The sequence below is a fragment of the Anomaloglossus baeobatrachus genome, chromosome 12 (genome assembly GCF_048569485.1).
Source record: "Anomaloglossus baeobatrachus isolate aAnoBae1 chromosome 12, aAnoBae1.hap1, whole genome shotgun sequence".
Classification (NCBI taxonomy): domain Eukaryota; kingdom Metazoa; phylum Chordata; class Amphibia; order Anura; family Aromobatidae; genus Anomaloglossus; species Anomaloglossus baeobatrachus.
The window spans coordinates 87,581,607-87,795,157 of NC_134364.1; the positions used below are offsets into that span (position 1 = coordinate 87,581,607).

At 46.6% G+C, this 213,551-nt stretch overlaps 1 protein-coding gene across 4 annotated transcripts; it reads left to right on the plus strand.

Moving 5' to 3' along the window:
* Positions 1-45,322: 45,322 nt before the first annotated feature.
* On the plus strand, positions 45,323-212,159 carry ARHGEF2 (Rho/Rac guanine nucleotide exchange factor 2). Of its 4 annotated transcripts, none has more exons than XM_075330730.1 (28): positions 45,323-45,435; positions 87,788-87,890; positions 88,014-88,287; positions 88,774-88,921; positions 89,883-89,970; positions 95,387-95,426; positions 114,572-114,701; positions 170,240-170,402; positions 192,572-192,639; positions 192,727-192,790; positions 193,249-193,381; positions 193,463-193,575; positions 195,007-195,153; positions 197,038-197,288; positions 198,196-198,321; positions 198,414-198,531; positions 199,123-199,368; positions 199,495-199,571; positions 199,671-199,840; positions 200,747-200,814; positions 200,912-201,100; positions 201,370-201,462; positions 201,576-201,640; positions 201,768-201,809; positions 209,774-209,824; positions 210,001-210,441; positions 210,535-210,721; positions 211,889-212,159. In XM_075330730.1, the coding sequence occupies exons 3-28, from the start codon at positions 88,031-88,033 to the stop codon at positions 211,972-211,974; spliced, it is 3,561 nt and encodes a 1,186-aa protein (XP_075186845.1). In that variant the 5' UTR covers positions 45,323-45,435; positions 87,788-87,890; positions 88,014-88,030; the 3' UTR covers positions 211,975-212,159. The 4 variants fall into 4 exon arrangements, with proteins under 4 accessions (XP_075186845.1, XP_075186846.1, XP_075186848.1 ...); XM_075330731.1 differs by lacking the exon at positions 45,323-45,435 and adding an exon at positions 65,489-65,508; XM_075330733.1 differs by lacking the exons at positions 45,323-45,435; positions 87,788-87,890; positions 88,014-88,287; ... (2 more) ...; positions 95,387-95,426; positions 114,572-114,701 and adding an exon at positions 138,104-138,317.
* Positions 212,160-213,551: the final 1,392 nt, after the last annotated feature.

Sequence of the window (213,551 nt, forward strand, 5' to 3'; positions counted from 1 at the left end):
GCACAATCTAAACAACTGATGAGCTAAAATGTAATGTTTAGTCGACTACGTAGCTCCAAAACGGCGGGACATGGTGGTTCCTGTATACGGCAGGTCCGTTGGCGTGTGTCTGGTAGGCACTTGTATTGTAGGTTGTGCTTGATATGCAGAAAGTCTTATGAGGGTGTTTCCAGTACATGGGTATCATGTAGGATGAAGTGGGGCAGATATCATTCTGTGGGAGGACTTGTGGGGTGCTCTCAGTATTTGATAGGTTTTGAGTCTTCTCAGTATACTGGAGGGCTCGTGGGGTGTTTCCTTTATAAAGCGGGTCTCGGTGATGTTTCTGGTACATGATTGGGTGCTCCCTGTATTTGTCCGGTGTCATGAAGGGCTCCTGATACCTATCGGTTCTTGAGTCTTGATCAATATACTGAAGGGCTCTTGGGGTGTTTCTACTATTTTGCTGCGTCTCAGGATATCCTTGTTATGCAGTGGAGGGGTCCGGTAGGTCTTGTCTGTTCTTGGGGTGTTTCCAGTATAAGGCAGGTCTCTGTAGATGTTCCCGGTATTTGTTTCATTGAGGCTTTCAGTGTTTAGGCAGGTCTTAAGTAATCTTAGTATACAGGAGGGCTCGTACAATGTTTTCAGTATACAGTAGGGTGCTCCTGTTATTCGGCAGGCTTCGAGTCTTCTCAGTATACAGGAGGGCTTGTAGGCTGTTTCCAGTATAAAGTGGGTCTTAGTGATGATCTTGGTATTTGCTGGGTCTCATGGAAAGCTTCTGTTATTCAGCAGGTCTCAAGTAATTTTAGCATACAGCAGGACTTGTGGGTTTTTTCCAGTATAAGGTAGGTCTAGGAGGATGTTCTTGGTATATGGTGGGGTGCTCCTGGTCTTGTGGGTAATTTCCTCATATGTGTGGACTTGTGAGGCTCTCTCGCTATTTGGCAGGCCTTGAAAATGTTCCTGGTATCTAGTTGTGAGCACCTACCACATCTCATCCATGATAAATTGGTGACAGTCATGGATGGTAATATCTCATTTTTGGTGTGAAATGTAAAGGTGTCCTCTTGTGATCCCACAGATGAGCTGCAGTTTTGATGGCAAGTGGTCAGAATGTTCTTCGGGAGTCATCGGGTCCTGTCAGTATGTGAATCAGACGTGTACCAGCTACCGTCTTGTACAGTGCACTTTTATACCAGCGGGAAAGTGATCATTCAGAAATTTCTCTCCTAACTTCTTCTAACTAGATATAGCAGGGCTTCTGCAGAAGTATGTAGAGTCCAGGCCTTGACAGTTCAGACCTTGAAGGGATGTAATGTTGTGTCTGGTCTGGGTACAAGATGTGATAATTGCACTTTTGTCTGCAGAGGAATGATAACATTTTGGGGGAAACGCTGCAGGAATTTTTGGTGGGCGATCAAACTGCTGTGGTATAGAAAAAGACAATGTTGTGTGTGTGTCAGGACCCACGGATATTATATTGTTCACCGGCTTAGAGAGCCAGGCCACTGGGTAAGGCCGTCCATCCATGTTGTCATGTTATAACTTGGGAGGATTCAGCCCAGGACATCACTCCGGCACAAGTTGCCAACATGAGCTCCTTAAAGCTTGCTGATGTTACCTCATCGGCTACCCTCACCCACAATGCACTTGTGGGTTTCTGAGGGATTAATGTGGCAGCCGGGGGTCTGACTGACCGCAGCGCTGACTTCTTGGTACACCTGTTAGGCCCTGGCTGAGGCATTGTATAAAGGAATGGCTGTCAGTTTTACATTAATATGCACAGTACTTGTATCTCCCAATAGGGAATGCTGCACGACAGGCATCAATTTGTGGATGTCCTACTGCCTTTGCAGTACTGACTTGACCATAATGGTGGAGCAGGAACAGTCTGATCTCTGATCCACCATTGCATCTATGTAGAAACTGAAGGACCATCAGCTCATGTGCCATTCTCAGATCACATGACTAAGCAGCAGAGACCAGACCAGTAGAAGAGGAGCAGGGATGAGACACACAGGGAAGTGAGGTGATTATGTGTGGGCCACTGTGGGGACATCATACTGTATGGGGAAAAATACCATAGGGATATATTGTATGGGGGGGGACATCCAGGGTCAACATCAGGGCATTACGATCGTAACTCCTGTAAGGGGCCCGGTCGCTGATAGCCCGGGCCCTTCCCCTTTCATTGCTTGCTCACCGGGCCCCAGGAGGCAGGTCCACCATTAGGACAATGAGCGGGGCTCGGGTCGTTCATAGAGAGCTGCCCTCTCTCTTCCTGCTCTTCACTGATCTATGTGATCGGTGCAGAGCAGGACAGGAAATGTACTGGACCAGAACGGAGGCTGAGAAGGTGAAGGACCCTCCAGGTCATCTGACTAATTATGTGCTTGATCACATGACCGGTCAACTGGATGGTCCTGTAGCTGTTCAAATGCTGCATCCTCCGTGTAGGTCCCAGTGGCTCCTCTCCTGATCTGCACAGATCAGGAACTGCAAGATGGGGTAATGTATAGTGTGAGTGAGTGTATAGTGCAGGGTTTCCCAACTCCAGTCCTCAAGGGCCGGCAACAGTGCATGTTTTCAGGATTTCCTTAGTATTGCACATGTGATAATTTAATCACCTGCACAGGTGATGATTCCAACACCCATGCAATGCTAAGGAAATCCTGAAAACATGCACTGTTGGCGGCCCTCGAGGACTGGAGTTGGGGAACCCTGGTATAGTGCATGTAGTCTGTCTCTCTATGGCTTATTCCTTGTCTGTCTCTTTTTTTGTCTGACTCAGTCTGTCTGCCTCTTTCCCTGTCTGTCTATTTCCTTGTCTATCTGTCTCTCCACAGAAATCATATTACCTCACACATAAGCTTCTTATACTAAGAATGTCCTTTGTTGCCTATAGCAACCAATCACAACTCATTAATATCCTGTAGTTCCCAGCTCCATTGGCTTTAATGTTAGGAGAGTTTTTGGCGAATAACTGTAAAGCGCGGGGTTAAATTTTCCCCTCAAAACATAGTCTGTGACGTTCCCTGAGTCACATTGGGGTGTCTGTGCAAAAAATTCGTGACTGTAAATGTGACGGTGCGGGTTCCTTTAGCGGATATACACAAACACACACACACATATATACACTGAGCTTCATATATTAGTTATACGCATATGGCTGCCGATTCTGTCTGGGGCTCGTCATTTTGATGACCCGAAAAACGGTGCATGTAGCTTTTTTCGGGATGTCAAAATGACAACTAGCGGTTGTTTGAGGACTGTCTGCAGAATTGGAGATTTTCCAGAGTGATGGTGGGACTACAGAAGGTTTGAGCTAAGTATGCAAAGGAGGATCTCAGCTCCTCCAGTAAATGCATCACCGGGGTCTTTTCTCTGGGGGACGGTGCAGGGAGGGCAGCTCAGTGTTCAAAGAGGCAAAGTCCGCCAATAGAAAAAGTTGTTTCCAGCATCACGTCCAAGAAATAAGGTTAAAAACCAAACTTATTCAATAACTTGTGCAAATCTATCAGGCTATGTCTAAAGGGGGCTTTATATGCTGCGATATCGCTAATGCGAACTCGTTGGGGTCACGGATTTGGTGACGCACATCCGGCAGCATTAGCGATGCCGTTGCGTGTGACACCTATGAGCATTTCGTCTGCACCAATACAAGTATGCACCATATAAGTATGATGCATTGAATTAGGCCAGAGATATTATGATGCACTTGGTCATCTATCATCTGCCATCATCTAATCACCATGTCTATCTTCCCACAGGTATGTCAATTCATGCACTCTACTTTCCCATGAACTGATCTTCACTCCACTTTGCTCTGCTGTGTGTGCTAATACCTGGTATGTCAATTCATGCACTCTACTTTCCCATGAACTGATCTTCACTCCACTTTGCTCTGCTGTGTGTGCTAATACCTGGTATGTCAATTCATGCACTCTACTTTCCATGAACTGATCTTCACTCCACTTTGCTCTGCTGTGTGTGCTAATACCTGGTATGTCAATTCATGCACTCTACTTTCCCATGAACTGATCTTCACTCCACTTTGCTCTGCTGTGTGTGCTAATACCTGGTATGTCAATTCATGCACTCTACTTTCCCATGAACTGATCTTCACTCCACTTTGCTCTGCTGTGTGTGCTAATACCTGGTATGTCAATTCATGCACTCTACTTTCCCATGAACTGATCTTCACTCCACTTTGCTCTGCTGTGTGTGCTAATACCTGGTATGTCAATTCATGCACTCTACTTTCCCACTATATCTGACCTGTTCTTGCTTTGCTTCAATATCTTCCTGACATCCTCCAGCATCTGTGTGATCTCCCCCCCCCCTGTTTTGCACCCCCCTTTTATGACCTTTGTTTATTTTGCCTATGTTAAGCTGCACCTTTTTTTTTTTTTTTTTTTTTTGATTGAGTGATCAAGGGGTTAGTCTTGCAACCCACCCCTTCACAGCTGAGTGCACTTGTATGTGTATATAGTGGGGCAACTAAATGTCTGCACAAGACATTTCGTCTGCACCAATACAAGTATGCACCATATAAGTATGATGCATTGAATTAGGCCAGAGATATTATGATGCACTTGGTCATCTATCATCTGCCATCATCTAATCACCATGTCTATCTTCCCACAGGTATGTCAATTCATGCACTCTACTTTCCCATGAACTGATCTTCACTCCACTTTGCTCTGCTGTGTGTGCTAATACCTGGTATGTCAATTCATGCACTCTACTTTCCCATGAACTGATCTTCACTCCACTTTGCTCTGCTGTGTGTGCTAATACCTGGTATGTCAATTCATGCACTCTACTTTCCCATGAACTGATCTTCACTCCACTTTGCTCTGCTGTGTGTGCTAATACCTGGTATGTCAATTCATGCACTCTACTTTCCCACTATATCTGACCTGTTCTTGCTTTGCTTCAATATCTTCCTGACATCCTCCAGCATCTGTGTGATCTCCCCCCCCCCTGTTTTGCACCCCCCTTTTATGACCTTTGTTTATTTTGCCTATGTTAAGCTGCACCTTTTTTTTTTTTTTTTTTTTTTTGATTGAGTGATCAAGGGGTTAGTCTTGCAACCCACCCCTTCACAGCTGAGTGCACTTGTATGTGTATATAGTGGGGCAACTAAATGTCTGCACAAGACATTTCGTCTGCACCAATACAAGTATGCACCATATAAGTATGATGCATTGAATTAGGCCAGAGATATTATGATGCACTTGGTCATCTATCATCTGCCATCATCTAATCACCATGTCTATCTTCCCACAGGTATGTCAATTCATGCACTCTACTTTCCCATGAACTGATCTTCACTCCACTTTGCTCTGCTGTGTGTGCTAATACCTGGTATGTCAATTCATGCACTCTACTTTCCCATGAACTGATCTTCACTCCACTTTGCTCTGCTGTGTGTGCTAATACCTGGTATGTCAATTCATGCACTCTACTTTCCCATGAACTGATCTTCACTCCACTTTGCTCTGCTGTGTGTGCTAATACCTGGTATGTCAATTCATGCACTCTACTTTCCCATGAACTGATCTTCACTCCACTTTGCTCTGCTGTGTGTGCTAATACCTGGTATGTCAATTCATGCACTCTACTTTCCCATGAACTGATCTTCACTCCACTTTGCTCTGCTGTGTGTGCTAATACCTGGTATGTCAATTCATGCACTCTACTTTCCCATGAACTGATCTTCACTCCACTTTGCTCTGCTGTGTGTGCTAATACCTGGTATGTCAATTCATGCACTCTACTTTCCCATGAACTGATCTTCACTCCACTTTGCTCTGCTGTGTGTGCTAATACCTGGTATGTCAATTCATGCACTCTACTTTCCCATGAACTGATCTTCACTCCACTTTGCTCTGCTGTGTGTGCTAATACCTGGTATGTCAATTCATGCACTCTACTTTCCCATGAACTGATCTTCACTCCACTTTGCTCTGCTGTGTGTGCTAATACCTGGTATGTCAATTCATGCACTCTACTTTCCCATGAACTGATCTTCACTCCACTTTGCTCTGCTGTGTGTGCTAATACCTGGTATGTCATTCATGCACTCTACTTTCCCATGAACTGATCTTCACTCCACTTTGCTCTGCTGTGTGTGCTAATACCTGGTATGTCAATTCATGCACTCTACTTTCCCATGAACTGATCTTCACTCCACTTTGCTCTGCTGTGTGTGCTAATACCTGGTATGTCAATTCATGCACTCTACTTTCCCCATGAACTGATCTTCACTCCACTTTGCTCTGCTGTGTGTGCTAATACCTGGTATGTCAATTCATGCACTCTACTTTCCCACTATATCTGACCTGTTCTTGCTTTGCTTCAATATCTTCCTGACATCCTCCAGCATCTGTGTGATCTCCCCCCCCCCCTGTTTTGCACCCCCCTTTTATGACCTTTGTTTATTTTGCCTATGTTAAGCTGCACCTTTTTTTTTTTTTTTTTTTTTTGATTGAGTGATCAAGGGGTTAGTCTTGCAACCCACCCCTTCACAGCTGAGTGCACTTGTATGTGTATATAGTGGGGCAACTAAATGTCTGCACAAGACATTTCGTCTGCACCAATACAAGTATGCACCATATAAGTATGATGCATTGAATTAGGCCAGAGATATTATGATGCACTTGGTCATCTATCATCTGCCATCATCTAATCACCATGTCTATCTTCCCACAGGTATGTCAATTCATGCACTCTACTTTCCCATGAACTGATCTTCACTCCACTTTGCTCTGCTGTGTGTGCTAATACCTGGTATGTCAATTCATGCACTCTACTTTCCCATGAACTGATCTTCACTCCACTTTGCTCTGCTGTGTGTGCTAATACCTGGTATGTCAATTCATGCACTCTACTTTCCCATGAACTGATCTTCACTCCACTTTGCTCTGCTGTGTGTGCTAATACCTGGTATGTCAATTCATGCACTCTACTTTCCCATGAACTGATCTTCACTCCACTTTGCTCTGCTGTGTGTGCTAATACCTGGTATGTCAATTCATGCACTCTACTTTCCCATGAACTGATCTTCACTCCACTTTGCTCTGCTGTGTGTGCTAATACCTGGTATGTCAATTCATGCACTCTACTTTCCCACTATATCTGACCTGTTCTTGCTTTGCTTCAATATCTTCCTGACATCCTCCAGCATCTGTGTGATCTCCCCCCCCCCCTGTTTTGCACCCCCCTTTTATGACCTTTGTTTATTTTGCCTATGTTAAGCTGCACCTTTTTTTTTTTTTTTTTTTTTTTTGATTGAGTGATCAAGGGGTTAGTCTTGCAACCCACCCCTTCACAGCTGAGTGCACTTGTATGTGTATATAGTGGGGCAACTAAATGTCTGCACAAGACATTTCGTCTGCACCAATACAAGTATGCACCATATAAGTATGATGCATTGAATTAGGCCAGAGATATTATGATGCACTTGGTCATCTATCATCTGCCATCATCTAATCACCATGTCTATCTTCCCACAGGTATGTCAATTCATGCACTCTACTTTCCCATGAACTGATCTTCACTCCACTTTGCTCTGCTGTGTGTGCTAATACCTGGTATGTCAATTCATGCACTCTACTTTCCCATGAACTGATCTTCACTCCACTTTGCTCTGCTGTGTGTGCTAATACCTGGTATGTCAATTCATGCACTCTACTTTCCCATGAACTGATCTTCACTCCACTTTGCTCTGCTGTGTGTGCTAATACCTGGTATGTCAATTCATGCACTCTACTTTCCCATGAACTGATCTTCACTCCACTTTGCTCTGCTGTGTGTGCTAATACCTGGTATGTCAATTCATGCACTCTACTTTCCCACTATATCTGACCTGTTCTTGCTTTGCTTCAATATCTTCCTGACATCCTCCAGCATCTGTGTGATCTCCCCCCCCCCTGTTTTGCACCCCCCTTTTATGACCTTTGTTTATTTTGCCTATGTTAAGCTGCACCTTTTTTTTTTTTTTTTTTTTTTGATTGAGTGATCAAGGGGTTAGTCTTGCAACCCACCCCTTCACAGCTGAGTGCACTTGTATGTGTATATAGTGGGGCAACTAAATGTCTGCACAAGACATTTCGTCTGCACCAATACAAGTATGCACCATATAAGTATGATGCATTGAATTAGGCCAGAGATATTATGATGCACTTGGTCATCTATCATCTGCCATCATCTAATCACCATGTCTATCTTCCCACAGGTATGTCAATTCATGCACTCTACTTTCCCATGAACTGATCTTCACTCCACTTTGCTCTGCTGTGTGTGCTAATACCTGGTATGTCAATTCATGCACTCTACTTCCCATGAACTGATCTTCACTCCACTTTGCTCTGCTGTGTGTGCTAATACCTGGTATGTCAATTCATGCACTCTACTTTCCCATGAACTGATCTTCACTCCACTTTGCTCTGCTGTGTGTGCTAATACCTGGTATGTCAATTCATGCACTCTACTTTCCCATGAACTGATCTTCACTCCACTTTGCTCTGCTGTGTGTGCTAATACCTGGTATGTCAATTCATGCACTCTACTTTCCCATGAACTGATCTTCACTCCACTTTGCTCTGCTGTGTGTGCTAATACCTGGTATGTCAATTCATGCACTCTACTTTCCCACTATATCTGACCTTGTTCTTGCTTTGCTTCAATATCTTCCTGACATCCTCCAGCATCTGTGTGATCTCCCCCCCCCCTGTTTTGCACCCCCCTTTTATGACCTTTGTTTATTTTGCCTATGTTAAGCTGCACCTTTTTTTTTTTTTTTTTTTTTTGATTGAGTGATCAAGGGGTTAGTCTTGCAACCCACCCCTTCACAGCTGAGTGCACTTGTATGTGTATATAGTGGGGCAACTAAATGTCTGCACAAGACATTTCGTCTGCACCAATACAAGTATGCACCATATAAGTATGATGCATTGAATTAGGCCAGAGATATTATGATGCACTTGGTCATCTATCATCTGCCATCATCTAATCACCATGTCTATCTTCCCACAGGTATGTCAATTCATGCACTCTACTTTCCCATGAACTGATCTTCACTCCACTTTGCTCTGCTGTGTGTGCTAATACCTGGTATGTCAATTCATGCACTCTACTTTCCCATGAACTGATCTTCACTCCACTTTGCTCTGCTGTGTGTGCTAATACCTGGTATGTCAATTCATGCACTCTACTTTCCCATGAACTGATCTTCACTCCACTTTGCTCTGCTGTGTGTGCTAATACCTGGTATGTCAATTCATGCACTCTACTTTCCCATGAACTGATCTTCACTCCACTTTGCTCTGCTGTGTGTGCTAATACCTGGTATGTCAATTCATGCACTCTACTTTCCCATGAACTGATCTTCACTCCACTTTGCTCTGCTGTGTGTGCTAATACCTGGTATGTCAATTCATGCACTCTACTTTCCCATGAACTGATCTTCACTCCACTTTGCTCTGCTGTGTGTGCTAATACCTGGTATGTCAATTCATGCACTCTACTTTCCCATGAACTGATCTTCACTCCACTTTGCTCTGCTGTGTGTGCTAATACCTGGTATGTCAATTCATGCACTCTACTTTCCCATGAACTGATCTTCACTCCACTTTGCTCTGCTGTGTGTGCTAATACCTGGTATGTCAATTCATGCACTCTACTTTCCCATGAACTGATCTTCACTCCACTTTGCTCTGCTGTGTGTGCTAATACCTGGTATGTCAATTCATGCACTCTACTTTCCCATGAACTGATCTTCACTCCACTTTGCTCTGCTGTGTGTGCTAATACCTGGTATGTCAATTCATGCACTCTACTTTCCCATGAACTGATCTTCACTCCACTTTGCTCTGCTGTGTGTGCTAATACCTGGTATGTCAATTCATGCACTCTACTTTCCCACTATATCTGACCTGTTCTTGCTTTGCTTCAATATCTTCCTGACATCCTCCAGCATCTGTGTGATTCCCCCCCCCCTGTTTTGCACCCCCCTTTTATGACCTTTGTTTATTTTGCCTATGTTAAGCTGCACCTTTTTTTTTTTTTTTTTTTTTTTGATTGAGTGATCAAGGGGTTAGTCTTGCAACCCCACCCCTTCACAGCTGAGTGCACTTGTATGTGTATATAGTGGGGCAACTAAATGTCTGCACAAGACATTTCGTCTGCACCAATACAAGTATGCACCATATAAGTATGATGCATTGAATTAGGCCAGAGATATTATGATGCACTTGGTCATCTATCATCTGCCATCATCTAATCACCATGTCTATCTTCCACAGGTATGTCAATTCATGCACTCTACTTTCCCATGAACTGATCTTCACTCCACTTTGCTCTGCTGTGTGTGCTAATACCTGGTATGTCAATTCATGCACTCTACTTTCCCATGAACTGATCTTCACTCCACTTTGCTCTGCTGTGTGTGCTAATACCTGGTATGTCAATTCATGCACTCTACTTTCCCATGAACTGATCTTCACTCCACTTTGCTCTGCTGTGTGTGCTAATACCTGGTATGTCAATTCATGCACTCTACTTTCCCATGAACTGATCTTCACTCCACTTTGCTCTGCTGTGTGTGCTAATACCTGGTATGTCAATTCATGCACTCTACTTTCCCATGAACTGATCTTCACTCCACTTTGCTCTGCTGTGTGTGCTAATACCTGGTATGTCAATTCATGCACTCTACTTTCCCATGAACTGATCTTCACTCCACTTTGCTCTGCTGTGTGTGCTAATACCTGGTATGTCAATTCATGCACTCTACTTTCCCATGAACTGATCTTCACTCCACTTTGCTCTGCTGTGTGTGCTAATACCTGGTATGTCAATTCATGCACTCTACTTTCCCATGAACTGATCTTCAACTCCACTTTGCTCTGCTGTGTGTGCTAATACCTGGTATGTCAATTCATGCACTCTACTTTCCCATGAACTGATCTTCACTCCACTTTGCTCTGCTGTGTGTGCTAATACCTGGTATGTCAATTCATGCACTCTACTTTCCCATGAACTGATCTTCACTCCACTTTGCTCTGCTGTGTGTGCTAATACCTGGTATGTCAATTCATGCACTCTACTTTCCCATGAACTGATCTTCACTCCACTTTGCTCTGCTGTGTGTGCTAATACCTGGTATGTCAATTCATGCACTCTACTTTCCCACTATATCTGACCTGTTCTTGCTTTGCTTCAATATCTTCCTGACATCCTCCAGCATCTGTGTGATCTCCCCCCCCCCCTGTTTTGCACCCCCCTTTTATGACCTTTGTTTATTTTGCCTATGTTAAGCTGCACCTTTTTTTTTTTTTTTTTTTTTTGATTGAGTGATCAAGGGGTTAGTCTTGCAACCCACCCCTTCACAGCTGAGTGCACTTGTATGTGTATATAGTGGGGCAACTAAATGTCTGCACAAGACATTTCGTCTGCACCAATACAAGTATGCACCATATAAGTATGATGCATTGAATTAGGCCAGAGATATTATGATGCACTTGGTCATCTATCATCTGCCATCATCTAATCACCATGTCTATCTTCCCACAGGTATGTCAATTCATGCACTCTACTTTCCCATGAACTGATCTTCACTCCACTTTGCTCTGCTGTGTGTGCTAATACCTGGTATGTCAATTCATGCACTCTACTTTCCCATGAACTGATCTTCACTCCACTTTGCTCTGCTGTGTGTGCTAATACCTGGTATGTCAATTCATGCACTCTACTTTCCCATGAACTGATCTTCACTCCACTTTGCTCTGCTGTGTGTGCTAATACCTGGTATGTCAATTCATGCACTCTACTTTCCCATGAACTGATCTTCACTCCACTTTGCTCTGCTGTGTGTGCTAATACCTGGTATGTCAATTCATGCACTCTACTTTCCCATGAACTGATCTTCACTCCACTTTGCTCTGCTGTGTGTGCTAATACCTGGTATGTCAATTCATGCACTCTACTTTCCCATGAACTGATCTTCACTCCACTTTGCTCTGCTGTGTGTGCTAATACCTGGTATGTCAATTCATGCACTCTACTTTCCCATGAACTGATCTTCACTCCACTTTGCTCTGCTGTGTGTGCTAATACCTGGTATGTCAATTCATGCACTCTACTTTCCCACTATATCTGACCTGTTCTTGCTTTGCTTCAATATCTTCCTGACATCCTCCAGCATCTGTGTGATCTCCCCCCCCCCTGTTTTGCACCCCCCTTTTATGACCTTTGTTTATTTTGCCTATGTTAAGCTGCACCTTTTTTTTTTTTTTTTTTTTTTTGATTGAGTGATCAAGGGGTTAGTCTTGCAACCCACCCCTTCACAGCTGAGTGCACTTGTATGTGTATATAGTGGGGCAACTAAATGTCTGCACAAGACATTTCGTCTGCACCAATACAAGTATGCACCATATAAGTATGATGCATTGAATTAGGCCAGAGATATTATGATGCACTTGGTCATCTATCATCTGCCATCATCTAATCACCATGTCTATCTTCCCACAGGTATGTCAATTCATGCACTCTACTTTCCCATGAACTGATCTTCACTCCACTTTGCTCTGCTGTGTGTGCTAATACCTGGTATGTCAATTCATGCACTCTACTTTCCCATGAACTGATCTTCACTCCACTTTGCTCTGCTGTGTGTGCTAATACCTGGTATGTCAATTCATGCACTCTACTTTCCCATGAACTGATCTTCACTCCACTTTGCTCTGCTGTGTGTGCTAATACCTGGTATGTCAATTCATGCACTCTACTTTCCCACTATATCTGACCTGTTCTTGCTTTGCTTCAATATCTTCCTGACATCCTCCAGCATCTGTGTGATCTCCCCCCCCCCCTGTTTTGCACCCCCCTTTTATGACCTTTGTTTATTTTGCCTATGTTAAGCTGCACCTTTTTTTTTTTTTTTTTTTTTTGATTGAGTGATCAAGGGGTTAGTCTTGCAACCCACCCCTTCACAGCTGAGTGCACTTGTATGTGTATATAGTGGGGCAACTAAATGTCTGCACAAGACATTTCGTCTGCACCAATACAAGTATGCACCATATAAGTATGATGCATTGAATTAGGCCAGAGATATTATGATGCACTTGGTCATCTATCATCTGCCATCATCTAATCACCATGTCTATCTTCCCACAGGTATGTCAATTCATGCACTCTACTTTCCCATGAACTGATCTTCACTCCACTTTGCTCTGCTGTGTGTGCTAATACCTGGTATGTCAATTCATGCACTCTACTTTCCCATGAACTGATCTTCACTCCACTTTGCTCTGCTGTGTGTGCTAATACCTGGTATGTCAATTCATGCACTCTACTTTCCCATGAACTGATCTTCACTCCACTTTGCTCTGCTGTGTGTGCTAATACCTGGTATGTCAATTCATGCACTCTACTTTCCCACTATATCTGACCTGTTCTTGCTTTGCTTCAATATCTTCCTGACATCCTCCAGCATCTGTGTGATCTCCCCCCCCCCTGTTTGCACCCCCCTTTTATGACCTTTGTTTATTTTGCCTATGTTAAGCTGCACCTTTTTTTTTTTTTTTTTTTTTTTGATTGAGTGATCAAGGGGTTAGTCTTGCAACCCACCCCTTCACAGCTGAGTGCACTTGTATGTGTATATAGTGGGGCAACTAAATGTCTGCACAAGACATTTCGTCTGCACCAATACAAGTATGCACCATATAAGTATGATGCATTGAATTAGGCCAGAGATATTATGATGCACTTGGTCATCTATCATCTGCCATCATCTAATCACCATGTCTATCTTCCCACAGGTATGTCAATTCATGCACTCTACTTTCCCATGAACTGATCTTCACTCCACTTTGCTCTGCTGTGTGTGCTAATACCTGGTATGTCAATTCATGCACTCTACTTTCCCATGAACTGATCTTCACTCCACTTTGCTCTGCTGTGTGTGCTAATACCTGGTATGTCAATTCATGCACTCTACTTTCCCATGAACTGATCTTCACTCCACTTTGCTCTGCTGTGTGTGCTAATACCTGGTATGTCAATTCATGCACTCTACTTTCCCATGAACTGATCTTCACTCCACTTTGCTCTGCTGTGTGTGCTAATACCTGGTATGTCAATTCATGCACTCTACTTTCCCATGAACTGATCTTCACTCCACTTTGCTCTGCTGTGTGTGCTAATACCTGGTATGTCAATTCATGCACTCTACTTTCCCATGAACTGATCTTCACTCCACTTTGCTCTGCTGTGTGTGCTAATACCTGGTATGTCAATTCATGCACTCTACTTTCCCACTATATCTGACCTGTTCTTGCTTTGCTTCAATATCTTCCTGACATCCTCCAGCATCTGTGTGATCTCCCCCCCCCCCTGTTTTGCACCCCCCTTTTATGACCTTTGTTTATTTTGCCTATGTTAAGCTGCACCTTTTTTTTTTTTTTTTTTTTTTTGATTGAGTGATCAAGGGGTTAGTCTTGCAACCCACCCCTTCACAGCTGAGTGCACTTGTATGTGTATATAGTGGGGCAACTAAATGTCTGCACAAGACATTTCGTCTGCACCAATACAAGTATGCACCATATAAGTATGATGCATTGAATTAGGCCAGAGATATTATGATGCACTTGGTCATCTATCATCTGCCATCATCTAATCACCATGTCTATCTTCCCACAGGTATGTCAATTCATGCACTCTACTTTCCCATGAACTGATCTTCACTCCACTTTGCTCTGCTGTGTGTGCTAATACCTGGTATGTCAATTCATGCACTCTACTTTCCCATGAACTGATCTTCACTCCACTTTGCTCTGCTGTGTGTGCTAATACCTGGTATGTCAATTCATGCACTCTACTTTCCCATGAACTGATCTTCACTCCACTTTGCTCTGCTGTGTGTGCTAATACCTGGTATGTCAATTCATGCACTCTACTTTCCCACTATATCTGACCTGTTCTTGCTTTGCTTCAATATCTTCCTGACATCCTCCAGCATCTGTGTGATCTCCCCCCCCCCTGTTTTGCACCCCCCTTTTATGACCTTTGTTTATTTTGCCTATGTTAAGCTGCACCTTTTTTTTTTTTTTTTTTTTTTTGATTGAGTGATCAAGGGGTTAGTCTTGCAACCCACCCCTTCACAGCTGAGTGCACTTGTATGTGTATATAGTGGGGCAACTAAATGTCTGCACAAGACATTTCGTCTGCACCAATACAAGTATGCACCATATAAGTATGATGCATTGAATTAGGCCAGAGATATTATGATGCACTTGGTCATCTATCATCTGCCATCATCTAATCACCATGTCTATCTTCCCACAGGTATGTCAATTCATGCACTCTACTTTCCCATGAACTGATCTTCACTCCACTTTGCTCTGCTGTGTGTGCTAATACCTGGTATGTCAATTCATGCACTCTACTTTCCCATGAACTGATCTTCACTCCACTTTGCTCTGCTGTGTGTGCTAATACCTGGTATGTCAATTCATGCACTCTACTTTCCCATGAACTGATCTTCACTCCACTTTGCTCTGCTGTGTGTGCTAATACCTGGTATGTCAATTCATGCACTCTACTTTCCCACTATATCTGACCTGTTCTTGCTTTGCTTCAATATCTTCCTGACATCCTCCAGCATCTGTGTGATCTCCCCCCCCCCTGTTTTGCACCCCCCTTTTATGACCTTTGTTTATTTTGCCTATGTTAAGCTGCACCTTTTTTTTTTTTTTTTTTTTTTTGATTGAGTGATCAAGGGGTTAGTCTTGCAACCCACCCCTTCACAGCTGAGTGCACTTGTATGTGTATATAGTGGGGCAACTAAATGTCTGCACAAGACATTTCGTCTGCACCAATACAAGTATGCACCATATAAGTATGATGCATTGAATTAGGCCAGAGATATTATGATGCACTTGGTCATCTATCATCTGCCATCATCTAATCACCATGTCTATCTTCCCACAGGTATGTCAATTCATGCACTCTACTTTCCCATGAACTGATCTTCACTCCACTTTGCTCTGCTGTGTGTGCTAATACCTGGTATGTCAATTCATGCACTCTACTTTCCCATGAACTGATCTTCACTCCACTTTGCTCTGCTGTGTGTGCTAATACCTGGTATGTCAATTCATGCACTCTACTTTCCCATGAACTGATCTTCACTCCCACTTTGCTCTGCTGTGTGTGCTAATACCTGGTATGTCAATTCATGCACTCTACTTTCCCACTATATCTGACCTGTTCTTGCTTTGCTTCAATATCTTCCTGACATCCTCCAGCATCTGTGTGATCTCCCCCCCCCCTGTTTTGCACCCCCCTTTTATGACCTTTGTTTATTTTGCCTATGTTAAGCTGCAACCTTTTTTTTTTTTTTTTTTTTTTTTGATTGAGTGATCAAGGGGTTAGTCTTGCAACCCACCCTTCACAGCTGAGTGCACTTGTATGTGTATATAGTGGGGCAACTAAATGTCTGCACAAGACATTTCGTCTGCACCAATACAAGTATGCACCATATAAGTATGATGCATTGAATTAGGCCAGAGATATTATGATGCACTTGGTCATCTATCATCTGCCATCATCTAATCACCATGTCTATCTTCCCACAGGTATGTCAATTCATGCACTCTACTTTCCCATGAACTGATCTTCACTCCACTTTGCTCTGCTGTGTGTGCTAATACCTGGTATGTCAATTCATGCACTCTACTTCCCATGAACTGATCTTCACTCCACTTTGCTCTGCTGTGTGTGCTAATACCTGGTATGTCATTCATGCACTCTACTTTCCCATGAACTGATCTTCAACTCCACTTTGCTCTGCTGTGTGTGCTAATACCTGGTATGTCAATTCATGCACTCTACTTTCCCACTATATCTGACCTGTTCTTGCTTTGCTTCAATATCTTCCTGACATCCTCCAGCATCTGTGTGATCTCCCCCCCCCCCCCTGTTTTGCACCCCCCTTTTATGACCTTTGTTTATTTTGCCTATGTTAAGCTGCACCTTTTTTTTTTTTTTTTTTTTTTTGATTGAGTGATCAAGGGTTAGTCTTGCAACCCACCCCTTCACAGCTGAGTGCACTTGTATGTGTATATAGTGGGGCAACTAAAATGTCTGCACAAGACATTTCGTCTGCACCAATACAAGTATGCACCATATAAGTATGATGCATTGAATTAGGCCAGAGATATTATGATGCACTTGGGTCATCTATCATCTGCCATCATCTAATCACCATGTCTATCTTCCCACAGGTATGTCAATTCATGCACTCTACTTTCCCATGAACTGATCTTCAACTCCACTTGCTCTGCTGTGTGTGCTAATACCTGGTATGTCAATTCATGCACTCTACTTTCCCATGAACTGATCTTCACTCCACTTTGCTCTGCTGTGTGTGCTAATACCTGGTATGTCAATTCATGCACTCTACTTTCACCATGAACTGATCTTCACTCCACTTTGCTCTGCTGTGTGTGCTAATACCTGGTATGTCAATTCATGCACTCTACTTTCCACTAATCTGACCTGTTCTTGCTTTGCTTCAATATCTTCCTGACATCCTCCAGCATCTGTGTGATCTCCCCCCCCCCTGTTTTGCACCCCCCTTTTATGACCTTTGTTTATTTTGCCTATGTTAAGCTGCACCTTTTTTTTTTTTTTTTTTTTTTTGATTGAGTGATCAAGGGGTTAGTCTTGCAACCCACCCCTTCACAGCTGAGTGCACTTGTATGTGTATATAGTGGGGGCAACTAAATGTCTGCACAAGACATTTCGTCTGCACCAATACAAGTATGCACCATATAAGTATGATGCATTGAATTAGGCCAGAGATATTATGATGCACTTGGTCATCTATCATCTGCCATCATCTAATCACCATGTCTATCTTCCACAGGTATGTCAATTCATGCACTCTACTTTCCCATGAACTGATCTTCACTCCACTTTGCTCTGCTGTGTGTGCTAATACCTGGTATGTCAATTCATTGCACTCTACTTTCCCATGAACTGATCTTCACTCCACTTTGCTCTGCTGTGTGTGCTAATACCTGGTATGTCAATTCAATGCACTCTACTTTCCATGAACTGATCTTCACTCCACTTTGCTCTGCTGTGTGTGCTAATACCTGGTATGTCAATTCATGCACTCTACTTTCCCATGAACTGATCTTCACTCACTTTGCTCTGCTGTGTGTGCTAATACCTGTATGTCAATCATGCACTCTACTTTCCCACTATATCTGACCTGTTCTTGCTTTGCTTCAATATCTTCCTGACATCCTCCAGCATCTGTGTGATCTCCCCCCCCCCCTGTTTTGGCACCCCCCTTTTATGACCTTTGTTTATTTTGCCTATGTTAAGCTGCACCTTTTTTTTTTTTTTTTTTTTTTTGATTGAGTGATCAAGGGGTTAGTCTTGCAACCCACCCCTTCACAGCTGAGTGCACTTGTATGTGTATATAGTGGGGCAACTAAATGTCTGCACAAGACATTTCGTCTGCACCAATACAAGTATGCACCATATAAGTATGATGCATTGAATTAGGCCAGAGATATTATGATGCACTTGGTCATCTATCATCTGCCATCATCTAATCACCATGTCTATCTTCCCACAGTATGTCAATTCATGCACTCTACTTTCCCATGAACTGATCTTCACTCCACTTTGCTCTGCTGTGTGTGCTAATACCTGGTAATGTCAATTCATGCACTCTACTTTCCCATGAACTGATCTCACATCCACTTTGCTCTGCTGTGTGTGCTAATACCTGGTATGTCAATTCATGCACTCTACTTTCCCATGAACTGATCTTCACTCCACTTTGCTCTGCTGTGTGTGCTAATACCTGTATGTCAATTCATGCACTCTACTTTCCCACTATATCTGACCTGTTCTTGCTTTGCTTCAATATCTTCCTGACATCCTCCAGCATCTGTGTGATCTCCCCCCCCCCTGTTTTGCACCCCCCTTTTATGACCTTTTGTTTATTTTGCCTATGTTAAGCTGCACCTTTTTTTTTTTTTTTTTTTTTTGATTGAGTGATCAAGGGGTTAGTCTTGCAAACCCACCCCTTCACAGCTGAGTGCACTTGTATGTGTATATAGTGGGGCAACTAAATGTCTGCACAAGACATTTCGTCTGCACCAATACAAGTATGCACCATATAAGTATGATGCATTGAATTAGGCCAGAGGATATTATGAATGCACTTGGTCATCTATCATCTGCCATCATCTAATCACCATGTCTATCTTCCCACAGGTATGTCAATTCATGCACTCTACTTTCCCATGAACTGATCTTCACTCCACTTTGCTCTGCTGTGTGTGCTAATACCTGGTATGTCAATTCATGCACTCTACTTTCCCATGAACTGATCTTCACTCCACTTTGCTCTGCTGTGTGTGCTAATACCTGGTATGTCAATTCATGCACTCTACTTTCCCATGAACTGATCTTCACTCCACTTTGCTCTGCTGTGTGTGCTAATACCTGGTATGTCAATCATGCACTCTACTTTCCCACTATATCTGACCTGTTCTTGCTTTGCTTCAATATCTTCCTGACATCCTCCAGCATCTGTGTGATCTCCCCCCCCCCTGTTTTGCACCCCCCTTTTATGACCTTTGTTTATTTTGCCTATGTTAAGCTGCACCTTTTTTTTTTTTTTTTTTTTTTTGACTTGAGTGATCAAGGGGTTAGTCTTGCAACCCCACCCCTTCACAGCTGAGTGCACTTGTATGTGTATATAGTGGGGCAACTAAATGTCTGCACAAGACATTTCGTCTGCACCAATACAAGTATGCACCATATAAGTATGATGCATTGAATTAGGCCAGAGATATTATGATGCACTTGGTCATCTATCATCTGCCATCATCTAATCACCATGTCTATCTTCCCACAGGTATGTCAATTCATGCACTCTACTTTCCCATGAACTGATCTTCACTCCACTTTGCTCTGCTGTGTGTGCTAATACCTGTATGTCAATTCATGCACTCTACTTTCCCATGAACTGATCTTCACTCCACTTTGCTCTGCTGTGTGTGCTAATACCTGGTATGTCAATTCATGCACTCTACTTTCCATGAACTGATCTTCACTCCACTTTGCTCTGCTGTGTGTGCTAATACCTGGTATGTCAATTCAGGCACTCTACTTTCCCACTATATCTGACCTGTTCTTGCTTTGCTTCAATATCTTCCTGACATCCTCCAGCATCTGTGTGATCTCCCCCCCCCCTGTTTTGCACCCCCCTTTTATGACCTTTGTTTATTTTGCCTATGTTAAGCTGCACCTTTTTTTTTTTTTTTTTTTTTTGATTGAGTGATCAAGGGTTAGTCTTGCAACCCACCCCTTCACAGCTGAGTGCACTTGTATGTGTATATAGTGGGGCAACTAAATGTCTGCACAAGACATTTCGTCTGCACCAATACAAGTATGCACCATATAAGTATGATGCATTGAATTAGGCCAGAGATATTATGATGCACTTGGTCATCTATCATCTGCCATCATCTTAATCACCATGTCTATCTTCCCACAGGTATGTCAATTCATGCACTCTACTTTCCCATGAACTGATCTTCACTCCACTTTGCTCTGCTTGTGTGTGCTAATACCTGGTATGTCAATTCATGCACTCTACTTTCCCATGAACTGATCTTCACTCCACTTTGCTCTGCTGTGTGTGCTAATAACCTGGTATGTCAATTCATGCCCTCTACTTTCCCATGAACTGATCTTCACTCCACTTTGCTCTGCTGTGGTGTGCTAATACCTGGTATGTCAATTCATGCACTCTACTTTCCCATGAACTGATCTTCACTCCACTTTGCTCTGCTGTGTGTTGCTAATACCTGGTATGTCAATTCATGCACTCTACTTTCCCACTATATCTGACCTGTTCTTGCTTTGCTTCAATATCTTCCTGACATCCTCCAGCATCTGTGTGATCTCCCCCCCCCCCTGTTTTGCACCCCCCTTTTATGACCTTTGTTTATTTTGCCTATGTTAAGCTGCACCTTTTTTTTTTTTTTTTTTTTTGATTGAGTGATCAAGGGGTTAGTCTTGCAACCCACCCCTTCACAGCTGAGTGCACTTGTATGTGTATATAGTGGGGCAACTAAATGTCTGCACAAGACATTTCGTCTGCACCAATACAAGTATGCACCATATAAGTATGATGCATTGAATTAGGCCAGAGATATTATGATGCACTTGGTCATCTATCATCTGCCATCATCTAATCACCATGTCTATCTTCCCACAGGTATGTCAATTCATGCACTCTACTTTCCCATGAACTGATCTTCACTCCACTTTGCTCTGCTGTGTGTGCTAATACCTGGTATGTCAATTCATGCACTCTACTTTCCCATGAACTGATCTTCACTCCACTTTGCTCTGCGGTGTGTGCTAATACCTGGTATGTCAATTCATGCACTCTACTTTCCACTATATCTGACCTGTTCTTGCTTTGCTTCAATATCTTCCTGACATCCTCCAGCATCTGTGTGATCTCCCCCCCCCCTGTTTTGCACCCCCCTTTTATGACCTTTGTTTATTTTGCCTATGTTAAGCTGCACCTTTTTTTTTTTTTTTTTTTTGATTGAGTGATCAAGGGGTTAGTCTTGCAACCCACCCCTTCACAGCTGAGTGCACTTGTATGTGTATATAGTGGGGCAACTAAATGTCTGCACAAGACATTTCGTCTGCACCAATACAAGTATGCACCATATAAGTATGATGCATTGAATTAGGCCAGAGATAATATGATGCACTTGGTCATCTATCATCTGCCATCATCTAATCACCATGTCTATCTTCCCACAGGTATGTCAATTCATGCACTCTACTTTCCCATGAACTGATCTTCACTCCACTTTGCTCTGCTGTGTGTGCTAATACCTGGTATGTCAATTCATGCACTCTACTTTCCCATGAACTGATCTTCACTCCACTTTGCTCTGCTGTGTGTGCTAATACCGGTATGTCAATTCATGCACTCTACTTTCCATGAACTGATCTTCACTCCACTTTGCTCTGCTGTGTGTGCTAATACCTGGTATGTCAATTCATGCACTCTACTTTCCCATGAACTGATCTTCACTCCACTTTGCTCTGCTGTGTGTGCTAATACCTGGTATGTCAATTCATGCACTCTACTTTCCCACTATATCTGACCTGTTCTTGCTTTGCTTCAATATCTTCCTGACATCCTCCAGCATCTGTGTGATCTCCCCCCCCCCTGTTTTGCACCCCCCTTTTATGACCTTGTTTATTTTGCCTATGTTAAGCTGCACCTTTTTTTTTTTTTTTTTTTTTTGATTGAGTGATCAAGGGGTTAGTCTTGCAACCCACCCCTTCACAGCTGAGTGCACTTGTATGTGTATATAGTGGGGCAACTAAATGTCTGCACAAGACATTTCGTCTGCACCAATACAAGTATGCACCATATAAGTATGATGCATTGAATTAGGCCAGAGATATTATGATGCACTTGGTCATCTATCATCTGCCATCATCTAATCACCATGTCTATCTTCCCACAGGTATGTCAATTCATGCACTCTACTTTCCCATGAACTGATCTTCACTCCACTTTGCTCTGCTGTGTGTGCTAATACCTGGTATGTCAATTCATGCACTCTACTTTCCCACTATATCTGACCTGTTCTTGCTTTGCTTCAATATCTTCCTGACATCCTCCAGCATCTGTGTGATCTCCCCCCCCCCTGTTTTGCACCCCCCTTTTATGACCTTTGTTTATTTTGCCTATGTTAAGCTGCACCTTTTTTTTTTTTTTTTTTTTTTTGATTGAGTGATCAAGGGGTTAGTCTTGCAACCCACCCCTTCACAGCTGAGTGCACTTGTATGTGTATATAGTGGGGCAACTAAATGTCTGCACAAGACATTTCGTCTGCACCAATACAAGTATGCACCATATAAGTATGATGCATTGAATTAGGCCAGAGATATTATGATGCACTTGGTCATCTATCATCTGCCATCATCTAATCACCATGTCTATCTTCCCACAGGTATGTCAATTCATGCACTCTACTTTCCCATGAACTGATCTTCACTCCACTTTGCTCTGCTGTGTGTGCTAATACCTGGTATGTCAATTCATGCACTCTACTTTCCCATGAACTGATCTTCACTCCACTTTGCTCTGCTGTGTGTGCTAATACCTGGTATGTCAATTCATGCACTCTACTTTCCCATGAACTGATCTTCACTCCACTTTGCTCTGCTGTGTGTGCTAATACCTGGTATGTCAATTCATGCACTCTACTTTCCCACTATATCTGACCTGTTCTTGCTTTGCTTCAATATCTTCCTGACATCCTCCAGCATCTGTGTGATCTCCCCCCCCCCTGTTTTGCACCCCCCTTTTATGACCTTTGTTTATTTTGCCTATGTTAAGCTGCACCTTTTTTTTTTTTTTTTTTTTTTTGATTGAGTGATCAAGGGGTTAGTCTTGCAACCCACCCCTTCACAGCTGAGTGCACTTGTATGTGTATATAGTGGGGCAACTAAATGTCTGCACAAGACATTTCGTCTGCACCAATACAAGTATGCACCATATAAGTATGATGCATTGAATTAGGCCAGAGATATTATGATGCACTTGGTCATCTATCATCTGCCATCATCTAATCACCATGTCTATCTTCCCACAGGTATGTCAATTCATGCACTCTACTTTCCCATGAACTGATCTTCACTCCACTTTGCTCTGCTGTGTGTGCTAATACCTGGTATGTCAATTCATGCACTCTACTTTCCCATGAACTGATCTTCACTCCACTTTGCTCTGCTGTGTGTGCTAATACCTGGTATGTCAATTCATGCACTCTACTTTCCCATGAACTGATCTTCACTCCACTTTGCTCTGCTGTGTGTGCTAATACCTGGTATGTCAATTCATGCACTCTACTTTCCCATGAACTGATCTTCACTCCACTTTGCTCTGCTGTGTGTGCTAATACCTGGTATGTCAATTCATGCACTCTACTTTCCCACTATATCTGACCTGTTCTTGCTTTGCTTCAATATCTTCCTGACATCCTCCAGCATCTGTGTGATCTCCCCCCCCCCTGTTTTGCACCCCCCTTTTATGACCTTTGTTTATTTTGCCTATGTTAAGCTGCACCTTTTTTTTTTTTTTTTTTTTTTGATTGAGTGATCAAGGGGTTAGTCTTGCAACCCACCCCTTCACAGCTGAGTGCACTTGTATGTGTATATAGTGGGGCAACTAAATGTCTGCACAAGACATTTCGTCTGCACCAATACAAGTATGCACCATATAAGTATGATGCATTGAATTAGGCCAGAGATATTATGATGCACTTGGTCATCTATCATCTGCCATCATCTAATCACCATGTCTATCTTCCCACAGGTATGTCAATTCATGCACTCTACTTTCCCATGAACTGATCTTCACTCCACTTTGCTCTGCTGTGTGTGCTAATACCTGGTATGTCAATTCATGCACTCTACTTTCCCATGAACTGATCTTCACTCCACTTTGCTCTGCTGTGTGTGCTAATACCTGGTATGTCAATTCATGCACTCTACTTTCCCACTATATCTGACCTGTTCTTGCTTTGCTTCAATATCTTCCTGACATCCTCCAGCATCTGTGTGATCTCCCCCCCCCCTGTTTTGCACCCCCCTTTTATGACCTTTGTTTATTTTGCCTATGTTAAGCTGCACCTTTTTTTTTTTTTTTTTTTTTTTGATTGAGTGATCAAGGGGTTAGTCTTGCAACCCACCCCTTCACAGCTGAGTGCACTTGTATGTGTATATAGTGGGGCAACTAAATGTCTGCACAAGACATTTCGTCTGCACCAATACAAGTATGCACCATATAAGTATGATGCATTGAATTAGGCCAGAGATATTATGATGCACTTGGTCATCTATCATCTGCCATCATCTAATCACCATGTCTATCTTCCCACAGGTATGTCAATTCATGCACTCTACTTTCCCATGAACTGATCTTCACTCCACTTTGCTCTGCTGTGTGTGCTAATACCTGGTATGTCAATTCATGCACTCTACTTTCCCATGAACTGATCTTCACTCCACTTTGCTCTGCTGTGTGTGCTAATACCTGGTATGTCAATTCATGCACTCTACTTTCCCATGAACTGATCTTCACTCCACTTTGCTCTGCTGTGTGTGCTAATACCTGGTATGTCAATTCATGCACTCTACTTTCCCATGAACTGATCTTCACTCCACTTTGCTCTGCTGTGTGTGCTAATACCTGGTATGTCAATTCATGCACTCTACTTTCCCACTATATCTGACCTGTTCTTGCTTTGCTTCAATATCTTCCTGACATCCTCCAGCATCTGTGTGATCTCCCCCCCCCCTGTTTTGCACCCCCCTTTTATGACCTTTGTTTATTTTGCCTATGTTAAGCTGCACCTTTTTTTTTTTTTTTTTTTTTTGATTGAGTGATCAAGGGGTTAGTCTTGCAACCCACCCCTTCACAGCTGAGTGCACTTGTATGTGTATATAGTGGGGCAACTAAATGTCTGCACAAGACATTTCGTCTGCACCAATACAAGTATGCACCATATAAGTATGATGCATTGAATTAGGCCAGAGATATTATGATGCACTTGGTCATCTATCATCTGCCATCATCTAATCACCATGTCTATCTTCCCACAGGTATGTCAATTCATGCACTCTACTTTCCCATGAACTGATCTTCACTCCACTTTGCTCTGCTGTGTGTGCTAATACCTGGTATGTCAATTCATGCACTCTACTTTCCCATGAACTGATCTTCACTCCACTTTGCTCTGCTGTGTGTGCTAATACCTGGTATGTCAATTCATGCACTCTACTTTCCCATGAACTGATCTTCACTCCACTTTGCTCTGCTGTGTGTGCTAATACCTGGTATGTCAATTCATGCACTCTACTTTCCCATGAACTGATCTTCACTCCACTTTGCTCTGCTGTGTGTGCTAATACCTGGTATGTCAATTCATGCACTCTACTTTCCCATGAACTGATCTTCACTCCACTTTGCTCTGCTGTGTGTGCTAATACCTGGTATGTCAATTCATGCACTCTACTTTCCCATGAACTGATCTTCACTCCACTTTGCTCTGCTGTGTGTGCTAATACCTGGTATGTCAATTCATGCACTCTACTTTCCCACTATATCTGACCTGTTCTTGCTTTGCTTCAATATCTTCCTGACATCCTCCAGCATCTGTGTGATCTCCCCCCCCCCCCTGTTTTGCACCCCCCTTTTATGACCTTTGTTTATTTTGCCTATGTTAAGCTGCACCTTTTTTTTTTTTTTTTTTTTTTGATTGAGTGATCAAGGGGTTAGTCTTGCAACCCACCCCTTCACAGCTGAGTGCACTTGTATGTGTATATAGTGGGGCAACTAAATGTCTGCACAAGACATTTCGTCTGCACCAATACAAGTATGCACCATATAAGTATGATGCATTGAATTAGGCCAGAGATATTATGATGCACTTGGTCATCTATCATCTGCCATCATCTAATCACCATGTCTATCTTCCCACAGGTATGTCAATTCATGCACTCTACTTTCCCATGAACTGATCTTCACTCCACTTTGCTCTGCTGTGTGTGCTAATACCTGGTATGTCAATTCATGCACTCTACTTTCCCATGAACTGATCTTCACTCCACTTTGCTCTGCTGTGTGTGCTAATACCTGGTATGTCAATTCATGCACTCTACTTTCCCACTATATCTGACCTGTTCTTGCTTTGCTTCAATATCTTCCTGACATCCTCCAGCATCTGTGTGATCTCCCCCCCCCCTGTTTTGCACCCCCCTTTTATGACCTTTGTTTATTTTGCCTATGTTAAGCTGCACCTTTTTTTTTTTTTTTTTTTTTTTGATTGAGTGATCAAGGGGTTAGTCTTGCAACCCACCCCTTCACAGCTGAGTGCACTTGTATGTGTATATAGTGGGGCAACTAAATGTCTGCACAAGACATTTCGTCTGCACCAATACAAGTATGCACCATATAAGTATGATGCATTGAATTAGGCCAGAGATATTATGATGCACTTGGTCATCTATCATCTGCCATCATCTAATCACCATGTCTATCTTCCCACAGGTATGTCAATTCATGCACTCTACTTTCCCATGAACTGATCTTCACTCCACTTTGCTCTGCTGTGTGTGCTAATACCTGGTATGTCAATTCATGCACTCTACTTTCCCATGAACTGATCTTCACTCCACTTTGCTCTGCTGTGTGTGCTAATACCTGGTATGTCAATTCATGCACTCTACTTTCCCATGAACTGATCTTCACTCCACTTTGCTCTGCTGTGTGTGCTAATACCTGGTATGTCAATTCATGCACTCTACTTTCCCATGAACTGATCTTCACTCCACTTTGCTCTGCTGTGTGTGCTAATACCTGGTATGTCAATTCATGCACTCTACTTTCCCACTATATCTGACCTGTTCTTGCTTTGCTTCAATATCTTCCTGACATCCTCCAGCATCTGTGTGATCTCCCCCCCCCCTGTTTTGCACCCCCCTTTTATGACCTTTGTTTATTTTGCCTATGTTAAGCTGCACCTTTTTTTTTTTTTTTTTTTTTTGATTGAGTGATCAAGGGGTTAGTCTTGCAACCCACCCCTTCACAGCTGAGTGCACTTGTATGTGTATATAGTGGGGCAACTAAATGTCTGCACAAGACATTTCGTCTGCACCAATACAAGTATGCACCATATAAGTATGATGCATTGAATTAGGCCAGAGATATTATGATGCACTTGGTCATCTATCATCTGCCATCATCTAATCACCATGTCTATCTTCCCACAGGTATGTCAATTCATGCACTCTACTTTCCCATGAACTGATCTTCACTCCACTTTGCTCTGCTGTGTGTGCTAATACCTGGTATGTCAATTCATGCACTCTACTTTCCCATGAACTGATCTTCACTCCACTTTGCTCTGCTGTGTGTGCTAATACCTGGTATGTCAATTCATGCACTCTACTTTCCCACTATATCTGACCTGTTCTTGCTTTGCTTCAATATCTTCCTGACATCCTCCAGCATCTGTGTGATCTCCCCCCCCCCTGTTTTGCACCCCCCTTTTATGACCTTTGTTTATTTTGCCTATGTTAAGCTGCACCTTTTTTTTTTTTTTTTTTTTTTTGATTGAGTGATCAAGGGGTTAGTCTTGCAACCCACCCCTTCACAGCTGAGTGCACTTGTATGTGTATATAGTGGGGCAACTAAATGTCTGCACAAGACATTTCGTCTGCACCAATACAAGTATGCACCATATAAGTATGATGCATTGAATTAGGCCAGAGATATTATGATGCACTTGGTCATCTATCATCTGCCATCATCTAATCACCATGTCTATCTTCCCACAGGTATGTCAATTCATGCACTCTACTTTCCCATGAACTGATCTTCACTCCACTTTGCTCTGCTGTGTGTGCTAATACCTGGTATGTCAATTCATGCACTCTACTTTCCCATGAACTGATCTTCACTCCACTTTGCTCTGCTGTGTGTGCTAATACCTGGTATGTCAATTCATGCACTCTACTTTCCCATGAACTGATCTTCACTCCACTTTGCTCTGCTGTGTGTGCTAATACCTGGTATGTCAATTCATGCACTCTACTTTCCCACTATATCTGACCTGTTCTTGCTTTGCTTCAATATCTTCCTGACATCCTCCAGCATCTGTGTGATCTCCCCCCCCCCTGTTTTGCACCCCCCTTTTATGACCTTTGTTTATTTTGCCTATGTTAAGCTGCACCTTTTTTTTTTTTTTTTTTTTTTGATTGAGTGATCAAGGGGTTAGTCTTGCAACCCACCCCTTCACAGCTGAGTGCACTTGTATGTGTATATAGTGGGGCAACTAAATGTCTGCACAAGACATTTCGTCTGCACCAATACAAGTATGCACCATATAAGTATGATGCATTGAATTAGGCCAGAGATATTATGATGCACTTGGTCATCTATCATCTGCCATCATCTAATCACCATGTCTATCTTCCCACAGGTATGTCAATTCATGCACTCTACTTTCCCATGAACTGATCTTCACTCCACTTTGCTCTGCTGTGTGTGCTAATACCTGGTATGTCAATTCATGCACTCTACTTTCCCACTATATCTGACCTGTTCTTGCTTTGCTTCAATATCTTCCTGACATCCTCCAGCATCTGTGTGATCTCCCCCCCCCCTGTTTTGCACCCCCCTTTTATGACCTTTGTTTATTTTGCCTATGTTAAGCTGCACCTTTTTTTTTTTTTTTTTTTTTTTGATTGAGTGATCAAGGGGTTAGTCTTGCAACCCACCCCTTCACAGCTGAGTGCACTTGTATGTGTATATAGTGGGGCAACTAAATGTCTGCACAAGACATTTCGTCTGCACCAATACAAGTATGCACCATATAAGTATGATGCATTGAATTAGGCCAGAGATATTATGATGCACTTGGTCATCTATCATCTGCCATCATCTAATCACCATGTCTATCTTCCCACAGGTATGTCAATTCATGCACTCTACTTTCCCATGAACTGATCTTCACTCCACTTTGCTCTGCTGTGTGTGCTAATACCTGGTATGTCAATTCATGCACTCTACTTTCCCATGAACTGATCTTCACTCCACTTTGCTCTGCTGTGTGTGCTAATACCTGGTATGTCAATTCATGCACTCTACTTTCCCATGAACTGATCTTCACTCCACTTTGCTCTGCTGTGTGTGCTAATACCTGGTATGTCAATTCATGCACTCTACTTTCCCACTATATCTGACCTGTTCTTGCTTTGCTTCAATATCTTCCTGACATCCTCCAGCATCTGTGTGATCTCCCCCCCCCCCTGTTTTGCACCCCCCTTTTATGACCTTTGTTTATTTTGCCTATGTTAAGCTGCACCTTTTTTTTTTTTTTTTTTTTTTTGATTGAGTGATCAAGGGGTTAGTCTTGCAACCCACCCCTTCACAGCTGAGTGCACTTGTATGTGTATATAGTGGGGCAACTAAATGTCTGCACAAGACATTTCGTCTGCACCAATACAAGTATGCACCATATAAGTATGATGCATTGAATTAGGCCAGAGATATTATGATGCACTTGGTCATCTATCATCTGCCATCATCTAATCACCATGTCTATCTTCCCACAGGTATGTCAATTCATGCACTCTACTTTCCCATGAACTGATCTTCACTCCACTTTGCTCTGCTGTGTGTGCTAATACCTGGTATGTCAATTCATGCACTCTACTTTCCCATGAACTGATCTTCACTCCACTTTGCTCTGCTGTGTGTGCTAATACCTGGTATGTCAATTCATGCACTCTACTTTCCCATGAACTGATCTTCACTCCACTTTGCTCTGCTGTGTGTGCTAATACCTGGTATGTCAATTCATGCACTCTACTTTCCCATGAACTGATCTTCACTCCACTTTGCTCTGCTGTGTGTGCTAATACCTGGTATGTCAATTCATGCACTCTACTTTCCCACTATATCTGACCTGTTCTTGCTTTGCTTCAATATCTTCCTGACATCCTCCAGCATCTGTGTGATCTCCCCCCCCCCCTGTTTTGCACCCCCCTTTTATGACCTTTGTTTATTTTGCCTATGTTAAGCTGCACCTTTTTTTTTTTTTTTTTTTTTGATTGAGTGATCAAGGGGTTAGTCTTGCAACCCACCCCTTCACAGCTGAGTGCACTTGTATGTGTATATAGTGGGGCAACTAAATGTCTGCACAAGACATTTCGTCTGCACCAATACAAGTATGCACCATATAAGTATGATGCATTGAATTAGGCCAGAGATATTATGATGCACTTGGTCATCTATCATCTGCCATCATCTAATCACCATGTCTATCTTCCCACAGGTATGTCAATTCATGCACTCTACTTTCCCATGAACTGATCTTCACTCCACTTTGCTCTGCTGTGTGTGCTAATACCTGGTATGTCAATTCATGCACTCTACTTTCCCATGAACTGATCTTCACTCCACTTTGCTCTGCTGTGTGTGCTAATACCTGGTATGTCAATTCATGCACTCTACTTTCCCACTATATCTGACCTGTTCTTGCTTTGCTTCAATATCTTCCTGACATCCTCCAGCATCTGTGTGATCTCCCCCCCCCCTGTTTTGCACCCCCCTTTTATGACCTTTGTTTATTTTGCCTATGTTAAGCTGCACCTTTTTTTTTTTTTTTTTTTTTTTGATTGAGTGATCAAGGGGTTAGTCTTGCAACCCACCCCTTCACAGCTGAGTGCACTTGTATGTGTATATAGTGGGGCAACTAAATGTCTGCACAAGACATTTCGTCTGCACCAATACAAGTATGCACCATATAAGTATGATGCATTGAATTAGGCCAGAGATATTATGATGCACTTGGTCATCTATCATCTGCCATCATCTAATCACCATGTCTATCTTCCCACAGGTATGTCAATTCATGCACTCTACTTTCCCATGAACTGATCTTCACTCCACTTTGCTCTGCTGTGTGTGCTAATACCTGGTATGTCAATTCATGCACTCTACTTTCCCATGAACTGATCTTCACTCCACTTTGCTCTGCTGTGTGTGCTAATACCTGGTATGTCAATTCATGCACTCTACTTTCCCATGAACTGATCTTCACTCCACTTTGCTCTGCTGTGTGTGCTAATACCTGGTATGTCAATTCATGCACTCTACTTTCCCATGAACTGATCTTCACTCCACTTTGCTCTGCTGTGTGTGCTAATACCTGGTATGTCAATTCATGCACTCTACTTTCCCACTATATCTGACCTGTTCTTGCTTTGCTTCAATATCTTCCTGACATCCTCCAGCATCTGTGTGATCTCCCCCCCCCCTGTTTTGCACCCCCCTTTTATGACCTTTGTTTATTTTGCCTATGTTAAGCTGCACCTTTTTTTTTTTTTTTTTTTTTTGATTGAGTGATCAAGGGGTTAGTCTTGCAACCCACCCCTTCACAGCTGAGTGCACTTGTATGTGTATATAGTGGGGCAACTAAATGTCTGCACAAGACATTTCGTCTGCACCAATACAAGTATGCACCATATAAGTATGATGCATTGAATTAGGCCAGAGATATTATGATGCACTTGGTCATCTATCATCTGCCATCATCTAATCACCATGTCTATCTTCCCACAGGTATGTCAATTCATGCACTCTACTTTCCCATGAACTGATCTTCACTCCACTTTGCTCTGCTGTGTGTGCTAATACCTGGTATGTCAATTCATGCACTCTACTTTCCCATGAACTGATCTTCACTCCACTTTGCTCTGCTGTGTGTGCTAATACCTGGTATGTCAATTCATGCACTCTACTTTCCCATGAACTGATCTTCACTCCACTTTGCTCTGCTGTGTGTGCTAATACCTGGTATGTCAATTCATGCACTCTACTTTCCCATGAACTGATCTTCACTCCACTTTGCTCTGCTGTGTGTGCTAATACCTGGTATGTCAATTCATGCACTCTACTTTCCCATGAACTGATCTTCACTCCACTTTGCTCTGCTGTGTGTGCTAATACCTGGTATGTCAATTCATGCACTCTACTTTCCCATGAACTGATCTTCACTCCACTTTGCTCTGCTGTGTGTGCTAATACCTGGTATGTCAATTCATGCACTCTACTTTCCCACTATATCTGACCTGTTCTTGCTTTGCTTCAATATCTTCCTGACATCCTCCAGCATCTGTGTGATCTCCCCCCCCCCCTGTTTTGCACCCCCCTTTTATGACCTTTGTTTATTTTGCCTATGTTAAGCTGCACCTTTTTTTTTTTTTTTTTTTTTTGATTGAGTGATCAAGGGGTTAGTCTTGCAACCCACCCCTTCACAGCTGAGTGCACTTGTATGTGTATATAGTGGGGCAACTAAATGTCTGCACAAGACATTTCGTCTGCACCAATACAAGTATGCACCATATAAGTATGATGCATTGAATTAGGCCAGAGATATTATGATGCACTTGGTCATCTATCATCTGCCATCATCTAATCACCATGTCTATCTTCCCACAGGTATGTCAATTCATGCACTCTACTTTCCCATGAACTGATCTTCACTCCACTTTGCTCTGCTGTGTGTGCTAATACCTGGTATGTCAATTCATGCACTCTACTTTCCCATGAACTGATCTTCACTCCACTTTGCTCTGCTGTGTGTGCTAATACCTGGTATGTCAATTCATGCACTCTACTTTCCCACTATATCTGACCTGTTCTTGCTTTGCTTCAATATCTTCCTGACATCCTCCAGCATCTGTGTGATCTCCCCCCCCCCTGTTTTGCACCCCCCTTTTATGACCTTTGTTTATTTTGCCTATGTTAAGCTGCACCTTTTTTTTTTTTTTTTTTTTTTGATTGAGTGATCAAGGGGTTAGTCTTGCAACCCACCCCTTCACAGCTGAGTGCACTTGTATGTGTATATAGTGGGGCAACTAAATGTCTGCACAAGACATTTCGTCTGCACCAATACAAGTATGCACCATATAAGTATGATGCATTGAATTAGGCCAGAGATATTATGATGCACTTGGTCATCTATCATCTGCCATCATCTAATCACCATGTCTATCTTCCCACAGGTATGTCAATTCATGCACTCTACTTTCCCATGAACTGATCTTCACTCCACTTTGCTCTGCTGTGTGTGCTAATACCTGGTATGTCAATTCATGCACTCTACTTTCCCATGAACTGATCTTCACTCCACTTTGCTCTGCTGTGTGTGCTAATACCTGGTATGTCAATTCATGCACTCTACTTTCCCATGAACTGATCTTCACTCCACTTTGCTCTGCTGTGTGTGCTAATACCTGGTATGTCAATTCATGCACTCTACTTTCCCATGAACTGATCTTCACTCCACTTTGCTCTGCTGTGTGTGCTAATACCTGGTATGTCAATTCATGCACTCTACTTTCCCACTATATCTGACCTGTTCTTGCTTTGCTTCAATATCTTCCTGACATCCTCCAGCATCTGTGTGATCTCCCCCCCCCCCTGTTTTGCACCCCCCTTTTATGACCTTTGTTTATTTTGCCTATGTTAAGCTGCACCTTTTTTTTTTTTTTTTTTTTTTGATTGAGTGATCAAGGGGTTAGTCTTGCAACGCACCCCTTCACAGCTGAGTGCACTTGTATGTGTATATAGTGGGGCAACTAAATGTCTGCACAAGACATTTCGTCTGCACCAATACAAGTATGCACCATATAAGTATGATGCATTGAATTAGGCCAGAGATATTATGATGCACTTGGTCATCTATCATCTGCCATCATCTAATCACCATGTCTATCTTCCCACAGGTATGTCAATTCATGCACTCTACTTTCCCATGAACTGATCTTCACTCCACTTTGCTCTGCTGTGTGTGCTAATACCTGGTATGTCAATTCATGCACTCTACTTTCCCATGAACTGATCTTCACTCCACTTTGCTCTGCTGTGTGTGCTAATACCTGGTATGTCAATTCATGCACTCTACTTTCCCATGAACTGATCTTCACTCCACTTTGCTCTGCTGTGTGTGCTAATACCTGGTATGTCAATTCATGCACTCTACTTTCCCATGAACTGATCTTCACTCCACTTTGCTCTGCTGTGTGTGCTAATACCTGGTATGTCAATTCATGCACTCTACTTTCCCATGAACTGATCTTCACTCCACTTTGCTCTGCTGTGTGTGCTAATACCTGGTATGTCAATTCATGCACTCTACTTTCCCATGAACTGATCTTCACTCCACTTTGCTCTGCTGTGTGTGCTAATACCTGGTATGTCAATTCATGCACTCTACTTTCCCACTATATCTGACCTGTTCTTGCTTTGCTTCAATATCTTCCTGACATCCTCCAGCATCTGTGTGATCTCCCCCCCCCCCTGTTTTGCACCCCCCTTTTATGACCTTTGTTTATTTTGCCTATGTTAAGCTGCACCTTTTTTTTTTTTTTTTTTTTTTGATTGAGTGATCAAGGGGTTAGTCTTGCAACCCACCCCTTCACAGCTGAGTGCACTTGTATGTGTATATAGTGGGGCAACTAAATGTCTGCACAAGACATTTCGTCTGCACCAATACAAGTATGCACCATATAAGTATGATGCATTGAATTAGGCCAGAGATATTATGATGCACTTGGTCATCTATCATCTGCCATCATCTAATCACCATGTCTATCTTCCCACAGGTATGTCAATTCATGCACTCTACTTTCCCATGAACTGATCTTCACTCCACTTTGCTCTGCTGTGTGTGCTAATACCTGGTATGTCAATTCATGCACTCTACTTTCCCATGAACTGATCTTCACTCCACTTTGCTCTGCTGTGTGTGCTAATACCTGGTATGTCAATTCATGCACTCTACTTTCCCATGAACTGATCTTCACTCCACTTTGCTCTGCTGTGTGTGCTAATACCTGGTATGTCAATTCATGCACTCTACTTTCCCATGAACTGATCTTCACTCCACTTTGCTCTGCTGTGTGTGCTAATACCTGGTATGTCAATTCATGCACTCTACTTTCCCACTATATCTGACCTGTTCTTGCTTTGCTTCAATATCTTCCTGACATCCTCCAGCATCTGTGTGATCTCCCCCCCCCCTGTTTTGCACCCCCCTTTTATGACCTTTGTTTATTTTGCCTATGTTAAGCTGCACCTTTTTTTTTTTTTTTTTTTTTTGATTGAGTGATCAAGGGGTTAGTCTTGCAACCCACCCCTTCACAGCTGAGTGCACTTGTATGTGTATATAGTGGGGCAACTAAATGTCTGCACAAGACATTTCGTCTGCACCAATACAAGTATGCACCATATAAGTATGATGCATTGAATTAGGCCAGAATTGGGCCGGAAGTGACCGGAAGGTAACAGCATACATAGTCACTGTAAACAATGTTTGTGTTTCTATTCACTCTCACCCCTATAATACTTCACTTCTCACTGCCCCCTCTGATCCCTCAAGCCAGTAATGAACTTTACATCTCTCCCTCCATCCTCCCCACCCATCTTACCTTCCCCTCACATATTTTCTTCCACATTTCACCTAGTGTCTCCAGACACACACGTCCATCTCATGGCCTCTCCTGCTCCCACCTACTAACACTCTCACTGCTTCTCCTCAGTGCTGGGGATATTGCTTCAAATCCAGGTCCTCCTCACCACATCCCTATTGTCACTTCAAACCCTCTTCAACAACCTAACACAAATTTCCGCACCCTCTCAAACCTCATACCCATTCACCCAGCCCCCGCTCCCCCAGTCCCACTAACAGGAGCTCTATGGAACGCTCGCTCTGTCTGCAACAAACTATCCTACATTCATGATCTGTTCATCACTAATAAACTCTCCTTCCTCGCCATCACAGAAACCTGGCTCACCCCCTCTGACACAGCCTCTCCTGCTGCACTTTCTTATGGCGGTCTCCAACTCTCTCACACCCCCCGCCCCAGTAACAAGCATGGTGGAGGAGTTGGTTTGCTCCTGTCCGACCAATGCTCCTTTACCCCAATTCCACTACCACCCTCTGTCACGCTCCCCTCTTTTGAGGTGCACTCCGTACGCATCTACGCCCCCTCCAACCTTCAGCTGGCTGTCATTTACCGCCCTCCAGGGCCAGCCACTGCCTTTTTTGACCATTTCACCACCTGGCTACTACATTTCCTTTCCACCGACATCCCCACCATCATCATGGGTGATTTCAATATCCCCATTGACACTTCCCACTCATCTGTCTCCAAACTTCTAACACTCGCTTCCTCCTTCGGCCTCACCCAATGGTCTTCTGCAGCTACTCACAAAGATGGCCACACGCTGGACCTCATCTTCACTCGCCTCTGTTCCCTATCTAACCTCTCTAACTCGCCTCTCCCCCTGTCTGACCACAACCTACTCACATTCTCTTCCCTCTCTTCTCCAAGTATGCAACCCCCCCTCCACAAATTTTCACACCCTCGCAGAAATATCAAACACATTGATTTACACGCCCTTTCTCAGTCCCTTCTCCCCCTCACAGACATTGCATTTCTACATGATGCAGATGCCGCTGCAACTTTATACAACACTACAATCTCTGCAGCTCTCGAATCAGCTGCCCCCCTCACACACACCAAAACCCGCACAATCAACAGGCAACCCTGGCACACAAGGCAGACTAAAGAACTTAGACGGGCTTCCAGAATTGCTGAGCGCAGATGGAAGAGGTCTCATTCCACTGAGCACCTCATTGCATATAAAGAGTCCCTCACCACTTTCAAGTCCACACTCACTGCTGCAAAACAAACCTACTTCTCATCCCTCATATCTTCTTTCTCTCACAACCCTAAACAGCTATTCAACACTTTCAATTCTCTCCTTCGTCCTCCGGCACCACCTCCCTCTCCTCTCATCTCAGCTGAAGACTTTGCCTCTTTCTTCAAGCGGAAGATTGACAACATCAGAGCAAGCTTTGGCCCACAATCACCACAGCCCCTCATCATAGCTACTCAGCCATCTTCCTCCAAATCCAGCTTCTCCACCATGACAGAAAACAATCTCTCCACTCTACTCTCAAGATCACATCTAACCACCTGTGCACTGGACCCGCTCCCATCGCACCTCATCCCCAACATCACCGCAGTCCTCATCCCAGCCCTAACCCATCTCTTCAACCTATCACTAGCAAGTGGTGTAGTCCCTTCATGCTTTAAACATGCCTCTATTACACCCATCCTCAAAAAGCCCTCCCTTGACCCATCCTCTGTGTCAAACTATCGCCCCATATCCCTTCTCCCCTACGCCTCAAAACTACTGGAACAGCATGTCCATCTTGAATTGTCCTCATACCTCTCCTCCTGCTCCCTCTTTGACCGGCTTCAATCTGGCTTCCGACCACATCATTCTACCGAAACTGCCCTAACCAAAGTCACCAATGATCTACTAACCGCCAAAGCCAAGCGACACTACTCTGTCCTCCTCCTCCTGGACCTGTCCTCTGCCTTCGACACAGTAGACCATTCCCTCCTACTACAGATTCTCTCATCTCTGGGCATCACAGACTTGGCCCTATCCTGGATCTCCTCATACCTAACCGACCGAACTTTCAGCGTCTCCCATTCTCACACCACTTCCTCATCTCGCCCCCTATCTGTCGGTGTCCCCCAAGGCTCAGTTCTTGGACCCCTGCTGTTCTCCATCTATACCTTCGGCTTGGGACAGCTCATAGAGTCCCACGGCTTCCAGTATCATCTCTATGCCGATGACACACAGATCTACCTCTCTGGACCTGACATTACCTCCCTACTAACCAAAATTCCACAATGTCTGTCTGCTATTTCATCCTTCTTCTCGGCGCGATTCCTAAAACTTAACATGGACAAAACAGAGTTTATTGTCTTTCCTCCTCCTCACTCATCTCCTCCAACAAGCCTTTCCATCACACTTGATGGTTGCTCACTCTCCCCAGTCTCACAAGCTCGTTGCCTTGGAGTGACCCTCGACTCTGCTCTATCCTTCAAGCCACACATCCAAGCCCTCTTCACCTCATGCCGATTACAACTCAAAAATATCTCCCGGATCCGTGCTTTTCTTAACCAAGAATCTGCAAAAACATTAGTGCATGCCCTCATCATCTCCCGCCTCGACTACTGCAACCTCCTGCTCTCTGGCCTCCCTTCCAACACTCTTGCACCCCTCCAATCTATCCTAAACTCTGCAGCCCGCTTAATCCACCTCTCCCCTCGCTACTCCCCAGCCTCGCCACTCTGCCAATCCCTTCACTGGCTTCCCATCGCCCAACGACTCCAGTTCAAAACATTAACCATGACATACAAAGCCATGCACAACCTGTCTCCTCCCTACATCTGTGACCTAGTCTCCCGGTACCTACCTGCACGCAACCTTAGATCCTCACAAGATCTCCTTCTCTGCTCCTCTCTTATCTCCTCTTCCCACAATCGTGTACAAGATTTCTCCCGTGCATCCCCCATACTCTGGAACGCTCTACCTCAGCACATCAGACTCTCCACGACCGTGGAAAGCTTCAAGAGGAACCTCAAGACCCACCTCTTCCAACAAGCCTACAACCTACAATAGCCTTCAGCCCAGTAGACCACTGCGCAACCAGCTCTGTCCTCACCTATTGTACCATCACCCATTCCCTGTAGACTGTGAGCCCTCGCGGGCAGGGTCCTCTCTCCTCCTATACCAGTCTGTCTTGTACTGTTAATGATTGTTGTACGTATACCCTCTTTCACTTGTAAAGCGCCATGGAATAAATGGCGCTATAATAATAAATAATAATAATAATAATAATAATAAAATCGCTCATCGGTGACATGGGGGTCCATTCTCAAAAATCGTTACTGCAGCAGTAACGAAGTTGTTCCTCGTTCCTGCGGCAGCACACTGCTCCGTGTGACACCGCAGGAATGAGGAACCTCTCCTTACCTGCCTCCCGGACGCTATGCAGAAGGAAGGAGGTGGGCGGGATGTTACGTCCCGCTCATCTCCGCCCCTCCGCTTCTATTGGGCGGCGGTTCAGTGACGCTGAACGAACCGCCCCCTTAGAAAGGAGACGGTTCGCCGGTCACAGCGACGTAAGGTAAGTACATGTGACGGGTCTGTGCGATGTTGTGCAGCATGGGCAGCGATTTGCCCGTGTCGCACAACAGATGGGGGCGGGTACCCACGCTAGCGATATCAGTACCGATATCGCAGCGTGTAAAGCGGCCTTAAGACTAATTATTTAATGGCAAAACCGCAGGAACCTGCAGAAAAGAAGTGACATGCTACTTCTTTTTGATGCAGAAATTCTGCAGCAAAACCTGTAGTGAAAAAAACGCAGTGTGCACACAGCATTTTGAATTTCTCAAATTTTGCTGGGGAATGACTGCAGGAAGGTTGTGAACAAAACTGCACCTTTTCTGCAGCAAAAACCGCGGCAAAAAAAGCAGTGTGCGCACAGGGCCTTAGGTTTGAAACGCATAAGCCATTGTTTTTTACTTCGTGGACGTCCATCCAACCTAGTGTTGCTTTTAACCTTATGGAATAAAATTGGTTTTTAACCTTATTTCTTGGACGTGATGTTAGAAACAACTTTTTTTTCTAATGCCAAAGGTTCGACAGTTAGAGGCTGAACTGTGGTGAAGGAGGAGTCTGCAGGGGGCCTGAAAATGTTGGCAGTATGGGGCCCTGAAATTCCTGGTGGCAGCCCTGGGGACATCATGCTGTATGGGGAAAAGTATTGTAGGGATATAGTGTATGGGGGGACATCATACTGTACGGGGGAAAAGTACTGTAGGGATATGTGGCGCCCCTGAGGCTTCAGTCACCATAGGGTACTGCATCTTACTTAAGGTGCTGTGAGGGCCGGGGAGGACTGGTAGGCCCAGGAGGTGGATCCACTGGACCGAGCACCCCACCTGGAGGGCAGGGTACACGGTAGCTGGAGCACTAGCATGGCAGGAACGGGAAGAACCAGGTCACCAGGGTCATGGAGTCCCATAGGACAGTACAGGAGCAGGTGCAGGTATCAGGAAGCAAAGACAGGACCAGGTCACTAGGGTCACAGCGTACTTTAAGGCAGTAATACAGGAACAAAAGGACCCGAGCACCTAGCTCACAAGACAAAGCAAACAAACACAAGCGATGATCAGGCCCCGCCCATATGGCGGGGCCAGTCTTATATACCCAGCACAGCCTCAGGTCATTTCCTGTTGCAGCTGTGCTGGGCCTATAAGACCAGATGAGCGGGCGCGGCCTGGTCCTATACAGAGGCATCAGTCAGAGTCAGACTCCTGAGACCTGGAATAGGACTCAGGGGAGCAAGAGCGGGAGCGGCAACGTGACCGGTGGACGCATGGACTGGACCAGTGAGCAAGGAGCGGTGGTGCACTGGCGAGGCTGGATCAGTGAGCACGGAGCAGTGCAATGCAGGTGCAACCGGATCACTGGGTACGGAGCAGTGCCTGGATGGTGAAACCGGCTCAGTAGATAAGGAGCGCTGCTGGGACACCGGGAGCGTGACAGGTGCAGTACTCATCCTGGGTAAGGAAAAGGTTAATTGCTGTTGTTTCTCACATTCACAAACCACACACAGTTAGGTGCTTTCCCACTGGTATTGGCCTAGGGTAGACAGGGGGATGGCCATCACAGGCATGGGACTTTCCCGGTCACTGGGACAACAACTTGGGGGGCGGGCACCACTTGGGGAAAAGGAAGGAGCATCTTCACATTTAGGCTGTTAACCGGGCACAGCTTGGGATGAGGAGCACAGTTGGAACCTCGGTCCAGGTATCACCTTACACTTCTGGGAGCATTACAAGACCCGTGGCTTGGAGCAGGCAGCTCAGCCCAGGCTCTCTACAGCTACTGGGGATTCCAGGGTCTGCGGCGATTGCAGGAAACATCCGTAGCCCATTCCACATTCCATCCACAAGATTGGAGGTACCCCGACCAGAAAGGACACACAGTGGGAACGCCGGCGGTGACCTCCGAATTATCAGTGATTGGCTGGGGCCCATAACACATGAGACTGGCACTCCACAGGTGACAATCGGACTGTGAGTAAAAGACCTTGAACCGCAACCACTGTGTCAGCCCATCATTGCCGTCGCCCCGCGCTCCGGCGCCAACGACTACCACTACTATCTCCATCATACTCCCTGGGGCCTAGCTTCACCTGCGGAACACCCAGCTGCGACACCATCCTCCCTAGAGGACAGCGACTGCAGCGGCGGCTAATCCCTGGCCGCATACCGCAGGTAGCGTCACGTGACAACTATCCTCCACTATCCTCTATCCCAACATCCTCATCCCCTTCATCCCACCATCCTTCTCCACTTCATCCCTTTTGTGGACACCTTGGGGTCACGAAACCCCTGACCCTCACCGGACCGGTGGCGAGTATTCCCCAAGACCCTGCAGGGTGCTCCAGATATATTGTATGGGGACATCATTCTGTATGGGGAAAAGTACTGTAGCGATATATTGTATGGGGGGGGACATCATACTGTATGGGGAAAAGTACTGTAGGGATATATTGTATGGGGGGGACATCATACTGTATGGGGAAAAGTACTGTAGGGATATATTGTATGGGGGGGACATCATATTGTATAGGGAAAAGTACTTTAGGGATATATTGTATGGGGGGGACATCATACTGCATGGGGAAAAGTACTTTAGGGATATATTGTATGGGGGGGACATCATACTGTATGGGGAAAAGTACTTTAGGGATATATTGTATGGGGGGGACATCATACTGTATGGGGAAAAGTACTGTAGGGATATATTGTATGGGGGGGGACATCATACTGTATGGGGAAAAGTACTTTAGGGATATATTGTATGGGGGGGACATCATACTGTATGGGGAAAAGTACTGTAGGGATATATTGTATGGGGGGGACATCATACTGTATGGGGAGAAGTACTTTAGGGATATATTGTATGGGGGGACATCATACTGTATGGGGAAAAGTACTGTAGCGATATATTGTATGGGGGGGACATCATACTGTATGGGGAAAAGTACTTTAGGGATATATTGTATGGGGGGGACATCATACTGTATGGGGAAAAGTACTGTAGGGATATCTTGTATGGGGGGACATCATACTGTATGGGGAAAAGTACTGTGGGGATATATTGTATGGGGGGGACATCATACTGTATGGGGAAAAGTACTGTAGGGATATCTTGTATGGGGAAAAGTACTGTAGGGATATATTGTATGGGGGGGGGACATCATACTGTATGGGGAAAAGTACTGTAGGGATATATTGTATGGGGGGGACATCATATTGTATAGGGAAAAGTACTTTAGGGATATATTGTATGGGGGGGACATCATACTGCATGGGGAAAAGTACTTTAGGGATATATTGTATGGGGGGGGACATCATACTGTATGGGGAAAAGTACTTTAGGGATATATTGTATGGGGGGGGACATCATACTGTATGGGGAAAAGTACTTTAGGGATATATTGTATGGGGGGGACATCATACTGTATGGGGAAAAGTACTTTAGGGATATATTGTATGGGGGGACATCATACTGTATGGGGAAAAGTACTGTAGGTATATCTTGTATGGGGGGGGACATCATACTGTATGGGGAAAAGTACTTTAGGGATATATTGTATGGGGGGACATCATACTGTATGGGGAAAAGTACTTTAGGGATATATTGTATGGGGGGGACATCATACTGTATGGGGAAAAGTACTGTAGGGATATCTTGTATGGGGGGACATCATACTGTATGGGGAAAAGTACTGTAGGGATATATTGTATGGGGGGACATCATACTGTATGGGGAAAAGTACTGTAGGGATATATTGTATGGGGGGGACATCATACTGTATGGGGAAAAGTACTGTAGGGATATCTTGTATGGGGGGACATCATACTGTATGGGGAAAAGTACTTTAGGGATATATTGTATGGGGGGGGACATCATACTGTATGGGGAAAAGTACTGTAGGGATATATTGTATGGGGGGGACATCATACTGTATAGGGAAAAGTACTGTAGGGATATATTGTATGGGGGGGGGACATCATACTGTATGGGGAAAAGTACTGCAGGGATATTTTGTATGGGGGGACATCATACTGTATGGGGAAAAGTACTTTAGGGATATATTGTATGGGGGGGGACATCATACTGTATGGGGAAAAGTACTTTAGGGATATATTGTATGGGGGGACATCATACTGTATGGGGAAAAGTACTGTAGGGATATATTGTATGGGGGGGACATCATACTGTATGGGGAAAAGTACTGTAGGGATATCTTGTATGGGGGGACATCATACTGTATGGGGAAAAGTACTGTAGGGATATATTGTATGGGGGGACATCATACTGTATGGGGAAAAGTACTGTAGGGATATATTGTATGGGGGGGGCATCATACTGTATGGGGAAAAGTACTGTAGGGATATCTTGTATGGGGGGGGACATCATACTGTATGGGGAAAAGTACTGTAGGGATATCTTGTATGGGGGGGACATCATACTGTATGGGGAAAAGTACTGTAGGGATATATTGTATGGGGGGGGGGACATCATACTGTATGGGGAAAAGTACTGTAGGGATATATTGTATGGGGGGGGGGACATCATACTGTATGGGGAAAAGTACTGTAGGGATATCTTGTATGGGGGAGACTGTAGGGATATATTGTATGGTATGGGGGTACTGTAGGGATATAATATTGTATAGGGGGGGGACTGTAGGGATATAATATTGTATGGGGGGGACTGTAGGGATATATTGTATGGGGGGACAGAAAACCACACAACTGTTATTTCTACAAACTTACCTCATTCGATGTAGGGTCGTTAACACCATATGGTTGTTGATTGTTCCAGCTGCAGGGACACCCAGTGATCCCGAGAGATCAACAATAGTGCACTGAATGGAGTGAAGGTGAATGTTCCCGGCCTGCACTCCACTTATTGTCTATGGGATTGCCGACTACAGCACTACAGATAAGCAAAAATGGATTTTTTGGGGAATAATCTTTCAGGCTGTCATGCTGACTGTCTCCATATGGTGAACTAAAAGCTGACTGACTGGTGAAAATACAGCATATCACCACCTGGTGGCGCCAAAGCACAGTTCAATTTCCAGCAGCGCTGATGGGCGCCGCTGATATCAGGGACTAATTTCCTCTCACACTGTTTTTGTCCATCCTGAGCCTCCTAGTTCATGAATAGAATTCTAGCATTCCAATGAGAACTGACACCCATATAGGCAGAACATGAGGGGTATATCTGTGTGTAAAGGTAATGTATATCTCATGCAGGGTCTGTGGAAAGTTGGATGACAGCCCCCTATATGGGTACATTCATCCTGAGGAGTCTTTGTTTACTTCTCTGCAGTGAAGACCTCCTGTACATCATTATGACCGCTGCAGCTAATCACTGGTCTCAGTGGTGATGCTTGCATGTACAGTATGAGGTCAATCCACAAGGATCGCCCAAGACTCAACGCTAGAGACGGTGCAAATCTTTTTTTTTTCTGTTTTCAGGAATTGCTCTTTAAGCGTATGATGATTGACAGTTCTGGATTGTCAGCTCTGCGGCCCATGAGAATCAAAGGAGCGCTGAAGAGGAGCAGGAGGAGGAGGAGAGGCCGGAGGGAGGGGAAGAGGGAGGGAGGACAGCCCGGGAACTGGAGTCAAGTCCCATCCAGCAAACACTGTACTGGGAGAGTCCGGAGCCGCAGCTGGGAATACAAACTGGGACTGATCTGGATCCAGGGGATCTCACAGGACTTGGGATCTGAGCGGAAGAGTCCTCTAATTAACTGAGGATACCACGAGGTAAGAGTGCAAGCTCTCCTGCCAAATCCTGCAGCATGGGCGATAAGGAAAGCTGCTGCCGATTGTAAGCTCTTGGGATCAGAAAAATGTGTAGAGTCTTTGAGGCCGAGGATGCACCCACCACATCCTGGGTGACTAGCAATGTACCCTCCACATGGGGCACTCATCTTTCCCAGACTCCTGAATGACAGGGTGAGTGTATGTTGGCATAGTCAGAACTGGTAGACGATGCTGCCACTTGTAGTCCTAGATTGCCATCTTGGTGCTTGTGCCCCATCAGGGATCAAGAAAACCACCACCATGAGAAACTGACCTATCAGGCGCCAACTGTCAATGGCCCAAAGTCGCCATATAGACCTAATCAGATATGATTATTGTAAAGGTGAACTACACTTGTGGTGGGGGGGTGAGGGGCGCGCTGCTAGCCACGGTTCACCGGGAAGGACGACAGGTTGGACCAGGTTGGGCTCTGTTTACCTTGTCGCAGGTGTTCCAGTAACATGAGCTGGCCCTTTAAATGCCAGCACCCTGGTGATCAGTAACCAGAGGTGCGGGGATTGTTAGAAAGCGTCTCCTGCGTGCTGTTTGCTCTGCTCCTATTGTTCCCGCCGTGTTCCCATGGAAGTTCCGGGTCACCGGACGGCGAAACGGACATCATAAAATATGTAGTGCGACGTAGAGGAACTACAGATCTCAGCATGCTCATGTGAAAATAGGAACTCCTAAAACAATCTGCTCCTATTAGGTATATGACATCACGCCGACGCATTTCACGCCTTTGTCTTGTTTGCTGCTTTTTTGTAGAATCAGCACCACCCTTGTCCACAAGTTGTGTCTGATGGTACAGCTTAGCTTCATTGAAATGAATGGGACTGAGCTGTAATACCCCACACAACCTGTGCACAGGGGTGGCGCTGTTTCTGGAAGGAAGCAGCCATTTTTATTTTTAACCCTGAGCCGTCATACAATATTACTAAACTTGGATTATAGACCGCCGCGTCACCTCTAACATTACTGTGGCACAAATATATTATGAAGGATAAGCGCACGCGTTTTGGGATTTATCAAAATGGAGAGTGATTGGTTGCTAAGGGCAACTTGTATGTATTGCCTGTGCGTTTTTCAACCAGCTTTATCTACACTGTGAATTTTCATAGAGTGATGGCTTTCGGGCTTCTGTTATGAAGGCCCTGGCTCCCCCCGTGCTGTGGAGAGACGTGGCCTGTGCTCGAGCTGATTCATGAGGAACACGCCCTGATTATGTCACCCAGAGGGAGATCCAAGATCACTGCTATCGCCTGGTTGCTATGGACTGTAGATTAGAGGGGAATCTGGGAGGATAGACGCAGGGATATACAAGTGTGGCAAGGCCTGGCCAGGGCTGGGCCACAACGGGCGCCAGTGGAGTGGTCTCCAGTGTTTGCGGCCCTTGACTCAGAAGTGGATCCATCGATAACTTGAGGGCCCTCCTGACTTGAGACGGCGGGCGCTGCCATAAAGTCTGCTGCTCCTGTATTCATCACAGTTCGCTGCTTCACCGTGATCATCTGATGATTTTTATTTTTCGCCATGATTTGTCCACCAAGTGGCGCTGTTTCATTGCAAAGATCAGAAACTAGAAGTTGTTCTGTCCTGGCAGCCACCACAGCTTTTCTTCAGATCTGTGAAATTTTCCGGATTTCGAAGAATTTTGGGATTAGCGTCGTCCTTAAGACGATTTGGCCGCTGACCCGTTGGTTAATTGACCAATTAGTAAATGAGTAGAGCGGATGATTATCACTCCACGCAGACGTGAGGTCATCGGAGCCAGAGCGGAGGATTCTGGGAGGCAGATGCTTGGTATTAACCCCTTCGCTGCTGTGACAATTTTGGAAGGTGCAACAGGAGGTCTCATCACTTGGCGGGCGGCCATCTTGTCATTTCCTCACTTTTATCATAAAATCCTCAAGGAACTGTAAATCCTTCGCCGCCCTGGGTGGGGCGAGATCAAAGAGACTCGGGGCTTGTGACACGAGGAAAGTTGGAGGACACCCTGTATGGCACTGAGGAGGCTCTGATTCAGGCCAGAACGCAGTGATGACAATGGCAGCCATGGCAGTTGAAGCTGAGAACATGGAGGTGCCAATATTCCCAGGAATATTTTCCGCTGATCCTGTCTTCTCCATGAGCTCATCCCTCTCCGGGCCGGATGTCCCCATGTAATGTGCTCATGATAGCACTTCCTGGACACCTCACGTGAGGTCAGCAAGGTGTTGTGTTCTGACCCCTCAGGAAATGGCAGTGTCCTCCTGACCGCAACAGGTCCTAGAAATGGTGATGTGACTGGTATAAACACATGAAGGGGCGGATGATAAGTACTAGTAAGATGGAGGAGCCGAGGTGGAGGAGACAGGAGATGGGTGTACTCTGGAGGCGGAAAAGTGGAGGAATCCTGGGGCCTCCAGGAAACCACAGCTGATAACTGCGAGGGAAATCACCATGGAAACAACACAACATGTACACAGGAGACTGCGGTATCCCATGTGAGATACTGAGCCGTGCATCTACTCCTATCCTGTGTGATACTCCGCTGAGCCCTTAAGACAAACAATATAGGCTTCGTTTCACTGTTGCTGGTGATGTCATCACTGTCGCTGATGTCATAAGATGGCTAAGACCGTACCTCCTAACTGATTATCATTACAGGACTACTTGGTGTGCTGCTAGGTAGTCCGGCATATTCACGAGCTGTGTATAACTGCTAGATCTGCAGCAGAGAAAACATTGATTTTATCAAAATGACAGCAAACAGCTCAGTAAGTGACACATCACTGGAATCAGGATCTACATCTCTACATTATGCTGGTGACAGGTTGCCTCGAAGGACCTGGCTGTCAGCAGTAATAGATGATGAGCTGGTTCTGTAGACATGAGGGTTTGGTTTCATGTCTAAGCTCATCATTATATGAGTGATGCCATCAACAGGGGGCGAGGCTGACAACATCTAACGTGATATACAGTCTGGTTGTCAGCAGAGGTGTTCTTTGCATGTAACGTGACACCGGCGCTCTCTGATGTAAGTGGAGACGTTGTGTATATATTACATCATGAGTAATTAAAGCTTAATTAGCAGAACGAGTGTGCGGAGTGCGCCAGCTGCCGCCGTCCCGCTAGCTCATCTCTGACAAGTCCTGTCACGACCTCAGGTTGTACATTTCAAAGAGAAGAATTAGCAATGTCTCAGGCTGACGTCTGCACCGATCCTCCACCCAAAATATCACTCCAGCCCAATTATCCGCAATGATTCTCCGCTCCCATGGCCACCACAGCGTTTGATGTGACAATCCTGGAATATTTACAGGTAATTTACTGCCGCCATCTTGTTGACGACAGACCAGGAGCACACAGGGTGGAGGAATGTGCGAAAGATCAAATACCTGCAGCATTTCATGTGGTTTATGTAGACGAAGAGCATTGTGCTGGGGTGACGAGGTGGAGGTCCCCTGCTCTGGGGTGATGGGTGGAGGTCCCATGTTCTGGGGTGATGGGTGGAGGTCCCATGTTCTGGGGTGATGGGTGGAGGTCCCATGCTCTGGAGTGATGGGTGGAGGTCCCCAGCTCTGGGGTGATGGGTGGAGGTCCCTTGGTCTGTGGGAACAGGCAGAGGTCCCATGATCTGGGGTGATGAGTGGAAGTCCACTGGTCTGGGGTGATGGATGGAGGTCCCCTGCTCTGGGGTGATGAATGAAGGTCTCCTACTTTGGGGTGATGAATGGATGTCCCCCTCTTCTGGGTGACGAGTTGAGGTCCCCTGCTCTGGGGTAATCAGTGAAGGTCCCCTGTTCTAGGATGATGAGTGGATGTCCGCTGTTCTGGAGCGATGAATGGAGGTCCCCTGCTCTGGGGAGTGGAAGTTTCCCTCTTCTGGGTGACGAGTGGAGGTCCCCTGCTATGGGGAAGATCCCCTTTTCCGGGGTGTTAAATGGAGGTCCTCTGCTCTGGGGTGACGAGTGGAGGTCCCCTGGTCTGCAGTGATGGGTGGGGGACCCCTGATCTGCAGTGACGAGTGGAGGTCACCTGCTCTGGTGTCATTAGTGGAGGTTCCCTGGTGTCATTAGTGGAGGTTCCCTGCTCTGGGGTGATGGGTGGAGGTCCCCTGCTGGGGCTGACGAGTGGAGGTCCCCTGATCTGGTGTGATTAGTGGAGGCCCCCTGCTCTGGGGTGACCGGCGGAGGTCTCCTGCTCTGGGGTGATGGGTGGAGGTCAATTGCTTTGGGGTGATGGGTGGAGGTCAATTGCTCTGGGGTGATGAGTGGAGGTATTTTCCTCAAGCACCCTGACTCTGGCTGCTCCTGGGATGTGACATCCGTCATCCCGGACTATTGGTCTGACTGTCCCCTGATGAACCCTGTGTACCTCACAGGGGGAAATGCATCGGGACGACTTTTTTCCGCTGAGGACTTTGACTGATGGATCTTCAAACCAGATGAGTCATAACCTATTATCTATGGAGTAATTTTGCCTATCTGTTTTTAATATCTTTTCACTTTTTTGTTTTGGTGGTGCACTTTTTTGTATAGTGTAGGGTATACTACGGACTACTAGGGTTTCCAGTCGGTGAATGGGGACACCACAACCCTAGGGCGTCATACCCTCCATTGCTAGTGTACCGCCCCGCGGCCTTTGCTGCGACCGCCGAGCCGCTCGGGTCCGGGCTCGTGTGTCGGTGGCTCGAGCGCCTCCGGACCCGGGGGTCACGTCGCTCTGGAAGGGTGTAGTGGCAGTGCACGCAGGGGTGGTGGGGTGGTTGTATTGTAAAGTTCGTGACGCCACCCATGTGTTGTGGTGATGGTGGACACCACCGCTGCGGTAAAGGTACGGGGACTCCCGGGAGCGGTGTAGGGGCGCAGCTAGGTGTTGACCCCTCCGTGGGTAGGGGATGTTGGTCCCGGGGCCCGCTTGGCGAGGGGCCGGGGTGCAAGGTGGCGGTGCCCGACGGCACTGGTGTACTCACGATTAAACCACACAGAGTCACTGGTAAACCAAACGGGGTGACGAACGGGGCCGGCTGCAGTTTCTCCAGATAGGTTGGTAATGTCCGCCTTTCTCCTGCACCTGTATGTGATCTTGCCTACCGTGCCTGGGCACTGGTAGCCCGCTCCCCGGCGTATATGTGTCGTAGGAGCCCGTTTGCCCGCAGACGCTGGCCCCTTGGATCTCTGGCCTCTGGTGGTGGCTCCTATCCGGACGGGTTGGGCTGTTGCCTTCAATCGGGACTTAGGTGGGAATGAACCCCTAAGGTCCAGACCGCAATCAGTTGATTTGACTATGGTGGTGGCTTATAGCCTAGTTCGGGGTCTGAGTACCCTGCCTGGTGCTCCGGTATCCAGTTGGCTTCCCGGTTCGGTTCCTGCGGGCCACTACCCTGTCCCGGTCCCTTACGGTTCCGCCGGTCGTATTCCCGGTCTCCTGCAGGCGGCCACTACCGTCTGCCTGCCTGACTGATCTGGGGTCCGAGGCTCCAACCCAGGCCCCTAGCAGAACTGAGCTCCTCTCTCTTCCAACCCTCCAACTCAACTCCTTCTCCTTTCCCTACTTCTCCTCTTCTACTTGTGTTTTCCTGCCCCCAGGCCAGCAGACTCCTCGGAGGGCGTGTCTATCCGCCTGACTCCGCCCACCTGGTGTGCCTGTCTGACTCTGACGGAGGCAATCAGGTCTTTTGGTTGACTGGTGGTACCTTACTGGAGTGGGGGTGTATGCGGTGAGTGTAATGACCTGTGACCCCTGGGGTGTCTAGGGCGTCACATTCCCCCTTGGTTTAATGCAGACCGTCCGCGGGCTGCCCGTCCATCACCGGCTTTTATTTTCTGTAAAGATATAAACAATTGAAAACATTCAAAAAGCATTTTTTCATTTCTTCCCTTACGGGAGGCACATTACTTGAACTATTGCAAACGGAACATGTTTATTAAACATACGGGGAATGGGTCCATGTCCTTCCGCTTTCCCACCCAAGCAACCTAGACCTTGATGCTGCCCCTAAGAAATGGGCAGGACCCCTTTTCCCCAGTCCGGAAACAGAAACCTGGCCAGGCTACCCAAGCGGGAACGGGTACGGTGCTTCGCACCCGGCAGTCATCCAGAGGCCCCACGTCCAAGGGGACCCCTGACCCGGAGGATGGTCACCGGTTCTGATGCTGACTGGACCCCAGCCTGCTCTGCTGCGGGTTCCTCCTCCAACCAGCCTCTCTGGAGACTGGCATTTGCGGGAAGGGCAGTTGGGCAATATTTACAAGCCCAATAGTTATTGGGTGGCTTGCTAGTTCTCAGACTTGTCTTTGGGGAAAAGGGGACAACATCAGTCCCAACCGGGATGGGCACTTCAGTAGCCAAAGGGCTACCACAAACACTGTTGGTCCCAACGGGGACTGTCCTTTTTGAATCAGGTGAAAGCCTTTTTATTTCAAATCACTTCCTTCATACTCCTGTACTACCCTGTATACCTCGTCTTTGTGATGTCCCAGGGTAGATTTGGTGCCGACATGTAGCTCTCGGCACCACTCCTGCAATGGCGGGGATGAAGTGTCTCTACTCATGTCGGGTGTAGGGGGAGTGGGGGTGGTCTCATGGATAGTGTGGGGGTCGATGGTAAACAGCTTAGCTATTGTGGCGTAGCGGGGAAGCCTAACCTCTTCCTCCCCGCAGTTCAGCACTCTCACAGGCGCCCTCCCCTTTTTGACGTCAATCACCCCTCTGGCTACCATTACCGTGGACCAGTGCTCCGAAGGTGAAGGTTCCACCAACACCGGGTAATCCCGTCCCTGGGGGCCTACTGCTGCCCTACACCAAATCATCATCTCGCTCCTTGGTGGGATCACCAAAGGGGCGGCATCCATCACCCGCACTCCACCAATTTCTCCACCTGTCAGGTTCACCTGCTGCCGGTGCAGGAGGGCCCGGATCTCACGCTGCAGGGCCCTCTGCCGCCCTCCTCCTGCAGTGGCGGACAGTTGTTGCAGCAAGTTCAACACCTCTCCCATACAGTGCTCAATCACATTGGTTCCCAGGACCACTTTTGGGTTACGGTCACTGGACTCATTCAGCACCACAATCATCCCTTGGCATTTCAGCTGGGTCAGTCCCACGGTCAGGGTCACTTCCCTGAGTCCCACTTGGGTCATGGGTAGCCCATTGGCCGCAATAACGGTCATGCTATCATCGGGAGGGGCAAGTTCACTATCGGCCCAATATCGCTGGTACAATGAATAAGGCATACTGGTTACCTGCAATCCGGTGTCCAGCAGGGCCATGGTCGGGACGCCGTGCACCGCCAGGGAGATGATGGGGCGGCCTCCTACAAACCGGTCTCTCCAGTCAGCCGGGCCATGGGGGTCTACTCCTGAGGATTTGACCCTTGGCCTCAGGGGTTGTTCGTTTAACGGACATCGCCTAGAGTAATGGCCAGGCTCGATGCACCTGTAGCACACGGGTGGCACATACCGCAGGTCGGTGTTCTTCCTCCGCTGCATCCAAGGGACGTCCTCCGGGCTGTCGGCAAGCTGGATCTTCTCCTGGGGCTTGACTCTCGTCGAGAGCTGGAGTGCGGCGAGGATCCGGGTAAGATCTTCATTCATACGTTGGACCTGCGAGGCCAGCGCTTCTATCGTCCCGACGGGTGTAGCAGGGGCCGGTAGAGCTAAGGGAGGGGGTGCCACTGAGACGGGAGCGGTTTCAACCGGCCAGGGGGCCGTATCAGGAGCGCCACCAGTTGATGTTTGCAGAGCCTTGATGGCCCGCTCCTTTAGTACTGTAAAGTCTAAGTCGGCGTGCTCCAGAGTCCTTAACCGCAGCTGTTTGCGATCCTCAGCAGTCTCCAGTCCCTGTAGAAACTGCTCCACCAACATCTTGTTGGTGTCGGCGTCACCTCAGGGTCCGGAGGGCCGTCTGCAAGCGCAGGGCATAGTCTCTAATTCTGACGGCGGGCCGCTGCCGATATTGGTAGAACTGCATCCGCAACTCAGCCTCGGTCCGGGTCTCAAAGGCGGTCTGGAGTTTTTCAAAGATTGTGGCTACCAAGGCCCAGTCCGCGTCGGTCCAGGTCTCCGTCTCCTGCTCGGCTGCGCCGGTCAGCTGCCCGAGTACCACCGTCGCATGCTGTCTGCCAGTCATGGCGTACAGGTCAAGAATTGGGTTTATCTTTTTCCGGAACACCTGTAAGGCGTCAGGCTTCCCATCGTACTGGGGTAGCCAAGTAGCGCCGGGGACGTACGGCAGGGAGATCGGCATTACCTGGACGACCGCTGGACCTGCGGCCTCCCCCGCTCCTGCGGCCTCCCCGCTCCTTGCAGCTGGCGCCCCCCCCGCCGTCTCCGGTAGGCACGGACATCTTCTCCCCTCCCCCCCTTGGTTTTTCTACCGCACGTCTCTCTTTGGGAGCGGGGCTTCACCTTCGCGCCTTCACTACTCGGGTAAGATGTCTCGAGCGGGAAACCTTCGCGCCCAAGATGGCATATCTTCAGATTTTTCAGCGGGACGCCGCTGACGGGAACCACAAGGCGCACTTCTACCGGTAAGTAGACTGGTTCTATCCTGTTCGTGACGCCAGAAGAGTCGATGTGTACCGCCCCGTGGCCTTGGCTGCGACCGCCGAGCCGCTCGGGTCCGGGCTCCTGTGTCGGTGGCTCGAGCCCCTCCGGATCCGGGGGTCACGTCGCTCTGGAAGGGTGTAGTGGCGGTGCACGCAGGGGTGGTGGGGTGGTTGTATTGTAAAGTTCGTGACGCCACCCACGGGTTGTGGTGATGGTGGACACCACTGCTGCGGTAAAGGTACGGGGACTCCCGGGAGCGGTGTAGGGGCGCAGCTAGGTGTTGACCCCTCCGTGGGTATGGGATGTTGGTCCCGGGGCCCGCTTGGCGAGGGGCTGGAGTGCAGGGCGCAAGGTGGCGGTGCGGTGCCCGAGGCACTGGTGTACTCACGATAAAACCACACAGAGTCACTGGTAAACCAAATGGGGTGACGAACGGGGCCCGCAGCCGGCTGCAGTTTCTCCAGATAGGTTGGTAATGTCCGCCTTTGGTGGTGGCTTAAAGCCTAGTTCGGGGTCTGAGTACCCTGCCTGGTGCTCCGGTATCCAGTTGGCTCCCCGGTTCGGTTCCGGCGGGCCACTACCCTGTCCCGGTCCCTTACGGTTCCGCCGGTCGTATTCCCGGTCTCCTGCAGGCGGCCACTACCGTCTGCCTGCCTGACTGATCTGGGGTCCTAGGCTTCAACCCAGGCCCCAAGCAGAACTAAGCTCCTCTCTCTTCCAACCCTCCAACTCAACTCCTCCTTTCCCTACTTCTCCTCTTCTCCTTGTGTTTTCCTGCCCCCAGGCCAGCAGACTCCTCGGAGGGAGTGTCTATCCGCCTGACTCCGCCCACCTGGTGTGCCTGTCTGACTCTGAGGGAGGCAATCAGGTCTTTTGGTTGACTGGTGCTACCTTACTGGGGTGGGGGTGTATGTGGTGAGTGTAATGACCTGTGACCCCTGGGGTGTCCAGGGCGTCACACTAGGTAGGGACAGGCTTAGGGCCCATTATGGTCAGCTTTTCCCCTACCCTCTATCTTTTTTTCGTAAATTACCTATTTATTATTACCTGTGCCTGTGCTTATATACCCTACACTATAAGAGGTTATTATTATTTTTTTTGGGTGTTGTTTTTACCTTATAATAATATTAAAGGTTATATTTTATATGGGGTTTGTTCTTTCTGGTGATACAAGTGATGAGTGGAGGTCCCCTGCTCTGAGGTGATGGATGGAGGTCCCCTGCTCTGGGGTGATGGATGGAGGTCCCCTGCTCTGGGGTGATGGATGGAGGTCCCCTGCTCTGGGGTGATGGATGGAGGTCCCCTGCTCTGGGGTGATGGATGGAGGTCCCCTGCTCTGGGGTGATGGATGGAGGTCCCCTGCTCTGGGGTGATGGATGGAGGTCCCCTGCTCTGGGGTGATGGATGGAGGTCCCCTGCTCTGGGGTGATGGATGGAGGTCCCCTGCTCTGGGGTGATGGATGGAGGTCCCCTGCTCTGGGGTGATGGATGGAGGTCCCCTGCTCTGGGGTGATGGATGGAGGTCCCCTGCTCTGGGGTGATGGATGGAGGTCCCCTGCTCTGGGGTGATGGATGGAGGTCCCCTGCTCTGGGGTGATGGATGGAGGTCCCCTGCTCTGAGGTGATGGATGGAGGTCCCCTGCTCTGGGGTGATGGATGGAGGTCCCCTGCTCTGGGGTGATGGATGGAGGTCCCCTGCTCTGAGGTGATGGATGGAGGTCCCCTGCTCTGGGGTGATGGATGGAGGTCCCCTGCTCTGGGGTGATGGATGGAGGTCCCCTGCTCTGGGGTGATGGATGGAGGTCCCCTGCTCTGAGGTGATGGATGGAGGTCCCCTGCTCTGGGGAAATGGATGGAGGTCCCCTGCTCTGAGGTGATGGGTGGAGGTCCCCTGCTCTGAGGTGATGGGTGGAGGTCCGGGTGATAAATGGATGTCTCCCTCTTCTGGATGATAAGTGTAGGTCCTCTGTTCTGGGGTGATGAATGGAGGTCCCCTGGTCTGTGGGACTGAGCTGTTGGACATCGCACCGGTCGGCGGGGGGCTTATCTGTACAGGCTGTGACGGAGACTTGGCACTGCCTGTCCATTGTGGCCTGCAGCCCAGTGTTTACATTACAGTCAGTGAGAGGATGACGTCCATCTCCGGCCCCACCTAATATTAGCTCAACCACAGTGACCGGGTCTCCAACAAGTCCAGAAACAGAACTGTCCCAATCGCTGAGCTGTGTCCTGTGACCCGCGGACCCGACATCCACAGAACATCAAGAATTATGTTTATCAGTTCTGTACAGAAAGTTTCATCCAAACACAACAGCCCCAGTATACACTCAGGTATAACCTGGGCATCCTCTGTATATAATTCTATATGTACAGCTGGTGTAACCTGGGCATCTCCTGTATATAATTATATATGTACATCTGGTATAACCTGGGCATCTCCTGTATATAATTATATACGTACAGCTGGTATAAACTGGGCATCTCCTGTATATAATTATATACGTACAGCTGGTATAACCTGGGCATCTCCTGTATATAATTATATACGTACAGCTGGTATAACCTGGGCATCTCTTGTATATAATTATATATGTACAGCTGGTATAACCTGGGCATCTCTTGTATATAATTATATATGTACAGCTGGTATAACCTGGGCATCTCTTGTATATAATTATATATGTACAGCTGGTATAACCTGGACATCTCCTGTATGTAATTATATATGTACAGCTGGTATAACCTGGGCATCTCCTGTATATAATTATATATGTACAGCTGGTATATCCTGGACAGCTCCTGTATATAATTATATATGTACAGCTGGTATAACCTGGGCATCTCCTGTATATAATTATATATGTACAGCTGGTATAACCTGGGCATCTCCTGTATATAATTATATATGTACAGCTGGTATAATCTGGGCATCTCCTGTATGTAATTATATATGTACATCTGGTATAACCTGGGCATCTACTGTATATAATTATATATGTACAGCTGGTATATCCTGGACAGCTCCTGTATATAATTATATATGTACAGCTGGTATAACCTGGGCATCTCCTGTATATAATTATATATGTACATCTGGTATAACCTGGACATCTCCTGTATATAATTATATATGTACAGCTGGTATAACCTGGGCATCTCCTGTATATAATTATATATGTACAGCTGGTATAATCTGGGCATCTCCTGTATGTAATTATATATGTACAGCTGGTATAATCTGGGCATCTCCTGTATGTAATTATATATGTACAGCTGGTATAACCTGGGCATCTCCTGTATATAATTATATATGTACAGCTGGTATAACCTGGGCATCTACTGTATATAATTATATATGTACAGCTGGTATAACCTGGGCATCTCCTGCATATAATTATATATGTACAGCTGGTATAACCTGGGTATCTCCTGTATATAATTATATATGTACAGCTGGTATAACCTGGGCATCTCCTGTATATAATTATATATGTACAGCTGGTATAACCTGGGCATCTCCTGTATATAATTATATATGTACAGCTGGTATAACCTGGGCATCTCCTGTATATAATTATATATGTACAGCTGGTATAACCTGGGCATCTCCTGTATATAATTATATATGTACAGCTGGTATAACCTGGGCATCTCTTGTATATAATTATATATGTACAGCTGGTATAACCTGGACATCTCCTGTATATAATTATATATGTACAGCCGGTATAACCTGGACATCTTCTGTATATAATTATATATGTACAGCTGGTATAACCTGGACATCTTCTGTATATAATTATATATGTACAGCTGGTATAACCTGGGCATCTCCTGTATATAATTATATATGTACAGCTGGTATAACCTGGGTATCTCCTGTATATAATTATATATGTACAGCTGGTATATCCTGGGTATCTCCTGTATATAATTATATATGTACAGCTGGTATAACCTGGGCATCTCCTGTATATAATTATATATGTACAGCTGGTATAACCTGGGTATCTCCTGTATATAATTAAATATGTACAGCTGATATATCCTGGGTATCTCCTGTATATAATTATATATGTACAGCTGGTATAACCTGGGCATCTCCTGTATAGAATTATATATGTACAGCTGGTATAACCTGGGCATCGCCTGTATATAATTATATATGTACAGCTGGTATAACCTGGGCATCGCCTGTATATAATTATATATGTACAGCTGGTATAACCTGGGTATCTCCTGTATATAATTATATATGCACAGCTGGTATAACCTGGGCATCTCCTGTATATAATTATATATGCACAGCCGGTATAACCTGGGCATCTCCTGTATATAATTATATATGTACAGCTGGTATAACCTGGGCATCTCCTGTATATAATTATATATGTACAGCTGGTATAACCTGGGCATCTCCTGTATATAATTATATATGCACAGCTGGTATAACCTGGGCATCTCCTGTATATTATTATATATGTACAACTGGTATAACCTGGGCATCTCCTGTATATAATTATATATGTACAGCTGGTATAACCTGGGTATCTCCTGTATATAATTATATATGTACAGCTGGTATAACCTGGGCATCTCCTGTATATAATTATATATGTACAGCTGGTATAACCTGGGCATCTCCTGTATATAATTATATATGTACGGCTGGTATAACCTGGGCATCTTCTGTATATAATTATATATGTACAGCTGGTATAACCTGGGCATCTCCTGTATATTATTATATATGTACAGCTGGTATAACCTGGGCATCTCCTGTATATAATTATATATGTACAGCTGGTATAACCTGGGTATCTCCTGTATATAATTATATATATATACAGCCGGTATAACCTGGGCATCTCCTGTATATAATTATATATGTACAGCTGGTGTAACCTGGGCATCTCCTGTATATAATTATATATGTACAGCTGGTATAACCTGGGTATTATTGTTGCACAGTTCAGTATCGCTGGGTTAAATGTTTTTGACAGTCAGGAAATGGATAAATTAATATCAGACTGATGTATCTTGGGGTCGAGTGCTCTGAATTTTTCCAGCTGTTTTTCATTATCTGTTGTATAAAGTGTCATCAGACTGCAGGACCCGAAAAGTTTAGATACATATGATAGGTTTGGATACAGTGGCTCATATCACACATAATAGGCTCGGACATATGGATGTGGGACTACCTGCCATCATGCATAGTGGGGCAGTGGAGTGGGAAGACCCTGCCATGTATACGGGGCAGCGCCATCACTTCCCGGTCCCAACTGTAGCTCCAGTATGTACACTGCATAACTCAGGCGTAATATCAGCTGTGATCTGATAATGGTCCAGGAGAACTCGGGGTTAATACAGAATATTATCCTATGATCACAGCAGAATGAGATACAGAAAGTGACCAGCATGAGCAGCAGGGGGCACTCCGAAGTAAGGGAGTCACAGAGACAGTATGTATCATATATCACCAGTACAGCCAGAGAGTATCGAGTGTCTGCTCAGCCGTGTATCTAATCCTATCCTGTGTGATACTGTCTGCTGAGCTGTGTATCTAATCCTATCCTGTGTGATACTGTCTGCTGAGCCGTGTATCTAATCCTATCCTGTGTGATACTGTCTGCTGAGCCGTGTATCTAATCCTATACTGTGTGATACTGTCTGCTGAGCTGTGTATCTAATCCTATCCTGTGTGATACTGTCTGCTGAGCTGTGTATCTAATCCTATCCTGTGTGATTCTGTCTGCTGAGCTGTGTATCTAATCCTATCCAGTGTGATACTGTCTGCTGAGCTGTGTATCTAATCCTCTCCTGTGTGATAGTCTGCTGAGCTGTGTATCTAATCCTCTCCTGTGTGATACTGTCTGCTGAACCGTGTATCTAATCCTCTCCTGTGTGATACTGTCTGCTGAGCTGTGTATCTAATCCTCTCCTGTGTGATACTGTCTGCTCAGCCATGTATCTAATCCTCTCCTGTGTGATACTGTCTGCTGAGCTGTGTATCTAATCCTCTCCTGTGTGATACTGTCTGCTCAGCCGTGTATCTAATCCTATCCTGTGTGATACTGTCTGCTGAGCTGTGTATCTAATCCTATACTGTGTGATACTGTCTGCAGAGCTGTGTATCTAATCCTATCCTGTGTGATACTGTCTGCTGAGCTGTGTATCTAATCCTATCCTGTGTGATTCTGTCTGCTGAGCTGTGTATCTAATCCTCTCCTGTGTGATAGTCTGCTGAGCTGTGTATCTAATCCTCTCCTGTGTGATACTGTCTGCTGAACCGTGTATCTAATCCTCTCCTGTGTGATACTGTCTGCTGAGCTGTGTATCTAATCCTCTCCTGTGTGATACTGTCTGCTCAGCCATGTATCTAATCCTCTCCTGTGTGATACTGTCTGCTCAGCCGTGTATCTAATCCTATCCTGTGTGATACTGTCTGCTGAGCTGTGTATCTAATCCTATCCTGTGTGATACTGTCTGCTGAGCTGTGTATCTAATCCTATACTGTGTGATACTGTCTGCAGAGCTGTGTATCTAATCCTATCCTGTGTGATACTGTCTGCTGAGCTGTGTATCTAATCCTATCCTGTGTGATTCTGTCTGCTGAGCTGTGTATCTAATCCTATCCAGTGTGATACTGTCTGCTGAGCTGTGTATCTAATCCTCTCCTGTGTGATACTGTCTGCTGAGCTGTGTATCTAATCCTCTCCTGTGTGATACTGTCTGCTGAACCGTGTATCTAATCCTCTCCTGTGTGATACTGTCTGCTGAGCTGTGTATCTAATCCTCTCCTGTGTGATACTGTCTGCTCAGCCATGTATCTAATCCTCTCCTGTGTGATACTGTCTGCTGAGCTGTGTATCTAATCCTCTCCTGTGTGATACTGTCTGCTCAGCCGTGTATCTAATCCTATCCTGTGTGATACTGTCTGCTGAGCTGTGTATCTAATCCTCTCCTGTGTGATACTGTCTGCTGAGCTGTGTATCTAATCCTCTCCTGTGTGATACTGTCTGCTCAGCCGTGTATCTAATCCTATCCTGTGTGATACTGTCTGCTGAGCTGTGTATCTAATCCTATCCTGTGTGATACTGTCTGCTGAGCTGTGTATCTAATCCTATACTGTGTGATACTGTCTGCAGAGCTGTGTATCTAATCCTATCCTGTGTGATACTGTCTGCTGAGCTGTGTATCTAATCCTATCCTGTGTGATTCTGTCTGCTGAGCTGTGTATCTAATCCTATCCAGTGTGATACTGTCTGCTGAGCTGTGTATCTAATCCTCTCCTGTGTGATACTGTCTGCTGAGCTGTGTATCTAATCCTCTCCTGTGTGATACTGTCTGCTCAGCCATGTATCTAATCCTCTCCTGTGTGATACTGTCTGCTGAGCTGTGTATCTAATCTTCTCCTGTGTGATACTGTCTGCTCAGCCATGTATCTAATCCTCTCCTGTGTGATACTGTCTGCTGAGCTGCTCGCTCCTCCGCTCCCTCGGTTGTGCTGTTTGTATTGTCTGGACATCATGTCCCAGCAATAATTGTATGGCCTGTTCGCTGATAGTCATCCTGGTGCAGATCCGCCCCTGACCAGGAGGAGGCGCAGTTTGCAGATCGTCCTCACGCTGTGCCCTGCAGTGTTCAGCTGTCAGCAGGTCTCTGCAATGTAATGTGAGAGCAGCGAGATGTAAAGCCTGAGACACTGACCGGGGCCGGCTCCAGGTTTCTGTGGGCCCCGGGCGAAAGTCTCAGTGGGCCCCATCCACACACAGACACACACATACACAGATACATACACATACAGGCATATGTACATATACATAAATGAGAAATTCACAAAAAGCCATATATATAGATACACATCACACACAGACACATTAGAGATATTATTGGGGAAGTCGGCAGCAGCCTCCTCACCTCCCGCTTGTCTCCGTCCAGCTCCTCCAGGGCATGTGGCTGTGCTGCGCTGATTGGTGGCCGTCACTAACAGACATGGCCGCACATAGAACACACTGACACTGCTGTATATACATCACAGAAGAAGCTGGCAACAAACACATTACTGGCGACCATACAGCAATGGGGGGGCATGCAGCTCCAGAGGGGGGCATTAGACTCTGTGGTGGGAGACCATACAGCTCTGGGGGGAACATACAGCTCTGGGAGAGTATATAGCACTGGGGTGGGTGAGATACAGCTCTGAGAGGGTATACAGCACTGGAGTGGGTGACATATAGATCTGGGGGTATACATTACTAATTTGGGAGATGACATGCAGCTCTGGGGGGTATACAGTACAGGGTGGGGGGACATACAGCTTTGGGGGGTATACAGCACTGGAGTTATACAGCTATGGGGAGTATATAGCACTGGAGTGGAGAGGAAATACAGCTCTTTGGGGTATACAGCACTGGGGTGGAAGGCACATACAGCTCTGGGGGGTATAGTAGTATGAAGCCCCCATATTCCTCCATATAGTGTTTTGCAGCCCCCATATAGTATAATTTACCCAATATTCCTCCATATAATATAATGTACCCATATTGCTCCACATAATATAATGCAGCCTCATATTACTCCATATAATGCACCCCAAATTCCTCAATATAGTGTTATGAAGCCCCATAAAGTATAATGCACACAATATTCCTCCATATAATATAATGCACCCCATATTGCTCCACATAATATAATGCAGCCTCATATTCTTCTATATAGTATCATACAGCCCCAATATAGCATTATGCACTCCCCATATAGTATTATGCAGCCTTCATATAGTATTATGCACTCCCATATAGTATTATGCAGCCCCCATATAGTATTATGCTGCCGCCATATAGTATTATGCAGCCCCCATATAGTATTTTGCAGCCTTCATATAGTATTATGCACTCCCATATAGTATTAAGCAGCCGCCATATAGTATTAAGCAGCCGCCATATAGTATTATGCAGCCGCCATATAGTATTATGCAGCCGCCATATAGTATTATGCAGCCACCATATAGTATTATGCAGCCCCCATATAGTATTATGTAGCCCCAATATAGTATTATGTAGCCCCCATATAGTATTATGCAGCCACCATAAATTATTATGTAGCCCCCATATAGTATTATGTAGCCTCCATATAGCATTATGTAGCCCCATATAGTATTATGCACCCTTGTGTAGTAGCATACAGCCCCCATATTGTTTAATGCACCCCCATAGTCCTCTGGCCACCATAATTAAATAGGTACTCACTTCTCATTCCCCCGCTTCTCAGGTCTTCTCAGTATGTCCACTGTTCTGCCACTCTGCATATCTCCACAGCCACCTTGCATTATACCTCTCCCGGATGTGTGTCATATCTCCAGCAGTGCAGTAATAGTTCCACATTTAGGCTGTGTTCCTGAGTGAACTCCGCACATCTCAGCACAGCGCGCAATAGTGATGTCATCACACTCCGCTGTGCTTAGACATCAGCGCACAGACAGACACAGCGGAAGAATGATGAGAGAGGGAGCGCTCCGCTCCCTCTATCATTATTGCTTTCAATTGTATCGGCATCTGTGATACAGGCTCTGCCTGTCTCCGCCCACCACCACTGATTGGCAGCTTTCTGGCTATGCACAGCGCAGGGGCTTGGCTACACAGCTTAACAAAGAGAGGCACCGAAGTAGATATCCAAAGCTACAGCAAGAAGCCCAGAAAGTGTTACATTGCTGGATGAGGTTCAGCATAGAGTATCACACAGGATAGGATTAGCTGCAGGCTCAGCAGACAGTATCACACCAGATAGGATTAGATACACAGCTCAGCAGACAATATCACAGCAGATAGGATTAGATACACAGCTCAGCAGACAATATCACAGCAGATAGGATTAGATACACAGCTCAGCAGACAGTATCACACAGGATAGGATTAGATACACAGCTCAGCAGACAGTATCACACAGGATAGGATTAGATACACAGCTCAGCAGACGGTATCACACAGGATAGGATTAGATACACAGCTCAGCAGACAGTATCACACAGGAGAGGATTAGATACACAGCTCTGCAGACAGTATCACACAGGATTAGATACACAGCTCAGCAGACAGTATCACACAGGATAGGATTAGATACACAGCTCAGCAGACAGTATCACACAGGATAGGATTAGATACACAGGTCAGCAGACAGTATCACACAGGATAGGATTAGATACACAGCTCAGCAGACAGTATCACACAGGATAGGATTAGATACGCAGCTCAGCAGACGGTATCACACAGGATAGGATTAGATACACAGCTCAGCAGACAGTATCACACAGGAGAGGATTAGATACACAGCTCTGCAGACAGTATCACACAGGATTAGATACACAGCTCAGCAGACAGTATCACACAGGATAGGATTAGATACACAGCTCAGCAGACAGTATCACACAGGATAGGATTAGATACACAGGTCAGCAGACAGTATCACACAGGATAGGATTAGATACACAGCTCAGCAGACAGTATCACACAGGATAGGATTAGATACGCAGCTCAGCAGACAGTATCACACAGGATAGGATTAGATACATGGCTCAGCACAGTATCACACAGGATAGGATTAGATACATGGCTCAGCAGACAGTATCACACAGGATAGGATTAGATACACAGCTCAGCAGACAGTATCACACAGGATAGGATTAGATACACCGCTCAGCAGACAGTATCACACAGAATGGGATTAGATACGCAGCTCAGCAGACAGTATCGCACAGGATAGGATTAGATACACAGCTCAGCAGACAGTATTACACAGGGAAGGATTAGATACACAGCTCAGCAGACAGTATCACACAGGATAGGATTAGATACACGGTTCAGCAGACAGTATCACACAGGAGAGTATTAGATACACAGCTCAGCAGACAGTATCACACAGGATAGGATTAGATACACAGCTCAGCAGACAGTATCACACAGGATAGGATTAGATACACCGCTCAGCAGACAGTATCACACAGAATGGGATTAGATACGCAGCTCAGCAGACAGTATCGCACAGGATAGGATTAGATACACAGCTCAGCAGACAGTATTACACAGGGAAGGATTAGATACACGGTTCAGCAGACAGTATCACACAGGATAGGATTAGATACACGGTTCAGCAGACAGTATCACACAGGAGAGTATTAGATACACAGCTCAGCAGACAGTATCACACAGGATAGGATTAGATGCAGGCACTGAGCGGCTTCCTCTGTATTGGGCGGTATTATCATCGGTGATCTTATTACAGTACAGTGGTGATTATTACACTACAGTGTGTGTAACTGTAGGGGGCGGCGCTCTGTGGCTGCAGCCAGTCAGGTAGCTTGTTGCTATTGGGGGCGGGGCCTACAGGTAACAATACCCCAGGTGACCAGGAAGAAGCAGGTAATTGCAGTATATGTGGAGACGCTGGAGGGATGCAGCTGGGCACATAGCACAGGGGCTACAGGTCCCAGCAATGCTCGGTGTATGTGGTGAGTTGAGGGTATTATCTGCTGCTCCCTGGTGTTTATATGTGGTGCGGCGTTGATAGCGGTATGTTCTCATGTAGCAGTTGGTGCATCTACAAACAGCGCTTATGACTCTTCTGTGCTGTCTGCTGCATTTTCATGGAAAGTTTAGATGAAAATCATAAAAACTGAGTCAAAAACTGCTATGTGTAAACATACTGTGCAGGGGGAGCTGTATACCGCTGCGGGGGGAACTATACCACTGCAGGGGGAGCTGTATACTGCTGCAGGGGAACTATACCGCTGCGGGGGGAACTATGCCACTGCAGGGGGAGCTGTATACTGCTGCGGGGGGAACTATACCACTGCAGGGGGAGCTGTATACTGCTGCGGGGGGAACTATACCACTGCAGGGGGAGCTGTATACTGCTGCAAGGGGAGCTGTATACTGTTGCAAGGGGATCTGTATACTGCTGCAGGGGTAGCTGTATACTGCTGCAGGGGGAGCTGTATACCGCTGCAGGAGCTCACAGGATATGTGCTCCACTGAGGCCCAAACATTCAGGGACTGACGGCACTTGAGCCTGCACCCCCTGGAGCACATGAGAGCACCCTGCTGCACTGTCAGACAAGGCGTTAGTTGGCCACTGTATGTTGGTATTATTTCCATTGTACCGCGGTATTACACTGGTAACGGTATGTTGGCAATATTTCATCATAACTTGGGCTCTGTGGGACATTATCATCGTACTGTATGGTGGCATTATGTGATCAATGTATGACGGCATTATTTTTCCATTGTATACTGATACTATAGTCATTGTATGGTGCTATTAGGACATTGTGTGGGGATTCTGTACACAGCGTATAGCGGTACGATTTCATCATTGCCAATTGCCGCTATTTGAATAGTGGATGGTAATATTTAATGGAGGTAATATTTACACTGTACATTGGAATTCTAGGGGCATTGTATGGCACTATTACATACAGTGGGCCATAGCAGTTGCCATTGGGTGCTGTATGATGGTACTATGTACACTGGAAGCATTTTGGCACTGTATGATGCTGATATTTGCACTTATTGATAATATTTGCAGTATGGTGCTACTATTTACACTGGTCGTATTATTTGGGCACTATGTTGTCATACTATTTACATTGTACAGTGGTAATATTTGGGCAGTGCATGGTCGTACTGTTTATATTGTATGGTTTTACTATTTGGTCAGTGTATGGTCATACTATTTATATTGAAAGGTAGTGATATTTGGGCAGTGTATGGCTGCATTATTTATATTGTAGTATTATTTGGGCAGTGTATGGTTGTACTGTTTACACTGTATAGTGGCAATATTTGGGCAGTGGTTGGTCATACTATTTACATTGTATGGTGGTAATATATGGGCAGTGTATGGTTGCATTATTTACATTATAGTGTGGCAATATTTGGGCAGTGTATGGTTGCACTGTTTACATTGTATAGTGGCAATATTTGGGCAGTGTATGTGTCGCGGGCGGGGAGGAGGGTGTAAGCACACCGCGCTCACCCCTTCTGCTCGGGTCCGGCAGCTGCTCCTGGTGGCTCAAGCTGTGGGCCGGATCCCGGGGTGCCTCGAGCGGCACTCCTCGCCCGTGAGCGAAAGGGGGTGTTTGTTGGGTGTGGGGATTGTTATAGTTCGTGACGCCACCCACGGTTGTGGTGATTGCACCACCGCTGCTCAGTATGGGGGTCCCGGGGATGGTGATGCGGAGCAGCCAGGTGTTGTGTTGCCCCTCCGTGGGTAGGGGTTGGTGATCCCGGGGCCCAGTGAAGAGATGTAAAGTGTAGGGCCCGGTGGGCGCAGGGACGCGGGGGCAGCGCTGTGCCTTGCGGCACTGTGGTACTCACTCAGCCTGAGACACGGACACAGTTTGTACGGTAAACCAACGGCTGGTAGGACGGTCCCACAAGACGGCTGCACCTGCACTCCCGGTAGGTGACGGTGACGTCTCTCTTCCTTGCACCTGTGTTGTCTGATGGTAGCGGTGGATTCCCTCCGGTTACCCGCTCCCCGACTGCAATCTGGGCCGGAGGAGCTCTACACTTTGCCCGCAGGCGCTGGCCCTGGGGAAACTGGTGCCCTGGCGGTGGCGGTGTCTCCCCGGTAATGGTCGGGCTGTTGCCGTCAATCGAGACTTGGTTGCTGGGGGATCTATGTCCCCTTCACTGACGGATTTGGCAAATCTGGCGACTCCTAGCCTTGCCGGGGTCCGAGAGGCCCCTGCCCTGGTGCTGACTGTCCTTCGGAACACTGCTCCAGACCACCGGGCACACAGCCAACGGGGTCCTTCCAGGAACTTCCAAACGGTCCCCCTCCAAACAGTCACTGCCGTCGCTGACCTTGCTGTTCTGGCCCTACACAAAGCTGGGCTCTCAGGCTTTCTTTCCTTTTTCCACTTTACTTCCTTTTCTCCTTTACACTTCTCTACTTTCACTACTTCCACTTCGCTGTTTACTTTCTCACTTCAGCTCCTCACACTTGCCCTGCCTGCCTGGGCTTTCTGCCTGGTTACTTCCTGCCTCCAGAGTTGTGAGCTCCTCGGTGGGCGGAGCCAACCGCCTGGCCCACCCCCTGGTGTGCATCAACAGACTCCTGGAGGAAGGCAACAAGGATTTCTGGTTAGCATGGTGTGCCTACCTGGAGTGTGGGGTGTGGTGGTGTTGTGACCTGTGTCCCCTGGCTTGCCCAGGGCGACACATATGGTCATACTATTTACATTGTATAGTGGCAATATTTGGGCAGTGTATGGATGTACTATTTACATTGTATAGTGGTAATATTTGGGCAGTGTATGGATGCATTATTTACATTATAGTGTGGCAATATTTGGGCAGTGTATGGTCATACTATTTACATTGTATAGTGGCAATATTTGGGCAGTGTATGGTCATACTATTTACATTGTATAGTGGCAATATTTGGGCAGTGTATGGATGTACTATTTGTACATTGTATAGTGGTAATATTTGGGCAGTTTATGGTTGCATTATTTACATTGTGGGGTGGTATTGTTTCTGCACTGTATGGTGGTATTATGTAGGTGATGTACAGTGGCAGTATTTGGTGGTGGTATGGTGGCATTATCTGGGCATGGCTATCATCCTAGATGCGATTGATGCCCTGTATCTCATACTGCGGTACTGTTGGTGATCCCTGCCCGGTGATGGTGTGCGCCGGTTATTCACATGACACACTGGTGCAGCTTTATCTGTGTAGATACTGTGCAGCACAGTGACGTTGTGAGTCTCCTGCGTGGTTCTATGTTATTTCTAGAGGGCAAGTGTTCTAGTCTGAGCTCCTTGATCCAGTATGCCAGGGCCGGTGTTTGGAGCAGGCAGTGGTGGCCATTACTGGTGGCACGCCTGTACGAGGCGACATGGGAGGGACAGACGAGGATTAGTGCTTTTTGTTCTCACGTTCTGGCAGCTCTCGCCATGAGGACGGGTCACACGAGTTATTGGAGGCTTGGAACACGGATGGGCAGATAAAGCCGCCGAGGTGTCTGTAGCTTTAATGGTCTAACCTGATTGGTCATCCAAGACAGCGGCCTACAGGTTACAGACACCAGTTTGGGCAAGGTGGCATCCAGGAACGGCCCTCTACAAATGGTTCTGCAACTTTTTTTCTTTACTCGCCATCCGAGAATCTGAACATTTGCGTAAACTGATGTTATACGCTGGCCGAGGCCTGTGACATCTTACAGCTGAGGGTTTGTTACAGTGTATTCAGCTGAGATAATCCTTTGTGAGGTAATCAGACTCCAGACAGATACAGTTGCGAAACTTTTACCCTTAAAGGGGAAGTGCTCATTTATGGGACTTTCTGTCTTTCAGGGAAATGAGGACAGCAGCGTTTGATTGTATTCGGCTCGGGGCGAGGTTATACTACACGCCCTATGGGGGGGGGGGGGGTTGTACACAGAGCACTGGTTTATGGTGGGCTATTGTTACAGACCAGTGGACTGGGCATGCTGGGAGTCGTAGTATACATTTCCGGCCAAGCATTCATTTATAATGATCATCACGCGGTGCCTCAATCAGTGATCAATGATGGCAAAGCAGAGGAGTAGTAGTCACAGAGGAGTTGCTTTCCGACTACGGCTGACCACATGTGTTTAAAGGGAAGACGTCATCCCTCAGTCTGCCCACACCATGTTCTAGAGCAGAAGAAGCTGAAAAGATTAATATATAGCTTTGTAGGTAAAGGTTCACTATAACTTGTCTTATATTCATTGAAATAATTCTTTCCTTAGGAGTCCAGTGGGCGGAGCTAATGCCCATAACCAGCCCACTGGACTCCTAAGCACAGAAATATTTCAGTTAATATAATATTAAGTAAAGTCTTTTCTCATTAACCCATATATCAATCTGCTCAGCTGATCCTGCTCTATAACGTGATGCCAACAGATTGTGTCGCGCCCAGGGATATGGGGTACTCTGTCCCAGGCAGTGTGTATCTTGGGAATGTCACTAAGGTGGCCGTTACCCGTTTCTGTGCCCTGGGCCCTTTTTGTAATGGGGATATTTACAGGGGATTAGCTTAGTGTTCACATGTGACGCCACTTGCGGTTTTGCAGCTATGTGGATGGAGCCGCCGCTGCACAATGTCCACTACTGGGGCTGGTGTTAATTGCAGCCTGGATGGTAGACCCTCTGCAAGCAGGGCCGGGCCCCAGAGGATGGGTGATGTGACGGGCATCGGAAGAAGGTAGTCCACACAGGTATTCAGTGCAACTGGTTTTACTCACTGCTAGTTGGTGGTAACTGGTGGTTACCCAACGCCGGCTGGTTTCACCTCCAGGTCCCCTTTGTCCCAGTGCCAGTGTAGTAATTTAGTACCCTCTTCCCCTGCACTTGTCTCTGGTAAATGGGTCCCCGTGGCGTACAGCAACTGGGGGTCCCCGTCCGGTGGTTTGTTTACTTCTGTCTGCCTGGCGGTAGCGTGAACCCTGTGGGGTTGGAGTCTCTGGTCCTGTCCCCAGGTCTCCCTTTGCTACTGAGTCTTCAGATTCTTAGGGTCACCGAGGTCCTTGATGGTCCCCTCACTGTGCAGTTGTTAACAGGTCGGCTTGAAGCTCTTTCCTGTCCTAGGGTCCTGTACCCCATTGGTGCGTAGTTCCGGGAGTACTCCACCGGCAACTACCTCTCCTGGGTACCAGGTCACTTTTAACCCCGCTTGAGAACGTCTCCTCACGTGCACCTTCACTCCTCTCTTACTCTGACTACTCTCCACAGTCTGCCCCGCCCACATGGTCAACTAATGGACTGGAGTGGCTCCACCTCTAGGCGGCCATCCATTGGTCCGACCCTAGCCTTAGGCTGTGTGCACACGATGCGTTTTTTACCGCGGAAACGCTGCGTTTTGAACCGCAGCGTTTCAGTGGCAAATTGCATGCGTTCAGCTTTCCCAGCAAAGTGTATGGGAAAGCTGAAAAATCAGTGCACATGCTGCGTTTCTTTCCGCAGCGTTTTGGATGCCAAAAATCGGTGCGGAAAGAAAAGCAGCATGTCACTTCTTTTGTGCGTTGTGGCTGCGTTCTCTCCCCCATTGAAATCAATGATGTGGGGTCAGAACGCAGCCACAGCGCATGGACCTGCTTTTTTGTTGCGGTCCGCGGCCTTTGTCGGCACGCCAGAACGCAGGCATTTACCTGGAAGTGAGGTCAAGAGGCTTCCTGTTGACCTCACTTCCTGGCAAAGCCCCCGGTGTCGCCAAAGTGCCCGCCCCGACCCCCGACCCCCCTCCCGAAAATCCAACATGGCCGCGCGCACAGTAGCGCACCGGCCGCCCTGCTCCTATGATTTCTGTCGCATGTGCAATAACACATGCGACAGAAAACTGTTCCCCAGGCCCTGCCCGTTCACCCCCTATTCCCCCCGGTGTCATACATACCTGTCCGGTCGCAGCGCTGATCCCCCGCGGCCCCCTCCTCCTTCACAGTGCACGCCGGCCGGTCACATGAGCAGAGCAGCTGACAGCCAGCACTGTGTTCAGTGTGAGCTGTGCTGGCTGCTCGGCAGTCTGCAGCTGTGACCCGGGGAGAGTGGGTGCAGATTTTTGCACCCACTCTCCTCAAATGGAGGGTCTGCCCTCCTAGAAAATGGGGGATACGTTTCCTGAACGTGCCCCCATATTCTAGAAGGTCCAGAGGCGACGTGGGACATCCATATGGATTTCTGCGGACCCATTTTTTTTTATTAAATTGGAGAACAAGGGAATGATTTGGGGAGTGTTTTTTCTAATAAAACATTTTTTGTTGTCTTTTTTTGCTTTTGTTTACTGTCAATTAGTTATGTCGGGTGTCTGATAGACGCCGTGACATCACTAATTGCTGGGCTTGATGCCAGGTGACATTACACATCTGGTATCAACCCCATTTATTACCCCGTTAGCCAACGCACCAGGGCGCGGGATGAGTTGGGGCGAAGCGCCAGGATTGGCGCATCTAATGGATGCGCCACTTCTGGGGCGGCTGCGGCCTGCTATTTTTAGGCTGGGAAGAGTCCAATAACCATGGCTCTTCCCACCCTGAGAATACCAGACCCCAGCTGTCAGCTTCACCTTGGCTGGTGATCTAATTTGGGGGGACCCCATGTTATTTTTTTTTTTATTCTTTATTTATAAATAAAAAAAAAAACATGGGGAGCCCTCCAAATTGATCACCAGCCAAGATGAAGCTGCCAGCTGTGGTTTGCAGGCTACAGCTGTCTGCTTTACCCTGACTGGCTATCAAAAATAGGGGGGACCCCACGCCATTTTTTTCATTTTTTTTTTTTTTTTTTTTTTTTATTGGATAAATACTAAGCTAGGCACCCTTTAGTGCCACATGAAAGGTACTAAAGGTGCCAGCTTAGAATATGCTGGCGGGGGTAGGACGTTCTATATATTTGACATCCCTTCATCCATTGACGCTTTTTAGGCTGTGTGCCCACAATCAGGGTTTGCAGCGTTATGGGCGCTGAGTGTTTTCCCTGCGTCCATAACGCTGCGTTGTGCAGTAGAAGCACAGTGGAAGGATTTTTGGAGATCCCATGCCCACTGTGCTTCTTTTCTCCGCAGCATAAACTGACCGGTAGCGTGGCTTCCCGAGCCTCAGCATGTCAATTTATGCTGCGGAGACGAGTGTTCTCTGCAGGTAGTATAGAGCTCCACAGCAGCCTGAACCCAAATCGTGGGCATGGGCAGCTGCAGGAAGGCTGACACTGTGTACTAGACGCCGTGTCGCTGGATCATGGCCACATAGCCTTAGGCCCCTTTCACACGTCAGTGATTCTGGGACGTTTGTGCTTTTTTTTAAACGTACCAGAATCACTGACATACGCAGACCCATTATAATAAATGGGTCTGCTCACACATCAGTGATTTTTCACTGCACGTGTCTCCATGCGGCGTACCCGCGTGTGCGTGATTGCCGCACGGAGACATGTCCATTTTTTTCTGGCATCACTGATGTCCCACGGACCACGCAGTGGTGTGATCCGTGAAACACGTGCCAGAAAAAAACGTGCTTTTAAAATAAAAAACATTTTAACTCACCCGGCTCCAGCGATGTCCTCTGCAGCCCGTCCTCCCTGTTCCTTCTGTGCCGGCTCATTATTGTCGCGCATATTCATGATGCACGACACAGCCAACCCGGAACCAGCTGCTGCGGGGGTCAGTGCCGGCCGGATGCTGCACCGCGGGAGCGATCAGCACCATGGAGAGCGGGAGCGGGCGCAGGTGAGTTAATCTCTAAGTGCAATCACGGGCCACGGAGAACGGAGCCCGGATTGCACTTAGACAACCCACGTGTGCCGTGATTCACGGCACACGGAGGGACATGTGCGTGTTTTACACGCCAGTGAAAAACGTCAGTGTTTTCACTGACGTGTGAAACGGGCCTAAAAGTGAGAATATTGTTGCTACAGCAACATTTTGGGTGAAGTAGCTGTGGATTCAAAATGCTTAATATACTCCTGAATAAAATCCTTGATGGGTGCAGATTCCAAAATGGGGTCACTTGTGGGGGTTTTCTGACGTATAGGTACCTAAGGGGCTTGGTGCGCGAAGTTTATTTCAACTTTTCCAAAATTCAAATGGTGCTCCTTCCATTCCAAGCCCTCCCATTTATCAAACAGAATGTGGAGAAGGAAATGACATCACAGGTTTTTTTTTCCAAAGGTCTGTGTTCAACCAACTTTATTATCACTGACAAGTCTTAAAAAACGCACCTAAAAAAACGCATGAAAAACGCATGAAAAACGCATGAAAAACGCATGAAAAACGCATGCGTTTTCGATGCTTTGTTTCTCAAAAAGCATTGTTTACAATTCTCCCCTCTGCCAGAGGGTGCGTTTTTTTCCGCGCGGAAAAAAAAGCAACGTGTGCACATACCCTTATACCATTGTATGGGGGATTGTTGGGGAAAACGGGGATTACCTGGAGTTTTTGTGTGTTACCGGCACTGGTCTTCCGGGGCCCTAGGGGGTAGGCCCTGCATCCTTGTGGAGATGCAGAACCTTGTACCACCCTGATGGCTTCAGGGGCGCTACAATTGGATATCCGCTCCAGGCTGACCAAATCCCTTTAATTTTGAGAATATTTGAATGGATATCACCTTTAAGTAGGGGATATGAGGATGAGACCCTTTCTTCCTCCAGTGACCTGTGTACACTTTGTAGTTCACCTGTTAATCTTCCACTGACATCCTGGGGGTTAATTACTCGGGCTGGGCCTCAGGGTGCTGAGTCACTTGGGCATTATTCCTGCTGTTCTGCTCTGGTGGCTGAGGAGGATAATGTCACTACAAGACTTGGGTTACACAGACCGGTCACTGGGAATCATTGTCACACGATTGGGGGGGGTGTTCTCAGGAATTGGAGTTATTACACCGCCCCCTCCCTCGTAAAGTATGGCTCACTGAAGCGAAGCAGAGAATAGAGCGTCCCGAGTCCGGAATATAAATCATTGGAATAAAGGAAGACCCCTGACTCATGGACCGCAACCTATAAAGACCAACCATGCCTGAATATTGCACTGCATAGACTTGTGAAACCATACAGTTATGTTAGACCTATATGCCGGTATTATTAGGGTTTAGAACTATATGACGGTATTATGAGGGCTCAAACTATATGGTAGTAATATGGGGGTTCAGAACTAATTGGCCATATTAAGCAAGTTTTCCCATCTCCACAAGTGATGGTACACTGGGGGAAATAAGTATTTGACCCCTTGCTGATTTTGTACGTTTGCCCACTGACAAAGACATGAACAGTCTATAATTTTAAGGGTAGGTTAATTTTAGCAGTGAGATATAGATAAAATCACATTGTATAAATTATATACATTTATTTGCATTTTGCAGAGGGAAATAAGTATTTGATCCCTCTGACAAATAAGACTTAATACTTGGTGGCCGTCCCCTTGTTGGCAGCACAGCAGTCAGACGTTTTTTTGCAGTTGATGATAAGGTTTGCGCACATGTCAAGAGGGATTTTGCTCCACTCCTCTTTGCAGATCATCTCTGAATCATTAAGAGTTTGAGGCTGTCCCATGGCAACTCGGGGCTTCAGCTCCTCCATAAGTTTTCTATGGGATTAAGGTCTGGAGACTGGCTAGGCCACTCCACGACCTTAATGTGCTTCTTTTTCAGCCATTCCTTTGTTGCCTTGGCTGTGTGTTTTGTGTCATTGTGGTGCTGGAAGACCCAGCCATGACCCATTTTTAATGTCCTAGTGGATGGAAGAAGGTTGTCACTCAGGAGTTTACGGTACATGGCTCCATCCATTGCCCCATTGATGCGGTGAAATAGTCCTGTGTAGAGTTGATAGGACGGCCAATAATCCGGTACCAACAGATCACTGCCAGATTTAAAAAAAAGAGTCTGATCCGCTCCGGAATCCTGTACCCATATAAGTCAATGGGGACCGGAATCCAGAGGTTGAAAACGTTTGTGGAGGGACTAGGGGGGCTAGGAGCGAGCGCGGCATACTCAACACGGCACACTCCTTCCGGGTCACGCTGTTACCTTCCGGAGGCGACAATTCAATATTCATGGTTTTCCCCGCCCACCGGCGCGTGTTGGTTGCAGCTAGACGTGCCCCCACCCTGAGTGTCAGCGTGTCAGCTGACTGCAACCAATCACAGGTGCCAGGACGGCCGGTGGGCGGGGAAAGCAGTACAGTCTGTCCGTCAGTTCACAGTGGTAAAAATAAACACTCAGCAGCACAGTTAGCGCGCTTCTGCAGCCCCAGCTGTCGCGCTGTATCTGTGTATCCAGTGCCCAGAGTCACACGTGCGAGGCTTTGCCTCGCATGAGCCCCTCGCATGTGTGATTCTGGTGAAAGTAAAAAAAAAAAAAAAAAAAACGACGTGCGGTTCCCCCTAATTTTCATCCCCAGCCAAGATAACATCGGCTGGGGGCTGGTATTCCAGCCCGCAGCCGCCCGGTATTGCTGCATCTATTAGATGTGACCATACCGGTGTACGATACCGACTCTTCCCGCAGGCGTGATGCGGTGCCAGTCGGGGTAATAGCAGGGGTTAATAACAGCACACAGATACCTGCATCACACAAACCTGTAAGTGACAGTAAAGAAACAGGACACAGAGAAAAATCCTTTATTTGGAATAAAATACAAACATCCCCTCTTTCACCTCTTTATTAAGCCCAAACACCCTGCAACTCCGACATAATCCACAGGAGAAGTCCCATACCGACACATCCAGCACTGTTACATCTCAGAGCGAGCAGCTATAGAGAACACTGCCCGCTCTGAGTGCAGCCTATTACTGAGCCGCGATAAGCAATGACCGCAGCAGACTGTCACAGGCTGGGGAGGGGGGGGCGCGTCAGCCTGCAACCAATCACAGCTGAGAGGACGGCCGGTGGGCGGGGAAAACACGGAAAGCTGTGTGATTGCGTGTACAGCACAGGAAGTGAAAGCGCGACCTGGAAGCAGTGTGCCGCCATGACGCCGAGTCTCGGTAAGTATGAAACACTCATTTACTTATTGTTTTTTTCATTTTTATTAATTGCCGATTCCGGAAACCGCGCGGATCCGGACTATTACAGTACGTGTCCGCTCAACACTAGTCCTGTGCCCTCAGCACAGAAACCGCCCCAAAACATGTTTCCACCTCCATGCTGACAGTGGGGACGGTGTTTTTTGGGTCATAGGCAGCATTTATCTCTCTGCAAACATGACGAGTTAAGGCCAAAGAGCTCAATTTTTGTCTCATCTGACCACAGCCCCTTCTCCCAATCACTCTCAGAATCATCCAGGTAAATTGGAAAACCTCAGATGGGCTGGCTGCACATGGGCCTTCTTCAGACAGGCCGGCTGCACATGTGTCTTCTTCAGTCGGGCCGGCTGCACATGTGCCTTCTTCAGCCGGCCCAGCTGCACATGTGCCTTCTTCAGCCGGCCCAGCTGCACATGTGCCTTCTTCAGATGACCATCTGCACATGTGCCTTCTTCAGCTGGCCCGGCTGCACATGTGCCTTCTTCAGCCGGCCCGGCTGCACATGTGCCTTCTTCAGACGGGCTGACTGCACATGGGCCTTCTTCAGATGGGCCTGCACATGGGCCTTCTTCAGACGGGCCGGCTGCACATGTGTCTTCTTCAGAGTGGCCGCTGCACATGTGTCTTCTTCAGTCGGGCTGGCTGCACATGTGCCTTCTTCAGCCGGCCCGGCTGCACATGTGTCTTCTTCAGAGTGGCCGCTGCACATGTCTTCTTCAGTCGGGCCGGCTGCACATGTGCCTTCATCAGCCGGCCCGGCTGCACATGTGCCTTCATCAGCCGGCCCGGCTGCACATGTGCCTTCTTCAGCCGGCCCGGCTGCACATGTGCCTTCTTCAGCCGGCCCGACTGCACATGTGCCTTCTTCAGCCGGCCCGGCTGCACATGTGCCTTCTTCAGCCGGCCCGGCTGCACATGTGCCGCCTTCAGCCGGCCCGGCTGCACATGTGCCTTCTTCAGCCGGCCCGGCTGCACATGTGCCTTCTTCAGCCGGCCCGGCTGCACATGTGCCTTCTTCAGCCGGCCCGGCTGCACATGTGCCTTCTTCAGCCGGCCCGGCTGCACATGTGCCTTCTTCAGACGGGCTGTAACTGCACATGGGCCTTCTTCAGACGGGCCGGCTGCACATGGGCCTTCTTCAGACGCCGGCTGTACACGGGCCTTCTTCAGACGGGCCGGCTGCACATGGGCCTTCTTGAGCAGTGGGACTTTACGGGCACTGTAGGATTTTAAGCCATTACGGAGTAATGTGTTACCAATGGCTTTCTTGGTGACAGTGGTCTCAGCTGCCATGAGATCATTAACAAGTCAGCCCCCCCCCCCCCCCCCCCGTGTGGTTTTAAGCTGATCTCTCACGTTCCTCATGACCCTGGATACCCCATGAGGTGAGATTTTGGATGGAGCCCTACATCGATGTCGACTGACACTCATTTTGTATTTCCTCCATTTTCTTACTATTGCACCAACATTTGTCTCCTCCTCACCCAGCGTCTTACTTATGGTTTTGTAGCCCTTTCCAGTCTTGTGCGGGTCTATGGTCTTGTCCCTGACATCCTTAGAAAGCTCTTTGGTCTTGCTCATGTTGTAGAGGATAGAGTCTGACGGATTAATGGAGTCTGTGGACAGGAGTCTTTTATACAGGTGACAATGTAAGACAGTTGTCTATAATGCAGGTAATGATTACTAGCGTCTAAGTGTCTGTAGGAGCCAGAACTCTTAATGGTTGGTAGGGGATCAAATACTTATTTCTGTCTGCAAAATGCAAAGAAATTTATATCATTTATACATGTGATTTTCTGGATTTTATTTTGGATTTTCTTTCTCTCACTGTTAAAATTAACCTACCCTTAAAATTATAGACTGTTCATGTCTTTGTCAGGGGACAAACTTACAAAATCAGCAAGGGATCCAATACTTTTATGCCCCACTGTACATCTCTGCAATTTGGCATCACTTTATGGCCAGTGGAGGTCGCATCTCTAGGATCCCCATGTTTCTTATGGGTCCAGAACACTAATGTATAACATCTACACTCCTGATCACCCAGATGTGCCGGGAACCGCAGCCAGCACCATTCAATAGCAGTACTGTTTTCCCGGTATATAGTACTATAAGCTTAGCACTATATTGCAGTATTATGTGATCTATATCTACAGTAATAGCATAATTGTGGCACTATAGAGAAGAATTATGTTGGCTGTATAAAGTAGTATGATCTTGGAACCAAGTGGCAGTATTATGTGCTATGTATATAGTAGTATAATCTTGGCTCTATGTGGCAGTATCATGTGGCCTGTATATAGCAGTGTAATTTTGGCAGTATATGGCGATATGTGAGCTGTACGAGGGGCTGCTGATAAGTCTTTGGCTTTGTGATCTTTTTTGTTTCTATGGTAACGAATGTTACATCATGTGAAAGCCTTATGTGTGTAATGTATGTTTTCAAAATGTTGTGTTTGTTGCTTATGGCAACAGCGTTCTGCGCACGCGGGAAATCAAATGGCGGAGTCTAATGCGATATTCACAGCAACTGAGAGCAGATGAGGGATAAAATTCTTGTTTCTGCAAGGAAAGTCCGTGAAGGATATTCATGGTGATATGTCGCAGACATTGGGGGATCAATGCCCTTCCTATTCCACAGTTAAGAACTGGGTTGCCAAATTTAAAACGGGCCACTTCAGCCCCAATGATGAGGAACGTCCTGGACGACCGAGAGTGGCTGTTGTTCCGGAGATAGTCGATGCTGTGCACAACCTCATACTGGAGAATCAATGAATTTCAGCTAAAGCAATAGCAGACATCATGGGGATTTCCCGTGAACGTGTTTGTGTCATTATCCATGAACATTTGGACATGAGGAAGCGATCTGCAAAGTGGGTCCCCAAATGTCTGACAACAGATCAGAGAAGCAGCGAGTGACAACTTCCCGGTCCATTTGTCAGTGTTTCCGGACTAATAAGAACTTCCTGGATCGGCTGGTCACTATGGATGAGACCTCGATTTATTTTTATTACCCTGAAAACAAGGGGCAGTCAAAAGAGCTCAGGCACAGTGGTTCTCCTCATCCAAAGAAGTTCAAGGTGAAAAAATCAGCCACTAAGGTGATGGCGTCTGTGTTCTGGGATAAGGAGGGCGTGCTGCTAGTGGACTACCTTCAAAAGGGTTCCACCATCAATGCAAGGTATTACGTTAAACCTTTCGACCAATTGAAGGCAGCTCTGATAGCCAAAAGGTGTGGCAAGCTGTCCAAAGGAATCTTGTTCCTACAAGACAACACCTCCGCTCACACTGCACAAGAGACCACAGCAAAGCTGACAGAGCCGGGCTTCCAGCTGGTTGACCACCCATCTTATTCACCAGATCTAGCTCCCTCCAACTATCATTTGTTTCCAAACTTGAAGAAACACCCCACGGGTACCAAACTTCACACCATTTCTGATGCCATGGCTGCTATGGATGCCTGGCTTGAGGCACAACCAAAATCCTTCTTATTGCTAGGCTTACAGAACTCACAATACCGATGTAAGAAGTGTGTTGTCATCAGTAGAGAGTACGTGGAGTAAATGTAAAGCTTCATCATACTATCTCATTTCTTTCTGGCCAAAGACTTATCAGCAGCCCCTGGTATATTGTAGTATTATCATGGCAGCATGATATTGCCTGTATGTAGTACTTTTATCTTTGCATTATAAGGCCCACTTCACAAGTCAGTGATTCCGGTATGTATGACGTCCGTTTTCATACATACTGGAGACATGGACATGCACAGACCCATTAAAATCAATGGGTCTGCGCACACATCCGTATTTTCTCACGGACGCATGTCCATGTGCTCCACACGGCTACATATCCATTTCTCTGTGGTGGCGGCACAGGTGTCACACGGACCGCACACTCATACGATCCATGTGACTAAGTGTAGCATGTAGTGGAGAAAACATGTCTTTGCAATAAAATGATTTTCTATACTACCCTGTCTCAAGTCCTGCTGTCATCGGAGACCGCAGGGGGGGAGGTGAGTATAGAAGTTCCTGCTGTCCGTGTGTTATCACAGATGCACACGGAGAGCACACTGACTGCACACGATGAACACACACACACACGGAATACGCACATACATAAGCGCCCACACCACGGACTGTGAAAAATGTGCGTTTTTATCGTGGACGTGGGAAGAGGGCCTAAGGCAGTATTATGTGGGCGCTATATAGTATTATAATATTAGCACTATATGATGCTATTATGATGCATGTATGTGGCAGTATAACCTTGGCAGTATATGCGCTGTATATTGTAGTATTATAATGGCACTATATGTCAGTATCATGGAGGCTGTATATAGTAGTATACTCTTGGCATTATATGGCTATATTATGTGAGCTGTATATACAATTGCATCTCAATAAATTAGAATATCCTCAAAAAGTTAATTTTATTTCAGGAATTCAATACAAAAAGGGAAACGCATATATTATATAGTCATTATACACCGAGGGATCTATTCCTATATATTATATAGAGTCATTATACACAGAGGGATCTATTCCTATATATTATATAGAGTCATTATACACAGAGGGATCTATTCCTATATATTAGAGTCATTATACACAGAGGGATCTATTCCTATATATTATATAGAGTCATTATACACAGAGGGATCTATTCCTATATATTATATAGAGTCATTATACACACAGGGATCTATTCCTATATATTATATAGTCATTACACACAGAGGGATCTATTCCTATATATTATATAGAGTCATTATACACAGAGGGATCTATTCCTATATATTATATAGAGTCATTATACACAGAGGGATCTATTCCTATATATTATATAGAGTCATTACACACAGAGGGATCTATTCCTATATATTATATAGAGTCATTATACACAGAGGGATCTATTCCTATATATTATATAGTCATTATACACAGAGGGATCTATTCCTATATATTATATAGAGTCATTATACACAGAGGGATCTATTCCTATATATTATATAGAGTCATTATACACAGAGGGATCTATTCCTATATATTATATAGAGTCATTATACACAGAGGGATCTATTCCTATATATTATATAGAGTCATTATACACAGAGGGATCTATTCCTATATATTATATAGAGTCATTATACACAGAGGGATCTATTCCTATATATTATATAGAGTCATTATACACAGAGGGATCTATTCCTATATATTATATAGTCAATACACACAGAGGGATCTATTCCTGTATATTATATAATCATTACACACAGAGGGATCTATTTATGTATATTATATAGAATCATTACACACAGAGAGATCTATTCCTATATATTATATAGTCATTACACACAGAGAGATCTATTCCTCTATATTATATAGAGTTATTACACACAGAGATCTATTCCTATATATTATATAGTCATTACACACAGAGGGATCTATTCCTATATATTATATAGAGTCGTTACAAACAGAGGGATCTATTTCAAGTGTTTATTTCTGTCAATGTTGATGATTATGGCTCACAGTCAATGAAAACCAAAAAGTCAGAAAATTAGAATAGTTACCACAAAACACATGCAAAGGCTTCCTAAATGCTTAAAATGGTCCAGAAGGCAGTCATTGACACACTCCGCAAGGAGGGTAAGCCACAAGAGGTCATTGCTAAAGAAGCTGGCTGTTCACAGGGTGCTGTATCCAAGCATATTAATGGAAAGATGAGTGGAAGGAAAAAGTTTGGTAGAAAAAGGTGCACAAGCAACCGGGATAACTGCAGCGGTGATAGGATTGTTAAGAAAAAGCCATTCAAAAATTTGGGGGAGATTCACAAGGAGTGGACGCTGCTGGAGTCAGTGCTTCAAGAGCCACCACACACAGATGTATCCAGGACATGGGCTACAAGTGTCACATTCCTTGTGTCGCCACTCATGACCAATAGACAACGCCAGAAGCGTCTTACCTGGACCAAGGAGAAAAAGACCTGGACTGTTGCTCAGTGGTGGAAGGAGTTGTTTCCAGATGAAAGTAAATTTTGCATTTCATTTGGAAATCGCGGTCCCAGAGTCTGGAGGAAGAGTGGAGAGGCCACAATCCAAGTTGCTTGAGGCCTTTTGTGAAGTCTCCACAATCAGTGATGGTTGGGGAGCCATGTCATCTGCTGGTGTAGCTCCACTGTGTTTTATGAACACCAAAACCAGCGCAACCGTCCACCAGGAAATATTAGAGCACTTCATGCTTCCCTCTGCCGACAAGCTTTCTGGAGATGGAAATGTCATTTTCCAGCAGGACTTGGCACCTGTCTATGTGGCACCCTGGACAAGCCAGGACGTCACAGGTACTGCAACAACACACCCCACACCCCGGTTAGGCACATCAGCCGCACACACAAAATCCTTGTTGCCTCCCTCCAGGGGCTGATGTCCACACCAGGTGGGGTGGAGCCAGGCGGTTGGCCCCACCCACGGAGGAGTTCACAGTCCTGGAGGCAGGAAAAGAGTTCAGTTGAGTTGAGAGTTGCGTTAGGACAGTGAAAGTGAAGGAGTGAAGTGGTAAAGGAGCAGTCTGACCGTGTCCAGGTACGTGGCCCGGGCACAGAAACAGCAAGGTTGGCTGACGGTGGTGACCGTCTGCAGGCAAGGCCGATTGAAGCACAACCGTAAGGACCGGGGACGGGCGGTGGCCCGCCGGTACCGGACCGGGGAGCGAAGAGAGGCCAGCACCATTCGGCAGGGCCTACGGACCCCGACCAGGCTTGGAGTCGCCGTTAAACCGGTCAAATCCGTTAGCGACGGGAACCTCCCGGGGTTTCCCAGCAATAAAGACCCGACTGAAGGCAACCGCTCAACCGTGAAAGGAAATACAGCTACCGCCACAGCTAGAGTTCCCAGGGCCAGCGCCTGCGGGCAAAAGGGGCTCCTCCGGCAAACATACCGCTGGGGAGCGGGTTACCGGTAAGAAGCCATCGGGGCCGAGAACATAACACCGGTGCAGGGAGAGACAGTTACCGCCAACCTACTGGGAGTGACCGTCGCAGCCGTCTGTGGGACTCGTCCATCCAGCCGTTTGTTTTACCAGAGACTCCGTGTACGTTAGTGGCTGAGTAAGTACGCGCTGCCCCGCGACCCTGCACCTGGCCAAGCCCCGCAATCCATCAAACAGACAACCACTCCGGGCCCCGGGACTACCACAATCCCCCTACCCACGGAGGGGAGGAAAACATCCCAGCTGCTCCCTGCCATCGCTCCCGGGATCCCCGTACAGAGCAGCGGTGGTGCCCCAACCTCACCACACACCGTGGGTGGCGTCACAAACCGACACCCCAAACACCAACAAAACACCCCTTTCACTCACGGGCGAGGAGCGCCACTCGAGTCCCCGGATCCGGCCCACCGCTCGAGCCACCGAGCAGCAGCAGCAGCGCCGGACCCGAGCGTGGTGAGTGCAGCGCCCCGCCACCCGCGACATCTACACTGCCAAAAGTACCAATACCTGGTGTAATAACCACAGTATCACTGTGCTTGATTGGCAAGCAAACTCGCCTGACCTAAACCCCATAGAGAATCTGAGAGACACCAGAGCCAACAATGCAGACGAGCTGAAGGCTGCTATCAAAGCAACCTGGGCTTCCATAACACCTCAGCAGTGCCACAGGCGGATCGCCTCCATGCCACATTGCCGCATCGATGTAGTAATTCATGCAAAAGGAGCCGCGACCAAGTATTGAGGCATTTACTGTAAAGACGGTTCAGGAGGTGCCAACATTTCTGAGTGTAAAATCATTTTCTCATTTGGTCTTATATAATAATCTAATTTTCTTAGATAATGACTTTTGGGCTTTCATTGGCTGTAAGCCATAATCATCAACATTAACAGATATAAACACATGAAATAAATCCCTCTGTGTGTAATGACTCTGTATAATATATAGGAATAGATCCCTCTGTGTGTAATGACTCTATATAATATATAGGAATAGATCCCTCTGTGTGTAATGACTATATAATATATAGGAATAGATCCCTCTGTGTGTAATTACTATATAATATATAGGAATAGATCCCTCTGTGTGTAATGACTGTACAATATATAGGAATAGATCCCTCTGTGTGTAATCTCTATATAATATATAGGAATAGATCCCTTTGTGTGTAATCTCTATATAATATATAGGAATAGATCCTTCTGTGTGTAATGACTGTACAATATATAGGAATAGATCCCTCTGTGTGTAATTACTATATAATATATAGGAATAGATCCCTCTGTGTGTAATGACTGTACAATATATAGGAATAGATCCCTCTGTGTGTAATTACTATATAATATATAGGAATAGATCCCTCTGTGTGTAATTACTATATAATATATAGGAATAGATCCCTCTGTGTGTAATGACTGTACAATATATAGGAATAGATCCCTCTGTGTGTAATCTCTATATAATATATAGGAATAGATCCCTCTGTGTGTAATCTCTATATAATATATAGGAATAGATCCCTTTGTGTGTAATCTCTATATAATATATAGGAATAGATCCCTCTGTGTGTAATGACTAAATAATATATAGGAATAGATCCCTCTGTGTGTAATGACTAAATAATATATAGGAATAGATCCCTCTGTGTGTAATCTCTATATAATATATAGGAATAGATCCCTCTGTGTGTAATCTCTATATAATATATAGGAATAGATCCCTCTGTGTGCAATCTCTATATAATATATAGGAATAGATCCCTCTGTGTGTAATCTCTATATAATATATGATTTTCCCTTTTTGTATTGAATTACTGAAATTAACTTTTTGATGGTATTCTTATTTATTGAGATGCAGCTGTAAGGGGTACTTTGCACGCTGCGACATCGCAAGCCGATTGTTGCGATGCCGAGTGCGATAGTCCCCGCCCCCGTCGCACATGCGATATCTTGTGATAGCTGCCGTAGCGAACATTATCGCTACGGCAGCTTCCCACGCACTTACCTGTCCTGCGACGTCGCTCTGGCCGGCGATCTGCCTCCTTCCTAAGGGGGTGGTTCGTGCTGCGTCACAGCGACATCATACGGCAGGCGGCCAATAGAAGCGGAGGGGCGGAGATGAGCGGGACGTAAACATCCCGCCCACCTCCTTCCTGCCGCATAGCCGGTGGAGGCAGGTAAGGAGATGTTCCTCGCTCCTGCGGCTTCATACACAGCGATGTGTGCTGCCGCAGGAACGAGGAACAACATCGTATTTCCTATTGGTGCGACATTATGAAAATGACCGATGCTACACAGATCACCGATTTACGACGCTTTTGCGATTGTTTATCGGTGCATCTAGGCTTTACACGTTGCGACGTCGTTACCGGCACCAGATGTGCGTCACGTTCGATTTGACCCCGACGATATCGCAGTAGCGATGTCGCAACGTGCAAAGTACCCCTAAGTCCATAGCTGTTGGATCCATCACTGTGTCATGGGTCCCATAATCCAGCAGTGATGTCACCTATTTGTTTGGTCTTATTGGTCGCAATCCTCGCTATGGTACCTCTCAAATGATATATTGGCCATACAACTGATTAATTATTGTATCCTGATGTCAGATGGATAAAGAGGAAACCGTTCCAGGAATTCAATGATAAGCCAAACATACACAGTCTGCCCTCTAGTGGCCACTGCAAGTAGTGATCAGGCACTTTACTCCTGATGTAGCACTAACATAATCTATATCACTTTTAGAAAATCTGGTATCGGACCAGTATGAGGTCTGCATTCCAGTATACTAAAAGGGCAGATATATATATATATATATATATATATATATATATATATATTATGTATGTTGCCTGTTTCCCCCTTGCTGCGTGGCGCATTTGCTGGAGCATGACATTTGGAGATGATAACAAACACTGTGTCCGATTGCCAGGAAACTTAATAAAGGGGCCAAAAATGTTTCCCTGCAATGTGAATAGGCTTCTGCTCCCATATGAGTGGCATATGTGGAGGCACCCTTAAGACGCTTATAATGACGCCGTAATGCAGGCTATAAAGACTATGCTGTGCTGTTATATAATGCAGTGATAAGCTCCTCCCCCATGGCTGCTGTGCAGTGATAAGCTCCTAACCCCTGGGCTGCTGTGCAGAGATAAGCTCCTCCCCTCTGGGCTGCTGTGCAGTGATAAGCTCCTCCCCTCTGGGATGCTGTGCAGTGATAAGCTACTCCCCTCTGGGCTGCTGTGCAGTGATAAGCTCCTCCCCTCTGGGATGCTGTGCAGTGATAAGCTCCTCCCCTCTGGGATGCTGTGCAGTGATAAGCTCCTCCCCTCTGGGCTGCTGTGCATAGATAAGCTTCTCCCCTTTGGGCTGCTCTGCAGTGATAAGCTCCTCCCCTCTGGGCCACTCTGCAGTGCTAAGCTCCTCCCCTCTGGGCAGCTGTGCAGTAATAAGCTCCTCCCCTCTGACCTGCTGTGCAGTAATAAGCTCCTCCCCTCTGCTGCTGTGCAGTGATAAGCTCCACCTCTCTGGGCTGCTGTGCAGTGATAAGCTCCTCCCCTCTGGGCTGCTGTGCAGTGATGAGCTCCTCCCCTCTGGGCTGCTGTGCAGTGATAAGCTCCACCTCTCTGGGCTGCTGTGCAGTGATGAGCTCCTCCCCTCTGGGCCGCTGTGCAGTGATTAGCTCCTCCCCTAGGCTGCTGTGCAGTGATAAGCTCCACCTCTCTGGCTGCTGTGCAGTGATGAGCTCCTCCCCTCTGGGCTACTGTACAGTAATAAGCTCCACCTCTCTGGGCTGCTGTGCAGTGATGAGCTCCTCCCCTCTGGGCTGCTGTGCAGTGATTAGCTCCTCCCCTAGGCTGCTGTGCAGTGATGAGCTCCTCCCCTCTGGGCTGCTGTGCAGTGATTAGCTCCTCCCCTAGGCTGCTGTGCAGTAATAAGCTCCACCTCTCTGGGCTGCTGTGCAGTGATAAGCTCCTCCCCTCTGGGTTGCTGTGCAGTGATAAGCTCCACCTCTCTGGGCTGCTGTGTAGTGATAAGCTCCTCCTCTCTGGGCTGCTGTGCAGTGATAAGCTCCTCCCCTCTGGGTTGCTGTGCAGTGATAAGCTCCACCTCTCTGGGCTGCTGTGTAGTGATAAGCTCCTCCCCTCTGGGCTGCTGTGCAGTGATAAGCTCCTCCCCTCTGGGCTGCTGTTCTCATGTGATTGGCTGCCAGTCATTATAATGTGTTTTTTTCTAAGTTTTCCCTCATTAATATCTTCTTATTTTCAGGTGAAGCCGCTTAGATGTCCCCACGTGCAGACGAGACGTGGCCCCCTCTTTGCACACAATACACCGTCCTCCTCCAGTATGTAATCGTCCTCGGTATTAAGAGGTGTGTACATATATCCACCCAGTCTGTGTATGAGGAGGGGTAGTCACAGCCCCGCCCCCGCTGATGACATCCCTCAGAATTGGTTTATATCACCCTGTGTAATTCCTGTTCTTTTCCCCACAGCCTCTGGTGTGTGTAAGATGAATGACGCTGAGGTGTTTGGTGCTGGGCCCTACGTGGCGCGGGGCCACAAGCAGCGCTGCATGTCTGCTCTGGAGCCGCACGTACCAAGTGAACTGGAACTGCAGGAGGTCCAGGAAGAGCAGGACAGGTTCCTGGGGGTCCCAATGAGGCGATACGGCCCCACGAGGTGCTCAGTCCACGTCCGAGACTCCTTCCGAAGACACAGCTGGGAGCCGGGGAAGAGGCTGCAGGAGGAGGAGGCACAGTATGACAGGTACCTACCTCCTGGCTCTGGTATATCTGCACCCAGCTTTCCCGGGGAGCGATAACCCTGTAATAACCTATAAAGTACAGGTGGCGCAGAGTAATACTCCTCTACAGACACTAGGGGTCGTGACCCTGAGAAAGGCGACAGTGTCTTCCGTCTGCTCACACTTCTGCAAACACCACTTCTGCAGGAAACGGGCAAGATGGAAGATAGCTGTCACTTCACCCGCTGGGCCAGCTAGCTGACCACCACACAGACCTGCTGGCAGTCCTCTCAGTGGTACGTGGGGCGGCGGGTCACCGGGGCGATCAGTGTAGGGGCTGCAGACCCTCTTTCACTTCTTGAGAGGAGGAAGCTGGTGGTTTCATCTGAGACGAGGAGAAATAAGTAGTCTTGTATTTCCTTCCTATGACTGAAGCTGTAGGCTCTGCCCCGCATCACAACTTTCCCATCATCCTCCCGCGGCTCATCATCACTGTCCTCTAATTACAGCCTCAGTTTTAAAGTTCTGGACTCTGAAGATATGGAGGAGAACTTGGACTATAACCGAGACCCCCGCCGGACCCCTATTATCCGCAGTACCGATGAGCTGGAGTCTCTGCTGTCGCTTCGAGCCGAAGATGCTGAGGTGACACAAGAGGTAATAATAAGCGATCCTCAAGAGCCAATCAGATAAAATCCAGAGCTGAATTCACAATCCGAAAGGCCACGTCTCACTAAGCGACATCGTGAGTCACGGTTTTTGTGACGCAACAGCGATCGCGATGTCGCTGTGTGCGACATCCAGCAACGACTTGCCCATGCTGTGAGGTTGCCGGTCGTTGCTGAATGTCCTGGACCATTTTTTGGTCGTTGCTCTCCCGCTGTGAAGCACACATCGCTGTGTTTGACAGCGAGAGAGCAACGATCTGAATGTGCAGGGAGCCGGCTTCTGCGGACGCTGGTAACCAAGGTACACATCGGGTAACCAAGCAAAGCGCTTTGCTTGGTTATCCGATATTTACCTTGGTTATCAGCGTCCGCAGCTTCTAGAAGCCGGCTCCCTGCACACGTAGCCAAGGTACACATCAGGTAACTATAAGCAAAGCGCTTTGCTTAGTAACCCAATGTGTACTATGGTTACGAAGCACAGCGTCGTTACACGCGACGCTGGTGGCTGATCTCCGATCGCTGTGGAGATCTGCCTGATTGACAGCTCACCAGCGACCATGTAGCGACGCTCCAGCGATCCCTGCCAGGTCAGATCGCTGGTGGGATCGCTGGAGCGTCGCTAAGTGTGACGGTACCTTTAGGGCTTCAGAGCTAAGATCTCCCAGCATTCCCTGCTTGTTCTGTTTGTACATTGATCCCAATCATTTGTTCATGTCACGGAGAGACGATGGTGGGGTCCTCACAAAGCTGACATTTCAAAAGTGATTAGCAGAAATATGATTTCTGCTCTGGATGTGATTTATTTGCGAGACAAATTAACAGTGATGGGTACTAAGTTCTTGTCTTTTTCCAATAAGGCCCATATTCTAACATGATTACTGCTGGGGGGCTGATCTGCATCATATCTCTGTCCTACTGTCCTCTAATGTGCCCTTTCCCGTATCCTACAGGAACATGCCAAGAGGCTCCAAGAATACCTGGCACATGTCTACGCCTACAGCCCCCTGTCCAAGTCTGTGTCCATGACTGGGATTGACGGTGAGCAGAACCTCAGTGTTGTGGGTTGTACAGCAGTGGGCTATGATTTGGGGCCATTATCAGATCTTGCGACTATCATTGTGAGATAACTGGCGGAGTCTTCCTATATATATAAATATCCTGCTCCCCTCTGCGTTTCGCTTTCCCGCCACATCCAGAAACACTTAATTACACCCGTCTATAATTAGTATACTTGGTTGCCATGGAAAGTACCAGAATTTTTCCACTTTTCCATTAACATTCATCATCTGGAAGCCGCCATCCCCCCCCCCACCTAAAAAATGCCCCAGATATAACCCACAATGCACTTGGTGGACCAGAATGATCACCTACCTTGGTCTGGATTTACAGTGCCTTGCGAAAGTATTCGGCCCCTTTGAATTTTTCAACCTTTTCCCACATTTCAGGCTTCAAACATAAAGATAAAAATGTTAATGTTATGGTGAAGAATCAACAACAAGTGGGACACAATTGTGAAGTTGAACAAAATTTATTGCTTATTTTAAACTTTTATAAAAAATAAATAACTGAAAATTGGGGCGTGCAATATAGTGATGAGCGAGTATGCTTGTCACTACTCGGTACTCGCACGAGTATCACTGTACTCGGGCTACTCGGCGGGGACCGAGTAATCTCGCGATACTCGTGCTGTACTCGTGGTCTTCATCCCTGCATGTTGGCGCTCTTTTGAGAGCCAGCCCTCATGCAGGGATTGGCTGGCAGACCACTGCAATGCCACAGCCCTGTTAGTTGTGGAATTGCAGTGATTGGCCGGCCTGCACAGCGTGACCGAGCCTTTATACCGGCGGGCGTGCTGTTCTCTGCACACAGCCATCTCATATTCCCTGCTTTCCCCGCCCACAGGCGCCTATGATTGGTTGCAGTGAGACACGCCCCCACGCTGAGTGACAGGTGTCTCACTGCACCCAATCACAGCAGCCGGTGGGCGTGTCTATACTGTGCAGTAAAATAAATAATTAAAAAAACCAGCGTGCGGTCCCCCCAATTTTAATACCAGCCAGATAAAGCCATACGGCTGAAGGCTGGTATTCTCAGGATGGGGAGCTCCACGTTATGGGGAGCCCCCCAGCCTAACAATATCAGTCAGCAGCCGCCCAGAATTGCCGCATACATTAGATGCGACAGTTCTGGGACTGTACCCGGCTCTTCCCGATTTACCCTAGTGCGTTGGCAAATCGGGGTAATAAGGAGTTAATGACAGCCCATAGCTGCCACTAAATCCTAGATTAATCATGTCAGGCGTCTCCCCGAGATTCCTTCCATGATTAATCTGTAAATTACAGTTAAACACACACCCGAAAAATCCTTTATTAGAAATAAAAAACAATAACAAAGTCCCTCATCACCAATTTATTAACCCCGGCAAACCCTCCATGTCCGGCGTACTCCACGGACCTCCAGCGTCGCGTCCAGCTCTGCTACACGCAGGTGACAGGAGCTGCAGAATACACCGCCGCTCCTGTCAGCTCCACACAGCAACTGAGGTGAGTAGCGCGATCAGCTGCTGTCAGTCAGGTAACTCACGGCCACCGCTGGATCCAGCGGTGGCCCGATTAACCTCAGTGACAGCTCAGTTGATCGCGATACTCACCTCAGTTGCTGCGTGGAGCTGACCCTGACCGGTGCGGCGGTGAGTAGCGCGATCAGCTGAGCTGTCACTGAGGTTAATCGCGGCCACCGCTGTATCCAGTGACAGCGGGTAACCTCAGTGACAGCTCAGCTGATCGCGCGGCTGTCTTCATTAGCTGCGTGGAGGTGACAGGAGCGGCTGTGTCTGCTGCAGCTCCGGTCACCTCCATGCAGCAGCGCTGGATGCGACGCTGGACCATCCTGGATTACGCCGGACAAGGAGGGCTTTTTGGGGCTGATTAAAGTGGTTAACCAGGGTATATGTTTGTGTTTTTTATTTCTAATAAAGGATTTTTTCGGGTGTGTGTGTTTATTTACTGTAATTTACAGATTAATCATGGAAGGTATCTCATAGACGCCTGACATGATTAATCTAGGACTTATTGGCAGCTATGGGCTGCCAATAACTCCTTATTACCCCGATTTGCCAACGCACCAGGGCAAATCGGGAAGAGCCGGGTACAGTCCCAGAACTGTCGCATCTAATGTATGCGGCAATTCTGGGCGGCTGTTGGCTGATATTGTTAGGCTGGGGGGCTTCCCATAACGTGGGGCTCCGCATCCTGAGAATACCAGCCTGCAGCCGTATGGCTTTATCTGGCTGGGTTTAAAATTGGGGGGACTGCACGCCGTTTTTTTTTAATTATTTAATTATTTATTTCACTGCACAGTATAGACACGCCCACCGGATGCTGTGATTGGGTGCAGTGTGACACCTGTCACTCACCGTGGGGGCGTGTCTCACTGTAACCAATCATAGGCGCTGGTGGGCGGGGAAAGCAGGGAATACGAGATTGTTTAATGGGCGGCCGGCTTTTTCAAAAGAGGAAAAGCCGCCAGAGTTTAGTGAACAGCTGTGCAGCGCCGCGCCGGAGATCGGGGAACGGTAAGTAAGAGAGAGGGGGGAGAATGACCGACAGACAGCTAGAGGGACAGATAAGACAGAGAGACCGACCGACGGGAGATAGAATGAAAAAAAAAATGACCGACATCGCTAGTAAAAAGCACAAAACGTGCGTTTTGGACATCGGAGTGCCACACAATGCTTTTACGTAAAATCTTTCATGTTATAATCTCAAAAAGTAACATACACCAGCTCTATCTCACTATTGGGTATGTGCCCTTAACATTTCTGCCATGAAAATTCATTTTGGTGTCATTTTGGAAGGTTTTTTGGTGAGTCTGTAAAAATGGCGTAAAACTCGGACAAAATTGTTCACAGCTGTGACTTTTGAGTGATAAATGCTTCAAGGGGTCTTCCCCATGCTGTTGCCATGTCATTTGAGCACTCTTCTGAGACTTTTGTGACATTTTTAGGGTTTCTACATGCTACCGGGGGTCATTTCATTAAAATACTCGGGTCTCCCATAGAATAACATTGGGCTCGGTGCTCGGGCCGAGTACACGAGTATCTTGGGAGGCTCGGCCCGAGCCTCGAGCACCCGAGCTTTTTAGTACTCGCTCATCACTAGTGCAATATTATTTATCCCCTTTAAAGGGAACCTGTCACCTAATATGCGTTCTGAGCTATCAGCAGACACATGTGTGCCCTAATTACACCTCCCTACCCATCCCTGTGCTGTAAAATTGTATAATATGAAAGTAATAAAAAACGTTTTATTACCTTCATATTTCGTATGTAAATAGCAGGGAATGTGGTCACAGGGGCGGTGCCTTTCCCTATGGACGTCTGCATATTTCCGTGGTATCACGCCCCTGTGGGCGTGATACCATGGAGCGACGTCCCCGTCACTCATTCTATCCTGCGTGCATTGCAGCAGGCTCCTTTTCCGGGTGTTCAATCGCCGGCTTCAGACGCGCACTGCGCATGCGCAGTGCACGTCTGAAACTGACAAGGAGAACCCGGAAGAGAAGCCTGCCGCAAAGCTCGCAGGATAGAATGAGCGACGGGGACGTCACTCCATGGTATCACGCCCACAGCACAGGGATGGGTAGGGAGGTGTAATTAGGGCACACATGCGTCTGCTGATAGGTCAGAACGCATATTCTAGGTGACAGGTTCCCTTTAAGTTAATACTTTGTAGCGCCACCTTTTGCTGCGATTACAGCTGCAGTATCTTGGGGTATGTGTCTGTATCAGTTTTGCACATCGAGAGACTGAAATTCTTGCCCATTCTTCCTTTGCAAACAGCTGGAGCTGAGTGAGGTTGGATGGAGAGAGTTTGTGAAGAGCAGTTTTCAGCTCTTTCCACAGATTCTCGATTGGATTCAGGTCTGGACTGTGACCTGGCCATTCTAACACCTGGATACGTTTATTTGTGAACCATTCCATTGTAGAATTTGCTTTATGTTTTGTATCATTGTCTTGTTGGAAGACAAATCTCTGTCCCAGTCTCAGGTCTTTTGCAGACTCCAACAAGTTTTCTTCAAGAATGGTCCTGTATTTGGCTCCATCCATCTTCCCATCAATTGTAACCATCTTACCTTTCCCTGCTGAAGAAAAGCAGGCCCAAACCATGATGCTGCCACCACCATGTTTGACAGTGGGGATGGTGTGTTCAGGGTGATGAGCTATGTTGCTTTTACGCCAAACATATCGTTTGTCATTGTGCCCAAATAGTTTGATTTTGGTTTCATCTGACCAGAGCACCTTCTTCCACGTTTGGTGTGTCTCCCAGGTGGCTTGTGGCAAACTTTAAATGACACGTTTTATGGATATCTTTGAGAAATAGCTTTCTTCTTGCCACTCTTCCATAAAGGCCAGATTTGTGCAGTGTATGACTGATTGTTGTCCTATGGACAGACTCTCCCACCTCAGCTGTAGATCTCTGCAGTTCATCCAGAGTGATCATGGGCCTCTTGGCTGTATCTCTGATCAGTCTTCTCCTTGTTTGAGATGAAAGTTTGGATGAACGGTCGGTTCTTGCTAGATTTGCAGTGGTATGATACCCCTTCCATTTCAATATGATCGCTTGCACAGTGCTCCTTGGTATGTTTAAAGTTGTGGAAATCTTTTAGTAACCAAATCCGGCTTTAAATTTCTCCACAACAGTATCACGTACCTGCCTGTTGTGTTCCTTGGTCTTCATGATGTTCTCTGTGCTGAAACAGAACCCTGAGACTATCACAGAGCAGGGGCATTTATACGGAGACTTGATTACACACAGGGGGCTTATATTTATCATAATCAGTCATTTAGGACAAGATTGGATCATTCAGAGATCCTCAATGAACTTCTGGAGTGAGTTTGCTGCACTGAAAGTAAAGGGGATGAATAATATTGCACGCCCCAATTTTCAGTTTATTCTTTTTTACAAAAATTTAAAATAAGCAATAAATTTCGTTCAACTTCACAATTGTGTCCACTTGTTGTTAATTCTTCACCAGAACATTAACATATTTATTTATTTATTTTATTTTCCTGAAATGTGGGAAAAGGTTGAAAAATTCAAGGGGGCCGAATACTTTCGCAAGGCACTGTATATCACAGAAACCGTGTGCAGCGCTAGGTGTCATTCCTCATGGAGCCCACTAGGGGGAGATTGGATCCCACGAATGACGTCTGTGCCTCTAACCTCACATGATAGTGGCGCTACCGCACGTTATAGGCTTAGATACATGCAGTCTGCACACAGTATCACACATGAATCAACACATTTCCGGTGGTTTTATCTCTGGATAATCCTCCAATATTACTGATATTTTGGCTTTTGTCTCAGCGGTGAAATTATAACGGATTTATCTTTTTAAAATTTCTGGTTCAGGTGGGTAAGTGCCTAAAATCTGGGATTTTGTCTCTTCACAGATGTGGTCCTGTATTCTCAACGAAATCACTTGGGAAACGGGTAAGTGACAGGCAATCCTCTTACACACCTGTATCTGTGCCGGGCGCATCACCAGAGAGGCAACGTAGAAATGTGCTTTATCTTTAAAATTAGGGTCCACAATTTACTATTACATACAATGGATGTCCAAATACTACTATAAGGCTATGACAAAAAAGCAACATGTTCATTGTTTTTGCATTTTTCTCACGTTTTGTCATCCATTGAAGCCAATGAGGGGATGAGAAACGCAAGGAAAAATGTATGCTATGAAATTTGTGCGTTTTGCATGTGTTTTACTTGCGTTTTTGTCACAAAAAACGCAGGTCATCCACATTGTTCCAGAATAAATTCATTCTCTCTCTGTCTTTGTCTCTCCAAACGCTTTATACTCGCCCATCTCCGGTGCGGCTGTCACACTGCTCCTGCTGCCTCTCATTCTTCTTCCGGAGCCGCTCATTAAGCTCATACATAGTCACTGCTTCTCCCGACCACCGGCGTCTGTGATTGGTTGCAGTCAGACCTGCCCCCACGCTGAGTGACAGCTGTCTAACTGCAACCAATCACAGACGCCGGTGGGTGGGTCTATATCGTACAGTAAAATAATTTTAAAAAAACAGTGTGCAGTTCCACCAATTTTGATACCCAGCCAAGATAATACCCCACAGGTGGGGGCTAGTATTCTCAGACTGGGGGGGCCGATGGATATTAGGCTCTCTCCAGCCTAAAAATATCAGCCGCCCGGAATTGCCGCATCCATTATATGTGACAGTCTCTGTACTTTACTCACTCATCCCGATTGCCCTGGTGCGGTGGCAATCGAGGTAATTAGGAGTTAATAACAGATCATAGCTGCCACTAAGTCCTAGATTAGTTATGGCAGGCATCTATGAGAGACCTCTCATCACTAATCTGTAAGGAAAAGTAAATAAACACAAATACCCCAAAAAATCCTTTATTTGAAATAAAAGACAATAAAGCACCCTCTTTCACCACTTTATTAACCCCAATAACACCCCTTTAGGTCCGACGTAATCCACACGAGGTCCCAGGATGCTACCAGCACTGCTACATTTGATGCTCACAGCAAGCGCCACAGAACAAGACTGCCCACTGTGAACTCCACATATCAACTGAAGTAAGCCGCACGGTGAGCGGTTACGTTACTCAGGTTAATCAAAAAGGTAGTCCCGGCACACAGTGCATGAAAAAATTAGGACAAGTCCAGGTATGGTATGCTTGAACAAGGTTTTTTTATTTTTCACCAAAAAACTGTACTGCCCGCCCAACGTTGCGGCTCACACAGGAGCCTTCACCAGGGGCAAAGAGTACCGAGGTAAATGGTTGTAATAAGAGATCTTATAGGTGCATCAGGGCCTGAAAACAGGAGGGAAAATTTAGGAGAGTCAGCTTAAGGAATACTCCGGTAAGAAGGTATTGTTGCTACATGTGAAGTAGACAAGGGGAGCGCCAATAAAAGGCTAGCATACAATGTGAAGGGGCTCACACGGGAGGTTGGGGTAGAAGATGAATGCAATAAGACACTGTCATATATGTAATAGAATTACTGATCATATGTGGTATGGTAAATAAGTTGCCAAGGTGACATCAGTGGTACTAAAAGTACTAGGATAAAGGCAGGGGCAGGGGAATACCTAAAGCGGCATGGTGATTAGTCAGTATGTGGAGGGAGCCCGAAAAAAAAACCTTGTTCAAGCATACCATACCTGGACTTGTCCTAATTTTTTCATGCACTGTGTGCCGGGACTACCTTTTTGATTGACTACATTTTTTCTCCCGAGCACCAGGATTATAGCAGCTGAGCACAACTTATTCTCCTACGTTACTCAGGTTAGCCGCGGCCACAGCTGAAGTCCTCCACCTGTGACAGCAAATCACCCGAGTGACTGAAGTGAGCCATTCGATCAGTGGTGTCGTCACTCGGGTGATTTCCGGTCACAGCTTGAGTCCTCCACCTGTGACTGCAAATCAGGCCGTGACTGAAGTGACAGGTGGAGGACTCATGTGAGTGACGTCACCACTGATCGCACAGCTCACTTCAGTTGAGGCCTGACCCTCACAGCGGTGAACCCACGACGTACTGCGGGGTCCGCAGCTGTGACGTCAGGGGTTCACCCAAGTTCATTCTGATAACGATGGCCCTTACCACCCTAATAATATCAACCCCCAGTTGTCTGCTGTACCTTGGCTGGTCTTAGAAAAATGGGGGGGACCCCTCGTAATTTAAAAAATAAATAAAATAATGATTAAACAAAAGTGTGGGATCCCCTCTATTTTTCATAACCAACCAACAGCTGCTGCTGTTCCTGTGCTGGATATGAAAAACGAGTGGATCCCACGTAATTTGTTTACCCCCAAAAAATTATAAAAACAGCTGGCCAAGCTAGCTATCAAGCTATTCTGTTATTTCTCTCTATCTATTCAATCTGTTTTTTTATTATCTATTGTATATGTTCTATCTATTCTTTCTATCTATCCATCTATTCTAGCTATCTATCAATTTTACTATGCTATAATATTTTATTTCTCCTTTAAAAAAAAAAACCGCATTAACAAAATTGCAGCAAAAACGTGGTAAAATCGCTATAAAACGTGTCAAAAATGCACCATCATTATAAGAGTTTGGGGTTTTTTTACATTTCCAGGCTCTCTGTGACAAGGTGCAGTTTTGGTTGCAGTCAGTGTGCAGAAATAACTGCAGCGTGCGCATATAGCCTAAGGCTATGTGCTCACGCTGCGGAAAATGCGCGGATTTTGCCGCGGATTTCTTGCGGAAAAGCCGCGGATTTCCCGAAAATCTGCAGCTCAGGCACTTCCCAGCCATTTCTATGGCATTTTGGAAATGCTGTGCCCACGCTGCGGATTTTTCCGCAGCGGATTTCGTGCGGATTTTGATCCAGAAAAATCTGCAACATGTCAATTATTGTTGCGGATTTTCATCCGGATTTTGGCTTTAAAAATGGGGAAAAAAAAAAATCCGCATCAAATCCGCGGCAATTCCGCGGTAAATCCGCACCTTTGAAAAGGTGCGGATTTTGCGGGAAAGTTGCGGATTTTGATGCAGAAAAATCCGCAGCTACATTCTCCCGTGGGCACATAGCCTAATACTGCACTCTCTGCACAAGAATATAACTACTATAATACTGCCCCCTATGTACAAGAATATAACTACTATAATACTGCCCCAATGTACAAGAATATAACTACTATAATACTGCCCCTATATACAAGAATATAACTACTATAATATTGCCCCCTATGTACAAGAATATAACTACTATAATACTGCCCCTATGTACAAGAATATAACTACTATCATACTGCCCCTATATACAAGAATATAACTGCTATAATACTGTCCCCTATGTACAAGAATATAACTACTATAATACTGCCCCTATGTACAAGAATGTAACTACTATAATACTGCCCCTATATACAAGAATATAACTACTGTAATACTGCCCCTATGTACAAGAATGTAACTACTATAATACTGCCCCCTATGTACAAGAATATAACTACTATAATACTGCCTTTATATACAAGAATGTAACTAAATAAAATAAATAAATAAATCTTTATTTTTATATAGCACTAACATATTCCACAGCGCTTTACATACATCAGGAACACTGTCCCCATTGGGGCTCACAATCTAAATTCTCTATCTATATGTCTTTGGAGTGTGGGAGGAAACCGGAGTACCCGGAGGAAACCCATGCAAACACAGGGAGAAAATACAAACTTCTTGCAGATGGTGTCCTTGGTGGGATTTAAACCAAGGATCCCAGCGCTGCAAGACTGCAGTGCTAACCACTGAGCCACCGTACTAGAATACTGCCTTTTATGTACAAGAATATAACTGCTATGGGGGCGTGTCCAGGATGCTGAGCTGAGTGGACGTGGGGAAGAGGAGCTCCTGTTGACCCTCAGCTAAATCAGCACTTATCATAAGCACAAACCTACTCACCGGCTCTCAGGATGGGACCACGGAGGATTAAACCATCGCAGCAGGCATCGGTGGCCCCCCCGCTGCACACCACGGCGCTGGATACTTTCTTGGGCCTGGAACAGGGTCCAGGGGAGGCCCGGACGCCATCTTTCCAGGAGCATGGAGGGGAAATGGAGGCACTGGCCCGGCCTGCTAAGCAGCAAGAGAAGGAGGAGTGGGTGAGCGGGGACACAGGGGAAAGTGGAGGAATCTCTGCAGCAGTTCCAACAGGGAATGCCTTGGCTCAGCAGCCCTGCACTGCATCGGATCCTCAGGCACAGCAGCAGCAGGCCCAGGAGCACATAGTGGCTGTGGGAGATAAGGTGGAGGTCGGGGGGCAGCCCTCCCCACTGCCGGGAGAAGGGACTGCAGCCACAGCTGGTAATATCAGGGAACAGAGCAGCCTGCTTCCCCCCTCTGGGCCTCGGTGTGGAGATCAACCTTCCCAGCTTCCCCAGCACCAGACTAAAACTCCAGTGTCTATTACTGCAGGTGCTCACCTTAAAGGGCCAGACACCTTCTATAAGGACATGCATGATTTCATAAGTAAACTTCCTTCTAAAGAGGACTTTCAATGCCTCATACATGAGGTTAAAGCAACTTGCAGGTCAGAAATAGCTGAAGTGAGGAGAGATTTGCAGCAATTGTCTGGCAGAATTGAATCCCTGGAGGAAGAGCATGACATCACCAGATCCCATGTATCAGAATTACACAAACTGGCAACATCGCAACAAAAAATAATGGAGGATATGCAGTCTCACATAGAGGATCTCGACAACAGAGGACGCCGTTGCAATGTCCGTGTGAGGGGGGTCCCAGAGTCAGATGGGCCCGAGGACACAAACTCCATACTACAATCCATCTTTAATGAAGTGTTGGACGCTCCCCCTTCTAACATCATCAAGCTGGACAGGGCACACAGGGCTTTACAGCCGAAGAATTTATCCACCCAACCCCGGGACATCATTTGTTGCATTCACGACTTCTCCACCAAAGAACTGATCATGGCTAAGGCTAGAATGAGGCGCACGGCACCTGTGTTCAATGGCAAGGAAATCCAGCTTTTCCCGGATCTTTCTCGCATCACACTCCAGAAAAGGCGGCACCTCAAACCCCTTCTCACGAGCCTGAAGGAGCACCAGGTTCCATAACGCTGGGGTTACCCGTTTGCACTAACAGCGCGCAGAGGGGGTAAATCGGCGACCCTTCGCACTCCAGCAGATACCACTCTGTTCTGTGAAGCACTGGACATTCCAGCGGTCTGTATCCCAGATTGGGACTTGCAAAGGTTGGAAGGGCCGCCCCCTCCCGTGTGGTCCAAGGTGAGGGGTGGAGGGCGTGGGGCTTTGGGGGGGAGAGGAGGTAGGAGCCGCGGGTCGCCCCCCTCCCCGGCTCACCGTTGAGGACACTTCTTAACCTGGTTGGTGCCTATTTCTTATACCCTCTGAGTTCCAGTGGCTGAGCATGCTTTGTGATACTGTGACTCTCTCTACAGCAAGCCTCTGACTGTCCATTGTGTCATCTGCGGCCCTCTGGGTCTGTTGAGCTGCATAAGGGGGGGGGCTGTAGCCACAATGATGCCGTGGGTGGTAGGGGGGTTGGCGGGAGCCCGGTCCCCTTACTTGGAGTTAGTGGTTGAGGTTTTTTGTTTTGTTTTTTTTTCCCTTGTTTCCTTTTGGCACGGGCCCGTGCCCACTGGACTGACCCCCGTGGGAGGGCTACTGGGGAGTGAGGTGGGTGGCTCTCTTAGCTCAGACGGGTTGGGGAACCTCCCTCTAGGTCTCTCCCTTCCGGGTTGACCCCCCGGGAATCTATGCCTAAGGTTTATGCATTTTGGTTAATGTTCTTAATTCATGTTCATTTCTATGTTTGTCCTTGTCTTCCCCCCTCCCCGATGTTTTTTCCTTATGTGTCCTTTCAGGTACCACCCCTTCTAGAGTCCCTGGGAGCTGCGGCCCTTTGTCGTATGGACCATCTCCTCTGGCCGGCTTCACAGGGGAAGTCATGCCCCCGACGGTATAGGTGTGCCATTAGCTTTTTCTTACTTCTAAGTTTTAGATATGACCCGCATTATCTCTCTTAACGTAAAAGGTCTGAATTCACCCCGTAAGAGGAAATTGCTGCTACAGGAACTGAAAACATCAGGTGCAGACATAGCCTTTATCCAAGAAACACATTTTGTGGAATCAAACACTTTCAAATTTGCGTCCCACCGCTTTCCCATCCATTACTCGGCTTACTCGGGCTCCAAGAGGGGGGGAGTTGCTATTTTAATATCCTCCAGTTGTCCTCTACAAATTACGGGTTCTCACTGCGATCCAGAGGGTAGATATGTGATTCTGGAGGGCCAACTGGGGGGATCCCCGCACATAATGGCCAACATTTATGCACCTAATGAAGGGCAGATACGCTTTCTTAAGAAAATACTCGATCTGATAGGCGGACTGGCACCGGCCTCTACGGTGTTGGGGGGAGACTTTAACATCCCTTTTTCGGAGGTGGCCGACAGACTCTCTGTGGGTGGACACCCTCCATCGGGTGCTTTGAAAAATTTGTCCCGGGACTTTCGTAGGCTCATTAGATCAGGGGCTTTATACGACGCTTGGAGGGTGGACCACCCGGGAGAGAAGGCCTTTTCCTTCTACTCGCATCCGCATCAGACGCACACCAGAATAGACTATTTTTTCATTGACTCACAGCTGCTGGGGCGTCTTGAGAGGGTGGAAATGGGATCCATTACGTGGTCAGACCATTCCCCACTCATAATGGACTTCAAGAAAGATGGTCCTCGACCTAGGCCTCAGCATTGGCGCCTTAATGAATCTCTGATCAAAAATCCCGACACTAGGGCCTTTTTAAATAAGCAACTGGTCGAATTCTTTCAGTTGAACACGGGCACGGTCACGTCGCCGGCAACACTCTGGGAAGCTCACAAGGCAGTGATGAGGGGACTATGCATTAGAGAGGGCGCCAGGGCTAAAAAGAATGCCACAAGCCAGCGGGACTCTATAACGGCCCATCTTAAGCTACAGGAGGGGAGACTGGCGGCTGCCCCATCACTGACTATTCTTAGGAGAGTCATCAGCCTTAGGGAAAAGTTGAGAGACTTGGCAATTGGCAGAGCAGAAAAATTGCTAACCTTTTCCAAACAAAGATACTATGAAAGGAGTAATAAGGCTCATACCTTACTCGCCAGGCAGCTTAAGGAGCGCGCTACATCCTCATGCCCTCAGGCTCTGCGCGACGAAAAGGGCACTATCCACTATCACCCCGCTTCAATAGCTGACATTTTTTTCAATTACTACAACAAGCTTTATAACCTTCCGGTTCCCCCGGGCATGGCTTCGCGCGGGGCTGGGGCACTTGGGGACTATTTTTCGGCCCTTGAGCTCCCTTCACTGCCTTGCGGAGCAGCCGCGGCTTTGAATGAAGAGATTACTACAGAGGAACTGGAGCAAGTTCTGGAAGCCCTGCCTGGCGGGAAGTCACCGGGCCCGGACGGCTTTACTTATTTTTATTACAAGGTGTTTGCGGCGGAGCTCCTCCCACACATGGCCGCCTTGTTTAACTCTTTCCTTCAGGGTGACCCTATCCCTCCATCCATGCTACACTCCCATTTAATCCTCCTGCCCAAGCCACCCAGGGACCCATTGGACTGTGCTAATTATAGACCAATAGCCCTTTTGAACTCCGATTTGAAGATGTTCACCAAGCTCTTGGCGGCCAGGCTTAATCGATGGTTGCCCCAACTCGTGTATAAAGACCAGGTGGGTTTTGTCCCTTGCCGTCAGGGGGGGGACAACACCAGGAAGGTAATAGACCTGGTGGATGTGGCAAATCGGACGAAGCAACAGGCGTTGGTGTTGAGTCTAGATGCAGAGAAGGCTTTTGACCGCCTTGCGTGGCCTTTTCTCTTCAAGACAATGGAGGTCTTTGGGATCTCGGGTGGCTTTATGCGGGCCTTGAAGTCCCTGTATAGCGCTCCTACGGCCTCTATCAAACTCCCCCTCCACATCTCTAAGCCTTTTCTCATCTCCAATGGCACCAGGCAGGGGTGCCCCCTGTCCCCCCTCCTTTTTGCACTATGCATAGAGCCCCTCGCGGCCTCGGTCAGGAGCAACCCAGACATCTCGGGGGTCCTGGTCAGGAATAAACCGTTTAAAATCTCACTTTTTGCCGACGATGTGCTCATTACACTTACTAACATCCATGTGTCCCTTCCAATTTTAATGTGCACCTTGGGTAGGTACGGGAGCCTTTCGGGGTATAAGATCAACTCTAACAAAACGGAGGCAATGCCCTTGAATCTCGACCCGGTGGCCCTGGATTACCTGCGTTTGAATTTTAAGTTTCGTTGGAAGACAGATGCGGTCAAGTACCTGGGGGTTAACCTCACATCTACTTATGATTCCCTCTATAACCTTAACTTCCCCCCCCTTTTCCGAGAGCTGAGAACTCTTTTGAGCAAGTGGTTGCCCCTCCCTCTTTCGTGGATGGGGCGCATTGCGGCGGTTAAAATGAGCTTGCTCCCAAAATTATTATATTTCTTTGAAACCCTCCCAGTTAAGGTACCAATAAAGGAGCTGAAGTCCCTTCAGGCGGCTATCCTTAGATTTATTTGGTGTAACAAACGTCATAGGGTGGCCAGGGAGGTGTTGATGGCTCGGAGAAACAGGGGGGGGCTTTCTGTCCCGGACATCCTAAAATACTATTGGGCGGCCCATCTTAGGAGGATCCCCTGTTGGGTGTCCCTTTGGGCATACAACAGGTGGACTGAGATTGAAAAACTTTGGCTGGCGCCTATACATCCAAACGCGCTCCTGTGGCCCCCGGCCCAGTGTGATTCGCCCCCCCCCCTCTTCTTGGACCGATGCAGTTCACTAGGGACCTCTGGGCATTTTGCATTAGAAGATTTCCTTTGGCATCCCCCTGCTCCCCTCTGGTGTCCTTCATATACCAACCCTTGCTCCCAAGCAGTCTGGAGTCGGACATGGTGCACCCCTGGCTCAAGGCAGGTCTATTCAGATTTGCAGACATTATAGATGGAAGTACAATGCAGATCCATTCCTTTGAGTACCTTAGAGATAAATTCTCTCTCTCTAATCGAGAGTTTTTCCAATATCTGCAGATCAGAGACTTGGCTGGCTCCTTGTTTGGCAGGGCAGGGGCCTCGATTCCCACAGATTTTGAGAAAATTTGCAGAAGGGGCACTGATACTAAGGGGCTGATTTCGGAAATTTACATTTTGCTTTCTGATTCACGGGAGGGGCCCGAGGGGTCTTTTCCATACATGCGGAAATGGGAGTCTCTATTGGGAAGGCGGATACTTCCTCAGGAATGGGCAGCAATCTGGGGAAACGCCGCCAAGATGTCAATATGCACACTATATAAGGAAAATATCTATAAAATTTTGCTATTTTGGTACCACACTCCAGATTTCCTTCATGGCATAGACCCCTCCATACCGGCTTGTTGCTGGAGATGCGGGGGAGGCAGGGGCACCATTCTGCACATATTCTGGTCCTGTCCAGGGATAGTCCCCTTCTGGGAGCGGGTTAGAGGGTTGATCCATAAAGTACTATATATAGAGGTTGATCTTGATCCCCTGATCTATGTTCTGGGTCTTGGGAATGGGGGATTGGGAAAAACTGCCTCTAAGCTTTTGTCCCACATCCTTACGGCGGCCAGATGCTTAATTGCAAAGAATTGGAGGCAGCCAGGGACACCCTCACTCCAGAGCCTCAAGTATAGATTACTGGACGTTAGACGCATGGAACATCTCACGGCACTATTGCATGACACAGTTGACCGCTTCCAGGCCGTGTGGGCACCATGGGACTACTTTGCGGGACAGGAGGATCTGTGAGACTGAGGCCTATGGGTCCTATGGAAGGAGCATGGACTCTTGAAACCCTTCCCTCTTCCCTCCTATTTCTCCTCTCCCCTCCTAACCCTCCTCACCTGTCCTGTCATTGTTTGTCTAGGTTCGATAAGAATTGTGAATTTTATGTTTTATTTTATGTATGAAAAACGTAAATTGAAAATCTCAATAAAAATTCAAAGTTTAAAAAAAAAGAATATAACTGCTATAATACTGCTCCCTATGTACAAGAATATAACTACTATAATACTGCCCCCTATATACATGAATATAACTGCTATAATACTGCCTCCTATGTACAAGAATATAACTACTATAATACTGCCCCCTATATACAAGAATATAACTGCTATAATACTGCCCCCTATGTACAAGAATATAACTGCTATAATACTGCCCCCAAGCTGTGAAGTTGTGTGTGAGCAGTTCTCCTGATGTCTAGAGCAAGCCCAGGGCGGGGCTGCTCCTCAGGCAAGGTCCAGGCTTCCCGGCCTACACTGGGACAAGGCTCCCAGGCCTCTTCCAGTGGGAATATTACACTTAGAGTCACTGTGAAACCTGTGACTGCAGCCACAATTTCTATGAAGGAAGGGAAAGCTGTGCATAAGGTTTTGTGAGGAAAACCAGCTCCAAGTACAGCACAGAGGACTGAAGAAAAAGTGTCAGTGAGTGATGGAACACGGCAAAATGGAAAGTCCTGTAACTGCCCAGTCAGTAAGCAGCTCCTGCCTGGTGCAGAGGAGGTGAGATGAGCCGCAGCTGTACAGATCCCCTCTCCTGCTTTCAGGCACAGGTGGACATCTTTGGAAAGACAGACGCTTCAGGAGACACTGCAACAAGGCAGTATGACGTAGGGCATACGAGGTCGCAATCAGGTGGCAGCGATAAACCTGCTGCGGAGCCTCGACCCAGCCAAGGTGCCACAAAATCATCTGTGGTGAAAGAAAAATGTTTTAAAAAAGCCTGAACCTGTGGATACAGTGCGTGTACCCGAGCCGCAGATGAGATACCTGAACTGGTCCGGAAACTGGGCAGCAGATGAAAGACGCGCTGCAGGTAGAAATAGACATTGCATATAACCTAAAGGCAACAAATCCTGAAATGAAGGCTGCATTTCACCAGAGACTGAACTCACTGAGTGTACAGCTGGCAAGTGTGGTGAGGACATGGACTCTGTGCTGGAGAGTATGGGGCCCCTGAAGGAGACCTACATCAACCAGGAACAGTTCGCCTCCTATACGCAGGACTGTGCTGTAGAGACCAGGACCTTTGATGTGCAGTTAGAGGCCGCTCAGGACGAGACCCCCCCCAGCAGCAGACACGATCTGTGATACAGGCTGCCAGATTCTGCTTTCAGGATGGGAAAAAACTGCAGCAACAGGAGCAGCAGGCAGCTGAGTGAAACGGGAGCTTACACCTCAGGCTCCAGCAGAGGCACCACAAGTCCCAGAATGCCCCACACAGGAGCAGGACTTTTCATGTGTGACTGTTTGTGCTGATGAGGCCAGTGCACAGACTGGGGATAGTGATGCTGTACCTGTGGGGTTGGGGGCTGGAGGGGATTCACAGTCTGTGATGGACACTGCACTGTCTGATAATGTTGCTGTTCATGATGATGTGCATGATATGTGTGACTATCCCCCTTTACCGTCTAATCCACAAGGTGTGACAGGCCCCCGCTACAGACACTCGTCCTGTTAGTCAGGCCAGGGTGACTCGGCAGGTGCCCCCCAGGAACGCCTGGAGCCACGGCGCCCCATCCTTCACCTCAGGCGTCCCATTATATCGGCCAGACATTAAAACATATAAATGTTGTGCGGTTTAAGTATTTAGGTGCCAAGGAGGTTCTGCCACAGCGCAGGTTTGTGGTGAGAGAGCTACTGTGCCGCCAGTTGGGGTTTGTGCCGAATGAAATCCTGGCAGTGTCTAATCTGCAGGACGGGCAGGGCTATGACGTCAGCTTTACGCTCATGCAGGGCCGGATTATAGGCGGGGCAGGCGGGGCTTCTGCCCCGGGGCCCCCACCAAAAGAGCTTCTATGGGGGCCCCCACCACCAGGGCCATACTTGCCACCTGTCAGCATTTTTTTTTTCCTTCACACCCTCTCCCCCTCCGTAAAGACAGTCTAATAAATCAGCTGTTTTCGGGGGGGGGGGCGCACTGCTATTTATTTGTATCTGCGTCTTTAAGACGGTGTAGTGGGGTGCTGTATGTGCTGTCTCCGTTGCGCTCCTCAGCAGTGTGTACATGCCGGGCACATTAGATGCAGCAGGAGGCAGAGCGCTGTGCTGTGCCGGCTCTGTGTGACAGTGTGCCCGGCATGTACACACTGCAGAGGAGCGCAGCAGAGCCGGTGACCGCCGCAGCTTCTTCCTTCCGTTCCTATTCAAATGTATTTGCATCTTTCAGACGTAAATACATTTGAACAGCGCGCCGGGACTAGGCCCCGCCCCCGACGTGCAGCAACGTGATGAGATCAGCACCTTGCTGACGTCATCACAGTGCTGCGGGCGCCACACACAGGGGACATCAGGAAGCGAGCGCTCCATGAAGGAGCTGAAGAGACAGGTTAAATTAATGGGGATGAGTGGGGAGGGGCTGAGGACACAACGGGGAACATTTGTGAAGGAGACACAGCTTTGTAACAGGCAGAGGAGGAGCACTGTATTCCAAGGGAGGGGGGGAGGCAGGAGTGTGTAGGGATTGGGCAGTGTAATTTGTGTGTGTAGGGGGTGATGAGGGTTGCATTGTATTGTGTGTGGGGGGAGGGGTAATGGAGGGTTGCATTGTATTGTGTGTGGGGGGAAGGGTAATGGGGTGCATTGTATTGTGTGTGGGGGGAAGGGTAATGGGAGGTGCATTGTATTGTGTGGAGGGAAGGGTAATGGGGGGTGCATTGTATTGTGTGTGGGGGAGGGGTAATGGAGGGTGCATTGTATTGTGTGTGTGGGGAGGGGTAATGTAGGGTGCATTGTATTGTGTGTGGGGGGAGGGGTAATGGAGGGTGCATTGTATTGGGTGTGGGTGGAGGGGTAATGGAGGGTGCATTGTATTGGGTGTGGGGGGAGGGGTAATGAAGGGTGCATTGTATTGTGTGGGGGGAAGGGTAATGGGGGGTGCATTGTATTGTGTGTGGGGGGGGAAGGGTAATGGGGGTGCATTGTATTGTGTAGGGGGAGGGGTAATGGGGGGTGCATTATATTTGTGGGGGTGTGTGTAGGGGGTGATGTGGGTGTGTGTGTAGGGGGTGATGTGGGGTGCATTGTGTGTAGGGGGGGATGTGGGGGGGGTGTGTGTGTGGGGGGGGGGTGATGTGAGGTGCATTGTATTTGTGTGTGTGTGTGTGTGTGTGTGTGTGTCAGAGCTGTGTGTGTGTATATATGAATTAGAGCAGTCGGTGCGCCCCCCCCCCCCCAGAACTATATGGGTTCCCCAGAGCGCTATGTCACCCATCCCAGTAATGAGTACACCACCAGATCTGTTTACCACTCCAGTAACGTCTATGCCCCCTGCCCCTCCTGTAATGTATATATTGTAGCCCCCAGCCCTTCCTGTGATGTATATACAGCAGTGCTGTCCGTGTGCAGTCATGTCTGTTAGTGACAGCCATCGTGAAGCACAGCCACATGTCCTGAAGGAGCTGGACGGAAACAAGCGGGAGAGGTGAGTGAGGCTGCTGGCGACTTCCCCATATTAATACCTGTAAGGGCTCATGCGCACATAACTGCTGAATATTCTGCAGTGATTTGACAGCACATGTGCGCGTCAAATCGCTGCAGAAACACTGCGTAATGGATGCAGTTTTTCAGTACAAAAAAAGCCGATTTCATGTGCTCGGGATGCTGCCCCCACCACAGACAGAGTGGGAGCTGCATCCATAGCGCACGGAATAATTGACATGCTCATTTTATGAACGCACGGATTTGGGTCAACATTTTAGCACCCAAATCGCTGCGTTCATAAAAGCAACGTGCGCACGTATCATGCACAATCTTCATAGACTGTGCAGGGATGCAGGATGCATGCATTTACACTGCAAAGCTATACACAGCGCAAATGCATGGAATTACGCAACGTGCGCATGAGCCTTAATGCGTCTGTGTCTGCATGTATGTCAGTGTATATGACTGTGCATATATTTGTCTGTTTATATGTATTTTTCTGAATTTGTCTTCAAATATGTATATGTACGTATGCCTGTATGTGTGTGTGCGTGTCTGTGTGTGGATGGGGTCCACTGAGACTTTCACCCGGAGGCCACAGAAACCTGGAGCCGGCCCTGGCTGCCTTAACATTGGGATCAATAAAAAATGTGAGTAAAGCGGGCTTTACACACTACGATATATGTAACGATGTGTCGGCGGGGTCACGTCGTAAGTGACGCACATCCGGCATCGTTGGTGATATTGTAGCGTGTGACAGCTACGTGCGACCCTGATTGTGCGTTAAAACGTTGATCGCATACACGTCGTTCAATTTCTAAAGACTGAACGTCGGGTTGTTCAATGTTCCCGAAGCAGCACACATCGCACCGTGTGACACCCCGGGAACGATGAACACAGCTTACCTGCGTCCCACGGCTCCCGCCGGCAATGCGGAAGGAGGTAGGCGGGATGTTTACGTCCCGCTCATCTCCGCCCCTCCGCTTCTATTGGCCGGCCGTTGTGTGATGTCGCTGTGACGCCGAACGTCCCTCCCCCTTCAGGAAGTGGATGTTCGCCGCCCACAGCGAGGTCGTTTGGAAGGTAAGTACGTGTGACGGGGTTAATCGTTTGTGCGGCATGGGCAAGAAATTGCCCATTCCGCACATACGATGGGGGCGTGTGTGATCGCATACGAGATCGCATATAAAATTGAAACGTGTAAAGCAGCCTTAACTCTACTTTCTTGGTATAAGTGACGGCTGTGAGTGATCCTGGACTGTATCTGTATTGTACTGTGTGTATAAGTGACGGCTGTGAGTGATCCTGGACTGTATCTGTATTGTACTGTGTGTATAAGTGACGGCTGTGAGTGATCCTGGACTGTGTCTGTATTGTACTGTGTGTATAAGTGACGGCTGTGAGTGATCCTGGACTGTATCTGTATTGTACTGTGTGTATAAGTGACAGCTGTGAGTGATCCTGGACTGTATCTGTATTGTAGTACTGTAAATCTGAATGTGGCAGAACAGGATAAGATAAATGTTCATTGGATTTATATCTAAATGCTACAGTTCGCGCTCTACTGTTATGGCTAAAAATGTTAACGTTATGGGGCCCCCACCAGATTTTCTGCCCAGGGGCCCCCACCAACCTTAATCTGGCCCTGCACTCATGTCTGACCTGGACAGATTCTGGACTAATTTCCCCAAGTTCAGGGACACTGAGGGCTGAAATAAGTTTACGTTGGTTCCTATGTCCAGGCCAGATATGGTCTTGGTGAATATCACCCTCTGGAATGAGGCCGTTCCCCCACAGGACATTAAGGTGTGGCTCCGGAGACATTGTGACCTTGTCTCTGGACTCACCAGGGATAGAGATGAGGACGGTATCTGGACAACGGGGTGGTAGGTCCTGGTGAAGCTGCGGCAGTATAATAACATCACTGCCCACCTGCCCAACTCCTTCTTTATTGGGAGGGAGAAGGGGAGATGTTAGTATCCCGGGCAGCCCAGAAAATGCTTCAGATGTGGTAAGACAGGTCATCTGGCTAATGCCTGTACTGTGGTGAAGTGCAGCCTGTGTGGGGAAATCGGCCATGTCGCTACAGACTGCTAGGACGTCAGGTGCCACCTCTGTGGTAAGATAGGCCACCCTATATAGGGACTGTCCAGACACTTAGCACAACATCTGTAGAGTCTTCCCTGATGAGGATGTGATGGCAGGGGCAGAGGCTCAGGAGGTAGTGGCAGAAGCTCAGGAGGAGGATTTAATGTCAGGAGAGGTACTGACCAACTCAGATGTCTCCCGGGAGGCTACTCATGTAACACCAGAGCAGCAGGGTACAGAGGGGAACATGGAGGTCGTCCCTCAGGTGCAGCAGCCTCAGGTAGCCCCCTCTTCAGCTTCCCTGTCTGTATCTGATGACTGGAGCATTAACCTTAATAAACGGAAGAAAAAGAACATGTCCTCCCGTAAACCTGAGGTAGAATATGATGTTGGTAACAGAGCTAGTAAGAAGGTCCAGAGCTCTGCAGGTGTGATGGTCGTGTCCAACAAATATGGGGCTTTGTCTGAGTCAAATGATAATGATTATGAGGAAGAGTTGAGGGGAAAATTGAAGCCGAGTGTGATAAGGACGTAGAGGACCATCCCCAGCCAAAGCGGAAGCCCTTAGTTGTAGACCGTCAGGTAGAGTCTGACATGGACACCGGTGGTGGACAGAACATCCCTGACTCAGGATGATGGCTCTTACTTTGCTCCTTCTATATATTATATGGTGATTGCGGGATTTCATTACACTCTTTTCCCCCCTAAGGTGTGGACTCTTTAATTTATTTATGTATATGATCTGATTATTTTGTGATTGTGAATATATAACCTCAATGATTTGTGTTTTGTATTAATGGAAGTTTTTGTTTATTATAATTGTATTTATGTTTGGTTTTTTTTCTAATAAAAATTACCCTTATGTACAAGAATGTAACTACTATAATACTGCCCCTATGTACAAGAATACAACTATTATAATACTGCCCCCTTTGTACAAGAATGTAACTACTATAATACTGCCCCTATGTACAAGAATATAACTACTATAATACTGCCCTCTAAGTACAAGAATATAACTACTATAATACTGGCCCCTATGTACAAGAATATAACTACTATAATAGTGGCCCCTATGTACAAGAATATAACTACTATAATACTGCCCCTATGTACAAGAATATAACTACTATAATACTGCCTCCTATGTACAAGAATATAACTACTATAATACTGCTCCTATGTACAAGAATATAACTACCATAATACTGCCCCTATGTACAAGAATATAACTACTATAATACTGCCCCCTATGTACAAGAATATAACTACCATAATACTGCCCCTATGTACAAGAATATAACTACTATAATACTGCCTCCTATGTACAAGAATATAACTACTATAATACTGCCTCCTATGTACAAGAATATAACTACTATAATACTGCCCCCTATGTACAAGAATATAACTACTATAATACTGCCTCCTATGTACAAGAATATAACTACTATAATACTGCCTCCTATGTACAAGAATATAACTACTATAATACTGCCCCCTATGTACAAGAATATGACTACTATAATACTGCCCCCTATGTACAAGAATATAACTACTATAATACTGCCTCCTATGTACAGGAATATAACTACTATAATACTGCCTCCTATGTACAGGAATATAACTACTATAATGCTGCCTCCTATGTACAAGAATATAACTACTATAATACTGCCCCCTATGTACAAGAATATGACTACTATAATACTGCCCCCTATGTACAAGAATATAACTACTATAATACTGCCCCCTATGTACAAGAATATAACTACTATAATACTGCCTCCTATGTACAGGAATATAACTACTATAATACTGCCCCCTATGTACAAGAATATAACTACTATAATACTGCCCCCTATGTACAAGAATATAACTACTATAATACTGCCCCCTATGTACAAGAATATAACTACTATAATACTGCCTCCTATGTACAGGAATAGAACTACTATAATACTGCCTCCTATGTACAAGAATATAACTACTATAATACTGCCCCCTATGTACAAGAATATAACTACTATAATACTGCCTCCTATGTACAGGAATATAACTACTATAATACTGCCTCCTATGTACAAGAATATAACTACTATAATACTGCCCCCTATGTACAAGAATATGACTACTATAATACTGCCCCCTATGTACAAGAATATAACTACTATAATACTGCCCCCTATGTACAAGAATATAACTACTATAATACTGCCTCCTATGTACAGGAATATAACTACTATAATACTGCCCCCTATGTACAAGAATATAACTACTATAATACTGCCCCCTATGTACAAGAATATAACTACTATAATACTGCCTCCTATGTACAGGAATATAACTACTATAATACTGCCTCCTATGTACAAGAATATAACTACTATAATACTGCCCCCTATGTACAAGAATATAACTACTATAATACTGCCCCCTATGTACAAGAATATAACTACTATAATACTGCCTCCTATGTACAAGAATATAACTACTATAATACTGCCTCCTATGTACAAGAATATAACTACTATAATACTGCCTCCTATGTACAGGAATATAACTACTATAATACTGCCTCCTATGTACAGGAATATAACTACTATAATACTGCCTCCTATGTACAAGAATATAACTACTATAATACTGCCTCCTATGTACAAGAATATAACTACTATAATACTGCCTCCTATGTACAGGAATATAACTACTATAATACTGCCTCCTATGTACAAGAATATAACTACTATAATACTGCCCCCTATGTACAAGAATATGACTACTATAATACTGCCCCCTATGTACAAGAATATAACTACTATAATACTGCCCCCTATGTACAAGAATATAACTACTATAATACTGCCTCCTATGTACAAGAATATAACTACTATAATACTGCCTCCTATGTACAGGAATATAACTACTATAATACTGCCTCCTATGTACAAGAATATAACTACTATAATACTGCCTCCTATGTACAAGAATATAACTACTATAATACTGCCTCCTATGTACAAGAATATAACTACTATAATACTGCCCCTATGTACAAGAATATAACTACTATAATGCTGCCCCCTATGTACAAGAATATAACTACTATAATACTGCTCCTATGTACAAGAATATAACTGCTATAATACTGCTCCTATGTACAAGAATGTAACTACTATAATACTGCCCCTATGTACAAGAATATAACTACTATAATACTGCCCCCTATGTACAAGAGTATAACTGCTATAATACTGCCCCTATGTACAAGAATATAACTACTATAATACTGCCCCTATGTACAAGAATATAACTACTATAATGCTGCCCCCTATGTACAAGAATATAACTACTATAATGCTGCCCCCTATGTACATGTACAAGAATATAGTACTTGGCTCAGATATCTGGTCAAAAGAAGACCATGTGTCTAAACATCACAAATTCCTCCCCTGTCCTGTAGTGTAAGGCCCAGTAAATGCTTTCCGCGCAGCAATGGCTGACCATTCCTCTGTTACAGGCTGAGTGCTGTCAGCTGCGGGGAGTTTGAGGTCCTGGAGACTGATGAGAAAGAGAACAGGAACAAGGAGGAATCCCGTTTTGAGCGAACGCTTAGTTTCATCCGGAAGATTTCAGGAGGCAAAAGCAAGGTAGGAACAGTCATATTAAGACAGGTCTTAAAGGTAGTTGTATGTGCAGAAGTGACGACCCTTCGGGGCAGTGTCCACGTCTGCTGAGGGTTCAGTTGCCACGTTCTCATTACTGCAGAGTTCACCTTTAATTGTACATACATGAGGGGAAGCCGCAGGGTTTGGCCACGAGGGCTGCAGTGTGGTGGTCCAGCCTGCTCTGTGGTGGCTCCCTCCTCTTTTTTTCCATCCAGACGTATTGAGGCAGAGTTGCATCAGCCACTACACATAGATGTGGCATTTCCTGCCAGAGTACAAGTGAGGCCGAGGGGAGAGCAAGAGCCATGACTCACTGTGCGGGCCCACCACAACTGCTGCGGCCTCCGCCGAAATAATAACGGCGGGGGTCTACAAATGTTATTCTAGGGGGAGTATAGAACATGTAATAGTCTGCAGAATATGTCCCCATGGATCTGAGAAGAGGTGGAGGGCCATGTTGTGCAAATGTGATCATTGTAGTGCCGTCCTGTTTTTCTTTACACACTACTTCTCCCCTTTTGTTCAGTACTGATAAGAAAATAGTAAAGATGCCCCATGTAATAAGCGATGATGATTGACAGCTCCCCCCTTCTTCCATTTCTGGTCTCCCCACCATCTATCTCTTGAGAACAGTTGCCGGGAGGAAGCAGATCAGGGGGACACAGGACATGACTGCCTTCCTGCAGTACTGGATGACAAACCGAGAAAAAAACCATCAACCCCGACCGTCACATCACTGATAACACCGACATCCTCCCCGCATCCTCCACCAAATTATACAGGACTTTCCAGAATGTAACACTGAGCCGTGTATCTAATCCCACCATGTGTGATACTGTCTGCTGAGGGGTTCCTTATGGGGTAATGTTCCCCATGTATGAGCATTTCAGGGGTGCAGTATGATTACAGCTCTTACTATGAATGGGGAGATAAGGTATGCACACCAGTGACTATGGAAGGGGAATACATGGAATAGCAGAAACTGCTGTGTGAATACTGACTTGAAAAATCCAATAGCTATATGCAAGAGTGAAAATGGGAAAAATGGAATCTGCATTACTGCCATGAACATATGAATCAAGAGAAATTTAGCTACTGAATTGATCAATGCAGAAGAGCCCCAACACTACGCCAAAGTATTTCTCTACGTTGGGGTCCCTAGCTTGTGTGTGTCCTCTCATGCAGTTAAAAAACTTACCGTGTATGGGAAGCTGAGACCCAGGCTATATATGCGTATTATATGGATTGGCAATAGGTGTGGTGGGGAGGGTTCACAAACGAAAAACTACTAACAATAACGAATAACGTTTGGACTTAGAATGGAGTTCCAAACGTTATTCGTTATTGTTAGTAGTTTTTCGTTTGTGAACCCTCCCCACCACACCTATTGCCAATCCATATAATGTGTGATTCATATGTTCATGGCAGTAATGCAGATTCCATTTTTCACATTTTCACTCTTCATATAGCTATTGGATTTTTCAAGTCAGTATTCACACAGCAGTTTCTGCTATTCCATGTATTCCCCTTACATAGTCACTGGTGTGCATACCTTATCTCCCCATAGTGATGTTTTTTTAGGTTTTTTGCACCCAGTTCAGACTTAGAATGGTGTTCCAAACGTTATTCGTTATTCTTACTATGAATGGACTTTTTGGCTGCTCCAGTCCGTAATTACAGTGAGGTTGTAAAGAAATACTCCCTCCCCCCATGGATTCCCATCCCCCAGTAGTTTCCATAACAAAAGAGCGTCTCCTCCTAGTACCTGTCACCTTCTCCTGGTGTACATCACATGGGTTGCGGGGTGATGGGCGAGTCTGTCCTGATGTCTGGCATTTACCGCACCGTGTTTTCCTTCTTTATATTTACATCACACTGACGCATTTCACAACTTCTTCATCTGATATTTGATGGTGACACTTAGCAGCTGTATTATTCAGTTATATGAGATTGTACAGCATTGTATGTGAGGTTTCTAGAGCGCAGATAAATAATACCGTACTATATGTGATATTTCTATATAAACTGATCCATAATACCACATTATATGTGTTATTTCTATAAGCCTCATACATAATACTGCACTATGTGATATATCTATAATCCTCATCCATAATACTGCCCTGTAGGCGACATTTCTATAAAGCTGATACATACCACCACATTATGTTATTTCTATAAACCTCATACATAATACTGCCCTGTATGTGATATTTCTATAAAGCTGATACATAATACTGCACTATATGTGATATATGTATAAACCTCATACATAATACCGCCCTGTAGGTGACATTTCTATAAAGCTGATACATAATACCACACTATATATGATATTTCTGTAAAACTGAAACATAATGCTAGGCTATGTGTAAGTGAATAAACAAGAGAGAAATCTTTGCCTGCAATACAGAATCAATAATCCTTCTATGTCTGGGATCACTGTTTTGCTGCAGAATAAAGCCTCAGCCAATCATGGTATTGCATGATGGATCCGTTTCTGCCTGTATTTCTCAGCATTGAGGACACAAAGAAATGGTCAACATTGAGAATCGTAGACACAGTGACCAGCCAAGGGACCTTAGTGCAGCAGATAAAAGATACATAATGCTTCCGCTCGAATGCAAAATTGGAAGGTGTCCAGCAAGTATTATCAGCAACCACAGAACCCAGCTACATCCATCTACTGTGTAATAGGAAAATGGGGGAGGAACAGGCATGCTCTGCTATAAAGGTCATGTCACGTCTTACACCATGGCAAGGCTGAGCAGTGCAACAAAACACAAGGTAGTTATAGTGCATCAGCAAGGTCTCTCCCAGGCAAAGATTTCATAGACAAGAGTTTTAAGATGTTCTTTTGGAACCAGAAAATGAACAGCATTGAGGACTGCAGACACTGTAGTCGGCCAATTAAAGTTAGTGCAGCAGATGAAAGACTCATCACGATTACTTCCCTTTGAAATTGGAAGACGTCCAGCAGTGCAATCAGCTCAGAACTTTTAGCAACTGTTATACCCATCTAATGATCAGAGAAGTCTGAACAGAAGTGATCTTCACAGGAGAATTGTAACCAAAAGCTAAGCCTTCCACGTGAAACAAGGCCAAGTGAGTCAACTATGCACAAAAATATAAGAACTGGGGTTCATAAAAATGGCAGCAAGCGCTCTAGATTTGTAAGTGAATATTTGAAATATTCTGCTGTAAAAGAAGGTTTGTTCCTCGAAGGGTTGGAGCGTGGCACAATAATGAGGATCTGCAGGAACAGTGAAGCCCGTTGGAGGGTCCTTCAGCAAATAAAGCTGGGGATTTTGTCAGGATTAGGCGGCTTTCACACTACGTCTTTTTAACATGCGTCCTGAACGTTTTTTTAACGCAGAAACGGATCCAGTGCAAATGCGTTTTCATTTCAATGCATTTGCAATGGACTCGCGTTAACATGCGTTCACCTGCGTTTGCGTGCGTTATAGTGAGGATCCAGCGACTTGCAGTTTTTTAACATCTTTCAAAAACGCTACTTGTAGCGTTTTTGAGCTGCGTCCAACTTCTGCAAATTGCTGGATCCTGACTAAACAGCATGCAAACGCATGTGAACGCTGGCATACTGATAGACAGGATCCTGCTTGCTCTACTGAGCATGCCCAGAATGCCAGCCTCCGTGATCAGTCTATCTCTCTACTCCCTCTCTCTCTGTCTCTCCCCCTCCCTCTCCTGTCTCTCTCTCTCCCACCTGAGAGCTGCGGACACTCGTAACCAAGGTAAATATCGGGTAACCACTTCTCTTAGTTACCCGATGTTTACGTTGGTAACGTGTGCAGGGAGCCCGGCTCCTAGCAGCTGCAGACGCTTGTAACCAAAGTAAATATCGGGTATCAAAGCAAGTTACCCGATGTTTACCTTGGTTACGAACCTCCGCAGTTGTAAGAAGCCGGCTCCCAGTCTGGCACGTTTAGTTCCCCTCACTCCCGATCACATGACTCCAATGCCCGCCCCTAAACATCCAGTGACAGGATCCTGCAAAGTAACACATGCGTTTGCATGCATTTTTTGCTGTAAAAGCAGGATCCGCTTTTGCAGCAAAAAAACGTTCAGGACGCATGTTAAAAAGACGTAGTGTGAAAGCAGCCTAAATGGAGTTTGTGATTCTGTGAAAAGGGAAAAAAAAAAAAAAAAGTTAGTCTTGTGATTTAATTAGTAGGATTAGTCACACCTGTTTCTAGAAGCTTCCAGCAGCTTCTGATAGTCATTGTACATCTATATAAACCAGCCAGTACTAGCGAGGTGCTGAACTGAAGTAAAGTGCTGAATTTAAGATAAGTGCATAGTTTCAACACAATTACATAGTTTGACACAAGAACATAGTTTGAATTTATCCTTATACGTTTCCCCTTGGGTTTCTTTAGTTTTTTTTCTCTTTGTTTTTCTACTTTACTGTTGATCCCCATTTGATAGGTGCTCCATGGACAATGCTACCAGGTGTGTATCTTGTCAGATGTATGCATGCCTTGAGCAGCCGTTCGAGGGTGACTATGTCTGCACTCGTTGCAAGCATGTTGCGTATTTGGAAGCCAAGGTAACTGATCTAAATAAGCAGCTTGCAACACTCAGGGGCATTGCAAACCTGGAGAGGAGTTTAGAGCTCACTGAGCTTTCTCTGGCTGGGGCCAGTGATATGGAGGAGGGTGGAAGTGGGGAAGATCAGGACCCAGAGGTAGGTAGCTGGGTAACAGTTAGAAGAAGAGGTAGGGGGAAAAGTGTTAGGGAGTCTAGTCCAGACCTGGCACAACCTAGTAAATATGCCTGTTTGGCTGATATTAGGAATGAAGGGCCTGGACTAGGGTCACTACAGCAGGATGTTGCTCCTAGCAACCAGGAAAACAACTGCTGTAGGAAGGAGGGAAATAGGAGTGCAGCAAAGCCCAGACAGATGTTGGTGGTAGGGGACTCTATAATTAGGCGGACAGACAGGGTCATCTGTCGCCGAGACCGTGAATGCCGAACAGTGTGTTGTCTGCCGGGTGCTCGGGTTCGGCATATTGTGGATCGGATAGACAGATTGCTGGGTGGGGCTGGGGAAAAGCCAGCGGTCATGGTGCACATTGGTACTAATGACAAAGTTAGAGGCAGGTGGAAGGTCCTTAAAAATGATTACAGGGAACTAGGAGAGAAGCTGAAGTCCAGGACCTCCAAGGTGGTGTTTTCAGAAATACTACCGGTGCCACGAGCGTCACTAGAAAGACAGCGGGAGCTTAGGGAGATAAATATGTGGCTTAGAAATTGGTGCAGGAAGGAAGGGTTCGGGTTCATGGAGAACTGGGCCGACTTCTCAGTCGGCTACAGGCTCTACGGTAGGGACGGGCTGCACCGCAATGGGGAAGGTGCAGCTGTGCTGGGGGAGAAAATGGTCAGACGGATGGAGGAGCTTTTAAACTAGGATCGGGGGGGGGGGGGGGGGGGGGGTGAGGGAGGGTAGTGGAGCAAATAAGGGGATAGATAGAGCAGATAGAGACAGGGAGACGGTAGGGGTCAATGAAGGATTAGGGGGGGATGGGACATACAAGGAACGTAGGGAGGCTAGGAGTAATAAAGGTGTTAATAGGATTAAATGTCTACTGGCAAATGCAAGAAGTCCTGCAAACAAAATGAATGAATTGGAGACTCTTATGTCAACCATGGATTATGATGTGGTGGGCATTACGGAAACCTGGCTGGATGAAAGCCATGACTGGGTGACAAACATACAGGGTTATAGTACATTTAGGAAGGACAGGAAAGGCCAAAAAGGTGGTGGGGTGTGTATATTTATCAAATCTAACCTAAAACCTGTGTTGTATGATGACATTGAGGGGAACAGCAACAATGTAGAGTCAGTATGGGTAAATGTACATGGGGAGGGGAATAATGGAAAAATGCTAATTGGAGTTTGCTATAAGCCTCCTAACATACCTGAACAAATAGAGGGTGAAATGCTGGAACAAATTGGAAAGGCAGCTAATAATAATAATCGGGTTCTTATTATGGGGGATTTCAACTATCCAGACATACAGTGGGACATAGAATCTTCTGGTTCTGCTAAAAGCTGTAAGTTCTTATCTACCATTCAAGACCATTTCCTCTCTCAGATGGTAGGTGAACCGACCAGGGGAGATAATTTGCTAGATCTGGTCCTGTCAAATAGACCGGATATAATTTCAGATCTACAGGTCCGGGAGCACTTGGGCACCAGCGATCATAATATGGTAAGCTTCGACATAATATTCAATAGAACATTTCAAAGGGGGAATGCTAAAACCTGGAATTTTAGGAAAGCTGATTTCAACAAATTAAGGGAAGAGCTTAAATGTGTAGATTGGGACAGAGTCATGGTAACTGGGGATACCGAACATAAATGGGGTAAGTTTAAGGATATACTACTAGAGTCCTGTAAAAAACGTATACCCTCTGGTAATAAAATGTCCAGGAATAAAAAGAAACCACTATGGATAAATAAGACTGTACAAAGTATAATAAAACAAAAACAAAGGGCGTTTAACATCTTAAAGGCTGAGAATACAGAAATAGCATTGCAGGAGTATAAAGATATCAATAGGCAATGCAAAAAAGAAATCAAACAAGCAAAACTAGCTACTGAAACAAAAATCGCCAATGACATTAAAATAAATCCCAAAATCTTTTATAAATACATTAATGCCAAAAGGAAAACAAAGGATAGTATCGGACCCTTAAAATATAATAACAAGTTAGTTATAGAGGACAAACAAAAGACTGAGATATTAAATAGGCATTTCTCATCTGTATTCACCAAGGAACTGACTGTACCAGGGATCATTCAACAAGTGAAAAATCAAAGTCCACCACCCGATATAATTAATTTAACACAAGATGAAGTACGCCTACGTCTGAGTAAATTAAACATTGACAAATCCCCAGGGCCAGATGGCATTCATCCACGAATATTGAGGGAATTGAGCTCCTTAATCGACAGACCGTTGTATCTCATCTTTTTAGACTCACTTGTAACGGGGTTGGTGCCTCAGGATTGGAGGATTGCTGATGTGGTACCGATATTTAAGAAAGGTAAGAGGGTAGATCCAGGCAACTACCGTCCAGTAAGCCTGACATCAGTAGTATGCAAAGTTTTTGAGGGCATTTTAAGGGATGACATGCAAAAATATATTGCAGAAAATAATATGATAACTGACAAACAGCATGGATTCATGAAAGATAAGTCGTGTCTAACCAACCTGTTGGGGTTCTATGAGGGGGTAAGTTCAAACCTGGATATTGGTAATGCAGCTGATGTGATTTATTTGGACTTTGCAAAGGCATTTGATACTGTACCACATAATAGCCTTATACTAAAGCTCCAGAAGCAAGGACTAGGGGACACAATATGCAACTGGGTAAGGAATTGGCTAAAAGATAGGAAACAAAGAGTAGTCATAAATGGTACATTCTCTAAATGGGCTATAGTCAGCAGTGGGGTGCCGCAGGGATCTGTGCTTGGACCGATTCTTTTTACTCTCTTTATTAATGACCTTGTGGATGGGATTGATAGTACAGTGTCAGTCTTTGCCGATGACACCAAACTATGTAGGATATTAAAAACTGACCTGGATAGTACAATATTACAAAAAGATCTGGATAAGATGTCAGAATGGGCAGATACTTGGCAAATGAGATTTAATGTTGATAAATGTAAAGTAATGCACCTAGGACGGAGTAATCCTATAGCTGCGTATACATTAAATGGAAGTAAACTCGGGACTACAGAACAGGAGAAGGACTTGGGTATTCTCATTACAAATAAGCTGAGCAGCAGCACTCAATGTCAGGCAGCAACTGCTAAAGCAAACAAGATTTTAGGGTGTATAAAAAGAGAGATTAGATCCCATGATCCCAACGTATTGTTACCCCTCTATAAATCACTTGTAAGGCCACATCTGGAATACGGGATCCAGTTTTGGGCTCCACATTTTAAAAAGGACATTCAGAAGTTAGAGTCAGTTGAAAGGCGGGCAACTAGACTATTACAAGGAATGGAAGGCCACCCATATGATGGCAGGTTGAAAAAGTTAGATATGTTTAGCTTAGAAAAAAGACGTCTCAGAGGAGATCTCATTTATATGTATAAATACATGTGTGGTCAATATAAAGGACTGGCACATGACTTATTTCTTCCAAAAACAATACTAAGGACCAGGGGGCACTCACTGCGAGTGGAAGAAAAGCGATTCCGGCACCTAAATAGGAAAGGGTTCTTTACAGTTGGAGCGGTCAGACTGTGGAATACACTACCACAAGAGGTTGTAATGGCAGATACTATAACAGCTTTTAAAAAAGGGCTGGATGATTTCCTCAGTACACACAACATTGTTGGTTATAAATGACTTAGTGACCAAATGTAGAACTGGTGGAGGAAGGTTGAACTAGATGGACCTAGGTCTTTTTTCAACCTAAGTAACTATGTAACTATGAGTTTTCAATGTTGAGAAATACAGGCATATACCTCATCATACAATATCATCAGGGAGGGGTCTAATCAACTTTAAGTTTATTCTGCAGCAGGACAGGGGCATCAAACATACAGCCAATGTCATTAAGAGCTAGGAGTCCTGGAGGTGATAATCCGATCCCTCAGAGCCCTGATCTCACATCATCCATTCTGTGTGGCATCACATGAAGAGACAGAAAAATCTGCAAAAGTCAACATCCACAGAAAATCTGTAGTCAGTTCTCCAAGATATTTGGATCAATCATCCTGCCAAGTACAGATCTGTAGTCAGTTCTCCAAGATGTTTGGATCAATCATTCTGTCAAGAACAGAATATATGTGGTTAGTTCTCCAAGATGTTTGGATTAACCATTCTGTCAAGAACAGAAAATCTATAGTTAGTTCTCCAAGATGTTTGGAACAACCAGTCTGTCAAGAACAGAAAATATGTGGTTAGTTCCCCAAGATGTTTGGATCAACCATCTTGCCAAGTTCAGATCTGTGGTTAGTTTTCCAACATGTTTCGAAAAACCACTCTGCCAAGTACATAATGTCTGTGATTAGTTCTCCAAGATGTTTGGAACAACCACCCTGCTAAGTAGAGAAGATCTGTGCTTAATTCTCCAAGATGTTTGGAACAACCTCGCTGCCAAGTTCCTTCAAAAACTGTGTTCAAGTGTATCTAGACGTTATCCTAATTTAAAGGCAAAGGCTGGTTACACCAGATACTGATGTGATCTAGATTTCGCTCTTGTTCATTAATTTTTGTTAATTGCTCAATATAAACTATTAACACTTAAATGTTTTGAAGCATTCTTACACTGCAGCAATTTCTCCACACCTACTTATAATTTTTCACTTGACTGTAGTACAGTATGTGATCTTTCTATGGAGCACATATATATAATACAGAACTCTATGTGAAATTTCTGTAATGTTGACACATGCTGTAATCAGTACTATCGCTGACGCATTTCACTCCATTGCAATCAGTTATGTTTATAACACTGACATGTTCTGCAGCTTTACTATTAGCTCAATATCACGGACGTGTTTTGCAGCTATACTGACCGTTTTATATCAGAGGTACTTCACAACTTTTTTTTCCTATTCGTCTGACACATTTTGCAGCTTTACTCTCCGTTTTACAACACAGGCGCATTTCACAGTTTTATCAGTTTTATATTGCACACACAATTTACAGCATTACCGTCTGTTACATTTAACACATTTTCTAGCTGTATCAGTTTTGTATATCAGACATGATTTTCAGCTTTGCTATTTGATTCACTAACGCATTTCATGGTGTTCTCAGTTCTATATTGCAAATGTATTTCATGGCATTCTTACATAGTGTCTGTATAACACTGATATATTTCACAAGTTTTTACTATTGGATCTAGAACTGACGCATTTCGTAGCTTTGCTGTTTTGCATATATCACTAACACATTTAGTAGATTTACTCAGCCTTATATCACTGACGCATATCATATTGTATTCCACAGCATTATTATCCATTCAGTATACAACCCACTCTTTTTGTATGTTTGTTACTGGTTTTAAAATTCAGACTATCTACACTAACTTCTGTACACATTTAAAAAATTTAGCATTTCGCAGCGTTACCATCAATTTCAAATCTCTGACGCATTTCACAACATTACTATCTGTCCCATATGTAACGCCAATACTTTTAATAGCTTTAACATTGGTTTTATGTCGTGCTTTGTCAGTTCTATATTTAACACGCATTTCACAGTATTACTATACTGTTTTGAATGTAACTCCAACACGTTTTACATTTTTCTTTTTTGTTCTTTTATCAAGGATGTATTTCATGGCTTTATAAATGGTGTATTTCACAGCGTAACAATCGATTCAATATTGCAGACCGGACACATTTAACATTACTGTAACGCTGCGTCCCTGCCTCTCCCCTCCTGCAGGGATGCGCTGTCACTCACCACTGCGATCAGTTTTTCCACGTTGTCCAGCACCCCTGCTCTCATCCAAGTGGGTTCCTCCTCCCACCTCCTGGAGTTTGTGAGCACATCACAGGACTTTGAAGAGCGCTCCTAGGGAGTGCGCGCGCGCGCCGCTGCCCCTCTCATTCTTAGTTGTCAGATCACTCTGTCCCGTCTTTTCTTGCTTGTACCTGATCCCGTCATGTTCCTGCCTGGTCCCATGCTGTCCTGTACCTTGCTACCAGTCAGTCATGTCCGTACCTGGCTACCGGCCTGTCCTGCACGTTGGCACCTGGTTCCAGTCCTGTCCGTATCTGGCTACCAGCCCGTCCTGCACGTTGGCACCTGGTTCCAGTCCTGTCCGTATCTGGCTACCAGCCCGTCCTGCACGTTGGCACCTGGTTCCAGTCCTGTCCGTATCTGGCTACCAGCCCGTCCTGTACGTTGGCACCTGGTTCCAGTCCTGTCCGTATCTGGCTACCAGCCCGTCCTGCACATTGACACCTGGTTCCAGTCCTGTCCGTATCTGGCTACCAGCCCGTCCTGCACGTTGGCACCTGGTTCTAGTTCTGTCCTATCCCTATCTGCTGCCTGCCTGTTTTGCCTTGCTGGTACAAGTGACTGTCTGTCCATCCTGCCTTGTTGGTGCTAGAGCCTCTGCCTATCCGTCCTGGTGAGCCATCTGACTTTCTAGTGAGTCTGCTTGTCCGTTCTGTCCCGCTGGTGCTAGGGACTCTACCTGTCCGTCCTGCCTGTGCTGTCTGCCTTGAACCACCCTGGTAGTCCCTGTCTGCACTTGAGACCCCATCCTATCTGCTCCTGTGTCTGCCCATGTCCTGTGGATCAGCTGCCACAGTCCCGTCCTTTACCCCAAGCTATGGTAGGCCCGTGGTCTCCCTGTGATCCAGTGGGTCCACTTCACCATCCCTGGCGGCGAGCATTACAATTACTGTTATGTAGATAATGCTGACCTGTTTTGCAGCTTTGATTTTGGTTTTACATTACAGGCGCGTTTCACAGCTATATTTGATGCATTTCACAGCATTAGGCTGTTCTCCATATATCACTGCCATGTTTCTCCGTAGTATATCACGGATATATTTCACAGCTTTACTCTTTATTATGTATAAAACACTCATGTTTTGTGTTTATCGGTTCCATATTTCTGGTGCATTTTGCAGTTTGGCTATTGGTTCTGTATCGGATGTTCTTCACAGTATTACTATCTGTTCTGTTACTATCGATGACACATTTTGTTGCTTAACCATTGGTATTATATTCAGAAGCATTTCACAACACTTCGATTCTGTATATATCTCACACATTTTGCTTCTCTTTTTTGTTTTTTCAGACGCATTTCACATTTCTTTAAGTCTATGTTGATGACCGATTTGCAGATTCACTATTGGTTCCATATTATTTACACTTTTCGCACCTATGCTTTGTATACATATGGGATTATAAAATGGTAAATAATGTTGGTATAATACCACTTCTTTGGACTGCTCCGTCGTGTCACCTTTCCATTGTGCAGCGTCTCTTCCTGTTCCTTTCTCAGCAGTTTCCTGCATTTCAGCTTCCTGCTATTTTTCGCTTCGCTCTCCCCACCCCCTCTTCTCCAGGTTTACATTTACACCCTACTATATTCATCTTCCTCCGTTTCTCGGTGTCTCCTCACCTTCTTGGTCTCTCCTCTTTACCTGTTCCCACATAGTTTGGTTGCTATGGAAGTGTTGGATAATATGTTTGCGCTGCTAGACAAGAGGGAGGTGGGTAGGGGGCGATGTGCGGGCACGGGGGAGTAAGGTGGATGCAAGAAGGCATGGAGGAGATGTGCAGGGAAGAGCTTGAGATATTCTCTACTAGTATTGAGGGGTAGTGAAAGGTAGACAAAATGGAGAGCCGGTCAGTTTTGCAGAAAAATGGAGCAAGGGGTAAGGCAAGGGGTAAGGCAAGGGGAAAGCGAAACTTGGCCAGTCACTATAGTGCGGGGGTAAATTTGCATAATGTTTTGAATAGGGTCCATGTAAGCTGTTATATAGGGCTGGGGTAGAAGTGGTGGTTATGGGTGGAAGACATGCCAAGATGGGTGTGAGAGGGTGTGATTTCAGACATGTGTGGGGGAGGAGGGATGTGGAGGTGCAGAAACATGATTACTGGATTTAGACTGTAAACTGTGTCCCTGTGCTGGCATTGCAGTGTTGTGTTAGCACTCGGCTCCACTATGCAGGGTGTGGGTGGAGGAAGGTTTCTTCACAGTCTATAATTAGCTGCAGTTAATGATGTCATGTTGTGTGAGCAGGCAGATCGGGAAATACAGGGTCTGTCACATGTGAGCGCCCCCCCCCGAGTGTCTGATCAGACCTGCAAATGCCCCCACTCAGGTCTGAACCCAGTGCCCCAGACACAAGGCGGAAAACTGCCCGCCTGACCTGTAGAAGACACAGGCCCCCACCAAATGTATCATCTGATGGCAGCATGTGCTCTGGTGTTATCCTCTCTAGTGGAGAACGGCCTTCCTGGGCTATCCTCTGTATTGTAAGCTGGCCTGTCGTGTTATCGTCTTTAATGGAGGTTGTCATGTTATCCTATGTAATTGTGTTCGGCCTCTAGTATTATCCTCTGCAAAGGAGGCTGGCTTCTGATGTCATGCTTTGTAATGTGTGCCAGCCTCTGGTGTTATCCACCATAATAGATTACGGCCTCTCATTGTATACTTTATATAGCAGGCCGATCTCTGGTGTAATCCTCTGTAATGGAGGCTGCAGTGTCTTATTATCATGTACACTGGAGCCCGGCCTCATGTGTTATCCCCTATAATGGACCCCAGCGTATCCTGGGAAATGGAGTCTACTCCCGTTAGCCTCTGTAAAGAAGGCCAGCCCCGGTGTTTCACCTGTAATGGACATCAACCACTGGTGTTATCCTCTGTACTCTTTAAGGCCCCCTTTACACATCCGTGAAACACGTGCGTGTTTGGTCCGTTTCCGTATGTACCGGAGACACGGACACACGTGCTCCAATGTTATTTAATGTTTGTAGTTACACATGCGTTATTCTGTACGGTGCATGTGTCCGTGTGCGTGAAACGTATATGTATCCGTATTGCACGGATGCATGTCCGTTTTCTGCACGGAACATGCACACACGCACCCAATGAAAGTCTATGGGTCCGTGAGCACACTACGTGACATGGATGCATCTCTGTATGCATCTCTGTATGCTCCGTGTACGTTTTGTGCTTTTTTCTAGCGATTTCGGTCTTTTTTTTTCTGTGTATGTCAGTCAATCTCCCTCAGTCCGTCGGTCGGTCTCTCTCTCTGTCTGTCAGTCGGTCTCTGTCTTGTCTGTCCCTCTCGCTGTCTGTCGGTCAGTCTCCCCCCTCTCTCATACTCACCGTTCCCTGATCACCGGCGCGGCGCTGCACTGCTGTTAAAAAAAAACTCCGGCGGCTTTTACTTTTTTGAAAATGCCGGCCGCTCATTATTCAATCTCATATTCCCTGCTTTCCCCGCCCACTGGCGCCTATGATTGGTTGCAGTGAGACACGCCCACACGCTGATTGGTTGCAGGGAGACAGCTGTCAATCTCACAGCAGCCTGTGGGCAGGTCTATACTGTGCAGTAAAATAAATAATTCAATAATTAAAAAAAAAGGCGTGCGGTTCCCTCCCAATTTTTATACCAACCAAGATAAAGCCATACGGCTGAAGGCTGGTATTCTCAGGATGGGGAGCCCCACATTATGGGGAGCCCCCCAGCCTAACAATATCAGCCACCAGCCACCCAGAATTGCCGCATTCATTAGATGCGACAGTTCTGGGGCTTTACCCGGCTCTTCCCGATTTGCCCTGGTACGTTGGCAATCGGCGTAATAAGGAGTTAATGGCAGCAGCCCATAGCTGCCACTAAGGCCTAGATTAATCATTGCAGGCGTCTGAGACACCCCCCAATGATTAACCTGTAATTTAAAGTTAATAAACACACACAGTGAAAAAATCTTTTATTTGCAATAATAAACACTAACAAATACCCTCGTTCACCACTTTATTAAGCCCCAAAAACCCATCCATGTCCGAAGTAATCCACGGAGGTCCTGCGTCGCTTCAAGCTCTGCTACATGAAGGTGACAGGAGCTGCAGAAGAACACCGCCGCTCCTGACAGCTCCACGCAGCAACTGAAGAGAGTCGCGCGATCACGTCACTCAGGTTACTCGCGGCCACCGCTGGATCCTCCAACTGTGACAGCAAGTCGCCCAAGTGACAGCGATAAAGTCACAGGTGAGTTGCGGTCTCGGGTGGGTGACTTCAGCTAGCTGCGGGTAACCGGAGTGACAGCAGCGCTAATCGCGCTGATCACTTCAGTCACTTAGGGGATTAGCGGTCACCAGTGAGTCCTTCACGGGTGACTGCTAATCAGTACGCGACACAGACAGAGCCACGGTATGACAGTGAACTCGGGTACAGTTCACTCGAGTTCATTCTCATCGCGCGACACTGTCTGCAGTCAGCGGGTATGTAGCAACGACATTGTGCATCACACACGGAACATTTCACACGGGCAAAACACGGACATGTCACTTGCGTATCTCACGCACACACGGACATTCCACACGCACACACAGCTAGCATACGCCATTCACACAGATGCCCCACGGACCAGAAAAACGGACATAAAAACTGAACACGGACCTGAAAAACGTAACGTAACACACGTGCGTGTTTTTCACGGACGTGTGAAGGGGGCCTAAGAAAGGCCAGTCCCTAGTATTATCCTTTGTAATGGAGGCCAGATTCTGCTGTTATCCTCTGTGATGGAGGCAGATATCTGATGTTATCTTTTGTAATGGAGGCCAGACCCTGGTGTAATCCTTTGTAATAGAGGCCAAACCCTGGTGTTATCCTCTGTAATGGAGTTCAGCCCCTGCTTTTAACCGCTGTAACAGAGTCCAGTTATAATTGTTATCCTCTGTAATAGAGCCAGCCTTTGGTGTTATCCTTTGTAATGGAGTCCAGACCCTGGTGTTATCCTCTGTAACGGAGGCCAGTCCTAGGTGTTATCCTTTTGTAATAGAGCCAACTTTTAGTGTTATCCTTTTGTAATGGAGGACAGACACTGGTGTTAGCCTCTGAAAAGGAGGACAGCCCCTGGTATTATCCTCTGTAATGGAGGCCAGCCCCTGGTGTTATCCTCTGTAACTGAGGCCAGTCCCTAGTATTATTCTTTGTTTTTCGGAGGCCAAGATTCTGGTGTTATCCTCTGTAACAGCAGCCGTCACCTGCTGTTACCCCCAGTAATGGAGGCAGATCTCCGATGTTATCCTTTGTAATGGAGGCCAGTCCCTGGTTTTAACCTCCTATAATGGAGGTCAGACCCCAGTGTTATCTTCTGCAACGGAGCCCAGCCTTTGGTTTTATTCTCTCTAATGAAGGCCAGCCCCTGGTCTTATTATCCTCTGTAATGGAAGTTGTTGCCTGTTGTTATACCCTGTAACAGAGAACTGACCCTGGTGTTAGCCTCTATAATGGAGGACAGCCCCTAGTATTATCCTCTGTAATGGAAGCCAGATGCTGGTGTAATCCTCTGTAATGGAGGTTAGCCCCTGGTGTTATTCTCTGTAATGAAGGCAGATCCCTGGTGTTATCCTCTGTAATGGAGGCCAGACCCTGGTGTTATCCTCTGCAATGGAGGCCAGACCCTGGTGTTATCCTCTGTAATGGAGGCCAGACCCTGGTGTTATCCTCTGTAATGGAGGCCAGACCCTTGTGTTATCCTCTGTAATGGAGGCCAGACCTTGGTGTTATCCTTTACAATGGAGGCCAGACCCCTGTGGTATCTTGTTTAATGGAGAACAGCCCCCGGTGTTATCTTCCATAATGGAGGCCAGACCTTGGTGTTATCCTTTGCAATGGAGGCCAGACTCTGGTGTTATTCTGTGTAGCTGAGGCCAGAACCTGGTGAGATCCCCTGTAATGGAAGACAGTCGCTGCTGTTATCCTCTGTAACGGAGGCCAGTCCCAAGTGTTATCTTCTGTAATGGAGCCAGCCTTTGGTGTTATGCTCTGTAATAGAGCCAACCTTTGGTGTTATCCTTTGTAATGGAGGACAGACACTGGTGTTAGCCTCTGAAAAGGAGGACATCCCCTAGTATTTTCCTCCGTAATGAAGGCAAGACGCTGGTGTAATCCTCTGTAATGGAAGTTGGCCCCTGGTGTTATTCTCGTTAATGGTGGCAGAATCCCGGTTTAAACTTTTCTAATGGAGGCCAGACCCTGGTGTTATCCTCTGTAATAGAGGCCAGACCCTGGTGTTATCCTCTCTAATGGAGGCCAGACCCTGGTGTTATCCTCTGTAATGGAGGCCAGACCCTGGTGTTATCCTTTACAATGGAGGCCAGACCCATGGTGATATCTTTTTTTAATGGAGAACAGCCCCCGGTCTTACCCTCTGTAATGGAGGCCAGACACTGGTGGTGTTCTCTGTAATGGAGGCCAGACCCTGGTGAGATCCTCTGTAATGGAGGCCAGTCCCAAGTGTTATCCTCTGTAATGGAGCCAGCCTTTGGTGTTATCCTCTGTAATGGAGGCCAGACCCTGGTGTTATCATCTGTAATGGGGTGTTTGTGTTTTGTTTTTTCAGCCTCCTCTTCTCCTCTGCCTGCTTTCTCTAAACTTGTGCCCTCTTTAAACCTCTGGTGACCTGTTTTATCATCTCCTGGGTTTGCGGATAGTTACACAAACACTTCTGCTGATAAGAACCTGGCTCTTGTGAGGGACCTGGATCCCAAGTTCCCACAGAAGTTCTGTGTGACACCCATTAACTCTTACTTCACCCACTGCTCATCTGGGCCATGTTGTTGGTCATTTGCTTCATGTCACAGTTCTTGGATGTGACAGAGGAGGGTGGCAATCTTTCCTGTGATTGTCTACATGTAGACAGATCCTCTCCTTGTTGTCTAAGTGTGTTGTGACTAAATTTTGCGATAGTAAACAGCAGGACTACTGTAGGACACGCAGAGGCCTCCTCACACCTGACATCTCAAATGCCTTTTATGTTCTGAGGTTTCCAAGCAGCAGTTGTTGTATCCAAGAACAAAATATGCAAACCTGTTCGAGGGAGTCTCAACTCACATTATTTTACTGATATACAGTGGGTATGGAAAGTATTCACACCCCTTTAAATGTTTCACTCTTTGTTTCATTGCAGCCATTTGGTAAATTCAAAAAAGTTCATTTTTTTTATCTCATTAATGTACACTCTGCCCCCATCTTGTCAGAAAAAAAAACTAATGTAGACATTTTTGCAAAATTATTAAACAAGAAAAACTGAAATATCACATGGTCATAAGTCTTCAGACCCTTTGCTCAGTATTGAGTAGAAGCACCCTCCTTTTGAGCTAGTGCAGCCGTGAGTCTTCTTTGGAACAATGCAACAAGTTTTTCACACCTGGATTTGGGGATCCTCGGCCATTCTTCCTTGCAGATCCTCTCCAGTTCCGTCAGGTTGGATGGTGAACGTTGGTAGACAGCATTTTCAGGTCTCTCCAAAGCTGCTCAATTGGGTTTAGGTCAGTACTCTGGCTGGGCCAGTCAAGAATGGTCACAGAGTTGTTCTGAAGCCCCTCCTTTGTTATTTTAGCTGTGTGCTTAGGGTCATTATCTTGTTGGAAGGTGAACCTTCGGCCAAGTCTGAGGTCCAGAGCACTCTGGAAGAGGTTTTCTTCCAGGATCTCTCTGAACTTGGCCACATTCAACTTTCCTTCAATTGCAACCAGTTGTCCTGTCCCTGCAGCTGAAAAACACCCCCATAGTATGATGCTGCCACCACCATGTGTCACTGTTGGGATTGTATTGGGCAGGTGATGAGCAGTGCCTGGTTTTCTCCACACAAACCGCGTAGAATTATCACCAAAAAGTTGTATCTTCGTCTCATCAGACCAGAGAATCTTATTTCTCATAGTCTGGGAGTCCTTCATGTGTTTTTTTTGCAAACTCTATGCAGGCTTCAATATGTCTTGCACTGAGGAAAGGCTTCCATCTGCCATAAAGGCCCGAGTGGTGGAGGGCTGCAGTGATAGTTGACCTTGTAGAACTTTCTCCCATCTCCCTACTGCATCTCTGGAGCTCAGCCACAGTGATCTTGGGGTTCTTCTTTACCTCTCTCACCAAGGCTCTTCTCCCGCGATTGCTCAGTTTGGCTGGACGGCCAGGTCTAGGAAGGTTTCTGGTGGTCCCAAACCTCTTCCATTTAACGATTATGGAGGCCACTGTGCTCTTAGGAACCTTGAGTACTGCAGAAATGCTTTTGTAACCTTGGCCAGATCTGTGCCTTGCCACAATTCTGTCTCTGAGCTCCTTGCGCAGTTCCTTTTGACCTCATGATTCTCATTTGGTGTGACATTCACTGTGAGCTGTGAGGTCTTATATAGACAGGTGTGCGCTTTTCCAAATTAAGTTCTATCAGTTTAATGAAACACAGCTGGACTCCAATGAAGGAGAAGAATCATCTCAAGGAGGATCACAAGGAAATGGACAGAATGTGACTTAAATATGAGTGTCTGAGCAAAGGGTGTGAATACTTATGACCATGTGATATTTCAGTTTTTCTTTTTTAAGAAATTTGAAAACCTTTATACATTTGTTTTTTTCTGTCAAGATGGAGGATGGGGGCAGAGTTAATGAGAAAAAAAATGAACTTTTTTGAATTTACCAAATAGCTGCAATGAAACAAAGAGTGAAATATATAAAGGGGTCTGAATACTTTCCGTACGCACTGTATGTGGCAGAGAGGTGCCTTTATACACACTTTGTCGCTTTTGGTTACTCGCGCTTGCGTTTCTTGCTGCTAACTTTGCAATTTTACTATATCGGGACTTGACGGCTTATATCAGAGCTGGGAGCGGGTTCTACCAGCCATCCACATGTCACTGCTAGTCTCATCACTACGGGCACAGCGTGCCGCGACTCATGGGTTCTAGGAATTTTCTTGGCTTTTATTGTGTCTGAAGCAGAAATGCCACAATTCAACACAACCATGTCTGTCACTGGAGATTACAGCCGAGAGTATAATAATGATGGAAATGTGTTATAAGACAGCGAGCCTCGTACTGTACCCCCAAGCTGAGCCATGCTCTGGCGGTATAACACATGATGGGATTTGATACATCTTTATACTACCATTCTGTATGTTATCTGCTATGTTCCCTCGCTATCGGGTTCTGAAGAGTTAAATCGATGTCAGTATTGGGTGTTATACCAGATGAGGGACTGGTCCGGTTGGATCTGGTGGCAACAAGTGACACCTGTCCTCTGTGACCTCCAGGAGAAAAAACAAGAGACACAGACTGGAGGAGGCAGGTGAGGCCGGGGAGGATAAAGACATTGATATCCAGGGTACAGGATACTGACACTGGGGTACAGGATACTGACATTGGGGGTACAGGATATGACATCGACACAAAGGGTACAGATTAATGACACTTGGCATACAGGATAATGACCTTGACACTGGGGGTACAGGATAATGACCCTGACACTGGGGTGCAGGATAATGACACTGGGGGTACAGGATAATGACACTGACACTGGGGGTACAGGATAATGACACTGACACTGGGGGTACAGGATAATGACCCTGACACTGAGGGTAAAGGATAATGACCCTGACACTGGGGGTACAGGATAATGACCCTGACACTGGGGTGCAGGATAATGACACTGGGGGTACAGGATAATGACACTGACACTGGGGGTACAGGATAATGACACTGACACTGGGGGTACAGGATAATGACACTGACACTGGGGGTACAGGATAATGACACTGACACTGGGGGTAAAGGATAATGACACTGACACTGGGGGTAAAGGATAATGACGCTGACACTGGGGGTGCAGGATAATGACGCTGACACTGGGGGTACAGGATAATGACGATGACACTGGGGGTACAGGATAATGGCACTGACACTGGGGGTACAGGATAATGGCACTGACACTGGGGGTACAGGATAATGGCACTGACACTGGGGGTACAGGATAATGACGCTGGGGGTACTGGATAATGACACTGTGAGTACAGGATAATAACACTGACACTGGGGGTACAGGATAATGACACTGACACTGGGGGTACAGGATAATGACACTGACACTGGGGGTACAGGATAATGACACTGACACTGGGGGTACAGGATAATGACACTGACACTGGGGGTACAGGATAATGACCCTGACACTTGGGTGCAGGATAATGACACTGGGGGTACTGGATAATGACACTGTGAGTACAGGATAATAACACTGACACTGGGGGTACAGGATAATGACGCTGACACTGGGGGTACAGGATAATGACACTGACACTGGGGGTACAGGATAATGACACTGACACTGGGGGTACAGGATAATGGCACTGACACTGGGGGTACAGGATAATGGCACTGACACTGGGGGTACAGGATAATGGCACTGACACTGGGGGTACAGGATAATGACGCTGACACTGGGGGTACAGGATAATGGCACTGACACTGGGGGTACAGGATAATGACGCTGGGGGTACAGGATAATGACACTGACGCTGGGGGTACAGGATAATGACACTGACACTGGGGTACAGGATAATGACGCTGACACTGGGGGTACAGGATAATGACGCTGACACTGGGGGTACGGGATAATGACACTGACACTGGGGGTACAGGATAATGACCCTGACACTGGGGTGCAGGATAATGACATTGGGGGTACAGGATAATGACGCTGACACTGGGGGTACAGGATAATGACACTGACACTGGGGGTACAGGATAATGACACTGACACTGGGGGTACAGGATAATGACGCTGACACTGGGGGTACAGGATAATGACACTGACACTGGGGGTACAGGATAATGACACTGACACTGGGGGTACAGGATAATGACACTGACACTGGGGGTACAGGATAATGGCACTGGCACTGGGGGTACAGGATAATGGCACTGACACTGGGGTACAGGATAATGACGCTGACACTGGGGTACAGGATAATGACGCTGACACTGGGGGTACAGGATAATGACGCTGACACTGGGGGTACGGGATAATGACGCTGACACTGGGGGTACGGGATAATGACACTGACACTGGGGGTACAGGATAATGACCCTGACACTGGGGTGCAGGATAATGACATTGGGGGTACAGGATAATGACGCTGACACTGGGGGTACAGGATAATGACACTGACACTGGGGGTACAGAATAATGACACTGACACTGGGGGTACAGGATAATGGCACTGGCACTGGGGGTACAGGATAATGGCACTGACACTGGGGTACAGGATAATGACGCTGACACTGGGGGTACAGGATAATGACACTGACACTGGGGGTACAGGATAATGACACTGACACTGGGGGTACAGGATAATGACACTGACACTGGGGGTACAGGATAATGACACTGACACTGGGGGTACAGGATAATGGCACTGGCACTGGGGGTACAGGATAATGACACTGACACTGGGGGTACAGGATAATGACACTGACACTGGGGTACAGGATAATGACGCTGACACTGGGGTACAGGATAATGACACTGACACTGGGGGTACAGGATAATGGCACTGGCACTGGGGGTACAGGATAATGGCACTGGCACTGGGGGTACAGGATAATGGCACTGACACTGGGTGTACAGGATAATGACGCTGACACTGGAGGTACAGGATAATGGCACTGACACTGGGGGTACAGGATAATGACGCTGACACTGGGGGTACAGGATAATGACGCTGACACTGGGGGTACAGGATAATGGCACTGACACTGGGGGTACAGGATAATGACACTGCCACTGGGGGTACAGGATAATGACGCTGACACTGGGGGTACAGGATAATGACACTGCCACTGGGGGTACAGGATAATGACACTGACACTGGGGGTACAGGATAATGACACTGCCACTGGGGGTACAGGATAATGGCACTGACACTGGGGGTACAGGATAATGACGCTGACACTGGGGGTACAGGATAATGGCACTGACACTGGGGGTACAGGATAATGACGCTGACACTGGGGGTACAGGATAATGACGCTGACACTGGGGGTACAGGATAATGACACTGACACTGGGGGTACAGGATAATGACACTGGGGGTACAGGATAATGACACTGACACTGGGGGTACAGGATAATGACACTGACACTGGGGGTACAGGATAATGACACTGACACTGGGGGTACAGGATAATGACACTGACACTGGGGGTACAGGATAATGACGCTGACACTGGGGGTACAGGATAATGACACTGACACTGGGGGTACAGGATAATGACACTGGGGGTACAGGATAATGACACTGACACTGGGGGTACAGGATACTGCCATAGTGACACTAGGGGTACAGGATAATGACACTGGGGGTACAGGATAATGACACTGACACTGGGGGTACAGGATAATGGCACTGACACTGGGGGTACAGGATAATGACACTGGAGGTACAGGATAATGACACTGACACTGGGGGTACAGGATAATGACACTGACACTGGGGGTACAGGATACTGCCATAGTGACACTAGGGGTGCAGGATAATGACATTTGGGGAATATTGGGGATGTCATACATTATTAACTATTCCTTCGCTGTTGCAGTAGATGGAGCTGCTGACGGTTGCACGACTTGAGGTGCTGGTGGGGTTCGCACACAAGAGGCGCCTTGTTATGGTGTCGCTGCTCTGTCATCTCTGGAGGGTTAATGGAGGAATAATAGTGTACAACAGCTGCACTGTGCAGAGGCGTCCGGCTTCCCCCAACCCCCCTCCGCCCCACACCCCTCCTCTCCTCTGTAGTGGGATGGGAAGGTCTGGGTCTGGGAGCCGGGAGGGGGTGGAGGGGTTTGGTTTTGAATTCTATAGTGGAGGCTGTGGCTTCCTGTGACTAGATGCACACTGGCAGCGTGCGAGCTCTGTCTTTCTGGGCAAGAGGTAGTGAAACTCTGTAGATTTTATAAAAACTGGAGGGGGCCAAAGAGAGGAGCCGCCCGATTTCTACCAGCTGCCCTAGGAGGATATGTCTCGGATAGAGCCTTTCTCAAGAGCTCGTTCAGACCGGTCTAAGGAGGCAGCCCTGAAGGTCAGTGCTTTGCTTCCTTTTGTCTCTGGGGGTCGTGTCTCCTGCAGAGGGAATTCGGGATAGGCATATGGAACCAATAGAGAAAATATAAATTCTGTATGGGTTTTGGGTGGTGGAGATTTCGTCCTGGGTTTCCATTGTTCAACCTTGTGCATAGGTCACACTTGCCATCTGTCACGACGTAAAGGGGGATGTAGACCGCACCTTATTTCTTGATGGTCAGTAAATAAACACGCTAATTGTAGAAATATAAAGCAAGAAAGAACACTTTAGTCTCCTATTAACATAGACGGACTCCTGTGATATTTGGTCCATAGGGTCTTTCACCCAACCATGATCACTCTGAAGCACGCGATACCTACCCTCCTTGAGTGCCATGTGGCTACCGCTCGAACACTCACGTGCCAGCAAAAATTCCCTAAAAGACGTTCGATTTCCTTCGTACCATATTTTTACCCTTTACCATCACCAGGTGATGAGAGGTATCTGATACTTTTATTTCGGACATGGGTCTATATGCAGTTCAGATATTTTTTTGTTGACAAAAGTCCGATGTTTGTCACAAGGTTAGCGGTTATAATTATCCTCGTTCGCATTGATGGGTACACATATGAGTAGCAGTGTCGGTAATCTCGTATCATCTCATTCCTCACATTACATTTTCGCCATAATTCGGGAAACTTATTATAAAAAGTTACTAACTGGACATTTTTGTGACGTCACTCAAAATTTGCAGAGTGTATTGATAATTGTTCAACTCATTGCCACATTGACAGCTGTAGGATTATTGTCTCCTTGATTTGTCAAATTAGTTGATTGACAGCTGAGTTGTCAACTTAGATGATTGTTGTCTTGGTTATCCGGTTGGATCGTGGATGGCTTGGTTATCCGGTTGGATCGTAGATGGCTTGGTTATCCGGTTGGGTCGTGGATGGCTTGGTTATCACGTTGGGTCGTGGATGGCTTGGTTATCACGTTGGGTCGTGGATGGCTTGGTTATCACGTTGGGTCGTGGATGGCTTGGTTATCACGTTGGGTCGTGGATGGCTTGGTTATCACGTTGGGTCGTGGATGGCTTGGTTATCACGTTGGGTCGTGGATGGCTTGGTTATCACGTTGGGTCGTGGATGGCTTGGTTATCACGTTGGGTCGTGGATGGCTTGGTTATCACGTTGGGTCGTGGATGGCTTGGTTATCACGTTGGGTCGTGGATGGCTTGGTTATCACGTTGGGTCGTGAATGGCTTGGTTATCAGGTTGGGTCGTGGATGGCTTGGTTATCAGATTAGGTGGACCTCAGGCCGATTGTCAGGTGAAGAGCAGATCCTATGAATTGTCAAGTTCGATTATGATCTCCTGGGTGGTCATGTTAGTTGATGGACGTCTTCGTTGTCAGGCGAGATGCTAATCCTCTAGACTGTCAACTTAGTTGATGGACAGCTTCATTGTCAGGTATGCAGACAGAATGTTGTGTTGTCAGATTAGATTTTGCACAACTGGAGTCTGTGTTTTAGATTATGATCTTTTGGGTGGTCAGGTTCACAAGAGCATTGTTTACAGACAGCTAATATGATAAATTGTGGTGTAGACAGTTTGGATGATGGACAATTGGGTTGCCGGATTAAATATTGGGCAATTAGTATTATCAAATGAATAGTCTGACATCCCATATTCAGTAGTCATGTGTCAGGTCCCGGGAAGTTGCTCAGAGACCTCAGACAATGTAGAACTTTTCTGTAAGATCAGGTCACGGTCATCAGTGTTGAGGAGGAAGCTGCTGGGCCTTTGTGTTGTGATATTTGTGTGTTGTGGTGGTGTTATGACTGCCGCTCCCTGACATCTGGGCGTCCAGATAAGCAGCTGGACAGTAGAGATTATAATGAATCGCGGGTCCCTTGTTTTTATAGTTTACATTTCTGTGTTTCAGGTTGTCACAGTTTACCCTACCACGTCGTAGGTTATTAAACTCTGCATTACTGTGTTCCATCCTGTTACAGTCGATGCTACTGCGTTTCAGGTTACTACAATCTGCGTTACCGTGGTCTATGCTGTGTTTCAGGTTACAACCTGCGTTACCGCGTTCCATCTTGTTACAGTCTACACTACTGCTTTTTAGGTTATTACAATCTGCGTTATTAGTCTACACTACTGTGTTTCAGGTCAGTGCAGTCGCTAATACACTCCCAAGTTTTTACACATCATTGTTATTGCTTTTGATCTTAATAAAGTCTGCGCTACTCTGTTCCAGGCTATTACAGTCTTCGTTAGTACGTTTCTGATTATTATAGTGTACGTTACTGTATTCCAAGTTGTTGTTCCAGCATATTGGAGATTGCGTTACTGGTTATTAGTTTACATTATTGCGTTTCAGGTTATTAGTCTGTTATTACGTTCCATTACAGTTTGCATTAATGCTTTCCAAGCTATTACTATCAGCTTTATGGTGTTCCAGTTTCCTATAGCCCGCATTACAGTTTTCCAGGTTGTTATAGTTGGTGTTCCAGGTTATTACAGATCCTGAATCCGGTTGAGTTATCCCCTTTATCACCACTTTTACTTTGTTCTGTGAGTCTGGTTACGGTAGGGTTAATCTAAAATAGGCAGTTGAGTGAACTTCTCCTTTTGTCAGATAGTACAGCAGGAGGGCGGCACTACACTGTGCAGTCTTGTGTCACATTTAACTTTACATACAATTGCTGCAAAAAATGTGGCGTAACAACGAGGCCTGGTTATACAGGGGTGGGAAACTTTTTTTTTTAGCATGTATTGAAAAGTTTTTCATCTGGGATACCTCATTTGTGTGACGGATGCTGCCACGTCAAGAAATGGGCAACGGGTAACCCAGATTAGCAGGTTGGTCTCCAGGTAATGGAGGGCGGAGGAATCTGTGTAATACCTTCTTATTTCACAACTTTCCATGGAATAAACACCTTGGGAAGTGGGTCTGTGTAAGGAGAGGATTAATGACAGAACCCTCTTCAGAGGTGGTAGATAGATGCAGGCTAGACACCGAGATTATGCGTAATCATGATATGGCAGGTTTCCTCACACAGTAATGAGTAACCATACGGGTAATTAGTGGGTGCTACTGGTGAATCACAAGTGTGATGCCATGTAGTGATCAGAACAAATATGCTGGTTGGATTACAGAAACCCCAGAACCGGAGATGCTCAGTCACTGTATTTAATCTGATCATCTGGGGTACTGCGTGCTGAGCAGTGCATCGAATCCCATCATGTGGGATACTGCGTGCTGAGCAGTGCATCGGATCCCATCATGTGCAATACTGACTGCTGAGCAGTGCATCGGATCCCATCATGTGGGGTACTGCGTGCTGAGCAGTGCATCGGATCCCATCATGTGGGGTACTGTGTGCTGAGCAGTGCATCGGATCCCATCATGTGCAATACTGACTGCTGAGCAGTGCATCGGATCCCATCATGTGGGATACTGTGTGCTGAGCAGTGCATTGGATCCCATCATGTGCAATACTGACTGAACAGTGCATCGGATCCCATCATGTGGGATACTGTGTGCTGAGCAGTTCATCGGATCCCATCATGTGCAATACTGACTGCTGAGCAGTGCATCGGATCCCATCATGTGGGGTACTGCGTGCTGAGCAGTGCATCGGATCCCATCATGTGCAATACTGACTGCTGAGCAGTGCATCGGATCCCATCATGTGGGATACTGTGTGCTGAGCAGTGCATCGGATCCCATCATGTGGGGTACTGTGTGCTGAGCAGTGCATCGGATCCCATCATGTGGGGTACTGCGTGCTGAGCAGTGCATCGGATCCCATCATGTGCAATACTGACTGCTGAGCAGTGCATCGGATCCCATCATGTGGGGTACTGCGTGCTGAGCAGTGCATCGGATCCCATCATGTGCAATACTGACTGCTGAGCAGTGCATCGGATCCCATCATGTGGGATACTGTGTGCTGAGCAGTGCATCGGATCCCATCATGTGGGGTACTGCGTGCTGAGCAGTGCATCGAATCCCATCATGTGCAATACTGACTGCTGAGCAGTGCATCGGATCCCATCATGTGGGATACTGTGTGCTGAGCAGTGCATCGGATCCCATCATGTGGGATACTGCGTGCTGAGCAGTGCATCGGATCCCATCATGTGGGATACTGCGTGCTGAGCAGTGCATCGGATCCCATCATGTGCAATACTGACTGCTGAGCAGTGCATCGGATCCCATCATGTGGGGTACTGCGTGCTGAGCAGTGCATCGGATCCCATCATGTGGGGTACTGTGTGCTGAGCAGTGCATCGGATCCCATCATGTGCAATACTGACTGCTGAGCAGTGCATCGGATCCCATCATGTGGGATACTGTGTGCTGAGCAGTGCATTGGATCCCATCATGTGGGGTACTGCGTGCTGAGCAGTGCATCGGATCCCATCATGTGGGGTACTGTGTGCTGAGCAGTTCATCGGATCCCATCATGTGCAATACTGACTGCTGAGCAGTGCATCGGATCCCATCATGTGGGGTACTGCGTGCTGAGCAGTGCATCGGATCCCATCATGTGCAATACTGACTGCTGAGCAGTGCATCGGATCCCATCATGTGGGATACTGTGTGCTGAGCAGTGCATCGGATCCCATCATGTGGGGTACTGTGTGCTGAGCAGTGCATCGGATCCCATCATGTGGGGTACTGCGTGCTGAGCAGTGCATCGGATCCCATCATGTGCAATACTGACTGCTGAGCAGTGCATCGGATCCCATCATGTGGGGTACTGCGTGCTGAGCAGTGCATCGGATCCCATCATGTGCAATACTGACTGCTGAACAGTGCATCGGATCCCATCATGTGGGATACTGTCTGCTGAGCAGTTCATCGGATCCCATCATGTGCAATACTGACTGCTGAGCAGTGCATCGGATCCCATCATGTGGGATACTGCGTGCTGAGCAGTGCATCGGATCCCATCATGTGGGATACTGTGTGCTGAGCAGTGCATCGGATCCCATCATGTGCAATACTGTGTGCTGAGCAGTGCATCGGATCCCATCATGTGGGGTACTGTGTGCTGAGCAGTTCATCGGATCCCATCATGTGCAATACTGACTGCTGAGCAGTGCATCGGATCCCATCATGTGGGATACTGTGTGCTGAGCAGTGCATCGGATCCCATCATGTGGGGTACTGTGTGCTGAGCAGTGCATCGGATCCCATCATGTGGGGTACTGCGTGCTGAGCAGTGCATCGGATCCCATCATGTGCAATACTGACTGCTGAGCAGTGCATCGGATCCCATCATGTGGGGTACTGCGTGCTGAGCAGTGCATCGGATCCCATCATGTGCAATACTGACTGCTGAGCAGTGCATCGGATCCCATCATGTGCAATACTGTGTGCTGAGCAGTGCATCGGATCCCATCATGTGGGGTACTGTGTGCTGAGCAGTGCATCGGATCCCATCATGTGGGGTACTGCGTGCTGAGCAGTGCATCGGATCCCATCATGTGCAATACTGACTGCTGAGCAGTGCATCGGATCCCATCATGTGGGATACTGTGTGCTGAGCAGTGCATCGGATCCCATGATGTGGGGTACTGTGTGCTGAGCAGTGCATTGGATCCCATCATGTGGGGTACTGTGTGCTGAGCAGTGCATCGGATCCCATCATGTGGGGTACTGTGTGCTGAGCAGTGCATCGGATCCCATCATGTGGGGTACTGTGTGCTGAGCAGTGCATCGGATCCCATCATGTGCAATACTGACTGCTGAGCCGGGCATCGGATCCCATCATGTGGGGTACTGCGTGCTGAGCAGTGCATCGAATCCCATCATGTGCAATACTGACTGCTGAGCCGGGCATCGGATCCCATCATGTGCAATACTGACTGCTGAGCCGGGCATCGGATCCCATCATGTGGGGTACTGCGTGCTGAGCAGTGCATCGGATCCCATCATGTGGGGTACTGTGTGCTGAGCAGTGCATCGGATCCCATCATGTGGGATACTGCGTGCTGAGCAGTGCATCGGATCCCATCATGTGGGGTACTGTGTGCTGAGCAGTGCATTGGATCCCATCATGTGGGGTACTGTGTGCTGAGCAGTGCATCGGATCCCATGATGTGGGGTACTGTGTGCTGAGCAGTGCATTGGATCCCATCATGTGGGGTACTGTGTGCTGAGCAGTGCATCGGATCCCATCATGTGGGGTACTGTGTGCTGAGCAGTGCATCGGATCCCATCATGTGGGGTACTGTGTGCTGAGCAGTGCATCGGATCCCATCATGTGGGGTACTGCGTGCTGAGCAGTGCATCGAATCCCATCATGTGCAATACTGTGTGCTGAGCCGGGCATCGGATCCCATCATGTGGGGTACTGCGTGCTGAGCAGTGCATCGGATCCCATCATGTGGGGTACTGCGTGCTGAGCAGTGCATCGGATCCCATCATGTGGGGTACTGCGTGCTGAGCCGGGCATCGGATCCCATCATGTGGGGTACTGCGTGCTGAGCCGGGCATCGGATCCCATCATGTGGGGTACTGCGTGCTGAGCAGTGCATCGGATCCCATCATGTGGGGTACTGCGTGCTGAGCAGTGCATCGGATCCCATCATGTGGGGTACTGCGTGCTGAGCAGTGCATCGGATCCCATCATGTGGGGTACTGCGTGCTGAGCAGTGCATCGGATCCCATCATGTGGGGTACTGCGTGCTGAGCAGTGCATTGGATCCCATCATGTGGGGTACTGCGTGCTGAGCAGTGCATCGGATCCCATCATGTGGGGTACTGCGTGCTGAGCAGTGCATCGGATCCCATCATGTGGGGTACTGCGTGCTGAGCAGTGCATCGGATCCCATCATGTGGGATACTGTGTGCTGAGCAGTGCATCGGATCCCATCATGTGGGGTACTGCGTGCTGAGCAGTGCATTGGATCCCATCATGTGCAATACTGACTGCTGAGCAGTGCATCGGATCCCATCATGTGGGATACTGTGTGCTGAGCAGTGCATCGGATCCCATCATGTGGGATACTGCGTGCTGAGCAGTGCATCGGATCCCATCATGTGGGGTACTGTGTGCTGAGCAGTGCATCGGATCCCATCATGTGCAATACTGACTGCTGAGCAGTGCATCGGATCCCATCATGTGGGGTACTGCGTGCTGAGCAGTGCATCGGATCCCATCATGTGGGATACTGCGTGCTGAGCAGTGCATCGGATCCCATCATGTGCAATACTGACTGCTGAGCAGTGCATCGGATCCCATCATGTGGGATACTGTGTGCTGAGCAGTGCATCGGATCCCATCATGTGGGGTACTGCGTGCTGAGCAGTGCATTGGATCCCATCATGTGGGGTACTGCGTGCTGAGCAGTGCATCGGATCCCATCATGTGGGGTACTGCGTGCTGAGCAGTGCATCGGATCCCATCATGTGGGGTACTGCGTGCTGAGCCGGGCATCGGATCCCATCATGTGGGGTACTGCGTGCTGAGCCGGGCATCGGATCCCATCATGTGGGGTACTGCGTGCTGAGCAGTGCATCGAATCCCATCATGTGCAATACTGTGTGCTGAGCCGGGCATCGGATCCCATCATGTGGGGTACTGCGTGCTGAGCAGTGCATCGGATCCCATCATGTGGGGTACTGCGTGCTGAGCAGTGCATCGGATCCCATCATGTGGGGTACTGCGTGCTGAGCCGGGCATCGGATCCCATCATGTGGGGTACTGCGTGCTGAGCCGGGCATCGGATCCCATCATGTGGGGTACTGCGTGCTGAGCAGTGCATCGGATCCCATCATGTGGGGTACTGTGTGCTGAGCCGGGCATCGGATCCCATCATGTGGGGTACTGCGTGCTGAGCAGTGCATCGGATCCCATCATGTGGGGTACTGCGTGCTGAGCCGGGCATCGGATCCCATCATGTGGGGTACTGCGTGCTGAGCCGGGCATCGGATCCCATCATGTGGGGTACTGCGTGCTGAGCAGTGCATCGGATCCCATCATGTGGGGTACTGCGTGCTGAGCCGGGCATCGGATCCCATCATGTGGGGTACTGTGTGCTGAGCAGTGCATCGGATCCCATCATGTGGGGTACTGTGTGCTGAGCAGTGCATCGGATCCCATCATGTGCAATACTGACTGCTGAGCCGGGTATCGGATCCCATCATGTGGGGTACTGTGTGCTGAGCAGTGCATCGGATCCCATGATGTGGGATACATTCTGCTGGTGTATGATCAGTAACTCCATATGATGTTGGTCCTCCATATGCCAGTTATTTGCACAGATAAGAGGAGGATGCTGAAAACACGTGACCATGGAGAGCGGGCACCAGGGGGCGCTGCACATGAGCAGTCTGACTATAAGCTGGTACTTATCTCATCTTTGAAATCCCCAAATGTCGCAAGGCTCATACTTAACGTTGCAGACCCTGGGTTTGGGTTACTGTTGTCTGGTAATATAGAAAAATAGGACGTACAAATATCTTAGTATGCACCAGGTGGGTACATAGTTTCACTAATCCACTATCCAGGATACAGTGTCTGATATAAGTTCAATAATTAGGTCATAATTTGTGGAAGGGTCTCGGTTTTACCAGATTTTCTACTTTGCCAGAGTCAGCAAAGGCAAGAACTGGATTAATAGAGGCCAGATAATAAGAATCTCCCTTGGCATCGTATCATACGGCAGGAAGCGGAGGCGTCTTCTCATATTTTTTATTTCCCCTCCCACATCTGCCAGTAGGACCCAATGACGTGAACTAATAAGTGGGCACGATGAGGGATTTTCTTTGTTTTTCCCCTTAGCCTTGAATCGCGTGGTGAGACACGATACAGCGCTGCATTGTGTGGCACCTGGTCGTCAACTACATCAAATATTTTCCTCCGTTACGCTGGGGCCATGAGCTTTATTAAAAGGAGAGTTAGAATTTCCTCCATCAGAACTTACGAGGGAAAGTGCTTTCTATAATTAAATCTATTGATATCTAAAACGTAATATTTTCTGTCCCATCTGACATTTGCACTCAAAATCTCTGTGTTTTGTCCGATATGAGAAATTCCGGGCTGATTTGCATGTTTACAATGGGGGGTGAATAAGTTCAGGGGGACCTTGTAAGTATGTGGTCCAGAGATGACATTACCGGGGAAAAGTCATTGGTCACTGACATTTTTTTGAGATTTTATATAGTCCTTTTTGGAGGATCGTTGTGGACAGTCGGTCCGTTTGTTTTTTGTCTTTGCTGGCTTTTTTTTTCCCCTTCAGGCTCTCTCTCATCCCATCCCTACTGAGCAACTATTGTTTTGTGAAATAAAGTGATCAGACATGGCCATTGTCCAGAGTGAGTCGGGTGTGGAGGAAAATGGGGGGGGTGAGACCTAGGAAGTACAGAGGCCGATGTTATCCAGGTCACCGACTAATGGAAAATCTATAGAACAGAAGGCGTCTGAGACAAAAGTATCGGCAATACTGGAGCAAGGCAGAATCAGGAGAACTTGCAAGAAACGGATGACATCACTGATCTCTGGGGATGGATAGGCGGCATTCTCAGTGATGTCACCGCCAATCTCTGGTGATGGATAGGCGGCATTCTCAGTGATGTCACTGCTGATCTCTAGTGATGGATAGGCGGCGTTCTCAGTGATGTCATCACTGATCTCTGGGGATGGATAGGCGGCATTCTCAGTGATGTCACCGCCAATCTCTGGTGATGGATAGGCGGCATTCTCAGTGATGTCACTGCTGATCTCTAGTGATGGATAGGCGGCGTTCTCAGTGATGTCATCACTGATCTCTGGGGATGGATAGGCGGCATTCTCAGTGATGTCACCGCCAATCTCTGGTGATGGATAGGCGGCATTCTCAGTGATGTCACTGCTGATCTCTAGTGATGGATAGGTGGTGTTCTCAGTGATGTCACCGCCAATCTCTGGTGATGGATAGGCGGCATTCTCAGTGATGTCACTGCTGATCTCTAGTGATGGATAGGCGGCGTTCTCAGTGATGTCATCACTGATCTCTGGGGATGGATAGGCGGCATTCTCAGTGATGTCACCGCCAATCTCTGGTGATGGATAGGCGGCATTCTCAGTGATGTCACTGCTGATCTCTGGTGATGGATAGGCGGCATTCTCAGTGATGTCACAGCTGATCTCTAGTGATGGATAGGCGGCATTCTCAGTGATGTCACTGCTGATCTCTGGCGATGGATAGGCGGCATTCTCAGTGATGTCACCGCCAATCTCTGGTGATGGATAGGTGACGTACTCAGTGATATCACCGCTGAGTTTTTGCTGTCAGATTGGACCCTGTCCATCTTTTGATAAAGATACTGTTTATGGACTCATGTGGTGAGGTGGACTCACTAAGCTGTAGGTTTGGGTGAGCAGCATAGTGAAGCTGTTCAGGTTTTGATGGATGACATATGGATCAGCACAGCCGGCTTTGCAGGATCTCAGACAAACAAGCAGAGCTGGTAGCTCAGTTGAAGCAGAGCCAGGTATCTTCCAGCAGGAAAATGGGGAATCACAGGAATAAACAGACAAGTATATATACTGGAGACTTGCTTGAAGAAATTAGTTACCTTGATTACAAAGGCCATGCGTGAACAGCATGAAGAACAGTTATGTAAAACTGGTAACTTTCTACGAGGGGCTGCTGATAAGTCTTTGGCTTTGTGATCTTTTTTTGTTTCTATGGTAACAAATGTTGCATCACATGAAAGCCTATGTGTGTAATGTATGTTTTCAAAATGTTGTGTTTGTTGCTTATGGCAACAGTGTTTTACGCACGCGGGAAAACAAAATGGCGGCGTCTAATGCGATATTCACAGCAACTGAGAGCAGAGGAGGGATAAAATAAATTGTTTCTGCAAGGAAAGTCCGAGAAGGATATTCATGGTGATATGTCGCAGACATTGGGGGATCAATTCCCTTCATATTCCACAGTTAAGAACTGGGTTGCCAAATTTAAAACTGGCCACTTTAGCACCAGTGATGAGGAACGTCCTGGACGACCGAGAGTGGCTGTTGTTCTGGAGATCGTCGATGCTGTGCACAATCTCATACTGGAGAATCGACGAATTTCAGCTAAAGCAATAGCAGATATCATGGGGATTTCCCGTGAACGTGTTTGTGTCATTATCAATGAACATTTGGACATGAGGACGCGTTCTGCAAAGTGGGTCCCCAAATGTTTGACAATAGATTAGAGAAGTATGCGAGTGAACACTTCCCGATCCATTTGTCAGTGTTTCCGGAGTAATAAGAACTTCCTGGATCGAGTGGTCACTATGGATGAGACCTGGATTTATTTGTATGTCCCTGAAAACAACGAGCAGTCAAAAGAGTGGAGGCACAGGGGTTCTCCTCGTCCAAAGAAGTTTAGGGTGCAAAAATCAGCCACTAAGGTGATTGGGTCTGTGTTCTGGGATAAGGAGGGTGTGCTGCTAGTGGACTACCTTCAAAAGGGTTCTACCATCAATGCAAGGTATTACATTCAACATTTGTACCAACTGAAGGCCAAAAGGTGAGGCAAGCTGTCCAAAGCAAACTTGTTCCTGCAAGACAATGCCTCCGCTCACACTGCACAAGCGACCACGGCAAAACTGGCAGAGCTGGGCTTCCAGCTGGTTGACCACCCACCTTATTCACTAGATCTAACTCCCTCCGACTATCATCTGTTTCAAAACCTGAAGAAACACCTGAAGGGTACCAAATTTCACACCATTTCTGATGCCATGGCTGCTACAGATGTCTGGTTTGAGGCACAACCGAAATCTTTCTTTTTGTTAGGCTTACAGAGCTTGGAATACCGATGTAAGAAGTGTGCTGACATCAGTGGAGAGTATGTAGAATAAATGTAAAGTTTCATCATCCTATCTCGATTCTTTCTGGAAAAAGCCAAATACTTATCAGCAGTCCCTCGTAGCTGGTGTGGACCTCACCTACTGGATAGAGTTTTGAAATAATGCTGTTGCGTGGAACTAAGGAGCAGTGGAAGAGATGTTAAAACACCTTGCTGCAGCTGAGCCAAACTAGAAGCAACTGTGGACAATACACAAGTAGCCTGGCTGGGAATTCTGGGCCCTGCAAGAACCTGCCTTAAAAGCTCTAGGATGATGGTACCAGAGGAATTCGCCAAGTGAGGAGTACGGCAAAGGTAGGCGGCCAAAGTAGAAGGGAGCAAGGCCCAGCACTGGAGCTGAGAAATGTGAGTAATGGATAAACCGTATCGATCTACAGCGACAAAATGAAACGCAAGCTTTGAGTGGGGTGTTTTCTGGGATGTTAGTGGTCCATAGATAGTGGATTTTCTCAGGCCACAAGCCACGCGGGAGATGACTGTAAACAGCTGTCACTGGTCACACGTTTCACAGCCTCTGACCAGCATCCAGTCACATCATTGTGTAATCTCGCAGCATCTGCAGAGATGAAAAGGGATGTGAGGACTCGTCTTCCAAAAATAATGCCTGTACATAATCACCCGCTGATTGCTCGCTCTCCAAGCAGGAAAGAGCATTTATCCAGATTTGTAATTCTAGGCCGATTTAACCCCCTGCTGACTGAGACATATCTGCATCTCCAAGCTGTGAATATCTGGTAATTCTGACGGAACTGAATAACGTAGGCGTTACTAACCGTATATTCATGATGAACAGTAACAATATCAAGTTTCCAGTTCTAAAGTTTTTCTGTATTATTCAGTAGTACCCCCCGATCACCAGGACATAGAGCGGTGATATCACTGTATGTACATCACTGATGAGAGGTCACTATAGTGATCAGTTCTAATGCCAGATCACCAGGACATAGAGCGGTGAGGTCACTATAGTGATCAGTAGTACCCCCAGATTACCAGGACATAAATTTGTGATATCCCTGGTGTGATGTCACTATAGTGATCAGTACTACCCCCAGATCATCAGGACATAGAGCGGTGATATCACTGTATGTACATCACTGATCAGAGGTCATTATAGTGATCAGTTCTAATGCCAGATCCCCAGGACATAGAGCGATGATATCACTGGTGAGGTCACTATAGTGATCAGTAGTACCCCCAGATCACTAGGACATAGATTGGTGATATCACTGGAGAGGTCACTATAGTGATCAGTACCTCCCACAGATCACCAGGACATAGATTGGTGAGGTCACTATAGTGATTAATACTACCCACAGATCACCAGGACATAGATTGGTGAGGTCACTGTAGTGATTAATACTACCCACAGATCACCAGGACATAGATTGGTGAGGTCACTATAGTGATTAATACTACCCACAGATCACCAGGACATAGATTGGTGATATCGCTGGTGAGAGGTCACTATAGTGATCAGTACTACACTCAGATCACCAGGACAAGAACTAGTGACCTCACTATATTGCCTTTTGTCTGATTCCCAGTGTATGTAATATGACTCGTATTTCAGGTTAGTGCTTCACATAACATCAGTTCTTTACTTTGTGAATATTATTATTAAGCCGCATACTATTACTTTATGGCTGTATTATGAAATGCTCGCACCACATTATTATCTCTGTAGGGTCCCGTGAGCTGCCATTGAAATATATAAGCCATAATATATTGTGTGACAGGATAATGACAGCGTGTATATAATTAATACAGCATTGTGTCATTATAAATCTGTCTCCAGTTTAGCTATACGCGGTGTGTAGGTTGCTTTAACTCCAGGCCCTGAGCGGCCCAAACCTCCTTATTGCCCAATAAGTGGAAAACTGTATTATATAGGATATGTGTTAAGACAACAATCTTCATGTCAACACTTCCCATTCTGCTTTTTTAGCTTTGTCACGGGAACAATGTATTGGATTCCCCATCCACATCATTTTTCGCATCCTGATCGACTGTAATAGTGGAAGTTTTGAGCAGACGTTGATGTGATTAGTGGTCTGAATCCATAAGGCACCAATATGGCAGGAAGTGTCAAGAAAATCAGCACTTCCTCTTCTGTAGGTTCAGCGGGGACAATGTTTAGGCTTCATCACCAACAATAACAATGTTGATTTTTGTAAATTGTCTCAAAAAACATAGCAGGAACCAACCAGACTGACATTTTCCTGACAATGGGGGCTTTTTAATGTATAAGATCCCTGGTAACCGTACTGGGAATAGGAGATGGAAGCCATGGAGGTGATGTGGATGATATGGCAGCAGTCCAGGATGGGGGTCTGGAATACTTCAGACGTTCCGCCTGTCCAACCTTCTCAGATCAAAGGCCTTGAAGTACATTCATGTAACCAGTCCATTGTGATTATAAGCTAGCAGAGTGTAGAAGTCTCTGAATTTCGCCCTGCCCTTTCCTTCCTATTCACTTTCTTCTGTGGTCTGAGTATTTCTCCTCCTAATAGTACATACATCACATTATTCTTTATTCCAAGAAGCTAAGATCTGGACTCTTGTATGCTGGATACCTTCCAATAAAAGTCTGATTCTGCTAAATATTTTTTTTTAATTGATAATTATATATAATGGACTTACAAGTAGAAAATTATGATGACCCTACATCTCTCTGTAGTAGTACAAGCTCAATTATTGTTCATACAGGAGCTTGGATCTCAGCTTCTATTTGTAACACTGGTGCCGTCTCATGAAGACCTTTGGGCCTATTTTAGGCACCGGGTGTGACTGCTATCCCTAGTGTTACAGCCCTGGCCTGCATCTGGCTGGTAAGGTATTGCTGGCAGCATTGTGCAGACCCTGTTTTTGTAGGATTTCCTGTAGGAGCGCTGGTTTCCTCTCTGCTCTGTATTCTATGTGCCCAAAGCGGGGAAACTGGACTGAGAGCTCAGCTGCAAGAGCTGTTGTGTCTGGATACATTTGTGATTGTATATCCAGCATGTTTTTTTTAGCTTCTGGAGTTGAAAAGGCAAATAACAAAAAAGAAAGATAAATTTGCAGAAGGTCAGAAACTACCCGAACATTTCCAAATACAAGTTCATAAAGGATGAAGCTGTAAAGCCCCTGTCACGTTTAACGACTTTCCAACAATCCCGACAACGATATGACCTGATAGGGATCGCTGGTAAGTCGCTACGTGGTCGCTGGTGAGATGCCACACAGTCAGATCTTCCCAACGATACAGCGACCGTACCGACCTATATAACGATCTCGGTGGTCGTTGGAACCCTGTCACACGTCTGTGTGCACGCCTATGTGGCTGTACGTGTCTGAGCTCTGAGTCATCAACGAGGGCGTTGGTAAGGCGTCAAACACACCGATGCATCCTGCCCAGCAGGACCTCGACGATCAAAAAAATGGTCCAGGCCATTCCGACACGACCAGCGATCTCACAGCAGGGGCCTGGTCGCTGCTATGTGTCAATCGTAGCGAGATCACTGGCGAGATCGTTGTTGCGTCACATAATCTGTGACTCGGCAGCGATCTCGCTAGCAATCTCGCACCTTAACAATGCCTGTCTTACTGGTTTAACCCCATCTTAAGATACCAACTTGTTGATTTTATAAGATGTGTTAATACAGGTTATTTGGTCATAACACATCAGAATCTTTCTATAGTTTTTCTAGTGCTGGGAATATTAGCTGTGATTGATGTAAGTCACCTTCCTTATCAATGTTCACATTTTGTCAGGCTAGTTAATGTTGCTCTTAAATGCATAGTTCTTTCAAACTACAGGTTGACCTCGATGGGCCTAAGTCTACTTTCAACCTAAAAACTTTGAGTAAGGCTGGGGTCACACGGGGATTACTGCGATCCCCTCGCATGACACTGGGCTCACGCTGGCAGTACAGCAGAGCCGAGTGTCATGCTAGTATCCCTGCGACTGAGGTCCGACTGTGCGAGCGGACCTCAGCTGCGGGGGACGGGCTGGCTCTGCAGAGGGGAGGGACAGATTTCTCTCCATATCTCATTCGTAGCCAGCTATTGCGATTATCGCTCTGCACGCGTGGTACACCGGTGTACTGCGAGTGCAGTGCGATTTTTCTCTTGCCCCATAGACTTGAATGGGTGCGAGAGAAAAGAGTCTCTCATTATAATGGCGGCATGCTGCGATTGTTTTCTCGGTCCGATTAGGGCTGAGAAAATAATCGCTCATGTGCGCTGACACACAGGCTAATATTGGTCCAAGTGGAATGCGATGTTTTATCGCACTCCACTCGCACCGTTTTTCTCGCCGTGTGGCTTAGGCCCAATGGTTATTCTACTATGTAACACACAACAGAATATTGGCAGCCATGTGTAGACACTAAATTCCCATAACACATGGAGATTGTAGGTGTTTTCATAGTGTCTGAGAACACTCTGGGGCAATTGGGTGTTGTATAGTCTTCTTGACAAATTACATGGCAGTGACTCAAGAAAAATTTAACAGGAAAGCGAGGTCAACTTTACCCGGAATATCGCCAGGGAATCTCTGTACTCAGAAGAGTTTTATGTGGTTTACTACACTCACTGCTGCCACTCTCAGGTAAAGTTTTATGTGATTATTACACTCATTGCTGCTTCACTCAGGCAGCCTTTTTGTGCGATTACTACACTCATTCCTGCTTTGCTCAGGCACTCTTTTTGTGCGATTACTACACTCATTGCTGCTTCACTCAGGCAGCCTTTTTGTGCGATTACTACACTCATTCCTGCTTTGCTCAGGCACTCTTTTTGTGCGATTACTACACTCATTGCAGCTTTGCTCAGGCAGCCTTTTTGTGCGATTACTACACTCATTGCAGCTTTCCTCAGGCAGCCTTTTTGTGCGATTACTACACTCATTGCTGCTTTGCTCAGGCAGCCTTTTTGTGCGATTACTACACTCATTGCTGCTTCACTCAGGCAGAGTTTGTAACTACTACACTGATTGCTGCTTCGCTCAGATTTATCGCTACAGCGATCTCGTTGGGGTCACAGATTTTGTGACGCACATCCGGCCGCTGTAGCGATCTCGTTGTGTGTGACTTCTAGGAGCGATTTTGGATCATTGCAAAAACGTCCAAAATCGCTCCTCATTGACATGGGGGTCCTCTCCCAATTATTGCTGCTGTCCCTTAGGCGAAGTTGATCCTCGTCCCTGTGGCAGCACACATCGCTACGTGTGATAACTACTACACTGATTGCTGCTTCGCTCAGATTTATGTTATTACTACACTCTTTCCTGGTTTGCTCAGGCAGCCTTTTTATGTGATTATTACTCATTGCTACTTAACTCAGGCAGCCTTTTTGTACAATTACTACACTCATTGCTACTTCGCTCTGGCAGCCTTTTTATGTGATTACACTCATTGCTGCTTTGCTCAGGCAGCCTTTTTATGTTATTACTACACTGATTGCTACTTCGCTCAGGCACACTTTTTATGTAATAGCTGTTTTCTGGAAACTAAGGTCATCACTGAGGCATGAGGCAGAAAGTTTCGGATCACTACATGCGCCTGGGTACATCCAGATTTTATCGCATCATCATTCAAAAGGGCAGAAAGAACTGACTTGTGCCCCATTGATTGTGAAGAATGGGCAGGACCCGGGTGCTTACCCCAATTACTGGAGGGTATATCTAACTAGATATTAAGGCCTTCATACACCTTAGAGGAAAGCCAGTCAAATCTGTTAATTTTTACCAGGAGCTTTTAACTATCCTCATTGTGTAAGAGGCCATCCCAAAAGATGAAGTGTGGATTAAGGATTGGGCAGTATGAATTGAATTGCCAATATTTTTGTTCTTAGGGGAGACAAGCCGCTCACATATGTCTGCCTACAGGTTACTCCACTTTGCGTCAGTTTTGAGAGACAGCCACTGTCTGAGCATTCACATGTATGGAGGAGTCGGTAAGATGGCTGGCTGTTAGGGTGGCTTTACACGCTACGAGATCGCTACAGCGATCTCGTTGGGGTCACGGATTTGGTGACGCACATCCGCCCGCTGTAGCAATCTCGTTGTGTGTGACTCCTAGGAGCGATTTTGGATCGTTGCAAAAACGTCCAAAATCGCTCCTCGTTGACACGGGGGTCCTCTCCCAATTATCGCTTCTGTCGGTTGGGCGAAGTTGATCCTCGTCCCTGCGGCAGCACACATCGCTACGTGTGACGCTGCAGGAACGAGGAACCTCTCCTTACCTGCCACACGCCAGCAATGAGGAAGGAAGAAGGTGGGCGGGATGTTCATCCCACTCATCTCCGCCCCTCCGCTTTGATTGGGCGGCCGCTTAGTGACGTCACTGTGACGCCGAGCAAACCGCCCCCTTAGAAAGGAGGCGGTTCGCCGGTCACAGCGATGTCGCCAAGCAGGTAAGTACGTGTGACACTGCCATAGCGATAATGTTCGCTACGGCAGCGATCTCCACATATCGGCATAACGATAGGGGCGGGTGCTATCGCTCGCCACTGCTAGCATCGGCTAGCGATGTCGCAGCGTGTAAAGCCCGCTTTAAGCCATGTGTTCATATGTATAATAGATTCGGAAGTGATAGCTGACACCCATATGTTCATTATATTATATAATATATACACACTCTGGATATCAGAAGTTTACATACACTATCAAAAAAGAAATATCTACATTTTTTTTCTCACTATCTGACATGAAATCAGAATAAACCTTTCCCGTTTTAGGTCAATTAAGATTAACAAAATTAATTGCCCTTAAACTATATGACTTGGGTGAAACATTTTGGATCTCCTTCCACAAGCTTCTCGCTATAGTTGGTAGGAACTTGGGCCCATTCCTCCTGACAGAACTGATGTAACTGAGCCATGTATGTAGGTCACCTTGCTCACAATGGCCTTTTCAGCTTTGCCCATAATTTCTCAATAGGCTTGATATCAGGGCTTTGTGATAGCCACTCCAAAACATTGACTTTGTTATCCTTAAGCCTCTTTGTAAGGTTAGGTTCACATTTCCGTCAATTTGTATCAGTCAAAATCCGCGGCTCTGGTAAACAACGGAATCCGTTTGGCGGATTCCGTTGTTCCCATATACTTGTATGAGCGGCGCATTGTGACTGATGACGCTGTGTTGCATCCTCCGCCCGACTGATCAGTCGTGGAATGACTGACCGTCGGGCGGCAGGAACGGAGCATGTCGCGTTTTTTGAGCAGCGGAATCCTTTTGATTTCACTGCGCATGCTCTCTCTCGGCGGCCAAATGATCAGCTGATCGCCCAACAGCCGCCTTCTGTGAGTAATCGGCTGATCACCCGGCGTCCGGCTGCTGTGAGCAATCAGCTGATCACCCGGCAGCCGGCTAATGAGAGCGATCAGCTGATCACCCGGCGGCCAGCTTTTGAGAGTGAACAGATGATCTCCTGGTGGCCGGCTAATGAGAGCGATCAGCTGATCTTCTCTCGCTCGCGTTTTCCAACGGAGTCCGACAATGAATTCTTATTCTTGTCATCCGTTGTACAATGCATCAGTCACAAGCATCAAGCGACGCATGTGACTTATGGAACACAACGGAAATGTGAACCTAGCCTAACCAGTTTGACAGTAGCTTCGGGTCATTGCCCATTTGGAAGATCCTTTTCAGCCCAAGCTTTAAGTTCCTGGCTTATGTCTTGAGATGTTCTTCAGTATCTATATATATAATTGCCTTATTCTGTCTGTCTGTCTGTCTGTCTTGCTCCAAAATTGTGTCCTTACGGTGACACAAAGCTGATTGGCAGCTGGGCTCGCCATGGCCCCGCCCCCCCGCACAGATTGGCCGCTCGCCTCGGCTCCGGCCCCCCACGGATTGGTCGCTCGCCTCGGCCTGGCCCCGCCCTCCGCATGGATTGCCCGCTCGCCTCGGCCCTCCGCACGCATCGCCAGACATAACCTTGCGCTGCTGGGATCGTGACGGAGCCGGTGTACGCTGGTAACCATTATACACATCGGGTAACTAAAGGTCCCTTGGTTACCCGATCTGTATCATAGTTACCAGTGTACACCGGCTCCGTCACGATCCCAGCAGCGCCAGACATACCCTTGCGATGCTGGGATCGTGACGGAGCCGGTGAACGCTGGTAACCATTATACACATCGGGTAACTAAAGGTCCCTTGGTTACCCGATCTGTATCATAGTTACCAGTGTACACCGGCTCCGTCACGATCCCAGCAGCGCCAGACATAACCTTGCGATGCTAGGATCGTGACAAAGCCGGTGAACGCTGGTAACCATTATACACATCGGGTAACTAAGGTCCCTTGGTTACCCGATGTGTATCATAGTTACCAGTGTACACCGGATCCCGGTACACATGTGCAGGGAGCCGGCATTATACTCCTCTCCCCCCAGGACTACTCCTCCTTTTATAGTCCTCCTATTATACTCCTCTCTGAGTATAATAGGAGAACTATTATAGCATGGGGGATGGAGCACGATGGGGTGCACAACATAGGGGATGTAGCACGATGGGGGATGTAGCACGATGGGGAGTGCGCAGCATGGGGGATGGAGCACGATGGGGAGTGTGCAGCATGGGGGATGGAGCACGATGGGGGGTGCGCAGCATGGGGGATGGAGCACGATGGGGGGTGCGCAGCATGGGGGATGGAGCACGATGGGGAGTGCGCAGCATGGAGGATGGAGCACGATGGGGAGTGCGCAGCATGGGGGATGGAGCACGATGGGGAGTGCGCAGCATGGGGGATGGAGCACGATGGGGGGTGCGCAGCATGGAGGATGGAGCACGATGGGGGGTGCGCAGCATTGGGGATGGAGCACGATGGGGGGTGCGCAGCATGGGGGATGGAGCACGATGGGGGGTGCGCAGCATGGGGGATGGAGCACGATGGGGGGTGCGCAACATGGGGATTGGAGCACGATGGGGAGTGCGCAGCATGGGGGATGGAGCACGATGGGGGTGCGCAGCATGGGGGATGGAGCACGATGGGGGTGCGCAGCATGGGGGATGGAGCACGATGGGGGGTGCGCAGCATGGGGGATGGAGCACGATGGGGAGTGCGCAGCATGGGGGATGGAGCACAATGGGGGGTGCGCAGCATGGGGGATGGAGCACTATGGGGGGTGCGCAACATCGGGGATGGAGCACGATGGAGTGCGCAGCATGGGGGATGGAGCACGATGGGGGGTGCGCAGCATCGGGGATGGAGCACGATGGGGAATGCGCAGCATGGGGGATGGAGCACGATGGGAGGTGCACACCTCCCCCCAACACACACACACACACAACACACCACACACACACTGGGAACCTCAAACACCGCCCTACACAGACACCCACACACACAGACAACGCCGCACACACACAACACCCAACACACAAACACCGCGGCATACATAAATATACGCACATACCGCACAACACACACATTGCACAAAACTTACCTCCCCCCAAAACACACCACACCCACACAAACCGCGCAACACACACACAACGCTACAGACACACAGCGCTCCACAAACAACGCAACACACATACAACACCGCTCTCACCCCCCGTCACACCCAGACAACACCCAGAACATGTACAGCGCCCTGCACAAACACTTGGTAACTACACACAACAACATCTATATATATATATATATATATATATATATATATAACAAAAATCATACATGAACTACACAATACGTAAATTCTAGAATACCCGATGCGTAGAATCGGGCCACCTTCTAGTTGACACATAATCTTCTTTCCTCATGATGCCATCTACTTTGTGATACGCACCAGTCTCTCCTACAGCAAAACAACCCCACGACATCATGCTACCACCCCATGTTTCACAGTTAGGATGTTGTTCTTAGGCTTCAAAGCTTCTTCCTTTTTCCTCCAAACCTAACAATGGTCATTATAGCCAAACAGTTCAATTTTAGTTTAATTAGACCACAGGACTTCAAAAATTGAGGTCATTGTTCATGTGTGCATTTGCAAACATTAATGTGGCTTTTTCTGTTTCTTTTGGAGTAATGGCTTCTTCCTGGCAGAGTGGCCTTTCAGCCCATGTTGATTCGGTACTTGTTTCACTGTGGATAATGACACAATCTTACCAGCTTCCGCCAGCATCTTCACAAGGTCTTTTTCTTTTGTTCTTGGGTTGATATGCACATGTCTGACCAAAGCACGTTCATTTCTGGTACACAGAACCCGTATCCTTCCTGAGTGATATGATGGCTGGACACTCCCATCTTGTTTGTACTTGCATATAATTGTTTATACAGATGAATGAGGCACCTTCAGGAATCTGGAAATTGCACCCAAGGATGAACCACAATTTTCTTCCTGAGATCTTGGCTGATTTCCTTTGGCTTTCTCATGATGCTACACAAAGAAGCAGTGTGTTTCAGGTGTGCATTAAAATACATCCACAGGTGTGTCTCTAATTAACTCAGATGTTGCCAATAAACCTATCATAAGCGTCCGATGACATGACATCATCATATGGGCTGTCCCATATTGTTTAAAAGCATAGTACTTTTATTGGATGTAAACTTTTGATTTTGCAGAAAAAAAAAATGCCTTAAAACATTTTCTCTCTCTCTCATTATTCTGGCATTTGGCAAATATAAATATTTTGGTTCCTAATTGACCTAAAATGGAAAAGGTTTATTCTGATTTCATGTCAGATAGTGAGAAAAACCTGCAGATGTGTCTTTATAGAGAGTGGAGGGGAAAACCTGCAGATGTGTCTTTATAGAGAGCGGAGGGAAAAACCTGCAGATGTGTCTTTATAGAGAGCAGAGGGAAACTTCTGGTTTCAACTGTGTATACTGTATATGTACCGCCCTGAGAGGGGCCCGGCCGCTTCTTCCGCTTGCTCGGGCTGAGACGCTCGAGGTCCGGGCTCGGGTTATCGGTGGCATGAGTGCCTCCGGACCGAGGGCCACGTCGCTCTGTTAGAGGGGAGCGATAGCGGGGTGGTGGTGGTGGTGGGACGGGGCGCGCAGCCGGGGAGGGCCACGCTGTCATCTCACGGGTCGTGACGCCACCCACGGGTCGTGGTGACGGGATGCACCACCGCTGCGGCTGAGGCGATGGCGGGCTCGTCCGGAATCGGTGTTGCGGCCGCAGCCGAGATGGTAGCCCCCTCCGTGGGTAGGGGCGGTGTGTCCCTAGGCCCCGGCTCGGGGTACTGCGAGCACTGATGTTGTTGTCGGGGTGCAGGGTGCCGTGCCGCGGTGTAGTGTCGTGCCCGGATGGCACTGGTGTACTCACGATTAATTCACACTCAGAGTCACTGGTAAACCAAAGTACGGATGTGGACGGTCCCCGCGGCCGGCTGCTGATGTCCCCTGTGGGGTTGATGGTGGCCCCTTTCCCGTGCACCTCTGGTAGTTGTGTTTCGGCTCCTCTGCCTGGGCAGTGGTAGCCCGCTCCCTGGCGTTGAGCTGCCGGAGGAGCCCTCGGTTGCCCGCAGGCGCTGGCCCGTCAGGTGTTTGGCCCTTGGCAGTGGCGCTCACCCGGTCTCGGTAGGCTTTTGCCTTCTTTCGGGACTTTAAGTGTGGATGAACCCGTGGGGTCCAGCCAGCAATCAGTCAATTTGCCTATACTCAGTGACTTCTAAGCTAGGACGGGGTCTGAGTACCCGGTTTCTGGTGCTTCAGTACACGGTTGACTCCCCGGTTCAGGACCGGCGGGCTCCAACCCAAGCCCGGTCCGTACGGTTCCGCCGGTTGCTGTACCAGTACTCCTGCAGGCGGCCACCACCGTCTGCCTGTCTGACGTTTCAAGGGTCCCGGGCTCCAACCTGGGTCCCTGACAGCTGCTCCACTACCACTCACTGTCACTGTACAAACTAATCTGCTTGAACTTCCTGCCTCAGGACAGTAGTCTCCTCGGTGGGCGTGTCTTCCCGCCTGACTCCGCCCACCTGGTGTGCCCTACTGGCCCTGAGGAAAGCATCAGTCTCCCTTTCGGGTGACGTGTGTGTGACCTCACAGGGGGTGGGGGTGTGTGTGTAAGTGGTAGGTGTTATTACCTGTGACCCCTAGGGTCCAGGGCGTCACATATATATGGGGGTGTTCAGAGTGATGGGTGTCATTCGACTCGAGTACTTGTGTGTATGGGGAAGTCGGTAAACATAGTCGTCGGATGAATGTTCATGTTTATGGGGAAGTGATAGCTGTTGTTCAAGCCATCATTTATAAAAAGGAGTTGGGAGAGATCACTCTTCTGCAGACATTTAAGGCCGTTATTAGTCTTAAACCCAAAACTGATGGCTCAATTTCTGGCCGAATCAGGAGGGAGTTTCCTATGTCGGCATCAGCTGTGTGTGAAGGGTACTGGCTAAAAGCGCTTTTTGCTTCTGTCACAGAATACATAAAGGCCCCTTTACACACTGCAATATCGCTAGCGATATCGCTGTAACGTCACCGGTTTTGTGACGTAATAGCGACATTGCAGTGTGTGACACGCATCAGCGACCCGGCCCCCGCTGTGAGGTCGCTGATCGCTACAAATCGTTCAGGACCATTTTTTGGTCCTTTGCTTCCCGCTGCGCAGCATGCATCAGTGTATTTGACACCGTTACAAAGACATCGTTAGCGATTTAGAACCCAGCCCGTAGGCGTGCTATAGCGTTCCCTTTCCCGTCCCCTTACCTCCGATTTGTGGTCGCTGTTGCTTTCTGATTGGGCGCCTTTCACTGAAAAGAAGGCAACTTTAGCGCTTCCGTCTTTTGTTTCAAAGCTACCTTGTTCCTGAGCGTGCTGGTTTGCGGATCATTAGAGAGTTCTCCAGTCTGCAATACATGCAATGCAGTCCAGCCTATACGGTAAGCATCATTTGATTGAAGCTGTATTGATGCTGTATAGATAAACCAGTGTGGAGTCGCTGCACAGAGAACTGTACAAAGATCCGCTAAGCTACAGAAGCTAAGGAACAAAGGATATACAAGCGTGACTTTTGCCAATCTGTCCAAGCTCGGGGTCGCCAATAAGAACGCACTAGCAATCACCAATTGGAGCTGAGGAGGGCGTGTAAATAGGACACTTAGGTGGCTTCAGCGCCAAACACCACGCCCCTAACATAGGTGTGAGTCGCCAAATAGCTGCTGTGTGACACGTCCCCAACGACCAGCCAGGTCATTCCGCAGGTCCGTATCGCTGCTGCGTCGTTGGCCAGATCTATCTGTTTGACAGCTCACCAGAGACTGTTTAGAGACTTTCCAGCGATCCCGGCCAGGTCTGGATTGCTGGTGGTATCGCTAGAAAGTCTCAGTGTGTAAAGGGGCCTTAAGACTTGGAAGGAGGCTGGCTTAAATACTGAATTAAAAAGTCAGCCAACTCCTTCCCACTGCTCTGCAAACACAGAAAGTGGTTCTTTGTGTCTAGCACCGGGTCGGAAGAGGAGCCGCTCAGCACTGGACTGAGGCTGATCTTTTGTATCTGGCTCCTCTGGAAGTATATATAATCATCGTAGGAACACAATGTGAAATTACTTTTGTCCTTCATTTTATCTCCTTTTTTATATTTTGTTACAGCAGTTTATTATTGGTTGTTTTGTTGCTTCTTATTGCGAGAAGTGACTGAAATTACCCAGAAAGTTACCAATACACATAGAATAACCCATGAGCATAGAAATCGTGTATATTTTCTGTCCTGTGGGTGCCTGGCACTGTGTCCTATGGTTTATCTAGCTGCGGATGCCAGTAAATCCCTTTGAGGTTTCAGCTCCTCCTGATCCTCGCCAGCTGTTGCCGTTGTTAGGAGAGGTGCACCGTGTCATCGCACTGCGCCATCCCCGACTGACGGCTACCTGACCACCCTTACCACCATCCACCTGCTGCGGACCTCCGGGAATGTTTACTAGAGCCAGAGATGTATTAATGGTAATTACCGGACATCGGCTAGCCATATGTAAACGTTCATTGTGAGCCTGAAAGGTGCAGGCGAAATACAAGAAGCCTAAACTTTGCAGAGCTGGGGATAACCTGACCACCGAGGTGACGTAAACTATAAAAGAAAATGCTTTACTGTAGTATTAGTTGTTATGTCGAAGGCTGGGGTGCAGAAATGTTGTGGGATGGGCGTCTCTATTAGGTTTGGTGTCCATTAGATTGTAAGCTCTGATGGTTCATTGAGTACATTGTGGAGATCGCTGAGGACTTGCAGAATTAATCCTTGGTTCCTCTCAGACAGGGATTTGTAGCCAAATTAGAGTCAATCCTATATTTGCATATTCAAACGCTGAGGTCGGATTTCCAATCTGATGGCGGCCCTTTTATGTCATGTGAGCTGACGGTGATGGGGCTGATCCCCCTCTATCTTTACATAATATTAGCCATAGCCATGGATTTGATCTATTATGAAAGGTTACAGACATTGCTTAGAATTCATAAAAACAGCGCCACATCGATTCACAGGCTACGTGTGGTACTGCAGATTAGGCCTCATTCACTTCAGTCTAGTCTTTAAGATTATGCAGGGGAGGAGTGATAGGTAAAGCACACATTATGGTCTCTTGAGGTTTGTGGTTTTTTTACTGTCAGTGCTTATGCTTATTAAGGCTGTTGTTGTGACTACTAATTATATTGTACACAAGCTCAAAAAGGCCTTGTGCGCACGCTGCGTTTTTTGCTGCATTTTTGTGTGTTTTGGGTGCAGTTTTGGTCCCAAAACTGTATGCATTTCCTTCCCCAGCAAAGTCTACAAGATTTCATGTTTGCTGTCCGCACGTTGCAGATTTTGTTTTGGCTGCGTCTTTGTGGTGACCACTGCAGCATGTCAATTCTTTCTGCGTTTTTGAGCCCTTTCAGTCAATAGATTTGACTTTAAAAAAAAAAAAACGCACTGGGCAAAAACTTGGTAAAAAAAAAAACGCCGTAAAACACGTTGCTTTTTTTTGGGACCAAAAATGTGCATCTTTGTGGTCACTACAAAGATGCAACGATAGCCTAATGGTGGTGTCACACACAGCGACAACGACATCACTGCTAAGTCGCCATTTTCTGTGACGTAGCAACGACCTCAACAGCGACGTCGCTGTGTGTAACACATAACAACGATCAGACCCCTGCTGCGAGATCGCTGCTCGCTCTTGAATATTCCAGGTCATTTTTTGATCGCTGCTATCCCGCTGCGCCACATGCATCCTTGTGTTTGACACCGCAGCAGCGACGGTCGCGACGACTTTGAAGGCAGTGACGTAGGACTGAAGGCAGGACAAGGGCGTGTTTTTGCGGTGTATTTTACAACGCCCCCACGACTCCGATTGGTGGTCATAACAGCGTTACGATCGGGTAACTTGCCAAAGGCGTTACAGTGATTTCATTCTTTAAGTTCCATTCTTTGTTCCACATAGTAGAGTCTCTGTCTGGTGTCGCTAGTGCGTCGTTCTTTGTGTCTTCCTTTGTTTGGCACGGTCACCCAATCAGGCGCCGCTGTAGTGATCACCAATCGGAACAGAGGGGCGTGAAAAAGGCAACGCAAAGGCGCTGTAGTGATCACCAATCGGAACAGAGGGGCGTGAAAAGAGGCAACGTAAAACATGTCTAGGGGTAACCACCACGCCTCTATCAAGGTCTGAGTCGTTGCACAGCGACGCGCGTGACACGTCCCAACGACTGTCGAGGTCGCTTTGATCACTGCTCCGTCGCTGCTTAAAATTACATGTTTGACAGCTAACTAGCGATCATGTAAGGTCGCTGTTACGTCACAGGAAATGGTGACATAACAGCGACGCCGCTGTCGTTGTGTGTGAACCCAGCAAAAGCATGAATCGGGGCTACGTCTGTATTGTCTGGCCAGTGTAATGGGCAGCACACAGGACAGCAGCAAGTGAAATAGCACAGGAGCGCACAGTACCAGCCGTTCTTATCTAAACAAAGAATAACAACTTGCTTTTAAGGAAGGGGTAAACATAAACTGTATTATGTGTGTGTGTATGTATATATATATATATATATATATATATATATTTACTAAAGACATTAAAAACTTAAAGACACAAGATGCTTTTCACTGTCACTACAATGGAGGCAGCCATTTTGAATACTGAGGTTGCATGTCCTCGTTTTTTTCTGGTGCAGCTGTTTGAGGATTTTGTAACATAGTACGCAGGAAATGTAACATGTCAGGATTAGGCTTCATTTCTGTAGCAGAAGGTTATGACACAGCAACCTGCCTCATATATATAATAATAATAATAATTTTATTCATTTATATAGCGCTATTAATTCCATAGCACTTTACATACATTGGCAACACTATCCCCATTGGGGCTCACAATCTAGAGTCCCTATCTGTATGTCTTTGGAATGTGGGAGGAAACCGGAGTACCCGGAGGAAACCCACGCAAACACGGGGAGAACATACAAACTCCTTGCAGATGGTGTCCTTGGTGGGATTTGAACCCAGGACCCCAGCGCTGCAAGACTGCAGTGCTAGCCACTGAGCCACCGTGCCGCCCTATATATTGCTCCCCTGGTACTCGTGATACGTGGCGGAGGGGCAGTTGTTGTTCATAGGACGGAATAGATAACTGAATCATTCTGAGGTAGTGATATTGTTAAAATTTGGAGCTTTCAGCAACCTTGATCTATCATATGTACCGTATTTTTTTATGCACTTTTCTTTCCAAAAATTTGGGAGTAAAATGAGGGGTGCGTCTTACTGTGCAAATGTAGCTTACCGGGGGGGTGGAGGAGAGGGGTCGAAGGAGGCAGGGACAATGCTGCAAACTGTGAACTGCTCTGTGCTGTGGGTGGGTGGTGCACTGCTCTGTGCTGCGGGCGGTGCGCTACGAGCTATGGTGAAGCAGGGGCCATACTGGGCTTCAAACAATGGCGCCCGGAGTTGGCACGTGCGCAGATCGAGCTCTCGGCTCAGGTTCTCATCTGCGCACACCCCGCCTCTGACTCACTGATTTCCCAGCAGCGGATTTAAGGAAAACGGCGCCCATAAATGGCACGGGCACAAATGAGATGTCAGCTTGTCATTGAGCCAATAGCTCAATCTGCACATGTGCTGAATCCGGGTGCCATTTCTTTGAAGCCCGCACTGCCAACATCTTCAGAATGGCCCCTGCCTGACCACAGCTTGCAGCGCACCACCCTCAGCACAGAGCAGAGCCCCGCCTGCAGCATTGCCCCTGCCTCCTGCGACAGTTCCTGGATGTTTTCTCTGGCTCACAGCGCCGTGAGCATCTGGGACAATCGCCGCACCATTGTCCTGCTCCACCGCCGCCTCTGCCTCCTGGGACCCCCGCTCCACCACCACTCTCCTCCCTGGTAAGACACCACCGGACTATAACAAAGACCCCATTTTTTTTCTCTTTTTTTGTCCAAATTTGGGGCGCGTCTTATAATCCGATGCGTCTAATACGAAACATACAGTATGCGGGCTTTTTAAGAGTGCATCATTTAGAAAAAATGAAATGATAACACCCTGTTGTCAATATATTGATTCTTTTCCCGGGGGGAATAACCAAAGAATTTCAATACAAAATGTTCCTTAAGCATTTGGGAGGGTTTGTGGAGGTCATTTTTGAGTCTCGTGAATACAAATTGTCTCTCTAGCTGATACAAAACTACAACTCCCAGCGTGTCCTGACATGCTTTCCAAATCCTGTATCTCTGGTTTGAAATATTTAATTGAAGGTTGATGGGATTGTTTACAGAAAGCGGGTATGGAGAAGCAGCTGATGACGGTGGGTGTTGTAGCTGCTCAGTAACATCAACGGGAAGTGCAAGACTTGTGTCACCCGGAAACCCTGTTCCATCCGCAAGATATTACCCAACAGTGAGCTGTGCTTCAGAATATGGTCTCCAGCCCATAGATCAGTATTATTGATGAGCGAGCACTACCATGCTCGGCACTCGTTAAGAGCAGATGGCTGCTCGGATGGGCGACACTCGAGCACCGAGTATAATGGAAGTCATTAGGAAACAAGCATTTTTCTGAGAAATCTTCTGGAAAAATGCTTGCGTGTCCAACTGACTTCCATTATACTCTGGAGTACTCACGAGTTGTGCCCATCAGAGCCTCCAACTGCTCGTTACGAGTACTGAGCATGGTAGTGCTTCCTCATCACTATTTAGTATATCACATGTAACAGTGGTATTCGGCCTGTGGCTACCAGGGCATGCTGCGAGTTGTAGTGCTGGGCAGGCTTAGGTATACTGTATAGTAAATTGAACACTTCAGAGATTCAGAGTGTTTTGTAATAGCAGCAAATGGAAAGGTTAAATGGTGACTAGAGGGATTTACTAAGTGACACAGGATACGTGATTCACCCCTTCCCGATGCGTGACCCTGTAGGGGGGGATTCCAGTCACAACTTCTGGTAAATACATCAAATGAGTCTTCAGAGACCTTTGACCACTCTGTTCAGCAAATTCACCTGAATTCACAGGATGTCAGTTAATTCTGGAAAAGGTTAACATGGCTGGCGGCCGTCGTTTCTTCTACACCAAGAGCAACTAAAGCCTCTCCCACCTCCATACACTTTTGATAGCTGTCGACCAAGTGATGGGTTTTATTCGGCAGTGATCTCCTCCAGTCCTTCTGCCGTGCACTCCTGTGTTCTCTTTGAGATCCACTACTAGACATCTCTGACAGCGGCTTATCCCATGGGGGACAAAAGTACCTGCAGTCCAAAATCAGAAAGGTCAGATCCTTATCTCCTTCTGACATCATTTGTTGGGAGCCCTCATAAAAAGACTTGGCCAAATCCATTAATATCGATCGGTTCGGCACCATATGTTTAAAGTGTCTGAGTGACGTTGACTTACTCCTTGGATGACAAAAGGTGTCTGTAGTCCAGAATTGGAAAGGTCAGATCTAGTGGTGACCAAGCACTAGTATGCTCAGGTTCTTCGTAATAAGCAGTGAGACGTTTGGATGGGCGCAACTCTAGTACCTGAGTATAATGGGAGTCAATGGGGGACTCAAGCATTTTTCCAGGAAATCTTCTAGAAAAGTGCTTAAGTCCCCTTTTGACTTCCATTATACTCAGGTGCTCAAGTCCCCTTTTGACTTCCATTATACTCAGGTGCTCAAGTCCCCTTTTGACTTCCATTATACTCAGGTGCTCAAGTCCCCTTTTGACTTCCATTATACTCAGGTGCTCAAGTCGAGCATCAGACTGTTCGTTATGTCAACTGAGCATGGTAGTGCTCACTCATCACTAGATTCTTTCTTCCCACAACATCATCTGTTTGGAGCCCTCATAAACAGACTTGGCCGAATCCATTGATATCGGTGGGTTTGGCAACATAAGTTTACAGTCTCTGGGTGACGGTGGCTTATTCTTTGGAAGACAAAAGTATATACAGTCCAAAATTGAAAGGTCAGAGCCTTTTCTCCCCACAACATCAACTGTTGGAAGCCCTTATAAAAAAGACTCTATTGAATCCATCGAGATTGGTGGGTTCAACAATGTAAGGTAATAGTGTCTGGGGGCCTTTACATATTCATGTCTGACGGTATCACAAATTAGGGGATTAGATACACAGCTCCGCAGACAGCATAGAAATGAGATTACATACAAGACTCAGCAGACAGTATAACCAAGGATGGGATTAGGTACATCCACTAAGGAGACAGTATCATGATGAGTATGATTAGATACACCATTGGTGTCTTCCTTTGGTGAAGTTGGTGACAGTAGCACCTTTCCTCTGCAGAGAAATGAGTAAATGAGGGAGGGTCCTGGCTCCGTTGATGGTTGTCATGGTTATACATAGAAAACTAGTGAGCGAAGAGATATTTCAGGAATCTATCGTGTTGGTGGATAATGCAGCATTTACCCAGGGATGCAGCACCAGCACAATCTTCGCAGCCCTTCCATACACGGCCCTGCCAGGGGGGAATTCTCTCCTCGCAAGCTTCAACCCATGACCTGGAGGGCCAAGAGGCAGAATGAGCGGGGTCCAGTGGGGCTGGTAGGTTTTTGTTTAATGATGACCCACCAGAAGGAGGTATTGCAGACTGTGACCCTTAGGTCCAAATGATAATTGGTGTGATCATAAAAAAAATGGGTTTTGAGATCGCACACTGACTTATGTATCTGCTTTCTATATTTATAGAATAAAGAAAAAGAGAAAATGAAGGAGCGAGAAAAAGACTCCAAGGACAAGGACACCCGCTACACAAATGGACATCTCTTCACCACTATCACCGTGTCCGGGACCAACATCTGTTTCGTTTGTAGCAAGAGCATCACCGCAAAGGAGGCTCTTATTTGTCCAAGTAAGTATGCGAACTGTTATAAGGCCATGAGGTCAGTGATATATTTATGTCCTTTGACTTCCTGGCAGTCGCTTATAGTCTTCTAAAGCGTACCCATCATTACCTAGTCTTCGGTCACTGTATCCTATTTTCCAGGATGTAGATGCAGACATCAATTTATCCCACCGGCATTGTTACATGTGTATGTAATGAATTGCTCCGCGTGTGGGTGTTGCAGCAAATATGAGCAATAGTAGCTGAGCAGCGAGGACCCCTGCAGGCAGCGATGCTGGAAATTCATCAAAAATTTGTAGAAAATGCGGGCAGCAACTGGTTAAACCAAATAGGACTGCTCTGTGATAGAGGCTAAAATGCAAGTCAGTATGCAAGTGGACACAGACGTCAATGGAGTATTCATGCCATGCACATTCAGCTTTTTGAGGTGTGCCTGCAATCATTTATACCAAAGTTTGTTGCTATTATGGATACATTTTGTCTCAATAGATGAATTTCGATATATATATATATATATATATATATGTGTATGTATGTACTGTATGTACGTATATATGTATGTATGTATGTATGTGTATATATATATATATATATATATATATATATATATATATATATATATATATATATATATATATATATATATATATATATATAATATATAGCCCAGTCTGACCACGCATGACCAGGCCTTCAGCAGTTCTCTTGCAGACTTTCCAGTCTTCACATAAGTGGGAGACGTTTGACACGATGAGTGCGGATAGTCACCATACGGCTGTACATCTGTGGCTGGAATTCTTTTTTGTAGGTTGATCTGTCAGTAATTGTCTCTTTTATGTTGGCCACCTTCTTTTTGTGTAATAGATCGAGTTTCACATTCTATCTTGCTGCAGTCACTTGATACTGGGGGACAGCTGGCTACAGAATCCGATATTTATTTCTCAGCCCAGACTGATGCAACCACAACTAAAATTCCTAGTTGAGATATGCATGTTGGGCTTTGTAGTTGTCATGCTAATCCTCAGCAGTTCTATTTCAAATATATTTATTACTGTTCGGTGGAGAATCCATAAACCTCCTCATTTTCTTGAATAGAATATTTGCTTTTTTCACACTGTGCACGTACTATGTTCCAAAGTCCTTTTCTCAAATGACTGTAGTTATTCAGAATCTTATGTATATCTGCTCCCACTCGTTGTGGCTGCAGACAGAATCTTATCATATATCTATATATGCAAGGAGCTCCCCCTAGTGGTTGCTGCAGACAGAATCTTATCATTTATCTATATATGCAAGGAGCTCCTCCTAGTGGTGACTGCAGGCAGAATTTTATGTATCTCTGTATACACAAAGCTCCTGCTAGTGGTGGCTGCGGGCAGAATCTTATCATGTATCTCTGTATACAGGGAGCTCCCCCTAGTGGTGGTTGCAGGCAGAATCTTATCATGTATCTCTGTATACAGGGAGCTCCCCCTAGTGGTGGCTGCGGGCAGAATCTTATCATGTATCTCTATATACAGGGAGCTCCCCCTAGTGGTGGCTGCAGACAGAATATTATCATGTATCTCTGTATACAGGGAGCTCCCCCTAGTGGTGGCTGCAGGCAGAATCTTATCATGTATCTCTGTATACAGGGAGCTTCCCCTAGTGGTGGTTGCAGGCAGAATCTTATCATGTATCTCTGTATACAGGGAGCTCCCCCTAGTGGTGGTTGCAGGCAGAATCTTATCATGTATCTCTGTATACAGGGAGCTCCCCCTAGTGGTGGCTGCGGGCAGAATCTTATCATGTATCTCTATATACAGGGAGCTCCCCCTAGTGGTGGCTGCAGACAGAATATTATCATGTATCTCTGTATACAGGGAGCTCCCCCTAGTGGTGGCTGCAGGCAGAATCTTATCATGTATCTCTGTATACAGGGAGCTTCCCCTAGTGGTGGCTGCAGGCAGAATCTTATCATGTATCTCTGTATACAGGGAGCTCCCCCTAGTGGTGGCTGCAGACAGAATCTTATCATGTATCTCTATATACAGGGAGCTCCCCCTAGTGGTGGCTGCAGGCAGAATCTTATCATGTATCTCTGTATACAGGGAGCTTCCCCTAGTGGTGGCTGCAGGCAGAATCTTATCATGTATCTCTGTATACAGGGAGCTTCCCTAGTGGTGGCTGCGGGCAGAATCTTATCATGTATCTCTATATACAGGGAGCTCCCCCTAGTGGTGGCTGCAGGCAGAATGTTATGTATATCTGTATGAAGGGAGTGACCCCTAGCAGTGGCTACAGACAGACCTGATGTTATCATGTATCTCTATATAGAAGGAAATCCCCTAATATTGGATAAAAGCTCAACCATTTTGATGTCATGTGGCTTCTGGAATTTTTTCACTTCGACCTTCAAATAAGTACAGTTCAGTTTTACACCGTCCAGTAGCAAAACTGCTGATAAGTATTTTTCCTTGCCTGCTTTGTAGTGGAAGGTAAGTAATTCCCTCTTTTTAAAGACTTCTTACGAATGAAGTACAAAATGTAGTGTTTTTTTCCCCATCAATCCAACGCTGCTGAGCAGCAGACGTGGAGACGCTGGGAGTCAACTCTGTGCCAACGTGGGAATTTTTCAGAACATGCTGTTCTGTGGCAAGAATACATTTCCAAAAATGTGTCTGAATACAACACCCCCCACCCCCATCCTCCCGGAATATATTATTGCTGCATATGGCTGGCAGACTCGCGGCTGATTGTAAAGTTGGTTCTGATCTGTCAGCTGCATTATTATAGGTGGGGAATAGGTTATGGTTTTGGGATCCTAACAGACTGATTTAATAGAGAACGATCCCAAAGACCATTTTAACTGTGTGGCTAACTGGGCAGTATCCACAAGCCAAGCCGCTAACTGATCACTGATGGGCTTTTATCATTGCGTTATCTGGACCATGGGCCCAGTTAATAATAATAATAATTTTATTCATTTATATAGCGCTATTAATTCCATAGCACTTTACATACATTGGCAACACTGTCCCCATTGGGGCTCACAATCTAGAGTCCCTATCTGTATGTCTTTGGAGTGTGGGAGGAAACCGGAGTACCTGGAGGAAACCCACGCAAACACGGGGAGAACATACAAACTCCTTGCAGATGGTGTCCAGTTCTGAAGGTGTCAGGGCAGAAGGCCCAGGAGATTGACAGAACATCAGACTACATCATGGGTACAGTGAATAAAACTGCTGCCGGTCATCTTATCTGAATGGATGTTTTGTATTTGTATCTGTCGGGGAGTTTCCCTTCTGAAACGATGAGCCGCACTGGGGATGTTGGAAATGAAGTGGTTAAAGTAGTTCCTTCCTATTACAGATTAATCCATTTGTTCTGCTTCTCTCTTAATTACACAGCCCCCCCTCATCCCATAGGACCCCTTAATAGGACCGCACATTCTGCCTTCCCCCCTGCAGCGATACCAATTATCGCAGGCTTCCCTCCCTGGTGTTTGATGTGTTCAGTCTCTGGGCCACATCCGCTGTAAAATACACATTTCAGGCAGAGCTGTAATCTAAGGTCTGCAAGGTAAATATGGAAGGGGGAGGGGGGATTTCCTCTCTCCACACTGGTTTATTTATCCTGCTTAACAAGACCACATAAATGAATGACTTCTAATTCCAGATTAAACTGCCACCTATGGCTGAACCATCTAATCCTCCTGCCACTCTACATACGGGTCCTCTAAACGTCGGATCAGTTACACCCGTCATACATTGAAGCCTGAAAACCACAGCAACATACTCAAGCAGTTCACAAAATATTCAATAATCAACAAAAGGAACCTTCCTTTACAGCTGGTTAGGGAGCACAGCTCTGTAGAGTAAAGGGCACTTTACATGCAGTGATATCGCCAGCGAGCGTACCCGCCCTCGTCGGTTGTGCGTCACGGGCAAATCGCTGCCCGTTGTGCACAACATCGCTTACATCCGTCACACGGACTTACCTTCCCTACGACGTCGCTGTGGCCGGCGATCCGCCTCCTTTCTAAGGGGGGCGGTTCGTGCGGCGTCACAGCGACGTCACACGGCAGCCGTCCAATAGCAGAGGAGGGGCGGAGATGAGCGGGACAAACATCCCACCCACCTCCTTCCTTCCTCATTGCCGGCAGCCGCAGGTACGATGATGTTCCTCATTCCTGCGGTGTCACACGTAGCGATGTGTGCTGCCTCAGGAACAACGAACAACCTGCGTCCTGCAACGATATTCGGGAAAGGAATGACGTGTCAACGATAAGGTGAGTAATTTTGATCGTTAAGTCATTCCTGCGTTTCACACACAACGATGTCGCTAACGAGGCCGGATGTGCGTCACGAATTCCGTGACCCCAACGACATTTCGTTAGCGATGTTGTTGCGTGTAAAGCGGCTTTAAGGCTATGTGCCCACAGGAGAAAATACCTGTGGATTTTGCCGCGGAATACCAGCGGATTTTCCAGACAAATCTGCAGGTTTACACAAGTACAGACACTCCCCATGTTATCCTATGAGATTTGGGGAGTGCTGAATTAATGCTGCGGTTTTTGCAACTGCAGAAAATGCTACAGAATTCCCGCAGCCGCACGTAACTGCATGTCAATTATTCCTGCGGATTATACCGTGCAATCTCTATACTTACCTGCCTTGATTGAAGACACCGGAGACTCTTCTTTCGGTGTAGAAGAACGGGACGGAGCCAGGAGCGGGGTTCAAGAGGTGGGCGGGGCCTTCACGAGCTGCGGTCATGTGACTGCCCGAGCTCCAGTCATGTGACAGCTGGAGCTCGTCCAGGAGCCAGCCGGAAACCAAGTTGCTGTGCAATACAGGTAAGTTTGAACTCACTGATCACTCCAGCACTTGTTCTGCATTGAGAATGCAGTGCCCAAGCCATGGTACTGTATCCTCAATGCAGAATGCCCGCAGCATATCCTTAGGACCGCCGCACCAAAACTGCAGCACAACTCAGACAAAGTTGTGCTGCGGATTTCTGGGAGCTCCTGCAGAATGTCCTGCATATATATCCGCAGGACACTTTCCCCGTGGAAACATAGCCTAATACAGGATATAACTCGGGATCCTCTCAGGATAAGTAATGTAATTTATGTACACTGGACCAGCAGAATAGTGAGTGCAGCTCTGGAGTATAACACAGGATGTGACTCCGGATCAGTACAGGATAAGTACTGTGCAGTGGGTACGGAAAGTATTCAGACCCCTTTAAATTTTTCATTCTTTGTTTCATTGCAGCCATTTGGCAAATTCAAAAAATTTTTTTTTTGCAAATTTATTAAACAAGAAAAACTGAAATATCACATGGTCATAAGTGTTCAGACCCTTTGCTCAGTATTGAGTAGAAGCACCGTATTGTGCTAGTACAGCCACGAGTCTTCTTGGGAATGATAAAACAAGTTTGTCACACCTGGATTTGGGGATCCTCTGCCATTCTTCCTTGCAGATTTTCTCCAGTTCTGTCAGGTTGGATGGTGAACGTTGGTGGACACCATTTTCAGGTCTCTCCAGAGATGCTCAATTGAGTTTAGGTCAGGGCTCTGGCTGGGCCGGTCAAGAACGGTCACAAAGTTGTTTTGAAGCCCCTCTCTTGTTATTTTAGCTGTGTGCTTAGGGTCATTATCTTGTTGGAAGGTGACTCTTCCGCCAAGTCTGAGGTCCAGAGCACTGTGGAAGAGGTTTTCTCCCAGGATATCTCTGTACTTGGCTGCATTCATCTTTCCTTCAATTGCAACCGGTCGTCCAGTTCCTGCAGCTGAAAAACACCCCCCATAGCAAGATGCTGCCACCACCATGTTTCACTGTTGGGATTGTATTGGGCAGGTGACGAGCAGTGCCTGGTTTTCTCCACACATACTGCGTAGGATTATCACCAACAAGTTGTATCTTCGTCTCATCAGACCAGAGAATCTTATTTCTCATAGTCTGGGAGTACTTCATGTGTTTTTGTTTTTTTTTGTAACTCTATGTGGGCTTCCATATGTCTTGCACTGAGGAGAGACTTCCGTCGGGCCACACTGCCATAAAGGCTCGACTGGTGGAGGGTTGCAGTGATCCCATCCCCCTACTGCATCTTTGGAGCTCAGCCACAGTGATCTTGGGGTTCTTCTTTACCTCTCTCACCAAAGCTCATGATTGCTCAGTTTGGCTGGACGGCCAGGTCTTGGAAGAGTTCTGGTGGTCTCAAACTTCTACCATTTAAGGATTATGGGGGCCACTGTGCTCTTAGGAACCTTGAGTACTGCAGAAATTCTTTTGTAACCTTGGCCAGATCTGTGCCCTGCCACAATTCTGTCTCTTAGCTCCTTGGGCAGTTCCTTTGACCTCCATAATGCACTGTGAGCTGTTAGATCTTATATAGACAGGATATAGACAGGGGTGCGCCTTTCCAAATCAAGTCCTATCTGTTTAATTAAACACAGCTGGACTCCAATGAAGGAGTAGAACTATCTCAAGGAGATCACAAGTAAATGGACAGCATGTGCCTTAAATATGAGTGTCTGAGCAAAGGGTCTGAATACTTATGACCATGTGATATTTCATTTTTTGTTAAAAAAACAAAAAAAACAAACAAATGTAGACATTTTTGAAAATTTATTACCGTCAAGATGGGGGATGGGGGCAGAGTGTACATTAATGAGAAAAAAAAGAACTTTTTTTGAATTTACCAAATGGCTGCAATGAAAAAAAGTGAAAAATGTACCCGCTGTATGTGCATAGTGACTGCAGCAGCAGAATAGTGAGTGCAGCTCTAGAGTATAATAAAAGATGTAACTCAAATTAATTAATGTAATGTATGTACACTGTGACTCCACCAGCAGAATATTGAGTGCAGCTCTGGAGTATAATATAGTATTTATTTAGTGATTAGTACATGATGAGTAAAGTAAGGCCTGGGACACACTGTGAGAAAAATGGTGAGAGTGGAATGCGATAAAAAAAAAAAATCGCTTTCCACTCGGACCAATATTACTCTATGGGGCAGCTCCCATGAGCAATTATTTTCTCAGCCCTAATCGGACCGAGAAAACAGTCGAAGCTTGCTGTGAGTGGAATGCGATCCTGTTCCACTCGCACCCATGCAAGTCTATGGGGGGAGAGAAACATCGCATTGCACAAGCATTACATCGGTGTAACGCGAGAGCAGTGCGATTCTCACATCAGCCAGCAATAAAGGAGATAGGGAGATAAATCCCTCCCTCTCCTCCGCAGCACCGGCCCTCCTCTCACCAACTATGGTCTGATCGCACGATCGGACCACAGTCGCATGACACTCGTCTCCCGCTGTGGTGTGAGCGTGTGCCGAGTGTCATGCGAGGAGTCGCACAAATCCCCGTGTGGCCTCGGCCTAACAGTGATTCCACTGCTCAGCTTATACACTGGAGATCAAAATTAGAGAACAATGTTTGATCACTTTCTTTTTCCAGAAATAATGTAATCTACATTGATGAACATGTGAAGATTTTCTGTAAGGGTGCACCATGCCACTAGAACAGGGTTTTACAAAAGATAACAAATACCAGCAGTATAGAAACAGGTGATGAGAAGCCGTTCCCAAATTACCTCTCAAAATTAAGATAAGTATCAGCAGTGAGAAAGGGAATAATACATAACTTTTATTAGAATTATTAGAAAAATTGCGTAGTGCTGCAATTTATAAATTAATTTTTTGTGCAAAAAAATGAAACAATACTCATGTCCAAGAGGACCAACAAAGATAGCGTTGGAGCCCCCCCGGTGGTGTCCGTCAATGATAGACCATAATCACCAGATGGACATTGAGGGGCTTCGACGCCAAATCAGTGTCCAAGATTCATAGACACTGTGAATTGATGACTACTATGAGCCGGATAAATGGGGCAACAACCTATAATCCTATTAGTCAGGTTAGGGTCATGGGAGGATATATTCCAGTGGGAACCAAGCCCCCCAATAGGACTCACCAATGTAATATACAGTATGGGGTTACTAAATCCCCCAAAAAACAAGCTTTTCATACATGTAAACACCAATTACCAACCATAACCTAACAGAAATCTAACAAAAATCCATCCAAGATCACAGTGGTGTTTCTTGGATTTAATTCAGAGTATAATCACGGCAGTAAACATATAGGTATAATTATTGCCTCTTGCTTATAATGACCGGCTCATTTATACATCATGCAATTATAAATAGAGAAATGGAATGGTCTCACCCAGTTGTAGGTGCAGGTCAGTAGTTAGAAGGGGGTCATCAGGATAGATGAATCGGGTGGCTGTCCATGGCCGGGCAGGAGCTCTCTCCCTGGCAGGAACTAGCTGAACCCTCAAGCCCCATTAGCTCCAGCCCTTACAAGGACCGTCCCAAACTGACCCTGATTAAATTAGCCCTAAAGATTCATCACCATGGAACCTCCCGACGCGTTTCCTCCGCCAGGATTCATCAGGGGAGATACTGTAGGTGAAGGGCTCAAGATGCAGGTATAGCGACCCCAACATACAAGTGGTCAGACTCTAGGGACCCTAGGGTGAGACCATTCCATTTCTCTATTTATAATTGCATGATGTATAAATGAGCCGGTCATTATAAGCAAGAGGCAATAATTATACCTATATGTTTACTGCCGTGATTATACTCTGAATTAAATCCAAGAAACACCACTGTGATCTTGGATGGATTTTTGTTAGATTTCTGTTAGGTTATGGTTGGTAATTGGTGTTTACATGTATGAAAAGCTTGTTTTTTGGGGGATTTAGTAACCCCATACTGTATATTACATTGGTGAGTCCTATTGGGGGGCTTGGTTCCCACTGGAATATATCCTCCCATGACCCTAACCTGACTAATAGGATTATAGGTTGTTGCCCCATTTATCCGGCTCATAGTAGTCATCAATTCACAGTGTCTATGAATCTTGGACACTGATTTGGCGTCGAAGCCCCTCAATGTCCATCTGGTGATTATGGTCTATCATTGACGGACACCACCGGGGGGGCTCCAACGCTATCTTTGTTGGTCCTCTTGGACATGAGTATTGTTTCATTTTTTTGCACAAAAAATTAATTTATAAATTGCAGCACTACGCAATTTTTCTAATAATTCTAATAAAAGTTATGTATTATTCCCTTTCTCACTGCTGATACTTATCTTGTTTTACAAAAGATCTAGAGTTTATCAACATAAAACCTTTATTTTGCTCAAAACATGATGATAATGTTTAGAGAACAGCAATGACTGAAGCACAGAGAATCACTATAAGTACATTTTTTAAAGGTAACAACAGTCACCAATCAGTAGGACGTGTACAGGTCGTCACTGTGAATGGCTTTAGCTCACACTGTGGCCACAGGACATCACTAGTCTCTCACACTGCTCTGGTGTGACTTTGGTCCACGCTTCTTCCAGTCTCTCCCATAGTTCTTGACCATAACTTTAACAAATCCTGACCAAACAACACCTTATATCAAAATTGTCTTTATTAAGATTCACTAAAATAACACGAATAAAAGGTTCATATAAGCTCATCAACAAAGTGCAAGTGTCAATTAACATACATTCCAACTAGTGGAGCGCCCAGGACAGTAGTTGGTTATAGATTAAAGACATATATATAGGATGACAGTGAGAGGGGGAGGGGGATTCAGATGTGCCTTAATGTCTTTTTCTCCACCCTTAGGGCCGCTTTACACGCTGCGACATTGCTAGTATTTGCTGGCGATGTCGAGCGCGATAGCGCCCGCCCCCGTCGTGCGGACGATATGTGGTGATCGCTGCTGTAGTGAACATTATCGCTACAGCAGCGTCACACGCACATACCTGCTCTGCGACGTCGCTGTAACCGTCGACCCGCCTCCTTTCTAAGGGGGAGGTGCATTCGGCGTCAGTGACATCACAGCAGCGTCACTGAACCGCCGCCCAGTAGAAAAGGAGGGGAGATGAGCGGCCGGAACATGCCGCCCACCTCCTTCCTTCCTTCTTTTCCAATGGAGGCAGGTAAGGAGATGTTCGTCTCTCCTGCAGTGTCACACACAGAGACATGTGATGCCGCAGGAACGACAAATAACATCGTACCTGCAGCAGCGATATTAAGGAAATGAACGACGTGTCAACGAGCAACGATTTGGAACGATTTTGCGATCGTTGCTCATTAGTGTTACACGCTGCGATGTCACTACCGGCGCCGGATGTGCGTCACTAACGACGTGAGCCTGACGATATATCAGTAGCGATGTCGCAGCGTGTAAAGTACCCCTTACTGTCCCTTCCTAACAACGGAGGAATCGTAATTTAATGGATAACCCCCGTTCCTCGACGGCTGTTACTGATTATCCCTAGGTTCCACTAGTAGGAAACCATCACCACACGTACTCCCAGTGCTTAAATAGACAGACAAAAACATAAAGACAATGGACAGGTGCAGAACTGTCAACTGATAGAATTTTTCAGTTCTCTGCAAGAAAAAACTGCCTACAGTCCCCACATTTCTTTTGAAAAGGGCAGGGATCGGCACTATTATCCTGCTAATACCAGATATAAATCATATCACAAACAAAAGTGCTTGTATAATGTATCACCCCGTTCCGTATATCCCATACATATACGGAACGGGGCGATACGTTATACAAGATACAAGCTTATATGAACCTTTTATTCGTGTTATTTTAGTGAATCTTAATAAAGACATTTTTGATATAAGGTGTTGTTTGGTCAGGTTTTGTTAGTAATATCACCTTATTGAATATCTATAGTGTTTTCTACCATAACTTTGTTACCAAGAATTTTCCATAGGTTTTCTATTGGGTTTAGATCAGGACTCTGATCGGCCATTTCATTGTTTCAATGTTTTCGGTTTCAAGGAACTGCTTTAGCCATTTTGCTATGTGACAGCGGGCATTGTCCTGCATGAGAATTGCTGGCTGAGTGATGAACGCAAATAAGGAACCATGTGTTGTTGAAGAAGGTTCTGATACACACTTGCCTTCACTCTGCCATGTAGCTGTATGAGAGGTCAAACTCCTGCTGCAGAAAACATTCCCCAAACCATGATATTTCCTCCACCTCCTTTCACTGACTTAACACACTTTGGTTTCAGTCTTTCCTTAGTTTGTCGATGAAAATAATATTTCCCATCAGACCCAAATAAATTAAACTTGCTTTCATCACTAAATTGAACTGTGGACCACTTCTCCTCTGTCCACACAACATGCTCCTCACCAAAGGTTAATCTAGCCTTTTGATTCTTTCTTCTGAGAGATTTGGGCACTGCGGAGTGGGCTTTCAGTCCAAATGCTCTTAAACGTTGTGACACTGTATGACGAGACAGATCCTTACCCTGTTCAGTGTTGAACTGGCTAGCAATTTCAGCTGCAGTGTTGAAATGATTACCCATAGAGATTCTTCACATTATCCTGTCCTATCGTGCATTTGTCTTTCGAGGGGACCAGCCTTCTTGAGGCACTTGAAAGAGTTTGTGATGTTGTAAAGATGCAATATTCTAGAAATCACAGACTTGGAACGACCAACTTCTCTTGCTATGGCTGATAGGGTCACCCCTTTGGCCTTCATCTGGACATCCTGCTGCTGGAGGGTTTCAGTCACTTTGGAACGGCTCACCATTTTTTTTTTTTTGAAAAGTCAGTGCAAACTGTAAAGTGAGGCTGCCAGTTACATAGGGTTTGTCAGATAATTAAGGAAATATGGAATGAGGTGCCAGATTAACACTAATAACTTGCAGGTATCTGAAAGTGTTCTCTAATTTTGATCTGTATCTTTTATCTCATTTACATTTTTATTATGTGCTTTATAATAAATTCAATTTATGAAACAAGCGGAAAATACTGTGAGTTTCCTCATGTTAGGATGTCATCACATAGGAGTAAACAATGACCTTTACATTTAGGAAATTGTGTTCTCTAATTTTGATCTCAAGTGTATATAATCTTTGACATGAGGTTTAACCCTTTTCTGAGGTCAGTTGGTCATTAGCTATCTAGGATATAGTGAGTATGAAGGATATTAGTAGCCCACTATGCCTGATTCCTGCTATCTCAGTTATGTATTCCTCCGTGGTGCAGCTGTCCCCACCTGTGCTTAGAGCTCATTTCCAGCAGCTGTGCGGCCATTACACTTAATAGCTTCCTTGTGTTCCCACAGACAACATCTGCGTGAAGGGTCATCTGCATTCAAGTGTAAATCCCGGCAGTCCTGACACGCCATGCCAGCTCCCTGTATCACTCTGCCAATTATATACTAGTTTTGTCGTTTACTCACCTGTCGCTCACTACACATACATTTCATCATGTGGAGACTTAGTATATTGAAATACATTGCTACGTTTATCTTTTTTGGTTTGCAAAGACCAAAATATCAGTCATCTATTTTTCTTTTTAAGTTTTTACTTCTCTCGCATTGCACATCTCTTAGAGGTCATTTACTGTTAAATACTGCTGGGGTTGGTGCTATGTTACTGGCAGAAGAAAAACTTGGCTTGATGTCAATTGAACTTGGGCTAAGGGAACGAAAAAAAAACCATCATTGGATAATCTGGTACTTGACCAGAAATAGAAAGCTGAGAGCAGAGAGCCATCAAACCATCATCAGCACACCCTGTCAAGAAAAATGGAGTCTGACCATAGAATCACATAATAGAATCATAGAATGGTAGAGTTTGAAGGGACCTCAAGGGCCATCGGGTCCAATCCCCTGAAGTGCAGGTTTTCCTAAACTATCCCAGCTATATGTTTATTTAGCTTCCACTTGAAGATTTCCTTTGATGGAGATCTCGCTACCTCCCGTGATCGCCTGTTCCACTCTCTGACTGCCCTCACTAGCGCCCGTGATCGCCTGTTCCACTCTCTGACTGCCCTCACTACCTCCTGTGATCGCCTGTTCCCTCTCTGACTGCCCTTACTGCCTCCTGTGATCGCCTGTCCACTCTCTGACTGCCCTCACTACCTCCCGTGATCGCCTGTTCCACTCTCTGACTGCCCTCACTACCTCCCGTGATCGCCTGTTCCACTCTCTGACTGCCCTCACTACCTCCCGTGATCGCCTGTTCCACTCTCTGACTGCCCTCACTACCTCCCGTGATCGCCTGTTCCACTCTCTGACTGCCCTCACTACCTCCCGTGGTCGCCTGTTCCACTCTCTGACTGCCCTCACTACCTCCCGTGGTCGCCTGTTCCACTCTGACTGCCCTCACTACCTCCCGTGATCGCCTGTTCCACTCTCTGACTGCCCTCACTACCTCCCGTGATCGCCTGTTCCACTCTCTGACTGCCCTCACTACCTCCCGTGATCGCCTGTTCCACACTCTGACTGCCCTCACTACCTCCCGTGGTCGCCTATTCCAATCTCTGACTACCCTGTCAGAAAGTTTTTCCTAATGTCTAATCCGTATCTCCGTCCTTTTAGTTAGCCAGTGCCTCACATTACACTAAATTATATGTCTTTTTTGGCTATTTTAGTAAAAAATTACTTCAAACAAAGCTTCAGCAAAAATTTAATAGGAGGGAACTGAGGAAAGCTTCTTCCCTACGGGACAATGTATCACTTATGAACACTGTTTCCTTCCTTCATAAATTAGTTTTGAGCTTCGATCCAAGATGAGGCATTGGTTAATTATGAAGGATATTAAGAATCTGGTACAATGTGATGACAAGTTATCTAATGCCGATTGTAATTAACTACATTTTAACATGTTGTAACCACATACAGAGGATTTACATGATTGAACAGTCACAAATCTTGTGATAGTCTGGGGATCCATGCATCTAATTATGTCATGCGTCTGAGCTCATGCATCTAATCCTGTCTTGTGTGATCCTGACAGCCTATGATGTGTGATACCGATCTGGGTATCTAATCCTATATGTCAGGGCTGCGCAAAATGCGGCCCACGGGATACATCCAGCCCTCTGGCTGCTCCATTCCTGCCCACAGTCCGAGACAGTCGGAGGGTTGGAATCAGTGGATTGCAGGCCACACAAGGACCTCTGCCGCCATCCGTCTGCCTCCCTCCGTTTCCTGGTGTCACTGCTATTTGCATCCAGAGGATGCAGACAGTGGTGAGTATATTGGTGGTGGACGGGCAGATGGCTTCCTCTTTCACCAATCAGCATGAGGCACAGCATATGCAATGATGTCATATCATCGCGTCTGCTGTGCGGAGCGTGAGTGCATCGGAGGCCGAAGCAGAGCGCCGAGGGAATGGGAGCGAGGTAAGTATGTGGTGTTTTTTTCATGTGTATGAGATGTTTGTATGTATGTAGGAGGCATTGTGGGGGTTTATAATGTATATAGAGGGCTATGTAGGGGCTTATACTGTACATAGGAGAGTATGTGGGGCTCATGCTGTATTTAGAAGGCTATGTGGGGCTCATAATGTATACAGGAGGCTATGTGAGGACACATGCTACATTTAGAAGGTTATGCGGGGTTCATACTGTATATAATGAGCTATGTGGGGCTCAAAATGTATATAGGAAGCTATGTGGGGGTCTCATACTGTATATAAGGAGCTATTTGGGGCTCAAAATGTATATTGAAAGCTATGTGGGGTTCATAATCCATATAGGAGGCTATGTGGGGGCTCATACTGCATATAAGAGACTATGTGGGGCTCACAATGTATACGGGAGGCTATGTGGGGCTCATAATGTATTTAGAAGGCTATGTGGAACTCAATGTACATAAGAGGCTATGTGGGGTTTATACAGTATATAAAAGGCTATGTGGGGCTCATGCTGTACATAGGAGGCTATGTGAAGGCTCATACTGTATATAGGAGGGTATGTTGGGCTCACACTATATGTATGTGGCGGCTCATGCTGAATTTAGGTGTCTATGTGCGGGTTCAGTGTATTTAGGAGGCTGAGGGCTCAAACTGTATATAGGCGGCTACGTGGGAGCTCATACTGTTTAGAGAGGCTATGTGGGGGCTCACAGTGTCTACAGAAGGGCTATGTTGGGGCTCACAGTGTATACAGAGGGGCTATGTAGGGGCTCACATTGTATAAAGAGGGACGATGTGGGGGTTTAATCCATATATAGGGGCTGTATGGGCTCATACTGTATATAGGAGAATATGTGGGGGCTCACACTATATAAAGAGGCTATGTGTAGGCTCAGAGTGTATATAGAAAGGTTATGTGGGAGCTCACATTGTATATAGATGGGCTATGTGGGGGCTCACATTGTATAAAGAGGGGCTATGTTGGGGGCTCATACTGTGTGTGGGCTCATACTGTATGTAGGGGGCTATGTGGGGGCTCATACTGTATATAGGAGGTTATGAGGGTTCACACTGTATAAAAGATGCTATGTGGAGGCTCACACTGTATAAAGAGAGGCTATCTGAGGGTTCATATTGTGTGTATATATGGCCATGTTTGGAGCTCACATTGTATATAGAGGGGCGGTGTGGGGGCTTATACTGTATATAGCAGGGTGGTGTGTGGGCTCATATGGTATATAGGGGGGTGTCAGCATATTTAATTCTACTCAATATTAAGTGATACCATTCATATAAAATACTAAATTAGAATATGATAATAAAATTGAGCAGAATTCCTTTCGGCCTGTTGTTTTGGCCCTCTACACCAGTCATTTTCACTCATGTGGCCCCAATTATTTGCCCACCCCTGCTGTATGAGATACTGAGCTATGTATCTAATCCTAGCATGTGTGATAATGAGCTATCTAATCCTATGATGATACTGAGTGATATGAAGCCTGTGCATCTAATCATGTCTCGAGTGATGCTGTCTGCTGAGCCATGCATCTTATCCTATGTGTGATATTGAGCTGTGTATGTAATCCAAATCATGTGATACTGAGCTATCTAATTCCATGATGTGTGATTCTGAGTCATGCATCCAATCCTGTCTTGTGTGATCCTGCTGTGTATCTAATCCCATCATGCGCTTACCAAATACGGGCACCCTTAAATAATATTGTCACTTCCTGACTACACAGTCGGGTCATGCGCTGTGTGCTCCTGTTGTCAGAGGATGTGGTCGCAGGGTGTGTATGTGAGAAAGGTGAAGGTTCACTTCTATGGTTTCCAGTTTTGTTAAAAAGGAGATATTTCCATGCAATTTTTTTAATTAAAAAAATATTGGTAGGCGTTTTATAAAGTAGCAAAATTGTACAGCCTGCCCAAATCTATAATACAGTGACATCTTAATACAATGCTGGAATTTTACAGCCATAGAGTTACACTGGGCATCACTAATACAACTACGTAGTGTCCATATAATTCTGATGTTACTACATTTCAACCAAAGACGGTCTAGGCTACATTAAACTCTGGCGCCCAAATCTCAGCGAAAAGGAATGTGGCATTAATTCAATGTTATATTAAAATAATTCATTTTATTTTTATTCAAAAATTCATTTACAAACATAATAAAAGATCAAAAATCAAGCAAGCAGTTCACAGCATGGGGAGACAGAATTAAGGCAGAACATAAATATAGTAGTTCATTTACTGTTTTATAAACCTAGCAACAAAGTTTAGGGATAATACTATATAATCCAATATATGGGTAAACTAATGGAAAGACCTACAATACAGATGGTAGTCAGCTAGTTAATTGCATCTATACAATAGTCTGCATTGCAGCACTAGTCAAACCTAACCAGCACTGCTCCCTTCCATATTGCCATGCTGGTTTATATGGTAAACATAAAAGTTGTTATTAGATATACAAATAAGTACTAACCAGTTGTTACTGTCTGCCCATGCGACCCCCAATCATCCCAACGCACGTTTCACCTCTTCATCAGGGAACGTATACATATTTGTATATCTAATAACAACTTTAATGTTTACCATATAAACCAGCATGGCCATATGGAAGGGAGCAGTGCTGGTTAGGTTTGGTTAGTGCTGGAATGCAGACTATTGTATAGATGCAATTAACTAGCTGACTACCATCTGTATTGTAGGTCTTTCCATTAGTTTACCCATATATTGGGTTATATATAGTATTATCCCTAGACTTTGTTGCTAGGTTTATAAAACAGTAAATTAACTACTATATTTATGTTCTGCCTTAATTCTGTCTCCTCATACTGTGAACTGCTTGCTTGATTTTTGATCTTTTATTATGTTTGTAAATGAATTTTTGAATAAAAATAAAATGAATTATTTTAATATAACATTGGATTAACGCCACATTCCTTTTTGCTGAGATTTGAGTGTAGATGAGTGGTTTTCCATTATATGGACTATATAGGTCTTGTCTAGTGACTAATGGATTTATTAAACTCTGGTGGCTGTAATTTTTTCTCTTCAGACCTAAAACACAATTATTTTATGACACTATATGGCTGAGCATTTCCAGCACAATGCTCCATTGGCATGGACGGCATTGTTCTCCGCATTAGATACAAATTATTTTGCGTCCCTGAGCTGAGAACTTGTGATTCGGTGTCTGGTATGGAAGTATCTGTACGTTTCAGCCTTCACACAATGGGCCTTTTGTGAGACTGTTACAGGAGATGAGTTGTCTGTCTGCCCTCATTCATCTCATTACGGGCCCTGCAGTTTCGGCATACGTCATCTCCCTCCAGGCACCGTCCGCTGGCAGAGGACCTATAACCGCTGCCAGGTCTCTGTCCGAACTCCATTAAAGAGTTAATTGTCCTGCCCCATCGTTCATGGATCAGAGAAGACTAGGAAATTCAATTATTTGCTACTAATGGTGTATAATTACAGCATGTTGCAGTGCCTCGTGCCTCTATGAGGTCACCATCTTGTCAGATCCACAAAGAGTGCCCAGAGCACCTCTGTCTGAAGTCCTGTCACTACGTCTGGGGAGGTTACGTATCTGCCTCCTTTCCTTCTGCCTCTCATTGAGGGGTTGTGTGCCCATGCATAGGAATTATAATCTCGAGAGGAATGCCAGACCACTCCAAGGCTTATACTATTCATCCACAAGTACAACTCATCATTACTGCTAAAAGATATATCAAGGCGTACTATATTTGTAAGCCCAAAAGTATATATTTAAGAAGACTGTTATATTAGTACTAGAAGGTGGCCCGATTCTACGCATCGGGTATTCTAGAATTTACGTATTGTGTAGTTCATGTATGATTTTTGTTATATATATGTGCAGTATGTGCGTATATTTGTGTGTGCAGCGTTGTCTGTGTGTGGGTGTCTGTGTAGGGCAGTTGTTTGTGGTTTCCAGTGTGTGTGTGTGGTGTGTTGTGCAGTGTGCGCGCGCGCGCGTGTGTGTGTGTGTTGGGGGGAGGTGTGCACTCTCCATCGTGCTCCATCCCCTATGCTGCGCACCCCCCATCGTGCTACATCTCCCATCCTGCGCACTCCCAAACGTGCTCCATCCGCCATGCTGCGCACTCCCAAACGTGCTCCATCCGCCATGCTGCGCACTCCCCATCGTGCTCCATTCCCCATGCTGCGCACTCCCCATCGTGCTCCATCCGCCACGCTGCGCACTCCCCATCGTGCTCCATCTCCCATGCTGCGCACTCCTAAACGTGCTCCATCCGCCATGCTGCGCACTCCCAAATGTGCTCCATCCACCATGCTGCGCACTCCCAAACGTGCTCCATCCGCCATACTCCACACTCCCCATCGTGCTCCATGCCCTATGCAGCGCACTCCCCATCGTGCTCTATCCCCTATGCTGCGCACCCCCCATCGTGCTCCATTATCCATGCTGCGCACTCCCAAACGTGCTCCATCCGCCATGCCGCGCACTCCCAAACGTGCTCCATCCGCCATGCTGCGCACTCCCAAACGTGCTCCATCCGCCATGCTGGGCACTCTCTATCGTGCTCCATCCCCCATGCAGTGCACTCCCTATCGTGCTCCATCCCCTATGCTGCGCACCTCCCATCGTGCTCCATCTCCCATGCTGCGCACTCTCAAACGTGCTCCATCCGCCATGCTGCGCACTCCCAAACGTGGTCCATCCGCTATGCTGCGCACTCCCAAACATGCTCCATCCGCCATACTCCGCACTCGCCATCGTGCTGCATCCGCTATGCTGCGCACTCCCAAACGTGCTCCATCCGCCATGCTGCGCACTCCCAAACGTGCTCCATCCGCTATGCTGCGCACTCCGAAACGTACTCCATCCGCCATGCTGCGCACTCCCAAACGTGCTCCATCCGCCATGCTGCGCATTACCAAACGTGCTCCATCCGCCATGCTGCGCCAGCATCAGCTTCTCTACCCGCATCATCAGCCTCTCTGCCCGCAGCATCAGCCTCTCTCCTCCCAGCATCAGCGTCTCTGTCCCTAGCATCAGGCTCTCTCCTTCCAGCCTCCCTCAGCATCAGCCTCCCTTTCCCAGCCTTCCCAAGGATCAGCCTCTCTCCTCTCAGCCTCCTTCCTCCCAGCCTCCGCCTCCCAGCCTTCCTCAGCATCAGCCTTCCTCTCCCAGTCTCCCCCAGCATCAGCTTCCCCAAGCATCAGCCTCTACCAGCATCAGCCTCTGTTCTTCCAGCCTCCTCCAGCATCAGCTTCCCTAAGCATCAGCCTCCCTCGTCCCAGCCTCCCTCAGCATCAGCCTCTCTCCTTCCAGCCTCCCTCAGCATCAGCCTCCTCTCCCCAGCCTTCCCTAGGATCAGCCTCTCTCCTCCTAGCCTCCTTCTTCCCAGCCTTCCGATCCCAGCCTCCTTCAGCATCAGCATTTCCCTCTTCCCCATGATCAGCCTCTCTGCTCCCAGCCTCCTCCAGCACGCCCTGCTCCTCTGCCGACACTCACACACCCGATCGCATGCACTCACACACACACCCGATCGCATCCACTCACACACACACACCCGATCGCATCCACTCAAACACACACCCGATCGCATCCACTCACACACACACCCGATCGCATCCACTCACACACACACCCGATCGCATCCACTCACACACACCCGATCGCATCCACTCACACACACACCCGATCGCATCCACTCACACACACACCCGATCGCATCCACTCACACACACACCCGATCGCATCCACTCACACACACCCGATCGCATCCACTCACACACACACCCGATCGCATCCACTCACACACACACCCGATCGCATCCACTCACACACACCCGATCGCATCCACTCACACACACAGACACTGACGATATCGCACTTACGCGCTCATACTCACAACATCCGGGGATATCACATGCTTCTGGCCATGTGATCCTCCGTCAGGTCCTGGAAGATCACAACAGCACATTTTCGCCGCCGAGAAGCAAGCGATATCCCAGGATGTCGTGAGTATGTGGATGCGATGTGAGGTGTGTGTGAGGTGTGTATGAGAGTGAGTGTGAGTGTGATCTGATGTGTGTGTATGTTTGTGTGTGTGCGTGTGGACCTTCCGGCGCAGCAGGACCTTGATGGGCTTGTAACCATGCGAGCATGGTTACCAACGTATCCACACCACTCCCACCACTGCCGTGGGAGCGGGGGCCGGGGGAGGGGGAGGGAGTACAGTACTCACCTCCGTGACAGCGCTTGTAACCATGCGAGTATCCACACCACCCCTTTGGGAGCGGGGGCCGGGGGGGGGGGGGTTGGGGGGGGATAGGGAGTACCGTACTCACCTCCGTGACAGCCGTGTCAGTTAGAGAAATGCGCGGGGGGAGGGAGGGGGTGGGACCAGAGCTAACGTGCATTGCGTGAGGGGGGCGGGGCGTGGCGTGGCTGAATTGCCAATGCCTGCAGGGTGCCGGGGCGAGAGGCCAATCTGTGGGGGGGGCGGAGCCTGGGCGAGCGGCTGGCCAATCCGTGTGGGGGCGCAGCCTGGGCGAGCGGCCAATCCGTGTGGGGGGGCGGGGCCATGGCGAGCCCAGCGGCCAATCAGCTTTGTGTCACCGTAAGGACACAATTTTGGAGCATGACAGACAGACAGACAGACAGACAGACAGAATAAGGCAATTATATATATAGATGTATAAATATGGCATGTTATGTTCTCGCTCGTATAGAAATGCTAAAGAAATGTATTGAAAAGTGAAGAGTAAGTGATGAGTGAGCACTACCATGCTTGGGTGCTTAGTACTCGTAACTAGTGATGAGCGGGCACTACCATGCTTGGGTGCTTAGTACTCGTAACTAGTGATAAGCGGGCACTACCATGCTCGGGTGCTCGGTACTCGTAACTAGTGATAAGCGGGCACTACCATGCTCGGGTGCTCGGTACTCGTAACTAGTGATGAGCGAGCACTACTATGCTCGGGTGCTCAGTACTCGTAACTAGTGATGAGCGGGCACTACCATGCTTGGGTGCTTAGTACTCGTAACTAGTGATGAGCGAGCACTACCATGCTCGGGTGCTTAGTACTCGTAACTAGTGATAAGCGGGCACTACCATGCTCGGGTGCTCGGTACTCGTAACTAGTGATGAGCGGGCACTACCATGCTCGGGTGCTTAGTACTCGTAACTAGTGATAAGCGGGCACTACCATGCTCGGGTGCTTAGTACTCGTAACTAGTGATAAGCGGGCACTACCATGCTCAGGTGCTCAGTACTCGTAACTAGTGATAAGCGGGCACTACCATGCTCGGGTGCTTAGTAGTCAGAACTAGTGATGAGCGAGCACTGCCATGCTCGGGTGCTCGGTACTCATACTAACTAGTGATAAGCGGGCACTACCATGCTCGGGTGCTTAGTAGTCAGAACTAGTGATGAGCGAGCACTGCCATGCTCGGGTGCTCGGTACTCATACTAACTAGTGATGAGCGGGCACTACCATGCTCGGGTGCTTAGTACTCAGAACTAGTGATGAGCGAGCACTGCCATGCTCGGGTGCTCGGTACTCTTAACTAGTGATGAGTGGCACTAACATGCTCGTTACTCATAACTAGTGACGAGTGGGCACTACCATGCTCGGGTGCACGGTACTCGTAACGAGCAGGTAATGCTCGGATGGGTGCAACTCATGCACAGAGTATAATAGAAGTCAATGGGGGATGTAAGCATTTTTCCAGAATATTTCCAGGAAAAATTCTCAATTGACTTCCATTAGCATTACCTGCTCGTTACGAGAACCGAACACCCTAGCATGGTAGTGCTCACTCTTCAATATTGATAACTATAATGTAGTATGTGACATGGATGGGGCCACCATATTGATTTCTAACATTTTTCGGAACACATTAACTTACTAATATTCACTTTTACATTCCTCAGCGTGCAACGTTACGATACACAACCGTTGTAAAGACGTCCTGCCCAGCTGCACCAAGGTGAAACAGAAGGTAAGTGTGGGACAGAAGGGCAAATAAGGCAGTCGCCCAAGGGGTGTGGATGATATAACAATAATATTAATTGTCTTATGTTTACAGCAACAGAAAGCGGCCATCCTGAAAAACAGTTCTGCTCTACAGAACGTGTCCCTGAGGAATAAATGTGAGTACGACTCCAGCCTGCTGTAAAAACCGGTGAGACGGGTTATAGAACGTAATAAAAGGGAGCAGAACTGCACGCTGAGCTCAGCAACAGATGTCGTTGTACAATAAAATGAACTGTAATAACAGCTTCTGAAGAAATACAGGGGTTAAATTGCAAAATCAGATGTCATTCCTTCTTCACTATTATAATGTGGCAGATTTATTACACCTGTGTTTGCCCACGCACATGAGGAGGTCAAGAGAAAGATCTACAATAATTCTGTGGATTTCCTGAGTTGATTGAAAAAGGTTTTCTAATAAACCTGTGATTTTCTGCTGCCACCCTGTGCAGATAAATAATACTGCAAATATAAAAAAACCTGATACTTTGCTGCCACCCTGGGGTGGAAAGTGGTATTGAATATGAAAACCCTGTGACAAACTAAATTGTCAAGTCTTAACTCCTTTGTCTTGCAGCTAGTACTTTAAGGGAGAGACCCAACTCCGCCATCTACCCTTCTGACAGCCTCCGACACTCGCTGCTAGGTTCACGTCGAGGGCGACCATCTTTATCGCTCTCCAAAAGCGTCTCCACCACCAATATTGCAGGGTGAGCTTTTAACTAGAGACTTTTCCTCCGGATCTGCCTGCTTTCTGGACGCCATGTTCATATTCATTTTGTGCCACTTAGGAATCTAAATGATGACAGTCCACTGGGAATACGCAGGATTCTGTCTCAGTCCACAGACTCTCTGAACATGAGGAACAGGACGCTGTCGGTGGAGTCTCTGATTGATGAAGGAGGTCTGTGTCCTTGTAATCTACACTATCCATACACCACTTTCTTAGAGATACGGTTTTGGTCTTGAGAGATGCCACACATTGGCTTCAGATTATGCTATGGCTATACTAATATATATATATACACTTTAGCCAACCATTGTTTGGAAATTGATATTTGGCATTGCTCAAGAGAACACTTCAGATATCAACTTAAAGGGAACTTGTCAGGTGCAATATGCACCCAGAACCACGAGCAGTTCTGGGTGCATATTACTATTCCCTGCCTAACCGTCCCTGTATCTAGTATCATAGATAATGAGATCTTTAGAATAAGTAAAGTCTAAAGATCTTTTACGGTATGCTAATGAGCGAGGGCAGTAGTCCCCTGGGCGTTAGTTCTCCTGGCTAGTCGGCTCCATTAGTATGTTAGTGCGTCCCTGTGTGGGTGTGCTAGCATGCTAATGGATGATCTCACTCAACTCTCCGCCGCCATCGCGTCCTGACACTTGATTTCGGCTCAGTGTGCATGATCCTGAAGTTTCGGTCATGCGCACTATGAAGCTGGGTGTACGTGTCCCGGCTTCAAACTGAAGTAGTGCGCATGACCAGAAGTCCAGGGTCATGCGCACTGAGCCGAAATCCAGCAATGGCAGCGGAGAGGTGAGTGACAACATCTTCTTCCACTGTGCATTTATTAGCACATTATCACACCCACAGGGGTGTACTAACATGCTAATGGGGGCAACTAGCCAGGGGAACTAACTCCCAGCGGACTAGTCCCTGCGCTCATTAGCATACGGTAAAAGATCTTTAGAAATACTTTTTCTATAGATCTCTTTATCTATGTTAGTGTATACAGGGACGGTTATGGAGGGATTAGCAATATGCACAATATTGGACCTGACAGGTTCCCTATAAGCTACAAAAGTATGGAACAATTACCAAAATTGTGGGTAATCATTTGGTTTAATACATTTGTGAAGCAGGATGGCTTTTGCTAACCAATGTTTTGACACACTTGAACTGAAAACTATTTCTTCACATTTTTGACTTGCCTAACAAAGGGCTAGGTGTCCATAGTCGGGACCCAGTCACTCTCTGGCTTTATTCACAAGTCTGTTCTGACACATGGTAAGGCTTTAATATTAGAGTGTTAGTTACCATCTCAATTTGGGTATACCTTATCACGGTGCGATGGCTTTACGCATTTTTGATCAAAAACAGTGTTTACCAAGTAGCCTTTGTTATTTATATGCACTATTGCTTTTTGCTTATTTTCAGGAGGATATATGTCCATATTATTTTTATCTCAAGTTTTGATGAACACATGTTGTCACTAATTTTCCTTGAGGCTTTGCATGATAGTGTAGGTGTAAAGGACTAGGCTCAACAAGTGATGCGCGGCTGGTTACTGCAGCTTAAACCTTGCCTCTTACTATTTACCATCTTTAGGAGCGGATGTCATCTGCAGTCAGCTGATGAGCGACTTCGCAACAGACGAGAAAGAATTTGAGGCGGATTCGTGGAGCACGGCGGTGGATAGCAGTTATCTACAAAAGCACAAGAAGGATGTGATGAAACGGCAGGATGTTATATATGGTGAGACGTGTATGTGGCAGAATTATGGGGGCTTGTCTGGGATTAGAAAGATGGAAGAGTGCCTCACAGCATGTGTTTGGTATTGCATTTCAGCTCTATTTATTTATTTAGCGCCATCATATTCTGCAGCGTTTTACAGACACTATCCTCACTATCCCCATTGGTTCTCAATCTAAATTCCCTATAAGATATGTCTTTAGAGTGTGGTAGAAAACTGAGAACCTGGAAAAAAAAAAACAACTCAGGGCTGCAAAGCATGTGCTAACCACTGAGCACCGTGCTGCCCTACTTCAGTGCATTACTACCGTGTTTTTCCTAAAATAAGACCTCCCCCGATCGACTGGGGTGCCATCTGTGAGGGAGTGGTTTGCGGAGATGGCCATCATTCACAGGATGGAGTCCCTAACGGCAGAAACCAATGACTCAGTGGATACATTTCTTAGGATCTGGACCCCCTGGACCCTGGCTCTTGATTCTCTACCATTTCAGAACCTTATTGGTAACGCATGACGCGTGTTACGTTAGTACTATGTAGCGGCCCGAGTACTGGGGAAGTAATCGCTACCATGCCTTCCCTCCCTCTCTTTATGTTGCTCTTCTCTCCCCCTTTTCCTTCTCTTCTTTTTTTTATCTTTCCCCCTTGCTACTTTCCTTTTCTCTCTGGTTCTCGTTAAATCTTCAAATTTTTTCCTTTTTTTTTTGTTTTCGGCAGTAGCCTCACTTTGTTTGAGGTGTAGTTCTCATTTGGAAGGAGATTGTATTATAAAAGGTGGTTACATGTCATATGCGTGCCTTATGATAGTAAGTGAAGGGGTGTTAGTTAGGATGTGGCTTATACTCTTCTCTGTAAGTTGACATGAAGTAATCACGTATTTGAATATTCTTTTTTTTTTCTTCCTGTAAATTCTCTTGTTTACATTAATAAAGAAAGATTAAACATCAAATAAGACCTCCCCCAAAAATAAGTCCTAGCAAGGATTTTAAGCATTTTCAGAGCAAGGCTTAAATATAAGCCCTCTCCTGAAAATAAGCCCTAGTCGCGGATCAATCATGAAGTGTCCATGCAGCTAAAAAAAACTTAGATACTGCAGGACACTTCATTATAGAAAGCGGGCACCCCGTAATCACACTCAGACGCTGAGCGGCAGGACCTGTAGAGATCACACCCCCACACACATCACACACGCAATCACACATCACATCACACATACAATCACCCTTCAGATCGCTCACACACACTCACCACATCCAGCGATACCGATCCTGAGAAGCCGTGCTGTGGAGCGCAAGGACCTGGGACACGTGACTTCCTCCCATCCCTGCGGCCGGGGTAGATGCTAGAATGTACGGGCTCCTGACAGGTATAACCTAACGGACGCACTCTGTACCGCTGGATGGATGGAGTGTGTGTGTCTGTGTGATATCTGATGTGTGTGTATGAGTGTCTGTATTATGAGTATGTGTGTGTCCATCCAGCAGCAGGAGGCAGCGTGCAGCATACTTGCTGGCAGCGGCTGCCGGAGATCACAGGGAGGACTTCAGAGTCACTCAGCTGTCCGGGTCTGGTGAGTATGAGTCTCCTGGAAAGGAGGGGGGGCTGTTTTTTTGGGGGGGTAAACTTACCCCCAACCGTGTTTCTTCAAGAATAAGTCCTCCTCCAAAAATAAGCCCTAGCGCTTTTTTGGGGGCAAAAAAAGTATAAGACAGTGTCTTATTTTTGGAAAAACACGATAGCTATGAGGCATACAGGAGCTAAGCTTTTCTAATTGTGGACAACACTATAATGACTCCAACTAAGTAGCATGTTTCTTGATTTTTGGAACTGCACAGTTGTAACAATGCTCCACTCTGGTCTGACACGTCTCCCATTGGCTTTCCTCTTAGAGCTTATCCAAACTGAGCTTCACCATGTTCGCACATTGAAGATTATGACCTACTTATTCCGGAAAGGAATGCTGGATGACCTGCAGATGGATCCAGCTCTGGTCCAGAAAATGTTCCCATGCGTAGATGAACTCAGTGACATCCATATCCGCTTCCTCATCCAGCTCATAGAGAGGCGCAAGGACTCCCTGGAACCTGGCAGCACCAAGAACTTTGTAATCAACAAGCTTGGAGATATCCTCATAAACCAGGTACTGCAGACTAGGAGTTAGGGTACTGTCTCACTAAACGATGTACCAGCGATTCCGAGCACGATACGACCTGGTCAGGAACGCTGGTCTGTCGCTAAATGGTCGCTGGTGAGCTGTCAGTCAGGCAGATCTCACCAACGACCAGCCACCAGCGTCTCTGTGCTTGGTAACCAGGATAAATAACGGGTAACTAAGCAAAGTTACACATCGGGTTACTAAGCAAAGCGCTTTGCTTAGTTACCCGATATTTACCCTGGCTACGTGTGTAGGGAGCCAGCGCTAAGTGGTGTATGCTGGTAACCAAAGTAAATATCGGGTAACCAAGCAAAGCGCTTTGCTTAGTTACCCGATATTTACCCTGGTTACCAGCGTAGTCTGCTTACACAGAGTCAGTGCTCGTTAGTTTCCCGCTGTCAAACACGCAGATGTGTGCTGCACAGCGGGAGACCAACAAGCAAAAAATTAACCAGAACCGTGTGTAACGATCAGCGATTTCACAGCAGAGGCCAGGTTGCTGATGAGGTCACTAGTACGTCACAAACCCTGTGACTCAGCAGCGATCTCGCTATGTGATAAGTACCCATTAGGTGCTCTACGCTATCCTATATGCTTAAACAATGCATGAGATACACATATAGATAAAAAATGGGGAAGGAGGGTAAAACTTCTTTAGATTTGCATGTAGGTTGACGTCAGGTCATCTCATCAAAAGACAATGTTGTATAGCACTAACAAGGGCTGACTACAGTTCCAACTTGCTTTTGGACAACAACATTTCTGGAGTAATAAATGCTGCTGAAGAGAACAGGATAACTTATAAGCACTTCTACTAATTAATTGTATGACATAGAGTGAGTTCCTTTTGGTTATTTTCAGTTTTTTTGGGTTTTCTCTTTTTCTTCTGCAGTTTTCAGGGACTAACACCGAACATATGAAAAAAGCTTACACTGAATTCTGCAGCCAGCACCAGAAGGCTGTGAAACTCTACAAGGAATTGTTCTCCAGAGATAAGAAATTCCAGCAGCTGATGAGAGTGAGTCCCCCTTGGAGAATTGTGTTTGGTGTTAGAAGTGTGGATGGTTCACTAATTCTTTCATTTCTGATTTGTGTCCTCTTCCCACGCAGAAATTGACACGATCTCAACTGCTCCGAAGGCATGGAGTGCCAGAATGTATTCTTCTCGTCACTCAAAGAATTACCAAGTACCCTGTCCTCATTGATCGCATACTGCAGAGCTCTAAAGGTGTGCACATCTGAGTCATATTGTTATTATAATGAGTAATGCACTATGTGCGAGCTGCTGAGAGGAGTGGGCGAAGAGCAGAGACAACGGTCACCATACAGGCATCGTTTGCCACGTGCACTTGAACGTGTTATACAGCTCCTTATGAACAGAAATATAACTATTAAATACTGCCTCTATGTACTAAAATATAACTACTTAAATACCGCCCCTATGTACAAGAAAGTAACTACTATAATACTGCCCCTATGTACAAGAATAAAACTACTATAATACTGCCCCTATTTACAAGAATATAACTACTATATAATACTGCCTCTATGTAAAAGAACTAATAAAACTAACCTCTATGTACTTTTTAGCTATTATAATACTGCCTTCTATGTAGAAAAATACAACTATAATACTGTCCCTTATGTTTAGCACATAGGGAAAAACATACCATATTGTCCAGATCTGTGGATATAATAATTTAAAATTCTGCATTTGGCTGTAAGATAACAGGGTGGCTTCAAATTCACCATTCATGGGCACTCTTGATATGCCCTCTACTATTAAATTGAGGTCCATTTACAGCCTTTATCTCTACAGGTGATGAGGAGGAGTATCAAGACTTGGCTACTTCCTTGACCCGCGTAAAGGAACTCATTTCCTCCATCGACCAGGAGGTCTACAATTCCGAAAAGAATCTGCGGCTGCAAGAAATCTACCAGAAAGTGGACAGTAAATCCGTATACTTCATCAAGGAAAATTATTTCACCAAGGAAGAGCTGCTGAGAAGGAAGCTAGTTCATGAAGGTTCCCTGCTGTGGAAGACGGTCGCCGGACGTTTCAAAGGTGACAGGATTGACCATCAGTGGGAAGATGATTGTGTATTGGTTGAGAACTCTATAACTGGATTCATTAATGTGTGGTTGTTCGCAATGGAACATTGATCTGTCATATTTTGGTCTTCTTTTATAGATGTTATCATGCTGCTAATGACGGATGTCCTGGTACTACTCCAAGAGAAGGACCAAAAATACTGCTTCCCAACCTTAGTAAGAGCTTATGAGTAAACCCTCAATAAAAGTAGACCTGGCAACTGGAAGGCAAGAATACAGTATTAATGAATCCACATAATCTTCATTGAATTATAGGACAAGTCACCAATCATCTCTTTGCAAAACCTCATTGTACGGGACATTGCCAACCAGGAAAAAGGAATGTTCCTGATCAGTGCCAAGCCTCCCGAGATGTACGAGGTTCATGCCGCCTCAAGGGAAGATCGAAACACATGGATGAAACTTATTGCACAATCCGCAAAAGCGTAAGTTAATGGACAGACTATGGGCTTTTCAAAGCACCAATATCCAACATGCATCCATACAAAATGTTTTATAACCCTTCAAGAATGCAGCTCCTAAGACTGAAATCCCTTAGTGGTATCACAGTAAAGCTAAACAAGAAAAAATAAGGATTCAGCTCACCCATTACAAGTCCATGTTCAGTGGTCAGTGCACGGGCAGAAGGCAGGCCGGCTCCTGGATGAAGATTCTATACGATTCAATGGGTTTTTGTCCAGCACCGTCCAATATATTTCTTTAATCCACAAAAACTTTTAGATAAAATTATATTTTTATTGTGCATATTACAAAAAAAAAATGCTATGAGTAAAAGCTCCTAGGAGCTCGAAACGCGTAAGGACAGATAGATGTGTTTTTAAAGGATAAAATATTTTTTAAATACTCATAATAAAAAATATAATTTTATCTAAGAAAGTTTTTGTGGATTAAAGAAATATATTGGACGGTGCTGGACAAAAACCCATTGAATCGTACAGAATCATAGTAAAGCCCCTTGCTTTGCAATCTAGCAGGTCAGTTATAGAGAAAGCCGTGGACTCGTCCTAGAGGATGGAAACATTATTATAATTGCACCTTTCATCCGGACTACATAAATAAGCATTTTGTAGTACGTAGAAAGGTGGCAATGCTACTGCCTTTAGTGGATCCTGCAATCGTGATCAGCGTGCCTGGTTGTAAAGAAGGTGAAAATATTGTGATAGCCCAAGAGATAAAGAATTTAGTTATGTTCAACTGCCTTGTGCGCAAAACTCTTTGGGGGGGGGTATCTGGATATTTGACTCGTCTTGAAGGGGCAAATTGGCTGCTTTTTTAATATGATGCTGATGCCAGTCACCTTTACGTCACTTTAATGTTTACTTAATTTTTAGATGTCCTAAACGGGAAGACTTTCCATTGATTGAGACTGAAGTGGAAGCTAAACTGAGGAAGTTGAAAGGTGTGCATGCTTTCTATTAGAATTCACGTGTCACATGAAATTGCAGATTATCCTTTTGTAGCGGAGTAGTGAAATATTACCTTTGTGTTTTTGGCAGAGCTCATACAGCAGAGGGATAGAGAAGTAGCAGACATCCTTGAAGATAAAGTGACCCTTTTCTCAAAAGTTCTTCAGCTGCAGGCAGGGGAAGACGCCCCATTGGGTGGTAACACACGCAAACTTTTCAGGACTGAATCAACAGACAGCTATCGAGGAGAGAAACTCATCGGTGAAGCCATTAAAGAAGGTAAACCTATGTGAAGCAATTGTTGCCATGAATTGGCCATTGGATCAAAACTGAGGGGGTTATTTCACTATCTATATGTAACATAACAGGAGATCAACATGGACATAATCTTGAAGAACACCTCATATTAGGTGGTTAGATTGTGTTTTGTTCCTATTTTGGCTTACTCATCCTGGCTCTGACATCTTTTCCAATATCTTACACTTGCTGTGACTTGTAAGATTGTGTGATGGTATTGATATAGCAGTTACTGATTTTTTTATTTTTAGTGGAAGCTATCAAGGATGTGATACTTTCAATTGGAACAGAACAGTACTCACTTAAAGTAGACCAGAACAATGTCACCACTAGCGACACTGCATGTGAGTATCCATTAGGGGGTTGCTGGACCTCAGACTGTACGCAGGATTTTTTAGACTTGTCTTTATGACTTCAATATGAAATATACTTATAGTGGAACTGTTGTCACCTGCAGATACTGAGAGCGGCAGTGTGAATGGATCTCTAGATTCTAACAAGGATGAAGATATCAATCTGAAGGCGAGTCCTCCATTGTTTTGTATTCGTGTTTAGGAAAACAGCTTCTCTGGATCAACGTTGTTAAACTGTCAGTCAGTTTTTGTCTGTCGCACAATTTAACTTAGGTCATGTCTAATTTTCCTTACAGGATCGTAATGGGAATCAGCTGCAGAATAAAAGTCCACAGGAGGTAAAAATCAGTACAGAGGAACCTCGCTTAACGAGCTAAGCTTGCTGTAAATTTGTAACTCAGTTTACGAGCAAGCTTTGCTGAACGAGCAAAATACTCACTGCACACACTTCCGGTTCTGTACATCCGCCGCACTCTGACCCACTCGTGCAGTCCACACAAACACACACAAGCACACACAAACAAACACGCACGCACACACACATATTACGCTCACCTTACCTTCCATCGCCGGCCTCATGGTTCTTGTAGTTCGCCGGTACAGGATGTGTATCGTCAAAATTAGCGATGAGGGAGGAACTTGCTCTGGCAGCGGAAGTTCCTCCCTCGTCGCGATGGTTACCCGATACACATCCTGTACCGGCGAACTACAAGTACCATGAGGCCGGCGATGGAACGGAAGGTAAGGTGAGCATACTATGTGTATCTTCCGTTGCATCGCCGGCTTCGTGGTACTTGTAGTTCGCCGGTACAGGATGTGTATCGGCAACCATTGCGACGAGGGAGGCACTTCCGCTGTCAGCCGCTACTTAAAGGCAGTGCGCTGGCCAATCTTCTTGTATACCGGGTGCCTTTTTATTATTTTCCTGATTTATAGTGTTGACCCTCTGTCCCTCTTCCTGTATATAGAGTGCTGATCCTCTATCCCTCCTCCTGTATTCAAAGTGCTGATCCTCTATCCCTCCTCCTGTATTCAAAGTGCTGATCCTCTATCCCTCCTCTTGTATAGTGTTGATCCTCTATCTTTCTTCCTGTATACAGAGTGCTGATCCTCTTTCTTTGTCGCTCCATTGGGAGACCCAGACAATTGGGTGTATAGCTATTGCCTCTGGAGGCCACACAAAGTATTACACTTAAAAGTGTAAGGCCCCTCCCCTTCTGGCTATACACCCCCAGTGGGATCACTGGCTCACCAGTTTTGTGCTTTGTGCGAAGGAGGCAACACATCCACGCATAGCTCCACTTTTTAGTCAGCAGCAGCTGCTGACTATGTCGGATGGAAGAAAAGAGGACACATATAGTGTCCCCAGCATGCTCCCTTCTCACCCCACTGTATGTCGGAGGTGTTTGTAAGGTTGAGGTACCCATTGCGGGTACGGCGGCAGGAGCCCACATGCTGATTCCTTCCCCATCCCTTTTTACAGGGCTCTGGGTGAAGTGGGATTTACCGGTCTCCAGGCACTGAGACCGTGCTCCATCTACAGCCCCTGGAGAAGATGCTGGATGGAGCGGAGTACATCAGGGACATGGCCCTGCTTCCTCAAGGTACTCTGTGTCCCCGTGCATTTGGCGCTCACACCGCAGCATGCTGGGTGTTGTAGTGCGCCGGGGGACATCAGCGCTGCGGCGCCTGTGCCATGGCCTCATTCAGCTTTGCTGAAGCAGGCTCACTTATGGGAATTGGTCGCGCCGGCCGCTGGGACTGCGGCGCGGCTGGCACTTGTAGTGCGCCGGGGACTTCAGCGCGGCCTGCGCTTTTACGGCGGCCGCGCTGATAACTAGAGTCCCCGGCTTTTGCGGCCTGCTTCCGTTCGTTCCCGCCCCCAGACCTGCCAGTCAGGAGAGGGGCGGGACGCTGGCCACTTCCAGGAATCGGTCGCGCCGGCCGCTGGCAGCGGCGCGGCTGGCACTTGTGGTGCGCCGGGGACTTCAGCGCGGCCCGCGCTTTTACGGCGGCCGCGCTGATAACTAGAGTCCCCGGCTTTTGTGGCCTGCTTCCGTTCGTTCCCGCCCCCAGACCTGCCAGTCAGGAGAGGGGCGGGACGCTGGCCACTTCTATGAATCGGTCGCGCCGGCCGCCGGAACTGCGGCGCGGCTGGCACTTGTGGTGCGCCGGGGACTTCAGCGCGGCCCGCGCTTTTACGGCGGCCGCGCTGTTAACTCGAGTCCCCGGCTTCTGGGCCTAGTCTCCCTTCGTTACCGCCCACAGCCCTGACAGTCAGGGTAGGGGCGTGACGCTGCATAGAGCAGAGCTGAGAGCTGGAGTATGTTTTGCATACTCCACCCCTCTCACTGTGTGCACTGTGAATCCGGATTCCCGCACTTTCTCAGGCACGCCCACGGCTTCCTTCTCTACAAGGACACCGGCAGCCATTAGTGTCAGTTTCTGTACGATACAGAGACAAGTGTGGAAGACCCTGGCATTCTGATAGTCACACAATCGCTGTAACAGGCGTTAAGCAGCACCTGTGGTGCTAACCCCACTAGTGCAGAAGTGCACTTATAGATATGCTTGTACTATATACATTGCACTGTTTGGTCGCACGTTGTATATACCCTCCTGGATTATGCGGAGGAGTTATCAGCATATTCTCTGTGTAAAACAAAGGTGCAGAACCACATGTTTTTCTATACAGCTGGTACAGCATGTACGGCTATACGGCCGGCAGGTTACATAGACTCCCATTGTATGCACTAATGGCCAGGGGATGAGGACGGTGTCTGCAGTATTTACTGACAGTTTTTCTGAGACTATGGCTATGATACTAGAAGCCTAGCAGTCCGGACATGTCTCTCACAATATGGGCACTGTTGAATCATTGATCCATGGCCCCCCTCAGTGTGAATAACTAACAGCTCCGGGAATGTCACACGCATCCCAGAGTCACGGCTCTGCACGGACGTCAGTCCCAGACAGCCTAAGTGGGCTCGCTATGAGCGGCCTCGGTTTCATCAGGGTCCTAACAGAAGGACTCGCTGTGTAATGAGGCGGAAGTAGCGGCTCAGGATTCTGATCCTGAGACCGCTCTCAATCTGGATACACCTGATTGTGACGCCATAGTAAATAATCTTATAGCGTCCATCTATAGAATGTGGGTTATTTCTCACAGCTCCTCCAGTGGAGGAGTCAGCTTCACGTATTTTTCTGGACCACTCTGCCTTCAGAGAGGCAGTCCAGGAACACCACGCTTATCCAGATATGCGCTTCTCCAAACGGCTTAGGATACACGTTATCCCTGTCCCCTGACTTGGTCAAGGACTGGACCCAATGTCCCGAGCGGCATCCTCCAATCTCCAGGCTTGTAGCTAGATCCATAGTTGCAGTGGGAGATGGAACTGCAAACTCAAAGATGCCACTGACAGACAGATGGATCTCTGGTCGAAAGCCATCTATGAGGCTGTCGGCGCACCGTTGGCTCCGGCATTCTCTCCCTTGGGGCACTCCAAGCTATTTCAGCTTGTCTTACACAGATTGACACGGTTACACGTACATCTGTGCCGCAGGTGGCATCCTTAACCTCTCAAATGTCTGCATTTGTTTCTTACGCGATTCAGGTTGTCCTGGACTCTGCGAACCGTGCGGCGGTAGCCTCCGCTACTCCGTGTTTTTAAGCAGAGCCTGGTCTGCTCGTTAAGTGAATGGAAGGCAGATTCTGCTTCCAAAAAAGGTTGCCTAACCAGTTGCCTTTTTCTGCTGACCGACTGTTTGGTGAGCGTTGGATGTAACCATCAAACAGTCCAGGGGTAAGGATTCATCCTTTCCTCAGCCCGGACACAACAAACCCCAACAGAGCAAGAGGCAGTCGGGGTTTTCGGCCTTTTCGAGGCTCGGGCAGGTCCCATTTTTCCTCGTCCAATGTGGACTCAAAAGGATCAGAGGAGCTAAGATTCTTAGCGGGCTCAGTCTCGCCCAAAAAAGCGACAGTCTGAAAACCCGCTTCCAAGGCGGCTTCCTCATGACTTGCGGCCTCGGTCGGTAGCAGGCTCTCCCGCCTTGGCGATATTTAGCTGCCATAGGTCAATGACCATTGAGTGTGAGACATTCTGTCTCACGGGTACAGGATAGAGCTCACTTCTCGTCCTCCAACTCGATTCTTCAGAATTTCTCCACCTCCCGGCCGGGCCGCTGCTCTTCTGCAAACAGGGTGCACTCTATAGGCAGAAAGAGTGATGACCCCCGTTCCTCTTCAGGAACAAGGTCACGGTTTTTACCCCAAATTCTTTGCGGTACCTATAACAACGGGCCGTTCCGTCCCGTTCTGGATCTAAAAATGCTCAGCAAGCTCGTGGACACCAGGCGGTTCCGGATGGAATCCTCCGCCATGTCATCGCCTCAAGGTCCCAAGGATATTTCCTAGCATCATTAGGCATCAAGGATGCTTATCCACACGTGCCGATTGATCCAGAGCACTAGCGTTTCTACGCTTCGTTATAGGAGACGAACACCCTCTGTTCGTAGCTCTACCTTCCGGCTAGCGACAGTCCAACTGGTCTTCGCCAAGGTCAGGGCAGCAGTAGTCATAGTCCTGCACTCTCAGGGTCACTCTGTGGTCCCGTATTTAGACGATCTACTTGTCAAGGCACTCTCTTAGGAAACATGCCAACACTGCCCGAACGTTGCGCTGGAGACTCTCTAGAGTTTTGGGTGGATCATCAACTTTTTAAAGTCAGATCCGACCCCGACCCTATCGATAACATATCTAGGCATAGAGTTTCTTACTCTCTCAGCGATAGTGAAGCTGCCACTAGACAAACAGCATTCACTACGGGCTGCAAGCTCTTCTTTAAGAACCAGTCGCACACATTGAGACGCCTCATGCACTTCCTACGTAAGTTGGTAGCAATGGAGGCAGTTCCTTTCGCGCAGTTTTACTGCATCCACTACAATGGGACATTCTCCGCCAATGGGACGAGGAGTCGACGTCCCTCAACAGAGTCGTCGTTCTTTCTCAGGCGGCCAAGGAATCTCTACGGTGGTGGCTTCTTCTCACCTCTTGGTCAAAAAGAAGGTCCTTCCTATCCCCGTCCTGGGCGATAGTTACGACAGACGCGAGTCTATCAGGGTGGGGAGCAGTTTTTCTCCACTACAGCGCTCAGGGTACGTGGACTCAGCAAGAGTCCACTCTTCAGATCAATGTTCTTGAACACAGAGCAGTGTATCTTGCCCTACAATCCTTCCAACAGCGGCTGGAAAGCAAGCATATCCGACTTCAGTCGGACAGCTCCACAGCGGTGGCATACATCAACCACCAAGGAAGAACGCGCAACCGGCAAGCCTTCCAGGAAGTCCGGCAGGTTCTGATGTGGGTGGAAGACACGGCATCCACCATATCCACAATTCACATCCCAAGTGTGGAAACTAGGAAGCTGACTTCCTAAGTCGCTGAGGTGTGGCCGAAAGAGTATGGTCTCCTCACCCGGACGGGTTTCAGGAGATCTGGCGCCGCTGACAGAGGCCGGACGTCGATCTAATGGCGTCACGGCACAACAACAATGTGCCAGCTTCATGGCACGGTTTCACAATCATCGAGCTCTGGCGGCAAACGCCTTAGTTCAGCATTGGTCGCAGTTCCAGCTACCTTAGGTGCCACCTCTGGCATTGTTGCCCAGAGTACTGCGCTAGATCAAGACCGACTGCGGCCGCGCCATCCTCGTCGCTACAAATTGGCCGAGGATGTTGTGGTACTCGGTTCTGTGGTGCCTCACGGTAGGCTAACCGGGGGCACTACCAGACCAATCAGACTGGCTGTCTCAAGGGCCATTCTTCCATTTGAATTCTACGGCCCTCAACCGGATGGTGTGGCATTGAGTCCTGGAACCTAGTGTCGTCAGGATTACCTCAGGACGTGGTTGCCACCATGAGACAGGCTAGCATACCAACGTCCGCCAAGATTGACCACAGGACGTGGAAGATGTTCTTATCTCGGTGCTCGGCGCAGGGTGTTTCTCCCTGGCCGGTTGCATCGTCTATGTTTCCTTCCTTCCTGCAATCTAGGTAGGAAAATGGGTTGTCGCTCAGTTCCCTTTAGGGACAAGTCTCAGCGCTATCTGTATTTTTTCAGAAACGACGACTTCCTCAGGTACGCACGTTCCTACGGGGAGTTTGTCTTCTCAGCACTCCGTACAAGCGGCCGTTAGAGCCCTGAGCTCTGAACAAGGTTCTAATTGCTCTCCAGATGCCGCCTTTCGAGCCTTTGAAGGATGTCTCCCTTCCCGTTTTTCACGGGAAGTGGCCTTCTAGTAACGGTCTCGTCTCTTAGGAGAGTTTCCGAGCTAGCAACGCTCTCATACAAACTCCCTTCCTGGTCCTTCACCAGGACAGGGTAGTTCTGCGTCCGGTTCCGGAATTTCTCCCTAAGGTGGTATCCCATTTTCATATCAATCAGGATATCACCTCACCTTCTTTGTGTCCTCGTCCAGTCCATCAATTTCAGAAAGATTTGCATCTGTTGGTTCTGGTGAGAGCACTCAGGTTCTACTTCCCGCATGGCGCTCCCGCGCCACCCGGATGCACTCTTTGTCCTTGTCGCTGGTCGGCGTAAACAGTCGCAAGCTTCCAGATCCACCCTTGCTCGGGGGCTCGAGGAACCAATTCTTGAAACCTACAGTTCTACTGGGCTTCTGGTTCTCTCAAGGCCGAAGGCCCATTCTACCAGAGCCGTGGGTGCATCCTGGGCATTACGGCACCAGGCTACGGCTCAGCAGGTGTGTCAGGCACCCACCTGGTCGAGTCTACTTACTTTTACCAAGCATTATCAGATGCATACCTACGCTTCGGCAGACGCCAGCCCAGGTAGATAAGTCATTCAGGCGGCGGTTGGCCACCTGTAGGAGAGGGCCGTTTGACGGCCCTATCATGAGGTATTCTTTTACCCACCCAGGGATTGCTTTTGGACATCCCAATTGTCTGGGTCTCCCAATGGAGCGACAAAGAAGAAGGGAATTTTGTTTACTTACCGTAAATTCCTTTTCTTCTAGCTCCAATTGGGAGACCCAGCACCCGCCCTGTTTTCTCGGGGTTTTTCTGTTTTTTCGGGTACACATGTTGTTCATGTGGTATGGTTCAGTTCTCCGATGTTTCCTCGGATTGAATTGGTCTTTAAACCAGTTATTGGCTTTCCTCCTTCTTGCTTTGGCACTAAAACTGGTGAGCCAGTGATCCCACTGGGGGTGTATAGCCAGAAGGGGAGGGGCCTTACACTTTTAAGTGTAATACTTTGTGTGGCCTCCAGAGGCAATAGCTATACACCCAATTGTCTGGGTCTCCCAATTGGAGCTAGAAGAAAAGGAATTTACGGTAAGTAACAAAATTCCCTTCTTCTCTTCCAGTATAGAGTGCTGATCATCTATCCCTCGTCCTGTATATAGCGTGCTTATTCTCTCTCCCTCTTGCTGTATAGAGAGTACTGCTCCTCTATCCCTCCTCTTGTGTAGAGTGCTGATCCTCTATCCCTCTTCCTATATACAGAGTGCTGATCCTCTCTCTTCCAGTATACACAGTGCTAATCCTCTATGCCTCTTCATATATACAGAGGGCTGATCTTCTATCCCTCTTCCTGTATACAGAGTACTCATCCTCCTTCCTTCCTCCTGTATAGAGAACCGATCCTCTATCACTCCTTCTGTGTAGAATGCTGATCCTTTATCCCTCATCCTGGATATAGAGTGCTAATACTTTATGCATAGAGTGATCCTCTATCCCACTCCTTGTATACAGAGTTTTGATTCTCTATCCCTCCGCTTGTGTAGAGTGCTGATCCTCTGTCCATCTTCTGGTATACAGAGTACTGATTCTCTTTTCCTCTTCCAGTATACAGAATGCTTATGATCTATCCCTCATCCTGGATATAGAGTGCTAATACTTTATGCATAGAGTGATCCTCTATCCCACTCCTTGTATACAGAGTTTTGATCCTCTATCCCTCCTCTTGTGTAGAGTGCTGATCCTCTATCCATCTTCTGGTATACAGAGTACTGATCCTCTTTTCCTCTTCCAGTATACAGAATGCTTATGATCTATCCCTCCTCTTGTGTACAGAGTGCTGATCCTCTATCCCTCTTTCAGTATATAGAGTGCAGATCCTCTTTCCCTTTTGCTGTATACAGAATACTGATCCTCTATCCCTCTCCCTGCTCATATTAATCTTTTTCTTTAGTATACTGATATATTGGTTAGACATAAATATTGAAGTGATTTGAGGATAAACTGGAGTGACTCATAACTCTGTATTTTCATTTTGTAGGAGGCTCTGCTGAGGATTTCCAGCCTATACAACCTGTTACATGGCCTACAGGTAAGGATGTGCACTCAGCTATTATAACAGATCCTAAAGTCTAAGAACATTAATACTGAATCATGGTATATGCAAAAGTCCTCTGTACATAAACCTGTACTTAGTATGTGAGTTTATGATCCCTGGTCTAGCAGTAGACAGAGCATTCTTTCAGATCCTTGTTGTTTCCTCTGCAGGTTGCGGTCACACAACAGGACAGTCTGTTGAGTCTTCAGATCCCAGACAACAGTGATAAAAAGGAAAGTCTATCCCGTACCAATTCTCGGGACTTAACTGTTGCAGAGCCCCTGTCCAAAAGCATTGACAAACCAGGGACAGAGCTGACCCTGCTTCAGAGGCAGCACACTCTACTACAGGAAGAGCTGAGGCGTAGCAGGAGGCAGTGTGAAGAACGGGCACAGGAAGCAGGGACACTGGAAACCCGCCTTAGGGAAAGTGAGCAAATCAGAAACAAACTGGAAAAAGAACTGGAAGAAGCAAAAAGACAAGTGGCCCAGGTACAGAGAGAAGGAAACAATAGCGGAATAGAGATTGGCAGGATTTGTAGATCAATTGACCCCAGGAGACGAAGCCTGCCTGCCGGAGATGCCTTGTATCAAACATTCACACCGCCCCAGGTGAGAAGGTTCTTCTTATAAGTGCCAACATCGGATATGTCTACAAATTATGGTAGTAATCTAAGATCACAACTCTTTTACCCCTCTACACAGTCGAACCATGACCAACGTTCTACCCTGGTGGACGGCACACTCCCCATCATCACATTTCAAGATGATCCAGACCTAAAGGATGACTTGAGTGACCTAACCGAGCTAGAAAGACTGCCAGAGACTGCAGACACTGAATCGTCTGAAGAAGAGGGTGGTGGTCCACCAACGTCTCCGTCAAGCACACGAGGTAAGAGTCACTAGCGACTAAGGCAGCTAAGCCAAGTGATAAGCAATTATCTAATTATATACTAGAATATCTAAGAGGACAGATTATTAATGTCATGACATCTTCAAAGATATGATGAAAACTTTTGTACTTGACTGTTTTATTCAGCCTCCCCCCAAAACTAATGAGTGTTTGGCTATGTGCCCACTTTGTGTCAAGGTAGTTGTAGTTCTAAACGCACCCTTTGGCAGAAATATTATTTGCCAAAATTGCTTTTGACCACAAAAACGCTATAAATACGCTTGCGTTTCTACCGCGTTTTTGCCACCTTTTTACCGCGATTTACATGCTTTTTCATTGCTAAAAGTCAGATGCGTTTTGATGACAAATACACTGCTAAATAAAGTTTTAACATTTAAGCACTATGAAAAAATGGAAAAAAAATGATAAATATCAAGATTATAATCCTACACAAAATAGCTGATTTTATTAAAATGATAAATGTTTAATATTTATGTATAAAATAATGTTAAATTAATGTTTTTCTTAATTTTAATTCTCGGACTATGTGTGTGTGTAAAGGGACATATCATGCCTTTAATATAATGTCAAAAACGCAGGCAATTAAATTGTCAAAAACGCTTGTTTTCTGCATCCAAAAAGCTTGTAAAACGCTGGGATTTTGATGTAGGATGAGTTTTGCATCTTCTCATTGACTCTAATGTTATCAAAACGCTGCCAAAATGGCAAAAACAATTGACATGCTGCTTCTTTAAACGCTGAGTTTTTGCCCAAAAATATGCAAATTAAAAGCAGCGTTTTGAACAGCATGGTGTGCACAAGAAATCCCTATTTCTCATAGACTTTGCTTGTAAATCAAAACGCATGCATTTTGGCATTAAAACGCTGCAGTTGAAAAAGCTGCGGAAACGCAGGTAAAAACGCAACGTGGGCACATAGCCTAAGGGAATATGCGTGACCACAGCTCAATTAAGATTCTCCTAACAATGCTTGTAGAATAAGGAGGAATGGGTGTCCAGAATCCCCTTTCTAGTGATCGATGGTAATCCTACTGATCATAGGATTAGCAATCATCCTGTGTATAAGTGATGTGTTTTTGCCTGGTAAAACCCCTTTAATATAAAGGATAACCACTCCAGTTTCTAATCTTATATTGTATTTTTACAGAATTTCTGAGAATGCAGGACATTCCAGAGGAGGCAGAGAGCGTTCACGACCTTCGAGATGCAGAGATGGACTCTTCGGAGAGTTGAGGAACTCTGACTCCCATTGTGGACACAAGATGGACGAACTGCTCCAAACAAGGGAGTGGTGAAATAAAGTGACTGATACTGTTAGTGGAGAAAGAAATTATTCAATACCCTCCCAAATAGTTTTTTTTAAAACACACAAATGAGTAGACTTTTTTAAAAAAAAAAAAAAAAAAAAAAAATGTTCCCTCAAGATGGACCAATCAAAATGTTCTCATAAGAGGCTGCATGGAACGGTTGGACTGATACAGACCAAAATGGGTGTAAGGAAGTTTGGGTTAAGTAAAAGAATTACATGGAACTTTGTCAACAAAAGGTGACTAAAAACACCCAAGTGAAAATGCGGGGAAACAATACAATAAAATACAAATCGTTTTGGAACGTCTGACTGTATTCCCTCACATTCAGAAAGTGATTGTGGGCAACGTAGCTTTCTTAGGAAGTGGTATACTGTTGCTTACTTTGACCTGCCCGGATGGACCTCTTTTATTTATTTATTTTTATGAGCTTAGATTTTTTTTTTAAGTTATTGTTTGATACATCTGAACAGGTCTGAGAAGCTGAAAATAACAGTCCCTCTTTCCTAATTTTTTTTAATGTTCACAAGCTGAACCAGTCTCCACAGTGCATCTTCGCCTTTTGGGGAGGCATTTTTACGACTGTTAAGCTGCTTTTAGTTAAGAAAGTAAAACAAGCCACGTCTTTAATTGTCGTTAAGATGCGGATCGTCGGATCACATGTGACGTCCTCTCAGGCAGGTTAATAGATATTCTTCTTCTTTCCCCAGCGATTATGCATATATACTTGTTTTTTCACAGCACTCCAACCAGGCATACATTTTTCTCAGAGCTTAGCCTTCATGATATAAAAAAAAAAGTTTCAACATATCATTATTCCCTTTTGTAGAATAAGAACCTTAAAAGAAGGCCACTTTTTGATAAAAGATTGAAATGTCCAGCCATAGAACTTTAACGCACCTCTTTTCTTACCACATACCCATCGTTCTGGACCCTCTGCCGCATATTTACCTGTCGTAATAAACAGCAACTTCTGGATAGGCAGTAAAGTGGAACTTTGGTTTACGAGAACAATCTGTTCTGGGCGTGTGCTTGTAAACCAAGTTACTCATCTAGCAAAGCAAGATTTCCCATAGGAAATAATGCAAGCTCAGACAATTCGTTCCAGAACTTGTTCAAAGTCCCATCCTGGTCCACTATTGAGCCATTCTAAACACGTACAAACACACACACATATTATGCTCACCTTACCTTCCGTTCCATCGTTTGCCTCCTGGTTCTTGTAGTTCGCCGGTACAGGATGTGTATCGGGTAACCATCACGACCGATGCCGGAGCTTCCGCTGCCAGAGCGCTGACGTCAAAGGTAGGAGCTGCTTGCCAATGATTGGTCAGCGCGCTGCTACCTTTGAGAAGCGGCAGATAGCGGACGTTCCTCCATCGTCGCAATGGTTACCCAATACACATCGTGTACCAGCGAACTACAAGAAGCGGGAGGCCGGCGATGGAACGGGGAAGGTAAGGTGAGCATAATATGTGTGTTTGTATGTGTGTGTGTGTGTGC

Coding starts and splice junctions, on each gene's coding strand:
- ARHGEF2 (XM_075330730.1), top strand. CDS start 88,031: ATGAATGACGCTGAGGTGTTTGGTGCTGGGCCCTACGTGGCGCGGGGC. Junction 201,463..201,575: donor CACCACTAGCGACACTGCAT/GTGAGTATCCAT, acceptor TGTCACCTGCAG/ATACTGAGAGCGGCAGTGTG. Junction 209,825..210,000: donor ACCTGTTACATGGCCTACAG/GTAAGGATGTGC, acceptor TTTCCTCTGCAG/GTTGCGGTCACACAACAGGA.